Raw genomic sequence first — 288,358 nt, 5'->3', positions numbered from 1 at the left:
CTTTTTGACTGGATTGTAGATTTGAACTTGTTTGCCTTTTTCCATTTTTTTATTCTTCTTGTTTATTTGAATAACATATTAAAAATTCATTGTTTGCCTTGTCTCCTCAAGCCAGAGGCTTTAGGGTTTGTAGGTAGTGATGGGCAATTTTGCGAACAATTCATTCCTTTTGAATAACTCTTTTCAATGAAACATACAAATTGATTTATAGAAATCTTGTAAAGGGTATTCAGATAGCTTGAAATAAGTTTATCTTTTTAAAGATATCTTGAAATTAATTTGAGATTTCTTGAAACAAGTTGTAAGGTACGTGAAATGGAGCAGAAGCCCATTTAAAGATATCATGAAATGAATTTGAGATATCTAAAAATATGTAGTAGGAGGCACGAGTCAGTATGAAAACACATGCAATACATTTTAAGATCTCTCAAAAACATTTCCAGATATTTTCAAATAACTTCCTGCTCATTTTGAGACCTCTCAATTTTATTTCAAGATGTCTTTAAATAGTCAGGAAGTCCAAATATAAACTTCAGCCCGTTTTGCAAGAAGTTGTTTTCAGATATTTTAAATTGCATGTCAGCTTTCTCTTATTTTAAGACATCTTGAAATGTATTTGAAATATCCATTCCACCCATTTTTCTAACCTACTTAATCCAGGGAAGGCTCATGGGGAAGCTGCTGTCTATCCCAGCAATCTTTGGGCATGAAGCAGGAACAACACTTGGATAATACACCAAGTCCATTACAAAGTGAAAATACTCACAGCCACACACAGGTTAGCACCTTCAATTCACAAAACCTGTGTGTCTTTGGACTGTGTGAGGAAACCCAAACAGAGACAGGCAGAGCAAGTCACCAGCATTTGTGATATGTCAGACGTAACAGAGGATTATTTTAAGATATCCATCAATTATCCAATCTGCTATATCCTAACTACAGGGTCACGGGGGTCTGCTGGAGCCAATACCAGCCAACACAGGGCGAAAGGCAGGAAACAAACCCCAGACAGGGCGCCAGCCCACCGCAGGGATTTTAAGATATCTGTATTCGTCAAATCTGTTTTGAGATTTGTTATAATATATTTAAGAGATCTTGAAATTAACACATTTTTAGATATCTGTAATTCAATTAATGCATTTTTAGATATCCATCCATTTTCTAACCCGCTGAATCCGAATACAGGGTCACGGGGGTCTGCTGGAGCCAATCCCAGCCAACACAGGGCACAAGGCAGGAACCAATCCAGGGCAGGGTGCCAACCCACCGCAGGACACACACAAACACACCCACACACACCAATCACACACTAGGGCCAATTTAGAATCGCCAATCCACCTAACCTGCATGTCTTTGGACTGTGGGTGGAAACCCACGCAGACACGGGGAGAACATGCAAACTCCACGCAGGGAGGACCCGGGAAGCGAACCCGGGTCTCCTAACTGCGAGGCAGCAGCGTGCTGCCACCGTGCCGCCGTGCCGCTCATTTTTAGATATCCTAAAACGTATTTTGAGATTTCTCTAAATGTTAATTTGGATTGCAAGACACATCAGTAATACAATACTACAATGAATTTACAAAATATTGTTTAACCCTTAAAGTATTTTTCTTTAAGTAAATATCACATTACTTCATAAACATTTTTCATTTTATTATATTGCATTACATGTAGACTATGTAATGCATTTGTAAAGAAATGCATATTTTTACAGTCTGAACAGGTGTCTTTAAAGATGAAACGGTGGATTTTCAGCCCACTAATTTCCAGTCTATCTCATTAAGCAGTAGCCCATACTGTCTGCCACAACAGCATATTGTACATGGGCAGAAAGTATTTGTAAACACTTTGTTTTATTGTATTTTATGTTTTGAAAGACTAACCCTGACATCATTATGCTGTGCACTGAACAGCTGTACGGTGGTCTTGTTTGGAAAACAGTTTTTAAACCAAGTGAAACTAAGTTTCTTGAAACATTCAGCCAAGCAGGGTGGCCTATTGACTAAATCATTCAAACCATAAGGCTGACAGTTCAATTCTCACCACTGAATCAGGACGTGACGGTAATCTGTCAGTACTTTGATTACACAAACAACGACATGACAGTGATTGTAATTCAGCTACGTATAAAGTTGTCCGTCTCAGGTTAATATCCTGATTGATAATTTTATCTATGGATTTCAGGGGAGTTCTTTCAGGTATTTACAAGTGCTATCAGAGTATAATTATTTGCAAAAAGGAAAATCACTTTAAAGTCTCCAATGGTGGTTTTACACAGAAATGGCCGGGGACTGAGAGAGAGTGACAGAGTTCAGCTGGCACCACTAGGAAACACTACGTTTGCAGGGATCAGAAGCAGTCTCTGCTTTGCTGAGGTTACTATCTCATGCAATAAGAAGACCACTTCTGAGCCAGATATTGCAGGTTCGAAGCTGACCACCAGCAGTTCACCACAGTGCAAATCTGCAAACTGAGATGCTTTGTAGCAAGTCCTCTGCAATACAATTGGCGATGAGGATGGGATTTGCACTGTGGACGTATAGAATGTAATGTAGTTGCAACGCTGCTTACAAACGGTGGGGGGTTGACACATAGAGAGATCAGCTGACAATCACCAGGAAGTACTCTGCTCAGAGTGCTCAGTAATGTACGGCTGACTAAAGGAATTCTCATATCGGCTTATACTGTAAGTAGACCAAATATGAGCCAGACGACAACAAATCAAAGTCACAGTGCTGTACCCGAGTACATGTCCTGTGATACCATTAAGAAAATGTGACCTATTTTCATCTTTTTGTTCAGAACAGGATATGCAAAGAATGGCAGTGCTATTCTTCCTAAAGGCACTAAGCAAATTAAATACAAGAGGTTTAAAAAGAGAAGAAGTGTAAGAGCCATTTGCTAGTTATTTAAGTTATATAAATGTTTGCCTAAATATTGGTGCATTGTCTACGAGAGGCTCCTACAACCCCCATGAGTTGAATTGAATTGGTATATTCTAACTATTTCTAGCCTCTCTGACTAAACATTATACTCAGTTAGTGACCAGCCTTGCCAGGTGTAAGGCATTGAGGGCACACGGTTTTAAACCGTGCCAAGTAACATGAAAGACAACGTGCTTTATTGAATGTTCAGGGGTGGGGGTTGATTTGTTTCAAACCATTTTTTTCTTTTTGTAAAACTTGAGTTGTGTATGGAATGTTATTTGATTTTAATAAATTCAATAAAATTGAAAAAAAAAAATGAATGTACAGCGCCGTACGTTTAAAGCGTACAAAAGAAGAAGTAAAGCATCTTTAAGTTTAGAAACAACCAAAGTTTGACAAGAAAAGCTAAGTTTAGAGAAGATAAATTTTTGCTTTTTACTCTATGTGTGTAACAACCTTTTTTCTTTTTTCTTGTGTGGACTGTTTGCTTCGAATTTTCACTAAATATTTTAAAACAAACTTTTGGACTGAGAGATTTCGCATTTTACACGTGCTTGAACTCACCTTACACTCCTGCAACTACAAGAAGATAGTGATTTTATTTAGAAAACAAATCATTTCATCCATCCATCCAACCCACTATATCTTAACTACAGGGTCACGGGGGTCTGCTAGAGCCAATCCCAGCCAACACAGGGCGCAAGGCAGGAAGAAACCCCGGGCAGGGCACCAGCCCACCGCAGGGCACACACACACACCTGCACACTAAGGACAATTTCGGATTGCCAATGCACCTAACTTGCATGTCTTTGGACTGTGGGAGGAAACCAGAGCACCCGGAGGAAACCCACGCAGGGAGGACCCGGGAACCGAACCCAGGTCTCCTCACTGCGAGGCACCAGCGCTACCACTGCACCACCGTGCCACCCAAAGCATTTCAGCCAACCAATAAAATATCCTTGATGTTGCTTTCATTGAACATATGTGGAATAGTGTAGTGGCTAAAGAGCTGGAATCCAAAGCACAAGGTTGCCATTTCAATTCTGTTTCATTTTGTGACCCTGAGGAAGTTACTTAACCCACTTGTGCTCTGAATATAACAAGTGTTCTTATGACTTGTACTTGTAAAGTGCCTTAGTACGGTGTTTGCTATAGAAAGGCACTTTCACAATAAAGTTTGTTTGTTTGAATGTGTTTTGCATCTTATTATGCGATAATGGAGAGAGTTTTACCTGTGAAAGGAATGACAAAAGCTGTCCAGGTAATCTCACTTTGTTATTTATTCATCTTTGAGACGTAGCGTAGTTCTCACCTGCTTGGGCTGCCGTTATGAGGGCCGTGTTCCCCTCTTTGTCCTGCCAATTCACATCGATATGCGGACACTGAGCGAGAGTTATTACAATGTCGACATACCCCTGGTAACAGGCTACTAGCAGTCCAGTCTGAAAAAGAAACCAAAAAAAAAAAGAATTACAAGAATTATACAAAAAACACATCAACAAAAATAATCCCTCATTTTAATTCTTTATTAAATATATTGTACAGTATCAATATTTTCTTTTACTGCGGGCTGTTTTTCTTAATTAGCAATTGACAGTCCTGCTGCTGGTGTCATAAGGCCTTACAATCCTCACTCAAAAATGTCTATTATAAAAAAAACTTGAGAGACAGAGAGACACTTTCACGTCCCCCGAGATGGACAAGTCACGTCACACTTACAACCTTTGGAAGCAACTCCCGTGATACACACGTAGAGCAGGTTAGATATAATGGAAGTAGGACAATTCGAAAGTCTCAAAACAACAAGACAGTAAAGATCGCATTTGCGCAAACAAACTGAAAATATTACTCGGTGAAATAACGGAACAGTGAAAAGAGATTGAATAGTGTTTGAGGATATCTGGGGGAGAAGAGAGACAAGGCAGTGACTTTAAAATGTTCGAAGCGCCGCATGAGATGCAGATCACACGGCACGAGAGCAGCTGATCGAGCAAAGAGGAGGTAAAAAAAACCAACTGTTATTTGTTTCCCATTGTATCACCGTTTAAGAGGGGTTTCGGAGGAGCGAACGCGTCTCCTTGGGGTGCGTTCAGCCCCACTCTTCACAACAGCACGTAGCTGTAGAGTAAAGATCGCACTAGCGCAAACAGAAAATATTACTCGGTGAAATAACGGAACAGCAAAATATATCACTAAGAGACACAGTGGTTACCACTCGGGTCACATTTTTGGCTACAATAATCAGTCCAGTATAGTTGTCAGACACTTCCCTATTCCTCAGGAACACTTAAAAAACCACAGCACCATTATAATCCACTCAAAACTAGTTCCATGGCCGCTGCCCTCCACACAAATACAACGTAAAGCCGTGCACTCCAAAGATCCTTTCCGATTAACCCGCACTCCTTTTTGTTGCGTCCAACCGTAATTTCGAAGCCTTCCATGCTTTACGAGTCGCTTCTTTTACCATTTCCGTCCTCCTTCCCAGCTACTCTTTTAAACAAACTTTTTTCTTCCTCCGCCCTCCTCACTTCTTTCCTTTTTCTTCCTTTTTTAAACTACGCTTCTCTTTCATTTGAGTAAACCAGCACACCCCATTTCTCAGTGTGATCGCTGTCACTATGGCTAAAGGGGACAGAGTGGGTAAGAATGTCCCATTCACTAGACTATTATGAACAACAAATATCAACTTATAAAAAACACACATCAGCTAATTTTGTTTTTTCTACATTGTCACAAAATTTCAATCCATCAAGGCACTTTCGAGATTTTGGGATATTTATTTTCTCTGTTTTCATGGAGTTTACCTCTAAATATTGATAAATCAATATGTTCTTCCTTAGTGGATGCCTACTGCCTTAGATGTACTACCTTGCCAAATTTCAGGAAATAATGCTTTTGTTGATGAGTGAGCGAGTGAGTCAGGTTTGCAATATATGAGGTCTGTTTGGGGCAGCCACCCTTATATTATGCCCTGGCTGCAAATCGGTATTTTTGTTGAATTGTTCACAGGTTGCAGTCCAAAACAGAACTGATTTAAGATTGCAAATATGGCAGCATTAATGGCCAGGACAGGAAGTGACGTAATTGGGACCAGGACCGGAAGTGATGTCATCAAATGGGCCGGGACCTTGATGGTGTGCAGAGGATTGAGAGAGAAAGTCAGTGCAGCTCACCATCCCCTGGTCTGGTCTGGTGTGTGTGGTACTATTATTACTAGTCAGACCCTTTTGCTGCCTCCCAATCGTACATGTGTGACAATGTACATATGTTCAAACAGATAGATGGGTCTTCTCCAATTTTAATTCATTTTAGATAAAATAAGGGCAGAGTGCTGGCTCTGAGGCTAGGGATTTGCACTGGTAATAGGAAGGTTGCTGGTTTGAATCCCATAAATGCCAAAAGTGACTCTACTTCTTTGGGCCCTTGAGCAAGGCCCTTAACCTGAAATTGCTCCGTCCTGGGTATGACTTTAATCTGTATCCAGCCCTGCATGTAAGGCCCTCTAACCTGCATGGAAAAACCTGGGGGTCGGTGGCAGAACTGGCACTCCAGCCCCCATAAAAAACCTCACACTGGTTCCATTCCATCTGAACCAGTGTGATGCTGAGGTCTCACCCATTGCATGGCTGCACTCGGGTCCTAATCTGGGATCCTGAGTTGGTTTGTCATGTGGTGGGTGGGGAAATGCGCTAACACCGTGTGCTCCTAACCTCTGTCCTCCTTGATGAAATAGCTTTAGATAAGGAAGACAGAAAGTTCGAGATAAGGGAAGACAAAAGTTTATTTAATCACATATGTTCTTAACTTAGACTGCTAAAGAATACAAACCTTTGACATTAATACAAAAAACATGGCATGACTAAGCCACGAGGAAATGTGACATGGCATTAGAAAAGCTCACACAGAGCAGTCAGGTAAAAGTCCTGACATGACCAAGAATATCTCATTAACAATTTGTATGTGAGGAAACCGAGTTACTCAGTGACAAGACATCTTCCAAATGAAGTCACAGACACACTGACAGACACACAGAGTAGCATTTTCCCTGAAAATACTTTGCATAGTAGTACAGGAATTTAAAATGACTTAAACAGAGCACAGAGTGAACAAAAAGATTTCTGCAATTGCTCAAAATACTGACATATTAGAAAGCGATAAAGATGACTGTTTCTGTTTTGTGGTCAAAGAGAAAACAGCATAACTGCATTTATGCCCACTATCTTTATTAAACTGCTAAAGAAAACTTTACAAATGCATTGGTTGTGCTTACTGTTCATCTCTCACATTACCAAAACAAAGAAATACTTCTTGTCCAACTGCGACAAAAGTGACCGCTGATGGATGAGGGCAATAAAATATACATCTTACACACGGTCTTAAACAGAAAGTTGCTGGAATTGAAGCCGACTGACTTTGTAACTTTTATTTTTTAATACACGGGTTATTCAATAACTATCTGCTCTTTTGTAACTTTTATTTTTTAATACACGGGTTATTCGATAACTATCTGCTCTTTTGTGATAATTTTGTTTCAGCTGGCTGTACAGGTTTCCCCTCGCACATGTGCTAATATGGTAAAGTTTCAACACTGATCAGTAAATTTCTCTTGTTGTATTCTAGGAATAAACATGGCTACCCCACCCTCCATTTGCACCAAAGAAGAGCAGTGAGCAATGGTCCGATTTTTGTTGTTTTAAGGTGTACTGGGGCAGAAATCCTTGTCAGTTAATCAGAAGCATTGTACAGACTTGGACATGAACAGTCCCACGCTTTCTTTGTCCTTAACACTTTGATTAAATTCGATACTTTATTAGTCCCAAGGGGAAATTAAACGCATACAGCGTCAGAAACATAGAAAACAAAGATACAGACACACAGGATGGATGGATGGATGGATGGATAGATAGATAACCACAGAAATAGCAAATGAATACAAGTGAACTTAAGGAATATAAGTATGTAGTCGGGGATGTTGGGAGGAAGTACAGGTATTGAACTAACTGATAGCAACAGGCAGAACAGATACCCAGAGGCGCTTATTAGCACACCGTGCCTGGTAGAATGACCCTGAAAACCAATATCTGCCATCATTCTCTTTTCAACAACAACTCCTAGTGTTCCCTGGGTCAGTCCTGTGATGCAGCTGGCTTTCCTGATAAGTTTGTTCTGGTACTTTTCATCTTCTGAACTCAAGTTTCTTCTCCAGGAGACCACAGCATAGAACAATATGCTGTGGTGTGGCAGAAAAGTAACGAGACTAATTTTTTATTTACCAAAGTTTTTATTTTTTTCAAACATCAATGTTATCCCCTTCAAAGTAGTTCCCTTGGGCAGCTACACACCGATGGAGACGTTGTTCCCACTCTTGGTAGCAGCGCTGGAAGTCTTCAACCGGTATGGTCTTCAGCATGTCCGTTACACTCTTTTGGATGTTTTCTAAAGTCCCGAAATGACGTCCTTTAAGGACATTTTTCAGTTTAGGAAAAAGGAAAAAGTCACACGGACTGAGGTCAGGTGAATAAGGGGGCTGGGGAACCACAGGAATGCGTTTTTTCGATTGTCCTTCTGCTCAATTGTGAGGTTTTTCTGCACCATTTTGGCACAGACCTTTCGCATGTGCAAATGTTCAGTCAAAATTTGATGAACGATAAATCTGTTCAAATTTAATTGTTCACTCAACATTCTTAATGTTAAACAACGGTCTGATCTCACAAGAGTGTTCACACGTTCGATGTTTTCATTGGTTTTCGAAGTTGAAGGCCTCCCTGAAAAACTTGAGCTCGGGATAAAGAATGTTTTTCATAGGCCTGTTTTAACTTTTCAAACGTCACACTTGCCGATTCTCCAAGCTTAACACAAAATTTAATGGCACAACGTTTCTCCAAATTGCGCTGTTCCATTTTGCGTGACGCACAACCAAAACACAACTTCCTAATAGCAGTCACAAAAATCACGTAGTTAACGGAAGGAGTTGAAACTCGCACTGAGCTATGGGAGGGTACTGATACACGGGCTCTATCAAGGACAACAGCGCAGCGTTGCCAGATCACTTGCAGTGTTGCCAGTCTCATTACTTTTCTGCCACACCTCGTACATTGGCTGCTATGGACTGGTAAAATATCTCCAGCAGAGTGCTGCATACATCAGAAGACCTGAGTCTCCTCAGAAGTACAATCTATTCTGGCCCTTCTTGTACAGCACCAATGTCTTGTCAGACCAGTCCAGCTTGCTGTTTTCATGAACCCCCAAGTACTCTGCACCAATTCTGTGTCCCCCCCAAGAATGCTGAGTGGCTTCAGAGGCTCTTTGGCATACCAGAAGTCCACCACCAACTCCTTTGCCTTACTGATATTGAGCTGCAGGTGGTTCTTTCTGTAACACAAGACTCCTGTACTTTGACTCATCTCGATTATTAATGCAGCTGGTAATGGAGAAATCATCTGAGAATTTCTGTAGATGACAAGCGCTGGTATTGTGCTAGAAGTCTGTTTTGTGGAGAATAAACTTGAAGGGAGACGGGATAGTCTGACCATTTTTGATGTTCTCGATCATTTCGTAAATATTGCACCATGGCAAAATGCTGTTGGCATATTGTGCAGAAAGCCATCTGTGGATTTTGGCCCCTGGTACACCTTCAGCCCATGAAAAAGTGGACCACTATTTGCTTCTCTTCACTGATGCAACCAGACAGTCGGGACTCTCGAGAGCAGACTTTAAACAATGAGGATGCAGCTCCCCATCAGAATGCTTGTTAATTTTGTATTTGGTTATTGCTAAATATAACCTTTCAGTGTGATTTGTTAGATTAGCTCCCCTCACTCTTTACACAGCACTAAAATGAGGGTTAAATAGCTCACAGAGGTAGTCAGTCAATAGTTATGGCAAGATGAGCTGAAAGTTGTGTAGCTAGCAAGCGTGTGGGGAGCATCTGGATGGTTCTGTGACCCTCTACACCTGACCACTCAAATCTGTTCTTCCCAGGATTCCATAGTTCACTCCCACAGACCCTACAGCTTCTCACATATGTTTCATGAATTTGTTCCTCCAATGCCAAGAAGTCATGAAGGTCTTTCCTCCCCTAAATGACTCCATACTTTACTTCACAATTCCACCATCTTAGTGTGCATGCTCTTTATAGTCATCATAAATATAGCTGCTATGTATATTTGGCATAAAGCGGCATACAAATAATTCAAATGTATAAATCATATTTCAGGAAATGGGCAACCCATATCTCTTGAAGAGAAGACTGAGTTTAAACCAATATTCTATCCTTTGGCAGCCACAAAGCATTAAATGATTATACATTAAATTTTTCAGTAACTGTTCCTTTTTGGACCACCGACTTTAGTACACATTGTTTGCACAACAAGCATTTTTTTTTTAATTCCAGTTGTTTGCTATTGTCATCATCACATTTAAATATTAATTGTTTATAAAATCTGTGACAGGCAAAGCAGACAATACGCATGTAAATCTATTTGTTCAGTTTAAGTTCTTGATATACAGTTTTTCACTTTTTCAAAAGCAACTGAATAGGTATCTTAATCAGTAGGTTATCTCATATGGTAAGCACACATTAATAATTCATCAAAAACCCTGTGCAAAAGATTCTGTACAACAGACAAATGAGTTCATTCAGACCAGTTCTTCTGCTACAAAAATGCCTCTTTGTAATTGTTTCAGACATAGGGCCAAAGTGAAGTGAAAGAAAACCTTTACAACAAAGAACACTTCATAGGCAGCATTCAGTATAACTCTTCCAGTGCGATCCATTATGGCGAGACAAAGGCAGCCAGACAATCATCAGACCGTCTATACTGATTTGTCTGAGAACATGGGAACGGCCCAGAAATTATACTTAAGATGTGCATAGCCTTTTCAACTGGATATTGCTCAGCAGTCTGTCTCAACGGCACTAGAAATTGTGTCTCTTTCCAAAAAACTCCAGCTTTCCAGCAGTAGCTCACCTGCAGGCTCTGAAGTAAACTCTCTTTCATTTTGGATCAAATGCTTCAACTGTGCTGGATTTAAAAAAAAAAAAACATCTTACTAAGTTAGCCTGATCGCCTAATGAATGTGATTTATTTACAACTTAATCATTAGAGAAAATTCGTACAAATACCATATATACTCGCGCATAAGTATGCGCCCGTTCAAAAATACTACACTTACATATTTTTTAACATCTTCTTCCTTCCTCCAATCTCACACCAGTTTCTCAGACACATCGAATTTTGTTGCAGCAGTGCAGTTACCAATTTCTTTTGCTATTTCAACGACTTTTAATTTAAAACCAGCTTCATATTTTCTTTTGATCGAACGCTCCATCGTAGATAAGTGATGCTCTTACGATAAAGGTATATGAGGGTGTGAGATGCAAAAAACACAAAACAGTGCAAATGTCGCTTCGGAATAGTTTGGGTATTACCGTGTGGTATAACCATGTGCTCCATGGGTACTCTCTCAAGTGGGCGTTAACATATCATTATCCCTTGGACCAATAGCGTGAGTTATACGACCGACATTATAAAATACAATAAATTATACAGTAAAATCAAGCCCGACTTATCCACAGGCGAACTTATCCACAAGTAGATACGGTACTTTATAAAGCTGAGCTATGTTGATAATATAATTACTGCTCAATTTTGACAACCGCTGATAAGCAGATTACCTTCAGATTCACAAGGTGACAGTTAAAGGGTCATGTGTTGTTGGCAGTGGCATAAATATGTGGCAAAGAGTGAAAATGCCTATCATATTTAACTAGCATACATCCTGAAACATTATTTTATTTTAATTCACTTGTGAATAATAATGGTGGCAAATGACAAATGCATTTAGCAGACAATGTATCTGTTCTGTCTGAAGCAAAACTGTGGCTGTAACTTTTGTTTCAATGCCTAGTCACTAGCATGAATTTCACAACACCAGAAGAACTACCGTTGAACAGCTAAGTCTGTGTAAGTGGGCTACTTACTGTATCATTGGCCCTGTCCATTGCTATACTTCAGTGTACTAGTGAGGTTCTGGAACCCCATTATGTTTTGTTACTCAATTAACCTTTTTCACTGATTTGTCAGTTAAAATACTCCCACACAATGGAGAATGTTGGCTGATATTTACAGGAACCGTCTTCTGCTGAATTCGGTGCCGCTGCCGCCAAGATTGGCTTACAAAAAACAGCACAAAGAATCAGCGTATGCCAGCATACAATGTAGGGTATTGGCAGGGACAACTAATAGATTAAGAAAATATAATTTGATTGAAATTTTTAGTCAATTAGTTGCTTACATAGATTAGTCATGGCAGCCCTAGCAAATATACAATATTTTTTAAATTACATGTCCCTCAAAATAATATAATGGTGAAGGCCACAAAATATCCAAAATAGGAGCAGTACTCTCCTGATCCGGAACCCAAAAGCAAGCCTCACCCCCAGGCAGCCTTGCCCCCAAATCAAAAGGCCCACTTTGGCCTGCACAATGATTCCTTCCCAGGTCAAATTTGTTTGTAGTGTTTGTCATCTATGGTTAGATTTATTGAGCTTGAATACTTTCAAACACTATGTTATTGTTAGTTACGTCCCCATGTGTAAAACAAAAGGAGTGATAAATGGTGTACTTTTGCTTCCATCTCACTGTATAATGACACCTACTGCATAGGAGACGTAGAGAGAACACAGTACCCTATGTGCACACTGCCCACTTGTGCCAGTCACTTTCCTGACCATTCGTTACCTTAAGCCAGTTGACACAAGCCTTCTGACACCATTCTTCTTAATTCTTTATAAAAGGCTGCTCTACTGTTCTGACTCATTACTATATATCACTGTACATTTGAATCCTCTGTGTAATCCTCTCCAATACCACAGTATTCAGACTCCTTCACTTTTTAACAACTTTTTTTGCTATGCTGTAGGCTTATATTAAAATCATTTAAATTCACGTTTTTCTCACTAGGCAACACTCAGTACCCTGGAATGACAAAGTGAAAACAAATATTTATGAATTTTGCAAATTTACTAAATATAAAAGCTGAAATATCACATTGCCCAAGTATTCGAAACTCTTTACGTAGTACTTTGTTGAGACAGCTTTGGCAGTGATTACAGCCTAAATGCTTCACACACCTGGATTTGGATATTTTTTGCCAGTCTTCTCTGTAGATCCCCTCGGCATCAATCAGGCTGGATGGAGACCACCAGTGGACAGCTACTTTCAGGTCTCTCCAAAGATGTTCAATTGGGTTCAAGTCTGGGCACAGGCTTGGCCACTCAAGAGCATTCACGGAGTTAACCCTAAACCACTGCATTGTTGTCCTGGCTTTGTGCTAAGAGTCATTCTCATAAGGAAGGTGAACCTTTGACCCAGTCTGAGGTTCAGAGAACTCTGGAGCTGTTTTTCACTTAGAATATCGCTGTGCTTTGCTCCACTCAGCTGTCCCTCAACCCTGTCCAGTCTCCCTGTCTCTGCCTCTGACAAACAACCCCACAGCATGAGACTATCGCCACTATGCTTCAATTTTGAAATGTTACTGTAAAGGTGATAAGCAGTGCCAGTTTCATCCAGATGTAACACTTATAATTGAGGCCTGACAGTTTAGTCTTGGTTTCATCAGACCGGAGAATCTTATTGCTCATAGTCTGAGAGTCTTTTAGGTGCCATTTGCATACTCCACAAACTTTACTCTCCCATAAACCTAGATTAGGGGAATGTTGCAATGATAGTTGTCCTTCTAGAAGGTTCTCTCATCTCCACACAAGTTCTCTGTAGCTCAGCCAGAGTGACCATCAGGTTCTTGGTAACCTCTATTACCAAGGCCCTTCTCCTTCAATTGCTCAGACAACTCTCGGAAGAGTCGTAGTCGTTCCAAATGTATTCCATTTAAGAGGCCACTGTGCTCTTGGGAGCCTTCAATGATGCAGGGACTTTTTGCAGCTTTCCTGAGATCTGTTTCTCCACACAATCCTGTCTCTAATTTCTGCAGGTATTTCCTTCGACCTCATGACTTAGATTTTGCTATGATACACATGGTCAACAGTAACTTGTACAGACAGGTGTGTGCCTTTCCTGATCATGTCCAATCAATCGGGTTAACAACAGGTGGACTCCAAACAAGGTGTAAAAACATCTCAATGACGATCAATAGAACGGGATGCACCTGAGCCAAGTGTCATAGCAAAGGATCTGAATACTCGTGTCAGTGTGATATTTCAGTTTTTATTTTTAAATCTGGAATAACTCCTAAAATCCAGTTTTTGCTTTTTCACTTGTTGGATTAAGGAAAAATTAATTTAAATGATTTAATCACAAGCAAAGCAACACAAACTGTGTAAAAAGTGAAGGGGGTCTGAATACTTTCTGAAGGCACTATACATAGTATTTATTTTGCTTAATGACAATACTTATTCAGAGGAAGTACCAATCAATGCAACAAGTACAGAGATGGTACAACTGCAGCTCTCCACCCCAAGCTATCATTTCTTCTTCAGTCATATGTGAGGCACAAGAAACTGCCCAGTGTAGCCACAGAGATTCCCTCTTTGTGTATCAGAGGCTTTTTCAGCAAACACCTTCTTGGACCTCATTTAATTTTGGATATTTCCCCTGAATTTTGTTTATGTGTAGAAGGTATACCTGATATGACTGACACTTAAATCTCTCCCAGAAGGTATATATGCTGCTCCTTCTCTCTCCACTGACCGCCAATGACCAAACCACTCCCATATGATACTGGTTTCTTCTCATTCTTTCTTCCAGCTCCCCTTCATTCCATCCTGGTAAGTAATGCTATACTGCTCCTGCATTTGGACTGTCCCTCAGCCTGTTTGCTAAGAAGCTGGCACACTAGTGTGGCTCAGTTCCAACAGTTTCCCACAAGGCCATGCCTGTCCACTAGGGGGCAGGTGTGTATAGCAGAACTCATCCCAGCTTCCACTCTTTTTTCCACTCCTCAACAGAAGCACAGAGCTGACAGCAGTGTGATCAAAGAAACCAGAAGATTGTGCACGCCTGACCTGTGTAAGCCTAAATCTATGTGGAATACTCCACACACAGCCCTTACTATTTGTGATGTCATGATACTAGAATTTTTGTATTCAATATCAGTACTTGAAAAAGCTCATGATACTTGCCTATTTGATAGCACAGCAAAAACAGAAATCTTTTTTTATCTGATTTTTAATTAGAAGTAACTGCATTATTGAAGTGGACCATATTCTGCCTTTTTCTTTTAACATAACAGTATATATAATTATATACTGTGTATATATACAGTATATATATATATATATATATATATATATATATGTAATAGCAGAATACCACGCGCATGAGAAGTAGTGTGTAAAAGAAGTTATGAAAAAAAAAAGGAAAAATTTTAAAAATAACGTAACGTGATTGTTAATGTAACTGTTTTGTCATTGATATGAGTGTTGTTGTCATATCTATATATATCTATATCTACAGTCATGGCCGAAATTATCGGCACCCCTGTAATTTTCCCAGAAAATGCACCATTTCTCCCAGAAAATTGTTGCAATTACAAATGTTTTGGTATACACATGTTTATTTCCTTTATGTGCATTGGAACAACACAAAAAAACAGAGAAAAAAAGCCAAATCTGACATCATGTCACACGGAAGTGAAAAACCGGGCTGGACAAAATTATTGGCACCCTCAACTTAATATTTGGCTGCATGCCCTTTGGAAAAAATAACTGAAATCAAGCGCTTCCTATAACCATCAACAAGCTTGTTACACCTCTCAACTGGAATTTCTGACCACTCTTCTTTTGCAAACTGCTCAAGTTCTCTCAGATTTGAAGGGCGCCTTCTCCTAAAAGTCATTTTGAGATCTCTCCATAAGTGTTCAATTGGATTTAGATCTGGACTCATTGCTGGCCACTTCAGAACTCTCCAGCGCTTTGTCTTTAACCATTTCCGGGTGCTTATAGAGGTATGTTTGGGGTCATTGTCCTGCTGGAACACCCATGACCTTTGACGCAGACCCAGCTTTCTGACACTGGGCCCTACATTGCACCCTAATATCTTTTAGTAGTCTTCAGATTTCATGATGCCTTGCACACAGTGAAGGTATCAAGTGCCAGAGGCAGCAAAACATCCCCAAAACATCTTAGAACCTCCACCATGTTTGACTGTAGGTACTGTGTTCTTTTCTTCGTAGGCCTCATTCTGTTTTCTGTAAACAGTAGAATAATGAGCTTTACCAAAAAGCTCTACCTTGGTCTCATCTGTCCACAAGACGTTCGCCCAGAAGGATTTTGGCTTCCTCAAGTACATTTTGGCAAACTCCAGTCTGGCTTTTTTATGTTTCTGTGTCAGCAGTGGAGTCCTCCTGGCTCTTCTGCCATAGCGTTTCATTTTGTTCAGATGTCGACGGATAGTTCGAGCTGACACTGTTGCACCCTGAGTCTGCAGAACAGCTTGAATATGTTTTGAAGTTGATTGGGGCTGTTTATCCACCATTTGGACTATCCTTCATTGCAGTCTTTTATCAGTTTTTCTCTTCCGTCCACGTCCAGGAAGATTAGCTATAGTGCCATGTGTTGTGAACTTCCTGATGATGTTGAGCACAGTGGATAAAAGAACATGAAGATCTCTGGAGATTGACTTGAATGCTTTAGATTGTTGATATTTTTCCACAATTTTTGTTCTCAAGTCCTCAGAAAATTCTCTGTTCTTCTTTCTGTTCTCCATGCTTAGTGTGGCACTCAGACATACAACAGTAAGGCAGAGTCAACTTTTCTCCATTTTAACTGGCTTCAGGTGTGATTGCTATATTGCCAGCACCTGTTTCTTGCCACAGGTGAGTTCAAATGAGAATCATATGCTTGAAATAAAACGATTTACCCAAAATTTTGAAAAGGTGCCAATAATTTTGTTTTTTTGTGTTCCTCCAATGAACATAAAGGAAATAAACGTGTATACCAAAACATTTGCAATTGCAACAATTTTCTTTGAAAAATGGTGCATTTTCTGGGAAAATATTGCAAAAGTGCCGAGTAAAAAGAAAAGGAAACATTTTTAATAACATAACATGATTGACCATGACTGTATCTATATATATATACAGATATATTGCAAAATACACATATACTATGAGGTGCCAAACAGGCAAAGGAAACATTTTAATAATAACATAACATGATTGACAACGTAATTGTTTTGTCATTGTCATGAGTGTTGCTGGCATATATATATATATATATATACATATACACATATACTATGAGGTGCCAAACAGGCAAATACATTTATTTTCTGAATATATAAAGTCATTCCTGAATATATAAAGTCAAAACTTGAATATATAAAGTCAGCGTCGGTATATATAAAGTCAAACTTTTTTCTGAATATATAAAGTCAAACGTTGAATATTATAAAGTCATCGCTGGAATTTATAAAGTCATTCCTGATTATATAAAGTCAACATCGGAGTATATAAACTCATTCCTGAATATATAAAGTCAAACTTAAAATATATTGATTGAAACGACTCTGAACTGAACTAAGTTAACAAAAATGTATTCAGAAAAATAAATTAAAAAAACACTGTTCGGTTAATGTTTTGAAAATGATGCATGTGCCCTGCCCAGGATTGGTTCCTGCCTTGTGCCCAGTGTTGGCTGGGATTGGCTCCAGCAGACCCCCGTGACCCTGTGGTCAGATTCATCGGGTTGGGAAATGGATGGATATTCCAGCTCTGACTTTGTATATTCCGACGCTGAATTTATATATTTAAGTTTTGACTTTATATATTGTAGCGCTTACTTTACATATTCCGAAATATTCCAACGCCGTCTTTATATACTCAGGTATTGACTTTATATATTTGGGAATGACTTTATATATTCAAGTTTTCACTTTATATATTCCGACAGTGACTTTATATAATCAAGTTTTGACTTTATATTTTCGGGAATGACTTTATATATAATCAAGTTTTGACTTTATATAGTTAGATTTAGTCATCATTGCATAACTTTTTCTTTACCATAGAAATTTAAAGACTAAATTCAACTTCCATTCCTAACAAAGATATTTCTGGTGACTAAATAGAACCCACTTATATCCAAATTCGAGCTACTGAGCTGTCGCCTGACTGCTTGAATAAGTCACCCTCGCTTCGCTCTTACTTTTTTACCGTTCATTTAATTATGGCTGGTGGCAGAAAAATTTATAAAATAGAAGGAGGATTACACTGAGTATGGCTTTACCAAAACAATTATTGATGGCGAATCGATTATTCATAAAGATTCAATTGGTGATCTGTTTTTCTGTGTTAACCTCATATTTTTTCATACTTCTTCTCAAACCAAGGGTGTGTGAGGGTAAAATGAATCGTGAAACGCTGATCAAAGTAATCGGTGTACCAGGAAATCATGCATTGACAGAAGTTCCCCTTTGCTTGTAATGCAAAGTGTGATTAAATGCGTGATTTTTTAACGCGTTATGGAGCACATGCTTCGAAGCTTCTCAGCTGTGCTTGTGCTGAGAAAAGGAAACATTAGTTACAAAGTGATCAAAACTCTCGTTTATATCCTGCGTCCTCTCATTAAACTTGTATCCCGCATTACCCGTGGGCATGACAAACGCCAGCGGTAGCCTGTCTATGAACTTAATTTAAAGTTTAGGTTTACACCTTGCTTTCTTTCCGAGGTAGCAGCACTCATGAATATGGTTGTATATGTCACTCGCTCGCTTCTTATTGTTTCGCTGCCTTCTCAATTATATAATGCATGTTTTCTTCAGCGCTTTTTGGAGCTCTTCCTGGTTTTCTACGTACTGCGTTGACAGTCACTTCACGTGATTACGTGGGAGGCGTGATGATGTCACACGAAACTCCGCCCCCATGGCTTTCGAGCTCAACTCCATTACAGTAAATGGAGAAAAATACCTTCCAGTTATGACCATTACGCATAGAATTTCGAAATGAAACCTGCCCAACTTTTGTAAGGAAGCTGTAAGGAATGAAACTGCCAAATTTCAGCCTTCTACCTACACGGGAAGTTGGAGAATTAGTGATGAGTGAGTCAGTGAGTGAGTGAGTGAGTGAGTGAGTCAGTCAGTCAGTCAGTCAGTCAGTCAGTCAGTCAGTCAGTCAGTCAGTCAGCCAGTGAGGGCTTTGCCTTTTATTAGTGCAGTATAGATTAAGGCAAATAAAAAATGGTGTTACATCAATCAAGTAGTTGCCCAGCTCTCAGTTTATTAGACTATCCATCCATCCATTATCCAACCCGCTATATCCTAACTACAGGGTCACAGGGGGTCTGCTGGAACCAATCCCAGCCAACACAGGGCGCAAGGCAGGAAACAAACCCCGGGCAGGGTGCCAGCCCACCGCAGAGTTAAGTAAACTACATTCATAAATATCCAATTACAATGTAAGACATGAATTTAATATGTAATAGACATGGGAATTCTGCCAGCATAACAAGAGTAGAGAATGTTGTTAATTCAGCATAGGGTTTATAAAAGATGTATCATCAAGGACAACCTGATTTATCTCATGGCAGGCAGTGTGGCACTCTGGTTAAGGCTTTGGACTTCAGACCCTGACATTGTGGTTTCAAATCCCACTACTGACACTGTGTGACCATGGGCATGCTATGTCACCTGCTTGTGCTCCAACTGGAAAAACAAATTGTGTAAGTCACCTTGGATAAAGGCGTCAGTCAAATAAATAAATGTAAATCTTACCATGTGTACATTTTCTCACCTGTAACTGAAAAATCTCTTATTATATAAAAAAATCCTTCGACGCGACAAGACTTTTCGGAAGAGAGATTTTTTCAAGTCACTCCCTCCTCTCAAACATTTCCAAACAAGACCACGGCCCTCTATCACCGAGAAACAAGGAAGTCAAAATAATTAACGCCAAAAATGACGATCGGTTACACAGCAAATTGGTTAAACGCATCCAAAAATGTTGATTGGTTTCACGGCAAATTGTTTAAATGCGTATCAATAGACTATGCTGAAACATTTGGTGGTAAGATGAAAACATTGACTTACAATATCCCGGAGAATATCTACAACCGTTAACAACGTCTGGTCTTCCAACAAGCAAATTACTTGAGAAAGAAGGGTATATCCAAGAAAGGTAATGTAGTGCATCTTCCATGGAAGACATTTAGACAACAAAGGAGATCTTGATATGCCAGTTGTATTAAAACGTTAACAGTTTCCTGTTAGAATAGCTTTTGTAAAGTCAATTAACAAATCTCATAGCCAAACAGAAAAAGTAATTTTCTTAAATAAAGAGAAAAAAATTAAATTCAATCACAGGCAGTTATACGTTGTGTTGATGCATATGTAACAATTTTGTAACAGATTTGTTAAAATTGTACAACCGCATCCTCACACGCAAGCGGCAGAACCACAAAGAGGCTATCATGTAGCGCAAGCCAGGGAATTGGCAAGTGAAGCGAGCAGGGGGCAAAGCCCCTTTAACCAGTACTACTTAAAATCAATAATAAAAATACAAATTCAAACATTATTATCTGAATTTGTGAATTCCAAAATAATTCCGGATATCTTAATTTAAAGAAACTCTTTAAACCAGTTTGTATAATAAAATCCTTTTAAAATCTGGTTTATCAGGAAACCCTCAATTAGGTTTCTAATATTTGCTATTGTAATATTAACAATTGCATTACTATCTGGTAAAAAAAAACTCCTAAAACCTAATATTTAACTGATGAGCGAAATTAATTCATGTTTCAAATGCCACAAACCCCTGGGGCTTTAATTGCTCAAATCTGTCATTTGTTTGCATTTGTCCCAACCTAAGACTTCCTGTGTGAAATCATACTTGTCAGTTTTACGTTACTTCATTATTGAAGAACTCTTGTAAAAAATGTCTTTGTTGTGTTGTTTTCAAAACGACTGATATGAGATTTCAGACTTTGTTATGTCGAAGCGTGTGTACAAATCCAGAATTAGAAAATTTACCTGGACTGGTGTTACTTGTATTCAGTTAATTATAACTGTGAGACTGCATTTCATTTGCCAATCTACCATTCAAATATAATAATTAAGTCTATTCAAGAATTAAAAAAAATACATACGAGGTGTGGCAGAAAAGTAATGAGACTGATTTTTTATTTACCAAAGTTTTTATTTTTTTCAAACATCAGTGTTATCCCCTTCAAAGTAGTTCCCTTGGGCAGCTACACACCGATGGAGACGTTGTTCCCACTGTTGGTAGCAGCGCTGGAAGTCTTTAACCGGTATGGTCTACAGCATGTCCGTTACACTCTTTTGGATGTTTTCTAAAGTCCCGAAATGACGTCCGTTGAGGACATTTTTCAGTTTAGGTTACACGGACTGAGGTCAGGTGAATAAGGGGGCTGGGGAACCACAGGAATGCCTTTTGAGGTCAAAAATTCTGTTATGGAGAGGGCAGTGTGACATGGGGCGTTGTCATGATGGAGCATCCATTTGTCTGCAATGTCTGGTCTCACGCGAATGACCCTTTTCAAGGACGTCTTTATAAAAATTCTCCAAGCTTAACACAAAATTTAATGGCACAACGTTTCTCCAAATTCCGCTGTTCCATTTTGCGTGACGCACAACCAAAAACACAACTTTGCTAATAGCAGTCACAAAAATCACGTAGTTAACGGAAGGAGTTGAAACTCGCACTGAGCTATGGGAGGGTACTGATACACGTGCTCTATCAAGGACAACAGCACAGCGTTGCCAGATCGCTTGCAGTGTTGCCAGTCTCATTACTTTTCTGCCACACCTCGTACAAGGCAAATAAAGTAAGAGTCATTAAACAAAAGGAAAACCAAGTAACAAGTGACAAAAAATTCTAAACGGCAAAGAAATATATATGAAAAGGTCAAAGACTAACCAACTTATAAATTCCAAGAAAGGATATGAAAATGGGAGCTGAACAACAGCAGAAAGATAGCGAATGTCTCAGCACTAGCCTGAGGCATGTAAGGCCTTTATATAACCGGTTACTAAATAATAAAATGAGGCTTAATGAAAAGCAAAATATCAAATAAAAGGACTTAACAAAAACATTTACACTGGAAAAAAATCACCAAATATCACTGGACAACAACTTTCTGAAAAAGTTTTGTTGATTATTTGAAGAACCATGAAAAGAACTTTTATTGAATTTAGTGCGTTTGAATGATACTGGCACATTGCATTAGATCGACTGAACTGAAAATTTTAGCTGGCAATTTTCATTTTTACTTCTCTTCATTTTAGTGTCCAACAACAGTCAGCCCGTATTGATGGTTTCATGCCCCAATTCTGCTTTCCCATTGTTGCAATGTCACAGTAAAATCCTTCACCATGTTCGACACTGACCGCACCAAGATTAGTGGGGAAGAACTCCAAGTGTGAAAGCCGAAAAGTAATCTTTAGTGGCATGTTGTAGTTCATGGTGTTGTACAGTATGTTTGAAGCATGTCGTCAACCTGCTGGGCATAGGCTGGTGCTCTGTGGCTGCCAAGTACATTCTCGGCAACATCCATGAATTCCTTTCTATGTGATCTCCTCCAGCCCAACTAACAGATCTTCAAACTGCTTGTTATTGATGACGTGTCCTGATTTGTGAACCAACAAAAACCCCTTCCCTAATCTTAGCACCAGTTATTTGTGGAAACAAATATGTCAAATATCAAAATCTCTCATCCTCCTTGTTCACTGCTTTCACAAAGGTTTTCATCAGTCCAAGATTTATATGAAGATGGGCAAAAAAAATCTTTGACAAGTTGTATATGTTGCCACGCTTTTCTGCCCTTACAGAGTGTCCATTTCTGTTATGAGACGCTTTAGCACTGCCGGCCCATCCACAAATACAACAGCAGTACTTGGTGTATCCGAGCAGCACTCCTGGTAGCAGTGAACCACAGCTTTTAGATCACCACAGATGTTCATGTTGTAGTAAATACTGTATACTTACTATATGAGAGGAAATCACAAGGAGAGACGACTACAATAAAACTGTACATGACAGGAAAACTTACAGGTGATTATTCTTATCTGCAAATACATCCAAAAGTATTCGGGAAGTAAAATATTTATCATCCAGTGTAATTAACAAAAAAATAAATAAACAAGCTAAAATTAATAACATAGAGACAGCATGAAGGTTAAACTGAGCTGTCCACAAATGAACTTCATAAGCTGCTGAAAATCTGCAGCAGTTCAAGTATCACATGCCTTTACTCTACAATCACCGTTATTAAAAATTATGTCAAAAGTTCACCAGCGTTTTTAGTAACACAAATGTATTCTTCTTGAGAAAACAGTGGAGTAGACATTTCCCCGTGAGCCTAATGTGATGCAGCTGAAAGATAATCAATCACTTCATTATGTAAAAGACCAATTACCGGAACATCTAGATGGATGTCAGTTAATGACAGAAGAACATATGGGACTCCAGTGAGCATCAGAACAATAAAAAGGAAAGGAAATATGTATGAAATTGTCTTTTTGTTACTTTTAAGTGAAATATTTTAGGTACATATTATTGTTGGATACGCAAGGCTGTCGTGGTGCTTGGGGCTGAATGTGCAGTGGCCCTTTCTGAAGGACAACAGAAAGCTGACAGATAAAAGCTGGACTTTGATAGCCATTGTGGCCACTGTTTTTGTTTTACTAAAACTCATCCTGTAAAGAAAGCAGTGTACCCAAAACCGAATACAGACTAATCAGAAAGTAATTTTTTTTAAGTATAAATACACTAAGTAAGTGTGTGTGTTCTTCTTCTTCCACTTCATCTTTTCCCAGTTCTACAGTATGTGGGTCAATGTGGTTGATAAACCTCCATACAGCTTGGCTCTGCGCCTCCTCCCCAAGTCAGACCCTGTTCCTTTAGATATTCTTTTACTTTATTTATCCAACTCCGCTTTGGCCTCCCTAGCATTCTCCTCCTTTGTACTTCCATTCCCATCACTCTTTTCCCCACATATTCATTGTCTTTCCTCATCACATGTCCATACCACTTCTACCTACTTTCCTGTACTATCTCTTCCACTTTTGTTGTACCTCTAATTGTCTCATTTCTTATTCTGTCCTTTTAAGTAACTCCACACATCCATCTCAACTTTCTCATTTCTGCCACATCCAACTTCTTTATTGTCCATGTTTTAGCTCCATACATCATTGCTGCTTTTACCACTGTCTTAAAACATTGCCTTTAATGTTCTAATGAATTCTTTGATCACACAATACTCGTGATGCCCTGCGGTGGGCTGGCGCCTTGCCCAGGGTTTGTTTCTTGCCTTGTGCTCTGTGTTGGCTGGGATTGGCTCCAGCAGACCCCCGTGACCCTGTAGTTAGGATATAGCAGGTTGGATAATGGATGGATGAATACTCAAGATACTTTCTTCCAATTGTTCTATCCGCACTGTACTCTGTGCGTTATTTTTGCATCTAACTTTCCATCTTGGGCTTCCACTGATCCTAGATATTTAAATGTACTCACTCTGTTCAGTAGCTCTCCCTTCAGGCAAACATCTGAACCCTGATCATTGTTAAACCTCATATATTCTGTCTTCCTCCTATTTATCTTCAACCCTGTTTCTCTCCATTCTTTGAACTTCCTCTCAACTTCCTCCTTTCTATTGCTACACAACACAATATCATCACCAAAGAGTCTGACCCAGGAGGATTGGTCCCATGACTCCACACACCACACATAACCAGATCAAAGAGGTCAGGACCTTAAGAAGATCCCTGGTGCAGACCCATTCATACTGGGATCTTGTCTGTTACCCCAGCACTGCTTTTAGCCCGAGTCCTCACACCCTCATACATATTCTGGACAATCCTCACATGCTTCTCTGGTACTCACACCGAGTACAATCTCACTGTTACACCACTGCTCTGGCATTGTCTCGTGTTCATAGATCTTCTGCATTAGATCCCACAACACATCTACTGCCACTTCTCCTAAACTTTTCCACATCTGTTGGTGTAATTTCCCAAATTTAAGACATAGAAAGAAAGATAGAGCTGCACATTGTAGGTTGAGGGCATTAGTAGTAAATATAGTAATAATTTTACTAGTGCAGAAATAAAAATATAATAAAGTTTTGTTCATTATCAATAGTAACCTTTACCAGTAGCATTTGGCCACTTATTAAATACAAAGAAAAAAGCTGTATAACATGTGCTTATAATATCAATGTAGTAGTAATGGTGCTAAACTGAAGTAGTACGAACACAGAGGCCATCTTTATTTATCTACATTAACAAATAGTATTGGCCAGACTTTATCTTGAACAGTAAGGTTACATTTTACACTAATACATTATTTATTTAATAACAGAATTTTTAAACAAAAATGATCTCCGTCCAACACTAGCATTTTCAAATCATTTCCTAAAGTATCTCTGTCCATACTAAAACCTGAAAACATGTATGACTAGGCATGTGCCACTTGCCATGGGATTTACTGCAAAATTTTAGCAACCAGTAAATTACAGTATTTGGCTTTTGCACATGAATGCAACATTCAAACTGTTCAAAACACAATTTGGATGGATATAGGTAATAATAAAATATTACTACTACTACTACTATGCTGTTCAATGCTTGCGTGGACTGGGTGTTGTGCAAGGTCGTGGGGTCCAGCGGCTGTGGGGCATCAGTTGGCGAAGAAAGATTCACTGATCTTGAATTTGCTGACGATGCTGTGATCTTCACGGAGTCAATGGAGGCTCTGATTGGGGCTCTCGAGAGATTTAGCAAGACATCTAAGTGTCTGGGATTGTAAGTGTCCTGGATAAAAACTAAGATCCAGGCCTTTAATGACCTCCTTGGCACGGCCATCAGCAGTGAGTGTGTCTGTCCGTGGAGAGAATGTTGACCTTGTTGACAGGTTTACTTACCTTGACAGTGACATTCATGTCTCTGCTGACTCTTCCTATAAAGTCAGTAGATGGATCGAGAGAGCATGGGGGGGTCATGAGGTCACTGGAAAGGTTTGTTTGGCGCTCCCAATATCTATGCCAAAAGGACGACGGTCCAAGTCTTTAGAGTTCTGGTGCTTCCTGTCTTGCTATATGGCTACGAAACATGGAGGCTATCCAGTGACCTGAGATGAAGACTGGACACTTTCGGTACTGTGACTCTTCGAAGCATCCTTGGGTACCGCTGGTTGGACTTTGTGTCAAATGAGTGGTTGCTCATGGAATCCTGAATGAGGCACATTACCTGCATTGTGAGGGAGTATCAGTTACGGCACTACAGCCATGTGTTAAGATTCCCCGAGGGTGATCCAGCTCGTAAAATCCTCGTTGTTGAGGACCCGAGTGGCTGAACCAGGCCAAGGGGGTCGCCCACGTAACACCTAGCTTCAGCAGATTGGGTGTCATTTCCAGAGGGTAGGACGGCTGTGTGTCTGCCAGGGGGGTGCCAACCGGGATCCGGAGTTGTTTCATCGTGTGGTGGGTGCGGCAACATGCTGTACCAGTGCATGCTCCCCAACCTGACCTGACCTGACTGAGAGGTAATCAACATAACTAGCGCCATGGAAAGCAACTCTTCTGTGTTCACATTGTTGGAGTATATTTTTCTTCCATGAAGTGTGACCAGTCAGGGAATGAGAGGTTGGAATGAGCAGGATCCAGTCAGGGAAGGGCCATTAATAAACATAAACAAATCGACTCAAACAATGCTGAGTCTGCAATTTCACAACTATACGGCTCTGGAGAGGGTTTTCAAAAGCCTCCATTTTTGGGGGTTCGAAACGTCAGGATAATTTGGATAAAATGCAAAAATCAAGACTTATATCTGCGTTTTTAAAATGAACACGCAGTAGTGTGGCTGGAGCTTAAGATGCGGAACGTGAAACCAGAAGGTGTGCAAGTTGAAATCCCAAGCCTGCTGCTACAAATTAAGACCCTAAGTAGCTTACTGATCCTGCATGTTCTGTTCGTTTTTAGAAAGTATCCAGGGTTTATTTATATTTATATGTAGTGTTCAATGGTACAGAGACAATGATTCCCTGTTAAAAGATGCTGAAATTCAATGGACAGCTAATTTGAGACTGCTTTCAAGTTTCTTACTTATCCATTTCAGCCATAGCCATTAAAACGTGTCTTTTCTCTTTATAGTGTCTTATTTTAAAGAATTCAACATCCTCATGCAGTAATATCACCAGTTTGGTTTGGTTTCTCATTTGTTTGAATCTAAACAGACCTAAAAAACAGCCTAAATGTGACGACCGAAAAGTGTGGTGGACTGCCTTTTGGCACATCTCCGTAGTCCACGCTCAAATATAACAGCAGGATAAACCTAAAAACTCTTTTTCTTCCCTCTTCTTTTGCTTGTTTTACACCATTCAATATATAAATAACCCTTATAGCAACAGAACAATAAAAGAACAAACTCAATAACAATGAAAAAAAAAACCCAACCACAGCGCCAATCAGTAATTAACCCCGTCACACACCCCACAACTTCTCCAGCTCACTCTTCAGGGCGAGCTGACAAACCCTGTTGTTGCCACTTCACGTCATGCTCTCGTTTGTTTTTTCAAATATAAAACAATGCCATTTTCTAACTGAACCAACCACAACTATTGTGTCTGTAAGTTCGGCCACTGCATGGATCTTTTCAGTGCTTAAATAACACACTATACTATTGTCTCCACCTCTGTATACACCACTTTTCTACTCGGGACCTGAAGTCTTACATTGCCTATAAAAATATTTACCCGTTATACAACAATGAATCACAGTCAATTTAATTTGGTTACTTAACACTGAACAACAGAAAAAGTCTTTAATGCCTAAGTAGAAACAGATCTGCAAAGTGGCTTAATTAATTATTATATTATTAAATATTTGACCAGGCAAGTATTCACCCCTTATAGGTCAGTGTTTAGTAGACAGAGCTTGGGAAGCCATGGCAGCTTCGGGTCAGTGTTCACAGCTAGCTCTCCGTTAGCTTTGCACATCTGGACACTTCTGATTCTCCTCAATCGTCTGGTCAAATCTGCTCAAGTTCTGTCACGTTGCACGTTGATCATGAGTGAACAGCCTTTGTAAGCTTCAGTCACAAATTCTCAATTGGACTGAGATTAAAACTCTGACTCAGTCATTCCATTGTGTTGTTTTAAAGCCATTCCTGTATAGCTTTGGCTTGATGCTGGAGGTGGTTGTGTTGCTGGAAATCAAGTCTTCTTCAAGGTGCAGGTTTCACGCAGACTGCATCAGGTTTTTATCTCCAGGATTTTCCTGTATATTTTACTGCATTCATTTTACCCTTAAAGCCTTCCAGGTCCTGCTGCAGAGAAGCATCCCCATCACACACAGCTTCATGGTGGGGATGCTGTGGTTATGATGATGTGCAGATTCAAAAAGGGCATTTAGTCTGATGTCCAAAAAAAGCTCAATGCTAGTCTCATCAGACCACAGAACCTCCTTTCAACTGCTTTCAGTCTGCCATGTGCCTCCGTAAAACTGCAGCTCAGATGTCATGTACATTATCTTAACAGTGGCTTTCTCTTTGCCACCCTGCCATAACACTGCGACTGGTGAAGCGCCAGCAACAGTTGTTATCTGTCAGACCCATTTTTATCACAAAAAGATAGTGAGAAGTTGATACACGCTTTTATTACAAGTCCTCTTGATTATTGCAGTTCTTTTTTCTACTTGCCTACGAGTGAATAGAACCATTAACAAATTACAGATTGCCCAAAATGCAGCAGCTAAAACTCTTAAGGAAGCAAAAACAAAAAAATCAGACCATGTTACACCATGTTTGCACTGGCTACCTGTATGTTTTAGAATAGATTTTAAAATTCTTTCACTCAAAAGCACACAGCCTTTTTTTTCCATGTGGGTGCAGCAATGCGCTGTTATCAGCGTGTTCTCCTAACCTTTCCCTCTCTCTCCCTATTTTGCCTGCGTGACCGCACAGTAATACCTGAACTATTCTGCACTGATTTGTTTTTTTTGTATCTCACACCCTCATACACCTTTATTGTAAAAGTATCCCTCATCTACGACAGAGCATTCGATCAGAAGGAAATATGAAGCTGGTTTTAAATTAAATGTCGTTGAAGTAGCGAAAGAAATTGGTAACCGTGCTGCTGCAACAAAATTCGATGCGTCTGAACAACTGATGTGAGATTGGAGAAGGCAAGAACATGTTAAAAAAAAAAAAATCAAGTGTCATATTTTTGAACTGGCATATAAGTCGGGTCTGACTTTATGATCGATTTTTCAGGTTTCAAGACCCAACTTATACGTAAGTATATATGGTAATTACAAAAGCTGAATCACTTCCTTGTTTCAAACATGCTTTAAAGGCACATGTTTTTTCCCTGGCTTTTTAGTAAAATTTTTTATTTTTTTCAGGGGCCCCAATTACCTTAGTCTCTCTTAGTTTATTTTACATACATGTCTTTTAACTGTATCTCTGATTACTCGCAGTGTATGCTTTTCTTTTTCGGATTTATTCAATACTGCATATACAACACTTTGAGCTGCATTTCATGTATAAAAGGTGCTATATAAATAAAGTTTGATTTGATTTGACCTGCACAGTCCCTTCCAATCTCAGCCACTGTAGTTTGTAATTCTTTCAGAGTTGTCATAAATCACTTGGTGGTCTCCTTCACTAATCCTTCTCTTGCATGATCACTCGTTTTTATAGGCAGTCTGCTGTTGCAGAATTACGGCTGTGCAATGCTGTTTCCATTTCCCTGTGAGTGAGGTAACTGGGCTCATAGGGATATTCAGTAAATTGGACATTTCTTGTCTCCATCTCCTGACTTGTGCTTTTCAGTCCACTTTTCATGTAGCTGCTTGGAGTGTTCATTTACCTTCATGATATACAGTCATATGAAAAAGTTTGGGACCCCTCTCAGCCTGCATAATAATTTACTCTACTTCCAACAAAAAAGATAACAGTGGTGTGTCTTTCATTTCCTGAGCACTGCGGTATTTTCCAAGCAAAAAATTTTAGTGACGCAGTATTTAGTTGTATGACATTAAATCAAATGTGAAAAGCTGGCTGCGCCAAAATGTGGGCCCCCTTGTAATTTTTGCTGATTTGAATGCCTGTAACTGCTCAATGCTGATTACTTGCAACACCAAATTGGTTGGATTCACTCGTTGAGCCTTGAACTTCATAGACAGGTGTGTCCAATCATGAGAAAAGGTATTTAAGGTGGTCAATTGCAAGTTGTGTTTCCCTTTGACTCTCCTCTGAAGAGTGACAGACAGCATGGGATCCTCAAAGCAACTCTCAAAAGATCTGAAAACAAAGTCTGTTCAGTCTCATGGTTTAGGGGAAGGCTACAAAAAGCTATCTCGGAGGTTTAAACTGTCAGTTTCAACTGTAAGGAATGGAATCAGGAAATGGAAGGCCACAGGCACAGTTGCTGTTAAACATCAGGTCTGGCAGGCCACGAAAAATACAAAAGCGGCATATGACAGGATTGTGAGGATGGTTACAGACAACCCACAGATCACCTCCAAAGACCTGCAAGAACATCTCACTGCAGATGGTGTATCTGAACATCGTTCTACAATTCAGCGCAATTTACACAAAGAACATCAGTATGGCAGGGTGATGAGAAAGAAGCCCTTTCTGCACTCACACCACAAACAGGGTCGCTTCTTGTATGCCAATGCTCATTTAGAGATTCGTTTTAGAACAATGTGCTTTGGACTGATGAGACAAAATTGAGTTATTTGGTCATAACAAAAAGCTCTTTGCATTGCAGTAGATGAACACCGCATTCCCAGAAAAACACCTGCTAACTACTGTCAAATTTGGTGGAGGTTCCATCATGCTGTGGGGCTGTGTGGCTAGTTCAGAGACTGGGGCCCTTGTTAAAGTCAAGGGTCGGATGAATTCAACTCAATATCAACAAATTCTTCAGGATAATGTTCAAGCATCAGTCACAAAGTTGAAGTTACTCAGGGGTTGGATATTCCAACAAGACAATGACCCAAAACACAGTTCAAAATCTACAAAGGCATTCATGCAGAGGGAGAAGTACAATGTTCTGGAATGGCCGTCACAGTCCCCTGGCTTGAATATCATCGAAAATCTATGGGATGATTTGAAGCAGGCTGTCCATGCTCGGCAGCCATCACATTTAACTGAACTGGAGAGATTTTGTATGATGAATGGTCACAAATACCTCCATGCAGAATCCAGACACTCATCAAAGGCTATAGGAGGCGTCTAGAGGCTGTTATATTTGCAAAAGGTGGCTCAACTAAGTATTGATGTCATACCTCTGTTGGGGTCCCCAAATCTATGCACCTGTCTAATTTTGTTATGATGCATATTGCATATTTTCTGTTAATTCAATAAACTTATTGTCACTGCTGAAATACTACTGTTTCCATAAGGCATGTCGTATATTAAAAAGAAGTTGCTACTTTGAAAACTCAGCCAATGATAAACAAAAATCCAAAGAATTAAGAGGGGTTCCCAAACATTTTCATCTGACTGTACGTTAGGCCTCCATACTGAGTCACCACAAGATGCACCTTCCACATACAGACACATTTATATGACTCATTCATCGCTACTCCTCACAGTTTCACACTTCTTATTATGCTACAAAAGCTCACATTTTGGCAGTCACTCAATAAGGAGCGTTTTCTTTCTTTCTCTACTCCGTCATGGCATGATGAGACATGTGGTTCCAGCATGTTCAGTCAAATTGCATAATCTGGCAGCTGATTTCACATATGCAATGCATTTAAGAAGCTAACAGCATGATTTGCAAATAAAATGGGTTCTACAATTTATTTCTCATTGATCAATCCATTATCAAATCCTGTGTATCAGGTTCAGGGTTATGAAAGACACAGAGTCTATCCTGGCAGCATCAGGTAGGTGCAAGACAGGCACTAACAGTGGCACACACATTGACTCATTAACAGGCCCCCTTCATTAATGTAAAGACATGCCAATTACATTGATTGACGACTAAAAATTGGCCTGGTACGAGTGACTTTCTTTATAAACTGTTGCTTTGTAGCTCATGCTGCTGGGATACGCTCTACTCCCCTAACCATGTACTACAGTAAATTTAGATAATGAATCAATTCTGTGCATGCAGAGCTGTGCTTTCCATTTCTGTCCTATATATTACAGGTCTTGCAACAACAGAGTCCAGTTAATGTGCACCACTTATGAAAACACTCTTTTTCCTTAGCTTTTACAATGACAGAACGTTATGATTACGGTGAAGTAGTCTCTCTTAAGCCAGATGTATAATATAAATGGCTCACTGAGTGTCTCATTTATAAACTAATACAATGCCTCCACTCAACGTAGAGGCAGTGATTCTGAACTGCAGTGGCTCTGGAAGGCCTCTCTTAACCTGGTCTGACAGAGAACAAGCTTCCAATTGTGATGAACAGTCAAAAAATCTCCTAAACAAAACCTCTTACAGATATGAATGTATGTCACATGTGCAGAAAGCACACTGCATATGTTAAAAACAAACATAACTTGCTGCAAGTAAGAAACCTTTCTGTAACATCAGATTATACATTGGCATTCAATGAAATCAATGGTCGAGTGGTAAATGTGAACAATACATCGTCGCCAGTGCTGTGTGTGCTGTCTGTTCACTGTTATGAGGATAAGTGTAGGAGTCGATATCAGATTAAAGAACTGATAGCTTTGCTTGTGAAAATATGAACTGCAAAATATGCATTTGAAATAAATGGGCTGTCACACCCTGTGATAAGGACTGCCATTAAGAGAGCAGATAAGGAAGAGCCACAGGAGATGTAGATTTCAGTTCTCAATCACCCAAGTCAACAAATCTGCCTAACAGCACCAGTAACGCACAGACAAGCATGCAAAGCAACAACCTTCTGACTGCACATCAAAACGAGCAACTAAAGGAAGTTACCATTACGGTCTAACTGGAAATGCAAGCATGCCATGGCAAAATAGCCACATTATTTTAATGCATATTATATGCATAGACCGCAATGCTTATCTAAACTCTGTTTGCTGTTGTAATACCATATAGTGACACCATAGACAAAATAACAAAGATATCATAGTAAAGAGAAGTAATTCTCAAATGTGTGTAGCTACAGTGGTCCATGTATGTGTGTGTATGTTTGAGTCTGTCTCTCTCTCTCATTAAAATGTACAAACTAATTATTAATCGTCAGTTACCTTGTGCTACTGAGCTCCTGAATGGATAACTTTTTATTTCCTCTCAGCATTGAGCCTTTTGTTCAGTATCTGTTGCTCTCACCCTGAAACCCCAGCAGCAGTTTAAAAACACATGGACTGGAGAAACTGAGGGTGGGTGTTTTAGGAAGAGGCCCTGCAGCTATAGCTTTTGCAGTGTCAGATTGTCCTGCTGTTCACTACAAATTTTAAATGGGCTGTCCCCAGAGGTGTATTCTGGTATGAGAATCTCTTCTGGCCCCACGAGACTAACAAACAGAAAATACATCGCATCCTAGTTTAATAGAAGATCTTAAGTTCACTAAATTGCTTTACATAGATACCTCAAAAGTGCTGTTTGCCATACCTCAAAATTTCCATCTTCTTTATCTAGAATCTATACTAATAAAAGGCAAAGCCCTCACTCACTCACTCACTGACTCATCACTAATTCTCCAACTTGCCATGTAGGTAGAAGGCTGAAATTTGGCAGGTTCATTCCTTACAGCTTACTTACAAAAGTCAGGCAGGTTTCACTTCGAAATTCTACGCATAATGGTCATAACTAGAAGCTATTTTTCTCCATTTTCTGTAATGGAGTTGAGCTTGAAAGCCGTGGGGGGCGGAGTTTCGTGTGACATCATCACGCCTCCCACATAATCACGCAGTACGTAGAAAACCAGGAAGAGCTCCAAAAACCGCTGAAGAAAACATACATTATATAATTAAGAAGGCAGCGAAACAATTAGAAGCGAGCGAGTGACATATAAATCCATATTCAGCGGCTCACGTGAACTGACGCAGTGCGCAGACAAAAAGCAACAGTTCCAAAGAATGCTGAACAAAAACCGAATTACACTGCTACGCTCAAATAGACAAACCACACGCCGTGGCGCAATAGTAGAGGCTTCGCCTCTAACGCCGGCGTCCGAGGTTTGATTCCCGAGAGGGGATGCACTGAGTATGTACGCGCGCTTCCCGCACAACGATGTTCCCAATATTCAGATGGAGGTGATTGAGCTGCAGTGTAATGACACACTGAAGGCAAAGTACGATACTGCACGGCCCGCACAGTTTATTCACTCCATTCCCGCACAAATGCTCCAGCTCCGTCTACATGCGGCTCGAACCTTGTGCATGTTTGGTAGCACATATCTGTGTGAGAAACTCTTCTCAGTCATGAAGACTAACAAAACAGCACACTGGAGTCGCCTCACTGATGAGCACCTGCAGTCCATCCTGAGAATCTCCACAACACAGAACCTCACACCAAACAAACGAACTTGATGCCAAAAAAAGATGCCAGGTGCCAGCTCTGATAAAATGACATATGAGCAAAGACAACTGAATGATTTGATTTGTTATTGCTGAAAAGAACACATTTTATTTATATTTCCAGGTTTTGTTATGCACCATGTTCATATTTGAATTTGTATATATTGGACAGGATATATTTTTATGGAAAGCAAAATCTTTTGGGATATTTAATATTTAAGTTTATTTTTTATATAAAATTACATAAGAGTAAAGAAATTTGAATGTTTGTTCTTTTAACGTTTACTTTATTTCTAACTTTATTTCTAACTTGTATAATTTAGACAGGATATATTTTTATGGAGAGCAAAATATTATATCTGCGGTGGGTTGGCACCCTGCCCAGGATTGGTTCCTGCCTTGCCTTGTGCCCTGTGTTGGCTGGGATTGGCTCCAGCAGACCCCCGTGACCCTATTCGGATTCAGCGGGTTAGAAAATGGATGGATGGAAAATATTATATGTTATTTAAGGTTTGAGTTGATTTATTCCGGAATAATATTCTGTCGACTAAATAAAAATTCCTTCTATTTAAAATTTAAATAGAAACGATAGTTCATAATATCCACGAAGACTTGCACGTAAGAGCGGGAGTCATCCGTTTTAACAAGCAGCGTATTGCACTGATACAAAATGGCCTGCCCATTTAATTATTTAGGAATGGATAAATAAATTAAGATTTTGTACAAATAATGTTTTTCATTTTTCTTCCTTCATGGCTCCCTCAGCAACAGTTGCTCGCACCCCAAAGACTGTATATATATATATATATATATATATATATATATATATATATATATATGTGTGTGTGTGTGTGTATATGTAGATATGTATGTATATATATATGTTTATATATATGTGTGTGTATGTATATATATATATATGTATTTGTGTGTATATGTAGATATATATATATATATTGGCAGGGATGCCAGGGGCCATGACCCGGCCGGGACGCCAGGAGGGACCGGAAGAGGGTCAGAGCCCTGCCTGGATCACGTGGGGTTTGCCTTCCAGGTTGCTTTGGGGCCACGGGTCAAGGGCATGGAAGCCTTTCCCTGTATGGGCCCGTGGTCACCGCCAGGAGGCACCCCAGTGCCTTGGGGACCTGTTACCCCAGCACTTCCGCCACACCAGGAAGTGCTGGGGGGAAGATTTATGACGGCGCCCGGAGAGCAGCCGGGAGGACAGCCAGCACTTCCGCCACACTGGGGTGTGGCCAGAAGAAGATTGCCGGGAACACCTGGGGCTCATCCGGGTCCTCTATAAAAGGGGCCGTCTCCATTCATTCGAGGCTAGAGTCAGCTGGAAGAAGGACGAGGCAAGAGGAGTTGTGGAGGCGGCCCGAAGACAAGGCATTGTGGCCAGGACTGTGACTGTTTTGGGGTTTGTGCACGTGACTGAGGTCTGAGTGACCATTGGCTGGGGTCTTAGTGACCTATTATTGTAAATATTTTGTATAATAAACGTGTGGTGGTGTTTTAACAAGATGTCCGCCTGTCTGTGTCTGGGTCAAGTTCACAATATGTATATACACTGTATATGTGGATGTATGTGTATATATGTATGTATATATATATATATGTATGTATATATGTGTGTGTGTATATATATATGTATATGTATATATGTATGGATATGTATATATATATGTTTATGTGTGTGTGTATATATATATATATATATATATATATATATATATATATATATATATATATGACAGCAACACTCATCACTCACAACAGTGACAAAACAATTACATTGACAATCATGTTACGTTATTTTCAAAATGTTTCCTTTTCTTTTTCATTACTTCTTTAACACACTACTTCTCCGCTGCGAAGCGCGGGTATTTTGCTAGTAACTAATATAGTTTGCAGTAACCACGTCAAATGATCAAAACAAAAGGCCAACACAAACAGACACGAATAAACACCCAAGGGGTTCCCCTTAAAATCCCACAGGGGATTCTGTAAACTATGTTGACACTGAAAACCCTGTTGGAGTTTCCAAGATAGAAAAAGACATAAATCAGTTTTCTAACATCATGTATGTTATTTGTGTATTTGCTGGTTTGGAATTTCCAAATTCAAATAATATATTCATTAATTTTCTGAAGCCACGTATTTCAATAAATGGTCATTATGAGAACCACAGCTTATCTCAGTAGCCTGGGAGCAATGCTGGAATCAGCTTTAGACATGATGCCAGTCCATCACAGGATACACACATATTAGCCATATAATTCTAGTGGTCAATCACATGAATAAAGGTTGATTAATGCGAATACATTAACACTACTTATTTATTGTGAAACTCACTACTGCCGAACCCTGCTGCCTACCTCTGATTGCCAATTTAGCACTAAAGACAGCAATGCCCTCTTACTGTAGTTTTGGGCACATGTTGTGCAACAATGAAGCAAGTGGTAATCTACAAAGCAAATCACTTCCGGCCCTAACTGTCAGTGTTACTTCATTCACCACAAAGCATTTAGCTTATTGCTCACTGGAGAATAACCCACAAGGAAGTAATGAATGTCTGTTAAATTCAAATCAGATGTACACTCACTATTGTGAAGAAGAAAGCTAATAGTGTGGCTTGACAGCCATGGCACAGCTTCACAGTCAAAGCAGGTGCAGGTTAAAGATAATATATCATCTACCATTTGAGCACAAACACACAGATACAAGTAAGAGTAGGATGGGACAATTTAAAGTAGCTGTCACTACCCAATAATTTATTTAGATGCAATCAAAATAATGACTCCTCACCCTTTGTATAAGGTCAAGGTTGGAATATTTTAGCTGGCTGTAGCCTCGCTATTGTAAAATCCCAACTTCCAAGCAGCAAACATATGGACCTTAAAGACAACAAATAGCATACTTCTCATGGGCCCCCATAAAAAGAAAAATGCTGCCAGCCACATTTTTGTTGTAATTGGTTTATCAGGTTTGAGAAGAAATGTAACTGAAGTAAATCAAAGGCAAAACTGAGAAAGCAAACCACCGCCATGATCCTTCTAGCAGCCGCTACACCTCCGCTTGACACTTTTGTCACCCACAGCCAACCCGTCTGCTGACTGCAGTAAACCTCTAAACGTACAGCTCAGCACAAATCTGTCAGCTGTAATACTACACTCAGGAAATGTCTGCCAACCTTAAGCTTCAGAGTTACTAATCCAGCATATCCTACCAGACTCTTGAGTGTGGCTTCTGAAACTCCCTATAGATCTTTCCTTTATGGTCCCTCCAAACTGCACCTCATTAACACCTCAGTGGTTGTTTTCTTATTACTTTGTACACTTGCATTTTACAGATCACTTACAATAAAAATGTTTCCTAAATAAAAATAGAATTGAAAAAACATACTTTGTCAATGCCAATACGGGTTAATAAGTTTTTGTTTAGGAACTAGGCAGCCTGGGGGGTGAGGCCTTTCCAGTGTGCTCAGACCAGAATAGATAGATAGATAGATAGATAGATAGATAGATAGATAGATAGATAGATAGATAGATAGATAGATAGATAGATAGATAGATAGATAGATAGATAGATGGATGTTGAAGGACACCAGTCTTCTAAGGAAGTATAGTCGGCTCTGTCCTCTCTTGCACAGAGCATCAGTATTTGCAGTCCAGTCCAATTTTTCATCCAGCTGCACTCCCAGGTATTTATAGGTCTGCACCCTCTGCACAGTCACCTCTGATGATCACGGGGTCCGGGAGGGGCCTGAGTCTCCTAAAATCCACCACCAGCTCCTTGGTTTTGCTGGTGTTCATGTGTAGGTGGTTTGAGTCGCACCGTTTAACAAAGTCCTTGTTAAGGGCAGCCTTTTGCCTTTGCCTACTGTACCTTTTGTGTGTGTGTGTGTGTGTTTTTATGCCTGCTCTCCTTTTTATGTTTCATTATGGCTTCTTATCTTCCTTGACAGGAGGCAGCAGTAGCCATACAATAAAAATCTGGATAGGCTGACCCTGGTGTAATTTGCTAATATAAGATGGGTATCAGAAAAAAACCTACAGTGTTGCATATTAGTGCTTGCAATTTTGGGAAAGTTCATACTCACGTTACCTAATTTCTTATACAAAGGACTGTCAATTTCTGCCTTCAATATTTTTTTTTATCCATTTGATTTATATACGGCTAAAAACATTTATTCTGAAACCACAAACTTGGATAAAATGTGTGTACAGCTATTCCAAGTTTTGGGAAAGGCAAAATCTTTGTAATCAAACAATCTTTATCAGTGCTCCAAAACATTAACACCGGGCTATATCTTCTGACAGGATATATTTGTGTAGGCAGTGGAGGCAAGTGACTATGAATTTGTAGATTATACCTCAAGGTTGCTGAGTCACTTCATCCTACATTGTACAAAGTGTAGAAAAAACACCAGCGCCATACAAAATAAACATTGTTGGTGAAACCTTCTTCTCAGAGCCACAGAAAGAAAAGGTGAAATCCTTCTTGAGAGTAAGTTGAAAAAATGTCACATTTTCTGGTAAGTGATGTAAACCTGATAATTAGATTATAAATGAAAAGTGTAGCCCCCTGCAAGACGTCCACTCTAAGTCAGTAAAACAAAGCCTGACGGGTTTAGAAGCTTTCCTGCAAAGGGTACACCAAATTAAAACAGTGATTTCTTTCTCATTAGGTTAACTCTCCTGTCATGTGCAGGCGCACTGAGGACAGCTTAAGGTCTCTAGTGATTGTAATCCCCTGCTGCTCCAAGGGTTGGCGCTGTGTTTTCTCTTCGCCCCTCAGCAGACTGGAAGCCTGATGGCTGTAACACCACTGAGGTCATCTCTTTCTCCTGGAATGACTTAAAACCAGAAGATCTGCCATACAAGTGTCTGAGATGTTCTCACGATTATTTTGAATTTGTGTGCTTATTTATCAATGAGTATATGGTGTTTGCTATTTGGTGCTCCAGTTCCATGTTTTGTTTGTCTTTTGTTACAGTGAGAATAATAACACAATGAATTCAGACTTACCAGACAATAGCTAATATTGGTCAGAAATTAAGTCACTGAAAAAGTCTTCAGACAGTATAACTCAGGAGAACCTTTGTCCTCTGAGGCTATTTACTTTAGGTGGACTTCGCTGACATGCATTTACATGCAGATTATTTCAGTCAATTCTATTCACAACATGGACGTTTTCACATTTTATTGTTATACAACTTTGGATCATAGTGGATATAATTTGGTTTTTGACACTGGTCAACAGAAAAATAGTTTGTAATGTATAAGTGACAACAGATATCAACAAAGTGGTCTAAATTAATTACAAATATAAAACATAGTAATTGATTAGAAAGTAGCGAGGCTACATAGTAGTAATAGTGTTGTCAGTGTTCGTACCACGTGTGTCTTGTTTCCAACGTCCCGTTTGCTGTTTGTGTGTGTCAGTGGATGATGGAAGGAGACCGCAGCCCCAAACCTGGAAAACACCGGTTTACTATCAATCAATCCATTACATCCGTCACAGGACTATAAAAACAATCAAGAGGGAACAGGGAGAGAGAGGAGAGAGAAGGAGACTTTCATTTTCACGACCACAAACCAACTGCACCTGCTGTATTCCACATCACGCATTTCCATCCAGTTTGTTTTTCATTCCGCCGGACTTACTCCAATACCCTCATCACAAGAGACCTCGGGGTCGGATTTCATCATCCACCACGCACCGAGGATTCACGGTGAGGCTGTTCCATTTTGTTCCGGGAAATACAAACACTCCACATATCGGTTAACCAGTCATCTGCATTCTGGACAATTGTTACTCGGACTCAAGTTCACGACCGTTCATTTCTGTATCTCAGTCATTTTTGTTATTCGTGTTGTTTGTTATATGTTACAAGGGCAAGAGAGGGTTTGTTATATTCATATATGTTGTTGTCACGTTGTTGCTTTGGTGGAGGGATATATATTTATTTATTTTGCTATATTTTCTGTTTCATTTAAGTTTACATATCTGCTTTTCTTTTGTGCTTATATTTACACCGTCGATTGTGGGGAAAAGTTTAATTTGTTAGAGGTACGGCTTGATATTTAGGTTCAACCTCAGTAATTTATCCAGGCCACAGGTCTTGGAGGTGTAGCTGCCGGCCGGGTAAGGGGTCGGCCGTTACAAGATGACAATTCACTCCTATTAATATGGCACACCTAAATCATCACTGGTGTAGCCTATAGCCTTTAGTTAAATAGAGCTCATCTGTCTGTAGTCAAGGGATTTCAGTTGATAATCATATAAATGCATCTGTAAATGGAAGGGACAACTTGTGATGAGTTAGTATGGTTGCCTAACCTGCACAATGAAGACAAAAGAACATTCTAAGCAATTCTGTGAAAAGGTAATTGAAAAGTAAAAGTCGGAAGATGGAGACAGGAAAATATCCAAGTCACTGAATATCCAGTTAAATCAATCATTAAGAGTATCACACAGATGTAAATCTGCCTAGATGAGGCTGTGCACAAAAACTGAGTAAATGTTCAAGAAGATGACTACGGTAGTAAAAGGGAGTCACCAGGAGATCTAGGAGAACTCTTAAGGAGTTACATGTGACAGTGGCTCAGATAGCTGTTGCTGGGTGCATCACCAGTCTAAGCTTTATGGGAGAGCACCAAAGAGAAAAACAAAAAGCACAAACAACATTTTGGCTAGAATTTGCTAGAAGGCACATGGGAGACTCTGGAGTCAGCTGGAAGAAAGTTTGATGGTCTGATGCAACAAAATTGAGCTTTTTGGCTATCAGAGTAAACGCCATGCTTGGCACAAACCTATCATATCACTGCACACTATCAAAAACATACCACCCCCACCATGAAACATCCATCCATTATCCAATCTGCCATATCCTAACTAACAGGGTCATGGGGGTCTGCCAGAGACAATCCCGGCCAACACAGGGCGCAAGGCAGGAAACAAACCCCAGGCAGGACGCCAGCCCACCACAGCCATGAAACATGGAGATGGGAATATCTCTCTTGGGATGCTTCTCTGCAGTAGGCCCAGGAAGGCTTGTAAAAGTAAAATTAATACAGCAAACTAAAGAAAAAATCCTGGAGGAAAATGTAATGCAGTCTGCAAGAGACCAGCACCACGGTAGAAGATGTGTTTTCCAGCAAGACAACAACCCCAAGAATAAAGCTAAAACTACACAGGAATGGCTTAAAAACAGCAGTGTTAATGTCCTGGAGTGGCTGAGTCAGAGTACAGATCTCAGTCCAATTTAGAATTTGCGGCTGGACTTTAAAAAGGCTGTTTGCTCACAATCCCCACGCAACCTACAAATTATAATACATTTTATTTATTATATAGTACCTTTATCATGCTCAACCTGATAGAACTTGAACAATTTTGCAGAAATAAATGGGGAAGAACTGCAATGTTCAGGTATGCAAAGGCTGTCATGGTTGCCAAAGGTGCATTAACTTAAAAGAACTGAATACTTGTGCGATCAAATATTTTGTTTTATATTGGTAATTAATTTAGATCACTTTGCAGAGATGGGTTTTCACTTTGACTTAGAGTGTCTTTTTTTCAGTTGAAGTCAAAAAAGACAAATTAAGTCCACCGTGTTTCAAAAGTGTACAAGACCAAAATGTGAAAACTTTTTTAAAGGCACTGTACAATCTCTTGCATGTGCACATGTATCAAATAAAAACTCGTTAACAAAAGTTATTTTTCATTAAAGATTCCAGGCAAACTGGATATCATGGGAATTTTCTTTATTAAACAAAGTGTGCACATATATTTTTTTGTCAAACTCTTTAAAATGTCAGCACTGCATTGTGGAGGATGAACCTTTGTTTGCTATAATTTGTTATTTATGTAATCTCAAGCATATTTGTTATCAATAGAAAATAATGTGGGCTTTATTTGCATTTTAAGCATGCATTGGCCCCACATGAAAATCCAGTGCCCCCTTGCTAAACTTGTCCTAGCAAAAACCTTGCTTAGTCGTCAATGTAATTCCATTTTGCCTGAAGAAGGGACCTGAGTTGCCTCGAAAGTCTGCATATTGTAATCTTTCTAGTTGGCCAATAAAAGTCTCATTTTGCTTAACTTTTTACCTCATCGATGTATTGTAATTTTCACAGTCAGCAGAAACAGCACAGATGCCAAAACAGTACTGCTGGTAGCTTATTTTTAGTTTATTAATTAGCGTAATATGAATGTCATTCAAATTCTGATACTTTTATGTATGGTTTCAGTTAATACAGTTTTCAAATAACCATATTAAATGTGTGAGTGGGTGTCATTTTTAGGGATGAGGTAGGTAAGTGGCCCCTGATGTACTGTAGGTGTTTTATGTGTCTGTCAATTCTCTCTATTGTATGAAAAAAGATGAGACTTTTTATCCTGAGACAAGACGAGACTTTTTTAGAGAGATAATTTCAAGTCCTGCGAGACGAGACTTTGTGCCAAGAGATTTAACCACACCCGGGGCCAGAAATAAAAGACAAAGAGTAGAAGACAAAGTAGAATGTCGTAGAGAGGTTCAAAAACGTTGGCACCATACACATGCAGAGCAGGTTAGAGATTATGAAAGTACTAAAATTCGAAAGTCTCAAAAAACTGATAGTAAAGATCACATACAAACAGAAATTACTACTCGGTGAAATAACGGAACAGCGAAAAGATATCGAGTATATAGACATAGGTGATATGACAGAAGTATGTAGAAATTGTTCGTCTTTAAATAGTTTAAGTCGGAGAATTGTAGATCATCTAATTCTTGTTGCCATCAGGGGAAAGTAGTGTTTCTTCCCAAAGAAGAGGCGTATCCGCGAGAAATGAAAGATTTGTAATTTGGTGAAAGTGAATCCCACAAACACTACAGGCGAAATATCCGAATCTACAATAATCTGTTCGCATTTGCATCAATCAATGCTCAAAACGTAGATTTACACGACTCAGGACAATACGCTATGAGAATCTGTGGTCCCGCAACATTTAAAGTTACTAAATGTTTAATTTCAAAGAAACCACAATTCGGCCAGGTTTATATTTATGATCACTGAGAAGCGATGCAACATTGAATCGAAAGAGTTAAACGATCGGATGTATTAGAAATTCTACAGCCAATAATGGATATAAATCCATACGTCCAAAAGTATCGCACACACGGACAAAGACATTTTCTTGGATTTCTATATAAATCTGAAAGATCACGCTCGCATATATAATAAACTAACGTGACGATTGTCAGCGATAATAGTTTCGAAAGAGAGAGAAATCAAAGACAAAGTTGATATTCATGTTTATCCAAAAGTACAGCACGATTCGTCACAAGCAGCAGATCCGGGAAATGACTAGCGTGTAGGGCCCACATGGGGATTAGTGAGCGAAGCGAGCAGGGGACAGAGCCCTCTAGTAGAACTAAATAGCATCCAAAAAATCTTCAAGACTCACAAATGTAATTCCCTTTTGTTTTCCGTGTAGCTTCTGCAACATAACTTAATTTTGTTAGTATAAAAAAATATAGTAGTGCAGATTCAGAAAGGGATGTCCTACCATCAATATGAATATAATACAAATTCCAAATGATCTGTATGGTTTAGTCTTATTTTGCCTTTTTGCACTTATGTCACTAAACTAAGTGACATCCTCTCACGGTCTTCTTTCTGCTATACATTGACACCATATCTTTACAAATTCTGCACATGTCATCCACTACATACTGCAAACATATCCTTAGTTTATGTAGTCACAGGCTTGACTGGAAGGACCTACTGTGCAAATATAACTTAAATTTGCATGCATTTTACTAGTCCAACCATGCAGAATAACCAACATCAGCGATTCCAGCAGAGTTGACACCTTGGTGATTTTCTGTTTAATGTCAACTTGTCATTTTACCTTAAACAGTCAACAAAGCTGATTAATGTTATTTCAAAAACTAAAATAACTGGTTAAAGATGAGTTATAAACTTAAATTATGCATGTTTCAAAGCACTACTCTGCTCATTTTCAAAATGGGTTCATGTGACCGCTCCAAAAAAGCTTAACAACTACTGACTCAATAGATGCTTTTATTCAAAGCAACTTACAAATTACAAGTATAAAGAGTAATTTTTTCCATACTTATAAATAAGCAGTACTGTCAGGTTAAGCGAGCATAGTGGCAGTGCTGTGCAAGAGGTGGGAACTGACTGAGAGAGAAAGCTCAGTTGACGTCACCAGGAAGAGTTCCGCTTGTAGTACTGAGGCAGTCCCTGGATACATGAACACAGCATAACTCCAACTGCTCATGACATAAAAAAGGAACCTGCTTCTGAGGGTCTTCATAATTATGCATCACTGGTTCCCAGATGGTGACCAGCAGTTGCTATAATGTAAATGTCCGAAATCAGACAGATTATGGTGTGACACCATAATAAAGAACTTGGCGTAGTTGGCAGGATCTGCACAGTGGAAGGGTGGAGTGTAGTTGCAGTGCTGCGCAAAGAGATGGGGTCTGAGTGGGAGAGCTCAGATGATGTCACCAGGAAGCACACCGCTGGTACTGGAAATGTCCAAGCTGTGAAGGATGGTGGTGTGATTCTATGACAAAATACTTGGTGCAGTTGTTAGAATTTGAACTGTGGAAAGTGTAGTGTAGAAGTGGTGCTGTGCAAAAAGGTGGAGACTGATTAAGAGGAAGAGGGGGCTCAGCTGGACATTGTGAGGAAGGGTTCTGCATGCAGTGCAAATGGGGACAGACTGTGGTGTGATTCGACAACAAAACTGTAAGTTTCATAAAATGGTCTGAATTCCACCAGCAGCCTCGATGTGTACACTCCAATGCCTTAGTCACTGTGCCATACTTACTTTGACACTGTACAAATATACCTAAAAAATATTACTGCATAATTATTTACTGTATATTTATTTTCTTCCAAATTGTGTAAGCTGTATAATTTTTCTTATTTCTTTTGCAATTTACTTCCTGGGGATATTACATTTTATGAATATGGATGTTATATACTTTTTTAACATCCCACACAGAGCAAAACGAAAAGTAATCATTTGAAATTCACACCTGGAGCACATAACTCTAACCAATAATTTAAGGCTCAAAGGTTTAACCCTATCAAAAACACAAGTATTAAACCAGAAAAAAATGAAGTGTTCCCTTAGAGTAACAGACAGGAATAAAGTGGTACTTTTGCTTTATTTATGAGTTAAGATTACAAAATTTTCTGAACAATAAGAAAATATTTAACACTTGACTTTTTTTTCTTTTCTGCCTTCAGCTAAAACAGGATAATGAGAAGCCATAGTCAACTGAGGCAGTCAGGTAAGGCGGTTTCTGCAGATGGCTAACGAGGCTGTCAGGTTTCATAAAGGCCATCTACAGACAATAGAGAGGGAAAAATAACTACAACACCTAAATTAAGAGTAACAAGGAGGATTATTATCAGCCCTAATTCAGCAAATAAACCAAGCACTGGCAATCACACATTTTCAACGACTGACAACAATGAAAATGAAAACCTAAGGAGATGAACCGTTTGCTTCTCAATCCCTGATACTACATCACTATGTGATTAGTCGTATGCTCACAATGTCCCAAATAATAGTATTTTAATTAAAATATTGTTAAACAACCTCTGAAAAATGTCTTTTTGAACAAAAATTGAACATGCTCAGATGTGCCTGAGCCTTTGATTTCAAACTTGCCCTCCCAGTGTTACATTTCCGTTTACAGTAGTGGAGTACCTCAAGATTTTTTAGCAGCACTCTGTGAAGCTGCACATGTGAACTGACCTTCTTGTTGATATGCACAAGTGTGAGGCATATTCTCTTCCCAATAATGTTCACACTCGCTTTTCTTTAACTTTTAATCCTTAGTTGTACTCGTCTCTCAGTGAGCTTTACACTGTTGATACCACGTTAAGTACAATGTTAGCCAATGAATAAGCTGTTAATGGGCTGGACGGCTGACTAAGAAGGAGGGAGGCAGGTGTTCAGTTCAAATGCTTGGTTGTGTTTGAGTGATGCTCTGTTTTAGTTCATGAGAACATTTTCCATAATTGGCTTATTTAATAATAATTTAGTAACATTATTTCTGTTCAGAATGTAACAAGTGTATAACTGGGTGACTTTGCATGTGCAGTATGCGACACAATAAATGTGAATTTTCTCCATGGATGTCTTCAGATTGTTTGCTGCTGTCCAGCATTGGGCACCACAGACCCTTATTATTTCAGTAGTTTTGGTATCTCTGTTCTGCATAACAATATGAGATTAAATTTTTTTTTGGCCATCACTACAAACTACATGAGTTAAGTAACATATAAAAATTGTACTTTAAGGTGGAGCACTTCTAAAGATTAGTGCCCACTCACCACCCCCAGGAGAAGTAGACTTTCTACTCAAAAATCTCTAGATTTAATTCAGTACACATAAACCCCGTATAAGATGTTCAAAGTCCAAATGAGCAGTACAATATATGAATACACATAATGCTGAACTGACAGACACTAGGATGAACTTGGAGGTACACCAACGCAAAGTGAAGTGTGCAAACTTAAAAAACAAGCGCAAAAAACTACTTGAACCACATTATCAGCAGTCAAGGCAACAAATTTTAGCTTTTGACAATAATCCTACTTTTTATTTGTAAATTCAGATCTACCATGTAGCATCCATCCATTATATCCTAGCACAGGGTCACGGGGGTCTGCTGGAGCCAATCCCAGCCAACACAGAGCGCAAGGCAGGAAGCAAACCCTCCGCAGGGCACACACACATAGCAAGTACACACTAGGGACAATTTAGGATCGCCAATGCACCTAACCTGCACATCTTTGGACTGTGGGAGGAAACCCATGCAGATACAGGGAGAACATGCAAACTCCACGCAGGGAGGATCCAGGAAGCGAACCCGGGTCTCCTAACTGCGAGGCAGCAGCGCTACCCACTGCGCCACTGTGCCGCCTACCATGTAGCAATAAACTCAAAATCAGAATATAACAAATAAAACATGCCAATGGGCATCACCTAATCAAATATGTCAAAAAATGCTACAATTCTACAGTATGATCAGTGTAAAGTTTACATCATTTATAACTTCCTCTAGTGGCATAGTTCATCTTCTTAAACTTCAGAAATTTGAGGGCATAATTTAATTATAGCACTTCATTTTGTCAAGATTACTAACAGACACACCATGTGGGCTTTATTATATTCCTCTTTATTTTCTAAAAATACAAAGAAATGTACACAGAATGCCTCATTTTCCTCAAGACACATATTATTAATTTTGTATTTATTAATGAGAACACGTAATCACCCTCTGCCTCATTTCCTGCCTTTGAGCCACTAATCTGCAGATTGAGAAAATAAACTACAAATCACAATACCAACTCAAAATGTAGCTAAAAATATGCTTAGTCTCATAACAGAAAAAGTACTGATATGCAGCATTTGCTGGCAGGTGGTACAGCTAATAATAATAAGATAACCATACTTAGTCTATAAAATACTGTGATTACGAAATGTTCCATCCTCCCTTTTTATCACTCTATAATATTTAAAATATTTAAGATATTTAAGTCCTGGTCAGCACAAAACAACAAGGTGAAAGTAAAATACTAAATATCTTTCCACATTAATCAGGAGTAAAAATGTGAGCATTCATCCCTCCCTTTGATTTGACAAACTGTCATGCTATGTTATCTATCAGGGCTGCATTTTTCATTATGTTATTTATTTCGCTAATCTTTTTGAATATTTAATAGTGTTGTGTAATTTTGTTTTACCGGTAAAGCGCCCTATGAGAATAAACACCCTTAATGGCACTATATAAAATAAAGACTGGGTGATTGACATTTACAAAATGGCTTCAGTAATATATTTCATAATGTTATCGTTAAAACAGCTGAATGGAGACTACCTGTTGTTAGTGAAGATATCTACAATAGTTTCAAGATATTTATCCCTACAACAGTAGACTAACAATCCAACGTATGAGTGGTAGTAAGACAAAACGAAGCTCATCTCCTCTAAATACCAAGCAACTGCTCTCCTATTCTTCATTATCTCCTAAATTCTTTCAGATATCCTACATTCTAATACTTGTGGCAATGCTGCATATGGCACAGGGCATTTATTGTTTCCTAATAAAGTACAAGTATCATAACCAAACAGTATGTCTGCCTGGTATGGATAAGTAAGAGTGGAGGTGGATCTTGAAGAAGCTGATACAAGTCTTGACACAGGCCTAAATGAGATACCCATGAAACACACGACATCCATGGCTCCAGCCACGCTGAACAGCGAGGACTCATTGCATTTACCTCACTCTTCAAGAACACCAGTCCACCTTTTGCCTTCTTCCTCAATAACAACTCAGATGGCATCTGAGACACATGAGAGGGTCACTGCTTTGGAGCACACTAATAAAATAATGTGGGGTTGGGGAAAAATGAATAGATTCTAAGAATTAAGATGTCCTGTTTGATTTGGTCGGGATGAGTTGCAGACTGATTGGACTGAGTCACTGGGTATGATGGAGTACATGACAGCCTCAGAGTCGTTGCGTTATGTCACAGAGCCTTCAGGGTGGAATATGTTGGAGGGGATGAATGTGGGAGGACACCAGTGAGGTGGGACATTGACCAAATTTTGTGTTTGTTTTTATATATTTGAAATAATTTCTTCTTACACCCATTCTTGATGTACAGTATGCCTTCCTACCTGCATGTCTCTCATGCCCATGTCCATTACCTGCACTATAAAGTACAAGAGCGGGCTACGAATATTTTAAAGTTTATAAAAAAATGCATCATTTTAGAAAACACCTTCATGTGGCAAATTAATATATACTACGATTGTGAAAAAATAACTTTAAATTGAAAGATACCAAACCTATCTTTTAAGAATGATTGGTATCTAAGCATACTGTAAGTAACACCAGGCTGCGGCAGATAGATGGTCATTTCTGGAAGGTGGGATTGGACTGCATTTCTTCCTGGGGAGTTGTCAACGAGATCCTGACCTGTTTTATTGCATGGTGGGTGCAGCAATGTGCTGTACCAGTGTGTGGTTCCCAACCTGATCTGGTATCTAAATATTTGTTTAAATGAGCATGAATAATCTGTACACTGTATTTTTACTTATTTTAAAAACCCACACTCATGCACACATATTTATAGCCATGAATGTACATGAGCCAACATACATAATGTCAACCTGTAAGGTCAAATGCCAGTGAAAAGACACAAGCCTTTAATGATGATTTAAAAATGGCCAATGTTGAGCAGACCTAATATAATATGGCAAGCTATTCCAGAGAAGAAGAGCAGCTAGCACAAAAACCCGATCCTCCCTTTGCTTTCATGTAAAACATCGGGTTATGTTATTCCAAAAAAGTCTGTTATTACCACAAAGGATATAAAACAAACTGATTCAGAATAGATTAATGAAAATAATTGTTATTTCTATCTTCTTCTTCTTCTTCATCTTCTCCACTAGCTGACGACCAGGTAATCTTTTCTTGCCTCAAATTATTACGCTCTCACCACTTCTTAGTGCCATTTGCCTCTTTATTGTTTTCTGCCAAAAATAAACATACTGTAAAATAACTTGACTTGTTACATTCTTATGTTATTTCATGTCTTCTGATTTTTTAATCTGCTTAATGGTGAACAGACTGGTACCCTGGTAAAACAACATTTTTTTAGATATTTGTTAAGCTTGTAATTATTATTTATGGTAATTTAAGGGCAGAGTAACTTTTGAGTGAACTTGAAGAATAATCATTAATAAAGTACATTTGAAGGCTTTACGTGGGTCTGTGTTAATCATAAAAAAGTTAAGGTTAAGAAGGTAATAAGCGCCTTCTGGCAAAAAGAAAACACCAACAGTTAGCTCCCACTCTGAACAGAAATTTCAGTGCACAACTCCCTACTATAGCAAAGGTATGCCATAAAAATTCTTTATACAGGCTAAGAAGCAGCAATTGGCAAACACAATCCTCCCCAAAACTTAATAAACAATATTCTGAGAAGATGTTTTTGGTGTGAAGAAGTTCTGACTTACATAGCATTACTGCTCACCTCTATACTGTACAATATGCTGCAATCTCCATTTTCTGTAGATTTTATAAAGTTGTCTATTTATGTGTCTTTCCCTTTTCTTATTCACATGATACATTGAACAGCTGCAGGGGAAACAGTCACAAGGGAGGCACCTAGCCGAAGATGAACACTAGTTCATCACATGACACATGAAAAACAGTCACAAACTCTCAATCTGGTACAAGTCTCAACCACAGAATTCCACATCCTAGATCAGAAAGAACAAAACAAAAAACACTTCCTAAAACTTTAACTAAAAAGACAGCTAGAAAACACCTGCCCTTCAAATACAGTTTAAACGCAGACTCACGTTTTTGCACAAAGCTTGGAAAACAATTCAAAAGTGAGGCCTTTCTATGTACAGTATGTGCTCCATATTGGCAAAATGTTTAGATTTTGAGCTGTAGCAAGCCAACCCGGAAATTTCACAATAAGGCAAAATGGCATAGAAAATGTAAAATATAACTACAAAGACGCAAAATCTGAGGATCTTAAACTCTTAAAAGAAGGGTAATCTGAAATTCAATATAGTACTTTAACTGCCAGCACAGACTGGACCTGGGCAATATTTGTGTTACTTAAATTTTAAAGCAAGGTTGCCAAATCCAAAATAATAAGAGCAAAACAGAATTACCATATGGGACTATGATAGTATGTACAGTAGCTAAATTTTACTTAAATTAATGTCTGCAAGTTAATCTATGCCTCAAAACGATGGGCGGCACGGTGGCACAGTAGTATCGCTGCTGTCTTGCAGTTAGGAGACCCGGGTTCACTTCCTTGGTCCTCCCTATGTGGACCTTGCATGTTCTTCCTGTGTCTCTGTGGGTTTCCTCTGGGTACTCCGGTTTCCTCCCACAGTCCAAAAAATTTGCATTGGCGATTCTAAATTGTCCCTAGTGTGTGCTTGGTGTTGTGTGTGTGTCCTGCCCGGGGTTTGTTTCCTGCCTTGCACCCTCTGTTGGCTGGGACTGGCTCCAGCAGACCCCTGTGATATAGCAGGTTGGAAAATGGATGGATGGATGGAAGTTAATCTATATATACGAAATGCTAAGGTCTGTTTATCTGTCACACAAGAAGGAAGGCAAGGAACACCCTACCTGGGCCAGGAGATCGAAAGGAGGTGCCCTTGTGGAAGTGGCTATGATGGATTCCCAGCAGGGATGGACCAAAGATCCTTACCCAGCTGGAAAGCCAATGTAATGGAGGAACCAGAAGAGACAGCTTGGCAGGACTACATTCTTCTCTATGGGTTATGTGGATTGGGGTGCTGCAACGCCCCATACAGGTGACACAAGATTAAGTACACGGCACGTACAGGTTTATAATTCATATTTAATAATAATAACAATAATACATTTTATTTATTTCTAGGCACCTTGTCTAAAGGACACCGAACAATAGATAAAATAGACATTATAAACAAAAACTAAACAAAATTTTAAATCAGACACAGCAATTGTAGTGAAAGAGAAAAAGCAGTCTTAAACAAATGAGTTTTAAGTTTAGATTTGAAAAGTGAAAATGATTCAATATTTCTAAGCTCAGATGGCAGTGAGTTCCAGAGCTCTGCTCTCCATGGTGGTAAGACAGGAGAAGGGGACAGTCAAGAGGATGGAGGAAGAGGATCTAAGGGTACGGGAGGGAATGGCAACATGGAGGAAGTCAGACAGATATGGAGGAGCAAGGCTGTGGAGAGCCTTAAAAGTTAACAGAAGAATTTTGAATTGAATGCAGAACTTAACTGGAAGCCAATGAAGCTGCTGCAAGACGGGAATGATACGGTGAGTAGAGGGGGCTCTAGTAATGGTACAGGCAGCTGAATTCTGGACCAGTTGAAGCTTATAAAGAGATTTGCGAGAAAGGGAATTGCAATAATCCAGACGAGAAGTGACCAGGCTATGAACAAGGATAGCAGTGGTTTGGGGAGTGAGGGACAGGCAAATACGATTAATGTTACGCAGGTGGAAATATGCAGACCGCGAGATGTTATTGATGTGGGACTAAAAAGATAGAGTACTGTCAAGGATGACACCCAGACCTGTGGGGAAGGGGAGACAGGGGAATTATCAATAACAAAGGAAAAATGATCAGTTTTGGATAATGTTGATCTTGTACCAATGAGGAGAACCTCAGTTTTGTCACTATTTAATTTAAGAAAATTTGAAGAACACCAGGATTTGATTTCTGCTATGCAATCAATAAGTGAGGAGGGTGGGAAAGAAAAAGTAGATCTGCTAGTGAGATAGAGCTGGGTGTCATCAGCATAACAGTACATATCATAACATAACATATCTATGTGTAAGTATTGTGTTCACTGATCACCAAACATCATACTTTATTAAATGCAAATAAAGGATCAAAAAGTGACTTGTGCTTGTGTGTTTACAGGAAAGCTATCAGTGATGACAACCATAATGGCAGAAATAACAAGAACAGCAGCAACATCTGCTGAGAATCAGGCAAATCGAAAAGGTGATTATGTATCGAAGGATGAGAAAGAACAAGACCAAATGTTGAAGCACAACCAAGACAAAATGTTGACGCACATAAACAAGAAGTGATCCTGAACATATATTGCTCATGGGCATGCAAGGAAAAGTCCAGGATATAGAATGCAAGAACAACCCAGTGATAGAAATGCACTGCAACACTCGACAAGATTATCAAATAGTCAAAACTTCCTACCATATGAAAGCATTGATTTTACATCCTTACTTTGGTTTCTTAGAAGACCACTATTAAGGAAAGTTATATCAGCAATGTGATCAGTGTCAATCTGTATTTTTTATTGTTGAACACAAAAACCTGTGTGGCCATAACAGAATAGTTTTAGATGAGACACCAGAAGTAAAATTGATTATAACTTCTAGAAGAACTGAAAGAAGTAACTGTTTAAAAAAACATAACAAATATCAACAGCTCCTTATATTTCACTAGCCAAGATAAAAATTATATTATTACGAAGTGGGAAATTTTCAGCAGAGCTAGCCAGCTAAGGAGGCAGTTGCTAATAGGTTTTGATAAAAATAACAGACTGAGCCTCAAAGGTGAACAGTTCATGAAAATGCAACAGGTATTGGGCCTAAAAGTTAAAAAAACAGAACTTTGTTGCATTCAACAAAGAAATTCAAGTGAAATGTTAAAATGACCTAAAAAATGCAGCAGTTTGGCAGCAGGAAGCCTTACAGCATTATTAACACCCATAGAAGTGTTTTAAAACCTCTCTCTTAATATAATACACTAAATGTCTTGGTTTGCTATTAAATAGTTTGTATAAGACCTTACTGTATATCATCCAAATGAATGCAATCTGACCAATGTATTGCAAATGACTAATTCAACATAGGTGATCTTACATTAATGGTAAAGTTTTGCATGTTAATTTTACATTGTGCTAAAGGTTTATAATAAATTATTTCAGATTCATTATGCCTAACTTTCAATATTACTTCAGTACATCTTTTCAAGAAAATAAAAAGTGATCATAGCTTTCTTGGCATCTGCTATTAAAGTAATTTACAGGTCACAACAAGCACATTTCAAACCACGAGTGATCACATGTTGAATTTTGAGCTGCCATTGCCAATTCACTGAAGCCAGTGTTTGGCTCAGTTTTCTAAGGCCTACTCAGTATGCAAAACTGAAATTAACCATCTGGGAAATTCACAATGTAGTCCATCACCTGCATGTAACTGTCTCTGTCTCAAACCATATCTTAATTATATGCGCTAGCTAAGTCATAGAGATAGGACAGGAATTTGAACAAATTAGACAATATGTTATATCCATCCAGGCAAAAGTCATACTCTACACCAGGGCTCTCCAACCTTTTTTTCCCCTGAGAGCTACTTTTACAAAATGAAAATGTTTTCTAACGTTTATTCTCATAACTTATTTCAACCCAAACAAACTGAATAAGCTTGTTTTGCCTGAACACTTACAAAATGTTGGTGTCCACAACTCACATTTTGCATTAAAACATCACAAAAAACAAAAAAAAAGTGCATGTTGTATGTCTGTATGCATTTTCTAGTGTACTGTATCTCACACTACTGACTTAAAACATGAATGCTGTCAAGACAAAACAATGCAATTACAAACAGATATGACTTATTCATTTGTCATTTTGTTACATGTCACTGTTTCACTTCACAAGAGTATTCACATGTCCAGTTGCATGTTTACTAATATATAATATATAAAATCCAATGTCTCTCTGTCTGTATGTCTGTCCGCTTTTCACGAGAGAACTACTTAACGGATTTAGATCAGGTTTTTTTTCTATAATTTTATTGAACATTCCGGTTGATTGTGCGACTTCTCTCATTTTGCTAAGTATCACAGCTCGCATGGGTACTGACTTATTTGCGCAAATCCGAGATTCACGCAACAGGCCAGAGTAGGGGCCTTCATCACTCACTCACCAGCTTCCTTCCTTCCTTCCTTCCTTCCTCACTCGTTCCTTAACTCCACTTAGCTAGCGAACAAGTTTTTCTGGAGCAGGTTTTCATCCAGGATGTCTCTGTACATTGCTGCAGTCATCTTTCCCTTTATCCTGACTAGTCTCCCAGTTCCTGCCGCTGAAAAACATCCCCACAGCATGATGCTGCCACCACCATGCTTCACTGTAGGGACGGTATTGGCCTGGTGATGAGCAGTGCCTGGTTTCCTTCAAACGTGATGCCTGGCATTCACACCAAAGAGTTCAATCTTTGTCTCATCAGATCAGAGAATTTTGTTTTTCATGGTGTGAGAGTCCTTCAGGTGCATTTTGGCAAACTCCAGGCAGGCTGCCATGTGCCTTTTACTAAGGAGTGGCTTCTGTCTGGCCACTCTACCATACAGGCCTAATTGGTGGATTGCTGCAGAGATGGTTGTCCTTCTGGAAGGTTCTTCTCTCTCCACAGAGGACCTCTGGATCATCAGGTTCTTGGTCACCTCCCTGATTAAGGCCCTTCTCCCCCAATCGCTCAGTTTAGATGGCCGGCCAGCTCTAGGAAGAGTCCTGGTGGTTTCGAACTTCTTCCACTTACGGATGATGGAGGCCACTGTGCTCATTGGGACCTTCAAAGCAGCAGAAATTTTTCTGTAACCTTCCTCAGATTTGTGCCTTGAGACAATCCTGTCTCAGAGGTCTACAGACAATTCCTTTCACTTCAGGCTTGGTTTGTGCTCTGACATGAACTGTCAACTGTGGGACCTTCTATAGACAGGTGTGTGCCTTTCCAAGTCATGTCCAATCAACTGAATTTACCACAGGTGGACTCCAATTAAGCTGCAGAAACATCTCAAGGATGATCAGGGGAAACAGGATGCACCTGAGCTCAATTTGGAGCTTCATGGCAAAGGCTGTGAATACTTATGTACATGTGCTTTCTCAATTTTTTTTATTTTTAATAAATTTGCAAAAACCTCAAGTAAACTTTTTTCACGTTGTCATTGTGGGGTGTTGTGTGTAGAATTCTGAGGAAAAAAATTAATTTAATCCATTTTGGAATAAAGCTGTAACTTAACAAAATGTGGAAAAAGTGACGCGCTGTGAATACTTTCTGGATGCACTGAACATCCACACTTCAACTGTGCACATTTCTGAGTTATACCGTCAACAAAATAATAATAATATGGAAACTCTACACAAGCAGTATCTGTCCTGGGAGTCAAACCTGGGTCCCTGGAGATCTGAGGCAGCGGTACTATCATATACCCACAATCACTTAGTTTACCTGTCCTGAAAATGGTGAAGGCCAGTGAAACATTTTCTGCCCGACACTAAGTAGTAAGCCAACATGTTTCAAGGAACAAAATATGCAAGTGATATCTGATCAAATGAATCACTATGGGGTGGCACCTTTAAACATCATGCTCAAAAAGAGGTGAGGAAAGCTAAAAGTCGGCTTCTTTAAGAAAAAAACTAACAACCTGTCAGAAAGACAAGAGGAACGTTCAAAATATTCCAGCCACTTAATACAGGATCAATGAAGACTGTAGGTCAAAGCAGCTCACCTAAAAGAGCCTTTCAATCATCTAGGAAAGTAGCCTTCATCTTTTCAGCTTAATTAGGATTTCTGAAGCACCTGGACTAACAATGTCACACACTGTCACCTTCCTAACAATTTAGGCCCTCTGATGGATTTGTGTCCAAAGCTTTTACCTCACTGCCATTTCAATTAAATCTTTAAAAAAAACACAATCTAACTTCTACTGTCAAGAATACACAATGGTGACCTACTGCATCATAGACATGCAGCCATCTACATTTCACACATTTGATCTGTCTAGTGATGTAAAGTAACAAATTACTCTGACTTTCATTACCGTACTTGAGTACATTACGCAAGGGAATTGTGTTTTTAAAGTGCTTCAAATGCAAATACTTTTACTCTTTATATAGTAACAATACTACTGTTACTTTTTCAAAGAGGGCCATGACAAAATAATTGATTGCTTATGTTCAAAACGTTAAGGTTACAATGAATGGACAATTTAAAATAAGACAGCATACAAATCTTTTTGGGGTTGTAAGTGATGATACTGGAATGTGAAGTGTTTTAGTAAATTTAGTAAATGTCAGCAGGTTCATTCTCAGTATATCACGGTACAAAGGTACAGTTGCATTTTGGAAAGGACTCTGGCTTTGCCTGTTCCAGAAAGAAAGGAATGATGAAGTCCAGCTCTGGTATCTGGAGGCAACCAATGCCCTGAATCTAACTGGCAAAGAGAAAGTTTAACGTGAAAAAGATTAACGTTTTGAGGTTGCAATGATTCATGAACAGAGAATCTAATCATAGAACAAAATGTCAAAAGAGACTTCACAGAAATGCTGAATGCAGAATTACTGTTTAAGAACTAGAAAAAGCCGATGAGATGCTGAAAATGTCATGCCCCTTCCTGAACAATGAATCAACAGAGAAGCACAATTTCTTTACCAATACTGCCTAGAGAAAGGGAATTCAGACCCCAATCAGACAATCTGCCATGTCCAGAGAAGTGTCTGGATTAAAGTTATCATTTTACATCTTGGAACGTAAAACATGACATGTTCACAGTAGCATGTGGCTTTGTGCTGACATTGATATAAATGTACATTTCCCACCTTTCCATTTTTTTTGTTTTGCTAACAACAGCTTTCTCCAGAATATGAAGATGCCATGGTGGCCTAATTTTGAATCAGTGTCTAATCAGTGTGTAACTACCATCAAAAAGGAATTCCATGGAATTGCAGTCAGAGCACTGTAAATTAAATATCTTTGGCATTTCTGAACAATAATTAACTAATAATAGACTCGCTAGTAGAACAAGCTGCCTACCTTCATCCCTTCTGTGGAGTCCCTCACTTTTTAAAGAAACACCTCTCAAGCTTCCCCCTCTTCTGACAAAACCAATTATCTGTAATGGAATGAGGCAATGATATGACTGTCGTATTGTAATGTAGTTTACTTGGCTGATGACTTGTACTATTGTCTACGGCACTTCTGACTAGTAGTTTAGTTCCCATTCTAACTTTAGCTATTACTTATTTAAGGAGCAGGCTGCGTGACACTCGTAGCCATTCTCATCCCGACAGATTGTTACTCAACTATATTTCAACCCATTGTAAGCTGCTTTGGATAACTATGTCTGCTTAATGAATACAAGTATTACAGGATTTTCCAATGTAATTGGTGGTGCGGATGGAACACGTCTGTATGGAAGCATCAAGAGTGAATGAAGGAGACAAATGCTTTAGGATGAAACTGTCGACACACTATTTATTATGTGTTTCTTTTATTGCATTCACATTATCAAAATTTTTAATCTATAAGCTCTCTATAACAATCATTACTACAACATACACTGAACACACATTAACTAAATAACTTGGTAAATGTGTAGACTTACTCAATCACAGCAGTCGGTAAGCTGAATGCTCTGATATCATTTAAAAATTATGAACAGGAAATCTTTTCAGAGCATCAATATGCAGATAAAGAAAGAAGCCCATGTATGTATATTATCAAATACTCAGTATACACATCAATATATCCTCTTTTCCATTCTTTAGATAATATGTGATACCACACATTACATTACAAATGTTGAGGACAGATATTTTACAATTTCTAGTTTGAACAGTGCAGGTTACCATGCAAACAGTACTGCAGGTACTGTTCCAAATCTTCTACTGCAGACTTATATATGATAGTAATTAACCTTTGATCTCTTTCCACATGTAATTACAGGACATTACATGGCTCCATTCAGGCAGAATAATGTTCCATATGTCTCACAGTACTACTTTACTGATTAGAAAAACTCTTTATATGCCTGAAGAAGGGGCCTGAGTTGCCTTGAAAGATTGCACATTTTAATCTTTTTAGTTAGCCAATAAAAGTTGTCATTTTGCTTGACTTCTCACTACATACATTATGGCTAACACGGTACAACACCCTAGCATGCTGAATACATTAATCTTACACTCTTTTGATACCATTAATATTATAAAAATAAACTACAGTGCTTACTTCATGGCATATAAAATTTCAAGTAAGGTAACATCATTGGGGGTACATTTTGCACAAAGCAAAAATGTATTACTCAAACTGTGCACTGACTTCACTGATTAACTTTGCTATAGGCATAGAGTTATCAGTGGTATTCCTCCACATCATCTCCTTTACCATGGCAGTTGTTGCTGTTGTATTGCTCCTCTTTTAGAAGATATGCCTATAATCTTCATACAATGCCACCAGCACCTCTTGCTCTAAAAAAGTGACAGAAGGTTGTTGTCCTCTGTTTCAGAAACTCATAGCCCAAGTATAATCAGATGTTCAGTGCTCAACTCATAAGAGCATGTACATTTTGCTGTGAATGGGCATAATTCCGTATCGGTCTTTCCCACATTGTATGAGCCTGCCGCAATCCTCACATTTTGGTACCATCTAATCTGCTGGTGCGAAATCATGCTATAGCAAGCCAGAATTGGGTAAACTGCAGGTAAGTGACCTGATGCAGGATTGTAATGTAAAGTACATTTTATATAGTGTACAGTATGTGTAATCTTCATCTGATTATCCTGAAGCATTGCTATCTATAGATGCAGTAATGGCTTTCTGGAAGATCAACTTATTCATCACTTTACACATTTGGGTTTGGACTCAACATACAGTAGTCCTATGGATAAAGTTATTACACAGCAGCACTTATAGCTTTGGTTCCCACAGATAATACAAACTCACCATCATTTCTTTTCCCTCTTGTAACTGAGGCACTTGATGTATATACTCCTGGAATCAAAGAGAGATTCAGAGGATTTTAAAGTGTCCCTTAAAGCCAATAATACAGTGCTTCACACAATCCAGCTAATTCAGAATAATCACTTCCACACGTCTTAAACAGAAGAAAGGAATTCCACAAAATGTTGTGGGTTAAGATTAACTTGAGCAAAACTGCATTGTTTGCAATTAACACTTCATCATGTGTGTCTATCTTTGAGCATATCTCTGGCATCTGCTTATACATCTAGCCGTCGCAAATATACATCAGCTTAAAGATTAGTTGAAAATGAATTTTAATAATATTTCAGAATGTGTTAAGAAAAAATATTAGTGGCTGGTTTCATTATCACTTATCATTAGCAGAGAGAATCAACATTATTAGAATGTATATTTACCAAAATTAATATACAATTTCCTGTGCATTCCAGTTTATGAAACAAAGCCCTTCTTAAGAAAATGGACAATATCGTGTTACATATGCAATATAAAAGGTTCCAGCTAAAAATATTCTTACAGTGACCAAATGACCCAAACCTGCATGTCTCACTAGATAGATAGATAGATAGATAGATAGATAGATAGATAGATAGATAAGGCACTATATAATAGATAGATAGATAGATAGATAGATAGATAGATAGATAGATAGATAGATAGATAGACAGATAGATAGATAGATAGATAGATACTTTATTAATCCCAAGGGGAAATTCACAAAATTCTGACATTTTTCACCAGCACAGCCAGTTCGTCGATCTTATTTTGTAGTGAGTTTACATTTCCCAGGATCACAGAAGGCACCGACGGTTTATAACGCCATTTTCTCTCAAGTTGTCTCGATTTAATCTTATTTTTTATCTTTGCACCGGCTCGGCTGCCCCGATATCGTCTTCTTACCTCGTCAGGTAAATAAGGAACCACACCGGCATAAACATTTCTTCTCAGTGCTTTAAGCTGACTACTTGAATAGGCGATTCTCGGAGTGTAAAAATCCATGTCAAATAGTAAAATAGTAAAAATGTGTAAAAAGTGTCCAGGGAGCAATTCCACATAAAATAAAGTGGTAGAAGTGATCAGTGAAATAGAGAAAAATAGAGATAAAAAGGTAAAAAGATAAAGTCGTATATGGAGCTGCTGGAAAGGCTGCCACTCGGATGCGGCGCCGGAAATAGATATAGAAAGGTGATCCGGCATTACTACGAGTGTATTCTCACTGCTGCTTCTACCTCACAGTATGTGTTCTGCCTCCCCCTTCTATCCTCATTCACTGCTCCTGAGTTCGGTCTTCATTTCAAAAACTCATTCCCATTTGAATGCACTTCCTGTGGGTGCACTGCTCTGATTTTCTAAAAGTTTTTATTTAACAATATTTTACCAAAAACTACATGCACATGGCTCATTGTGAGCGTATAATTGAATGATTTGACAAGTGGATTATGTGACATGAGTAACGTCAGATTTTTTCATGGACTTTATATACTGTTTGCTGTGGTCCACCTTTGATCTCCATAGATGGTCATTCTAACAGCAACTTTGTCATCTCCATTTCCCATGAAAATATGAGATTAAAAATTGTTCTCATCATCACAAGTTATGGGGTTAATCAAATATAAAAAAAACCCTATCTTATTACATGATTTACCCAGTGATTTTCAGTTGTGGACTTTGTTTACAAAATCTTAATGAGTCAATTTCACGTCGTGTAGTTTGACACCCTCAGTGATTAAGTCTAACCAGTCTGTGACTCAACCTGACACAATCACAATCAAATCAAATCTGATTTTGTTTAAAGTCACGGGAGGCCTGTGTGTGTGCGTAAGTGCCGACGACCAATGACTACACACACAAAGAATCTAAGAAAACACACATTAAACTTTAATGTGAGCGCACTCTACAAATAGAAAGACTTCATGATGAACTATACACGCATTACTGCAGTGGTTTGAGATTTAACTAATGGAAGACCAGGTAGAAATAGCAGAGGCATGAACTGCTTTAAGATAAGAAATGTTCCTCAAATAAGAATCAAAATACTTCAATGTCTAATAGTTAAAGACTTGAGTAATTTCCAGTCCTGCTGTTCTTCCACTCCCACAATCAAGTAAAGGAAAAGGCCGTTTCAGAAAATGGACAGATGGATAAATGACAGTCAATATTTGCAATATGTATTTTAAGCTCTGAAATATGCTGTAAATCAATGTACTATTGTGCCATTAGTTTCCATCAGCTATTGTTTGTTTTCGGGCAGGAGTCTTCCGAAAACACATGCACATGAAAAAGAGTATATGATATGTATCAGAAAAAGAGGAATACACAACCAGAAATCAGTGAGGACACTGATGGCCAACTACTACAACAAAGGTAGGCAATGCTGATTCAATTGGGTTGTAAAGGTAACAACCATTTATTACCTATAAATCAGTTAATTTTTTCTTGTTTCTTCTTAGCTTCCCCTTCTGCTCTCCACTGCCTCTTTTCAAGAGAGTGGAGAAGAAGAAAAAAAGAAGAGGATACAGTCTGAAAAAGTGAATTGTATCTTAGTTTAACTCGGTGTAATGAGCCACTACCCAGTTTTGTTGTTTGTCTCTTTCTTCTTTTATGTTTTTTTCTATTAGTTGTTTCATTTTTATTCTTGTTTATTTCATTTTGTACTTTTATCCTCTTGACTGTTGTGCTCAGACTAGATGTGCTAATTGTAAGTATTTACTGTTATTTTCAGTAACTTATTAGTCAATGCTTTCAGGGGAAAACTGTGGTTTTGGGCATGTAATGCTTCATGGCATATCACAGGACAGAAACTCTGAAGTGCTTGACCTTAGGCATGGAGGGAAGTGGGAGACAGCGAGAGACAGCAAGCCTCTTATTCTGTCTCCACATAGTCATTGTGAAACTGATGGTAGAGCTCGACAGTGGGAAATATGCATTCTTGCAGGAAGTAAAAAAACAAAAAAAATGAAGACATTATTTTTCTTATTCTATCCCAAATGACTACTCTTAAGAACAAAAACTGTATAATGTTGATTTTTCAATAAAATTCATAAACTGGAATGTTAAAGGTCTCCGTCTCGGACTTAAGTGCGAAACAGGGTTTTCAACTTTTAGCTCCCTGGAGTCAAATTAAAATATTTTTACAGGAGACTCATACAAAGTGCCTTCACAAAGTTTTTAGTATTTAGACCCTTTCACTTACTTCAAATTTTGTTATTTTGCAGCCCTTATATTAAAACCATTTAAATTAATTGTTTTCATCCTGAAACAATACTCAATACCCCAGAATGACAAAGTGAAAATAGGATTTAAGGAATTTTTGCAAAAGTATTAAAACTTTCTGAAGGCGCTGTAAATAGTAAAGATCAATAATATTTGAAAAGGCATTAAGATGTTCACTCTAATTAAACGGGAGCAGGAATTCCGATTCTGAAAGCAATATCTATTGTAGCAGACCTGTGAAGGCTACTATGCTATATACTTTGGTGGTGGGAAAATTATACAAAGCTAACTCTGATTAAAATATATATAATATAAATCAAGATTAAATATATATCATATACAGTATATTGTGATGATAAATGGCTATTTAAAGTCAATTCCCAATAAGAACTCTTCTAACCACATAACAGAAGATTTTAAATTGTGCATTAAACCCTATCCTAAATAATTCATCATTAGCTCAATGGTGATATCTAAAACTGTAAAATCAACTGCATGGATGTTATAGCATCTCAGGGTTCAAAATCAACTTAAATTATAGCACACTTTTCCCAGTAACCTATTTTGCATGCATACTAAACTAGATCACTTTTTGTTGATTGTCTTAGAACAGTTTTAGGAGATACAGTCAAAATATAATTTAAAGAGCTACTTAAATTCAATTTCTGCAATACAATGAGAAGTGTAAAACTAGGCACTATTAGAGGCTTATCTCTTCACCTCTATTTAGCAGAGAGAATTTATCTTGTTCTTATCTTGTATCTTTCAGAGCATCCCTATGTACTGTATATTAAAACCTTTCTTGTAATTTCATGTGTCTGAAATGCAAAAAGACAATGTGTATTAAAAAGAGAATTCTGTAAAGGTTTAAAGCAAAAGGTGGTATAACGTTAGTCTACTTCAATGTTCACTACCGCGTCTCAAGTATTTGTACTTTGTTACTGCGGCAGGAATCAGAAGGTGACAGAACAGCATGGGTTTGATTAACCATGGAAATGAAATCTTGTTCAAACCCCTCTCTTTATGCTCTGATATGCACTCCAGTCATTAGCTAATGTCTCAAATTTACTATTAAGTGGTGTATTACGTCAATCAAATATGGAATCACTGTAGGAAAAACTCTGAAACAGGGATGGTATCTGCTGCTCTAGTGCATTATAATCACATATTCCTTAATGTAGACAGTATTTCATTCACTGAAGACGTTTACACGAGGATTTGTATCCTTTATCAACTACACCGCACTACTTCCTTATGTCCAAAGACACTTGTCCAACATATCTTATATTCCATCAATGTCTATGTTTGAATATATGCTACGTTGTAATGCTGAAGATGTCAGTGGTATTGCCAGACTCTTGTCAATTAATTTTAAGGTGTGCATCATGTATAAATAAAGGACAGAAATTAGCCATACACAATGTATATATATATATATATATATATATATATATATATATATATATATATATTGGTGTCTCAGACATTTTAAGACATCTTGGATAAAGGTGTCAGCCATTAATAATAATAACAATAATAATAACAATAATAATAATAATAATAATAATAATAATAATATACAGTGCCTATAAAAAGCATTCAACCTCTATGGATGTTTTCATTTTTTATTATTATGTAACAATTCACAGTGGATTTAATTTAGCCTTTTTTGACATTGTTCAGCAGAAAATGACTTTTTAATGTCAAACTGAACACAGATCTCTGATATGTGGTCTAAATGAATGACAAACATAAAATACAAAATAACTGATCACATGAACAGGGCTCAACAACAATGGATGCCAGGTGGCCACGGTCCACCATTTTAAGGGACTTGGCGATCACTTTTTGGCCTCTGGTTACCAAGAATGTTAACCACTTTTGTGATGCACCAGTTTTTCGGTATCGAATCGGAAACGGACAGTTTTTTCTCATTACACATAAACAGCAGATCAGCATGTAACTTGCCGATCACTAGTCAGTTTTATGGTTAAAATAAAATGTCAGCAGTGCTCATGCACACTGCACTTGCTGGCTTTCTTTACGTGACCAGATCAAGTTAAAAAACAGTGTAACAATCAGCCACTAAGCAAGCCTGTGCGTGTAAGCAAGCTAGTGAATGAATGCTAAGTCTACTTTAGCTTACAGAAATGAACGTGAAGGGGCTGAAAACTCAGGATCCATGGCCACCACAATATGTCTGCTGTGTGGAAGTCCAGTTCAATCATGTGAAGATGAAAATGATGCTAACTGCAACATGCGCCGGGAAAACGTCAGCCATGATAGACCTGAAGTGAAGATGTTTGGTGCCACAATTTTGATAAGACATTTAAGATTACGTCATATAGTAAATCCAGTGTTTCTCAAAAACTTTCACTGCATACAAGTAAAAACAGCTTTCTTTTAACACATTTGTTTACTTCTTTTTGGTTGTTTCTTCAAAGTATTGCAATGTCAATGAAATGCATCAAACACAAATGTATTTGACAAGAAATAGTTACTTCTTTTTATTTGCCATATAAGATATAAGGATCAATATTTTAGAAACCTAATAAAGGAAGATCAGATATGCTGCTGAATGTTTTAAAGAAAGATATAAAACAGAAGGTGTGCACACTGAAATGACATACACAGGTGGCTGCTGTTATTTTACACTAACATATGCGGAACATTATTATATATTTTCATTTATATATGACATTTGCTTTATAGAACATGTATATGTGTAAAGTAAAACTATTAAACCATGCAACATTTTACTAACATCTATCTATCCATAGCCAAACCCACTTATCCCAAGCAGGGTTGCAGTGAAGCTGGAGCAAATCCCAGGAAGCATTGGGCTCAAGGCACGAACAGTACCTGAACAGGGTGCCAGTCCATTGCAGCGTGAACACACACACACACACACACACACACACAGGCATAGTGGGCCAGTTTAGGTATGGCAATTTATCTAACCTGCAAGTTTCAAGACAGTAGAAGGAAACATATCCAGGAACAGAGAGAACATGTAAACTCCATGCAGGCAACACTTGGAACATGAATCCCAGTCTCGTTACTGCAAGGCAGCACCACTACCACTGTGACGCACATACATTGCACTTGGTTAAAAATATATCAATTACCAATAATATATTGCAACCTGTAAGGAATCCTTATGATGCTGCTCATATTGTTGTGATCTGGGGATTATGCTAAAATTAGAAAAACTTATTCATTTTTGTTGGGTTCAGCGATGGCTTACTGACTAACTCTGGTAGTTTAGGCTTGTATAAGTAGTAAATTTTCATTTGCTTGCGCACAATATTGCATGAAAGCAAGAATATAAAATGGATTGCAGAATGGAATCATAGTTAGTACAGTTTAAGTAAATGAAGGATGTACTTTGTAACTGTTTGGAAAATAACTGCCTTGCACTTTAAACTGCTAATTATGAAGCATTTAACCTGTGAAAGCATTTATGAACAACTGTCCATAAACTGAATTATACCAACAGAATCCTCATAAGATAGTTTTGAACAAAACACATAACACAAGGGATGGCTGCACACAGAGCCGGAATTCTGACATATTAAAGGTGAAATGCTGTAAAAAAAGTAGGTAAAGCAAGCTGATGTGTAATTGCATAGCATATTAACTACTCCAAATATACATTAGGCTATTAAAAATGCCAACCATATTTTCAGTTTTGGCAACCAAACATTGATGCCTGGTTGCTAAGCCTGGCAACCATTTTTAAAATTTTGTGTCAGACTAAACACCATGTTTGTTGTAAGGCGAGCACTGAACAGTATCAAAAACAAAAACATACCATTCCCACGGTGAAGCACAGTGATGGCAGTGGTGTTCGGCGGCTTCCCTGCGGCAAGCCCAGACAGGCTTATGAGGGGAGATGGTAAAATGAATTGAGCAAAACACAGGGAAAACTTGGAGGAATCTTCTGCAAGAAATATGTACCTATGAAGAAGATCTGTTTACCATTAAGCCAATGCTACACAGGAATGGCTTAAAAACAACAACAACATTAATGTTCTAGAGTCAGAATCCAGACCTCAATCCGAGTAAGAATTTGTGGCTGGACTTCAAAAAGGTTGTTCACTCACAATCTCCATGGGACCTGACAAAGCTTGAGCAGTTTTGCAGAGAAGAGTTTAGAAAAATGGCAGTGTTCAGAATTGAAAAGCTGATCGAGAGACCCGTGCATACAGACTCAAAGCTGTCAAGATGCATCTACTAAATACTGACTTGAACGGGGTGAATACTTAATGTGATCAATTATTTTGTGTTTTATATCTGGCTCCAGCAGACCCCCATGACCCTGTAGTTAGGATATAGCGGGCTGGATAATGGATGGATATTTGTACTCATTGTAGACCACTAGTCAGAGATTGTTTTCACTTTGACATTAAAGACTTTTTCTGTTGATCAGTGTCAAAAAGGCCAAAAATGTTCTATAACAATTCCAAGTGAGTGAATACATTTTATAAGCACTGTGTCTTCCATCAATTTGTGCAAAGTGTGAATCACTTTAAAATTTTACAGCACACATTCATCATGAATAATTTAGGTAATTTTAGGATTTTAGGATTATTACCTAATGACTGACTGACTGACTACCTAAAAGCCCTACTATGAAAGAACAAGCACAGGCCCTGTTAGGTCATACATTTTGGACTTGCCCCATACTCTGACCATTTTGGGGAAAAATATTCCTTTATTTTTCAGGCAGTGTTGGAATTACAACTGCTCCTAATCCTTTAATAGCATTATTTGAAGTAACACCATATGGTGTAAGATTATGCAACTAAAAATCCATTATGATCTCCGTCACCACACTGCTGGCATGTCAGCTTATTTCACTCAGATATAAAGTAATGGCTTATCTAAAACTAGATAAAAAAAATAATCAGAACTCCCTCATGAGGGACAGTGCAAAGTTTGTTCAGATAGATAGACAGATAGATAGAGTGGTGTGAAAAACTATTTGCCCCCTTCCTGATTTCTTATTCTTTTGCATGTTTGTCACACAAAATGTTTCTGATCATCAAACACATTTAACCATTAGTCAAATATAACACAAGTAAACACAAAATGCAGTTTTTAAATTATGGTTTTTATTATTTAGGGAGAAAAAAAAAATCCAAACCTACATGGCCCTGTGTGAAAAATTAGTTGCCCCCTGAACCTAATAACTGGTTGGGCCACCCTTAGCAGCAATAACTGCAATCAAGCGTTTGCGATAACTTGCAATGAGTCTTTTACAGCGCTCTGGAGGAATTTTGGCCCACTCATCTTTGCAGAATTGTTGTAATTCAGCTTTATTTGAGGGTTTTCTAGCATGAACCGCCTTTTTAAGGTCATGCCATAGCATCTCAATTGGATTCAGGTCAGGACTTTGACTAGGCCACTCCAAAGTCTTCATTTTGTTTTTCTTCAGCCATTCAGAGGTGGATTTGCTGGTGTGTTTTGGGTCATTGTCCTGTTGCAGCACCCAAGATCGCTTCAGCTTGAGTTGACGAACAGATGGCCAGACATTCTCCTTCAGGATTTTTGGTAGACAGTAGAATTCATGGTTCCATCTATCACAGCAAGCCTTCCAGGTCCTGAAGCAGCAAAACAACCCCAGACCATCACAGTACCACCACCATATTTTACTGTTGGTATGATGTTCTTTTCTGAAATGCTGTGTTCCTTTTACGCCAGATGTAACGGGACATTTGCCTTCCAAAAGTTCAACTTTTGTCTCATCAGTCCACAAGGTATTTCCCCAAAAGTCTTGGCAATCATTGAGATGTTTCTTAGCAAAATTGAGACGAGCCCTAATGTTCTTTTTGCTTAACAGTGGTTTGCGTCTTGGAAATCTGCCATGCAGACCGTTTTGCCCAGTCTCTTTCTTATGGTGGAGTCGTGAACACTGACCTTAATTGAGGCAAGTGAGGCCTGCAGTTCTTTAGACGCGTTGTCCTGGGGTCTTTGTGACCTCTCGGATGAGTCGTCTCTGCGCTCTTGGGGTAATTTTGGTTGGCCGGACACTCCTGGGAAGGTTCACCACTGTTCCATGTTTTTGCCATTTGTGGATAATGGCTCTCACTGTGGTTCACTGGAGTCCCAAAGCTTTAGAAATGGCTTTATAACCTTTACCAGACTGATAGATCTCAATTACTTCTGTTCTCATTTGTTCCTGAATTTCTTTGGATCTTGGCATGATGTCTAGCTTTTGAGGTGCTTTTGGTCTACTTCTCGGTGTCAGGCAGCTCCTATTGAAGTGATTTCTTGATTGAAACAGGTGTGGCAGTAATCAGGCCTGGGGGTGGCTACGGAAATTGAACTCAGGTGGGATACACCACAGTTAGGTGATTTTTTAACAAGGGGGCAATTACTTTTTCACACAGGGCCATGTAGGTTTGGATTTTGTTTTTCCCTAAATAATAAAAACCATCATTTAAAAACTGCATTTTGTGTTTACTTGTGTTATATTTGACTAATGGTTAAATGTGTTTGATGATCAGAAACATTTTGTGTGACAAACATGCAAAAGAATAAGAAATCAGGAAGGGGGCAAATAGTTTTTCACACCATTGTAGATAGATAGATAGATAGATAGATAGATAGATAGATCCATTGTAAATGTGTAAACAAATTTACCACCATCTACAAGGTGTTTGTTAACAGAGAAGCCAAGTTTACACAAGACAGATACTTCTTATAAACCACACCTTTGCCGCAGAGAATATGCCAAATTAAAAAAATAAAAAATAAAAAAAAGTTCAGTTACTGGCTAATATATTAGCTTTCACGCAAAGCTGAATTCCCCTTGGAAGCTAACTCAAAGAGCAATTTTGGACTTGTACCAGTTATGGGAGTAGGAGGATTCTGGAAATCTAAAATTGCAATACTGTAATACATTACAGTACACTGGTATACTTCTTATAATTGTTGATCAGTCTCTTGCATCATTCAGGAGGGTTTGTGGCATAATATGCCAGGGCAAATTGCTTTATTTCAGCAACATTTAAGTATATAACAAAAACACAGCAGTTCTATTTAGCTTAGGCTTGCACTTTATCTTGGTAATCCCAAAACACTTAATGTCTTCTTCAGCTCTTCAATTTGTAGGCTGCTTACCACATTTTGGAGTGTCTTGTCTTTGACCCAAAAGGACTTGGTCTTTTATTAAGGACTGACAACCTGGCATTGTCCTGAAACACTTTCTGGCACAAAGCAAACTTAATATTGCCTCAGCGTACCTCACAAAGCACCCCCCAAACTATGAATTTCAAGCAGGTACACAGGGCAGCTTGTGTAAGGATCTTATTCTTACTGTAGAATGCAGTGCTTAGAATCAACTAAAAATTAATGAGTTCCACTTTTGTCTCCTCTTCCACATAACAGAAATCCAAGGAGTCAACTAAACTGAAATGTCAGTTTTCTTCTTCATACTCTACTGGTAACCAAAACAGTTATTTTTCTTATAGTGAAGTTATGGACCTTAATTTAGTCAGAATCTTCTTTAGGAGTGTTCTGTGCCTTCCTGAACGGTCTGTTTTGTGATTTACTATTTTCACAGACACACAGACAGACATAGATAGATAGAATATGGTCTGAACACACACCAGAATGGCTAAAAAGGAATAAAATTAAAAATAAAACTTAACTTGGCAGTCACAGTAACTATCATCTTTTAAAAAAGATATTACAGTCCATAAGTGTGCTTAGTCTGGAACTGTGCATATTAAAAACGAAATATGTACAATACAGAAGTACCACCATAGATAGATAGATAGATAGATAGATAGATAGATAGATAGATAGATAGATAGATAGATAGATAGATAGAATATGGTCTGAACACATGACAGAATAGCTAAAAAGAAATAAAATTAAAAAGAAAGAAAACAGACTTGACAGTCACAGTCACAGTGAGACGTTATGCAGTTGTATTGCCGTTGTTATAAAGGAATTCCCGTAAGATTTTTAATGTGCAAATTCTCCACACATATTTATTTGGTTATGCAATCTCTTTTGTTAGTTACAATAATATTCAGAATTTCATAATTAGATACAATTAAACTGACACTGTCATTGGAAAACAGTAAGAGGAGGGAGAAAACATAGATCCCATTACTTGAAATTAATAACTTCATTATGATGAATTACAAATATCTGAGATTTTATGTGTTTATTATCTTCTAAACTATCCACATCACTGGCTCCTATTTGGAATGATTTTATCCTGGGAATAGTATGGGTGTTTGAGTTTCAGCATTAATTTGGATCGCTAGATATGAGAGGAGGCCCAAAAATTCTGGGAACTTTAAAAAAAAACAAACTTTGTTATAAAACTTACAGAAGTTCCTTTTTTAGCCACTTTTAAAATACTTTACTTGAGATGCAATACACTTGCTCCAGCGCTTCTCCTATTCCTGGAAATATTACTCCTCTTATTTTAACATGTCTATAGCTTCCTGTGTTTTTTTCCTATATTTCTTCCTCAGTAGCAAATCTTCTTCACTTCTGTCTCAAATTTTAATTATAGGAATAAAAAACCATACAAGGAGCAAGATCTGGTAAATATGAGAGGTGAGAAGTGACAACCACGTTGTTTTCGACTGAAAGTGTGTGGTGTGCAGGTGTGTTGCTTACACCACTTCTCTGGACACTTTATCCCTGATGCTTTCCTGTAAACAACTCAGCAATTCAAGGTAATGTTGGTGATTAACAGTCTGTTTTAAGAACAAACTCAGCATGAATGAGTAAAAAAAACGCTTTCATCATTGATTCTTGAAAATGCCATAGTGGCTTGGAGAGACAAAAAAACTGCCCAAATCACCTGCACGATTGTAGAATAAACATCAGAAATATGCACTTGATCAACTCAGGATGATGTGGACTGATTAGCGAGACTGTAGGCACACAATACCTAGTGCCATATTCAATAACTAAACCATACTCCTACGCTATTGACTGATTCCAGGAATGTTTGAGTTCCCCCTCGTTCTCATGAAAAAATACATTTGTTCACTATAATTCCTTTAATTTATCAGTTTAGCCCAATGAATTTCTAACCACATTTAATGTCACAGATCTGAAAAGATTCAGAAAATGTGACAAAAGGCAAATACTATTTTGTTAAATTGAAATGTATCCTTGAAGAACTGGAGAGTCTTTGGGAAGAGACTGAACACATTCTGAGAGAGAGGCAGAGAATGTAAGTGCAAAGGGAAAAAATGCATATCCCCAATGTAGTATATCAGTTTAAATGTGAATTTTGAAAGAACTCTAGATATAATGTATTACAATTAGTACTGCAGATTGGAACCGACAAAGCTGCACATCCATTCATATGCAACTGAAAAGATATCTGGCTGAAATAGCATCCCACAGTTGATGCTGCCTGTCAAGTCTTGGACAATCCTTACAGCAGAAATGAAAAGCAGTAAGCTTGATTACTTGTCTAAATGAATCCTGGAGAAGTTACACTTAAAACATGTCTCAAATCATTTCTAGATATTGAGAGAATATAGTTAGTGTTGTCTTCACTGAAACATATGCTGCTATTTACGCATATCTTGGACTGCATAAGCTATTGTATTTTACCCTTCTAGTATATAAAGTAACTATCATCCTACTAGATATAAAAAAGATATTACTGCCCAGAAGTGTGCTTAGTCTGGAACTGTAAATATTAAAAACAAAATATGTGCAATCCAGAAGTACCAACATAGATAGATAGATAGATAGATAGATAGATAGATAGATAGATAGATAGATAGATAGATAGATAGATAAGAAAGGCACTATATAACAGATAGATAGATAGATAGATAGATAGATAGATAGATAGATAGATAGATAGATAGATAGATAGATAGATAGATAGATAGATAGATAGATAGATAGATAGATAGATAGATAGATAGTGGGCGGCACAGTGGCGCAGTGGTAGCGCTGCTGCCTCGCAGTTAGGAGATCCAGGTTCGCTTCCCGGGTCCTCCCTGCGTGGAGTTTGCATGTTCTCCCCGTGTCTGCGTGGGTTTCCTCCGGGCGCTCCGGTTTCCTCCCACAATCCAAAGACATGCAGGTTAGGTGGAGTGGCGATTCTAAATTGGCCCTAGTGTGTGCTTGGTGTGTGGGTGTGTTTGTGTGTGTCCTGCGGTGGGTTGGCACCCTCCCCAGGATTGGTTCCTGCCTTGTGCCCTGTGTTGGCTGGATTGGCTCCGGCAGACCCCCGTGACCCTGTATTCGGATTCAGCAGGTTAGAAAATGGATGGATGGATAGATAGATAGATAGATATGAAAGGCACTATATAACAGATAGATAGATAGATAGATAGATAGATAGAACATACTGGTACTTTGTGGAATTTCATCAGCATTTTGTTGGTTTTGCATTACAAAGCGGGCAGCATTACTAGATATTCTCTTTACACTAGTTACTGGTCTATTTTCATATTCTGTAAAAGTCCCCAGAAAATCCTCACATTGAGAACTTTCCACACCAGATATTCCCAGTAAATTTGAAACTATGATTCATACTATTATATAACTAAATTCCACTTAATTTCAATGCATTGCTTGTTTGTGGTCTTGTCTTTGCTCCCCAGTGTATTTGTCACTCCTCTGACTCTTTCCTTATTCTGATTTTAGCAAAGATACATATATACATATACATGCCATTTGAACTTCCTAATGTGCCACACAGATCAGGACCTTAGACAAGCCAATTAAGTATCTGCACTGCCTGCTTATGCAGCCATGAACTTGTAATCTGGGCAGAATGTGGTCTGCCATTGTCCTGCTGTAAAATGCAAGGATGTTCCTGGAGAAGATGATGTGTGGAAGGCAACATATGTTGCTCCAAAATCGGTACATATTATACTGCATTAATGGTGCCCTCACAGATGTGCAAGTTATTGGGTTACTGACACACCCCATACCATGATAGTCGCTGATAAAAGCTTGGACAGTACTTTTCCACTTTGGCCCAGAGAACACAACAGCTGTGTTTTTCAAACACTATTTGAAATGTTGAATCGACTGCAAAATACAATTCCACTGTGCTGCTTTCCATTTCAGATGAGATCGAGTGCAGAAAATTAGGCAGCGCTTCTGGACAGTGTTCATATGTGGCTTTTGCTTTGAATAGTAAATAAAGCCTTAACTTGCAACAGTTGATGCAGCAGTGAATGGTGTTGAGTGACAAAAATTTACTGAAGTATTCCCAACCCCATGTCATAATATGCATTACAGATGCAAGACGCTTTTTTAAGATGGTGACGACTGAGGGATCAAAGGTCATAAATATTCAGAAGAGGTTTTCGGCCTTGCCCTATAGGCAACGAGATTTGACAGAATTCCTTGTTTCTTTTTAATTTTATTATGCACTGTAGAGGGTGAAATGGCCAAACTCCTACCGATTTGTCTTTAGGGAACGTTGTTCTTAAAGTGTTAGATTATCCGCTGATGCATCTGTTTGTAAATTGGTCAGAATCTACCCATTCTTGTTGTTGAAGGACTTGGCCTTTTGCGGATGTTCCACATTGACTAGAACACGATTGCCTCACCTGTTTAACATCACCTACTTATTTTAATTTGTCACATTGTCATTACCGTATATACTCGCGTTTAAGTTCTCAGGTTGATAAGTCGGGGTTTGATTTTAACGTATAATTTCTGGTATTTTATAATGTCGGTCATATAAGTCGAATACAGAAAAATCACGTTATTGGTCCAAGATATTATGATATTCTAACGCCCCCTTGAGAGAGTAACCACGGAGCACACAGCCTTTTTTTCTATGTATTGTACCTACGTGACCACACAGTGATACCCCAACTGATTTGTGTTTTTTTGTATCTCACACCTTCATACAACTTTATTGTAAGAGCATTCCTCATCTACGATGGAACGTTCGATCAGAAGAAAATATGAAGCTGGTTTTAAATTAAACGTCATTGAAGTGGCGAAAGAAATTGGTAACTGTGCTGCTGCAACAAAATTCAATGTGTCTGAGAAACTAGTGCGAGATCAGAGGAAGCAAGAAGATGTAAAAAAAAATGAAGTGTCATACTTTTGAACGGGCGTAAAAGTCGAGTCTGATTTTATGATCAATTTTTTGGGTTTCAAGACCCGACTTATATACGCGAGGTTATACAGCAATCCTACGGTATCATATTCAACTTTTTTGGAGTGTTTTGCAGGCATCAATTTCAGAATAAAGGAAGATCTTAAAAAAAAAAACACTGCAGTTGATTAATACACAAAATAAGTATCTTGTCTTTATACTTTTTTTGTTTGAATACCAGCCGAAGTAAATTTATAAATACTCCTTTTGTTTGTTATTACTTTCCATAATGTCCCCAACTTTTTTGGAATTGGTGTTGCAATTAGTGAATGCTTTCAGACAAAGCTTCATTGGAAATTGCAAGTGTGTGGTGAGTTTCTACAGTTTCAGCAACTATATATTTAGTGACCTTTGTAAGGGTTATATAATGAGTCAGTTGTTGGAACAGAATTGGTAAGAAATCGTTAAATCATTATGCCGCACTTTTTACCTATATACTTGGATTTGTTACATCTTTTATTTTCTGACCTTTTTTCTCAATCGTTGGCTTGAGGAGAAGCTGACTCTATCCAAGTAGAATCAGGTACTGGTTACAAAATATGAAATTGTACCATGACTAGGCACATTCATACACATTTTCACATCTGGCTAACTTAAATAACATTGAAATAAATATTTTGACAATGTAGGAGCAAAGAACATGAAAGCGAAAGTTCACATGAAAAAGAAAAATTTGCCAAACTCCATATAGTGGAGCCCAGAAATTTTTTTCCCAGGCTCCAGAAAAGACTCACTAATCTTAACATGCTGCCCAACTTTAAACTTGTATTCTAAAGTTCCTCTAACTCCACTCATTTTTCACATTCCATAGCGAATTCATTTCCACTTCTTTTTCTCATTTTGTAAATGTTTTATGCACAGCATCACAGAATTCTAGCCACTTTTCTCAATACACTCACAGTATGTTTAGATGTCACAGGGTTTTTTTTACTCTTTCATTCATGAGTATTCTTCTTGCTTTACTTGTTTTTTTTTTCCTCCATCACATCTGTTGTCTTCTCCTGAGGATTCACTCTCTTCTTTTTCTCTCTCCTGTTCTCATGACCTTGTTAAGAAAATGTTTGTGAAACTTTTAGAATTATGTGAATTCCTGCCCTAATTTGACTCCAAGAATAACATAACATTTTCAAACACAGTTAATCCGATTCAGGGCCAGGGTCGAGGATTAGCGGCAGTGAAAAATAAGAGCCTATCTCGGTATCTCTGGACCCAAAGCAGAAACCAGCCTGGATGGGATGGGGCACTATTCCATTGCAGGGCCTACTGATGCACACCCTCAAATAGGGTGAGTTAGGAATCACTAATAAACCTAATCAGCAAGGAGAAAACCACTCAGATAAAGAGAAACATGAAAAGTCCACACAATGACCAGACACAGGATATAACCCCAGGGCCTATGAGAGCAATGCTACTTAATCTAATTAATTTCCTATTCTTTTTTTCTTGTTTTAAATGCTTTAACCACAACATCACACAATTCAAGCTTTTTTCCTTGGCACACTAAGGCTTGCACAAGATTCTTTTTACCCTTTGATTCTTGACTATACTCCTTCTCCTATCAACAAAATGAGCATACAACTATCTGGTTTGTGGTGTTTTTGAATAAGTCTTATATGGCAATTCTTTATTAACTCTGACTTCCTTATCTCCACAAACTGATCTGCATTTTTTTTTCTCTTTTTTGTCATGTCTTGGCTTTTTGAACCTTCAGCTTGTGTGTCTGAACCCCACTTGAGCGTGTTCCCATAAAGCCTGCTTCTTTTACTCTGTCATTATTTTCAAAGCACCTTTGTCGCCTCCTCTCTGGTTTTATACTTCCCGTCCTTAAAGGCAACTCTCTCCGCATGCCTCTTACGCCTTTTCTTCTCCTCATGTTCTCACACTTGCACTTCATTTGATTGCATCACCAAAGCCAAACTGTTCGATCACACCAAAGCCAAATTGACCAATCAGATTTCTCTGAGGGAACTGGGCACACACTGAGACATTAGTGTTTTACATAGTAGATTCTTTCCTAGTGTTAGAACTTATTTAATGTGAACAAATTTGAGCTTTATTTGCCCCATGTACTTTCTGCTTAAACTTTTTGCTCTCCTCTCAGATTTTTTTACCTTTGCTCCTTTTTATTTTATATTATTTCATGGAATTATTCTCTTTTCTTGAACATCAAGCTTTTTATTAAAAATGGCAGGTCACTGCAAGGCCATTGTGTGCTCCTGTCAACATTCAGTGTGTAATATAACCACTTTTTTCATTAAGGATTAAGTAGACTTTGATGTCCGGTACCAGCAATAAGCAATGACAGTCACCAGTCAGTTTGAATTTGGATTTGTTTTTCCAAGCCAAAAAACAGGAAGACACAGGTGAATGGTCAAGTGAGTAGAAATAAGTTTATCAAAAGAATGTGAAAGAAACAAGAGTGCAGGTATGGATGTAGCTAGATGTGGAAAAAAGGTCAAAAACATAAAAAGGAACAATAATTTTAAATTTAAAAAAAATCACATTCGTAAGAAACCTGAAAAAAGGTGCAAACCTACAAAAAAGCAGAGATGAAAAAGAGACTAAATAGAGTAGCCGGGAATCTGCTTGCAAACATCAAAGCAACATCCAAGTACATGCCATTATGGGAAAAGATAGGTGTGGTATTACTGTATGTGTGAGAAACTCAAATTTACTTTACTGACATTTTGTTCCATTTTGGATTGTCAAACAAGAAAGAGTACAATACCCACAAATAAAGGTAAAAAACTAAATAATACAAGGCAAAAAGCTTCTCTGGCTTGTTGAGCTTCTTTACTTAATATGAGGTAGGAGAAGTCATCCTTGGCTGCTGATTCAGTAGTCTGGTTATTTTTGTCTGGCTTTACTTTCAGTTTCCGTCTTCTGTTTAAACAGACCTGGTACACTTGTAGATTACTAACTCCTGATATCTTGCTATTTAATGCAGATAAGGAGGAAGATGGTTTGGATGGTCAGGCTCTCAGAATAACTATATTTGAATAAGGGCTTGTATATTTAAGGGCTTCTCTATCACAGGAAAGTACGGTATATTTCATATATAGTTTTTATGATGCAACAACATTCTAATGTAATGTTCATTTTAAATATAAGGATACTTTATGTCTCTAACTGATTTCAGTGATTTTTGTGGACAATGAGAAGTTAAATATTTAAGACAAAAAAGTCAACAGTGCAACTCACAGCATTGTTCTAGAGGTTAGAAGTCCTGAAGGAACAGCAATCGACTGAGTTGTGCTTTGTAGTTCTGCATATCCGCAAAAAGATTTTGCAAAACCTGAAATAGAATTTTTCCATCCTCTATCTTTCACATGTTTAATTTATTTTTAGATTTAATAGGATTCTGTTTATTCTTTCCTTCATTTGTGGATTTGCTCTCTGCATTAGCTTTTATTTTTTTACCCAGAATAACTGATGTCTTCGCCTCAGGATTTTAGCTGTTATTTTACCTTCCTACTCTCATGAACTGATTTAATCTTTAGTTTTTAAAATATTTAATATGTTTCAAAAAATGTTTAAAAAAAAACAAAACACGATAAAAAATATATAGCAAGTACATTAACATATTCCAGTGAAAAATCCATCACAGCCAATAGGCCTACTTTTTCCCTATCTGACTCGTTAAGATAAACAATAAAACAGCAGTCATGAACTGATTTAATCTTTAGTTTTTAAAATATTTAATATGTTTCAAAAAATGTTTAAAAAAAAAAAACAAAACACGATAAAAAATATATAGCAAGTACATTAACATATTCCAGTGAAAAATCCATCACAGCCAATAGGCCTACTTTTTCCCTATCTGACTCGTTAAGATAAACAATAAAACAGCAGTATCTAAAGCAGTTCATATAAAACAAAAAAGCAAATACCGTATATACTCACATATAAGTCGGGTCTTGAAACCCAAAGAATCGATCATCAGACCCCAACTTATACGTCTGTTCAAAAATGTGACACTTTGATTTGGTTTTTTTTACATCTTCTTGCCTCCTCCAATCTTACATCAGTTTCTCAGACACATCGAATTTTGTTGCAGCAGTGCAGTTACTAATTTCCTTCGCTACTTTAATGACGTTAAATTTAAAATCAGCTTCATATTTTCTTCTGATCGAATGCTCCATCGTAGATAAGGGATGCTCTTACAATAAAGGTTGTATGAGGGTGTGAAATACAAAAAACACAAATCAGTGCAAATGTTGCTTCAGGATAGTTTGGGTATTACCGTGTGGTCACATAGGCACAATACATAGAAAAAAAAGGAAGTATGCTCCGTGGTTACTCTCTCAGGAGGGCATTGGCATATCGTAATCTCTTGGACCAATAGTGTGAGTTTTCCGCATTGGACTTAAAAGGCCGACATTATAAAGTACCAGAAATTATACTGTAAAATTAAAATGCCAGAAATTATACAGTAAGATGAAGTCCCGACTTATCTACGTAGGCACAAAAATAGACTCGAAAAACTTGATAGAGGAACGTGTGTAAATTTACAGCAACTCTGACCCACACGTATGCAACATTTCGGAGAAACTGGGAAATGATGACACCCTTGATCAAGTACGGAAATGCAGCCAAATCAGCTAAATGATGACTTGCATGCATAATAATTCATATCACTAAGCTGTTAGGCACAATATAATGTATGTTGACATGACGAACATATTTAAAGCTCAGAAGTGATAAATATGATGCACAGACTCTATCCCTTTTTAGAGGACCAATACTGCGTATTTGCACTTAGGAGTGTGCAATATGTGTTGTCTACGATAATATCTTAATTGTTGTTTTAACGATGTGTGAGCTGAAATTATCAAGTATGTCAATCACCTTGCAAAAAACAATCAAAAACACACCTTGAGAGTTCACGCATTCACTGTCTCATGTAACCTAACAGGAGAGACTACTGCGCATATGCAAAGCGAGCATATAGGCGTGCACAGTCACCGCATAGCTGCCTAAAATGAGTGAGCTAACAGCACCAGGGGATAAAAGAGAATAAAAATTTACATCATTAGATTTAAATGCAAGACGTGGATCTTCATCACTCATGTGGAGGTGGTTTGGTTTTGAAAAGACTACTGTGGCTTAAAAGACAGAAATCTGCAAACTACGTCAGAAATCATTTACCATTAAAGACAGCTCAACAACTAACTTGTTTCACCATCTGCAAAGCGAAATTGATATAGTACGGAGCTCTGTAGGTGTCAGGCAAAAAAAAAAGAAAAAAATCAAACAAATTATTAATCCGTTCGAACAAGTTACATAATTAGTTCAAACAGATTATTTTTTATTTCCATTAAGGAGCATATGCCTATCGGGTGTGGGGGGTTCTCAATCCAAAGCAGAATATTTTTCTTTCATTATTTACAACACTCGTATGGATCCCCACCTTCTCACCTCACTGTGATGACACAAGGGATGGAGCAAAAAGCAAAAAGAAAAAAAAAAGCCTTTCAGCAGCTATTTAAAAAAAAACAAAAAAAAGGAATACAGACAAGGCAAATCTCAGCATACTGTCATTAAAAAAGAGATCAACAGATACTTAATGATACCTGAGGTGGACAGTGATATAAACCCACTTGTGTGGTGGGAAACACAAGTACATTTGCCCAAATTGGGGAAACTTGCAAAAATGTACCTGTGCATCCCTGACTCAAGCAGCCCTTCACTGAGGACTTTCAGCACAGGAGCAAATGTTGTAACATGTAACTGTGCTGCTCTGAAGCCACATGCTGTGGACAGACTGGTGATTCTGTCATACAACTTGAAGCTTCCTCAGTAGAATTTTACAATTGTTTTATTTTTGTCTGATATCTTTGTGCAATATTGGACTGAAGTTGAAGTCAGCAATTTGTTTAAAAATGGTATAGGTTTGGGGTTTTGTATCTTTGTGTAATATATGACAGAACTTGTTTGCAAATACTATAGTTTTTTACACAAGAGTACAGTATGTTACATTTTTGTTCTTGCTTCTATGCTGCACCATTCACCTCACAACAGAGTTTATGTTTAATCAAAACTGTAATGTTCATGCCCTGTATTTCAATTATGATTAGTATTTTATTCAAAAATATCATCCCTGCCTAAAATTGGGCAGACTTAAAAATAAAGTGGTATTTTAAGTAATTTAAGTACATTTTCAGAATGGTATTGTCTTTAAATAATAACAAAAATTTCAACATAGAGTGCAGTTTTTCTTCTTAAAAAAATAAGGCAGAAACATAAAAGGTAATTTGACCAGCTTCACCTTTAAACTCTGAGTAACCTTAGCCAAAATTATTTTGTACATTAGGCTAAAACAGTGCGATCATTGAACATTTTGTAATTAGATGTAATCAGAATACATTTTGTAATTAGATGTAATCAGAATTACTAATGGTCACGGAAGTCCAATGATCCCCAGTAAGAGCCACAAAGTCCGCTTTCTGTAATGCATCTAATTTTGCTTGCTTTTCAGTGTGCACAAAACCATGCTTTTATCAAGGCTTCCGTCGGGTAGTCTTTTGAAATGAAATTTTCCTGCGATCAGTTGTAGGAACGCGCTTTATTCTGACTCTAACATTTTTGTAGCTCTGATGTGTGCATCAATGTAATCGATGTACCAGGAAATCATGCATTGACAAAAGTTCCCCTTTGCTTGGAACTGAAAGTGTGATTAAATGCGTTATTTTTTAACGCGTTATGGAGTACATGCATCGAAGCTTCTCAGCTGTGCTTGTGCTAAGAAAAGGAAACATTTTAAAAATAACGTAACATGATTGTGAATGTAATAGTTTTGTGACCGTTATGAGTGTTGCTGTCATCAAGGATTTGAGTATAATTTCTTTCAGTCAGGTTCGTATTTGGACAGTTTGCACAAAACCACACTTTTATCAAGGCTTCCGTCGGGTAGTCTTTTGAAATGAAATTTGCCTCCGATCAGTCTTAGGAACGCGCTTTGTATCCATTATTCATAAAGCTTCAATTGGTGATCTGTCTTTCTGCGTTAACCGCATATTTTTTCATATGTCTCAAACCAAGGGGATGCGAGGGTAAAATGAATCGGGAAGCGCGCGTACATACTCAGTGCACCCCCTGTCGGGAATCGAACCTGGGCGCTAGTGGCGAAGTCTCTACCATTGCGCCACGGCGTGTGGTTTGTCTATTTGAGAGTATGTAGATCGGGGTATATATATACATATATATATATACCGCGCCGCGAGAAGTAGTGTGTTAAAGAAGTTATGAAAAAGAAAAGGGAACATTTTAAAAATAACGTAACATGATTATCAATATACAGTAATTGTTTTGTGAGTGTTGCTGTCATCAAGGATTTGATCATCATTATTTCTTTCAATCAGGTTCGTATTTGTAGGATGTGTTGTGTTCAAGTTACATTCCGTGTTTGTCAATCGTTGTAAAGATAACAGGTTTCATTCATTGATTCGTTTCTTACTGCATCAATAAACAGCTCGTCTTCTTCTTTATCTGAGACGTGATACACTGCATGCACGGGCTTTTTTTTTTACACTGTCTTCCTTTAGCGGGACATTGACTTTTTCCACCATGTGCTTTGTTGCCGCAGTAGCTGCACCTATGAATATGCTTGTATGTGTCAGACGCTTCATATTTTTTTGCTGCCTTCTCAATTGTGTAATTCGGTTTTTGTTCAGCACTCTTTGGAACTGTTTTCCTGTTGTCTGTGCACTGCGTCATTTAATGTGAGCCGCCCGGTGTACATGCATCGAAGGTTCACAGCTGTACTGATGCCATCTCGTGCAATGTCCACGGCTGTATTTAATGTTATCTAAGACCCGGCACTTAAAAGTTTCTCTTGCAGTTTCGCTGAGTTTGTGCCAAACACCACCATGACCATCTCATCTTCCTCTGCATAAGCACAGTCCTTTACCCATGAATATTTAGCGGCAGTGTTTCTATTGGATTACCGCTGACGGACGGCCTTATATGGGCAGGCACTAAATTACGTGGGAGGCGTAACTCCGCCTCCCACGGCCTTATAGTATATGGATGAAAAAATAGGTTCCAGTTATGACCATTACGCGTAGAATTTCGAAATGAAACCTGTCCAACTTTTGTAAGTAAGCTGTAAGGAATGAGCCTGCCAAATTTCAGCCTTCCACCCACACGGGAAGTTGGAGAATTAGTGATGAGTCAGTGAGTGAGTGAGTGAGTCAGTGAGTGAGTCAGTCAGTCAGTCAGTCAGTCAGTCAGTCAGTCAGTCAGTGAGGGCTTTACCTTTTATTAGTATAGATAATACAGAACACCACTGTGGGCGGCACGGTGGTACGGTGGGTAGCGCTGCTGCCTCGCAGTTAGGAGATCCAGGTTCGCTTCCCAGGTCCTCTGCGTGGAGTTTGCATGTTCTCCCCGTGTTTGCATGGGTTTCCTCCCACAGTCCAAAGATATGCAGGTTGGGTGCATTGGCGATGCTAAATTGTGCTTGGTGTGTGTGTAGGTGCCCTGCTGTGGGCTGGCGCCCTGCCCGGGGTTTGTTTCCTGCCTTGTGCCCTGTGTTGGCTGGGATTGGCTCCAGCAGACCCCTGTGACCCTGTAGTTAGGATATAGCGGGTTGGATAATGGATGGATGGAATATAGATCCTGCACATACAGCATACCTTAAAAGAGGACAACAAATAATTATAATTATAATTTCAGGAATTCCAGAAAAAGAATGAAAACGGTTCAGGAAAACTGTAAATAACATGCTCTACTATATATAGTTACTCTTCTAACTATTCTTCTTTTATATAGTAAAAACACTTAAGAGGTTCAATTAAAACACTGAGTTATTCCTACTTTCACTCAATCATAGTTCAAGATACTATGTTATTTGAAAAACCTAATTAATAGAAGCATTACAGAAATGTATCAGAATGTGAACAATATTCATAATTTTAAGTTATATAATAAAATAAAAAAATGAACAGGGCCACTCTGACATCCATGCTTCCCCTGCAGTGGCCGTAGAAATGGCAAAAGGTAAATAACCATGGCAAAGAAGAAGGAGGAATTAGATCTTCATGCTTTGGCAGATGAGCGACTACAATACAAATAAAGCCCATATTATTTTTTTTCCCCATTATTGACAAATATGACTAGGAATACATAAGCAAACTGCGATGGGCTGGCACCCTGCCCGGGGTTTGTTTCCTGCCTTGCACCCAGTGTTGGCTGGGATTGGCTCCAGCAGACCCCCGTGACCCTGTGGTTGGGATATAGCAGATTGGATAATGGATGGATGGATGGATGGATGGATAGATACATAAGCAAAAGAACACAGCAGGCTGAACTTCACCCTGCTCAACAAAACGCCTCAGAATTACAGTGCAACAAGCAAAAAGCAGATAGTATCAATCTAACATGTGTAAGGTGGCACTGGTAGCTTTTTTTAAATGTACTTTAAAATTAATTTCATTTGATTTGATACTACAGAAGGTTATTCCCACCTCTCCACACAAAAAACTACTGCATTATTTTGCATAAGTATCACAAAGACACTGTCAGAGTTTCACACACTCTGGCCACCTAGTGACAGTTAATGAGGAAGTGGTTACGCATGTGTGCAGTCTATTTAAAAGACCTGAACAAAAGATGTATGGATACATTTAATCTGCATGTGCTGAAGGATATAATTAATTTAATACTTAATTTTAGGGTCACAGGGAGCCAGAGGTCATCACAGCAGCACTGGGTGTAAGGCAAGAAGCTGATGGGCCAGAAGTCACAATGAAATTGCTCTCTAAGTGCTGTGCCTGCACATCTCTCTTTACATAGCTGGTTCTCCAGGAATTCCCAGTCCCTCAGACAAGACTCGGCCACATGAGGAGCGTACTCCTCTCACATCCAGTACAGTTTAAAAAAACAAGCCAAATGACCAAACTTGACTTTGTTTGTTGTCAGTTTCACGAAGATTCATATATGTGCTCAGTATTCAATAATAAATGCTGGCCTGTGAATGAGCAGTTTTACAACAGAAGGAAATATTATGCAAAGGTAACATAATACATTTTACAATAAATAACCTTTTAACATATTAAGATGCTGTTTGGTATGTAATTATCAATTAGTATGTAAAGAGGGTGGAGTGGTGGCTCTGAGGCTAAGGATTTATGCTGGTGTCTGGAAGATTGCCAGTTCAAATCCCGTTACTAGTAGTTGGGATCCTACTCTGTTGGGCCATTGAGCCTTTAACCTAACAATTGCTCCAAGGGCACTGAACAATGGCTGACTCTACACTCTAACCTCCCCAAAGGTCAGGCGACAAGACAATGAAAATGAAATGTATCTCAAATGTTGTAAGTCGCTTTGGATAAAAGAATCAGCAAAATAAACACATGCAATAAAACGTACCAAATCTAAGTCAACATAAGTTGACTTTCCTCAACACTGTCTAGGACACCGTAGGCTCATCCACCGGCATATGTCTGATAAGTTGAGGAATTTTTTGAATAAGTAACAGAGCATAATCTGCTTTTATGAAAATGCAATAAAGTGAATAAAACCAAATGAAACTTTGTAAATTGATATACAAGTATAAACGTTTAAACAGATGAAGATCTAACTGAAACTAAATTGTTGTTAAAGCAGAATTCGGCTGGCATGAAAATCTACAACCACTACAACCGTTACAGAGCAAGACGGAGTGCCCCTTGCACGGTAAAAACCGAAATTACTGCGAATTCTGAACACAGTATTTATATCCAGGAAACTGTTACTGCTCTTAGAGTTATCTACAAATAACACTTAGTTATCATAACACTATCATATGCCAATTCGGGGAAAACAATAGGTCCTGCCCTTGAAATACTGCCAGCCGCTTCAGGGCTCACTGTGGCGTCCGGGATGTGGGGAACTTTAATAAGGCAGGTTACCCATAAAGCTGTGCGCTGGAGGTCGTTCTCGTCACACATTTGACGGTGCGCGCGTTCTGAAATACACCGCCGGGCGTTCACTCAGCGGGCACGTGCACATTGACTTACCCGGCCGTTTTTGTCCGTTTCCCGCACCTCTTCTTCTGTTAGCCCCTGTCGTATCATAACCTTGACCATCAAGCAGTTGTTGCCGCAGCACGCCTGGAAAAATGAGAGTGTTTCGGGGCTTTCCAGGCTGCTCGCCCTGTCTTCATCTGACAGGGAGAAGGTATCAGGGGGGTAGAACGAGTCATCCGATGCGATGCTGCGGGTGTCTGGCAGTTCGGAAAAGTCGTCGTATTCCTCGTACTCTTCGTCTTCCTCTCCATCGTCCTGGTCAGAACTCGTAGGTTCACTTAACTCGTTCGCTTGGCTTTCTACCAAGAGGGGCGCCTCACCTATAGTGGGGATCGCTTTCCCGTCCCCTCCGCCTTTATTCGGCTGAAGTTGCCGAGAGAGTTTGACAGGAGCGGCGACCCCTGCCTCCCTGTCGTCCGTTATAAGCACCATCTAAAACCCTCTGGCAGGTACAGTGCCGAATTTCCCCGTTCGGGGGCATTAAAAAATCACGTAAAAAATATCAAGAAGAAAAAAGGCAAGTCAAAAGAAAACCTTAAAGTCCTAGGTAGAGGTGGCAGTATTGGACGCCGCTTTAGGGTGCTCGAAATCTGGCGACAGCACGCGTGTCCCAAACGGTCCGAGGAGGATGGGCGTCCGGCTCTTCTCCAGCTTCTATTTGTAGTAACAAAAACAAACTCCCAAAGAGTGAGCTTTTTAAATTTACGGAAACCGTCCCGCTACTCGAGTTCGACGGAGGCGGGACACAAAGAGAATTTGACAGCACTAGCAGGCGGCGGCCGCCTTCTGCTTCGGGGGATCAAAACAGGACTGCACGTGCGAGGGCAGATCCCGCCAGCGAGCGATTTCTCGTGTTGAAGGTGAATCCGAAACTGTCAGTGGAAACCACCGATTCCGAGAAATGCAACTTTTTTACTTTGAAGATCTCTCTGAAACGAACGCGTTTAGAACCGCATTTTCAGAAGAACGGACATAAAACAGCTTCGTTCGTACTAGTCTCAGATCAACACGTGGCCCCGCCCAAACTGTGAATGCGTAATCCGATTAAGGCTCCTATCTGGGATGATTGAATCTGCGGCTTAGAATGTTTATATCGGGACTCGTTTTCAAATACACAGTGCTCACCAGGACATCGCGGTCGCATCACATCCTCGCTGGTGATAAAATAAGATAAAATCATGTGTGCCCTGGGTTGGACTGAGGCCCCATCCGGGATCCGAGCCCGGAAACTCCGAATTAGGAATTCGGATTTGATAAAAAAAAAATGGAAGGGTGTGATTATCGGGTGTACAGGGTGTGTATGGATAGATAGATAGATAGATAGATAGATAGATAGATAGATATAGGTGTATATACAGGTGCCGGTAATACAATTAGAATATCATGACAAAGTTGATTTATTTCAATAATTCCATTCAAAAAGTGAAACTTGTATATTAGATTCATTCATTACACACAGACTGATGTATTTCAGATGTTAATTTCTTTTAATTTTGATGATTATAACTAACAACTAATGAAAGTCCCAAATTCAGTATCTCGGAAAATTAGAATATTGTAAAAAGGTTCAATATTGAAGACATCTGGTGCCACACTCTAATCAGCTAATTAACTCAAAACACCTGCAAAAGCCTTTAAATGGTCTCTCAGTCGAGTTCTGTAGGCTACACAATTATGGGGAAGACTGCTGACTTGACAGTTGTCCAAAAGTCGACCTAAGTAGACACCTTGCACAAGGAGGGCAAGACACAAAAGGTCATTGCTAAAGAAGCTGGCTGTTCACAGAGCTCTGTGTCCAAGCACATTAATAGAGAGGTGAAGGGAAGGACAAGATGTGGTAGAAAAAAAAGTGAAACTTGTATATTAGATTCATTCATTACACACAGACTGATGTATTTCAAATGTTTATTTCTTTTAATTTTGATGATTATAACTGACAACTAATGAAAGTCCCAAATTCAGTATCTCAGAAAATTAGAATATCAATTAAGACTAATGCAAAAAAATGATTTTTAGAAATGTTGGCCAACTGAAAGGTATGAACATGAAAAGTCTGAGCATGTATAGCACTCAATATTTAGTTGGGGCTCCTTTGGCCTGGATTACTGCAGCAATGCGGCGTGGCACTGCTCAGGTGTTATGAGAGCCCATGTTGCTCTGATAGTGGCCTTCAGCTCTTCTGAATTGTTGGGTCTGGCGTATTGCATCTTCCTCTTCACAATACCCCATAGATTTTCTATGGGGTTAAGGTCAGGCGAGTTTGCTGGCCAATCAAGAACAGGGATACCATGGTCCTTAAACCAGGTACTGGTAGCTTTGGCACTGTGTGCAGGTGCCAGGTCCTGTTGGAAAATGAAATCTGCATCTCCATAAAGTTTGTCAGCAGCAGGAAGCATGAAGAGCTCTAAAACTTTCTGGTAGACGGCTGCGTTGACCCTGGACATCAGAAAACACAATGGACCAACACCAGCAGATGACATGGCACCCCAAACCACCACTGACTGTGGAAACTTTACACTGGACCTCAAGCAACATGGATTCTGTGCCTTTCCTCTCTTCCTCCAAACTCTGGGACCTTGATTTACAAAGGAAATGCAAAATTTACTTTCATCAGAGAACATAACTTTGGACCACTCAGCAGCAGTCCAGTCGAGACGCTTCTGACGCTGTCTCATGTTCAAGAGTGGCTTGACACAAGGAATGCGACAGCTGAAGCCCATGTCTTGCATACGTCTGTGCGTGGTGGTTCTTGAAGCACTGACTCCAGCTGCAGTCCACTCTTTGTGAATCTCCCCTACAGTTTTGAATGGGTTTTGTTTCACAATCCTCTCCAGGATGTGGTTATCCCTATTGCTTGTACACTTTTTTCTACCACATCTTGTCCTTCCCTTCGCCTCTCTATTAATGTGCTTGGACACAGAGCTCTGTGAACAGCCAGCCTCTTTAGCAATGACCTTTTGTGTCTTGCCCTCCTTGTGCAAGGTGTCAATGGTCGTCTTTTGGACAACTGTCAAGTCAGCAGTCTCCCCCATGATTGTGTAGCCTACAGAACTAGACTGAGAGACCATTGCAGGTGTTTTGAGTTAATTAGCTGATTAGAGTGTGGCACCAAATGTCTTCAATATTGAACCTTTTCACAATATTCTAATTTTCCGAGATACTGAATTTGGGACTTTCATTAGTTGTCAGTTATAATCATCAAAATTAAAAGAAATAAACATTTGAAATACATCAGTCTGTGTGTAATGAATGAATCTAATATACAAGTTTCACTTTTTGAATAGAGAGAGAGATTGATATACACTATATATATATATATATATATATATATATATATATATATATATATATATACTTGTATTTAAACTACAAAGCGAAACCATTGGTCTTTCGTCTTTCCATACATTTTTAGAACACGCATTTTTGTAGCGCTGTAAAATGCAATATCGTGTATCCACATTTGTGGGCACACATTAAGAACCACCCCTAGATGAAATGCCAGCTTCTGATTTTCGTTATGTTTTATGTCTGGGTGCTCTCATAATTTTAGGTTTAGTTTATTTTTTAACTTTTGTGTATCTCAAATTAAATCAGTTTTACGGACAGACCACAGTAGGACGTCCTGTTACACATCCACCCTTCTGATGAACTAAAATGGATGCATGCATGTGTATCCTTGGCTGAACAGACACCCCCTCTACACTCCAAACCCTGCAATCCTGAACTAGGGAAATTGGGTTTGATAAAGGATTGATGGGTGTGATTATCAGGTGTACAGTATAATTATATAATACATTTTATATGTACTGCAAAGCCAAGCCATTGGTCATGTGTCTTTCCATACATTTTCCAAACCTGCATATTTAGTAGCACTGTAAGGTACTATAGTCTGCACCAGCACTAGTGTGCACATCAGGAACCAATCCTGGACGAAATGACAGCTTTTAATTTACATTGCTTTTTATTGCTTTATAGCCGTGCTCTTGGATCACCTTACATTTAGTTTATTTTCCAGTTTTAAATATCTCAAATAAAAAATATTTCTCACATAAAATTATACACACAGTACAATATTTAGGGAAATGGTTAAATGCTACACTCTGAGTCTCTGGACTAAGTAAAATATAAAAGGGCAATAAAAAATGATGCACAGCTTTATAAATATGAATAAGAATATGGAAATGACAGCAATGGCATGTATTCAATGAAAATAATAAAATGATGTAATAAATAAGTAAATAATTAACAATACAAGAAAAAATACTGTAATTGCAACGGACAAAAGGCAAGAATGCCAGACTATCACTGGGCACAACAGGTAATTTTAAAAGAATTTCACTTTTACATGTTCAAATCAAAACATGTGTTATGCACTCAGTTTTAAGAGTTCCATGTAAAATAAAAACAAAAATGAAAGCAATCTTGTAAATGAGTAGTGACCAAGTAGGCGTAAAAGTGGAACTTCCCAATTTGTAGACATCTTCAGTAAATTTCGCTCCTTTTGTTAGGTTGTTTTTGGTACTTTTCCTTATGTCATCAATGCTAAATACAAATAAAATCTGGCTTTGTTCTGATTATCATTTTGATTACTGCATAACCTGTGTGTGTGGATAAATGACAGCAAAATTAATTGCCACTTGGTGTTTTTTTGGTCTTAGAAATTTTATAATCTATCTATCTATCTGTTGTCACACACATGCGAGTAGGGGGGCATTGTATGGACCAAGCAAAGGTAATTCCGCGCCAGGCCAGGGGGTGGCGGGGTGCACTAAACCTTCTGTTATCTCTGCAGACCAGCCGCGGGAAAACCGATGTGATTCAGTGCTGACGATGCCTGTTCCGGCACCCAGATCAAGGTCACTTCTGGTTCCACCGCCCAGAAGAACATCACTTCTGGCGCACAGGCTGACGTCAGAAGGACATCTCTTCCAGTTCTCCTACATCACTTCTGGTCTGATCCCTTTAAGCCTCCAACTTTTCCAACCTTCCTCAGTTCTTTCGTGGACTCAGTATTGTCAACAGCTGTCTGCTATTTCATAAAACCATTTGCAGTCTGAAATATTATACGAGTGGATACCCCAAACCTTTTTAAATGTATCGAGTCTGTTCATTTTCACACTATCTATCTATCTATCTATCTATCTATCTATCTATCTATCTATCTATCTATCTATCTATCTATCTATTATATAGTGCCTTTCAAATCTATCTATCTATCTATCTATCTATCTATCTATCTATCTATCTATCTATCTATCTATCTATCTATTATATAGTGCCTTTCAAATCTATCTATCTATCTATTATATAGTGCCTTTCAAATCTATCTATCTATCTATCTATCTATCTATCTATCTATCTATCTATTATATAGTGCCTTTCAAATCTATCTATCTATCTATTATATAGTGACTATCTATCTATCTATCTATCTATCTATTATATAGTGCCTTTCAAATCTATCTATCTATCTATCTATCTATCTATCTATCTTTCTATCTATCTATCTATCTATCTATCTATCTATCTATCTATCTATCTATCTATCTATCTATCTATCTATCTATTATATAGTGACTTTCAAATCTATCTATCTATCTATTTATCTATCTATCTATCTATCTATCTATCTATTATATAGTGCCTTTCAAATCTATCTATCTATCTATCTATCTATCTATCTATTATATAGTGTTTTTCATATCTATCTGTCTATTATATAGTGTATTTCATATCTATCTATCTATCTATCTATCTATCTATCTATCTATCTATCTATCTATCTATCTATCTATTATATAGTGTCTTTCATATCTATCTATCTATCTATCTATCTATCTATCTGTGCCTAAACTTAAACTTAATTTAAAGTGTCAGTATAGTCCGACATCATACTGTAGAGGTGTCTCCAGGATGTTAACAAAATGGTCAATGCCCAAAAGATGTACAGTCTTGTACATGTACGTCTTTTCTGCAAAGTAAAATGGGAAAAAGCAACACTGTGCTGGTAGGGAACTGAGTAGATTCTGTCTAACCAGATCTTCCTGGAAAGCATCAGCATAGTTGTAGTTTATATTGGAATTTACCTCGGAGATGAGCTGCTTGTTAAAAAGAACAGAGGAAATATTTTAGAGAAAGTCCAAAATGACTACAGAGATAAAGGTGGAATGTCTCTCATTTTGTTTTACACAAGCAGGATACTGGTTGTAAATAACATTATCATTTCTGTCTTGTGGAGCCAGTGTATTTGTTTAGAGCCCTCTAAAACTACTTGGTTCATTGGGTACACGGGGTCTTAATGGGCCTTTGTGCAGTGGCAGCAGGAAACACTGATTACAAAGGAGAATTCTTTTTCTTCCTCTCACTAACAGGAGATCTTATTGACGTGGTTAGCAGGGTTGCTGCCTTTGTCATCTAGCATTTTTAGAAAGATTGTTTCCTTCAGAGTGATATCCATTTTTGGAGTTTACATGTTTTTTTTCAGAGCAGTAAAATAAGACTAGAAAACAGTTTGCTGGATTGCCAAGTAGAAAAACCGTGTTGGATTTATACATCTTTTGTAAACCTGTACATTATGTCTGTGATATAGTTTTGGAAATGCTAACCTTGTTCAAAAGCATTGGCTCTTCAAATACATACTACAGTATAATGGTTACATAAAAGCAGGGCATATTTGTGCGGAAAACATTTATGAGACAAGAAACACTAAAGTGATATGATTTACCAATAACTTTTACACATGGAAATGTACAGACATGGAGGTTAGGATAGCGCTCATTAGGACTGATGCACAACTTTATTACAAAGGTACAAATGACGATAACTACAGAGAGTCTTCAGTTGGTTAACAACTTTCTGATGAGAAGGACACTTCCCAGCTCTCCTTTCAGTGGCAGACTGGTCTGTAGTGGGCACAATCTCTACTGCACACTATATCGCTCAGTCAGTTTCTGTTTGCCCACAGTAAAAGGAAAACCATTGTATGCAGTGTGTAACAAACTGTCATGTCAGCATAGCTGCAGACTCCCCTCCAAACCCCAGATGACAAAATCTGAAGCTAATGGGAGATGTTGTGCCAGCCAGGGGCTTCTTAAGCAGGATACGATTTTATAGATGAGCATGAGATTTGCAGCGGTAATCATTGGGTTTCATCTTAACTGTGAATATCTTAGCATTAGTAATTTATTTTAGGGTTTGTGATGCCTGGCCATACTGTTAAGCCAAGGAATAGGTGGCTGTGTCCACACTACTACAGTTTCATTTAAAACTAGCATCTTCTTTGCCCCTCTGTTACAGATTGAAATTCAATGTACAGTATGCCGTAATGACAAACATGATTGCTCACGGTGACTGACTTGCATTTAGCGTACAATACTGCCACAGCCATATACTGTATATTTCCACCCAATTCACTCAATCATCTGAAAATAATATTCTTGTCCGACTGCTAATATGTTAAATTCAGCATTTCAAAGTAGTGTTGCAGTGTCTTAACCTCACAAGCTTGTCTCCTTTCTGCCTCACTCCCGCTTTCTTTGCCGTTGTTCTTTGTTTAATAAGCTGTGAGATGGAAATTGGGGAGTACTTCATATATTTTTTGTGCAACAGAAACTAACGCTTGATGTGTCAATGTTATTGTTTCACATTCTGCTGCAATAAAAAGTATGCTAAGTAGCAGGCAGTGTAATACTCGGCCTAGAATTTTCACATGGACAATCTCAGCTAAGTTTACGAGACAATCATGTAGTGTGTGGAAGAAATTAAATTTAGATATATTAATAAAATCTTATCTTAAATTTAAAACCAGACAGGAGAAGAACTGTGCTATGCGTCTTTAATGTCACTTCATGAGGAAGCATTCTCCACAAGCAGTCTATTACAGAGCAGTGAAAATATTCTGGGTAGAGGCCTGTGTTATAAGCAAATTAATTTATAATAACAGTGTCACATTTACTCTGGTTAGTTCATCAGCTTATACCCAAATGATATATAAAATAAAAGTCAATCTTATTATTTTTCTGATTCTTCATATACCTTTGAATTGGCCTACCTCCCTTGAAATTTCAGTGCGTATAACGACTGTCCGTTCTGGTTGTGTAGGACATCTGCTGACTTCTTAGTCATCTCTTAGTCATCCTTCTGTACATTTTGTATATTGCATCAACCTTTCTTCTGGTACATTCTTTATTTACTGGTACTTTCTTTATTTACTTGACCATCTCAGTATTTTCCTAAACCATTTCTTATATTTCAATGTACACAGTGCAAACCAAAATACATACTGTTACATCTAAATTATATTATGTTACACCTACTGTAAATTATTCTCTCACAGGTGACCTATCACAGACACGTCCATGGCCCACAGTGGGGTACAAACCATACTTTAAGATACATTGCCTTAGAGGATGCAATAAAGCTGAGGCATGCCTTTGTCTTTAGCTGTTTATCCATCCATCCATCCATTTTCTAACCCGCTGAATCCGAATACAGGGTCACGGGGGTCTGCTGGATTTAAATTACTGTAAAGCACTTCTAATGGGTCTGCTTAAAAAAAGGATTCTGAACCAACTAGAATTGATTTAAATCAAACTACAAAGAAGAAATCTGAGCACATTGCACCAGTACTAGCATCTTTACGCTGACTGCCTGTATCTTTTAGAATCAATTTAAAAATACGGCTAATTGTTTATAATAATTGATTGAATAATCCTGCACCTTTTTATATCTTGGAATGTTTGACCCCTTACATTTCTAATCATAACCTTAGATCCTCCAATCCTAGTTTGTTTGTTGTTTCCAAAAGTAAAACATGAAGTGGTCAGACTGCTTTTAGTTTCTGTGCTCTAAAGAGATGGAATAGTCAGCCTATACAGAAACGTTAGGCAGACGTGGTACATTTATTTAAATCTTAAAATGTACTTTTTTAATCTGGCTTTTTGTTAAATTTATGACTAATTATGTTGTTTGTCTTTTGTTTTCTCTTTTTGGTATCCAGTGGTAGCCGTGTTTCCACCACCTTCTGGATGAAATCCCTTGAGGCTAGTAGAAGGAAGAACAGTTCTGAGGTGCTGTCTCTGATGACGCCTGCACTTTTTATTTTTATATTTTTATATTTTAGATCAACTTGTGTGGCCTTTTGGTCGTAGAATGGAGTTTTTTTCCTCTCTCCCCCCTTAGTATAATTATTTGATTACTGTATTTCTTTATTTCTGCTTATTACCATTTGTAAAGCTTCTTCAATTATACTTTGTGTTAAGGTGCTATATAAAAAAATGTTCTTGTTTTTGTTGTTATCAGCATAATCATATAAAAGTTGAAGATGTGGTCAGCCAAGGTTGTGGATTCACAAAAAGTATTTTGCAATGTTAGCTGTTGGTTTAGTGTTTCAAGGAAAAAACAACTAGGCACTTCATATTGACTTGAATTGATGAACGCTCTTAGATACTCCTGGTAATAAATTGGTTAGTTTCCTGACTACAATTCTGTCTCTTCATCTCCTGATCTTTATACGTTAAATCACTCTGTTTTGTCATTTTTCTGCTTTGATGTAACCACTAAGATTTTGTCATGATATTAAAGTAGTTTTGATATTTCTCTGATAATCGTTTCACATTATAAAGGTTCTTTGCTTATTGTTCATGGACATGGCCATCTTGATTACTGTTGTGGAATTTGTGCCTGTGATGTGATTGCAGTGCGTTACTTTTGATGTGATTATTTTCACAGTATTTAAGGTGGTATCCTGCAACTTTCAGCACTCATGTCAGTCAGTCATTATCCAAACCACTATATCCTAATTACAGGGTCACAGGGGTCCCCCCTATACAGGAATGGAGGTTATGCATCAGTTCTCAGATTGTTCGTCTACAGGTATCAGTCTGAGTATCCATTCATTTTCTAAGTGGCATCAGGGTCAAGGTGGAAAATCATCTGTGCATCCAGAATCACACATAAGGACTTTGTGAAGTGAAAGGAAACTGCACAGTGGAAGTGCTAACGACAGTTGTAACAAGTAAAAATCGAGTTTGAAATGAAGCAACAATATGGCTTATCTAAACCGGCAATGAAATGAGCTGCTCCATTTGTTAATACCAAAATTAAATGTATTTAGTGTTTCAATGCTTCAAAACACAAAACTCATCTCTCTAGTAATATGCCATGTACTGTGTTAACAGAAACGCATCACAGGGAGAACCAGCTATAGCAGTACGGACTGAACAGCACACTAAATCTAAATCTAAAAATGGTAAATTTGTATTCTTCATTTGGTTTTGGATAGCATGTTCATAAGTATATCCCCCAACGTGATAAGCGTAGTGAAAATTCATACAGTGCATCATACAGTTAAATGGTACTTAAATAAATCAAATGTAGTTTGTTACAGTTAAATGAATGCAGATAAAGCCAAAGCAATTAATTTTCTAATTCTGGATTTGTACGCAGGCTAAACAATCTGATCAGTCATGTAAGATACTTTGCAGACAGCACAACAGCACTGTAATCTGATATTTATGAATGCCAATACTAGTTTACTTAAACGATAGCTGCTCAACTACTGCACTTGATTGATATACTATTTTAAATTTGCTGTTACTGTTAATATTTATATATTTTATATTCTGTTACAGAAAAAGACACAATATTGTCCACTTGAATAATGGAGTTACATTTAATTAAGAAGCTTATAAAAGGGACTTCTGTTTTTACCATAGTACAACAACAACAACAACATTTATTTATATAGCACATTTTCATACAAACAGTAGCTCAAAGTGCTTTACATATTAAAGAATAGAAAAATGAAAGACATAATTATAAAAAATAAATCAACATTAACATCGAATAAGAGTAAGGTTCAATGGCCAGGGGACAGAAAAACAAAAACTCCAGATGGCTGGAGAAAAAATAAAATCTGTAGGGATTCCAGACCATGATACCGCCCAGTCCCCTCTGGGCATTCTACCTAACATAAATGAAACAGTCCTCTTTGGATTTAGGGTTCTCACGGAAGGGCTTGATGATGATGATGGTCACGTAGACTTCTTCCTTTTAATCCGTCCATCATTGTTGGAGCATCATGAAGCTTTGAGTAGGTGGAGGTGGCGCAGGCCACCACCACAAAGAAACCGGAAAAAGAAACAGAAAAGAGAGTAGGGGTCAGTACGGATTTTAGAGCCACCATGAATAGTTGTTATGATGAATTGAACATACAGAGTATCAGGATTAAGTTAAATTACGATTAAAATGAAGTTATAAAGTATATAGTATCAAATAAGTATCATTAAATTTCACTCGTATTTGGTATCAGAACATTCTGGTATTATGACACCCCTACTTATGTGCTTTACATACATTATATTAAATCTAGAGGGTCACAGCTCCCAGCCTTATTTAAGGAACTAACAAACCGTAAGCTGGTAACTGCAGCATTACATTCTCCTATTGTTTGTCTGTTTCTTGAATTTTGGAATTTCAGGGTCATAACTGCTTTTTTTTCTCTTTGACCTTTGGTTTAACAATCTTGATTAGGAATTCTGGATTATGGACGGGATTTGTTTGTTTAAGATTTGTCTTATAGGCACTCCGATTTGATTTATTTTTGCAATTATTTTTGCTCTTGTGTATGGATATTTTTCTTAAATATACCGTATCTTCAATTTTAAAGAAACGTTATTTTTGTTATTGTCGACCAGGGATTTTTACAGTCCCTCCACCAATTTTGAGTTTTTGAAGTTTATAAGCTTTGACTCCTTTTCTTTTGCAAGCCTGTTTCTTGAGTTTAGGGTAAGGCTAACTGTTCTGCTACTGCAATTGATGTCGTATCCTAGTTTAGGAGGACAAAAGTTTAATTTAGAGCTTTGTGGAGTCCAGCGGGTCATAACACACTTGTTGTTAATATCCATTCTACAGAGTGTTCTTTATTTTGGCCTGATCTTGGTTTTTGAAGATAAGATTTCTTAAGATAAACTTAAACTACACCTCGGGATTAAAGTAGTGAGAGGAGTCATTGGGTTGATCAGACAATTAGAATTAGAATTAGAACAATCTAGACGAGAACAGGCCATTCAGCCCAACAAAGCTCGCCAGTCCTATCCACTTGCTTCCTCCAAGAAAACATCAAGTCGAGTTTTGAAAGTCCCTAACGTCTTACTGTCTACCACACTACTTGGTACCTTATTCCAAGTGTCTATCGTTCTTTGTGTAAAGAAAAACTTCCTAATGTTTGTGCGAAATTTACCCTTAACAAGTTTCCAACTGTGTCCCCGTGTTCTTGATAAGCTCATTTTAAAATACAAGTCTCGATCCACTGAACTAATTCCCTTCATAATTTTAAACACTTCAATCAATTATCGAGAAGCTACATTGAAAGGTTAGTAAAGTCTTTAGTATCTATGCTTATCCTCAGCATTATTATCTTTTAAAACTGTAACAAGCTATAGTGTCCTGCAACACAGAATAAAACATTTTCATACAAGAGATCATTTGTACCTTCAGTTTCCTGTTTAATAGCAAAGGGAAGTGCAACATCAAATTTAAAGCATATTGTAGTTAAGTTAAAATTTATCTTTTATTTTACCAAATATTTTTCTGATATGTTTTCTTATTCATTTATAAGACACTTAAGGAATTTCATTTTCCTTTCATGTATAATAATGTTTACCCTGACCTTGATCATTTTAATGCCACCATCTTTAAACATTCCTGTATTTTTAAGGTGTTTTTTTCATTATAATTGATTTTTGTGGCTGTTTGGCAAATGATAGAATGCTGGATCATTGCCCTCGTAAAAAGGAAGGAGCATGTTTGTTAGTTACTGAGTAAAGTGAAAGTGATTGTTGCATTGATACTGCAGCAGCTTGTCCCAAGCAAAACAATCCATGGAAATGAGCTAATGAATCAAAGTGGACTTTCATGAAAAGAGCAAATTCAGCTCTTCATGTCGCCTCACTTTTCGATCTCTTAATGACTTTAAGACCAAGTTTAGCCATGATGTTAATTCCCCTAGAGTGCTGCTTTGAGAATCGTTGCTAGGTAATTTGTTCCAAGTCTTAACAATTCTTTGGATAAACAGCTGTTTTCTGTGTATCTTGTACGTAAGAAAGCGGATAGCAAGAATTGAGGATAGGAGTGGCCAGCATCTGGCTTCATGTTTAAGATCTGGGCGCTGATTCCTTAATGTCATGACTTCCAATTATACGTTTGATAGGCTGTGTGACCTTGAGCCAGTCTCAAGCGTGTCTTTAAGACCTATTTATATTCTGAGGTTAAAAAAAATACATATTGTTGTTTGCACAGTTTGCACTGATTTAGTTTATTGTTTCTGAGCTTGCAAAGATGGGTATGTGATTCGTTTTCATTTTTTCTTGTATACTCTACTAGCATATCAGCATCACCCCTTGCCCCCTTATCTGTAAACAGACATGAGTCTCCAGGTCCCTTATGGCCTTCCTTTATTGTGTTTGGAGGTATAGCAGCACCTTTAATACCCTTTTGGGAGTCTTCACTTATAACACGGAAAGCACCTCCAGCAATACAGTACAATACAACACAATACAATTTATTTTTGTATAGCCCAAAATCACACAAGAAGTGCCGCAATGGGCTTTAACAGGCCCTGCCTCTTGACAGCCCCCCAGTCTTGACTCTCTAAGAAGACAAAGAAAAACTCCCAAAAAACCCTTATAGGAAAAAATGGAAGAAACCTCTGGAAAGGCAGTTCAAAAAGAGACCCCTTTCCAGGTAGGTTGGGCGTGCAGTGGGTGTCAAAAAGAAGGGGGTCAATACAATACAATACAATACAACACACAGAATAGAACATATCCACAATAAAGTATAAAAAATAAAAAAATGACAAGTATGGAGCATAACAGTAGATGATATCCCATAATATGATTTGGATTTGTTTAGAGTCCTGAAGACCTCAGCCATCAAGCTGCCTCCCCTGATTGGCCATTCCACAGCTGAGTCAGCACTGGGCCAGCCAATCCGATGAAAGGACCCCTCTACCCCATGATTCCTGTGATCCTCCATCAGAGATGACTTTTCCTTAGGCAGTCAAAACAACTTGGCAAGTGGACAGTGACAACAAGTGCCACATTTGAGTACCGAGAATAGAAACAGAATAGGTGAGGGTTAGTATTCAATTCTAATTATCATGTTACTTATGTTTTAGTGCTAATGACTAACAACAGAGATGCAGTCTGTACAGTAAATCAGCAGCTCTAGTCAGGGTATGCTAAACTGAAGTAGTGAGTCTTCAGCCGGGATTTAAAAGCTGAGACCGAAGGGGCATCTCTTATAGTAGCAGGCAGACCACCCCACAGTTTAGGGGCCCTGTAACTAAAAGCTCGACCTCCCACTGTTATTTTATTAATCCTTGGAATCATAAGTAGACCGGCATCTTGAGATCTTAATGTGCGCTCAGGTTTGTAAGTCATGATAAGTTCAGACAAGCAAGCTGGGCCTTGGCCATTTAATACTTTATATGTTAAAAGTAGGATTTTGAAATCTGCCCTAAACTTAACTGGGAGCCAGTGTAATGATTTAAGAACTGGAGTTATGTGTTCGTATTTTCTTGTTCTTGTAATAATTCTTGCAGCAGCATTTTGGATTAACTGGAGGCTGTATAAAGAACAATTTGAACATCCAGTGAACACCGCATTGCAGTAGTCTATCCTACTAGACATGTCTGTCTGTACTGAAACAACTCGAGTGCCAGTAGATTAATTTTGCTGAAATTTGGCACACTTTTTCTTCAAGAAAATTTATCAGGACAGTTCATTTTTTGTTGAGATACTTTGAATGCAGTGCGTTTTACATATTTTTGAAATTTCAAAATCTCCTGTTGAAAAGGACTGCTAAATGCAAACTCATCTATCTTAAAACAATGAAACCTTCTACGCAACTGCAACTACACATTAGTTTGCTGTTCTAATTTCACCTTGAGAGCGGTTACTTCGGCTTAAAATTTTTTTTTTACTTCTGACAGCAAAATAGTGAAACATCTGCAGCTGAGGGTGCTGAAGAAAGTACAACTCTCAGCAGGAAATAAGATGGGATGGGATCAGAGTTAGGTGTTTTTGTATGAGCAAATAGTGCCATATAAGATAAGTACGATATTAGATGTGCTTTTTTCATTCACCTCACTAATAATAATATTCTTTATTTATTTAATACAGTAGTAATGAAATTGTTCATTTATTGATCACCTCAAAGTAAATACCATCTCTCTCTCTGTACCAGAATGCAGACGTAAGTCTTATATGCTAACAGTCTGGCTACTGCCTCTGCTCTATCTTGCACTCATCTCTGCAGCTGCACAGCATCTTGCAAGAACCTCAGTCACAGCAACTCACTTCTCCTGCTCCTTGAAATGGAGGGGGATAACAATATTCATGTTCATAAAAGTAAAGAATAAAAGCAACTTAACTTATGTAGAAATGTATGAAAGACAACACAGTGACACTTTGTTGATATGGCTAAATGTGTACCTAGTACAGTAAAACCTCTGGTCACAAACGTTTCTGAATACGTACAAATCGGGTTAAGACCAAAAAAATTGCCAAAATTTTGCATCTCTTCACGACCACACTCTGTGGTGGGGAACAAAAACACTGGCAGCCAGTTTCCCTACTCGCGTTCGTAAACACCAATGATTTCCCATTCTCTGTTTTCCATTTTCTTTTGTTTGCGTATACAGGGCCTAACAGCTGATGTTGCAAAAGGAGTTACAATGTTAACCAAGCAGGGGCCTCAAGTGCTGGAAGAGGTGGAAAAACTGTTACTAGTGTGGTTGAACGAAGCACCTTGCAGGGGATAGCGTTAAAGAGGCGATCATATGTGAGAAAGCCAGGAAGATTCATGGCGATTTACTAAAAAAATATCCTTCTTCAAGTGGCAAAGGTGAGGAATTTAAAGCCAGTAGAGGATGGTTTGAAAAGTTTCGCAAGAGAAGTGCCATTTAATTTTTTTTCCCTGTGCTTAAAACTCATAAAAAAAGTGTTTACAGCGAGCGGTTCATAAGGGTCTAGCTCAAACTCTTACAATGTTAGTTTACTCTGTTGTTCAAGGTTTTCGCAGTGTTATTCAGTGTTTTTACATTTAATTTACTATTGCACTGTGCATTCTATGGTATAATTAACTGTTTTGTACTTAAAAAATTTATATTTACAGTACATACAGTTCGTACAGTCTGGAACAGATTAATCATACATACAATCTTATCGAGAAATTACATTCGGGTCGCATCCAGAATTTTGGAACGAATTACGGTCGTGACCAGAGGTACCACTGTATTTGTGTTACATTAAGAATAACCTCATGGCTGCATTATATAAATATTATAATTAGTAGTAATTTTCTGACATTTTAATTTATCTGCAGAATTCTACAATTATATGCTATCTGTTGTAACAAAGGTGCTATATAGGCGCCTGACCCGACACAGAAACACACCGAGGCACGTATAAAAAGTACAGATACTTTTATTTTCTTCAGCTGTGGGACACGTCTTCCCCGTGCCACACAGCCCAAACACAGTCCCAAGCACCAACACTAAATCACCACACCACAATTCTCCACTTCGCTTCACCACTCCTCCCAGACAAGCTTCGTCTCCTTCCTCCCAACTCTGGCTCGTCGAGTGGTGGTGGCTGGGCCCTTTTATAGCCCACCCGGAAGCGTTCCAGGTGATTAACCACCTGGTCCTGATTGCACTTCCGGGTGGGGCTGAAGACTCGTCCAGCTGGGCTGTGGGAAGCAGACAGCCCCCCACTAGCGGCCACCCCGGGCTCCAACCAAGCTGTGGAGGACTCCATCTCCCATGGAGCCCTGCGGGCAGTTGGGGAATCACCGTCGGCCAGGGAGGCTGCCACCAAGCGTCCCGGGGAAGGTATTGGACTGCCCATGGCAGCTCCCCTGGAACATAAGTAGCAGGGGCGTCCCTGCCGGGCATGGGACCCGGCTGTCCTTCACACTGTCTGTCGTCAACCTGGATTCAGGCAAGAAATAAGGATAAGCACTGAAATTTTAGAAAATTAAAAGGTTTATGTCACAAAAATCACATGAAGCGTCATAGAGCACACTATGAACAAAATGGAGTTGCCAGCAAGGGCAGTCTAAGGAAAAGAAGCCCCAAAATAGAAATTCAAGGCAAGCTCAAAAACAGAGCAAACAGGTCCAAAATCCCAAAATTCACAAAAGGCACAGAAGGGGGTACAAGAACTCACCAACACCAAAACACATTCACAGTGAAGTGTCAGGAACTGTAGGAGACCCTCCAGATTAACAGGATGGAGGGCAGTTCCTGTTGTGATTGATTCTCTTGATATTACACATTTACTATAAAACTTGTGAATCCTTAATTTTATCGTCATGCCGATATGCCACACTGCACAGATTTGTACTGATTTTATTAGTGTTATAAAGACGAACCCTTTGTTAAAATCTTTTTACGTAAGAGTAAATAAGTAATAGATGCACTTTTTCAGTACCTAAAGTAAAGTGTCACCAAAGTATGAAAAGGTAAATTTGAGATAGGCCTATAACTATTAAACACATTTGTGTCTTCATCGGACTTTTTCAGTATCGGTCTGATTTTAGTGCCTTTCGGTAATGAACTGATGATAGTGTTAAGAACGTGCGCTGCCAGAACAGCCATTGAGCTCTTCACTAGCGTTGTGTGGACTACGTCTGAAGAACACATAGCAGGTTTCACTTCAGATACTAAAGTGATGACTTCCTGTTCTCTTATCTAATTAAAATGACCAAAGTGGCAGCACGTGCAAGGCAAGACAGGGTTAGTTTATGAGGTGACGCTGAAATGGGGTATCTTTTTTGTCAGTTTTATCATTAATGAAGTCTACACTGCTAAATGTCTGTAGATATTTTGCACTGCAGTTCAGAATTCCCATTTATTAGATTAGATTAGTGATTCCCAACATTTTTTCTTGGGTGGCACACTTTTTGTAACCAAAAACATTTCAAGGCACACCACTTTTCTATTAACCATAAACACTTTAAATCTCATACACGCGCTCAACTGTCTGAAGGGGTGGCACTACCAGAGAAGCTGGTAAAAAAGCGGCTCCGAGATCAGCGTTCACATACACAGCACTTAGTGAGAGCTTTGGTGGCATCTCCCAGCTGCTTCATCCCTTTGCCCACACTCTCTGCCTCAGAGGAAACTCGTATCCCCAGTATCCACTGGCCCTGTGGGACTCACTGGCAAACACACACCCAGTTAGGTGAACTCTAGCAGCCAGGGGACGCGTCTGAAGTGCTCCAAGTGCTGTTTCTGCAATACAGAAATCGCCAAGCTGCTTTTATGCCAGCTTTTCCACATAGTTCTGTTCTCCTCTGACAGGTCTCAACCCTCTGATGAGCTTGCCCCTCTCATGTTTAGACCCAGGTGTGCTAAGCCATTATTTCCATGGCACACCACTGTGCATTGGCACACTGGTTGAAAAACACTGGATTAGCCACTTTTCTAAATTACTCCGACACTGTTCTTTACGCCACATTGTTACAAAAGTATACAAACAACAAGTGTGTGATAACAAACTCCGATTAAGTGACTTTCATACCAGCAAGGCTATGAATGCCCCTGATTGTAATGCCATGCAGACATTTCGTCACCCTGACCCCTCTCTTACACTTACAGAGGTACACAAGCACCCTCTTAATGGAAATACCTCTTTTGACATCTGTAAGATACCATAGTATCCTCTTTCAACATATGTGTTAGATATGGATTCATCCTCGACATCCCTTTTCCTTTCTGTACCTTTAGACCTTATGAAGTTTATGGCAGAATCATTTGCACACATTTTGCTGCCTATGAGAGAACGTTTGCACCCTGAACACTCTTTTCGACGTCTATGGAATACTCTAGCATCCCTCCTGACAATGCTTTGGAGGTATGGATGCATTCTTAAATTCCAGTTTGCCTCCTATAGGGGAAAGGCAGCATCCACGGCACCACTTTTGCAGAGATGCACCATCCTCTCTGCACATACATGCACCTGCAGTTGCGAACATCCCGTGTGGATTGACCTCCTCATTCAGCAATGATGCTTATTCGTTCTTACTTCTATTACTTTTCTACAGAATGACCACGATCAGGATCAGGTTTGAAAAATACAGCAGGGTGGATATAGCCTGATATTTGGAATTATGTAATGGTTTTCTGTCGCCACAGTCAATTTGATCCCTTCGCTAAAGCGTTATGTAAAACATATGGTCAGAGGCAGATGTAGATTGCACTCCAGTTCATGTCTCTGCCAGATTGCTTATTGATGTATGACAGTGTAATGTTTCAATCTGTCATAACCTTTGGCACTACGCTTCTCCCCTGCGGCACACATGCTCTTCATCGACTGCCACTGCCAATGATCTCAGTAGATTAGCATCTGGGTGCAGCTAGCACAGACGCCTTCTTGTTATGTGCTGCTTATGTGCCTTGCCCAGCTGCTAGGGTTGCCATATAACTTTTTAGTCGGCTTCACCGTTTCCATATTCACAGCTGCACAACAGAAATCACCAAGCAGTTTCTGTTTTCACAATCTGAATACGCCACACAGCAGCAGCCCTGCTTTTGAATCTCTCTGCCCTACAGAACCAGTCATTGGGCAGACGGGCTGTCATTCAGATGTTTTCTTTTAGTGTGATGGCGGTCATTAGGGTTTTATTACTAGATGACGTTTCTATACGTGTAACACCCACAAAATTGTCTTATATGCAGCTTAGTTAACATCAAACTGGGTATTTAACATTAACTGACAGATTGCTACTGGTTGAGATGAAATAAGATTTTATGTTCTGGGTTTGCAGAGCTGCCACACTGATAAAAATAAAGACATGAGGAGAATTATTGACAGATTGGGACAAGTCCTAACTCATCAAAACGTTGCATAAGCTGAGTGTAAACAAACCAGTCAGCCAGTTTATTTTCCATACCTGTGCTCCAAAGAATTCTTTCTTCACCTGATATGTAACACGGGAGGCACACGGTTAGATAGTGTAGTGCGTTTTGTTACTTACATGCTTAGCAATGAGGTGATTTCTGTAAAGAGTTTGCAGGATCTCACTGTATTCCTCTAGGTCAGGGGTCTCCAACACATCACTCGCGAGCTCACAACCCCTTTCCAAGTAGCTCACCAAAGGGTTAATGAATCCTACATGAATTTGAAAACTTGATTAGTCAAATTAGGGGTGTTTCCAAAAAATCATATCATGATCCTTTTAACACAAAATCAATTGTTCTTTCGTTCGCTCACTAAACGGAGTTAAGGGACACTCCCCGGAGCTGGCGAATGTTTCTCGGGTTCGCGCAAATAAATCCGTATCGCAAGTGAACTATGATACATAGCGCAATGAGAGAAGTCGCAAAATCAACCGGAATGTTCAAGCAAATTATAGAAAAAAAAAACCGATCGAAATCGATTAAGTAGTTCTCTCATGAAAAGCGGACAGACTGACAGACAGAGAGACACTGGATTTTGTATATATACTCAGCAAAAAAAGAAACGTCCTCTAACTTTCAACTGTTTTTACTTTCAGTAAACTTAATGTGTAAATATTTGTATGAACACTAAAAGAGTCAACACCATAAGACATAAACTAAAAATGTTTCACAATGTGTCCCTGAATGAAGGGAGGCTCAAAATCAAAAGTACCAGTCAGTATGTGGTGTGGCCACCAGCTGCTTGAAGTACTGCAGTGCATCTCCTCCTCATGGACTGGACCAGATTTGTCAGTTCTTGCTGTGAGATGTTACCCCACTCTTCCACCAAGGCACCTGCAAGTTCCTGGACATTTCTGGGGGAAATGGCCCTAGCCCTCACAATGCGATCCAACAGGTCCCAGACGTGCTCAATTCCTTCGACGATAAACACGAATCCGTCCATCACCCCTGGTGAGACAAAACCGTGACTCATCAGTGAAGAGCACTTTTTGCCACTCCTGTCTGGTCCAGTGAAGGTGGGTTTGTGCCCATAGGCGGCGTTGTTGCTGGTGATGTCTGGTAAGGACCTGCCTTACAACAGGCCTACAAGCCCTCAGTCCAGCCTCTCTCAGTCTATTGCGGACAGTCTGAGCACTGATGGAGGGATTGTGTGTTCCTGGTGTGACTCGGGCAGTTGTTGTGGCCATCCTGTACCTGTCACGCAGGTGTGATATTCGGATGTACCGATCCTGTGCAGGTGTTGTTACACGTGGTCTTCCACTGCGAGGATGATCAGCTGTCCTTCCTGTCTCCCTGTAGCGCTGTCTTAGGCGTCTCACAGTGCGGACATGGCAATTTATTGCCCCAGCCACATCAGCAGTCCTCATGCCTCCCTGCAGCATGCCTAATGCACGTTCACGCAGATGAGCAGGGACCCTGGGCATCTTTCTTTGGGTGTTTTTCACAGTCGGTAGACAAGTCTCTTTAATGTCCTGCGTTTTTAGAACTGTGACCTTAAATGCCTACTTTCTGTAAGCTGTTAAGGTCTTAACGACCATTCCACAGGTGCATGTTAATTAATTGATTATGGTTAATTGAACATGCATGGAAAACATTGTTTAAACCCTTTACAATGAAGATCTGTAAAGTTATTTGGATTTTTAAAACATTATTGTTGAAATACACAGTCCTGAAAAAGGAACGTTTCTTTTTTTGCTGAGTATATATACCATTAATGGCGTACTGCACGATAACGCACAGCGAATACACTTGACTTAAGCATTCCTAGTTTTCCTCCTCTTTCTCTGTACGTTTAGCATTCGTTTGCTCAGAGGTTGATGTGCTTGCTGTTTCCTGAGCTGCTCTTCTTTTCTCCACCCTAGCGGCCCGCGTCTTCTCTTCTTTCGTCAACATGTTTTCGCATTAAAAGTCATTAAGTCAGGGTTTGTGTTGCAATTGCCTAGTACGTTTTCTTCAATTTTTCACTTAAACTGGCACTTAAGACTTCAATCTGCCTCAAGAATGATTTAAGATATGAAGAAGTAAGGGAAGTGACGGCGAAGGTGGTAGAGATGAGAACGGCGCCCATATGCATGTGCCACACGGCTGCCCTGCTGGCCACTTCCAAGAGTTGATTCTACAATAAAATCAAAAAAATAAAAAGGAATAATCTTGGAGGTCAATCATCACCTCGAAAGCGGATAGTAGACGTCACATAGTATACGTGTACCAAATTTCAGGTCAATAGTTCAAATGGTTTGCGAGCTACAGGTGATTTAAAAGCCTGGACAGACAAACAAACAGCCATGATAGCATATTATATTAAAGATATATTAGTAAACCTTCAAAATAATTTGCAGTTAAAGTTTCAACAGCATTCTCAGCATTTCTGGAGTTTAGTAGAGCCACATAACTATAAGAATCTTCACCAAGCAGCTCTGAAAATGTCTGCCTTGTTTGGGTCTCCATTCCTCAGTGAGTCTGACATGAATGTCAAGAAATCAAAGTTCAGAACAAGACTGACAGACGAACATTGAAATGACTCCATAAGAGTGAACCTGAAGTGTCTCCACTCCACCATACATCTGCCTCTCTTGTTGACTCCATGCAGTGCCAGTCATCTGACTAACTGAAAGACCTATGAATAAAGTGAAAAAGTGACATGTGACAAAATGACAAATGAATAAGTAAGGAATATCTGTGTATTTGTAATTGCATTGTTCTGTTTTGACAGCATTCAATAGTGTGAGATGCACTAGAAAATGCATACAGACGTACAAAATGCACTTGCAGGTGAACTGAATATTTGTTGTGATGTTTTAATGCAAAATGTGAGTTGTGGACACCGAAATTTTGTGAATGTTCAGGTAAAACAAGCTTATTCAGTTTGTCTGGGTTGAAATAAGCTATAAGAGTAAACGTTAGAAAACATGAGTAGCTCTCGGCCATTTTCATTTTGTAAAAGTAGCTCTCAGGGGATAAAAGGTTGGAGACCCCTGGTCTAGGTCCTGTCCCCCAAGTCATGCTGGAATGTGTGTGTCTTCCAGAAGGCTCGCTCCTGCTTGCACAAATTAGCTCTGTAACCAGGACAAATCAAGTTTAGACAATGAGCGGTTGAATGGTTTAATCTAAATTGCTTCTCTATTTAGTGTCTTTAATCTTATAACCTCAAGGTACTCTGCTATACATGGCTCTAAATTGCTGAGTTTAAGTGTTTCGTTGTTAAAAAGGATATCAGATTAAGCACATAGCTATATAATCTCCATTGACATGCAAAAGGTTGTACTGAAGAGCTCATAGATTTTAAACATGACACTGTCATAGGATGCCACCTTTCTCACAAGTCAGTATATAAAAGTTCTGCTCAGCTAGATGTGCCCCGGACAACTGCAAGTGCTATTATTGTGAAGTGGAAGCATCTGGGAGGAACAACAGCTCAGCCACGTAGTGATCGACCACAGAAACTGCAAAGTACTAAAGTGCATAGTGCTCTGAAAATCACCTTTCCTCTGGGGATTCACTCACAACAGAGTGCCAAACAGCAAGAACTGCTCAAGAACTGTTCGTTGGGAGCTTCACGATATGGGTTTCCATTGGCTGAGCAGCTGCACACTTCACTATCTGACAGACTGATGGATGAATATGGGTTTGCCAGGAGAATACTACATTCCTGACTGCATGGTGCGTATTGCAAAGGTGTTTCACAGGCCTCACGGGGACTGTATTTAGACAAGTTATGGACAATCTCACTTCATAATTCATAAGTAACAGTCGGAAAGAGACACTGAATTACGCTTACCATTTAAAAATTATATATACTTGCACCAAAATCAAGCAGATACAAGCAATAGAAAGAACCATACAACCTAGGTGGGTTCTTCAGTCTTCATTCAGACCCAGGTGACAATTCCCAGATGGCTTCTTTTCTTTAGTTGCAAATTATTTATCCTTAATTGCAAAATGAAAACAAAAACATGAAAATGTCCATAGCAGGGAGAGCTCCTGTGAAAGAAAATAAAGATGATCAAGGGATAATGTTGTTATTTAGGGGTAATACAGTTATTGAGCGTGAAGTACTTTGGTTTACACTTCACATTAAAATAAAGAATTTATCATAGAAGTAGCATGAAGAGACTGTTGCAATGGGTGGTTGTTTAAACAACCACATTAGGAAACCAGATCAAAGTTGTGTGAGTGACAAAGAGGTAGAATGTTGTAGGCGGTGATGAAAGAAAGGGGCAACTGCAAGACTTGACAGTTGTCATGTAATCAGAAATTACATGAAAGGATAAGAGCCGAACTTAAGAAATGTTGAGAAGGACGCGAGTGTAGCAGAATGAGAATTTTATTTAGGCGTATATGCTAATGAACCTGCGGTGGGTTGGCACCCTGCCCTGGATTGGTTCCTGCCTTGTGCCCTGTGTTGGCTGGGATTGGCCCCAGCAGACCCCCGTGACCCTGTATTCGGATTCAGCGGGTTAGACAATGGATGGATGGATGGGTGCTAATGAACCAATCAGAGTAAATGTCAGGTGTTAGGTAAACTCAATTGTCTAAATATATGGGACCCTAACTTTGCTCTAGAACCATTACCTTAACAGACTGCTGTGTCCCTCTTCATGAAGAGAAATTAAAGATGCATGAGCGAGGACCCTCCTGTCTGATTTTTGATTCAAAGGTGTCTTAGGGCAACAGTTTCTTCCACACTCCATGGAAGTGTCCTTGCGAGTGTTTGTTACCAAGCAGCAACTAAAGAGTCAGAAGAGCAACAAATCAACTAAAAGCTCCATGAAAGTGTTTGTGTCAGAAAAAGCAGCGACTGTTCTGAGAGAACTCATCCATCCATCATCCACCCAACTACAGGGTCTGCTGGAGCCAATCCCAGCCAACAAAGGGCGCAAGACAGGAAACAAACCCTGGGCAGGGTGCCAGCCCACACACTAGGGACAGTTTAGAATAGTCAATGCACCTAACTTGCATGTGTTTGGACTGTGGGAGGAAACCCACACAGACACGGGGAGAACATGCAAACTCCATGCAGGGAGGATCCGGGAAGTGAACCCAGGTCTCCTAACTGCGAGGCGGCAACGCTACCCACTGCTCCACCTCTGAGAGAACTCATTCTGAAAAAAGTCTAATAAAACGTACCCACTCTATCCCTCTTCTCACAATCACCAAACATCTGGCTTTCTTCTTTCTTGTTACAGTTTCTTCAAAATAAACAGAAAATGTTATTGCATCATAATCACAAAGCTATGGTTATTTTCCCATGGGAATGAAAAGCTGCACTTTCTCGCTGATCAAAATATTCTGAATCCTCCTTTCCCTCTCCACTTTCCCAAAATACACTGCACTCCTGTTCAGCTTGAGAAGACTTTCAGGTTTCAGGCCTCTCACTTGAAATCTGTCAGCTGAACGGGTTAAAGCATCTCCCATACATTTGCTCTGTTCCACACTGTGACTCTGTGTTTCTTTAGAACAGAGGGCATCATGCCCAAGGCACTTCTCCAGGTTAAGGGTTGCCATCTGTCGACGTGTTTTTGGTGGGAGCACATGTACTGTTTATTAAATTTAGCACCTTTACACAGATCCTTGTCATTAGTAGCCATGGGTGAAGATTAATGATAATAATGAATAATTCCTTGCATTTATATAGTGCTTTTCTCACTGCGCGCAGCAATTCCAGGTTAAGGGCCTTGTTCAAGGGCCCAACAGAGCGGAGTCCCTTTTGGCATTTTACAGGATTCGAACCGGCAACCTTCCGATTGCCAGTGCAGATCCCTAAGCCTCAGAGCCAGGGATGTTAGAAGATGTCCCCCAGTCATATTTTGATCAGAGTAATGTATTGTGCTCAAAGCACTCCTGGTAAAAGACCTGCTTTTTTTCTCAAATTATTATGGCAACCTTTAACGGTTCTGATCGTTTTTTTTATGGTTTAAATGTGCGCGTATTACAAACGCATGGTGACCCTCACAAAGGAATCTAATTTAAAGATGACAAGGAGCAAAGGTCAAAAGGCTGACTTGGAGTGTGCCGTTCACAGTCTCATTTTTAGGTAGTCTTTTGCATTTCGTTTTTTGCCTTTTTATTTAATTTTCCAATTTTTTTATTGCAATTGTATATTTTTCTTTCCGGCTTTTTCCTTGCTGTGCTTATTTAGAATGGATTTTTTTTCTGTTGCCGTCTGATCTTAACCTAATAGTTAATAACTTAAACTGAACCATTTTATTTGTCGGAACTGCTGCACCCTTTATGTACCGTCTGTCTCGCTCTCTCCGGTCAGCAGATCCAATGCTTTTACGTCCCCCTAAGACACGATGCAAACTCCGAGGTGATCGGGCTTTTCTCAGTTGCAGCTCCAAAACTCTGAAACGGTTTGCCGTTGCACGTTAGGCAGGTTCCTTCACACTTTTACTCCCTGGCCTTTAACCCAGTGTGAGATGTTGGCTCTCTGTGTGCTTTGTATTATGAATCTCTTCAGCTCTTGTGTGTTTATGTGTTTCTGTTTCTTTTACCCTTTGGTTATGATGTGTCTGATATGTTGGGGTTTTATTGTACAGCACTTTCGATGTTGTTTTCAAAGTGCTAAATAAATAATTGTTAGATCTATTCTTCATGATTGTATTTTCTAATATGTTGACATCTAAGACATCAGTTAAGCAGCTCCTCTTAACGTTACAGTAATGTACATATTGTCAACGGCACCCGGGCACAGACAGGCAGACATCTTGTTTTGCACAAACCACCACACGTTTATTTACAATATTTACAAATTATGGTCACAAAGACCCCAGTCTATTTGGTCACTCAGACCCAGTTTAGTGCACAATACCCCAATAAACACTCAAAGTCCTGGCCACAATGCCTTTCTTCGGGCCGCCTCCACTCTCCACTGCTTCGTCCTCCTTCCACCCGACTCCAGCCTCGAATGAATGGAGACGGCCCCTTTTATTCAGGACCCGGATGAGCCCCAGGTGTTCCCGGCAATCCTCTTCTGGCCACGCCCCAGCGTGGCAGAAGTGCCGGCTGTCCTCCTGGCTGCTCTCCGGGCGCCGTCACAAATCTTCCCCCCAGCACTTCCTGGTGTGGCGGAAGTGCTGGGGTAACAGGTCCCCAAGGCATTGGGGTGCCTCCTGGTGGTGACCACGGGCCCCTACAGGGAAAGGCTTCCATGCCCATGACCCGTGGCCCCCAAAGCAACCCGGAAGGCAAACCCCACGTGATCCAGGCAGGGCTCTGACCCTCTTCCGGTCCCTCCTGGCATCCCGGCCGGGTCATGGCCCCTGGCATCCCTGACAATATTTACCCAAGTATTAATTTGATGAAATCACAATTTTTGGATTGTAGGGGCTACTGCAGTCCTGAATACATGCATGTGAGGGTCATTGGAAACGTTAAGCTGACCTCATGTTATTTGTACATGCGTATTCGGCTATCAGTCCATCCGGGTTTGTTTCTAACTTGCTGCCACCTTCCCCCCTATGACCCTGAATTGGATAAGAGATTAAAAAATGTAGAGTCTTGCCGGGTCTGACGTGATTTTCAAATAATAACACATATGTGGGGACAACTCATTGTAAAGTCTGTCATAAATAGCAGTGAAATCCACTGTTGAGAGGGCTACGTCCACAGGGGCTTCTACCTAAAACATCCACCCTCCATTTCTCCAGTTCGTGTGTTTTAAACCGCCAGGGTTTCAGGGGGAGTGCAAATGAAACCGAACAGAAGACTTGATGCTTAAAGAGAATACAGTAAGTCTGAAAATTGATGTTCATCGCTTTAGCAGCTCAGTAGCACGGTAACGGAAGCTTAATGATTAATTCTTATATACACACACATGAAGGTGGCACAGTGGGTAGCGCTGCTGCCTCACAGGTAGGAGACTCGGGTTTGCTTCCTGGGTCCTCCATGTGTGGAGTTTGCATGTTCTCCCCGTGTCTGCGTGGGTTTCCTCCTACAGTCCAAGTCAAGACATGCAGGTTAGGTGCATCGGCGATCCTAAATTGTCCTTGGTGTGTGCGTGCCCAGCGGTGGGCTGGCGTCCTGCCCAGGGTTTGTTTCCTGCCTTGCGCCCTGTGTTGGCTGGGATTGACTCCAGCAGACCCCCGTGACCCTGTGTTAGGATATAGCAGGTTGGAGGATGGATGGATGGATACACACATGGATCACTGCAGCTACTTGGCTCCACACTTTTAAGAACTGCTGCTGTCTGCTCTGACATCTTTGTGTCATTGTGACTATTACATCAACAACATTTATTTCTATAGCACATTTTCATACAAATGATGGAGGTCAAAGTGCTTTGCATGATGAAGAAAGAGAAAAAAGACAAAATAAATAAGAAAATAGAATTAGGGAACACTAATTAACATAGTAAGGTCCGATGGCCAGGGAGGACAGAAAAAAGACAAAAAAAAACTCCAAACAGCTGGAGAAAAAAAAAATAAAATCTGCAGGGGTTCTGAGGCCACGAGACCACCCAGCCCCCTCTAGACATTCTACCTGACATAAATGACTTCAATCAGTCCTTGTTGTATTCAGGGTTCTCATGGAAGAACTTGATGATGACGGTCATGTGGACTTCTGACCTCCAATCCATTAATGTAAGGACATCACGGTGCTTTGATCAGGTGGTGGTGGCGCAGATCACAACACCACAGAAAACCAGGAAAAGAACAGAAGAGGAAGTAGGGGTTGGTATGGATTACGGAGCCACCAGGAATGATAATGAATTGAATTTACAAAGCATCAGGATTTAACTAAGATGAAGTTATGAGAACGTCATGTTAAAGTAATGTGTTTTTAGCAGTTTTTTAAAGTGCTCCACCGTATCAGCCTGGTGAATTCCTATTGGCAGATTTTAGGTGCACAACAGCAGAAGGCCGCCCGCCTCACCACTTCTTTTAAGTTTTGCTCTTAGAATTCTAAGGAGACACTCATTTGAGGATCTAAGGTTACGATTTGGAATATAAGGTGTCAGACACTTCGATATATAAGATGGAGCAGATTATTTAAGGCTTTGTAAACCATAAGCAGGATTTTAAAGTCAATTCTAAATGACTCAGGCAACCAGTGTAGTGACATCAAAACTGGAGAAATGTGCTCGGATTTTCTTTTCCTAATTATAGTTTTTTCTGTTCCTGTATGACATAACATTAGCAAATGTAGTCTGTGTTTTAAAACACTGCAGCTATATTCTGGCGTGGCACGTTTGCATTGCCAGTTAGACATTGATGTTAACTTCCTTTAGTTATCTGCTTAGACGTGCAGTCAGAAGGTGGATGGTGTGCAGCCTTGTCTGTACTTCCACTGGTGCCGTTAATTCGGGTGTTTCGAGTACTGAAATCGGTATCCCCTGTAGCTCTTCATTATCAATTCTCTTAATGGCAGGCCTTTCCTACCCCCTTTCGACTGGGTGTGACACACCACTTACCTGAAATGTCAGTCAGTCAGTCATTGTCCAACCCGCTATATCCTAACTACAGGGTCACGGGGGTCTGCTGGAGCCAATCCCAGCCAACACAGGGTGCAAGGCAGGAAACAAATCCCAGGCAGGGCACACACACACACTAAGGACAATTTAGAATCACCAATGCACCTAACCTGCATGTCTTTGGACTATGGGAGGAAACCCACCCAGACACGGGGAGAACATGCAAACTCCACACAGGAAGGACCCGGGAAGCAAAAATGGGTCTCCTAACTGCGAGGCAGCAGCACTACCCACTGCGCCATCGTGCCGCCCTTACCTGGAATGTATATTTTTCAATTCATATTTTCATGAATACACCTGCCAGTTCTATCGTCCTTCAATGATCCCTACACTATCCTCGTAACTGAACACCAGAGAGCACATACGGCACCGGTGACAACGCATCGTTCACTTTTTACCACTCGTCGATTGATGTCAGGGGGCCAATGTATCATCTGATGCTCTAGAAAGGATTTTCACTTGTAACCGGTTATGTTTATTTTTACTACATGCAGTGTGCTCTCCGCACACGTGACACCCTTTAATATGTTTTATCAACCACTGCTACAGTAATAGCTATGCTTTCTCATTCCTCCTTCTTTGCATTTCCAGTTTTTATCTTTATTTGCATGATCTTTATTCATATGTTTATTTCCTAACCTGATGCCATTTACTTATAGTAAGAGTCATGGGGTTTTCACGTTAATTTAGTACATATGGCTCAACATGATACCAAACATTACACCTATGGGTGAAGCCAGAGGTGAAAGCATGCTGATTTTAAAAAGTAAAGATGCCCAGACGTTCATTTTCTCCACCACTTCCTAGGACTCCTCCAGGTGGATACCAAGACATTCCTTGGTAGCCTGGGGATGGATGGATGGATGGATGGATGGATGGATGGATGGATAGATAGATAGATAGATAGATAGATAGATAGATAGATAGATAGATAGATATTTTTTTATTTTTAAAATGACCTTTATTATGAACATTAACAATATACACAGTCATAAGACAAACAGTCCCAATCTTCAAGATAAAACAAAAAGTTATATATCAACCACCACTACTCCCCCTTTACACTCCTCCTACTCCGCACATTAATTAGAGCATATTGTTGAAGCCCACCAATACTTTTCATTCCCAGTTGATCACCAGTTCGCCCCCCTCCACAGCACACAGTACCTGTCGTGTCCCCCACATGTCGCTGAACATTTCTAAATTGTTTGTTAGTTTATGGTACATGAATTCGAGTTTCAGTCGACTTTTAATTAAAACTTTGAACAGCAGCAGAGCGTCGGTCCCCATTAAGTTTCTCTCTTTATTTCTCCTTGTTTTTAGGATTGCCAACTTGGCCTGTCCTAAGAGGAAATTCCCAAGAACAGACTTATTCCTATTTTTTTGATTATAGTTAAAACCAAAGATAAAGTTAATTTTTGAGAGACCAAAACCAAAACCACTAAGAATAAAATCCAAGAACATGAATAAAGGCCTCAGCCGTTCACAGTGTATGAACAGATGAAAGATGGCCTCCCTCGTGTCACAGAACGGGCACTGGTCAGTCTCTGAAGCGTTAATTATATTCAGAAATGTGATAGATAGATAGATAGATAGATAGATAGATAGATAGATAGATAGATAGATAGATAGATAGATAGATAGATAGATAGATAGATATGAAAGGCACTATATTAGATAGATAGATAGATAGATAGATAGATAGATAGATAGATAGATAGATAGATAGATAGATAGATGTGAAAGGCACTATATTAGATAGATATCTATCTATCTATCTATCTATCTATCTATCTATCTATCTATCTATCTAGTGCCTTTCATATCTCTCTCTCTATCTATCAATTATATAGTGCCTTTCATATCTATCTATCTATCTATCTATCTAATAAATTCACACACTCCAGCAGCAGCATATTAATAAAAAACAATATTAAATTAAAGAGTGATAACAATGAAGGTATAACAGACAATAACTTTGTATAATGTTAACGTTTACCCCCCGGGTGGAATTGAAGAGTCGCATAGCGTGGCGGAGGAACGATCTCCTCAGTCTGTCTGTCGCTGAAGCTGCTCCTCTGTCTGGAGATGATCCTGTTCAGTGGATGCAGTGGATTCTCCATGATTGACTGGAGTCTGCTCAGTGCCCGTCACTCTGCCACGGATGTCAAACTGTCCAGATAAATCTCTCCAGCGAGTCCTAGGTCTGCCTTGACCTTTCCTCCTGGTTGGATGTGCCCAAACCTCCTCAACTGTCTCCTTTCGATGTGAAGAAGCAACAGGTCTACTTTGGGTTCCTTCTGAATGTCTGCGCTCCTCAACCTAACTCTAAAGCTGAGCCCAGACACCCTGTGAAGGAGACTCATTCCCACTGCTTGCATTCACAATTTAGTTTTTTCTGTTACTACCCAAAGCGTGTAGCCATAGGTAAGGGAAGAACGCAGATCAACCGATAAATCAAGAGCTTCTCCTTTCTGCTCAGGTTTCTTTTCACCACGGCTGACTAGTACTATGTCTGCATAACTTGCTGGCTCCACTCCAATTGTCAATGTTAGTCTCTCACCACCTCCTTCCCTCACACGTGAATAAGACCCTGAGATACATAAACTCCTCCACTTGAGGTAGAACCTCCTCGACCAACATGGAGAGGACACTCCAACCGTTTCCAGCTAAGAACTGTGGACTTGGAGACTTGGTGTGGTTGAAATTTAACATCTTATTAAAGAAGGAAACATCCTCTAACAGGACATTTAGTTATCAGGCTGGAGAAAAGCTGTTCATTGTATCTTTTAATTATTCCTCGCCAAAATGCCTTGCGGGGAGCATTCATCAAAAACAGTTTGTTACAGTAGCCTGGTCAGAACGATCAGAGAAACAAAGAATGGAGGTTCATTGTATAAACTGTTGAATTCACGTGCACTGTCAATCATTGCATATTTATCTTACTCTGGTTGGTTCATTGGTTTACATCCAAATGATTTATATTAAAGTCTGTTATATTATATTCTGATTCTTCTTATACCTTTGAGATGAGACACCACCCTTGAAATTTCTGTGCATATAATGACTGTCCGTTGTTGTTTACAGGACATCTGCTGATTTCTTAGTCATCTCTTAGTCATCCTTCAGGACATTTGGTACATCACATCAACGTTTCTTCTGGTACTTTCTTTATTTACTTGACCATCTCAGTATTTTTCCTAAACCAAATCTTATATTTCAGTACATTTTGTTGTTCACTTCACCATTATCTGATTTCTGACATTTATTAACCCTTTATGCTATTTCTTTCAGATGAATGCTATGTCACTCTAAAATTATTTGTCCACGTTGGAGGTGTGCTGATCCTCATACTGACCACTTCACACTCGGCTGCACTGGAGTTGCAATATTCTGAGAAAAATGTTCTTAAGTGCTCTCTTGTGTGTTTGACCTTAATATGTCATCCATCAGTACAGCCTGCTGCCTGCCTGCCTGCACAGTATTAGCAGACACGTAATCGGATGTAACAGAAATTACTTGCACTCTTAACCTACTCTTAAGTAGGTTATTTTCTCATTTTCTTGCTGCAGTTTCCTTAAATAACTCAAAAGCAATTTGCACATCTTCTTTATGTGTACTGACTGGGCATTTCTAAACGCTAACACATTTCATCCAGAGACAAGAAGACAATCAGCTTTCGGAAAAGAAAATATCAAATTGTTCAAGATAAATATATCATGCAAAATATGTAACGGGCTCCCCATAGCAGTTGTTCTAGTAATAGAAAAATAAACAAACTGCTTCAAGTGTAAGAAGAAAGTTAGTGTTTGAGTGTGCTACGGTACAGAAAGAGTTTACTAGAAGTTTACTCATTTTTTAATTTATTAATATTCCTACATTCTAATTAGAGGACAGAGCCGACTATACTTCCTTAGAAGGCTGGCATCCTTCAACATCTGCAATAAGATGCTGCAGATTTTCTATCAGACGGTTGTGGTGAGTGCCCTCTTCTACGTGGTGGTGTTCTGAGGAGGCGCCATAAAGAAAAAAGACACCTCACGCCTGGACAAACTGGTGAGGAAGGCAGGCCCTATTGTAGGCACGGAGCTGGACAGTTTGATATCTGTGGCAGGGCGATGGGCGCTGAGCAGACTCCTGTCAGTCATGGAGAATCCACTGCATCCACTGAACAGGATCATCTCCAGACAGAGGAGCAGCTTCAGCGACAGACTGCCGTCACCGTCCTGCTCCACTGACAGACTGAGGAGATCGTTCCTCCGCCACACTATGCGACTCTTCAGTTCCACCTGGGGGGTAAACATTAACATTATACAAAGTTATTGTCTGTTATACCTGCATTGTTATCACTCTTTAATTTTATATTGTTCTTTATCAGTATGCTGCTGGAGTATGTGAATTTCCACTTGAGGATTAATAAAATATCTATCTATCTATCTATCTATCTATCTATCTATCTATCTATCTATCTATCTATCTATCTATCTATCATATAGTGCCTTTCTATCTATCTATTATATAGTGCCTTTCTGTCTATCTATCTATCTATCTATCTATCTATCTATCTATCATATAGTGCCTTTCTATCTATCTATCTATCATATAGTGCCTTTCTGTCTATCTATCTATCTATCTATCTATCTATCTATCTATCTATCTATCTATCTATCTATCTATTATATAGCGCCTTTCACTCTATCTATCTATCTGTCATATAGTGCCTTTCTATCTATCTATCTATCTATCTATCTATCTATCTATCATATAGTGCCTTTCTATCTATCTATCTATCTATCTATCTATCTATCTATCTATCTATCTATCTATCTATATCATATAGTGCCTTTCTATCTATCTATCTATCTATCTATCTATCTTCATATAGTGCCTTTCTATCTATCTATCTATCTATCTATCTATCTATCTATCTATCTATCTATCATATAGTACCTTTCTATCTATCTATCTATCTATCTATCTATCTATCTATCTATCTATCTATCATATAGTGCATTTCTATCTATCTATCTATCTATCTATCTATCTATCTATCTATCTATCATATAGTGCCTTTCTATCTATCTATCTATCTATCTATCTATCTATCATATAGTGCCTTTCATATCTATCTAGTCTGGCAGTATATAAAGGTCATCTTGTGCAGCCCGAATTCACCCAAACCTGGATAACCCTAGTGATTCTTGTGACACTCTTTTTGTGGTTTCATTTCATTCAGCATTTGAAATTCAGCTCTGAACTTTTCACTTTGATTTTTGCTCAGCATTCTGGTAAAACAAGTTAATCAGCAGCAAAAACAGCTCACTAATTAAGAAGTTGGTTAGAATGAAAACCTGCAGCCACTGCGGCCCACCAGGACTGGAGCTGGTCACCCCGATATAGATAGTGACGAGTGCACTATGACCTCCGGGTCCTTTCAGGTTTCAGACCTCTAATACGAGCGCACATGTTCAGATCATTTTTGGGGACTGTCATGGAGATCGATTCCAGCAGGAGTGCACTTGTTAATGGTTTGTGGTTATTGTAAAGAAACGATTTTGAGGGCTTTTCTCACTTCTCCTTAGCTACATTTGCATTTACTTATTGAATTGAACTTTATTGGACAAATACACTTACAATGTGGAAGAATAATCTTTGCATCCTATGAACAATTACACTCCAAATGTAACATTCCAGCTACACATTTCTTTCACTATCTTCAAATCAGGAACTTTGTTAAACAGAACCTGCCCGATTTTCCTCACCTATCACCTTCTTCTATGCTGGAAAAAATATTGCTCAGTTTCAAGGACTTAGACAGCATCTCTACAATACATAAAACCATTTTACAATCCCTTCCTTTCAAAGATCCAAGAGGACAAACAGAAAAAGGATCTCTCACTTAACATCTCAGAAAGGGAGTGGAAGGTAGCAATGCAGAGAATCCACTCCATATGCGCAAAGCATACAATTATTCAACTCAAAATTATATATCGAGCACATCTGTCTCGCCTAAAACTCTCCAAAATGTTTCCAGGGCAAAATCCAACCTGCGAACGCTGCAATCAAGTCCCAGCCTCACTGGGTCACATGTTCTGGGCCTTCACTAAATTAACATCATTCTGGAGCAAATTCTTTAAACGCCTCTCGGACAGCCTTGGTGTCACAATCCCTCCTAACCACTAACAGTTGTGTTTGGTGGGCTCACCGATGGGCTTTAAGTGGAGAAGGACAAACAAACTGTGATTGCCTTCACTACACTATTGGCACGCAGACTGATTCTCCTAAACTGGAAGAATCCTAACTCTCCTCTTTTAAGTCAGTGGGTAACCGATGTTTTATATTATTTGAAAAATCAAATTCTCATTTTGAGGATCTGTGCAGAACTTTTTCAAAACCTGGCAGGATCTGATCAGTAACATTTTAGATTACGTTCTTAAAGCACCGAGGAAGCAGATTCTCTCCCATTTCTCTTTCTTCTCCATTTATCTTTATCCGCCTATTAAACTCATCAATTTATTTATTTTCACTAGCTTTAAGTTTTACTTCGATGGCCGTGCTCTCTTTCTCAGTGGTGGGAGTTGATTTGTTTTCAATCCTATTTTATGTAAAAATTGATCTGTTTGTATGGAACGATTACAATAAAATCAATAAAATAAAAAAAAAAAGAATTTTAGGGTAACATAGCATTCATCTTAAAGAAATAGCATAAAGGGTTAATAAATGTGGGAAACCAAATAAAGGTCAAGTGGACAACAAAATGTGCTGAAATATAAGATTTGGTTTAGGAAAAATACTGAGATGGTCAAGTAAATAAAGAAAGTACCAGAAGAAACGTTGATGTGATGTACCAAATGTCCTGAAGGATGACTAAGAAATCAGCAGATGGCCTGTAAACGAGAACGGACAGTCGTCATATGCACAGAAATTTCAAGGGTGCTGTCTCATCTCAAAGGTATAAGAAGAACCAGAATATAATATAACAGACTTTTATTTTATATAAATCATGTGGGTGTAAACCAATGAACCAGCCGGAGTAAATGTATGCATTGATTGGCACGGCATGTAAATTCAGTAGTTTATAAAGTGAACCTCCATTCTGGGTTTCTCTGACCGGGCTGCTGTAACGGACTGAAGGCTTTTGGCTGAGGAGCCATTAAAAGATACCATGAACTGCTCTTCTCCTGAATTGTCCTGTTAGGGGACGTCTCTTTATTTAATAAGATGTTAAATTTCGACCTTAACATGTACTAGAAATTTAACTTCATGCAACTGACGCCACACACACACACACCCGTATAAATAATAATGGTAACACTTTAGTTTGTCTGCTGCACAATGTATCTGGTACTCATTTAGGGTTATGTAACAAGACTTTAGCAAAGGCTTCTTTATGGTCTTTGTGACGATGCGGGTTTGCTCCACGCTCCCAACGTCCTTATGGGAGCCCTTGTACCCGACACCGTCGGTAATGTCACCGAGATGAGCTGACAAGTGAGGACAATTCTCAAATGAAGCCAGGGGATATATCCAAAAAGTGCTAAGTGCTTTTATTACAAACAAACATCAGTGTCCAAACAGTGCAGTGCATCAGTTTCAATGAATCTTCATAAAACAAGTCCAGTGGGCATAAAAACCATCAATAAATAAATCCTTTAAAGTCCGAGGTTGAAATAAAATGCAGAAGTTAATGTAGTCTCTCTCATTACTCTCCGGCGGAGACCCCACAGCCACGAGCTCCTCAAGCCGACCTCCGTCTTGGCCCCCTTACGGTCGGCTCTCCTCCCTTCATCCTTCACGCACCCGTAGTCGCTCCTTGGGTCCCTCGGGAGGACACCTGCCCTGCTCACCCCACTCACTCGAACTTTCAGTGGGGTGAACTTGCACCCCAGAGCGCATCAGCCTGACGCTCCTTCGCCGGACCGCAGCTCGTGGTGTCTCCACTTTCCCGGTGGCCAGATCGTAACTTCATGATTGCTGTTTTCCGTCATTTAACCTCATGCTTCCCCTTTTCTCTGGTGTCGACCCTTATACAGGGTGGTCCAGATCAAATTCTGCAGATCCAGATTGTCTCGGTGGCTTTGATTTATGCGGGGACGATTCCAGTTTGGTGCGAAGACGATTCTTCATGTCCTCAGTTCACACACTTCTTGATGGTCCGGGATTTCTTTTCGGCCGATTTTCTATGTAATAAACGTAATAAGTTATACCGTAATGAAATGTGTATAATTAGATCTGGACCACCCTCTATATACATACCCCCCATGCGTCTTCGTGGGCTCAGTGCCTTAATTTAAGAGCATCTGGCTGCAGCCACTATAAGCTGTTGAGCTCCACAGCAAGCGGAAACACGTGACCGCCACAGTAGACGGAAAAACGCCCCTCCTCTACTATCTTAAGCTTGGGCGTTGCTGCCTTCCCCAGTGTTTTCAAGGTTAGGATTGTTGATTGGGTAGGTCAGATATTAGTTAGTCCCGTTTAGTCTTTTGAAATTTATCCTGCCTTGTACGTCCGGTTGTTTGGGTTGGCTTTGTTTAGTTAAAAGAAACCGTTTTCATCGTACTCTTTTCTGGAAAGGTGTTCATCCATGTGTGTTTTAAGAAGGATTTTTTAGGTTGTGGAAGAAATTGCTTTTTAAGTTGGATCCTGTCCTGCCTCGTGTTACTTGTTGTCTGGGATGGACATTTCCGCGAACGGTTATTTTATATGCTAAAGAAGGAATGTGCCCCTCCCCCACTATCTTAAGCTTAGGCGTGCTGTTTCCCTGTTGCTGCCTTCCCCAGTGTTGTTAAGGTTAGGGCTGGTGATAGGGTAGGTCCTAATTATATTCATTCGCCTACTGTGGAGCTCAACAGCTTACAGTGGCTGCAGCCAGACCCTTCTCCCTTAATTACACGCCGCAGGAAGCCAACGAGGTAATCGAGAACGACCGCTCCAGCCACCTCATTAACTCCCCGCAATCGTGCAATCGCGCCTACGGAGAACGACACAGCTATATGGATTTAAAACCTGGCCCTTCTTTTTAAAGCCGCCGACCCGCTACACCAGTCTTCATAACATTTATAAATTGTTTCTTCATGTCTGTGAGGTATGGACAATCGACACGATGGCAAAATTCTGTGGTAATATGAAGGCTTCACAGATTTTGAACTAAATATTCAATACTAACAAAATACCAGCGCTTTGCAGCGGAGAAGAAGTGTGTTAAAGAAGTTATGAAAAAGAAAAGGAAACATTTTAAAAATAACGTAACATTTGCTTTCTATTCATTTGCATAAGCACAGTCCTTCACCAGCAATTATTTAATGTTAGCTCAGACCAGGCACTTAAAAGTTCCTCTCGCACTTTTGCTGAGTTTGTGCCAAACACTATTCTATCCCTGACCATCTCATTTTCGTTTGCATGAGCACAGTCCTTCACCAGCAAGTTTAACTCCATTACAAAGTGATCAAAAGTCTCATTTATACCTCGTGTCTTCTCATTAAACTTGTATCTTGTGAATATCGTATTTGTCGTAGGCATTACAAATGCCAGTGGCAGCGTGTCTATGAACTCAATTTATGCTTAAGGTTTACACCGTGTGCTTTGTTTCCGCAGTAGCTGCACTTATGAATATGCTTGTATGCGTCACTCGCTTCATATTCTTTTGCTGCCTTCTCAATTGTGTAATGCGTTTTTGTTCAGCGCTCTTTGGAGCTCTTGCTTCTTCTCTGCGTACTGCGTTCACAGTCAGTTCATGTGAGCCGCTCGGAGTACATACATCGAAGGTTCTCAGCTGTGCTTGTGCTATCTCATGCGATCCTGCGATGTCCACGGCTTTATGTAATGTTAGCTCAGACCCGGCACCTAAAAGTTCCTCTCGCACTTTCGCTGAGTTTGTGCCAAACACCACCCTGACCATCTCATCTTCGTTTGCATAAGCACAGTCCTTCACCAGCAATTTTAACTCCGCTTCAAAGTGATTAAAAGTCTCGTTTATACCCTGTGTCTTCTCATTAAACTTATATCTCGCGAATATCGTATTCGTCTTAGGCATGACAAACACCAGCGGCAGCGTGTCTATGAACTTAATTTAAAGTTAAGCTTTACACCTTGCTTTCCTATTCATTTGCATAAGCACAGTCCTTCACCAGCAATTATTAATGTTAGCTCAGACCAGGCACTTAAAAGTTCCTCTCGCACTTTCGCTGAGTTTGTGCCAAACACCACCCTGACCATCTCATCTTCGTCTGCATAAGCACAGTCCTTCACCCGCGAATATTTAGCAGCAGCGTGTCTATTGGATTGCTGCTGACGGACGGCCTTATATGGCCAGGCACTCAATTACGTGGGAGGCATGACGATGAGGGACGCAACTCCGCCTCACATGGCGACCGAGCTGCAGGCTATGGCCATATATATGTATGAAAGAAGGTTCCAGTTATGACTGTTATGCGTAGAATTTCGAAACGAAACCTGCCTAACTTTTAAAGTAAGCTGTAAGGAATAAGCCTGCCAAATTTCAGCCTTCTACCTACACGGGAAGTTGGAGAATTAGTGATGAGTGAGTGAGTCAGTCAGTCAGTCAGTCAGTGAGTGAGTGAGTGAGTGAGGGCTTTGCCTTTTATTAGTATAGATAAAGGGAAATGTGTTTCAGTTACGCCACCTCGGACTGCTCCAAAGTGAAACTTTCTTAGCAGGTCACATTGCAGAGATGATAAACACTTTACTTTTGCTTTGTACGTGTTATGAAAGCCCAAAGAAGCCTTTGTTAAAGTTTTGTTCCATAATAGCGAATGAGTAATAGACACATTTTTGCTAATTTTTAAGCTAAAGTGTTACCATATTAACAGAAAAACAAATATGTCTAACAACTCTGTGACTAGATAGCCACTCAGTAGGACCCAGACCTGTTCACGTGGGGTACTGCAGTGGGAAAACACGCAGCTCTAATGGCATGTTGGGTTTGGTCATAATGAACCTCATCTTTCTTGCCAGAAGGAAATGTCCTGAAGTTTTATTTGGTTGACATCTTCAATCCAAGGTGACATTTGAGATTCATGGTCCTATTTCTTTTGACTTTCACAAAGTGTCAGTAGCAGAATTTGTGAGTTTGAAGTCCAAGGCCTTGACCACTGGGCCACACCACCTGCCCAGATTTCTTCTGAGAGAAGAGCTCAGTATGCCGTGCAGAAGTTCACCAGATCTCCTTCAAACAAGACATAAAATACACAGCCGACCAGAAAAATGCTGCACAAAGAAGCATCAGGCCTTTCAAATGTTTCCCTTGCTCAAAATATGAAAATGACGAGACATGGCAGTCAAAGACCTTGAGGGTGTGGAAAGTACGATTGCCAAAAGCTGAAAAATCAACGCGGTCAAATTGAGAGGCACGTCAATAACTGCTGCTGTTGTTCTTTATTTAGATCTTTGGACTGCAGCCGCTCACAGTTCTGCCTATCAGAGGATTTATACAACACATTCGGACAATACTCTCCATGAAAGTCACCACATGAAATAGCTCTTCACGGATTGTTTGATTAATTGTCAAATGAAAACGTCATGCCGTTTATTTATGAATATTCCTTATTGATTGTGGGATTTGAAGGAAACTGGTCCTGGCACACATTAACTGTCTCTCTGTTAGTAACGGCACAAAGCCTGATTTTGTGGTTTTCTGCAATCATGTAGTGGTGGTAAGTACTACTGGGTCTGTTTGTAAATGGCGGCACTCATGAAGGCGGTGCTCAAAATAGGGCCGGTGATTTCGAACTGCAAAGAGCAGCGGCGCTCGTGTTAATCTAGTCCGACAAACAGCGAGCTTCTGATTACGATGAACAGTCAAAAAGTCTCCTAAAAAACCCACATAAAGCCACAAAGAGTTGCAACATGTAATTCTTACATCCCCGGGTTATAACTGTTGTGTTTGTATGAGTGATATAATGTTCTCTTATGTCTCTTTTATTTTTGTGGGTGGGGCCCAAGGGGGTGGGGCCACATAGACATTACCACGCCCCTGAGCCCTCCCTCAGGCAATTTTGGTCAGAGCAGAGGAAGCTGAAGAGCAGTGGGATGTGGACCACCATAAGCAGAAAGAAGAAGAAGAAGCTGAAGCCTTAGGAGTGGTACGTTGATGAACGGTAATTATCTGTAAGCACAGTTATATCCCTGGCAATTCACTCATTGAAAATCTGTGAATATGTTTTGGGCCCTGCACCTCACCTCATAATTCTGTACTGCTGACTACAAGCCTTACTAAACCAGTCAATTATTGAAGAGATTCTAGACATTACGGTACAGTTATACTGTATACCACCAAAAGAAAGTAAAACAATATGTAATTACTGCACCAAATACTGTACTGTTATGGTGGAGTGATATTTTGTATTCATACTCTACTAGGGGGTTTTGCCCCCTGCTCACTTCACTCATCCACCCCTCCAGGGGGCGCGCTAAGCTCCAGCAACTTCGCGTCTCTGCCGCTCGCATTGTGAAGGGGGGGAAGTTGAACGCACGCTAAGGAGATGTGGTTGGATCAGCTGCTGGCTTACTGCTGCTACTGACGAGCTGCGTGTTCTGCTTGTCGCGCTGTGTGTTGATCATTTTTTGATTTTTTTTTTATAATAGAGAGATATGTCTTTATTTGTAAGCCAGACATACCAATTGTAATATTAGTGTTTCATTAGGCTTGTTGTACTTTCATGTCTGACTTACCAACTCCTGAGTGTTTAGGACTGACTCAGGATGTGAATTTCATTGCATGGGAGTTAGCGCAATATAAACCGTCCCCAGAAGGAAGGCCATAAAATTACCTAGCTGGCAAGCTTCGGCTAAACAAATGTTATCCACTACTTGAGGGCAGCTCTGAAAAGGTGGCGCATGTACCCACTGGTCTGAAGTCTAGCTGTTTGGGATTGGTTTAGAATCAGAGGCCATTCTGTATCACGACTCCCTATTGGTCTAAGGAATGTATAAAGTAGGTCTCCCTTACCCCCCCCTCTCTCTCGCTCTCTCACACCATGGCCATGAAGAGAACACAATGAGGAGCACAACTCGGCAGCCATATTGAGACAGGCATGCGGCCTGTCCTGAAGAAAGCTAACTAGAAGTAATGACTTGACAAGAGACATTTGAGCAAGTCTGTGTGCCACCTGAAACTATACATCTAGCATTTATCAGGTTGTATGGTTGCCAATATTCAAATGTACTCTGCTTCATTATTATTGTATGAATATTCTCAATAATACATTATTAGAATGTGTAAGTTAACTCCTGCTTGTCCTTTTACTTAGTCTAATTGCCTGAGGTTATAGATGTAGAAGGGAAGGTGGGGAGAAGTAAAGTACTGTATAATACCTTTATAAACAGTGGAATGTCTATGGGATTTCAGCGACAATAACGAACAGAGCCTTCACACACGCTGACGTAGCAGCAGCAATGGCTTCATGGATTTTCTGCTAATTTTTTCTTGATATAACTTACTGTTGACTCATTAAAACAATACTCCACCCAGTAATCATATATTACCTACCTCATGTAATTTGTAGCGATGACTGAAAAAAATACATTTCAAATTCAATGGCACAAGGTGGAAACTACCATATATACTCACATTTAAGTTCTCCTGCGGATAAATCGGGACTTGATTTTTCTGTATAATTTCCAATATTTTATAATGTTGGTCATATAAGTCGAATGTGGAAAACTCACACTATTGGTCCAAGAGATTATGATATGCTAAGGCCCACCTGAGAGAGTAACCACAAAGCACACGGCCTTTTTTTCGGTAATACCTGAACTATTCCGAAGCACCGTTGTGTGTTTTTCATATCTCACACTCTCATACACCTTTATCGTAAGAGCATCCCTTATCAACGATAAGAAGAAAATATGAAGCTGGTTTTAAATTAAAAGCTGTTGAAGTGGCGAAAGAAATTGGTAACTGCGCTGCTGCAACAAAATTCAATGTGTCTGAGAAACTGGTGTGAGATTGGAGGAGGCAAGAAGATGTAAAAAAAAAAATAAAAAATTAAGTGTCGTATTATTGAAAAGGGGTCTGATTTTATGATTGATTTTTCGGTTTCAAGACCCATCTTATACTCGATTAATTCTGGACAAAACCGCAAGCGATGTGACAAATGTCCATTGATAAAAGAAAATAATCTCACATAACTCATGCTGCATAATCCAAGTTTGATTATCAATTCAAATGGTCATAAAGTGCCAAATGTGTGCGTTATTTTTACAATAATATTGTTAACAGTTACTTCCTGCAAAGGTGACATTCAGAGTAAACAGAAAAGATGTCATACCCACAATGCTGTGCATTTGACTTGAAGATCTGCCTCTCCCATTCATTCACTGCTTGAGAGTCCTCTTCATTGTGGGAATGGCCTGTTTACTACTCACAAGACTTGTAAAATAACTTCCATTTAACTATTGATGATAAATCTGTGAATCGCAAGGGTCGACTGTACATTTTTTTAAACCCAGTAATAAGACAACAAATTTCGAAAATGAAGACACCTGCTGGAAAACAAAATGGTGTTGCGGGAGACAATAAGTAAAGCAAAAATCAAGATTGTTCCAGAGAGAACATACTGTACACACCAAACAGCATTACGTCCTGGAGAGCTTCTGTCATACACGCACACCAGAGGGTTACCATCTGGTCTCATCCAAGGTAAGCAGTACCACCCCATGAAACGAGGGGGCATGGTCATTAACGATGTCATCTCTTTTTCTGCCCCCAGCTCCGAGAAGAACACCAGTAAAGGCAGCTTATTCTGCCACTTCTGTTCGGAAGACTAGAAGTTTGAGGCGCTCCCAGAAGGGCTCATCTCATTTGGTGGTAGAACTACTGTAGGGCAGAACTCTACTCCAGACTGACCACTCAGACCCACCTTTGTTTTGTTATTTCTTTGGTTTCGAAATCATTATTAAAGGGGTGACTCAGTTGGAACTCCAACATTTATTCTTTGCCCAACAAGCCAAGTCAAGTCGAGTTGGGGAGCATGCACTGGTACAGGGCGTTGCCACACCCACTACACGACGAAACAACTTGGGATCCCGGTTGGCAACCCCCCAGGCAGACACGCAGTCCAGTCCCACCCTCCGGAAATGACCCTCTATCTGCCACAGCCAGGTGTTACGTGGGCGACCCCTTGGCCTGGTCCAGCCACTCTAGTCCCCAACAATGAGGATCTTACGAGCTGGATCATCCTCGGGGAAATGCGCCACATGGCCGTAGTGCCGTAACTGACGCTCCCTCACAATGCAGGTAATGTGCCACATTTGGGATTCCGTGAGCAACCACTCATTCAACACAAAGTCAAACCAACGGCACCCAAGGATTTTCCAGAGAGACACAGTAACAAAGGGGACAAGTCTTCGTCTCAGGTCACTGGATAGCGTCCATGTCTCCCAGCCATATAGCAAGACAGGAAGCACTAGGACTCTAAAGACTTGGACCTTCGTCCAAGAGGTTTACTTACCTTGGCAGTGACATTCGTGTCTCTGGTGACTCTTCCTGTGAAGTCAGTAGATGGATTGGGAGAGCACGAGGGGCCATGAGGACGCTGGAAAGGGGTGTGTGGTGCTCCCGATATCTATGCAAAAGGAAGGTTTGCTCAACCTCACTTTATTATCATATTTTCAGCAACTCCCCTTTACTCACCGTCTCTGTGCTGCTCCCATTCCTGTACTCATCTCTGGTTACCATGTCAAAAGCCTCCTGTGTTTTTGGATGGATTTCTTCTTTCCTTGCAAATCTTCTTCTCTTCTGTCTCAATTTTAATTTCAGGAACAAACAGAAGTCACAGGGAGGTAGTCTCGCTGAAGCCAGATGTGTTAGTTATATGTCTGGAGAAAACCGCAAGTGAATTTTGCTTAGAAGTGGGTGGGAACAATTAGACGGCTTGCCGAGTGTCTCGTTTATAAACCAATTCAATGCCTTATGAAAGCAGCGCTCAAAGTAGGGCCGGTAATTTTAAACAGCAGATCAGTGGTGCTCTCGTTTCCCTGGTCTGACAGAGAACAAGCTACTGATTAGGATGAACAGTCACAGACTCTATTAGACATATCAGTCTGTGTCACGTGTGCTGAGAACTATTGCAAGTTCTAGAAATAAACATAACCTGTTGAAAGCAAAAAATCTTATATATTGGCATTCGACGGCATGAACCATACATTGTCGCAGGTGCTGTGTGTGCTCTCTGTTGTTCACCGTTACGACGATAGTGTAGGAGTCAATGTGAAAGAACTGGCAGCTCTGCTTGTGAAAATACAAACTGCAAAATATTAATTTGAAGTAAACAGTGTGACACACTCCGTCAATAGGACTGCCATTAAGAGAGATGATAACGAAGAGCCACGGGACATATCGATTTCAGCACTCAAAACACCCGAATCAGCAAATCTGCCTAACAATACCAGTAACGCACAGACAAGACTGCAACGCATCAACCTTCTGACAGCTCGCCTATATGAATAACTAAAACAAGTTAGCATTATTGTCTTATTGGAAATGCAAATATGCCATCCCTGAATAGTCACAGCCTTTTAAGATACAGTACAAACACGGACCACAATGCACATCTAAACTCTGTTTGCTGTTGATATGTCATTTAGTGATGCAACAGTCAGCGTGACAGAAAGATATCATAGCAGACAGAGGCCCGTCTCTAACGTGTGGAGCCCAGTGGCTGCAGTGGTCTACGTGTCTGTCTGTCTCATTATAACGTGCAAATTAATCATTAAGCTTCAGTTACCTTGTGCTACTGAGCACCTGAATAGATAACATCAGCTTTAGCTTTTTATTTCTTCTTATTTATGTCGTCTTTTATTCAGTCTCTTTTCTTCTTTCCCTGAACCCCAACAGTTTAGTTTAGTGCACAGACTGGAGGTATCAGGGACAGCTATTTTAGGACGAATCCCTGTAGCTGTGGACTTTGCAGTTCGTCAGGTATTTTTTTAAGGGGTGACCCCATATGTGGGGTTCTCTTGTTTGAGAATCACGTCTGGCCCCGTGAGACAACGGGGAGTGACATCTGGCGAGGTGCTCCTAGGATTAGTTAGAGACTTGTTATTTGCAGATGTACTGTCATGGTGCAAAGTGCGCCACTGCCCCAGACATTTTTTTTCCCTGATGTTTCTTTTAGACGCCTCTGCAGTTTAGTGTAAGGGTGATGATTAACAATCCATCCATGGGGAACAAACTTTTTAAGAACATGTCCGTCAAAAAAAAATGTAATCATCATTGTCTCTTGAAAATCTGACATTGGTAGCTTGGATGAGAAAAAATCTTCAACTGTGCGAGTGGAGAATAAAAACCTGACATGCACACTCGATCAAGTTTAATGAACTAGAATGAAGGCCTACCACACTAGCAGCTTATTCAATAACTACACAATATTTTGCTCGTCCATTATGTATATCTAAGTTTTTTTATGCACGGTTTAGTTAGTATTGTACGAGGGGCGTTCAGATATAAACAGGAATTTATAAGCTATGCTTTATTTGTTGAATACAATTAAACGACTTGCTCACTATATCTTTATGTTGTCTCCTGCCACTGCAATACACTTGCTCGAGTGCTCAGGCAGCTCCTAAATCCCCAAACAGTAGAAGTCTCTTGACTGCATGTTGACCCATTCTCACAAAACGTCAGCAACCTCCTCATCTGACTTGAACTTCTTCCCTCCTACAAATTCCTTCACTGGACTGAAGAGATGATAGCCCAACTGCACTCTAGACTGAGGGAGACATTCATCCCCAAACTGATTCGAATAAATCGGAGATGGAATGACTCCTTCATTTGTCAAAATGTTAACAGTATTAACACTGGTCTACAAAAAAATATTTTTTGTTTGCTAATGGGAACTTCAGAGCATCTCTTTATTAAGTTATTTACACTGATTTTATATATGAAATCGGAATTAAGCCAGCCTGTCAGGTTTTTGAAATACACATCATTGATGCTTTGACACTTTTGAATATCAATATATCAACACAATATCTGGAGATTGGACTGTGTCCCACCAAAATTGTTTTGATGTGTTTATAATGAAAACAAATCAGAAGACAATTCCAGAGACACGTTAAAGTATATTTATGTCAATTTACCTCAATATAAAAGTGAGGTCATTGTGCCCAAAAATGTTGGAGGCACTCGCTTTTGGGCTTGTACTGCACATCCGTCTCTCTTTGCAAGAACCAACAGTAGTCACCCAGCATACTCAGAGTGAATTTTCCCCGATATCGGTTTTCCATTCCCTTTATATCTTGATGAACTCTTCCCCTATACTCATTGCTGACATCACCCAGATTTGGTGGAAAAAAGTCGAGATGAGAATGTAAAAAATGCGTCTTCAGTGACATTCGGGCTCCCATAAGCTGATACGCTTTCAGCAGGTTCTCCACAAGTTCAGCATTACGGTACTCTCTGCTCTGTGACTGCCAAGAAAATTCTGGACAACCTGCACGAATGAGGGGGCTGATTCAGTGGGCTTCAGTTTCCTTTTGAACTCATCGTCAAGCATCAGTTCACGGATTTCAGGAAAAACAAAACCACCTTCCTTAATTTTGGCTTCACTTTTCTCGAGACCAAACTTATTTCTTAAATGCTGAAAAGCATCGCCATTTCTGTCCATCACCTTGACATTTTCAAAGTAATGGCGAATCTAACCAACGAAATGTCCTGAAATTCAATGTTATGTTTAACAGTAAAACCGACTACCTGCTGCACCGTCATGTCTGAGTTGTGCCATTATGCTTTAGAGTTATATAAGACCTGGTAATCAGTAAAAAATATTTTTCTGCTAATTAAAAATTAAGAATTTTTAAATAAAATAATAATGACAAGGTAAACAACTAGTAATGTGTGGCAAAATCATTCATCTCAATGGCATCCCTAGTGGAATTACTGGTATTTATCAAAATGGTTATCCGCCAGTCACCCTAGTTGTTCAAGACCTGGAACGTCATGACTAAAAAACAGGATGTGCTGGATGAAAACGGATTTCAGACTTGGAGCCAGCAAGTGAAACCTGTTAAAGTAAAGGTGAAAGACTACCAGTAGCAAAACGCTTGTTGACCAGTGTAACGCGCTGCACAACACTACTGTGTACCTCCTGCTCCGACATATTGATTACAGCTAGCAGTACTAACGACAAGTTCACATATGTGTGTGTTTGTCCAATGAGTCAGGTCTGCCTTGCACTATTTATAAGAACAGAGCCTGAAAATTCCTGTCTATAATTGAACGCCCCTCGTATTACTGTCGCAATTCTGAGCAAATATGAAAGTAAGAAAACCACTACATGAACCTGAAATGGGATCACACAAGATGACAGTGACTCCCAGCATGAGCCATGGCTGGCTGGGGTACAAACCAATGTAAGGAGGAGAATTATCTGAAATTCTGATGGGCCCTGTGAGCGAGGACAAGGGAACAACCAGTCAGGAGAAAGACGGAGCGAGCTGTAATGTGTTGTGTTTGTGGTAGAGTTTTGACACTTCTTGAATAAATCCATACTTAAATCAAAATTAAGCAAATAAGGAAGACACCTTTGATTTCCACACACTCTGAAGTAAAGCAGGATGCGCTGGCAGTCAATGTCTATATGGCTCTTACTTTCCAACCGCATGCAATCCCCCGTCCACCCCCCAAGCCAGCCATAAATCTGTCATCTGTCATCTAAGCAGCTCTGCTCTGAAGTGCTTGGTGGCAAATGGGGTCAAAAGTACTTAAGGCTGACTTTGAAAAGACTTACGCTGCAGAGTGACAGGGACGGCCTCAGCTGAAGAGCTTTGGCACCAAGCGCTCTGGCCCTTGTGTTCCCGTTTGTGTTTCCTAATCTCAGAAGATTTGCCTCTCCCATTAGACATCAGGTCAACGTGTCTGAGAGTACATGTGGATGACACCTCTTCAGGCTAAGCGCTTTAGATTTTGGGTGCTCATCTGTCGTCCATACTCATTTCAGTTTGACTTTATTACACGCTGCTGCAGTAACACAGAACACTTTAGAGTTTCATTTTGACTCGCATGGTTCTTGATGTCCATCCGAGGGTCATTTAAATGTGTCATTTTGGGACTACTTTAGAGAGTCCCGATTCTGAATGAGTACAAATGGAAAGCATTGCTATATAATGTGGGCCGTCTACTGTCATGTGTAGCATTGTGGGGAGGCCAAGGCCAGTTGGACCACTGAGTGTGTGATACACTTCATGGTCATCTGAGATTAGATCAACCTGGAGAGTGAAGGCCATTATCTCTTTATGACTTTTCTGCAACTTTCAGTTGTAAACTTCATTTACATAATCCTAGTGAGTTGGAGTCAGTCAGCGTCACATTCCCATAAATCCCACTCCTGTAGTGTGACATACCCACAGATACCCAGCAACTCAAGGACCAACGACAAGGCACATGCAAAATGTCGTGAAAATCAGTACAGCCATTTTCACGCGACTAGTGAACAAAAAGACAGAAAGACAAACAAACATCCAAATGGCTTATGATTTCATTTATCTATTATAAAAAAAAAAAACCTTGGAAAGCTTTTCTGCCCACCCTGGCATTGGACCTTACTCTTATTCTATGTTAATTAATGTTGACTTATTTTATTTTCTTACTGTGTCTTTTATTTTTCTATTCTTCATTATGTAAAGCACTTTGAGCTACTTTTTGTATGAAAATGTGCTTTATAAATAAATGTTGTTGTTGTTGGAAGGGGACAATATGTGATTTTCTCAGAGAAACTTTAACATCCTGCGAGACAAGGCAGTGAGATAAAAGGCCAGCTGCTGTACAGGCTTTTAAATGATCAACATGCAGCACAACAAGCAGAAGCAGCAAGACAGCAGTTGATCCGACCACATCTCCTTAGTGTGCCTTCAGCATCCCACCCTCACAATGCAAGCGGCAGATGGGGGGCTGGGCAAGCAAAGTGAGCAGGGGGCAAAGCCCCCTAATATAGATAAAAAAGTGAAAGCTAGGACTGACATTTACAATCGTGAATTGGCCATCCTATCTGACAACAGTCAGAATCAAACTCTGCAGAGCGTAAATGTAGGACCGGTGGACAGAGAGTGCCATGATCCGCATCGATGACCTCGGACCTCTTATTCCACCTAAAAAACAACGGCTGTACCTATGCACTTAAAATTTGGAATACTTACCAGTAGAAGTTCACTGGGCTAATACTGTAAAACTATTTTAAAAACTGCTAAAAAAAAACATTATTTTAAAATGGCTTTTTCGTAGCTACTTTTTAGTTGTATCCTTATTAGTCTACATGGGCACAGAATTATCACGTTCCTGTGGGTTCTGCAATTCCCTACTGATCTCTACTATTCTCTGCTCTCTTTTCTGATTTTCTTTGGTGGTGATCTGCGCCGCCACCACCTGATTAAGGTACCATGCTGCCCCCTGTGTTTATAGATTGAATGGCAGGGGTCCCAGATGTCCAGGTGGCTGTCATCATCAAATTCTTCCATGTGAAGCCTGTAAACTATAAGGACTGATTTAGAACATCTACGTTAGGTAGAATGCCCAGCTGGCTGGACTTTTGGCCTTGGAACCCCAGCAGATTTTTTTTCTGTCCTCTTGGCCATCCCACCTTATCTTTTTCTTTGTCACATGCTGAATAATATTATTCTCTAATCTTGTTTATTTTTTACATTAAATTCCTTTTTAGTTCATCTTGTAAAGCATTTTGAGCTGCATTGTTTGTTGTACTAGTGACCAAACAGCATTATGGGTCACAAATCTGGGAGTGATGAGCAGTATCTACAGACCTGGACCTGCCAGGTGTAAATTGGTCTCAGCCCCCCTCGTACCTGTAGGTCATTATCTAACCTGGTAGATGGGGTGTATGGACAATGGGGTAAGATTGTATTCATAAAAATATTAAAACATGCTAAGCAAGTGTCTTTTACTAAGCCTACAACTAACTTCAAAATTAAACAAAGAAGAAACACTGTCCCATTCCCCAGGGAGTTATAGAAAAAGTTTATTGTGTAACATAATTATGGAAGCTAGAAAACACTGAAAGGTCATTAATAAGTTATTTTAAAGTCCGCATATGCAATGTGCATAAAGCAAAATTATAAGCAAGTAATTCACTTTTACTGCAAGCCCGCCATACCACTGAGAATTTAAGCTGCTGAGCAACTTTATGTAAACTCAGAGGCACTCCAGCGACTAACCGTTAGGCACATTATTCACAATTTAATATTCCCTATACACACTCATTAATATATACACATGGCTTTTAAATTTTATATTATCACAAGTGATGATGACATTATCTTCAAATTTATGCCAATAGGTGCACATGTAAATTCTCCATTTTTTTTTTGTAAAGTTTCTTTATCTTTATTTTTATTTTCAACCAAAGCACTGCCCCGCTAGGTTTATTATGTTAAATATTTACAGAGCTGATAAGAATCCCACACAGAGGTATTAAAAATAAATAAACTTCATTATTGCTAATTATCTCTCCTGGGGGTGATTACAAAGCCTTTTCTCATTCTGACACCAAATTCATATATATATTTATACTAATGACTCTTCCTAACAAAGAAACTTACTGTGCCTGGGAAAAGTAAACCAAAACCAATTAAGAGCAGACATTTGATCAAATTAATACACGAGAGCCGACATTCTTCAGGCTGAACTTGAACGTCACCTTAATTAAACACGACATAATATGTAAGACACGGCAAGATTGTCACAGACCCGTATGTAAGAAGCCTTAGGATACTGCGTGGGCACATGTGCCATTTTGATAATACACATACAGAAGAGACTACAGCAACACCGCCTAATAACACAAACTGTTAAAAGAAGAGAATGTATAAGTGTTATGACTGAACACAATTGTCACAAGTTCTTGTGCACCGACAAATGAGCACAGTGACAAATGAGCACGGCTAATGGCTGACTCTCTCCATCTCGAGCAGATGCTGTGGAGAAAAAGGCAGAAATTCAATTTAGTACAAAAATGACAAATCCCTTGCATGTTAAAATATTAGCTTGAACTTTTCTGCCATGTAATGACATTCTCACTGCTTCTGAAGAGCTTGTGGATCTTTTTAATCATAAAGCATATTACAAAAGAAGACAGGAAATGTGATTTTTATACCAGTGCATTAATGTCTTCAAGGTAACGTTTTTGCTTACTGCCTTATACAAGATCAGCATGGAACAAGTGAGCCTAATCCCGGACGTGCAAAACGAAATGGAATCAAGTGTTTTCTGCGAGTATACGAACCTCTTAATGGTACTGCCTTGTTTGTGATCTGTATGAGTGAGCCTACACCTTTAACAATGTTGCACATGCAAATGAAAACAGGAAACGCTTTTTAGGTCATCTTAGAGGTGATGTCTTTGTGCACAGACTTGTACATGAACAGTGTGTAATAAATGAGATGACCCCATTCTAAGATATTGCCAGGAGTATGGTGCATTTTGAAGCAGGAAGACAGACTGAGAAAATGAGAATGGTCCAGCTGCACACTTCTGGAGCTCTGCAATTCAGGAATTCCGCCGATCAGCCAATCACACTGCATGTTTAAATCACATGATTTATACAGCAGAAACTCCAAGAGGGGCCTGTCTGTGGTCCACAGCACTTTGCGACAGTCACTCTATCTGAGAGAAAGTTCTCCTCCGCAACATACCTACTACACAACACGCCTACAATAGCTTTCATTACTCACAAGTCAGATTAGCCTTCCCTAACCCTAATCTTAACCACAGTATGCAGATGTTTTAATAAAAACTAAGTGCGATATTCACCTTGAAATTAGCATGGTGAAAAAGACGCAAATGACTGGGTGTATCGTGCTACTTCATCGACATATAATACAAAGGCCACTAAACGTCATTAGATGTATGCAATTTGATTGGCTCTTCAATAGAGGTCTACAGACAGACTCTATAGCAGCATTTCTTAAACTATGAATCACGTTGAGCCATGAATTACAGTTGAACTAAACGAGAAAGGGTGGTGAATGGCTTACAGAAAGTCTTGTGATGGATTGTGTTTTGAACAACTGAAACAAACCCCCTAGATGTCTGTTCTTTAAGATACTCCCCAAACGATGTTCGGCAGCGATTCTCCAAGGGGAACTTTCCCCTCCTTTGGAGACTGTTGGACGGAAAATTTTCTGATGGAGAAGACAAAGATTGGCAGAGATTCTCCTATGGTGTAAACCCAGTCCCGGCAACATTTGACAGCAGTTCTACCAAGGAACCTGGGACAACGATAAATAGCAATTCTCCAAGGGGAATGGGACGATGATTGGTCACTGTTTACAGAACAGTACTTTTAAGACGTTATTATACTGACAGACAACACCGATTCCACTTCCTTTTGTGTGTCAAGGGCTGAGCTCACTTGCCTGACATAAGGCACACATATTACCTTGAAGACATTTGCAACAGGCAAAACTGGGTCGCAAGAACAAACAGTTTAAGAACCACTGCTTTATATGAAAACATACCACCTGGTATCAAATCCATTTGTATAGCAAAATGTTATCAAGTGTTTAGAGAGGTGCATCTATGAGCACAACTGATTATTAATGCATGTGTTATTTGTTAAGAAAACACGTTTCAAAGTGTATACAAATTCATTTTGAGGATATCTACCAAAACCTGCCCATTGTTTTATCATAACCTGACATGGATTTTTGGCCACATCACCCACTCCAAATCAAGACGTATCTACTGTAGCTTATTCGCTGCCTCCAACAGTTAATACCAACATACTGTATGGATGGGTGCCGCTTTTAGACTTGTTGTGAAAGACTGCACAGCACAAGTATCCTTTAAAATGGATTTGGGGGTCATTTGTGTTGTGTACTGTTTCTCCTCACGTTACATGTTTTGTCATTCTACGAGGGTCGTTCAAAAAGTTTCCGCACTTTTATATTTTTGTTGGAAATGGCGAAGGCAGGAGGATTAGTAAGTGGGCATTAAAAAGTGGATACGACGCTGGGAAAATTGCATCGCAAACGAAGGGGACCATGTAGAAAAGTGATGTCATTTGTTTTTGAAATTCTTAATAAACAGAGTTTAAAAAGTGCAGAAACTTTTTGACTGTCCCTAGTACATATACATTACATTTATATTATTTATAAAATAAGAAAAAAAGAGCCCCAAGGGAGTTACTAGTCTGTGTACTTTTGTCACTGCATGTTTGTTTTTTGCATGCATTTTTCACCTTATGCTTTTGCCGGTTCTCTTTTGTTGTGCCACTTTGAAATCCGTAATCAGATGCTGTCTTGTTACACTTCAATAAAATGTGAAATGTTTCATCTCAGTATGTTAAAGTTATTTGAGAGGACATCAGCAGACACTGAAAAATTGGGTACGTTATTATTAGCACAAATAAACCAAGATCTGGGATTATCTATAAATTTCAGACATACTGTTAATATAACATTTATTTTAAAATTAAATACAATCTTAAAATTTATTACAATTTAATTTTTTTGTGTTTTTACATGTAACAATTCAAAGCTTTTTACATTGTGTGCTTATCATAGAGGTAGCTGTTCAAGTTCTCTACTTGGCTGGGGGTCAGAGTAGCAAGATCAACAGCATCGCAGTCTAATTTTGTTTTTTGTTACAGAAAGTTTGTAGGATAAGAAAAACGGCCCCTGTAGACCATCAATACACAGGGGTATGAAATTGAGCCTTTTGAATAAAGCAGAGGCTGCTGGTTTTGTTGCAGTTGTGCTCATTTTTTGACATTAATTCTTGTCTTAAACTGAAACCTTTTCTTAATTAATCACCCTGCTTCTCCATCTCATGTGCTCAGTATGTTGGATTAAAAGAGGTTTGTCTCTCTGGTGTCTCTGCTTTCCCTTTTTCTACAAGTTTGAAATATTCAGATACTCTTAACATTTTCAAAAATGCTTATTCTAGTTCAGGGCCAATGGAGGACAAAGCCAATCCCAGAAGCATCGAAGCACAAGGAAGGTGTAAAGCCTGGATAGGGCACCATTTTAAAGTACGGGTCCGATAGCAGAAACGTGTGGACATGTGAAGACATTGCAAGAGCCGTGACTAAAGATGACATCCTTAATGACGCAGAAGTATCCCCTCAAATTCAACAAGCTCACTAGACATAAAGGCAACGTGGCGTTACGTGCACCAGTGTGAGCTTATCAACTACTGGCTGGTCATTTGAAATAATTATTTCCTGAACATTTGAAAAAACATAATAGAAAACTGGTGCCTGTGATTAGTTGATGCCCAGTCCAGGGCTGTTTCCTGCTTTGCCCCAGCAACCCTGAAATTGGCTCCAACCTCCTGTAATGCCAAACTGAATTAAGCTGGTTTGACGAGGAGATCTGACATTACAAGGCCTTTCATGGACTGGCACTCTGTCCAGGTTTGTTTCTTACCTTCTGGCCCTCCACAACCCTGAACTGGATTAAGCACATTTGAGAATGTTACCTTATGATGGAAAACATCTTTAGCAATAGCACCAATGAAACGTTACACAAATCGGCGTGCTAAACATGTAAAGACATTTTGAGAACCACAGAATCAAAACATCCCATACAAAAAGTAACTGGTGCAGCACAAGAATGTGGCAATCACTGGGCTGTTTTGGGAGATATACAAGGTGCCGGGACAGTGCGGTACACTAAATGTACTTTTAGTGGGCATGGACAACTGGTCGATGCCTTATCGTGTGTTTGCCATTAGGACATACACTGAATCCAAGTCAGTAACGGCGGTGTAAAGAAGATTTTGTTTTAAATTAAATGCACCTTGGCCAGTACAGTGAGAATTTCTTCTATTAGTAGTGTTATTTTAAAGTGGTTTACTTTAGCTTTCAGTCTACTGGCAGAGTGAAGGACTTGTTTGATGGGTGATCAAGTACAGTAAGAATTCCTTCTATATCAAAAGGGTGAGACAGGCTGTAGAGCAGAGCCCTCGGTGTTCAGCATGACATCAGTCGGTAGCATTTGAACATTTCGGACTCCTAGATACACTACATTGATTCATATTTTGACTACTTCATTTCTTCTCTAATTCAATCTACCCATTCATTCTATCCTGCCATAAATCATCACATCCCCTTGCTGCACCCGTTATTTTAACCACAAAATAACATATTCAAAAGCCTGTTTGAAAGGAAAAACCAGCACCTCAGTGGCCAAGCAGTGGAGTTTGACAACCATGATCAACAGTAATATTTGCATATGTACAAAATAAAGTCATTCGGTCTCCTTTATTTCTGCAGGTTTCGTTCCCATGAAGTTTCTGGGTTGAACCATTCCATGTTGTCGATCCCTGTGGAAGAAAAAAGAAAAATGAGTTTATGTTTAGCAGGCCTTTGTCTTGACTCGTACCCAAGCCTGCCATGAGAGGTGAATGTTGGTTTTGATGGTTGGGACATATTCTGAAAGTGCACGAGCATTTGGTAAAGCTATAGTCATCTTTACAGAAACATCCTTTGTGAATTCCTGCACAAGAGCTACTCAGGTAGTGGTGTGCGTTAGATGCAAGCCCACAAATTGTTTATTTCAACATTTAAAGGTTGCAGTTCACTACTGTTGGTCCCGGTCACTAACCTTACATACTGTACATGTTTCAGGGCCGGGATGAACCTGACGCTCAGAATGCTTACTTGCACGCATCATGGCTGCCAGCACTCTTTTGGTGGGTCTTCTGACCATGTCTTCAGAAATTAACGCGACACGTGCGATAGTTGCAGTACCAGCAAGAATTTAAGAGGTGTGTGTGTGTTCAAGTTTTGGAACGTGACGCCAGCATCATTGCCTACTGTCAACAACATGCATGTCACAACAGCTGGCATCATATCGCCAGGTCTTTGAAAATGAATGCCAAAACGTGCAAGAGGAAATTGGGGAAAGCAAATTCGAGACAGATACGTCTGTGCAAAGTGGAAAATGTCAGAGAAAAGGAGTGGTGATTCGGCCATTACAAGATAACACAGTGTGACGGCAAGCTGCATTGCAGCTCCAAAAGGATCAATGTGTGTGCTTCGATGTATGATGCGGTGAAGCAAATCATCAGACTTAAATGCTGACATACAAAAGTATTGATGGTGCTTTCATCATCCATTTCTCGCATGGGCAACATAAGTGTCGCATATTCCCCATCGTAATGACGAGATACATTTAAAGGTCTCACATACCATCTTCTGTGTTTCTGTTATCTTTTTTTGATCCTTTGTAACAGCATCTTGCAATGCCCCCTGGTGGAATCCTCCAGATTTACATAAAGTACGCACACAAGTATAGTCAGTACCCTGCTTGTATAGCACCTTGTCTGCAAGCAATATGAGCAAGTATATCCTGGCCCTTAGAGATGTAGTAGATAAAGCAGAATACTCAAAAGAAAAGTCCACAGTCCGACAAGGAGAAAGTGCAGACACCAAATACAGAGCTATCTGGGCTATAGTTTGGTTTTTGGAAGCGTATTGTTATGAAGAGCTATGGCTTTATGGGGGTCAATGCTACACCTGTAATGAGAGGTCTGCTCAGACTTTAAACGTTTTTACTGAATTTCTGTAGATATCTTCAGCCAGGACTAAAACATAATTTCTGTATTGTATGTTTATATGAAGATCTACTGTTTGTCCATTCAAATATGTCGAAAAAGTCAAACATTTGTGTGGCAGCTTGGAATTCAGGCTAACCATTGTGTCACCATGTGGCCATTAATTAAAAAAAAAAAAAAAAAACTGACAAGAACAGGCATTGCTTTTTAGTTTCTTTGGACTCTTGCCTAATTAAAAAACAAAAATTCAGAAACAATTATGAAGCGCATACTTTGAAAATGAGTATGCTGCACATTGCTCATGTTATCATGCAATATACAAGATATAGTCATTTTTTGTCATGCCTGAAATATGACAGAAAGTTAAATTATTCTGGGGTCTCTATGGTTAGCACTGCTGCCTCGCCGAGTCCTCTAATCCATATGACTGTCTGTGATAAGCCTGCCTGCCTGCCTGCCATCCAAGTGTTTTCAGACACACATACTGTATGGATGGGCCCAATTCCAGCTTCCTGCAATGCTGTTTTACCCCAGACAGTTTCAGAATGATTTTCTTTTGTTTCAATGTTTTTGCCACATCTCGTATTAAACCAACATATAAACAAAATCAAAATTATGGAGATGTTGTTACCTACAAGTACACAAATTTACAATGTAATGTTAAGACTAGTCTTAGAAAAGACAAAAATCATGCTTGGGCACACAGGGCCAAATGTGAGAGGAGACCATTCAGTCCATCAAGCCCGTTTGTTTAGCTAATAGCTAAGCTGTCCCAAGTGGGTCAATCGAATGTTAAGTAACTGGTGAGAGAAGGCCGCAGAGAGGGCAGCAATGCTATCTCACAGCTCTAGAGTCCTGCATTCAGGTCTCTGGTTGGCTCCATCTTTGTGGAATTTGCACATTCTCCTCATGCCTGTCTGGGTTTTCCTCATGTTCACCAGTTTTCCTTCTATATCCCAAGTTCAATTCTATATCTTCTGAGGTACTTCGACACATCATCCGTGGCGTAACCTGGGGTCAAGAGGCGTCTTGGGTCTTTCAACCACGGCTCATCAGACACTAGCCTGTATCCGAGTATCACTAGCATTCACACTCCACAGCTCACTCCTCGTGATCTATAGCTATCAGTTGTTCTTAAACCTTTTTTCTCAAGACCCACATTTGCTATTTCTGAATCTTTTACGGCAAAATCGTTGTCAAATCGACAGCAAAAGTTACCCCCAGGATCCCCCTCGAAAAATCACAGCTGATTATCAATCCCAAATGGGTCCCCCTTGGAAAATCGCCAATGCAAGTCAAAGAGGAGAAATGGTATTTGCGTAAACTGCCCACAACAACCCATCACAAGACACTCCACAAACCACAAGTGACCCTGCACTAACCCAACGTCAGACAACACGAAATCCAAAACTGGTCGTAACCCATAGTTTAAGAACCAATGATCTAGAGGAACGTGCAAGTTAGATTAAATGGCACAATACCCAGTGTGAGTGTGTGCATGTGTGGACCAGGTAGTGGCACAGTATCCCATCCAAGGCTGATTCCTACCTTGAACCTGATACTGTCACAGCCAGGTCCAAGTCATCACAAACCAGAATTTGAAAAAGTGTGTTTGAAAATTGAAAGATTAATTAACTAAAGGATGTTAAGTGCTAAAATCAAGCTCAACAAAGAAGGCTGGCCACTCAATACATAATAATTTTAGTAAAAAAAAAAAATAGCTATGTTACCTGACAGGTAACAGAATAAATGTTAAAATGTTTGATATCTCTTGTCTTGCGTGTACCCTCACTATTCATCCATATCCTTTCTTCAGTATTCTTGTGTGCCTAAGCGCTTCCTTAGTCAATCGCATGCCTGTAAAGCCCGCTTCTCAGACTGCCATTTCGAAGTACCTTGCTCACCTCCTGTCCTCTTTTTGACTACCACCCATACTCACTGTGAAAACATCATTCATATTCTTGTAAATACTTTCCGTCTTTGAAGGCGACTCTCACCATTCATATTATGCCTGTCCTTGGTATTCTTGTATGTGTCAGCCTCTCTTGTTCAGTGTTTCCTGTCTCAATCACATTTGTGTGAGCAACCAAAGTGACACTGACCACTTAGACCAAACTGTCCAATCAGATTCCAAGGATGGACCACACACACGAACACACTCAGACAGTGTATATATATATATATATATATATATATATATATATATATATATATATATATATATATAGTAGATTGTTGGACACTTAGTATGAAGTGCACACAGTTCAAGTGTTACTGAATGCCCCTTTGGGGTTACCCTTACTACCTGTGAGAATAAGAAAACTAGGTATTGTGGAGTTAACTGGATAGCCACAGAATGAAAGAAAGGGTTCAACTATAATTGAACATATTTTCTGCAAAGCTGTTCCCACAGCTTGTCAATCAATCAATCAATCAACATTTATTTATATAGCACATATTCATACAAAAAAATGTAGCTCAAAGTGCTTTACAAAATGAATAGAAAAATAGAAGACACAATAAAAAATAAACATAAGTCAACATTAATTAACATAGAATAAGAGTAAGGTCCGATGGCCAGGGTGGACAGAAAAACAAAAAAAACTCCAAAAGCTGGAGAAAAAAATAAAATCTGTAGGGGTTCCAGACCAAGAGACCGCCCAGTCCCCTCTGGGCAATAACACATGAGCACCATTACAAGGGCAAGGAAAACCCACTCCATTTTGACCCTTACTGATTACCTGTGACATTCATTTTTTTTAAATCAAACAATTGGCAAAGGCATCAGTTAAAGACAAACAGGAAAACATTTTTCAGCATCCCTATGCAAAACAAATAAATATCACACTCACACATCTTCCTTAATGCTGCTGAGGAAACTTGCAATCTCAGCCTCCGAGATCTCCCCGTCCAGATGAGCCAGGTATGTGTAGATACTCCGGAAGGTTTCATAGGGAATGCGAGCAGCTCCTCCCTCAGGATCAGAAGTAAGGATTTCACAAGCATGCTTCAGCGCGCTGGTGATAGTCTGCAAGGGAAAAAAAGTCAGATTTGAACATTTAAGATTTGGAGGAGAAAAGGAGGTAAATGGGAATGGGCTCATCTGTCCCGTCCTTAAAAGATAAATGACAATGGAACAGGTTTAGCCGACCTGAATGTGTTTAGGAACAAAAGAAAGACAATCTGGTGAAGTGGTTAAAGGAATACTCCACCCAAAAACATTATTACATGTTACTTACACCATGCACTGTGGTTTGTAGCGATGGCCAAGAAAAATTATAATCTTATGTTTCTGTGGAGAACAGACATAAAAAGTTTTTTGATAGAACAAGACCCAATGGTTGCCAGTTCAACAACAAATGTCATCAAAGTCATTTCGCATAATTCACATGTCAAGTCATTCAGTCATACGCTCACAATGTGCGAAACACATGTTATTTTTTGCTAAAATACTGCCAAATAAACAATTCCAAAAAAAGAAAGTAGTCGACAGACAGGAAGCCTCTGCACTTGGAATTGTGCTTTCAAACTGACGGCAGAATTCAAGAGAAGTCAATGCCTAACTAAACATTGGGGTTTTTCCTTCTTTTTCGTTGCTTTTGGTCTAGTTTTCCTGATTTTACTGATGGTCTAAATTTCAGACCTGTAACAACATACAAAGCCCTCTTTAATAGTGGCAGTGCAGCGACAGCACATGTCACATTACCGTCAGCTCGCAGACAGGCACTAATACCGGCAACAACAAGGCGGCACCCAAGCATGTGATACACAAAACAGTGATACAGAATTGCAAGAATGAAACAAAAAAAACTGAAAATATGCTAAATGTGCTGAAATATTCTAAAATATGTTGCAATATTCTAAATCAGGTCCATAACTAGTAGTATATGTTATGTGAAAAACAACAATAACTACAATAACATCAATGCTGGAAAAAGTTAATACCACAAATCAGAATATATATGTTGGAATGTAATACTCATTTTTGATGATTTATTCGTCCAAAATACTTCAATTCTTATCATATAATAATTATTGAATACTAAGAACTAAATAGCACCTACATTCTAAATATTCTTTTATAGAATATGACCTGCAGACAAGCTTGCTTTATTGCTGGTAGTCTGGCATACAGTGAAAACAAAGAGCAATTATTTCAATGAACTTCTATTTAGGCGTTTCACTATTAATATTAAATTTACCTTTACTGAAGTAGTTAATGGCTATTTATGTCATAAATACAAAAATGTCAATTCAGTTAACCAGGAAGTCTCATGACCATACAGGCAAGTCTCATCTGTAACCTGATTTTGTATGGAAGTCAGAACTTGCAATGAAAATGTTTGTTGTGAGGAAATCAGCAAAATTATTACTTACTAGCCGTGCTATCCGCCTAAGACAGGCTGAAACCTAAATCATCAATCCAGATCTTAGCGTTAACATTTGCATTGGGATTTATAAAAGCAGTGTTAATGTTTGTGATGTGGCATCTGTGGGAATGAAAAATGTAATGTATTTTAATAATGTGATGGTCCAGTTCAGCTCCATGCTCACAGACATTCACGTTCAGGGGCCTCTTAAATATGAACTTTCAAAAGTCACGTACCGACATGAGCTGGGTAAATGCAGCAAGGGGTAGGTTCAAAGGTGTCAGAGCTTTTATTTTTAAACAGTTTGAAAAGTGCCAGGCATATAATCATCAAATAAATAGTCAATAAATACATAATCCAATAAAACTGGTGAAAATGTGGAGGTTAAAATATCCAAATAAATAGTCCATAAAATGAGACCGTTCTTTCTTCCTTAAAATAAAATGAGTCCCAATGCTGCCTTCAAACACCGACATCTTCACTGCTTACCCTACACGAGATTTTGCAGGAGAGGAGACTCTGGTCTACCTTGCCAGGCCTTTGGCATCCCTGGGTTGTTGAGCCGAGCTGCACTCGCGTCTCCCATCCCCATTCCTTGGGTATCTGCAGGAGACACCACACTTCCCTGTACCCCTCTTTAGAAGCACTCCTTCTTCAGCCCCAGGATTCCCCTCCCCGAGGCTCACTCCCAATCACCTGCCTTTCTTCTACCTTCACATGGCCTCTCCTGATCCTGCTCTTATCTCCGTTCTTTTCTTTATTTCCCGTTCTGCTTTTCTTTAACCTCCATACCTCTTTTCTTGTTTCTTTCCTTCATATTTCATTCCACCTCTCAGCCATGCAGGCTTTTCTTTATATTAGCTTGATGGGGAGCAGATGTGACCCTCAGTCCACTCTGAGGTGTGAATGAGGCACCTGACTGATCAGCTCGCTTTTGCATGTGAGTGTGCGATCAGTCAAGCACCACAATCAGCCTCGGAGTAGAATGACACTGCAGCAATATTACTGTACTTTATGTAGCAAAACACAAATAATTTAAACCGATTTTTGAACCACGGGTAATTACAGTAAGTTGACCTTACGCTTAAACATCCCACTGTTTTTTATAATGATACATCACCTCATGGAGTTATTTAAGACAATGATGGCACAAAAATCCACCACTAACTGAGGATTGTAAGAAAAATGCTCTCACAAGTGAGGAATCGCTCAGGCTGTCGATTCCCCCTCCCAGTAGCTATACTTTGTAACACAGCACAGATGGGATGCGTATAAAGAATGCTGAGATTTACAAGCAGCAGAATCCACTGCTCAACTAAAAAGCCGCCTGCTGATCAAGTGAGTTACTTACCCGAATGTAGCTGGTTACATTTGGTGACAAATGCTGACAAAGTGCATGTTATATTGTGTGATGCCTCAGCATTCGTGACAGCTGCTCTGTATTCAGCCAAAACAAAACTAGTTTGCTTGCTTGTTTGTAGGTAAAAAAAGGGAAAGTCCCTTAGATAAAACTGAATTGAAAAACTTGGGGTTTTATGTGCTTGATGGCATCTGCAGAATTGCTGAAAGCCAAAACTGCTGTAACCTTAGGGTGTCTCATGCCACATTTGTTCAATACTCTGCCTGAGCGCGATTGTCTGCACTTTAACATTTTGGACCCGGTCACGCTTTCTTTATGACCACTCAACTTTGTGTTTCAGCCAAAACATAATCCGAACATGCAGTAATAGCTTCAATGTCAAAGTGATTTTCTTTATTTTGTGTTTTTTTTTTGGAGTTGTGTAGGGAAGGATAACACTCTACCTCTTACAGATTTATTGAGTGTGCTCATGTTTTACTGTTAATTGTGCTGCACATACAAGAAGACTTTTTACGGAGACAAACTATGTTAAGGGAAGAATTTGCAGTTTTTTTGCCAACTACAATTCACGTTGATGTGTAAGGTGAAAATAAAAACCTGTTTTTAACTCTAAAGGTCAGTCAGTCAGTCATTTCCCAACCCACTTTATCCTAACAAAGGGTCACAGGGGTCTGCTGGAGCCAATCCCAGCCAGCACAGGGTGCACGGCAGAAACAAACCCCGGGCAGGGTGCCAGCCCACCGCAGGGCACACACACCAAGCACACACTAGGGACAATTTAGGATCGCCAATGCACCTAACCTGCATGCCTTTGGACTGTGGGAGGAAACTGGAGCACCCGGAGGAAACCCAGCCAGACGCGGGGAGAATATGCAGCGCTACCACTGCGCCACCTTGCTGCCCAACTCTAAAGGTATCGAATGAAATTAGAAATGTTTGTTAGCTGACATGTTGCATCACTCGCATCATGTCAATATTCCATGCTAAGGCATGTTTAGCGATTCCTGAATCCTACTGAAACATATCTGGGCCCACATCTTCCAAGTGGGCCAGGGCACAGTATGGTTGGCCCAGCACGGAGCGATCACATTAGTCAAACGAACAAGGCTTTAGGGGGTTACATGTGGACAAACGTGCTCAGAACACATTGCTAGTGTGAGTATACTTAGAGCCACCTGTATTACTTGTAGTATTGTAGTGGAGTGCACCTGGAAATAAAAGAGCCAAAAAAATAGCATACATCTATTAAAAATTATGAATTTAACAAAAGAACAAGTTCCTCGGTGGAGACATGCAGTGTGTCAAATTGAGTTGTATTATCGTGAAATCTGTGAGTCTTACAGGAACATTTATTGGGTTCATCTACTCACGCCCACGCACACATACACATAGTGATCCTAACCAGACAAAGTCTTAAGTGTGGCCAATTGTCAGCCATTCTGCAGTATTCTACGTAGGACTGGGCTACACACACATACATATAAAGATCATAGCCAGACAAAGTCTCGAGTGCAATATTCAGCATTTGATTCTCTATATAAGGATTCACTATCACCAGTTCAAACATGGAGGTGTCATCACCACAACAAAATGTAACTCTTTTGGTTATATGCTACTTAATAACAAAACCATCTCTTACTTTTACCGCAGTTGTTCTGATTATTGAGGAGTAACCTCAGTAGCCTTGATAAACCCTGTTAATAAGACAGTAGCTTGCTATCCATTTATTATTTCAATCACTCTAGATAAAAGACAAAGTATAGAGAAAATAAATAGCAATGTGGTATTACTGTATATCAACACCAAATAGAAGAAAGTCTGGATATAAACAATCTTAGAAAAGTTTACTGAAAATCATAAGTGTCAAAGGGTTAATGTCATGGGCAGCTTTGGTGTAGCAATCAGCGCTGTTCATAGCTGTGTTTTTTGAGATCCAAATCAGATGATCCTATGTCTCTCGATCTTGGACGTCACCCTTCTTTTTGTTGTTTTGTCTCCTCCTGCTTGGTGCATCAGATGAGTCATATTTATATTAAAATGCACACGTGAGGTTTCGTGACATGTGACGTTACACACTCTTAATATGCTATCTCGTCCTGATGTCAAATGACTCTGATCAAAGTGTTTGATCTTTTCAGTACCTCTGCACTCCTTCATTTTCTAGGATGTAAACTAATTGGCAATTCCTAGTCCTACAGCATCCATCCATTCACAGGTTATAAATTAATAAAACAGGTTCTGTGCTTCTTAGTAATTGAAAAAGAATGTGACGGGAACAAATTCATAAATTACTGGTACAATACAAAAACATGCTTGCAATGCCTGTAATTAAAGTCCTGCAACTTTGGTTCATCCTGTTTTGTTTGAACAGAATAATTAAAATGTAATATAAACAGTTTGCAGCTGAAAAAAATGAAGAATTTCCACACTAGGACAACAGTATATTAGGCAGACCAGCGTTTGAGTGTTGGAATGAGCAAAACGAGTGACCTTAGTGACTTTGAAAGTGGGAGGATAGCTGACACTAGGCTTGTCCCTAACAGTGGTTGTCTTGAGCTTTTCACGCACAGCCGTTTTGACGGTTGACCAAGAATGGTGTGAAATGCAAAGAAAGTACTGCAGTAGGCAAATTTGTGAATGAAAACAGATTGTGGGTCAGAGGAATCAAATGACAATGGCGAGAACCACACACAAATCTTGGAAAATTACATCTTAATTTAACATCATCGGACTTTATCTTGAATGGACTACAACACAGAAGACTGCATCATGTGCCAATGATGGCAGCAAAAAAAGAAAGACTGCAAAAGGTTGCTTTGTTAGGTGAATCCAGGTTCCTTTCGCATCAACGTGATCAAAGGATCAGAATTTGGTGCAACAACAGGAGTCTATAGAGCCATCCTGCTGGGCGTCAACAGTAGAAGACCAGTGTTGGCAATGCGATGGAGTGGGGGAATGTTTTCCAGGCACACACTCGGATACCCACTGAAAAATGTCTGGACAGCAAGATAGATCTGAACATCATTGCTGACCAAGTTCATGCTTACATGGCTTTCATGTTTATTCAGACAAGAAAGGATAGACTGGCATGATAATGCAGCAGGTCATAAGGCATGGCTCATCACTAACTGACTCAAGGCACATGACAGCAATGTTTCATTGCTTCAGTGACCTGTACAGCCTCTGGATCCCCATGCTATGAAGCAATTTTAGGGTGAGGTGATCCTGTTCATACTTTTTATAGACAGAATTTCTAGGCGCAACCAATGGGTAGAAGGGATCTAGGCTGGTGACCTGAGGATCGGGTTTCTGCTTTTGGCAAATGATGGGGACCTCAGGTGCACACTGGGGTGGTTTGTGGCCAATTGTGAAGTGGTCAGGATGAGAATCAGCACCTCCAACTCTAAGGCTGTGGTTCACAGCTGGAAAAGGGTGGAGTGTCCCCTCCACTTTGGACAGGAGGTGCTATCTCAGGTGGAGAAATTTAAGTTATCTTGAAAGCGTGTTCAAAAGTGAGGGAAGAAGTGACCGAGAGATCGACAAATGGATTGGATCAGCATCAGAAATCATGCAGACTTTGTACTGGTCACTTGTGGTGAAGGGAGAGCTGAGCCAAAAGGCAGAGTTGTCAATTTACTGGTGGATCTATGTTCCTACCCTCACCTATGACCATGAGCCTTGGGTAGTGACTAAAAGAACTAGATTGCAGATACAAGCTGTGGAAATGAGTTCTCAGGGTATCTAGGCTCAGCCACAGACTTAGGGTGATGAGATCTGGCATTCAGGAACAGCTCAAGGTAGACCCTCTGTGTTCCTCTGCATCAAAAATAGGCAGTAGAGCAGCAGGTGTTTGTGCATCTGATTAGGATATCTCCTGGAGTTTGTATCATGTCCTACCAGGAAGAGACCTTGGGGTACACCTAGAATATCCCGGAAAGCTTTCATCTCCCAGCAGGCCTGGGAACAACTTGGTATCCCCAGGAAACAGCGGGAAGAATTTAAGGGGAAAGAGGAGATGTGGGCATCTTTGCTTAGACTGCTGCCCCTGTGTCCTAGACTGGATAAGCAGTAGAAGATGGACGGATGGACAGCATTCCTGAGCAACACATACAGCTTCTTGTTGTATCTATACCCAATGAACTGACGCTGCTCTAAAGACCAAAGGAGGCCTACCTAATAACGTGGCAATGCAGTGTATATAAAATTACTGAAGGAGCTATATTTTAAGCTATAAAATCCTGAATAAATGTTCTGCTGCTGGCAGTTCCCCGCATGCAAGATCAATTCTTTAGCTTTATTACCTGGCAGCGCTGTCTGAAAGACAAGGAAACACAAACAGTGTCAAGAATGAAAAGATATCCAAATCCTTTTATTAAAACCCAATGAGTCATAATCATTTTCAGCAAGTTAATCCTTGCTAATTGACCATGGATTAGAACTGAAGACAAAATCAAAAGCTAAATTGCTGTTCTAATTAGAATGATTTCACACTACCAACAAATGCACCAACATAAGTGCTAATTATTTTGTACTGAAGCAACTTTTGGCTCTCTTTTAGATGACAGCAGGTTCATAAATGAAAAGCAACCAAACTTTTTCAAACAAAATGAACGCTGATAAGTACAGAGGATGCATTAAGTTAAGCGTGTCACATTAATAACAAGGTTCTCTCTTGACAACTGAATTGTTTGGCTTTTATTAAGGAATAAATGAGAAGGATCAATTTAATTATTTCAGTTTACTTTCAAAATGGAAAAATCATTATCTTCAGTTTTGCTTGGAACACATTAAATCATATTTCATTTTTTTTTTTTTTTTGCAGTCTGTTATCACCAAATTAAAAAAAGTCTTCTAACTACAAATGGGCAGAACAGGAGGCGCACTGTAAAGGCAGAGCAGATTTACACGCTGGCTTGTATATAGCAAGGGCTCCAGTCGCCATCTAGTGGTTAATTATAATAATAATTCTGCTTCTAGTGAACATACTGTATACAATTCATTAAACAACAATCATGAGTGGTCTCTCCTGGACTTTCTCGTATACTCAGATATGTGGATTGATATTTGAAGCGTAAACTGCAAGTCAATGATTATATCTTTATATTATGTACATTAAAGAACAATCTACAACAAATCAAATCAATAATATATTGAATAATTATTATGAAAGTAAAGTTGAATAAATCCGACTCTGCAGCTGCATGAATAAAACATTTGCCAGGATAATTTTATTTTGGCAAACAATTCAGATAAATTACCACTTTCAGTAAGCAGGAGTGGGTCAAAAGCTGCAAGAGACCTTAGCAATGTGGGTAATGTGATACTTGTACACAAAATTTTGTATGCGTAAAGCAAAAACGTTCTGAAATGTGTATGTATTACCATTTGAATGTCAAACAGAACATTGTGATTATCTCGAAAACTGGTCGTTCTTCGAAAAAATGCAAAGCGACAAAAAATGCTTAGAATGTGGTGCTTTATCATAATATGATGTGAAATGATCATATTTTTAATATTTTTTGGGGGAAACATTTCAGGTAAAGTACCACTTTCAGTTAGCGGAAATAGCTCAAACGTTGATACAAATCTAGATTTTGTACCTAATACTTGTATACAAAATTTGGTTGACCTAAGTGAAAGCGTATTCAAGTTATCGTGCTTACACACACACACACAAAGACAAACAGACGTAATTTCAAAAATGGTATTTTCGGACTCAGAGAGATCTAAAACATCGAGATTCATCAAAATCTCAAAATCAAATGTTTTGACGATTCCAATACTTTCCTTATACTTCGAATACGAGAAAAGTAAAAACAGTTTGATCCAAAAATAATTGTGAATCTAGAAACTGCAATAAAACAACAATAGGAACAAGAATTGACAATTCATTTTGTTTTTTAAGGATTAGCCTTCAACTGCATTCTGAACAACATGTGACACACCTCAGCTACTTCCTTACTTAATTACACTTTTTCCAGCATTGTCAAATATTCGCTCTAATTATTCAGAAATGCTTCTACAAGAATTGTCTCACAGCTCCAGCGTACTGCAGTTCATATCATGGCCAAGTCACTATTTTTGAGGTCTTTGCACGTTTCCTCTTATCTACATGGATTTTTCCTCCAACTTTCTTCCCTCATCCTCAAGACACAAAGGTTAAGGTAAGTTGGCATTTGAGTGTGTGTGAGCCTGTTATGAGTGTGCACTGAAGTAGATGGATAACTCATCTAGTGTTTGTTCCTGCCAAACAACCACAGGTACATGGAATAAACTATCAAGAAGTGTGGAGGAGATTTTGAAATCTTGACTTCATTATTTTGGACAATCGAGGTAAACAGGATGGATGAGCTTGTTGGGCTGAATAACCTGTGCTCGTCACAAATGTTATGATGTGCTGAAGCCTTTCCTGGCAGCACCAGTAGTGAGGTGCCTGATGCCAGAGAACAATGCCTGTGAGCATGCAGAGATGTGTGTCAATGCAGGTCAGATTTCTGTGTATTTTTTGTGCACTGACAAGCATTTTTAACGTACTTCCAACATATACAAAAGACTAAGATAATCCCACATGTGTTTGCCTGTTGTTTTTTGTTTAAATAAAGGCCTTGTGGTGGACGGCTAGAAGCCCTTACCCAGCCAGGAAGCCTCTATAGTGAAAGGACTGGGGGAGAGATCATATTCAGGGCATTACCTCCCCTGGAGCACTAAATGGCAGCCTCACTGGGTGGCTCCGACTCCCACAGGGCTCCATGGGTTTTGTAGCTTGGCACAAGCCTGTTGGGCTCCATTGGTGCTGTCAAGCTAATGTACTCCCGGAAAATGATCATGGGACACCTGGAGCACTTCCAAGTGCCATATAAAAGGAGCCACCTCACTTCATTCGGGAAGCCAGAGTCAGGAGGAAGGGATACAAAGTTTGCTGGTAGGAGTGGAGACAGACAGAGATAGAGGGAGACAAAGCAAAAGACTAGAAGAGTGAAGGAAAGAAAGTGCTGTGTTAAGGTGCTGTTTATTGTACTTGTGAACTGTGCTTTTCCCATGGAAAAATAAAAAAGGGTGTGCTGAACTTTTGTCCTGTGTCTGTCTGTGTCAGGTTTGGGGAGTTGTGCTCCCCCTGCAGGCCACAGTCTCTAGCTGAAAAAGAAAAGAGTCATTTCTTGAAACATGCAGACATATCATTTAGATGTGTGATGTGTATTGTTGTTCCGGTACTGCAATTCCTGCTTTGGCAATTATTATGGCAATTGTCTCACTTGGGCGGAGTGGTGGCTCCGAGATAAGAGATTTGCACTGATAATCGGAAGGTTGCCAGTTCAAATCCTGTAAACGCCTAAAATGACTACTTCGTTGGGCCCTTGAGCAAGGCCCTTAACCTGCAATTGCTCCATCCGGAGTATGACGTTAATCTGCATCCAGCCCCGCACGTAGGCCCTCCAATCTGCAAGGAAAAACCTGGGGGTTGATGGCAGAACTGGCACTTCAGCCACCATTCCATCTGAACTAGTGTGGTGCTGAGGTGTCACCCGTTGCATGGCTACACTGGGGTCCTAATCTGGGATCCAGAGTTGGTTCGTCATGTGGTGGGTGCAGCAATGCGCTGTATCAGTGCAGGCTCCTAACCTATCTCAGTTGAAATCCTAAAGACATGTCGGAGACCAACAAGATACATCTCAGTTACAAGAAACAGGATACAGGGAAGGGCAGGAAAGTTGGTAGGAAATGGAAAAAAATGCACAAATGCTCACAATACTCCATCTTCCTGCAGAATATATGCTGCAGATTATATGTTTTTTAAAAAACACATTACACCGCTCCACAATGACACAAATGGGAGTCATGGTCATAGAATATAATTGATTTTTACTGGCATGTTGCAGATTACCTAAATTAAGCAGATGCAGAAAGAATGCCAGTCAATGCATAAGTGTGAACAACTGAGAGCAGCTGGAAGCCGGACTGAATAAAATGAGGGTTCAATTGGTTCACTGTTATCAATGTTATCGATATAAAGGAGGCCAATTGGAGGAATAAAGACTGTGAGAGAACCGTGAAGACTCTGGGCCCAAATCTTGATTAGGGATTATCAGTTCTATGTTTCCTCTGCCCATAACCAACTGCTCTTCTGCCTTTAAAGAGGTGCACAAGTGACCTACTGTAGCAGCTAAATACATGATGTACGTGAAACACTCTCAACAGTCCAGTTCTGAAAGAGGAGAGTGTAGCACAATGCTTCCAGCAGTTCGGCGTTAAAGGATAATGCTGTTATGTTGGATATTTCCATGTCATATAATAAATATCATCAAGACTCCTTACTGTATACCTAAATGTAACAAGTTGGAGAAATAACACAAAGGACAAAGAACACTGGTATAGGCACAATTTGAAGTGTGTTTTATGTGTTTGTTATATAGTAAATGCTTTACTTTTGGGAGCTGCCTTTCGAAGGAAGCAATGTAATTGATTAAAATATGTTCAATGAGCGTTTGACTTAACTTTGTCAGGATGGATTATGCTTGTACTGGAGGAGGTGGTGGTCTCACTTAAAGAAATGGCTATTAAGTTCTGCCGCGTTTGCATGGACCTTGACTGTTACATGGTGCAAAACAGGATTCAGCCATGGACATGAAACAACTCCACCACAGGGCACACTCTGACACACTCACTTATAATAGTTTAGACATTCTAAATGAACATAACACACATTTAAAAAAAAAATGATCAAGGGCACCAGAGTACCAAGAGGATGATCAGGCTGACAAAGATGGATGTCCAAATTATCTGCAAACACTGGCTAGGATGACAATCACATTATTTCCTTCAGGAAATGTCACCAGCAGCTGGCTTAGTATGTGCCAAAGAGTGATTATCCATCCACGTAGTTTCAAAATCTGCTACTTCCCTTACTGTATTGTAAAAGATTGTAGAAGGAAACAGGAAAAGAAAAGCTAAATTTACACACATACCACCCTCGCTCAGCTACAACTGATTTGTCGGACTAACTAGATACTGAAATGAGACAGGAAAGAAAAAAGTATTAAAGTAGGCTGGCTAAAAAGCAAACTCTAGCATGTGTTAAATATAGTTTGATCAAGGCTCTCATTTACTATTGTGGTATTATTTATTCAGTTTTCTCTCAAAGATTCCATTTTGCTTTTTCTTATTTGATATTAGTAGTTCGATATACATACCCCACCAAGTGCACTACATCCAAGAGCAAAAAACTTTCTCCATTCCACGCTTTCCTGAAAACCTCCAAGCATCAGCAAATGTCTGAGTTGCTCTCTTGGCAGACAAAGATCTGTCCATTTCTGTTCCAGCTCTGTGCGTGTTACTGTCCCTTTGTACCCAAGCTAGAATAAACACAGAATGGATTAGCAATGCTGAAATATTATTTTGAAAAGAAAACAAAAAAGAAGAACAAACAACAGGCAGAAGAAAATAATGGACAATGATTTCATCCATCCATTTTCCAACCCGCTGAATCCGCAGGGTCACGGGGGTCTGCCGGAGCCAATCCCAGCCAACACAGGGCACAAGGCAGGAACCAATCCTGGGCAGGGTGCCAACCCACCACAGGACACACACAAACACACCAAGCACGCACTAGGGCCAATTTAGAATCACCAATACACCTAACCGGCATGTCTTTGGACTGTGGGAGGAAACCCACGCAAACACGGGGAGAACATGCAAACTCCACGCAGGGAGGACCCGGGAAGCAAACCCGGGTCTCCTAACTGCGAGGCAGCAGCGCTACCACTGCGCCACCGTGCCACCCCTGGACAATGATTTCTACATCTTAATTATCTCCCACAAGATCTCAAAGAGGAGATGTCTTATATAGTGTTTATACGCACTCGGGAGGAGGAGGAGGAGGAGGAGGAGGAGGTTGGGAGCATGTGCTGAGAGCACATTGCTGCACCCACTACACGCTGTCCTGGATTGAGACCCGGGTACAGTGGGTGACACCTTACCACACTGGACCAGTATGAGGTTTTTACAGTGGCTGGAGTACCAATCCTGCCACACAACCCCCAAGTCTTCCCTGCAAGTTGGAGGACCTGCTTGCAGGGCTGGATGCAGATTAACTTCATACCCAGGACGGAGCAATTGCAGGTTAAGGGCCTTGCACAAGGGCCCAAGAGAGTAGCATCTCTTCTGGCGTTCATACCCACTCAGTGGCCACTTTATTTGTTACACCTGTTCAAAAATGTTAATAGTCTGCTTCTCCATTCAGTCATTCATGTGGCTGCATCTTAGTATATACAGCATGCAGACATGGTCAAGAGGTATAGCTGGTGTTCAACCAAACATTAAAATTGGTAAGATGTGTGACCTAAGTGATGTGGACCACGGTATGATTGCTGGTGCCACATCATATACTCTAGAGTTTACCCTTCATGGAGAAGTAAACAAAATTCCACTGAGTGACACTTCTGTGGTCAAAAACACCTTGTAAATGAGAGAGGTCAGAGGAGAACAGCCAGATTAGTTCAAGTGAAACAAAAAGGCCATCAATCCTCAAACAGTGGCTCTTTACAGCTGCAGTGTGCTGAAGAGCAATCCTGAATTGACGGCCAACACATTAAACCTTGAAGAGGATGGGCTACAGCAGCAGAACACCAAGTCAGGTCAAGGACAGGAAAATGAGAATGCAGTGGGTACATGATCACAAATACTGCACGACTGTGTTTGGGAGGTGAGTGAGAATTCAGTGTGCAGCTCTTTTTTCTTCTGTTTTACTACATTTCATTGTACTCTTCTAGGTTTTTACCATTCATTTCTAGTAGTTATTAAATTCCCATTTATTATGAGTGACGAGAGAACTCCATGGTATTCGCTTCACCTTGAGTTCAGAGAAGTCATGCAGGTGTTAGCAAATATTGCCAAACTCTGCAAAATGCATTGACGTCAACGGGGAAGGACTCACTGAACTAGATATGACTGGATTATAATGGTGCAATCATCTTTAAAGTGTCCCTGAGGGCTAGGGAAAACGTCTGTCAACCATACTGGACCAATTATTATGGCCAAAAAGGTGACCCGAGCTGCACGGCAGCTGTGCCAACTACCGTGCCTCAGTGAAATCAAAGAAGAAAGAATGTAGTCGAAGATGCGCAATCATATAATCCGTCAAACCAAAGCAGAAATGCTGAAATCATAGTCAAAAGTCAGAAAACATATGTAGGTCTTTTAAGGTCAGAAAATTCAAAGTGGTGTGTCATGACTGAAGCTGCTGACTCATTCTATTTTTTGAAGTCGTGCTGAAGGCTCTCCAAACTGTCTGTGTTGATGCTTTGCACTTTTTCTTCTATCAAAAAGATAGAAACGTTTTGTAGATAGTAATAAATATTTTGTTATTTTTATTTTACAGTCTCCTGTGTTGAGGAGGGGGGGTGTCAGGCTCCTTCAAGGTTTGTTTTATATCTCCAAGTGGCTAATTAAGCATGCACAGGGAACGTGTCTCCTTCTCTTATATTGACATGGAACTCGAAGATCGACCTGCACATTTGGCAACAAGCAGCGATCACACATTATTTATGTTAGATATGTTTCATGAAAATAACATTTTGAGAACCTGCATTACTTACTTATCTGTTCTACCACTAACTAAATTCCACACAGTCTGAAATGAAAATGATCAGCATTATACAGTATATACCAGGGGGGTGGTTTCATCCAATGTTGGCTGTTACAGCTCCAGGGGATGTCACACTGGCCTTACAAACCATTATGGGGCACTGGGAAAAAAAGCTGTCCTAAACTGACCAAATTGTCAATAATTAATTCAATGAACAAGGGTGAACACAAAAGCAGCAAATTTGCCGCAAATAACACTTTACCGAAATTCGCTGATTAACACTGTTCATCATTAAGAAATTAGAAACTGCTATTTTGAGGTTTTAATGACTTTCTCCTTATATATACTCATGTGAAATAGTACGTACACCCAATGGAAATTATTGATTTTTTCAACATATCTGAACAGGCAAACAAATGACACATAAAACTAACATGGTGTATTCATTCTCATAATCTAAACCAGGGGTCCTCAGTCACAGTCCTGGAGGGCTGCAGATTTTTGTTCTAACCCGGTTGCTTAATTAGAAAGCAATTCTTGCCAATAATTTAATTCCACAGCTTGTTAGTGCTTTAACTCTGCTATGTCACGTAATTCTCATATCCTAGATTTTCTTCCCCTTTCTAAGGATATCATCCAAATGATTTGAAGGCTGAAATGGATGAGTAATTCTCAGTCCTTCACTTTTTTCTCTTAACTTTCCTTCCAAGTATTTAAATATAACCCAATAGTGCATGATAAATACACACACAGGTGTAAATGGTAACAAGCTAAAAGGAGAAATGCTGGTGTCTTTTGTCATTTGCGTGTTATTGCTAATTAGGAGCAATTAAAAACTGACAATACAGCTGTTTAAAACTAAAAATAAGCAAAAAGGGTTGAAAATCTTAACAAGTGAGACAACGAATATGAAGCAGAAGTCTTACTTGAGCAATAAGTACTTCTGATTAAGCAACTGGGTTGGAGCAAAAACCTGCAGCCACTGTGGCCCTCCAGGAACGTGATTGAGGACCCCTGATCTGAACTAATAAAAATGCAGATTTGTCACTGTTCACCATTACATGTATTACCACTTCAAATCCATAAAATTAGAATTAGGTTAGAACCTCCTTACTGAGTATGCAGATGGATCCTAACTTATTTCATTTGTAAATATTGCAGGTCTGATGTTGATGTGTGTGGTGTCATCATGCCAATATCAAAAGAACTCTCTAAGGTGCTCAGAAAGATGGCTGCGGATGCCTACAAGTCTGGCAAAGGATTTAAAAAGATCTTTCTACTGTAATAAAAGTCATCTACAAGTGGTACAGATTTCAAACAACTGCTAATTTGTCCAAGACTGGCCGACCTAGCAAATTCAGCCCAAGAGCTGACCATTTAATACTAAAGGAAGTCACCAAGAACCCCAAAGTTCCATTGTGGGATCTGCAGGTAACTCTTACAAATGATGGTGGCAAAGTGCATGCATCTCCAATCAAAGAAGAGATTGCACAAATTTGACCTGCACACAACGTGTACCAGGAAAAAGCCTTTGCTGTCCACGAAAACATTACAGCAAGACTACAATTTGCCACTGAACATCTAGGCAAAAATCTGGCTTTCAGAAACAAAGTGCCCTGGACAGATGAATCGAAGAGTTGTTTGGTCACAGTACACAGTAGACCTGATTGACACAAACTGAAGACAGCATTTCAGGAGAAGAACCTCATACCATCTGTGAAGTAGGGAGGTGATAATACGATGGAATGGGGTTGCTTTGCTGCCTGTCATGGTTGGGCAGCTTGCCGTCATTGAGTCAACTGTGAATTCTGCATCATAGCAAAGTGTGCTTGAGGAGAATGTGAGGCCATCTGTCTGAAAGTTCTACATTATAGTGATCCAAACCACACTAGCCAATCCACAACAAACGGCTCAAAAATGAGAAATTGAGGGTTATGGAGTCAAAGTCCTAATTTGAATCCCATTTAAGTATTGTGGGGGATTTGAAATGAGTAGTACAAGAAAACCCACATACATCTTCCAACTGAAGAAATTTTGCAAGGGGTGGTTAAATATTTCACCTGATCACTGTCAGAGATTGGTGAGAAGTTATGCAACTTTGAAGCCATATGTATTATATGTACTGATATTTTTGTTGAATAAATGACTGAAAAGGCTAATTTTCCTGTTGTTTTTACTCAGGTATATCACATTTATCTGTAGGCATGCTTTGCATTAAGACCACCTACTGTTTGCCTGTTCAAACATGTTGAAAAAGTCAATAATTGCCATGGGGTGTGCTTACTATTTCACACAACCTTACCTATCAGCACACAATTTTTAATTTATTACTAATGTTTATAATGTCTGCCTCAACTTAAAAATCAAAGATTTTATTCCAGATCAAACAGCCAAGTGTCCTTGTAATGATGTACTTAAGAATGTAGTAAACAACACTAATCATCAGCTAATAAAATCAACACAGTTGGACATATGAGTGTTACTACGGCCTATCATAAGGCCTAGGGGTATATAAATAGGCTGCACACAAGGTAGAGAGAGAGAGAGAGAAGGAGACAAAACACAGAAAAAAACTAAACCAGCTAAATAAAAACAGACTCCGTTTATTGTCAAAAAGAAAAAAAAACTCACAAAATATGGAGAAAGTTACACAAAACAGGAACACTTAACTATCTAGCTACACATAGTTTACACAGCTAGATACATACTATCCACATTTATCACATAGATGGCTAGCTTACATTTCTTTAATAAGCAACTACGGGGCTTTGCCTCCTGCTCACTTTGCTTGCCAACCCCTTTCCCCCCCTGCCAGCGGCCGCCTCTCTGAAACCTCTCTTAAACAGTGATACAACAAGAAACAAATAAATTTTTTTAACTACTCTTTGCTTGAGCATCTGCTGGGGTGCTGCTGCTGCCCTCACGCGTGATCTGCATTTCGCTTGCCTAACCCCACCCCTCCAGCGGTAGGCGCTGTTGTGAAGAGGGTGGCTGAGCGCACCCCAAGGAGACGTGGCCTCTCCTCCGAAATCCCTCTTAATTGGTCATACATTGGGAAACAAGTAACAGGTGTCTTTTTCACCTCCTCTTTGCTCAAGAAGCTGCTGGCTTGCTGCTGCTGCATGATCTGCATTTCGTGCGGAGCTTCGAACGTTTAAAAGCCTGTACAGCACCTGAATATTCGATCTCTTTTCACTGTTTTCGTTATTTCCCCGAGTAAAATTTTCAGATTGTTTGCGCTAATGTGATCTTGATTCTCTTTGGAGACTTTCGAATTTTCCTACTTCCATTATCTCTAACCTGCTCTGTATGTGTATCACAAGGTTGTAAGTATGACGTGACTTGTCCGTCTCGAGGGAAGTGAAAGTGTCTCGGCCTCTCTTCAAAAGATCACGTCTCGTCCCCGGGAAAAAGTCTCATCTTGTCACAGTTATTTTTTTTTATAATAGAGAGATAAGAAACAAAAACCCAAACCCAGGCCTTCCAACCCTAACTCTCCGTCCCTTGCTCTGTCCTTCTCCTCTCACGCTCTCTCTAACCTAAAACCCAAAGAAGCTTTTTTTATAATCTACACCCCACCCACAACCCAGGTGGTTTATTAAGAATGGGCAACTCAATAGATGGGTGATTAGAGCAGGACTCAATGAAGTCATCAGCACCAAATTAAAGTAGAGTTTAACAAAAAGATCTAGAGTAGGTCGTAACAGTGTATAATACCTGCTTAAACAAAATCTTCAGAAGGCCGGGTGTCAGCCCTGTGTCATTTTTCTGAGTTGCTACTGGCAATTCAAGTCTTTCCTTGACTGGAAGCGTCTCCCCTGCACAAAGGGCGGAAAAGTACCTGTAAAGAACAAGTTCACATTCCTTATTCCTTTAAACACAAATATGATTAATAACATTCTTCTGAAATGACCCCTGAATTGCTCCTTGAAGTTTCTGCTTTTTTGTTAAACACAGTCTTAATATTTTTTAACTAATTCTGATTAATTCCATACTAAGACTATTTTGGTTCAAATGACTCAGACCAACCAGGAAAAGCGGTTTTAATAACACAAATTCATCTGTGTGCTGAGTTAATTGAAGCCACTATACACTCAAATAGCCTCAGGCTTGCATACTTTCATATAATTAAGTAACCACGTTAAAAAACTGGAGAGCGTCTTTAATGCCATGATGTACTACTGGATTCATTATAATTCATTCAAACAATCTGTATAAATTGATGTGCTTACAGGAATGAATAGAATTATGGGCTGCTGAGCCTGCAGGGCTTGACAACATGTACAATAATGACTGCAGGCAGTTTAAAACTATACAGCACACTTTTGTGTTTTACATACTCCAGTTTGCCACCCACATTCTAAAGAGATGGAGTTCCTCATAGACACTGGAAGCAGGTGTAAACTCCACACAAACAATGACTGTGGTGTTTCAGTCTGCCAAACTGCACTGTTATGTATTGTGACAGTGGGCCAAACCAAAGGAAGGTTTGTGGGAGACTGCCTTCTGGGGCGATCCCTCTAATTGAGCTCCCCATGTGAACACCTTCAGGGCTGCCTGGGAGCTGTAGCCCTCTTAGGGCCCTTAGAGCTCCTGGAGAGATGCTGCCCTGTTTTACCTGACAAAGATGTGCTTATTAGGGGGCTGAAAAGGATCCCTTCAGCACCACCTTGGCAAGTTAGACTCAAGAGTGGAGGAGGACAAACCTGACCTGGAAAAGAGTGAAGGAAAAGAAAATAAAGGAAGAGGAAAGAAAAGAATGGTGCTGCATTAAACTGTGGTGAATTGTGGAGCAGACATCTGTTTGAAGTTAGAAGAAAAATAAAGAGAGTGTTTTGAACCCAGGACTTGGGTAGGTTAGCTGGCTTTAGTGTGTGTATGTGTGGATGTTTGTGTGTGTGTGTTCACCCTGTGATAGACTGGCATCCTGTTCAGGTGTTGTTCCTGCCATGTTCCAAATGATTTCTGGGATTGGCTCCAGCTGCCTTGTGAGCCTGCCCTGGGTAAACAGGTTAAGAAAATCGACAGATGGATGGACTTGTGTCCAGTGCAGCTGTATGTGGGATTTGCAGGTATGAGGTACAGTAAGTGGTCACAATATGTATGTATGTATGTACAGTGCAGTCCATAATGTTTGGAACAAAGATACATTTTTCCTCAATTTATCCCTGTGCTCCACAGTTAAAAATTACAAATCAAACAATTCAGACATCATTAATGTGCACATTGCAGACTTTCATTTCATGTATTTGCTTACATTTGTCATACCACGTAGAAATGGCAACGCTTTTTCTAAATGGTGTCCCCATTTCAGGGCACCATAATGTTTGGGACATAGCAATGGCAGGCATATTAAAGCTGTCATATTCCTTGCATACAACTTGCATGAAGTCTGCAATTCACAGATATCACCAGGTGCTGAGGTTTGCCATCCATCTCCAGCAGATTGCCAGGCCCTCCATGAAGGCATTTACAACAGACAGGATCTTCTTGTAAAACGATCAACCTCCCTCTACAAGTGATGTGTCCTTTGCTCTACCTTTTACGGTCTTCTCAGCATGAGGAGACGTCAACTGACAGGCACAATCATTCCTATCTTCAGCTTGGGCCGCACCAACCTCAAGCAGCATCTCATATCCTTGTCACTTTCTTTTGGCACTTGCAGGGACCTTGCAAGCCCTACTCCTTTCTCCCACCGCCATCCCTCTGTATCTGCGTAAGCCCATTTAGAGTGATCGGTCACTCCTGCTCTGAGAGTGCTTTGCAGGAGTGACCGTGCCCCTCAAGCGCTATATGCTCACTCACCTTGGGGTCACTTCCCAATGGCCTGCCTTCTCCCTGTAGCAGCATCAAATCCAAACAGCACCCTGACTCTCATATGGCTTTCTTTCTCACTCTTTAAACCTCTGCATTTTGTCTTTTGTTGCTCTATCTCCACGGTTTCCTGTTCAGGATCCTATTTATACTTCTAGGGATGCGGGTGCGATGGTGCTTATTACAGACTGCAGAACACTAATGAGGGAATCATCTGAACCACACGCGTCTGCACAAAAATGCATGATCAATCCCATCAACACCTTAGAGCTGCTCTGCCACACTACCGAGTACATCTACACTCCTCTGTAGCTTGATCGCTCCATTTTTATTTACTTATTTAAAAACTGCAGATTGCCACAGACCTCTGTCTCATAACAAATATCTTCCATAGACAGGTGTGTATCTTTACTAATCATATCAAATCACTTAAAATGACCACAGGTGACCTCCAAACAATGTGTAGAAACATCTACACGAGATGCACGTGAGCCAAATTTCAAGTGTCATAGCAAAGGGTCCGAATACTTGTGTCAATGTAATATTCTAGGTTTTATTTTTAATAAATTTGCAAAAATTTCTAAAATCCTGTTATCGCTTTGTCATTCAGGGATACGGAGTGTTGTTTCACGAGGGAAAGAATGAATATAAATGAAATGATTTTAGCACAAGGCTGCAACATAATAAAATGTGAAGGGGTCTGAATACTTTCTGAAAGCGCTGTAAATGACTTGGAACTCCTTCCTTTGTTTTCCTGTCCTGTTTGTGACCTTTTTATATCTATTGATGCTATGTAATAAAATAATGTTTAGCAAATTATATTGCTTCTAAATGCTTACATGCAGTGCCTCATAGAAAGGTGGTTCCTGCCTTGCGCCTGGTACTGATACAGGCCACCCCCGTGACCATGGGTTGGATTAAGTCTAATATGACCAAGTGTGGATGTGTGCAGTACTGTGCCATGTGACAGACAAACTTTCTACCCACAATAGGCTGCTACCTTGCATCAGTGCTGTTGGAATTGGCACCAGTTCGTTACCATCTTGACCTGGACCACCAAGTAAGAAAACAGATGAATGGATGGATAGACAAATACCTCAAAATGTGTCTATTTTCATCACCTTTATGAAAATACTACGGGCACAAAGCTAACAAAGCATGACTACAACACATTATCAAAATGATGAAAAACCGTATGATGTAACAAAACACCACAAAACTGCATTGTCTGATATTTGTGGACCAGACACCTTATCAAATAAAAAACAAAAACAAACAACAGAGTATTCTTACGCTGCAGACCACTGAATGATGTCGTGAGGCTGTGTCCGTATAGCAGCTTTGGTATACTGCTTTAGAATATCTGGCAGTTCCGGGGGGATGTGAATCTGCTCGGCACAGAACATAGTATCAGGAAGAGGCATGACTGCTGCAAAAAGAAACAAACTGAATTAATTCAGAATTGACTCAGAAAAATGACAAACGTCAGACCTTTCTGTATCATGTTAAACATTATTAAAAAACAAATGTTTTAAACTTTCCGCAACAGTCTGCATTTGTACTAATGAATGGATACACTATGTACTAGTCGTTATAAGTAAAACTACAATGCAAATCATATACTGTTCTTTCACATATGTGGAACAGTTTTACAATGATAACCCACCCCAAATTTTGTGTTTATATATTGCTTTCATGTTTTAATCTCATATCGGAGATAACGAAGTTTCTCACAGAATTGAAATATATGGCAACCAATGCTGGACAATAACAAATAATTAAAAAATTCCCATGAAAAAATTGTCATGTTACTGGCGTCGAAATAATCCACGTCAAGTCATCCAGTCGTAGTGTCACAATGGGCAAACCACATGCCTACTTTAACTAAAATATTGTTAAATAAATACTTCAGGAAAAATCAGAGTACTGCATTAACAAGAAGCATGTTTAAGAGGGTTTGAGCTTCTGAACTGAAGGCAGACTTCTTGACACTAAAGTAGGGGGAGAGATGGGAGTTTAGTTCAAAATATTTCTGGAACAAATGTAAGGTTTCTGTCGATTTTGGGTCTCCAAAAAAGCAATTAAAGATAAACTGTTCATGAAAATAAAGAGCAAATGGAACATTAAAGGTGTACTTCATTACTCAAAATACAAATTAGTCTGGTCGGCTCGGTGGCACGGTGGATAGCACTGCTGCCTTGCAGTTAGGAGACTCGGGTTGGCTTGTCGGGTCCTCCCTGCATGGAGTTTGCATGTTCTCCCCGTGTCTGTGTGGGTTTCCTCCCACAGTCCAAACACATGCAGATTAGATGCACTGGCGATCCTAATTTGTCCTTGGTGTGTGTGTGTGTGCCCTGCGGTGGGCTGGCGCCCTGCCCGGGGTTTGTTCCTGCCTTGCACCCTGTGTTGGCTGGGATTGGCCCCAGCAGACCCCCCATGACCCTGTAGTTAGGATATAGCGGGTTAGAAGATGACTGACTGACTGACAATTTAGTCCAGGTTCTAGTTTTTATTTCATACTGTACAACTGACTGTAGTGAAAGGTCAGTGTTATGTCACAACTTGGTAGGTTCAGGTAGCTTTGTTTCCTCCAAATTGTCAAACTCAGACCTCCAAAATCTTTGGGCATTCACATGAAATTTCCAATTTAAGAGACGTGAATTTCCTGCCTGTCCTACAGGATGTGAATGCAGCATATAATGGATTCTTGATGCAGTGTATGGTGGGAAATCAAGTCCTGTCTTCTAAACAGTTCACACACATATATATATATATATATATATATATATATATATTGTGGTGCAACAGAGGATGCCATTTTTTTAATTAAACTTCTTCATAAGAACACACTGTCACAGATAAAAGGGTTTTATTGAGTACTCGAGTAAGTGCTGGAATAGCTGACTTTTTTTATGTAAATTTTGTTCTCTGAGAGTTAACACATAATTTTGATCTTCTGTATTACTTGCTGTCACATTAACTACTCATTCATAACCACTGTGGTGCCCTCAAAGAAGAGCTTTAGGTGCAAATCAGACTGCATATTAGAGGAGCGACAAGTTAACCACTGTCATGCTGGATCAGTGCAGCTGTAGCTCTAACCTCAGAGTTACTGGGCTACCCATTTGTCCAAATCACAGAGGTGTCAAAAAGTATTCACATCCCTTCACTTTTTCACATTCATAATTTAAAGTCATTTTGCCTTCATCAAACAACACTCATTATCCCAGAATGATGACACAAAAAATGAGATTTTTGGAATTTTGCAAATTTGTTTAAAATTATAAACTAAAATATCACATTGACAAGTTTTCAGACCCTATGCCTTGACATATGGTGCAGATGAATCCCATTTTATTAATCATTGTGGAGACAGATGTTTCTACACCTGTTTGGAGTCCATCTGTGGTCAAATCAGTTGGTGGGACAGGATTAGGACAGGGACACACCTGTCTTTAGAAGGTCCCACCGTTGAACAACAACCAAGCCATGAGATTGAAGGAATTACCTACAGGGCTTAGGGAGAGGATTGTGTTGAGGCACAGATCTGGGGAAGGCAATAAAAAAAATTCTGGAGCACTGAAGATTCCCAAGAGCACTGTGACCTTCACAATTCTTAAATGGAATAAGTTTGAAACAACCACAAAATCTTCCGAGAACTGGATGCTCAGCCAAGCTAATAATCAGGACAGAATTTCCTTGGCAAGGGAGTTAACCAAGAACCCCAAAGGTCACACTGGCTGAGCTCCAGATAATCTATATGGAGATGGGAGAAACTTCCATTAGGACAACAACCACTGTAACACTCCACTAATCTGGGCTTTACAGCAGGGTGGCCAGTTGACACATGAAAGTTTGCCTGTATTTTGCGAAAAGATGCCTAAAGGATTCTCAGACTATGAGAAACAAGATTATCTGGCCTGATGAGTGCAACATTGACCCATTTGGCCTCAATTCTAAGTATCACATCTGGAGGAAACCAAGCACTGCTCATCACTTGCACAACAGCATTCCAAAGGTGAAGTGGGGTAGTGGCAGCAGAAGGGGATATTTATTTAGCAGCAGGGACTGGGAGGCTAGACAGGGTTATTGGAAAGATGAACAGAACCAAGTACAGAAATATCCTTAATGAAAACCTGTTCCAGAGCACTCTGGGGCTCAGACCGGGCCAAAAGTTCATCTTCTAGCAGCACTATGACCCTAAGCACAAAGTAAAGACAATATAGGAGTGCCTTGGGGACAACACAGGGAATGTTCTTAAGTGCCCCAGCCAAAGCTCAAACATCTCAGGAGAGACCTGAAAATTGCTGCCCACTGATTGTCTCAAGGGCACAGAGACCTGGGTTTGCATGTTCTCCCTGTGTCTGCATGGGTTTCATCCGGGTGCTCTGGTTTCCTCCCATAGTCCAAAGACATGCAGGTTAGGTGCACTGGCAATCCTAAATTGTCCCTAGTGGTGCGTGTGTGTGTGTGTGTGTCCTGCAGTGGGCTGGCACACTGTCCGGGGTTTGTTCCTGCCTTGCACTCTGTGTTGGCTGGGATTAACTCCAGCAGATCCCCGTGACCCTGTGTTAGGATATGGCGGGTTGGAAAATGACTGACTGACTGATTGTCTCCATCCAAACAGACAGAGAAGGATGGCAGAATGTCTCCAAATCCAGGTGTGTGATGCTTGTCACACTATACCCAAGACAACTCCAGGTTGGAATCATTGCCAAAGGGGCTTCAGCTAAGTATCGAATAAAGGCTCTGAATACTTGTGGAAATTTGATAATTCCATTTTTTTATTTTTAATACATTAAACAAACTTTCTAAAATTATGTCACTACTTTGTAATTCTTGGGTACTGAGTGTTTCTTGATGAGGGAAACAATGACTTTAAACAATTTTAGCACAAGGCTGCAACATAACAAAATATGGGGTCTAAATGCTCTTCTCCCAAATACTTAATCTTAGCACCTATTTTCTTTAAGATACTCTATTTCAAACACTTCTGCAGTAATGGAGAGAATACAAATAAAAAACAAAATTAAATATTTAAAAGAAGGAAAAAGTACCAGATAAATAAATGGAACCAAGGAAGAAGTGTCAAAAGAGCTGGGAAGATCTGGAATTAAAAACAAATAAAAAACATTAATACAAATACAGTAGAATCTTCCATTTAAAAAATTCCACACATTAAGAAAAGAATATAAATATAAAATTCAATGTTTAATTTTAGCTGACAAAATAAAACAAGTAATGAAAATGTATGCATAGCATAATATTCAGGTACTTTCAGGAACTTAGTTAACAGTTTTAAACGTATTTGTTTATTCGTCAGTTAGCCATATGTAACTTTTTACCTTAACTAAATATGAGGGCTGATTGAAACGTAATGAGACTGTCCTGCGTTTCTCTTACAAGGAGGTAGACATGGGAATGCTGTGCTGGTGTGTGTGAACCTGCAGTTGGAGCACCATATTCTTCAGCGTTCTGTCACAGCAAGTGGAAGCACCTTGAATGTGTCGTAATGTGTGTACGGGAGACGTCTGTGATTGAATTTTGTGTTACGCTTGAGTAGAGTGGTAATGAAACTCTTGAAATGTTACAGCAAGCATACAGTGTTTGAACAGTTAGCCGTCCTGCTGTATTTCAGTGGTGGAAGCACCGAAGGGTCAGCGACACACGAGTGAGTGACGAAATGCATTCTGGGATGGCCATCAACATTGTCAGCATTGCCAAGGCTAATAAACTGTTGCAAAAGACAGAAGGCTCACAAATCACAATCGTGACAGAGAAACTGAAAATCCGTTGTGTGTGTGCGCCAGGTGGGTGCCCAGAAACCTCACAGACAAGCAGATGCTATGACGAGTTAGGCTGTGCAAGAACACTGTTCAATATGTGCCAGAGAGGATTCTCGATTTCTTACCCACGATTGTGATTTGTCAGCCTTCTGTCTGTTGCAACAGTTTATTAGCCTTGGCAATGCTGACAACGTTGATGGCCATCCCAGAATGCATTTCGTCATTCACTCGTGTGTCGCTGACCCTTCGGTGCTTCCACCACTGAAATACAGCAGGACGGCTAACTGTTCAAACACTGTATGCTTGCTGTAACATTTCAAGAGTTTCATTACCACTCTTCTCAAGCTTAACACAAAATTCAATCACAGACCTCTGCTGTACGTCTTCTTCAACCACCATGAGGACACGTATGGGGTGCTGTGACAGAATGCTGGAGAATATGGTGGTCCCACTGCAGGGTCACACACATCGATGCATGCTGTTCACAAACACCAGCACAGCATTCCCATGTCTACATGCTTGACAGAGAAACAGGGACAGTCTCATTACTTTTTAATCAGTCCTCGTATTTTTGCAACAATAAGTGATATGGAGGAATGACAACAGTAACTGAACGCAATCACGTGTAGTAGTGTAGTAAACAAAACACAAGTTTCTTAACGTCATTTTACTATATAAACCACTTAAATATCGACCCCAGACAGGCTTTTGATGGCTGAAATAGCTTTCCTAGACAGTAGATTCCAACTCAAGAGAAATATAAATTGTAATTTTTGTACTTTTGTTAGTTATTGGATGAGTAGGAAGAAATGGGCTGCCATTTTGGCCCAAATAGATGGTGTACCATTCCCTACAATAGAGATGAACATAATGGGTGGATAAGGGGCATGGCTGGATTAGCATCCCAACATGGATGGGCCATGAAGCCAAAATAAGGCTAGTATAATGGAAGACTGCCTCCTGGATCCTTGTTTCCCAGGATTGCTGGGTGGCAACATGCCTTCTGTGGAGCACATCTGGAAACAAGCAGGGCTACATGGAAGCTGTAGTTCAAATAGGTAGATCCATTAAGGTTGAGTGCCATTAGGAGGAGCAGCCGAGAGGACCCACAGACCCAGAAGTGCTTCCACAATGCAACTCCTGTGTTGTAGTCGGGGACAAGAGCAGGTCAAAACTTGTGAAGCAGGAAGGATGATTAATATTCGGGTTTATTCTGCTGATATTATGTGTTTGAGAAGGTAATGTTACAAACAGATGTGCTTTTGGACCTGAAACTCAAGTCTCTAGGCATCTCATTTATAAAAGTTTTGTGTGGATTTGAGTGTGAAAATATTCCTACACAGAAAACAGGAAAATGTGCATGGCAAAAAACTGACTAATAAAACCTGGTATTAGCACTGCTGCCTCGCAGTAAGGAGACCTGGGTTCGTTTCCCGGGTCCTCCCTGCATGGAGTTTGCATGTTCTCCCCGTGTCTGCGTGGCTTTCCTCCTGCAGTCCAAAGACATGCAGGTTAGGTGCATTGGCGGTCCTAAATTGTCCCTGTGTGTGTGTGTGTGAGCGTGTGTTTATGTGTGTGTCCTGAGGTAGGCTGGCACCCTGCCGGGGACTTGTTCCTGCCTTGCACCCTGTGTTGGCTGGATTTGGCTCCAGCAGACCCCTGCAACCCTGTGTTAGGATATAGCAGGTTGAATAATGGATGGATGGATGGATGGACTGCCTGGGGTTTGTTTCCTGCCTTGCGCCCTGTGTTGGCTGGGACTGGCTCCAACAGACCCCCATGACCCTTTAGTTAGGATATAGCGGGCTGGATGATGGATGGATGGATGGATGGAAAACCTGGCATACGCACATTATTACACAATTTTCCTTTATAAGTCACAATCATTTTGTAAATGCGTGTGCATGAACGTGTCTCGAAACCTGCCCAGTTGTCACCCTAAAACAACAGTGTATGAATTATGCTAATGAATTTCACAAATATATAATCACAATGCTTCATTGGCTAGTAGAGCAGCTGCAAGCTTGCATTTAAGGATTGTGACGGTCCACACTGGCAATGAAGCGAGTCATGATGCTCCAACAATGATGGACTAAAAGCCAGAAGTCCACGTGACCATCATCATCAAGTCCTTCTGTGAGAACCCTAAATCCAAAGAGGACTGTTTCATTTATGTGAGGTAGAATACCCAGAGGGGACTGGGCAGTCTAATGGTCTGGAACCCCTACAGATTTTATTTTTTTCTCCAGCCGTCTGGAGTTTTTTTTTTGTTTTTTTCTGTCCACCCTGGCCATCGGACCTTACTCTTATTCTATGTTAATTAATGTTGACTTTTATTTTCTTACTGTGTCTTTTATTCTATTCTTTATTACGTACAGCACTTTGAGCTACATTTTTGTTGTATGAAAATGTGCTATATAAATAAATGTTGTTGTTTTAAGGTTCTTGAAACGTGCCTCTCAAAATACGCTGGGTTTATTGAATAATAAGAAACTGAAAAGGCAGCAAGATCCCTTCCCCGGCCTGCCGTTTGGCTCGCTATGCACACGTCTACAACAACAAATGTCACTAAGCTGTCTGCACCCCCTTTTTAACACGGCACATTTAGTTACTTTCCCTGTCAATTCTCCAGGCTTCTTCCGCTATCCTCCTCCACACGTACCCACCTCCCTCCTTCCATCTTCCTTCCTGTCTCAACCCCTCCTATCTCCCTATACAGCAATGTCTGCCCTGGAGGGCTCAAGTGGCTGCAGGTTTTCGTTCCAACCCAAGTGCTTAATTAGAAACTGATCTCAGACCGTATTGAATTTTACGGCTTGTTAGCCTGCAATATAATGTTCTTATTTTCTGGATTTTTTATTTCCTTTCATAGGAAATTGTCCAATAGATTTGAAGCTTAAAGGGGATCATTTTCAGTCTGTCACGTTCTTCTCTTAAGAGTTTTATTAGACCAAATAGTGCATGAAGAATCCACACAGTGGAAACGAGTTAGATGCAGAACGGCTGGCTCCTTTGTCATTTGCAAATTATTGCTAATAGGGAGCCATTAAAAACACTGAATGCAGCTGTTTAAGACTGAAATAAGCAATTAAGGGAGGGGATCTTTAACACGCGAGACCACTAAAATGAAGCGATAAGTGCTTCACTAGCAGTAACTGACTTCTCATTAAGAAACAGGGTTGGAACAAAAGCCTGCAATCACTGCGGCCCTCCAGGACCGACATTGCCCACCCCTGCTATACAGTCATAAGCAACCCTGAGCCTCCCCTAAGAGGTGTTTGCTCCCCTAAACACATTAAATAGTAAACATCCTAAACATTAATTATAAGACCTCATAATCCGTGGTGGGCTGGCACCCTGCCTAGGGTTTGTTTCCTGCCTTGCACCCTGTGTTGGCTGGGATTGGCTCCAGCAGACCCCCGTGACCCTGTAGTTAGGATATAGTGGGTTGGATAATGGATGGATGGACCTCATAATACTGTTAATTATTTACTGAATCAACAAACACGTCTATCTCTTATATTGTATGTTGTCATTTCAATTATTCTTGCCAATGTCCCATACAAATACAAACAGTACCCACTCCCAGAAACACTAGCTGTGCTACCTGTCTAACACAGGTTGAAATCTACGTCATTAACGTAAAACGTGGTGTAAATGTTTGGAGTGCACCATGCAATGCATATGTCTCTGCTATATGCCATTTGGTATGGGATTTGTTAGAGCAGTGTTAATGTTTGTGATGCGCCATCTTTGGGAATGTCAGAGACACAGCAGCCGGACAGACACCTGTACTTTTATTAAGGTGGACAACAACACACCTACCAATATCATTTGACATTGTTAACACTTCTTAGTGTAGTCTGTTCAGGATATTACAGGAGAACTCTTCACTTACCTGTTACAACTTTTAGCGAGTGTTCACACCTGCGCACACAACTCTGCTGCCCTCTCCGCAACTTACACTGGGGTGCTGGTCTTCTGTGAGGAGCAGCTATCCAACATGGAAAAGAGGAACATACACAAGTTGAAACAACCTTTCTCGATGGACATTTTAAACAGTTACTTAATCAGTAATGGAGGAGTTTTTTAGATGTCAAAAATGTCCACACTGCTCTCTATTCCGAGACATTTCAATAAACGTTGAAAGTCCTAAAGAGAATTCAATGTAATCAGTTTGCTGGGAGCCAAGTTGTTTGATTCGGACAGACAGGCGTAAAGGCGGCTGTCGTTTTCCGTTTTTTATTTGAACGCCTCTATAAAACAGTAGCATAGAGAAATACATCCATCCATCCATCCATTTTCCAACCCGTTGAATCCGAACACAGGGTCACGGGGGTTTGCTGGAGCCAATCCCAGCCAACACAGGGCGCAAGGCAGGAAACAATCCCGGGCAGGGCGCCAACCCACCGCAGGACACACACACAAACACAGCCACACACACACTAGGGTCAATTTTAGAATCGCCGATCCACCTAACCTGCATGTCTTTGGACTGTGGGAGGAAACCCACACAGACACGGGGAGATAGAGAAATACATTTACATTAATATTACATGTACAATACGTTTATTTGCATATCTGATGCTTTTATCAAAAAGCTGCAAAAGAGGTCAACATAATCTGAGGGAATGTCTGAGAAAATGAGCTACAGAAAAAAAGGTTACAAAAACTCATCAATACACGTGAAGAGCTCAGAACAAAATACCAGCCCGTTAAATTCCTGCATTACAAAACCTAACAGCTAAAATCTTTGTTAAATTGTGAAACTAGTGGATTACATGCAGATTTTCAAGAAGACATTTTAAAAACAGACTACAGACCGACCACGACAACCCGTCAATTCTAAAAAACTTTTTAACACCAACGCTTAAATGCAAATGATAAATATCTGGAACTTTTGCACTTAGGTTAAGTAATTATTTAGAAATACGATATAAAGGGTGTTGATTTTCTTATTCCATTTGTCTACGTGAAGACACTATCCGTTCATTTATTATACCCCTAACACTTCTAAGACAGATCCAGAAATGCGCTTTTTGCCTTAAATCCCCAGGCACGTTTTTTGTTGGCCAACAAATGCTTACCGTAGAGTTAGCGTGTAATCGCCTACGATGGCCGATAAGAATTCTAAAAAGAGTGATTTACAGTTTCTGAATAGCAGTCTAAATTAATCACTGATACTCCGCCTAAAAATCACCTAAAGCAAAGCTCCAAACATTGAATTATAATTCTGTTGATCTGATTTGACAAGTCATTTTACTCAAGTTGTATTTTCCCATTGTCCTTTAATAAAAAAAACAGTGGTATAAGTAAAATCAGTCAAATCAAAATAAATAAATTTAACGAAACACACGCGGCAATTCCGGAGACATTAAAATAACCATAACCGCTAAATGCACGCACACTTTCTTTACATCATTTCTGTATACGAAGTGTATTTTGTAAAATGCATTGCCTCTTGAAATTACCGACCTACCGCTGAGTCTTGACTTCTGTTGCCTCGGCAACGCCACTGTAATACAGCACGTGTCTTAGCAACAGCCAAAGCACAGAGCGGCCGGAAAAGGCCAACCACGCATGCGTAAATCGAGGCGGAACAACCGCTTGTACGTCCTATCGTAACTTCCTGTATTGTCACTATCGGGGTCTGTTCCAGGAAAAAAAAAAAAGAGAGGATTATTCCTGGATCTCAGAAAAAGAATCCTGGTTTCAAGCCAGCGCAGGAACATAAGATTTCGATCGGCTCACGCAATCTTAGATAGGTTGATCCTGATTAACTCGCGTTCACGGCAAAATTTACGAGTCGAGCACCGAACAACCGATCTACAAGTCTGAAAAACAGAGGGATAAACCATCTTGCCAGCAGAGCAATAGGTACCGGTTACAGTACATAAGGATTATCGACATGTCCGGGGAGAATGGAGTGTCAATCGGTGCGTTTACATAAACCTTACTAACCAGGTTTCTATAATGCCTTGTGATCCTTTAAACCGCTTGAGAAACTGGGATAACACCGTCAAATTTCTCAGGTTATGTGGCCTGGTCAGAGTTACGGATTTTGCAGTTTGCGCATGAACTCTGCACAGTGTTCGCGTCCGTAGCTTCGCACACGCTTTTAGCAGCTGTGTTAGGAGCGTCCACATGATGAAATTCCAGAGGAAAATGCTTAATATATTTGAATGAAGTGAACGTTCATTGCCCACTCCAGCAGCACAATGATCGAGTGACATAGCGTGTTGGAGAAACTTGAAAGCTCACATTCACAAATCGCACAGTGCCGGAAATAAAAAAGAAGTCACATATCAAAGTCGCCGTAAAAAGCCGAGTTGTAAGCCCACTGTCTGAGTGTCATATGAAAGCTTATTAGGGTACAGAGAAAAAAGGCACACGGTGGGAAAAAGCACAAAATGTCAACTTCAATCTCGACATTTCCACTTTAATCACGTAGTTTATTTTGTCATTAAAGTAGAACATCATAAACTTCATCTTAAAATCGTTTAATTAACCAGTTTCTCAAATCACATCGTAATTAAAGTAGCACGTTAAATGCTTTGTTTTGTATGTGATCTTCTATGTGCTCTATGTGTGTGAATCACTACTTGCTTCTTAAACCGGCTCTCTTCCTCCAACTGTACACATAATCCATTACATTCGTGATATTACAGCTCTCTGAATAACTAAAATACTGAGATGTATACGTGATGTCATTTTCATGATGATAGGAGTTAAAGCACGTTATTAAACATGGGTTTCACTTCGATTAAATAATTTATTGCAGCAGTACAATCAGGGGCGGCTCTAGGCTTGTGGTGGCACTGGGCAGAGGAAGAATCGGTGGCTCCTTCGCCCGCCCGTCAGTAAGGTAGCTTATGCACAGTGGATGGCTGCATAGCCACCTCGTGCTCATGACACAAGCATTTAACTTTTGCCGAAATTTGTCGCTGTGTTTTTAGCTGTGTTGTTATTTTCTCTTTCTGTTTTATATTCAATATATATTGGCGTAGCCGTCACTGCAGTCAGTGCTTTTCTTTCCCCAAGTAACCGATCGCCATACAATCAGCTCTGTAATAGATGTTAAGCCATCTGTAAGCTTAGCGCCGATTCTTCAAAACGTTTAAAGAACATTGAAATGTCTTCGTAGTACATGTTTAATTATTCTATCCTTAACGACACTCCCAGTGAAGAATATAGATTATTTAAATGAAGTTAAAGTTTTATCTGTATAATTTAATAAACATATTTTGCTGAATTTCACCTTATAAATGATATCGTTTCTGTTTCTGAACCGCGAGGTCCGTACAGGAAAGGCTTTAAAACATTTTGCAGTGGCTGAGACAGCGTGTCCTTGAAGCTGTATACCAATAATTCTCTTTCCGATCAGCTGCTGCTGTGATTCACACTCAGATACAGTGATATAAATACTCTGAGTGGTGCAGTGAGAGAAATATGGAAAAAGATGATCCGCTGTGGCAACTCCTAACAAGAGGAGCTGAAAGAAAAAGAAGAAGAAGAAGAAGAAGTGAGAGTAACAACGCTAAAGCAGTTCTGGTATTTGGAATACTATGGCTGTTCCCTCTACCATTATATTGTTAAGAGTTGATTACAATCAGATGCATTACACTAATAAACAATATGCGGTTAGTTTCGTTGTATTTATAAAGCCGCGTCCGGAAAATAAGGTGTAACCACACAGGAACAGTAGCACTGCTTTGACGCTGGGTGCCGCCAGTCTGCAAAACCGAGCGGAGAACTTGCAAGGTATGAGGTACCGTGGAAAAGTGCGTGGATTTACGCCAAGTGTAGGTTTTATACATCGCGATTTGAACGTGGAAAAGTTCTTACGCAACATTTCTGTGCGTACGCACCGTTTATACATGAGGCCCCAGGCTGTTAGGTAAAAAGCACACGTGGCGCGTGACTCTCAAAGCTCAGTCGCACAGCCAATCAGAAAAGAGTGTGCTGCTTGCAATCTGGCAAGAGATCAATATTAATAAACTAGCCAACCCGCGGCGTACCATACGCCGCATAATCAGGCCGTTTTTTAAATAATTTTTAAGCACAAGGAGAAAATTTAACATTTGCAAAATCGGTAATGTAATAAATCAGCAAGAAAAGCAACATTGTAGCAATGCACGGAACGAACCAACACACAATCGTCCGTGCGCGTAGCGAGTGGGAGGGGTGTGTACAAAGTGCAGGAGCAGCTAAGAAGGCGCATGTTTGTCGCGGATGCGGATTGCTGTATGTAGCGTGTACAACACTTTGCTATGCTGCACGCGTCGCGTCGTCGAAACCAAAAGCGTTTTTAAAGACTGCTCACTTCATTGTGTTTTAACCTCAGTTGTAAAGGAATGTTTTAATGATCCCATGGGATACCCTCGCAAACAGTTTTACACGCTGCATATGGCGATTCACCTCCGTGAGAAACATGCCTCTATGAACAGTCAACGTGTGGGAGGGGGGTGTGTACAAAGGGTAGGGACGAAAACAGTGGGAGCGTATGAGTCGCACTTAGTGGCAATTCCACGGTTTGCAGCCTGAATGGGGTTCAACGGCTTACCCACGCCTAGACACACGCTCAATCTCATGCATAATTATTTATTGAATGGTAAACACTTCTGGAAAGACACGGTTGTCTAAAACAGGTTAGTGTGAGAATACAACAGTAAGTGAATGAAAAGATGGAACTCTGGAGAGAGCAAAATACAACACAATAGTAAACCCGTGGCATAACAAACGCCGCATAATTATTTATTGATGGTTGAATACTTCTGGAAAGACACAGGGACACCCCTCGCAAACTGTTCTACACGCCGCATACAGCGATTCACATCTGCGACAAACAAACTGTTTTACACACTGCATACAGCGAATCACATCCGCAACATTAGATGGTTTTCCACCCTAGATGGTCCTGTCGCGTCCAGCCTCGTTCTCGAAGCATACACACCGCCTGGTCATGTGTCCGCTCGCAAGAAAAACTCACAGAGAGCCGCCCACCAGCTGCCTGTGTGTGTGCCTCTGTCTGTCTCTGACGCGGCTTTCTCTTGCGCTGCCTCTGAATGAACCGGTCAGGCACAGAGAAGGTCAGCTGCTGACAGAGCGTCTCGACTGTTGCAGGGCCTTCATTGGTGAAGCAGGTGAGACGGTAATGAAACAGAGGCACAGGGCTTATTGGTTTTTAAAGACTGATTCCTTCATTGTGCTTTAACCTCAGTTTTAAAGGATTGTTTTAAGGATGCCATGGGATACCCCTCGCAAACCGTTTCACACGCTGCATATGGCGATTCACCTCCGCGAGAAACACGCCTCTATGAACAGTCAACGTAGCTCGGAGGTACATGACATTAACCTGACCTGCACTGCATGTGGCCTCTGCGACAGACGAACATAAATGACGCCATTTTTTCTGTGTCGTCGTGTCCGAGTTGGTGGGTGTGGCTCTGCGAGTTGTTATTGTATCCAATGGTCTTGGAGTTGGTGGGCGTGGCTCCTTCCTGTGTGCGCCATAAGTGTCTCACTTGGCGGCTTAGTGAATCCACGCCCCTTCCGGCGTGCTTTTCATGGTTGTCTTGCCTTAGTGAATTATATATATAGATGGTCAGTTTAGTTTTCATCCAGTTGTCTGCTGTAGTTAAATGTTGAAATAGTGCGTTTGGGGTACTCGCCTTATTGGGGTTATGTGTGCTCATTTAAATGCACTGACTGAAAGTACGAATGCGAAAGCCATTAAATCAGTGAATAAACTTTGTGCAGTAAATTATTCAATTGTGCAACTGACGCTGTTACCGTATATGAAAATGTTTATGCCCCATGTAAGCATTGTAGTCCATATTTGAAATAATATCCGAGTTAGTTAATGTGTACAGTATGTTGCAGAAACGATTATTTTAGAGAGCTCGTAGATTAAAAAGGACAACGTGAACACGATCAAAGAGACGCACAATAAAGACCACATCGACAGTTTCCTCCTGATTTCTGTTACTTGTTCTCAATAAAACGGAACAGCGCGCAGTTCTCTCCTTCGGTCAGGCTCGGTGGTTTTATACAGATGTGTGTTCCATCATCGCAGCCAATTAATCGCATTGAGAATATCCTGGCTGTAAGTCATGTATTCATTTAGCAAAGGCTTCTACCCAAAGCAACTGGGCAAACAGACAGGGTTCCCAAGTTTGGTCAGGAACATGAAAAAGTCCATCTTATTGGTCTAGAACGGTGATTCCCAACGTGGGGGGCAATTCGACAATTTAGGTACGTTAAACAATTTATAAAATGAAAAAACAGAAATTCACTGTTAAAAATGATAGAACAAAATAAACAAATAATTTTTATTTTTTACAGAGACATTTATATATTTATATAAACATAGAAGGGATGGTGAAGAACCCTTTAATTTATGAGTTTACAAACGGCTTGGGTTTTTCTACTTAGGAATCGTTTTTACCATTAAAATAATATGAATTGTAACAATGATTATAAAATTTTGCAATATAACAAAAATATAAAATGATCAAAATATTACAGAAAAATGTGTCATTAAAGTTATTTTATATTTATGAATAGCACGTCTCTTATATGTTTTCAAAACTGTATTTGCTGTATTTTCTTATTACTTCAAATTATATACATTTTTTTAAGAATTTCTTAGTGATTTCTTTGTCAGTACTTCAACTGTCCTTTCCCTCTTTTGTTTCCATGTTCTTTGGAAGTTTGTTTAGTCCAAATTAATGACATTATGGGCTTCCTCCACGTGAGTAGGAGTTCACTTTTTGAATGGGTAATAATAAGAATAAGGTATATGTTACAGTGGGGGACATCATGATTTTAGAGGGGCCTAGGTGGGGCATGGCCAAAAAAAAAGGTTGGGAACCACTGATCTAGAAACACTATGGGGGCTTCATTATACCGACTGAAATACACCAGCATAATGCCTCACTGGGAATGTGACAGACAAATCTTTCTTTTTAGTCATTCTGGTGTGTGTTTAGACCATTGTCTGTCTATCATAGTTATCTTCATAAGTGCCTATCTAATTAAAGAGCCTTTCATATCTATGTGTTATATAGTGTCTATCTATCTATCTATCTATCTATCTATCTATCTATCTATCTATCTATCTATCTATCTATCTATTATATAGTGCCTTTCTCATCTATCTATCTATCTATTATAGTGTCTTTCTCATCTATCTATCTATCTATCTATCTGCCTTCTATCTATCTATCTATCTATCTATCTATCTATCTATCTATATATCTATCTATCTATCTATCTATCATATAGTGTCTTTCTCATCTATCTATCTATCTATCATATCTAGTATCTATCTATCTATCTATCTATCTTATCTCATCTATCTATCTATCTATCTATCTATCTATCTATCTATCTATCTATCTATCTATCTATCTATCTATCTATCTATCTATCTATCTATCTATCTATCTATCTATCTATTATATAGTGCCTTTTAAATCTATCTATCTATCTATCTATCTATCTTTCTATCTATTATATAGTGCCTTTCTCATCTATCTATCTATCTATCTATCTATCTATCTATCTATCTATCTATCTATCTTATATAGTGCCTTTTATATCTATCTATCTATCTATCTATCTATCTATCTATCTATCTATCTATCTATCTATCTATCTATCTAGCTATCTTATATAGTGCCTTTCATATCTATCTATCTATCTATCTATCTATTATATGGAGCCTTTCTATCTATCTGTCTATTGGAAGACCTTCTGTAAGAAGACAGTTTTATCTGTCTAACTATCTGTCTTACTAGTCCACCTACTGTATCTATTTCCATACCCACTTATCCAGGGTAGGGTGGCTGGGCACCTGGAGCCTGTCCCAGCAAGCAATGGGCACAGACAGGAAGAAGCCCTGAACGTGGCAGCAGCCCATCACGTGGTGAACACACTTTCACACAACACAGGACCAGTTTAGCACCACCAGTCCAGCTAAACTGCAGGATTTTGGGCTGTGGGAGGACCTGGCATGTGAACCCTGGTCTCCTTATTTTGAGCCCGCTGTGCCCTCACTGCACCACCCCTTATGTTTTTTTTCATTGAAACATTTTGTTAGTGTTTAGTTTTTATTTTAAATCAATTATGTGTAATTATGAAGATTTACAATTGATGAATTAATAGGAAAATGAATAAAAAAGTACTGATATGCTTAAATCAATTTATTCTTACAAAGCACAAAATGCCTTTGCATTTATTAATACTAGTCCAGCTGTTTGTTTATTGTTTTTAGGTGTTAAAACCCTAAATATGAAAACATTACCAATAATATTTTAAAAATTATGCAATTCTTGCCCATATAAAAGTATAGTTTCTGAAGTCATTCAAATTGTTATTTATACTTTTACAACAAAAATCTGAACCCCACTTTAAATAGTAATTCACTGTGTTACTTACTGTGTGACAACATTAAAAAGCGGGATACTATGGTGTAGTGATGACACTGGCCAGTCCCTGAAGGGCTTACTGAACTTGTACGGCCACGTTTAGAATTTATTATTCATTTCTGTATCTTTTAGATACTTAAAGTCTTTAAATTCTTGATTGTATTATTAGCTCTTTCTGTTCAATTACTAAAGAGACGTCCTTGAGGTTTAATTTTCCAGTCAGCTTCTGCCTTAACCTGCTATATTTGTAACAAACAGCAGACCCTGTAGTGTTCCACTGTGTCTTTAATACCCCATTGCTCACATTGTCCTGTTTTATGTTTCCCCATATAATAATTGTATTGATTCAGAACATGCCTGAGCTTTCATCTATTAAGAGATATCTCCTCCTCTCTAACATGTGGACACCATTCATTTTTACCCCTTCCTGGAAGTTTTAACTGAAACAAATGCCTTCTTTCATCACTCCTCTCCCAGATGTTTTGCCATTTCCCAAAAAGTGCCTTTTAAAATATACATTTAAATTCTCATTTGCCTAAAGGCCCCTTAAAGTCTTGAAGTTTCTGTTCTATGCAAAGTTTGTCTAGCAAACTCCTCGGCTCTTTAATTTCCATACACTCCTTTATGAGCTGGAATCTCATGTTGTATAGATAAGAAGAGAATGGGGGCGTCATGGAGCCCCTCAGGGGTCTGTCCCCAAACTCGTTACTTTTTCTGATTTACATTAATGACATATAGTTAGCAAAGTTGTGAAACGTGCAGATGACACTACAGATTGACTAACGGCAGACACAGAGGAGGCAGCAAAAACAATTCAGACAGGCTTGGACGAGCTTCAGAACTGTAACGTACAAGAGTGGCACACATCGGCCAAAGAAACACCGGTTATAAATACAAGATGGGAGACACTGAGCTGCAGGAAGAAACTCCTGAAAAGGATCTGGGGGTTTATCTTGTCACAATGTATTCATTGTCTAAGAGCCGTGCAGAAGCAATTAAAAACGTAAATAAAATATTAGGTTATGTTGGAAAATCCTGTTACATATAAATCAGGGGATGTTATGCCCAGACCATATGGTGCGGTTTTAAGATTGCATCTGGAGTGTGGTGTGGATTTCTGGTCACCACGATACATGAAAGACATAGCAGCACTTGAAGCTGTGCAGAGGGGAGCAGCCAAGTGCATCCTGGGACTTAAGGACACGTCCTACTGTGACAGACTGCGAGAGTGAAACCTGTTTAGTGACACGCAGAGCAGATTGTGAGGGAGCCTCAACCAGGTTTTTAAAATTCTCAAAGGTATTGATAAAGTCAATCAAGCAGAATTCTTTCAACTTCACAGTGAATCATGTACCAGAGGACATCCGTGGAAATTCAGGGGTCGTGCATTTCAAGGGGTCAAGAAGTTCTTTATGCCAAGAGCTGTGGGAATCTGAAACAAACTACCAAGTCATGGAGTCCAAGCACAAACCTTGACAACCTTTAAGAATTAGTGTCTGGATGAGATATTGCTACAGCTTAGCCATTATTAGATAAACACACATTTCTGGATGGTCTCCTCTCATTTGCCAAATTTCTTGTACTCGAAGTTAATCCACAAAAAAAAAAAACAAACCAAAATGACAATTGTGTCATTCATTGTATCGATAACAGAGGGAGGTCGAGCTTTTAGTTACAGGGCCCCTAAACTGTGGGGTGGTCTGCCTGCTACTATAAGAGGTGCCCCTTCGGTCTCAGCTTTTAAATCCTCATGACTTCAGTTTAGCACACCCTGACTAGAGCTGCTGATTAACTGTGCAGACTGCATCTCTGTTGTTAGTCATTAGCACTAAAACACAAGTAACATGATAGTTATAATTTGTTACTAACCCTCACCTATTCTGTTTCTCTTCTCAGTACTCAGATGTGACACTTGGTGCCTCGGCCCACCTGCCAAGTTGTTTTAACTGACTGAGGTAAAGTCATCCCTGATGGAGGATCACAGGAATCATGGGGTAGAGGGGTCCTTTCATCGGATTGGCTGGCCCAGCACTGACTCAGCTGTGGAATGGCCAAATGGGGGAGGCAGCTTGATGGATGAGGTCTCCAGGACTCTAAACGTATCCAAGTCATATTATGGGATATCATCTACTGTTAAATTCTACTACGTACTTCTTAATATTTTTTATTTTTATGCTGTATTGAGTATTTGTTCTGTTCTGTGTATTGTATTGTATTGACCCCCTTCTTTTGACACCCACTGCACGCCCAGCCTACCTGGAAAAGGGGTCTCTCTTTGAACTGCCTTTCCGGAGGTTTCTTCCATTTTTCCCTACAAGGTTTTTTTTTTGGGAGTTTTTCCTCGTCTTCTTTGAGTGTCGTGGCTGGGGGGCTGTCAAGAGGAGGGCTGTTAAAGCCCATTGCGGCACTTCCTGTGTGATTTTGGGCTACACAAAAATAAACTGTACTGTATTGTACTGTATTGTATTGTATTGGCATGTTTTACTTCAATAAAAGATCATTTCTATTTGATGTATTTTCCAAGTCTATGGCCTTCAGAGATGATAATGTGTCTGCTAACTGCCAATTTAACCTCATTTATCATTTCCAAAGCAAGAATAATAGCCGTCATTCCTGCTGAAATGATTCATCTGCTGGCCTTTTCTCTATTCATATTTGTAACATAGTAGTTGTACCGTGTTAGCCATTACGGATACAATGAGAAGTCAAGCAAAATGACACCTTTTATTGGATAACAAAAAGCGATTGCAATATGCTTTTTAGTCAGCCAACAAAAGGTGTCATTGCTTGACTTCCCTTATCTATAAGGGAAGTTGTAACAACTAAGGGGTCTTTTGATCAGTATAAATGTGTATAAAATCTGCATACTTATCTTCTGAGTTATTAGTTAATAATTAACTTTGCCAAATACTCATCACTACCGCTCAGCCCTTCCTTTTTACTTCACATGTTCAAGGTGCCCCTCAATCAGTGTCAGTCTCGTTGACGTGACAGGCAGGTCTCCTTCTCTCTCTCCGTCCCGCTGGTCCAAGTGTTTTACATCAGTCACACCGAAGCAATAAACTAATGTGCATTAACTGAGACTGTTTGCTAATGTACAATGTACGTAATTTAAATAGTTATTTGGAAAAAAAAGATGTCTGTCAATGCTTACGTCGCGCGAAGATGGAATCTGTCAAGTAGATATATCCATAGACATTGAATTACTAGACGCCGCCTGACCAGCAGCATCGTACATCAACGTCGCCACCATATTACGAGTGGCACTGCTGTGGAGTGAAGTAATGGATAAAGATACCTCACGCATGTGCTGCTTGGGATTGTACAAACCGCTGTACGCTCCAAACCAGATCCCGGGGGATTACATTTCAAAGGTAAGGCTGAACAATTGTTTTGGTTGTATTTGGCCATTAGAAAATCCTGTTTTATAATCTTAACTTTAGCTACGCCAGGCTAAGCTAGCAAAGTTGTGCATTTATGTGCTCAAGTGATCCTCCAAACAACGTTTTGGCTAAACGTATTTAGTCACTAACTATGTAGAATGTTGTTAGCTGTTAACATTTCTCAAACTTTGAAGGTTTTCCAAAGAAACCCACTTCAGGAAGTAGTGGGAGGTCAGGTAGCCCTTAGACGGGATTTTGAGAAAGCTGTCCTGTGATGTGTGCCGTGCTAGTTTGGTAACAGATGCTGTACCGGCGTCATATGATCAAAGCTACCACTTTCTCACATTAAAAAGCAAAGGAGGTTTGATGATTCCTTCTGAGGGTCCAGTCAAGGTGGTCAAAGTAGCTGATTGTGTTATCCGACAGTCGACATTAGGGCAAGCTGTCAGTGTATGTTTGATCAATCAGTTTATCCGGGCTGAGATTGGTTCAGATGATGAGTTCATTGTCAAGGAGGAAACACAGTTTGAAATTGACAACCATCATTTCATGCTCATGTCTTTAGTTGTGTCTGCCTTCCGCAAACTAAGGCTGCACCACATTACCAGACTGAATACACTCAAATTACAGAGTGGCAACACACGGAAAAAGCTATGTAAGACAGTTCTGTTTGAAGGATTTTAGATCCTCTCCTGCCTATAAGTAACCTGCCTTAAGTAACCACATTGTGTGTGTGAGAGAAAGAGAGAGAGATTGAGAGAGGAATGAGTGAAATGTTTTCAGAAATTATTAAGCCAATTTGTATAAAATAAAATTGTTTATTTTTTTATTGAGTGCATCATTTCAATGTTAAAAGAAAGACCAGACTGCCAGTTGTAGTCTTACTTTTGACTTTCAGACTTTGGTCAAGTTTGCGTCACAGTAGTAATAATAATAATAATACATGTTATTTAATAGGTGCCTTTCTTACCAACATTAGTAAAATTAAAACAAGAGAATGATAAATCAAAATAAATAATTAGCAAACAAACAAAGATAACTGGCAGTAACAGTGCAAAATTCACAATTGGTATGCCAGTTTGAAAAGAGGTAGTTTTAAAATGTGTTATTGAATCGAGCTGACGGATATGAGGGGGTCGGTGGAGAATTCCCGAGTTGAGGAGCACCAGGAGAGACGCTCGAGCTCCCATAGCACAGAGTTTGACGTGTGGTACAGAAAGTACAGCAGCAGATGAGAATCAGAGTGAACGAGACGAGTGCAAGTCTGGAGGAGATCAGTGAGGTAGGGAGGAGCGAGGCGGTGGAAAGCTTTAAATGTTCAGAGCGGTATTTAGTATTGTATTCTGTAGTTAACAGGGAGCCAGTGAAGTTGAGGGAGAATCGGTGTGATGTGTTCAGTGGATTTACAACAGCAGGTTATTATCCTGGCAGCAGAATTTTGAAGAAGTTGTAAGCGATGGATACGTTTTTGTGGGATGCCAGATAGAATAGCATTACAGTAATCTATACGTGAGGTGACTCGGGCATTAACCGATACTTCAGTACTGTGTTGCGTAAGAACAGGACGAAGTCTAGAAATGTTTCGGAGATGGAAGAAGGAAGTCCAAGAAATGTATTTATACCTTATATGGGAGGAATTATTAATTATTATTATTAATAAAATAATAATTATTATTATTTAACAAATGCTATGTATAAATGGATATAAATGCATTTAAACGATTCGCCAAAATCTGTTGTATGTAAACGATATTGTTTTAAACGTTATTATTTTTTCATCAGAAAACCCGGTTACCGCGTCTACCTGTATTAGTTTAAATGGCACTTTTGCCAATCGCAAGATGGCTGATGTGCCGACTGGGCAACACAGTGAATGCGGCGTCTACTTATATATGTCTATGGATACATCTGCTTTCGTTCTAATCGAACTGAGCGCAGCCTTAAAAAGTAAGATAATGCTGCAGACCGGAGAAAAGTGGGCGGGCGTGACATATAGTATTTCCGACCTTAGCCAATCATATATTAAATTTGTGTACGTCAGACACCTAGCAGCCAATCATAAATTAAAAAATCGCAGTCAATCACTTTTGTTATTCAGCAGCAATACCCTTCTCCCTTTTTTGACGTGTTTCGCGGCGAAAGCCGCCGTAGTTTAATCTCCATAACCACACCCCTCAATTTGCGTTCGCATAGAGTGGAATGTTTATGGACACGCCCTAATTTTGTCGGGCCCGCCCACGCCTTCTGAAGCTAAAGTATCAGACGGAGCGAGGTAGGTGGTAGTGATGGGAACTCCGGCTCTTTTCAAAGCTTCGGCTGTTTTGGATCGGCTCCCTTTAAAGAGCCGGCTCTTACGGCTCTTCGTTTAGTATCACTTGGATGCTTATATTTTAGCCTAATTAAGCAATTATGAATGGTTTGTGTATAAGCAATTTCTTATTCATTGTTTTCAGACATTACCTATTTTTATGCATTTTTTCCATTACAGAAATACACCGTTACTATTTAACATTTTAATAAAAGCTTTAAATGAACAACTTAACACAAAACCTCAGCAAACAAAGGCCAGTCTCAACAACAACATGACTCTTTGAATAAAAGTTTTTAGGCCAGGAACATACATGGGGTTTAAGGCCTGTACAAAAGTTGTAAATCCAATGTCCTCCACAATGGAAAATGGTTGAAAGTCGCTAGCTATCATTTTAGCCAGCTCCTCATCGGCACTTCTTTGTTTGTCTGGCGTCATTTGTTTTTAAATAAATGTGCTTATTTTGGTTTGAACTGAAGACCGTGTTATACCTGCAGTTTTCGGTAAGACACTGGAGGCTGCAGCAGAAGTACTTGTCTCTTTTCCAGGGTCAGTGGATGGCAGGAGAGAAGGCACGCTCTCCTCCAGTTGCACGGATGGGTGGGTGGATCTTATAGCCTATGTCTGTGCAGGTTTGTTGTTGACCCTGCTCTAACGGATATTTTCATATTACAAATTCTGCACTTAGCTTTGCAGCCAGATGCTGCTGCTTTTTCGGCTTTCACTCCTTTCTTTACTCTTTTTTTTCTTCACGAGGCGCTTGCATTTAAATCTGGCTCCTCGTCTGTCGCATTGACAGGTACAGTGTACCTGGCCTGTACCAACACTCGCTGTCTTCGGAGCATCTGCCCCCCTTCCTTCTTTCACATAGTGGTACGATCCTAGTCCGATGTGTCGTTTGTGAACGAGCCGGCATTATGAGCAAATGTTCTGTGCGCCCATATAAATAAAGTCCCGTCCCAGCCGAATGGATTTTCAGCAGAGCTGAGCAGGAGCGGCTGAAGCATCGGCTCCTCTCGTTCGCTTCAAAGCATCGGTTCTTAGAGCCGGCTCGTTCGCGAACGACACATCACTAGTAGGTGGTGGGGCAAAACAATTAAAGCAAAACTTTTACAGAGTACAAGGAAACTGACGGCTTTACTCAAAGCGTTCCAAGTAAGTTGTTCATTTTAACATTCGTCCTGTTTATATTGCCAGCGTAACATCCCTGACTTTAAAACCAAAAACCGTTGTTCTTTCAAATGTTTGGACTCCAGGAAGGGGCCGCAATAATACAGCAGAATGAATCAACCTTGACTGTTGGTTTCGAGTTCACGAGTTAGTTAAAGCGATCCAACCCATTACTAACTCGTTACTTTATAAATGTTAATAATTAAGCAGAACGAGTTAACATTCGGTAGGATAAAAAGTATATACTGTACTTAGTATTTGTTTAGTGGGATCATTTTATAGGTGAACAAGTAAGTCTTGGGGTGCATCTGATATGGTCGGGTTTCAGTGATTTCTGGAACAAGAGACTTCCAGGACTGTCATTACCCTCAAAATGTAAAAAAGAGGACAAAAAAAAAAGTTAGCCGATAAGTTGGTAGGGTTAGAGAGGAACACAAAGTGTCACAGACACAGAAACAAGCTGACTGAGCCAAGTTCACAGTCAGGATATAGAAGTAACCAGAAAGAGCGGAACAGAAACGAGAACCTGACCAGAGACTTTGTGTAACTACTAGGATTATGAGCCACCTGCAATTGACATACATATATTGAATGTGTTTTGCTGATTCTCATCAGCTTTCACAGCTACAGGATGATCCAGGCTGAAATGGTGTGAAGCCACATTCAATTAGACATGTTGTCTAAGGCACTAATCGTAATAAATAAAGCACATTTTTGTTTAAACCTTCTTCCTACTTGTACACTTCCTCTACAGTATGCTATCGCCGAGAGGCTAAGAGACTAAAGTTCATTTCTTAACTAAGTCAATCAAGGGTGTAAGAAATGAACTTTAGTCTCTTAGCCTCTCTGCAATAATACGGTGGAAACGTACAAGCAGGTTTAAACAAAAATGTAACCTTTAATTAATATGATATTGCGTTATACCTGGGTGAAATCTTAAGGTAGCAGACTATAGTCTTGTGTGTAAGAGAATGGTGACTGTGAACTGAATAGTCCCAAAAGGCTGGTGAGTGGATGAACGGGAGTAGTGACACAAGTGCAGACTGTAAGTGAAGTCTACTCTTGCGTCTGATAAAAGGGGCCACCACGCGGCCCGTAACCTTCACCTGTCAGAATGAGGCTCAGGATTTCTTGTTTATGTTCTGCTTTGGTAATAAATTTGAAAGCAGTCTTAGTTAGTTTTGCTCCACATATAGTATATACGTTGTAAAGCGGCAGGTAGATTGTCTACAAAGTCCTTTGCTTCTTCTCATTTTTTTTATACACACATTGTTCAGAGCCACATACGTGTCCACTTTGTGGAGTCACAAAGACGATTGATCTGACACAATGTAGGAGGAGACACATGTCCGCACCCACCACATGAAGAACCACCTCAGGATCCCCCAATTTAGGACCCGAGTGCAGTCGTGCAACGGGTGACACCTCAGCACCACACTAGTTTTAATGTGAGGTTTTCTAGGAGGTTTGTAAAACTGAACGCTTGTGATTTCCTGTTCCAGGGTGATGGATGTCGAAAAGTACCTGCGTCGGATTCAGTTCCCTGGTTATCCGGAGGGCACGCTTGAAGACTTACAAAAACTCAGTCGCCAGCATCTCTTTACTGTTCCCTTTGAGGATCTGACAATCCATTCAGGGGGAAGAATTCACTTGGATTTGGGTTGGGTTTATGATAAGATTGTCGTTCAGCACAGGGGAGGGTTCTGCTATGAGAACAATAGCCTTTTTGGATGGCTGTTGTCCCAGCTTGGATTTAACGTCACCCACCTGGCTGCCCAGGTAAAGAACAGCATCACTAAACGCTTTGGACCTCCTTTTGACCACCTCGTTACGATGGTCAACCTTGGGGGACACCGGTGGCTGTGTGATGTGGGCTTTGGGGCATGCTTCCAGTCTCCACTCTCCTTAGAGACCGAATCTAACCAGACTCAGCCCAATGGAGTTTACAGGGTTAAACAAGAAGGAGAGGTCTTGATCGTCGAAAGAATGCAGGATGAAGAGTGCAAAGACGCTGGTGGCCACAGCACTGCAGCCAATAAGGAGGCCATCACTACAGTCCACAGCCGGAGTGAATGGGAGCAGCTCTACAAGTTCACACTGACGCCACGATCCGTAGAGGAATTTTCTGAGATGTGTGTCTATCACCAGACCTCCCCCAGCTCACTCTTCTACTGCAAGTCCCTTTGTTGCCTTCACCTTCCCAATGGAGTCCTTTCTTACGTGGGCCGCAGGTTCAAACATGTGGTTTATCCAAGTCCAGGGTGCTGGGTAGAGAAGGAGAAGCTTAATGGCCTGTCAGACGAAGAGATTCGGAAACTGTTAGAGGAGCGATTTAATATAGTGCTACACTGTCCTCTCATTCCAAAAGATGAGCAAATTACTCCACCACCTCTAATTTATTGAGCCTGTCTGTTCATACAGATTTGACACAGCTAAAGAGTTGATCTTTAAAACATATACGTATTTTTTTAGTTCACATTGGACAAGTGCATCTGGTAAAGAAAGCTGGGCATTGCACAATTTAATAAAATAGATTGATTTGTAACATGATTCCTAATCATGGTGACTATAAAGGCACTATACTATATAAATAGTTCGCTTTATGCTAAAGAATGTATAAAATGGGTAAGAAACTGTGGGTTGTGTTGCCACCTGACAGGTCCAGGAAAACGGCTTTCGAGTCTCGACACACGAAATACAATCTGTAACACGTAAGGCCCTTAGTCTGTCACTAGTCAGTCACTAGAATTCTGTGACCTTTCGCACTAACATCCCCATTAAAAAAGAAGAAACCTTTCGTCACGGCCGTCAAAAGACGCAGAGACTGGCAAGGTCTCAATGTCGCCTCCAACACTCTGTCCTTCACGGGTGGCATTGGAGATTGTGAAGGGCACTCCGGCTCGACGTAACCGGTCAGCGACATCTGCTTCGTGCGCCACTTGAGACCTCGGTGTACGCAAGCATAGCAGAGGTGAGTTGACGTTTAACCTTGAGGATGCGATCGATGGTGAGACTGGCAGCCTCGAGGTCTCTGGACAGCTGGTTGATTCATTAACGTCAAACTCGCAGCTGACTTTCTGGCATGAAGTTTATCGAACACCTTTATTTTTTTCCACTGATTTTGCACTGTGAGATATCCCGGCCAATACCCCCACGCTGCTAGATGGAGCCCTTCCGGCAGCATGGAGGTGCCCCGAGTTCCAGCAGGGCATCATGGATATTGGAGTTTTCCTTCACAGGCCTGCTGGATACCATGGGGGCCGCAAGGGAACGCTGCAGGGAGGCTCAGAGACTTATATCGTCCATATAGCCCGGAAGTAATTCCCAGTCACGGGGACAGAAGAGATGACATACTTCCGGGCTGAAGAAAAGAAGAGTTTTAATCTGATCCGGAAGTGATAAGAGTCACACGGACTGGGGGGATCAGAAGCACTTCCGGGTCAGGGAATATAAAAGGACTGTGGGAAATCCCAGCAGTTGACCTGAGTCGGGAGGAAGGGTGGCAACGCGTCTGGGAGTGGAGGATTGATCATCGTGATTTGTGTATTGATTTATGAGTATTGTGGAGTGGAGGGTGCTTTGTGCACATTATTATGGTCCGAATAAAAAATTATTGGACTTTTATCTGGTGCTTGGCGTCTGATCTGAGGGTTCAAGGGGACGACAGCGCCACCTATCTGTCACAGCACGTTTGGGCTTAGCTCCCGCAGGACTGGCACTACGTTTTGGGGGCATAATTGAAACACAAGACTTGATATTTTAAGCAAAAAATTGAAAATATGCAACAAATGCATGTGGCACTTTTTACTGTATAATGGTACGGCAGACAAGACTGGTGAAGCATCAGTTGGGATACAAGCTGCACCAGAAACTTGCGTGCATCGCACTTCTCATTTCTTTTTCTCTACTGTGCGTAGCCACGAACCCGGCGAACATGTGGAAGTTGTTAGGGTTCGGGAAAGTAAAAAAGAAGTTATAAAAACAATTGCATGAATGCTTACAGTCGTGAAAAGTTAAAACGCACGAGTGTTGAGGATTCACTGTACTTGATTTTGGGTCCTGTCCATCCATCCATCCATCCATTTTCTAACCCGCTGAATCTGAATACAGGGTCCCGGGGTCTGCTGGAGCCAATGCCAGCCAACACAGGGCACAAGGCAGAAACCAATCCTGGGCAGGGTGCCAACCCACCACAGGACACAAACAAACGGGCCAATTTAGAATCGCCAATCCACCTAACATGCATGTCTTTGGATTGTGGGAGACACGGGGAGAACATGCAAACTCCACGCAAAGCGAACCCGGGTCTCCTAACTGCGAGGCAGCAGCGCTACCACTGCGCCACCGTGCCGCCCCTGGGTCCTGCCCATCTCAACTAATGTTAAAGGACCAGTTTGGTGCTTTTTAAAGTCAAAGCTAGTTCTTCACAATCACGCTACAAATTCATTTCCTACATAAAGTTGTGTTCCAAAGTAAAGCATTTTTTTGTAAATGTTCAAGTGAGCTCGTCTGTAGGTGCAGCTTACAACAAGACTAATGGATTCACGAGTCCGTAGCTGAATGAAAAAGCCTTAAAACGTATCGAATATGTCTGCTTTGAAGCAGCAAAGGTTTTGATTCAAGAAAACAAGCCTTCTGTGTTTATGAGGCATCCTTGTGATAATGAAATGAAATTAGAAATTGTCATTTTATTTTTCTTGAGGTAAGAAGACATGCCCGTGTAAACACAGCTCTTTATCTGGTGTTGCCTCTTTTGGGAAAAAAAGTACGTCTTGCAGGCGCTCTTAGTAATGGCCGACTAATCGACAGAACTCCTTCAACTGTATGTTGTTTGGGGGCTTCCTTGCATGTTCTGTCCACTTCAGGTTCACCCACCCACAGCATTTCAATAGTGTTAAGATCTGGGCTTTGACTGCCATTTTGCCAACCTTGTGGCATGGGGCAGGAACGACAAGTAGCCGGATCAAAATCTGGGGTGCCAACCAAGTTGTACCATTTAATACAAATGAGAAATCATCACGCCCAGAGTTTCGGGCCAACTTGAGTCACTTTTAATGGGACTAATGTAACTTAATCTAGTAGTTTATCCGCCTAGCAAATGAATCTGACACTTTTATGGATGGGGGATCAAAAGGGGTGGAGCCAAGTGCCCTCACTGGGCGGTTACTCAGGGAGAGAAGGAGACGACACTGTTAGTGGTAGCGCCCCCTAGGGCTGGGCGATGTGACCCCAAATCAGTATCGGTATTAATTGAGCATTTTACCTCGATTATGATTAATGAACAATTATTTTGTTGTTTTTGTTTGTTTATTTGTTTGTTTGTTTGTTTTGTGCCCGCGTAGCTCACTGACACGATTTACACTGTAAATAATAACTATTAAATCTGAGATTTTTTTTTTCTTTAATGAAAGAGTGCATATTTTATCATTGTGATTTTACAATCGGGTGGCGCAGTGGGTAGCGCTGCTGCTTCACAGTTAGGAGACGTGTGGGTTCGCTTCGCGTGGAGTTTGCATGTTCTCCCCGTGTCTGCGTGGGTTTCCTCCCACAGTCCAAAGACCTGCAGGTTAGGTGAACTGGCGGTCCTAAATTGTCCCTAGTGGTGTGTGTGTGTGCCCTGCGGTGTGCTGGCGCCCTGCCCAAGGTTTGTTTCCTGCCTTGCGCCCTGTACTGGCTGGTATTGGCTCCAGCAGACCTCCGTGATCCTGTAGTTGGGATATAGCAGGTTGGATAGTGGATGGATTTTACAATAATTGAAGGAATCACACAGAGATGAAGTATTTATAATTATTTACTGAATATTTTTCAACCAAAATCAAAGCACACATTGCTTGAAACGAAATGTCTTATGAAAAAGGTCCCATTGTATTTATAATGTAAAAAGTGAATTCCTTAAAAAAAGTAGAAAAAAAATAGCTTGTATTTCTTGCAAAGAAAATTAAAATTAGTATAAAATAACTTTGAATCTCTTGTAAGCAATCACTGTCTTAAATAAAAGTACAGAATAACTCGCCTCTTTTGTCAACAGATATTTTAAATATGGCCATGTGCAAAGTACAAAATATCTTGTAAGCAAACATTATTTTAAATTATATCAAGATTTGTGCTGACGCGTGACAACCTCCATTATGTCTTTTTCAGCCATTCTTGTCTTGGGTCACTGTCTTGTCAAAGTGTCCACTTACAGGTCAGCTTTTTTTTTTCCAACCGATGACCTGAAATTCTCCTCAAGTACCCTTTTTAAAGAATGTGGAGTTCATTGGTGACTCTGTGTGGATTTACTGTCCCGGTTCTGAGGCAAACAAGTGGATTCAAACCGTGATGCTTCTGCCACCATGTTTGACAGTTGGTGTGAGGCTCTTTTGGCCAAAGGCGTTTTTTGTTTTTAGTTTTCACCAAACCTGAATATCTGACATTATGGTGAAACAGCTGTACCATATCATTATCTCATCTCCTCAGCACATTGTTTCAACAGTCCTGTTCTTCACGTAGGTGTTGCATCAGTGAAACGTCAGTCATCAATCTGGATTGTCTTTTTGAGAGCTGAGACGTCTTTCTTCCATTGTGACCTCTCATGTTGTTCAGAGTTGTGCTGTCCATTTCAGATGGTTGACTCGTACACTTTGAAATTGACTCAGGTAAGCCTTGCCAGTAAATCCCTTGCTTTAATCTTGGGATTCTTGGACTCTCCTTTCAGTTAGCTCTTGGGCTGAACTTAGTGGTATGACCTGACCTGGATGGCTAGATTGCCAGTGGAGACATTACAACGATTTGACAACAAACTGGTTCTTCTCGGGGCCTCCGAGAACTCTCCTGATCTTGGCAAGATGTGTGAGGTTTGTGAGACTACTGTAAGACAAGGTTCTTCTAAATTACTCTCTGATGATGTCCTCATTATTTGTAGCTGTTTAGGTGCACCAGAGTTTTCATTTTCATCATTTAATGCAATGATAAAGGTAGACGTGTATTTAACTTATTACCACATAAGGAGATTGTTTCTGTTGATTTAAAGAATAACTGAAAATATGATTTTCCAATATTAGTTTTAATCCATGTGTGGTGATCAGGATTATGAGACTCATTTTTAAATGTTTACTAAAAAAGAAACTTCCTGAAGAAACAGCTGGGTGGTCGTTGATTTAAGACAGAAAGCGGCGCACGAGTGCTGGAGAGGACAAGGCAAAACCTTTTATTCTGCTGGAGTTCTGGCAGGTGGTGCAAGTGCATTGAGAAGGGTGGAGACGACATCATGACAGTTTTGTTAAGGTTCATTCCATTTTCTAACTTTTGACTCCCCTTCGTGCGTGTATGTGTATACCGTATATATATATATATATATATATATATATATATATATATATTTAAATACAGTAGAGTCTCGCTTATCCAACCTTCGCTTATCCAACATTCTGTATTATCTGACTTCCCACCACAAAAAAAAAACCAAAAAATAAAAATGCATCAATCGGCAACAAGAACTGCAAGTTGTGAGCGTAGTCTATTTTTTGTTGCTAAGTTCATTTTTTCAGTTAAATTTTTCTGTTTTGTTGTAAAACATGATTACAGTGGAGTATGTGGCCTGTCCTCTCTGGTGTGCGTGTGTGCGCCTGCCTGTGTCTCTCTCTCGTGCACATGTGGCTGTCTGTCTGTCTGTCTGTCTGTGTCTGTGTCTGTCTCGCTGCTGTCTGTCTGTCTGTCTGTGTGTGTCTGTGTCTGTGTCTGTCTCGCGCGTGTCTGTCTGTCTGTCTGTCTCTCTCTCTCTCTCGCACATGTGTCTGTCTGTGTGTGTGTGTGTCTGTCATTCTGTCTGTGTCTCTGTCGCGCGCGCGTCTGTCTCTCTCTCTCTCTCTCTCTCTCGTGCATGTATGTATGTGTCTGTCTGTCTGTCTGTCTGTGTGTCTGTCTGTGTGTGTGTGTGTGTGTGTGTGTGTGTGTGTGTGTGTGTCTCTGTCTGTCTGTCTGTCTGTCTGTGTGTGTGTGTCTGCATTCTGTCTGTCTCTCTCTCTGTGTGTGTCTGTCTGTCTGGTGTGTGTGTGTGCGCGCGCGCGCCTGTGTCTCTCTCTCGCGTGCATGCGTGTGTGTGTGTGTGTCTGTCTGTCTGTCTGTGTGTGTGCGTGCGCCTGTGTCTCTCTCGTGCGTGCGTGTCTGTCTGTCTGTCTGTGCGTCTCTCTATCTCGTGCACATGTGTCTGTCTGTCTGTTCTGTCATTCTGTCTGTGTCTCTCTGCGCCTCTCTCTCTCTCTCTCGGGCGTGTCTGTGTGTGTGTGTGTGTCTCTCTCTCACGCTCTTTCTCTTTTGCTGCACAGGGAATGCACAGATGGAGACTGAACACGTGTGGAAATCATCGGCGCGCACAAACCGAAAGGGAAACTGCCTCGTTCGTATACCTAGTGTGTGGTCGTGAACAGATGCAAAAGTTTTGCGAACTTTTTGGTCATAACCCGATTTGTACGTGTTCAGAGACATTCATGAACTGAGGTTCCACTGTATTAGGTTCGTAATGTGTAAAATTATAACATAGTTTGACGTTTAATAGGCTTTTTCTTAACACCTCCCATTATCCGACGTTCTGCCGGCCTGTCTATGTCGGATAAGCGAGACTCTACTGTATATAAATAAACCAAGAGGCCTGGTTGAGATCATTTAGGTTAAGCAGAATGCCCAGTCCAGTGCAGGCTGGGTGGTCTCGCGGCCTCGGAACCCCTGCAGATTTGTTTTTTCCTCCAGCCCTTTGGAGTTTTTTGCTTTTTTCTGTCCTCCCTGGCCATCAGACCTTACTTTATTCTTCGTTAATTAGCATTACCTAATTTTCATAATTTTTTCTTTCTTCATCTTATGTAAAGCACTCACATCATTTGTATGAAAACGTGTTATACAAATAACCTATTTATCATTTAGGAGCTTGTTGCTGTCAATCCTCCCCGTTCTTTAATTCCGTTGCCTCATACTGCTCTTGTGCTGCTCCACTGTGCATTTCCAGTATTGCTGATTTCAGTTTTTCTGAGATCACAGTCCAAATGTTTTGTGGAGCAGAGCAGATGAGTATTTCTTAGACCTTCACTTTTGTTTTTCAGAGATTTTATTGAAACGTATTGCACAATGGACACCTAGATGCAAATGTGATCAAGATGTCCCGTCATCTGTTGGTTCACTTTTTATCCTTTAAATGTGTGGCCACTAGTTAGTTAGAGGAAAAAAAAGACACAATTAAGGGCTTTAAATTTTTAAACGACAATCAATTAGACAGCAAGAAATGGTCATCCGTTAAAAATGTGGCTGGAACAAAACCCTTCAGCCTCTCCCGGGTCCGAGTCTGATACACCGATATGCAGTACTTCCCAAGATGACAACATATTATTCATGGCTTTGGACTGGGTAATCATTTTTACGCAGGTGATACGCAGATCTATTTCAGTGTTCAGAGTCTTACCTCAGTGAAATTAAAACGTGGATAGAACACAACTCCTTAAAATTAGTGCAACAAAATTGGAGTCCTTTGAATTGGCACTAAAGCTCAGCTTAAGAAAATGAGGCTCCCTTTCAATCAATCTTGATGACGAGGGTCATGAGACCTTTTTTTCTGCTAGGAGTCTTGGTGTCATTTTTGATTCCGCACTTTCTTATTCTACCCACATAAATCACACTACGAAACTTTCTTACTTCCACCTCAATAACGTACACTGATCAGCCACAGCTTTAAAACCACGATGGGTGAATGTGAATAATATTATTTCATTACAAATGGTTGGATATATTAGATAGTAAGTGAACAGTCAGTTCTTGTAGGTGATATGTTGACATCGCAAGTGCCAACTTATAATGGCTACAAGAGTGTGTCAGAGCATCTCCAAAACAGCAGGTCTTGTGGGGTTTTTCCTGGTATGCAGTGCTTATTACCTACCAAAGATAACCCAAGATAGGACAGATGGTGAACTGGTGAGCGGGTCATGGGGGCCCAAAACACAGGGACTGAAGGCTATCCCATATGGTCTGATCTCACATAAGAGCTACTGTAGCACAAATTGATGACAAAATTGATGCTGGCCACGTGAGAAAGGTGTCCGAACGCACAATGCACGGCTGCTTGCTATGTTTGGAAGTGTGCAGCTACAGACCAGTCAGAGTACTTATGGTGACCACTGTCCACTGCTGAAAACCCCTACTCTACTGTTCTCGTCTGTGGTGTTTGAACCAGAAACTAAACAGCAGCCAAACTCTACTTCACAAATGATTCATAGTCAGAAGATAGAGTCTGGCTCCAATTTTATGAAGTTAGACTGAAACTAAAACGAAACCATTACAAATAATTACCGATTTGCAATAAACAATACACAATACAAACTTTGCTATATATACTTATCCAATTAACTTAAAATAATACAGGCTTTGCTTCAATGGGATTAACAAATACCGACTATTCGTGAAGCTTGTTGTCTAACCACAGACTTCCTGTAACTCTATTTCTGCGTCCTTACAACTATTTACATGAATATTCATAAAGGTAATAATTCCTTCTGAGGCAGAACACCTACAATGTGTATACCAGCATCTGAACTTGACCACACAGCAATGGAAGAAGATAGTCTGGTCCGATGAATCACATTTTCTTTTAGATCACATGGGCAGCCAGGTGCGTGTGAACAATTTACCTGAGGCAGACGTGGCAGCACTGTGGGAAGAAGGCAAGCAGGCAGACACAATGTGATGCTCTGGGCAATGTCCAAGTGGGAAAAACATTTGGTTCTGGCATTCATGTGGATGTTATTATGACACCTACCTAAAGATTGCCGCAGACCACATACACCCCTTCATGGTAACCATATTCCCTGCCAGTGGCCTCTTCCAGAAGGATAATGCATCCTACCACAGTGCAAAAATTGTTCAGGAATGGTTTGAGAAACAAGACACAAAATGTTCCAAGGTGTTGACTTGGCCTGCAAATTCTCCAGATCTCAATCCAAACATCTGTGGGATGTGCTGAAAAAAAATGTGTCAGACCCATGCAGGCCCCACCTTGCAACATAGAGGACTTAGAGATGCTGCCAATATCTTGGTGCCAGATAGCACAGGACACCTTCACAGCTCTTGTGGAGTTCTTCCTCGATGTGTAAGAGCTGTTCTGGCTGCACAAGGAGGACCTACACAACATGGGGCAGGTGGTTTTAATGTTGTCACTGATTGGTGTATGTTTGCTCTTCCTCTCCTTTTCTGATGCCAAGAAATATGTCCATGCTTTTATGACATCCCACATCGACTACTGTAACTCCCTATAGAGATCAAAACTCTGTTGTAACCAGTGAGCTCATAACACCCATCCTGCTCCACCTTCACCGACTCTGTGTAATATGGGGTTGAGTAAAAAATTCTATTACAAACTTACAAAGTTTTAAGTGGTCTTGCACCACACTACATCAGTAACCTTCTCCATCACTAAGCGTCTGTCCTCCCACTACAGCCCGTTGATTCTGGGAATCTCATTGTGGCCCAAACTTACCTGTGCTCTATGGGTAACAGGGCACCCACACTTTGGAACAACCTCTCTACATTAATGAGATCAACCAACTCAATTCAACATTTTAAATAACTACTAAACATTCATTTATTCTGGAAGGCATTTAATTTACCCTGACATTCTGAAACTTCATTCAGTTTACACTCCATGACCAGGTGCTCAGGATGATTTGTGTTTGTATCAATATTATTTGTTCAGGGTTTTCGTGAGCATTTATGTTTTTATCCTGGTTTATTTTCTCTTATTCCAATTCAACACTTTATATATCTTGTATGGGGCGGCACGGTGGCGCAGTGGTAGCGCTGCTGCCTCGCAGTTAGGAGACCCGGGTTCACTTCCCGGGTCCTCCCTGCGTGGAGTTTGCATGTTCTCCCCATGTCTGCGTGGGTTTCCTCCCACAATCCAAAGACATGCAGGTTAGGTGGATTGGCGATTCTAAATTGGCCCTAGTGTGTGTTTGTGTGTGTCCTGCGGTGGGTTGGCACCCTGCCCGGGATTGGTTCCTGCCTTGTGCCCTGTGTTGGCTGGGATTGGCTCCAGCAGACCCCCGTGACCCTATTCGGATTCAGCGGGTTTGGAAATGGATGGATGGATGGATATATCTTGTATAGATCTTTAGTGTTTTATGCGATATTATTTGTATACACTGCTGTTCACCATGAAGTGCTTTGAGCATGGAAAAGGCACAAAATAAATAAAATGTATTACTGTATCATTATTGTTATTATTAACTCCATGGAAGAATGACGAAGAACCACTTCATCATTATAAACTATCTAAATAAAATAAAATAAACTATCTAATAAATAACAATCGCATGGAAGAGGGGTGCTTCAGGCTGTGCAATAAGTCTGGAAGGGCAGAGCACTCCAAACAAGGCTGTAAATCAGTGTTTCTCAACCACTAGGCCATAACCCATTTTTAAGGTTGTGGGTTTGCGAGTTGCTATTGCTTATAAAGGTTGTGGGTTGCAAGTGGGCTGCCACTATGAAGGTCACACTCGATTCACCAAGAGGAAATTCTCCCGACAATCGCACTTGATTAACTAAGAGTGAAGCTCTGTGACAAACTCACCAAGGGGAGATCCCCCATCCCTAATTCCAACACACTTGCATGGGAAAAACTGGGTCACGACTCCAAAAATGGTGAGAAACACTGCTGTAAATCATATCTTTAGGAAGTAATATATCCTTTACATTTAGGTTGAATTAGTTTGTGTTAAACTGAGCTTGTTGTTGAATTGGCTCACTGCACTTATTGTAAAAGAGACTGTTGTGCATAAATAAACTGTTGCCCAAACTGGATTGTTCTCACCTCAGTTAAAATTACGTGGCAGTAATGGAGTTACTCCTCCAGCTGTTAGGCTTAAATCTTGGATGTGTATATCTGCTATCACAGAGCTATTAAATCAGAAAACACAATAATAAAGTTAAAACTCAGATGGATGCTATTTCAGTAAATAAAGTTAGTCAGTCTCGTGTTGCTTTTACAGACCTTAAAGTATATTAAAGCATATAATCCTGATTTAGACAAGAAAAAAACCAAAAAAAAAAAACAATAATAACAAAGTAATTATAGAAAACATGCAGGAATAACAAAAAGCAGCCCTATGGTTAGAGCTGGAACTTGCCAGAAAGTAAGAACATTGGTTATTTCATATATTTACTGAACAACATGTTTAAAAGAATAAAAACATGATATTACTGCCGGAAAGAAAAAAAAAAACAAAAAACCAAAACATTATTCTTTCCAGTACCACAATTCGTCATGCACATCTACAATGCTTTTCCTAACTCTTTGGTGTCCGCCAGGCACTAATTCCTGCCAAAGTATCATTGACAGACCAAATAAAAGTTAAGAAAACATTAACAAAGTGTTTCTTATAATTCTTTTACCTCCTTTCCTATGTATAGTAAACATGCTCAACACAACTCCTTTCCTTAAGAATTTATGTTTATTTATTTTTTTTTTTATAAAACTGATTAAAAGTTAAATAATGAAGAAGTTGTATCATTACATACATACATGAACACCTGATGTCATGACACAACATTGTTGATTACTTTTAATGGGTATTAATACATTTTAGTTGCAGACCAATTTGAACAATTCCACCCCATTTATTGCCTGTTAGGTGCACTAAGAGTGTTATACGAATCTATTTAAAGAGAACAACGTGTGGCCCTTTAAATGAGATGTTTCAGTCAGGACTGCGTTTGAGTCATGATATTTTGGCAATCCAATTCTCTAGACATACTTTTCAAACTGAATAACAAGAGTCCAAAATAAAGTGACAACTAAATTTAATAAATTAATATACATATTCTTTAAGATGTACAATGCAAATTCTATTTCTTTTTTCATCCAGGATCGAATTTAAGGTGAACATTTTTTTTCTATTTACACATGTACAGATTTCAGGCAGTTTTGACAAGCAGGGTAATACGTGGGAAAAGAAAATGAATAATGCCTGAAAACTAAAATGTGAAGGAATAAAAAAGAAACAAGATGCAAGAGAAAGTTATTTTATCCTCCCCACTATAGCAAGCATAGTGGGAAGGAGAGAGTTATTCTTGAGGAGAGCTACTTGGTGGCGCAGAACTAACTTTGCCCGCCTTCCTCTCATAGTTCACAAGTCTCTGGCCAACAAGATACCTGCAATGAAAGAAAATAATCTCAGTTTATAAATGACAAAGCAAACATATATCTTACAAAGCTAATCTTCATGAAATGACAGTGTTCAGAAGCTGTTAAGAAGGATAACAGGATGTCAGGTTATGTTATTTTAAATTGAGTTCATCAAGAACACAGGGACACAGTTGCAAACTTGTTAAAGGTAAACTTTGCATTAAACATTAGGAGGATTTTCTTCACACAGAAAACCACAGACACATTAATTTTAAACTACTGTTAGTGTAAAATTGAATTATGTACAGTTTTGATCACCACACTAAATGAAAGCTGTGCAGGTACACAGGTGCATCCCAGGACTTAAGGACATCTTGTAATCTGACAGACTTGCAGAATTAAACCTGTTTAGTCTTAAGCAGAGGAAACTGCATGGGAGCCTAATCCAGGTCTTCAAAAACCCCAAAGGCATTTATAAAGTATATCCAGCAGAATTCTTCTAAGTGAATGGTGAATCACGGACTCAAGGACCTTAGTGGAAATTAAGGGGAAAAGCACTTAGGACTGAAGCTAGGAAGTACTTCTTTATGCAAAGAGTTGCTAGAGTCTGGAACAAGCTACCGCACAAGGTTGGTCTCTTCCTCCTAATACCATTGTGTTAAACTTAATTAGAACACTCTAGACGAGAACAGGCCATTCAGGCCAGCAAAGCTTACCGGTCACATCCACCTAATTCTTCCAAAACAACATCAAGATGCGTTCTAAAAGTACCATGAGTTCTACCGTCTACCACACTACTTGGTAGCTTATTCCTTGTGTCTATGGTTCTCTGTGTAAAGAAAAACGTCCTAATGTTTGTGCAAAATTTACCCTTAACGAGTTTCCAACTGTCTCTCTGTGTTCTTAAAAAGACTCATTTTAAAATAAGTCTTGATAATGTGCCCATGTTATCACTGTATAAATATAAATGCAAATAACTACTCTAAAATTGAGTATTTATAAAGCATCTTGGGATGATGATACCTAGATGTCCCTATATGTCCTCCAAAATCTGCTTTTGCTTTTCTCCGATCCATCTACCAAGAATAGAATACCGGTGTTCTGAAAATGTATTTTAGCTGTATAGTTTTAATGTTCCATCTCCATAGTGTTACATGTGCAGCAAAACATAACTTGCTACAATCCAGCAAAAGTGTTTCACGGGTATGAAGCAGGATAAAGGTTTTCACTACAAAATCCTAAATACAAGTATTTTTTCCATTAACAACTTGTTTCTTACAACTGATTACTCAATTCTGTAGTAAAACTTCACACAATGATTCTTTGTATACCTTTGCTCATTTGCACTTTGCTTTTGTAAATTATAAATAAGTAGTTTTCAGCCTCAAGTCAGTTGTTTGAAACAAGACTGATGTTACTTCCCAACAAACATGCCTCTCTGTTGCAATACTCAGGTATCGAGATGCTGGTTTCTGTACATTTACAAAAATATAGACAAATATTGTGAGGTCACTGACAACACCTATAACACAAACCCATTTATCAGCCACTATCTAAACTAAGAAATTGTTTTCAAGTATTAAAATGCAGTTTGCTAACCTCTGTGCTGAAGTCCAGGGGCCTCATGTATAAAAGGTGCGTACACACAGAAATGTTGTGTAAGAACGTTTCCACGTTCAAATCGCGATGTAAAAAACCTAAACTTGGTGTAAAACAACGCACTTTTCCACGGTACCTCATACCTTGTCGTATTCAAGTTCTCCGCTCAGTTTTGCAGACTGGCGGCACCCAGCGTCAAAGCAGTGCTACTGTTCCTGTGTGGTTACTCATTTTCCTGACGCGGCTTTATAAATACACCGAAACTAACTGCATATTGTTTATTAGTGTAATGCATCTGATTGTAATTAACCTGTAACAATAAAATGGTCCAGGGAATAGCCATAGTATTCCAAATACCATAACTGCTTTAGCATTGTTACTTTCACTGCACCTTCTTTTTCTGCTTTCAGCTGCTCCCGTTAGGGGTTGCCACAGCGGATCATCTTTTTCCATATTACTCGTAACAGCACAACTCGGAGTATTTATATCACTGTATCTGAGTGATGAATCAAAGTAGCAGCTGATCGGAAAGGGAATTATCGGGATACAGCATCAAGCACACGCTGCCTCAGCCACAGCAAAATGCTTCAGAGACTTTCCCATATGGACCTCGCGGTTCAGAAACAGTTTCATCCCAAGAACTTTAAACACAGTCAATCAGTCCATCAAGTGCTTCTTGTAGAACTGTTTGTACTTATAAGTACAATCACATCACTGTAAACTTGCACTTCAGTTATAATATTGCACAACCTGTGCTACTTTATAAAGCGCGTATTTACATATGATGACAATATCATTTTTAAGATGAAATGCAGCAAAATATGTTGATTATATTATACAGATAAAACTAACTTCATTTAAATAATCTGTATTGTTAATAATTAAACATGTGAGGACACGGTGCCACAGCGCTAGCTACTTCACACATTGATCCTGATTGATTGCTGTATGCTGGAAGGACAGATGGATAGAGTAATTAAACACGTACTACGAAGATATTTCAATGTTCCTTAAAAGTTTTAAAGAATCATCGTTGTAAGCTTACAGATGGCTTAACGTCTATTACAGACCTGATTGTGTGGCGATTGGGTATTTGGAGAAAGAAAAGTAAGGACAGGAATTGGGGGTTAGTATGTTTGAAAGAGACAGTACCGTCACCGTGTTCCCATGTTTAATAACATGCTTTCATTCCTATCATCATGAAAAAGATATCACGTATACATCTCAGTATTTTAATTATTCAGACAGCTGTAATATCACAAATGTAATGGATTCTGTGTCCTGTCGGAGGAAGAGAAAGCCAGTTTAAGAACCACATAGTGATTCACACACAGAGCACAAAGGAGATCAAATACAAAACAAAGCATTTAACGTGTTACGATGGGATTTGAGAAACTAGTAAATTAATCGATTTTAAGATGAAGTTTATGATATTCTACTTTAATGACAAAATAAACTACATGATTAAAGTGGAAATTTCGAGATTAATGTTGACATTTCCTGTTTTTTTCCCCACTGTGTGCCTATTTTTTTTTTTTTCTCAGTACCCTAATAAGCTTTCATACGAAACTCAGATGTTGGGCTACGACTCGCCTTTTCATGGTGACTTGGATATATGACAACTTCTTTTTTATTTCGGGTACTGTACAACTTTGTGGACTCGAGCTTTCGAGTTTCTCTGACACTCTGTCACTCGATCAGCTTCCTTTTGTTGATTATACCACTGTTTAAACCAATAAATAGTAAGTTTTTCCTTGCCTCCACTTGGTGTTCGCTGAAATTCTTATATTTTCCCCCGTGCTTTTCCCATTGTCTTTTCACAGAAGGCTGAGCTTAAGGGCTATTTATACTGATTTGCATATTCATGGAGGTGTAATTCTGGGAGGAGTTGGGGCGGGACAGAAGGCGCGTGCACGAGCGTTACTTTTCATGCTGACTGGGATTTATGTAGTGGAAGAACGTGGAAGTTGGGAGTACGCACAGATTCCTGCATCTAGATTTTTCTGTGCATAAAACACATTTTGGCTTTTGTGCTTATGCCATGTTATAGTGTGAATTCTATGCACAGCGCTATGCATGAGGTCCCAGGTCTCTTCATCGCATTTACACGTAAGGAACATAACCATAAATAATGTATGTGTTCAAAATAAGCAGGACTACCTCTTGTTTTATTGAAGATGTAGCAATAAACAAAGGTGAGAGCGGTACATTGACTTGGCAATAGAAAAAAAGTCCTTACTGTCTGCTTGTCCTCAAATTTTAACAATAGAAATCTAATTTGGGTCTTCACAGAACTTAGTGTATTTCTACAAAATATTTCACTATAGTGCCTTTAAGCACTAATTGGAGCAGTAGCAGTTTAACCGACTCTCTCCAGGTCACACTAAGAGTCAGCCATAGAGACCAGAACAGCAGTTAATATTTTAGACTAGAGTGTCTGCTAGAGAAAGTGGAGTTAAGTGGTTTCAAAAATTATATAGGAGAAAACCACCAGCTACTATAAAACTTAAGGTTTAGTGTTCTATAAGAAATAAAAAGAAATGTCTTTTTCTTGTTTGGCAGTGTTCATGCACAAAAATAGAACAAAATACAAAAATAAATCTAATCTAATCTAGGGTGTATTTAATGTCCGATAACACCGTGACAAAGTGTATGAGGGAAAAATGAATTGTTACTTAGAATTATATACGAGTTTCTGTGTAAATGTTGTCTAAATATGATTTGGCCCTTCACCTAAGATCTAACATTAATATACAGAGAATCTGATTAAACAAACCATGAAAATCTATTTTTTCATGTTTTCATTGAACACATTAATGTCCTGTGTTTGCTGAAAAAGTAACTGCACCTTTTGATTTAATACTTTTAGAACTTCCTTCTGCAGGAGCGGATTCACCTAAACCTTCCCTGTGCTTGTTGATTGTTCCAGTACACTGATTTGGACATATTTTTAGCCAGGCTTCATTAAAAAAACTGTTAAGCTTCTTGGTAGTTTGTGCTCTTTTACAAGAGCTCCCCGTTTCCGGTTACACCACGTCATTTTGAATGCAGCCAGAATTTTCATATGGTCAATCAAATAACAGTAACAAAAAGGTTCTTATGGTTTTGCTTCTCTTTGGAAGAAAGCATTGCTGTAGTTAAGATCATTATGCTGCATAATGTAAATATCATCCATCAGAAAATACAACAGAATTTAGTGTGGAATAGAAATTCTGAATTAATTGTCTCAACATGAGCCACTGATGATCCATATTATGAGCACTGGCCACTGTGTCACCATACCACACTGTTTCGACATATGTATATAGTTGGATTAAAACTAAACTGACACTATAGGCATCTGTTACTGAATTGCATGCGGCACACTCTTTTGTGCTTGGCTATGCGATTAACTCCTGCAAAGGAACAGCATGCTGGTATATGTGCTTCTTGCCTTACACCCAAGTGCTTCTAAGATAATAATAACGCAAATATTTTTACTTCAATAAAATATGTATTGTATTACTTGTTACTTTAAAGTAATTAGGCTTAGTAAGACACTGCTGCTAAATCTAACACTGCCCATTGAGCTCAACAACATAAAATTACTGATTTCTGAAATACTGAGCCAAATTATTTCAACCTTGAAAACAAATAATGCGATCATCTGAGCATTTGCCTCAAGAAATTTATCTCGTGGATGCTTATATCTGTGGCTGCTGAAATTGTGTGCAAAGCAAATATATGCACAGGCTAACAGAGTGCAACTGACATGTGCAGAATACAAAATCCTTAACTGTAAAATAGTTAAGGGTTAACCTGGCCAAATAACCCGATTACCTGTACATATGTTAATCTAGTTCTGCAGAAAACAATAACCTGGTTTCTTTATCTGGAATAATGGCTTAAACTGTGTTTAAGAACACAGCTCTTTTGAGAATAAACAGGTTATTAAAATGTGTGTGTAAATGCATTGATTGACTTCTGCACTCTGCCATTTACTGTCAAACCCATTTATCCAGTGCAGGGCAGAAGCCTGTCCTCCAGTGTTGAATGTAAAGTGGGAACCTCATTAGATGGGGTGCAAGCCACAATGAACCATGAATTAATACAACATCTGCAATTTTGGGAGTATAGAAGAAAACTACAGTACCGGAGAAAACCCATGCAGATGTAATGGGGCAATATGCACATTCTACATAGGTGGTCATTGTGCCAGGAATCTAATCTATGACCATGTGTTGCACAAGTGTGTTCAATAAAACAAGAAAAAATTCAATTCATTATTTTTTTCAGTATAATTTCAGTTACGTTATCGTAAATAAAAATCAGGTCACATTTTTAGGCAGCAATTGGTGAATGCAGCAATTAAAACAACTCTAAAAACTTCACCACCCCACTCCCCTTTGTTACTTTCACCATACAAATGTATAGTATGAGTATGGCACACAGCACAGCTATTTTCAAAAAAACAAGACTGAATTTAATATTTTATCTGTGATATATGCATTCAAAAGTTTGGAATCACTCAGAAATGTTCATGTTTTGGACAGAAATCTATGCCTTTTTATTAAGATACCAATAATCAGATTTAAAGATATAGCCAATATAGCCAAGAATGCTACACTCTGAAAGTCTGCCACTAAGGCCAGTATTCTGGAATCATCTTTTCTCTGCTACAGATGACACTAGTATTTGGCTTGTATTTAAGAAAGAAGCCAACTGAGGACCTAGAAGTTTTTTTTTTCTCAAATTATACACTCCAATGTTCTTATCCTCTTATGCAGTAGTGCATCTGGGCCTTCCCATTCTTTTTCTATCCTGATTAAATAAAGTTTGCCCCCTTCTCTCAAGACAGTAGTAACCATGTTTGTAGGAAACTTTCAGTTTCTCAGCAATGTGTTACATGGAAGAATTTTTATTTGGCAAAACAACAACAGCCTGACATGTTTCGTTTTAGCCATTTTTGAACCCAGGGTTTAACTTTAGAAATGTCAGCATCGTGCAACCCAGGGAAAGACAATATACTTACAATTTACTGAACAGAGTAAAACTTTTCAGATGTGCAAATGCAATTACAAAGGATTCTCCAATAACCAATCAACATTTACACCAGACAAATTAATGATGCGCTAAGGGTGTTGACCTTCAGGACACTGGAACAATGGCTGCTGAAAATGGAATGTTGCACTCATATGAATAAAACATTATAAGCCCAGTTATTTCAAGTAGTAATAGCCATTTGCAACAAGGTTATCAATTGTTATCTAAATCATGAGCATTTCTGGGTGATTTCAAACTTTTGAAAGCTAGAGTAGAAGAAAAAAGTATTTTAAATCTTGCAATGCACAATACAAAAACACACAGTATGGAGAATATTACTTCAAAAAGTTATTTAGCACCAATTTATTAATATGTTCATTAAAATCAATTTACTTATTTATCATCCAGTATATTTAATGCATCAGAAAGGTGCTGTATAAATAAAATTTATTATTTTTATTAACATCACTCATGTTTCCTTTTGGTGTTTAATTTTTAAAACCTAAAAAGTAGAATATTGTACTGAACTACTAATGCCAATTAAATCTGCAAAAAGAAATTTAAGGGCTAATGGTAAACTACAGTATTATTTCTGATATATATTATACTGACATAATAATTCCTTTACTAATATCAGAGTGACAACAATTTTCCATGGCTTCTTTTCAATAATGAATTTAGTTATAGTGGCAGATTAGTTAAACTGAAAATAAAAGGAAATGCTACAAACACACTGTGAAAAAATGTGGCCCATAAAATATGAAAAGTTGCAAAAAAATACATAGTGTATACTATGTGAACCATAAAAATGTCATAAAAAGGAAAATTAAATGGATAAATAAATTTGCACTGATTCAGATGAGCATTATGAAATTCAAAACAAACTGAATGCTTTGTCAATTATTAAACATTTAATAAGTAATTTCTAAGGACAATTTCAACTACTATTCCTTTACTGGGTAGAATAATAGTTATGTAACTCTTCAAGAACTTACTTATCATTTTTAATATGTTCATAAAGGCGCTTGAACTGGCGGATCTGAAAGGACAGTATTCCCATCAGCATCACCACCATTAGAAGAAAAGGATAAATGCGTCGCTGTACTAGGTTTTGCATCTCAACAGTAACTCCTAGAAAAACACAACAGAAAGACATCAATGCTACTAATAAGGATCATAAACCGATTACAAAAACACTTATAATGTTATCTGTATAACTGTATTGCACTGTACAGTTTGTTTTGTTACATAGAATACATCTAACTTACACCAACCACAAACAGTTTACAGTCTTGTTAATGATTAGCCTCTTACTATGTAGTCAGTGGTTCAAGAGCAGAATAAATTAAAAACTTCGAAGTGAACATGATTTTAGGATGTCCCCAGTAAGTGTTACACTTATTGAACAATATCATGTAAATTTAATTTTATTAAGTATTGTTGAAACTGAAATTAAAGTAATAGTCTACCCAAAATTGTTTTTTTAATTTATAATTTACCCATTGTGCTTTGTAGTAATGTTCTGAGAAAAATAGTGATCAGCGTTCTCAAATGGCAAATTATATAAAAAATATCAATGAGGGTGGGGAAAAAAAATCTCATGTTACTCACATAATCCACATGTGAATTATCTAGCTATTTGCTCACAACATGCAAAACACATGCATTTAACAATATTTTAGCAAACAATGCACATTTCCAGAATAATCATCAAACATCATAAACACAAAACACATTCACAACATACTGTGCTCTTGAAATGAAGATCTTTCTGCCTCTCTCCCATATTCACTGGGCAAGAGTCCTGCCTTCAGTTCAAAAGCAGAGTCTTATGTAAATGTGTTTCCTAATTATTATTAGATTTTTCTGGAAGTATCTATTTAACAATATTTTAGAAGAAAATGCATGTGTTTTGAATATCGACTGGAAAAGCAATGTGGATTATGCAACATGAGTAATGTGAAATTTTCATTGGACTTTTTCTTTTATTATTGCTTGCTGTGGTATTGATCACCATTTTCTTGTATTATAGCAACCTTTTCTTATCTTCTTAAAATTTTGTGTTGGTCATCACTACAAAACACATGGGGTAAAATCATTTTAGGTGGAGTATTCTTTTAATCCTTCTAAAACACTTTCATACATAACCCTTCATTAAGAAACCAGAAGAAAGGTGAATTTCATTTAAGGTGACTGCAATGCTGATCAAAAAATAAAAATGTAAAACCTATCAATGAATCCATTAATTAAATAATCGTTTTGGATCCAAGTTCTTAAATGTTTTATATACCAACATTCTACAGATCTCAATAATATGCATGATACATTTTTAGTAAGTACACACAAAGAAACATATGAAAAAATGTCAGAAATTAAGTATGCATTATTTACATACCCATTAATGGCACAATGCCAGCTGCTATAACATAGGGTACACAAAGTGACAAAAGTAAGACTGAAATGACGGGAGCAGCCAGTTTCTGGATTATAAAATGCAGGTCAATATTCCTGATACCATTTGCATAAACCTAAAAGACAGAAAACTAATATTATTTTCATATTATTTTATATCAACTAATTTTAAATACATATTATTAATATATAAATGATTTGGGCATGTACACTGTAAAGCAACGTATGAAACTAGCAACAGTACAGCTCTGTCGACGATCCACATCTTACAAGGTCTGAGCAAGCAATAAATTAGTTTAGGAAACTGGCCACAAAAGGCAGAGGCTGCATTGTTCATTACACCACTCTGACTGGCAATGCACAAGACTACATTATAAAGTATCAACAGAAAAGTATAAAATAACTCGGTGTGGAGAAAATGCAATGGCTGATACAAAAGTGACCTGAACTCTTGATCCCAAGCTGATGATATCAGAATTGTCAAAAAGATACAACTTCATTAAGATATTAAAAGCTAAATAAGCTAAATAAGAGGCTAGGTCCAAATCAAGCTGAATTATTACAACAAATTCTTCTGTCACCTGTGCAAAGAAGTGACATCAATTTTCTTCCTTTTATTTTATTTGCATAAAATGCAGAAATAATGTAATCATTAATCAACATGATTAACAAAGTATTATAAAATACTTTGCAAAGCCCACAAGAGTAAGAATTTCAGTTTGGATTGTGAGCAGTAAGATATCTTAAAACATTTCAATGAGATCAAAAAACAGGAGCATATAATTCAGCTTTGTCAAAAATTAGTTTTCTGACCTAATGCACCATTGTGTAAAACAACAACTACTTCCAATATGGTCATTACCACAATGTAGTACAAACGTTTTAGACAGAAGCTGACAAAGTATAGTAAATGCACCTATGGTTGGAACAATGGTTTACTTTAAACTGTCTTTCAAGAATTGTTCTCATTTTTAAAGAGCTGAAAAGCAATCATAATGCAGCATTAAAACAGAAAAAATGTAATATCCATAAGATGTTTTGCAGCAAAGTTCAACTGAATAAAAAATGTGTTGTTCTACAAGAGTCAAACAAGTAAAATTCTGAGAAACATAATAACATATGTGGGCCAAGAGTAATAAAAAGTTTGGTTTCTGATTGATTGAATGATTGGTTCATAAGTCTCTTACAAGCTAATTACCTTGCCTATTTTTTGCTGTAAAATGTGAAATCTAAGAAGAAATTTCATATTGCTGTGCTAACTAAAAAGACAGACACCAAAAACATTGTACACTAACCTGCTCAATGACTGTCTTCAGCCACCACTGTGGTCCCATCAATGTTATGGCAGCAATTATTTTAGCATGAAGTACTCCAAGAGCCCAGTCCTACAAAGTAAAACGTAAAGAAAATATACTGTACCTCTCTACATAGATGTGAATATGTATACAAGGCAACTTTATAAGGTGGAATAGCTTGCTAAACTAAACGGATTGCTCTTCCAGACATCTTAAATCAATATAATGTAGAGAGCAAACAGATACAGGTCAAGAGTTTCAAACTGTTGTTCGAACACACACTGCAGTAATCCATATATTAGGCTACTGGGACAGTCAATTAGCTCCATTAAAAAAAAACAGGAGAAGGCTAATTATTATTATTTTTTTTTAACTATAAAATATGCTTCACTAAAGAACATAATTTCATGTGGTAAATTAGTATGCAGCCGAATTGTGATGAAATAACTTGAAAAATAGCAAACTTAATCTTTAAGCTTTTAAAAATGAAATGTATTTTTTTTTTAATAAAATACACACCTGCCAAGGGTAAAAAAGTGGAGTCTGATCAAGTGGAACCCGTAAAGGAGCAACAATAACAAGTTCAAACAACAGGCCCAGTAACAATGGGACTAAACCAGCCAAAAGCACAGCCACAATCAAGGTCTTCATAATCTGAAAAATCAATTACAATTGATTAGTTGGTAAAATACAAGTAAAATGATAGAATTACAACACTGTTTTTGATATAAACAATTAAGATCATTCTTTAACATAAAATTTGCTTAACAAGTCTTGCATTCCAAAGACATCCATGTTAGACTGTTTTTAAAGTTTTATTTGGCTCTGTATTAATGAGTGTGGGCATATTCAAGTGTTAGATGAACTGTAGCTCCACTCATGGTTTGGTTCCTGTCTGATACCTCCAAGATAGGCTCTGTTTCCCTAAAAACATGTATTTGTTTAAAACATACAGGATCTTTCAGATTTGTTCACCCTGAATCTATAAAACTAGCTGAAAAAAACAGTTCAAATGTACTCTAAGGGTCAGACCTTTGCATAAGAAATATTATATACATCAAAAGAGCAAATAGTCAAGAATGAATCTTCCCCATTCTTTTTGGCAGAATTTCTAGAGATCCCCTAGGTTGGTGGGATGATGCCTCTGGCCAGCAGCTTTCAAATACTGTCACAGATTCTCAATAGGTATAAGATCTGGGCTTTGACTTTGCCATTCTAAAACATTTCTGTTTTTGATCCAATTCAGTGTTGCTTTGGCCTTATGTTTAGGGTCATTGTCATGTTGAAAGATGAATCTTCTCTCGAGCCATAGGTTCATAGCAAACTGGAACAAGTTCTCCTGCAATGTTGTGTGGTATATGTGTCCATCCATTGTCCCTTTAATTCTGACAAGATCCCCAATCCGAGCACATGAAAAGCATCCCCACCATATTTCACTGTAGGTATGGTGTTTCTTGAGGTATGGGCATTGTTAGTTTTACACCACACATACCTCTTTGAAGTCTGGCCAGAAAGTTCTATTTTGGTCTCATCTGACCATAAAACCATCTCCCACATCTTTAATTGTTGATCAAAATATTGATTATCCAATAAAGACTGTGGCCCTTATAAAGGAGTCTTTTTATATCCAGAGAGATATAAAGGACGCACAAGCAGTACCTAATTATGTTGAATAATGATCGTCACCTTTGTGATTAATTTGTCATTTTTATAATCCTCTGAAGCACAGAGTTTAAATATTTAGGCAAACACTAACTTTTGAGTTTCCTTCTTCAGTTAATTATATCTAAAAAAAAATAGTTTATTTAGACAATGGAAATGTATTGTTACAGTATAAGAGTTACATTAAAATACTTAATTGATAAATATGTATACAACTCTTTTGTGATGCAGAAAATTATGATGACTTTTAAGGGGACTGGCCACTTTTGCACACCACTGTAAGTTAGTACTTTAAAAAACAACTACTTGGAGAGAAAGCAGTGAGGATATAGATACTGTAATTTACAGTCTTCTCAGGTCGGTACAGTGCCACATTATTTTTTTTTTAAATAACTACTATATATAGTATTTTGCAAAAGAGTATTCAAAGTATTGTCTAATTTTATCAAATAACAAATCCTACGCTGAATTTTATTCCTTGGTCATTTTTTGTTTCAAAGCACTGAAAGTCAAATTTTTTTGTTTTTTAATTGTTTTATGGTAGAAAAAAAATCTTAAGAAGAAAACAAGGAAACATGCTGTTTGCATAAGTGCATAAGTATTTGATCCCTACAATTTAATATTTTGTAGAGCCACCATCTGCAACAATAAAAGTTTCAAGTCTTTGGAGGGTAAGTATTTTATCATTTTTTCCACAATGTTTTTGTCTATACTTCCAAGCAAGTTAGCCAGAGGTTATTAACTGTATATAAAATATTAATTTGTCATATAATGCATTCAGTATATAATTTTATTAGCTAAAGATGCTATCATACTATGGTCATGGTTATTTTTTTTTGCCACATTCACACAGTTATTGGACTGATTTAGGCTTTTCTTTTATATTTCTGTATACATTTATATGTAAGACAACAATTTGTTAAAGTATATTTTATTTAAAAGAATAACACAGTATATGTTGAATAACATAGAATATCATGTACGTGGAAAGTTATGTTACAAGTAAATTTAATAATACTTTGAAAATTCCATAAAAATAGACAAGATACTTGCCATGAGTGACCATTCCTGGACTTTTAATAAAATAACCTGCCGTCCTTGAGGCATCCAGGCAAGTAGGACTGTAATGGCTCGGATTGAGAGCCAGCACACGTATAGTCCACAAGCAGCAGTATACAGCTCATGAATTTTGGCAATTCCTGTCCAAAATGACATCAACCAACGTCCAGTAAAAACTAAAAAAAAAAAAAAAAGGTAATCTAAGGTTACAGTGTGCTAGTTTTATAAAAAATAGTATACATCGACACATCAGAGCTTCATGTATAAAAGGTGTTTACATACAAAAATGTTGCATACACACAAAAACACACACCCATTTCCACACTCACGTAGAGATGTATAAAAACTAAACTTGTCATAATGCCACACACATTTTCATTGCAGCCTCAGACCACGTGTATGCACATTTCTGCTCAGTTTTGTAATCAATGTGGACTTTATCAAATACACCGAAATTAACTGCATATAGTTTACAAATTTAAAGCACTTGATTGTAATCAATCTATAACAATATAATGGTGCATGGAATGGACAAACTATTCCAACTACAATGGCTGCTTTAGTGTTGTTAGAATATATTGTAAATGTAAAAATTAGAAGACTATATTTAGAGATCATACTTATTTTCTTTCCCCATGATGATGACTGGTTTCTAAGTTGATTTAGATTTTCAACAGCTATCCTCTTGGAGCTGTGGGCTAAAATGGGGCTTTAAACATTGAACTAGCTTTACAAAGTCAGACTATTAGGAACTGTGCTAAACCTGCTGCTTTGCAAGTTCTGTCCATCCTTGGGATTTTAGCCACAGGAGCTTTTCAAAGTGAACTGGCTGACCAATCAGATATTTCTGAGTCATCACTGAGTCACGCCATGCCAGCTATATGGGATGGTATTATCCTTTTGTCTTCCAGATATATAAGATTTCCATACACTGGTGTGTCAAACATTAATGTGCAATTCGTAGCAAAACCTGTTTTTTCAAATGTAACTGGAGCAATCAACTGCACATTGCTATAAAGGTGCCTTCAGAGAAGGAATTTGCTTATGTTAATTGAACGTATTTCCACTCTAACAATGTGCAAATTATCTGTGATTTGATAGTCCGTCTCATTAAAGTTGTGGCAAAATATATAAAAGTCTCACAAATAATTTCAGAAGCTTGCTGCACAAACGGTGTGAGCCCCAGAATTCTACTACCTCCTCCAGTGCTGTTGACATTCAGGTGGTGGGCCGTGACTCATCGTTTCATGTTAACTTTGATATCTGACCACTTCTTTTTTATTTCAGGCACTTTGCGACTTTCTGAACTTGAACTTTTAAGTGCCTCTCCATCAATTTCTTTTTGCTGCTGATACCACTGCTTAATAAACCAAATAGTATATTTTTCCTTGACTCCATTTCACTGAGCAGGACCTCCATTTTACATTTGCTGAAATTCTTCTTTTATTATACATGCTTTTGCCATTGCCTATTAACAACACACTGAACAGAAGGGACTATTTATATTGATTTTCATGTTCTAAAAGGTTACATTCTGGGAGTAGACGGGGTGGAGCTGTATGCTCAAGCATGTGCATTAAAATTCACGATGACTGGGATTTATTAAGAAAAAGTGCTTATGCACAGCTTTATGCATCTTAATTATTTTGTTCAAATGAACATTTCTAGCTTTTTCTGTATACCATAAGCCATGTTTTACTATGCATTCTATAGAAAGGGTTATACATGAGGCTCCAGAAGTATACAAAATTCCATTTCTTTTTTGGTTTTATTCTATATGTGAGAATCTGTAAATTAATTTACTCAAACGACAAAGAAAGAACTACAAAACACAAGTCATTGATTATTGTAACCAACCAGCACAAATTTGAAAATCGTATATTTAAAAAACACTAAGATGCAAAATAACTAATACTGACAAAATAAAACACACAAGTTAATTAAATCAAATAAAATATGAAACCTTATATATATATATAATGAAACCTTATATATATATATATATATATATATATATATATATATATATATATATATATATATATATATATATATATATACACACACACAGCGTGGACAAAATTGTTGGTACCCTTCAGTCAATGAAAGAAAAACTCAAAATGGTCACAGAAATAACTTTAATCTGACAAAAGTAATAATAAATAAAAATTCTATGAAATTTAACCAATGAAAGTCAGACATTGATTTTCAACCATGCTTCAACAGAATTATTTAAAAAAATAAACTCATGAAACAGGCCTGGACAAAATGATGGTACCCCTAACTTAATATTTTGTTGCACAACCTTTTGAGGCAATCACTGCAATCAAACGATTCCTGTAACTGTCAATGAGACTTCTGCACTTCTCAGCAGGTATTTTGGCCCACTCCTCATGAGCAAACTGCTCCAGTTGTCTCAGGTTTGAAGGGTGCCTTTTCCAGACGGCATGTTTCAGCTCTTTCCAAAGATGCTCAATAGGATTGAGGTCAGGGCTCATAGAAGGCCACTTTAGAATAGTCCAATGTTTTCCTCTTAGCCATTCTTGGGTGTTTTAGCTGTGTGTTTTGGGTCATTGTCCTGTTGCAAGACCCATGACCTGCGACTGAGACCAAGCTTTCTGACACTGGCCAGCACATTTCTCTCTAGAATCCCTTGATAGTCTTGAGATTTCATTGTACCCTGCACAGATTCAAGACACCCTGTGCCAGATGCAGCAAAGCAGCCCCAGAACATAACAGAGCCTCCTCCATGTTTCACAGAAGGGACAGTGTTCTTTTCTTGATATGCTTCATTTTTCCGTCTGTGAACATAGAGCCTTGGCAAAAAGTTCAATTTTTGTCTCATCTGTCCATAGGACATTCTCCCAGAATGTTTGTGGCTTGTCCACATGTAGTTTGGCAAATTCCAGTCTGGCTTTTTTATGATTTGTTTTCAACAATGGTGTCCTCCTTGGTCGTCTCCCATGAAGTCCACTTTGGCTCAAACAACGACAGATGGTGCGATCTGACACTGATGTTCCTTGAGCTTGAAGTTCACCTTGGATCTCTTTAGAAGTTTTTCTGGGCTCTTTTGTTACCATTCGTATTATCCGTCTCTTTGATTTGTCATCAATTTTCCTCCTGCCACGTCCAGGAGGTTGGCTACAGTCCCATGGATCTTAAATTTCTGAATAATATGTGCAACTGTAGTCACAGGAACATCAAGCTGCTTCGAGATGGTCTTATAGCCTTTACCTTTGACATGCTTGTCTATAATTTTCTTTCTAATCTCCTGAGACAACTCTTTCCTTCGCTTCCTCTGGTCCATGTTGAGTGTGGTACACACCATGTCACCAAACAAAACAGTGACTACCTGGAGCCCTATGTATAGGTCCACTGACTGATTACAAGATTGTAGACACCTGTGATGCTAATTAGTGGACACACCTTGGATTAACATGTCCCTTTGGTCACATTATTTTCAGTCTTTTCTAGGGGTACCATCATTTTTGTCCAGGCCTGTTTCATGAGTTTTTTTTTTATTAATTCTGTTGAAGCATGGTTGAAAATCAATGTCTGACTTTTATTAGTTAAATTTCATAGAATTTTTATTTATTATTACTTTTGTCAGATTAAAGTTATTTCTGTGACCATTTTGAGTTTTTCTTTCATTGACTGAAGGGTATCAACAATTTTGTCCACATGTGTATATATATGTTTATTTTGCTCTTTACTTTTTGCATATGTACCATGCTCAATCATCAAATTAATTAGGTGGTTGAAAAAAGAAAAAAAAAGGGTAAGAGTTGTAGATGCCTCCCAAAAGCAAAAAGTACTGATATAGGGGTTTCTCTTTCTCATTCTTTTTTAATGTATAACTTCTGCAAGCATGATTTTTGCCTTCTTCAAACAGAAATACTCAGTTTTGGTTACCAAAATTTAGAATATGTTTTAGCTGCCAGATTGGTAAATTATGTTGTGAATTTGTTGAATGAAAAAATAAAGCATTTAATAAACCCCTGTAATTTTCAGGATGTTCCAAATTAATTCAATTTAAAAGATCCAATACCTCTTATTTTGTATATTGCAATTTTTTTTTTCTCTCTTGAAAGAAATAATTGACTGTTCTGAACACTTTTTTTATACTTGTGTATAAAGGTAAATTTGTTGTGCAGTTTTGGATTTCAAAATCTGAGTTAACGGCAAATGAGGCTATAAAATAATTATTCATAGGGTGTGTTAGTTCAAAATGAAATACCACTATTCAATTTATAGTTACATTAAAGTCATTTTACATGCTTCACTGCCAAGTTAAATGGTGCTAATAGTTTATATATGTACTATTTCACATTTTTGAAAAATGAGTTAATGAAAACAAACCTGGCAATGTAAGGCAGACGAGACTGGCAACAAGCAAAGTTATACACATAAATAGTATTAGCAGCACAATCTGAAAAGAAAAAAAAATATATAAAATTTAATTAAGAATCTATTTACTCATAACAATTCTAAAAAAAATGCCTTTCTGATATAGTCATAGATAAATTGAATAATAAATGGTAAACACATGTTGTTTATTTACCCTGCAAAAATGTAAATATATACCATACTTACATTTCTGTACAAGTGCTTTTATTTTATTAATTACTAAAAACTACACATTAAAGTATTTACAACTAAACTAATGAAGCCCTCTGTCTGTTTTTGACTTGGATAAACAATAACTGGTTTTGGTAGTCACCAAAATTACAAATATCCCTTGAGAAAATATTAATAAAAATCATGAAGAAATCATAAAGAGGAAAGACACCTAGGAAGATAAGTACTGACAAAAAAGAAGTAAAAGTTATTGTGACCTAATTAAGAACATTTACTTTTAATATACAGTTTTGCCTCAAAACAAGGAAAAAAAAAAACAAGTGTTTGTTTAAAATGAACAGGATAGTAATATAAAATGATGTTTTAATAGTTTCCACTTTTTACAAGGAGTCTAACTGAAATTTCAACTATATATTTGCTAAGGTGTTCATGTCAGATTTCGCAAATCTTTGTATAACTACTTACCCTGAATGGGAATCGCACTGGCCTGCGATATGGCTGAAAGCCCACTGGTCCTCCTTGTTGCAGGATAGCCTGATGAGCTGCATGGAGACCTTCCCCCACAACAGGAATGGCATTGTTGTTACGTGCCTGCTGATTGTTGTTGGCAGCTTGCTGATTAGCATTATTTTCATTTTCTTCCTGATCTCCTAACAAATAGGAGTGAAGATCTCTGTAAAACAGAATGTTTTGTCTTTGGAATTATTTAAAACATTTTTCAATACTTTGAGTCTTCTAGTGTAATTGAAGAGGGATTAATAAACATCTGAAACGCATCAACTTACAGTAAGTACCCAGCACTGACAGTCCATGCTCGAACCAGGCCTTTTAGCCACTGTCTGGTGTGCCCCTGCTCCAGAAGAGCTGGAAGAACTACCTGAAGCAGCAGCAGCTCCAAGGAAAGCTCACTGACAGGAGCATCACTATTGAGGAAAAATATATCAATTATTTAATCTTATAAACATAATCTGGTAAAGTGTTTTGGATAGGCAATTTCTTAATATGATTCATATTGTGAAACTGACCCAGTTAGTGCCACCTCCAGCTGGCAGCAAGAAGCACTAGTCCATTTTCATAATGAATATAATTTTTTTCACCCCAACATAAAGCTGAAGCTGAATTACTCAAAAACAAAAGTCAGCTTCCTTGACACCACCGTTCAACTGAAAGACAACACCCTTGTAACTTCTGTTTTTCACAAACCAACAAACAGACAGACCCACCTAAGAAGTGACAGCTTCCACCCCAAGCATATAAGCATATATTATTTTCAGCCAAGCAATACGGTACAATCGTATTTGCTCAGACCCGACAGACCGGGAACAACAACTGCAGGAGCTCAGACAAGATTTAATCAGACAAGGTTATACCCCCAAAACGACAGACACTCAAATAAGAGGAGCTACTGCCATACCCAGAGACAACCTTCTGGAATATAAAAACAAAGACAACAAGAACCGCATCCCCCTTGTTGTCACCTACAACCCACATCTTGAAACACTTCGACAAATTATAAAAGAACTTCAGCCAATGCTAAACGACGACCAAACACTGAAAAATGTATTTCTTGAACCTCCCCTCCTGGCATACTGACAACCACCAAACCTTCAGCAACTAATTGTCCGAAGCTCCCTAAATGAACCAACAGAAAATGGCACATCTCCCTGCCTACAGAAAAGATGTAAAACGTGTGCCCACACAGACCGTATAGTTATACCACACTGCCGAACACAAACTTCAAAGGACTTTGTTGGACAGTTATCTTATCTAAAGATCTTGACCATACATTGTTGTTCTCTCTCTTGTTAAATTAATCTTAGACTGAACAAATCTATTAATTTTTTACATTTAAGATTTTTCATTTAAAGATTTACCAATGTTGTTTCTTGTCCTAGTATGTATATATAAACATAGGGTACTCCAGTTTCTGTATTACATCTTGCCTGAAGAAGGGGCTTGAGTTGCCTCGAAAGCTTACATATTGTAATCTTTTTAGTTAGCCAATAAAAGGTGTCATTTTGCTTGGCTTTTCTCTACTACCAAGACTTCAAAGATACAGTAAATTGTCAGTTACTGGGAATTCCTTGAGTTTTAGAGAGGGCAGTGAAGCAGGTATGGAGTGTTTTTTGGCTCCTAAACCAGTCTATGAAGCATACAAGCATATTTTTATGATCCAGGAGAACAGAAGCAACCTGTGCTGCTACAGGACACTCCTCAGACTGGCATCAGAGCTTTTACATGTTCTACTTGATACAAGATGTGCATAAGCATACCCAGAGTATCTGACAAGAGCTAGGAAGAATCTGATGTTGGGATGGTGTCTTGGACAATGGCTTTCTAGAGTAACAGATTAGGAGAGGAAAAGTTATGTTTGTTAAGGTAATCGAGCTGTCACATAAGATCTCGGGCACAAAAGCTCTTTTTGGTATGAGGGACATTACTGGCTTATCTTTTTTGCTTCCTTTTCTGTTAATCCCCCTATTTATTAATATATTACTTGAACAATAAAACCTTCTGTTTTGTTAATACTGACTTTCCACAGTGCATTTTGGACCTCTCAGGAGCATCTTAGAATGTTCCAATATACATGCACCTAAACTGACAACTACAACACCCAGACTGAAGGATGCTTTTTAAATCAGTAGGAGTTACTGACTCCATTTTAAATTTCATAATCTTCTGAATAGCAATTACTTTATGAGTCATTTCTATAATTCTGAACAATTATCTAGTCTCAATTTCATAATTTTGAATAGCAATTACCAAGTCTCATTTTTATGTTTACTTAGGTTTAAATAATTCAACTCCTACTTTTTTCCAAATACTTTAAGTCCATCAACCATGGAGAACATGACATAAAATTAATTCTAATTTAACTGAAATTTTCTGGGCACTTGTATCAACGCCAAAGACGTAAACTAAACTGCCTTTGTGCTGCATCCTCTTTTAATATATATTAAAGTCTAATGAACTTGTACAGAAGTAAATGTTAGTGCGAATGCTTCTACTTTCCAACGAAACTTAAACTGTGAGTACTGCTGAGAATTTCAGAATGTTTAAACAGATCAGTTCCATTGATTTTTCTATTAAAATTCTGCCATTTTGAACACATTTCTTCAAATTCCTACTGTTTTTTTAAATTGTGCAAAATGTTACTGTTTGCTTAAAGATTCAATTTAATTTCTCATTTAACTAAAAATAAACCAACTACATTACATAATATATACTGTAAATAAACTAAACCCAAATCACTGTAACATCATATAAACTGTGTTTCATCAATCAGAACAGATAAACAATTTAAAAATGAAGTTAATACTAGGGCTGCACTAGCTCCTAGTTGCAGCTATATTATGATTTACTAAAAGAAAGAAACTCAAGCAATATTTTGAATATGTTTTCTTTAGATGTAAATGTGCATTTGTATTATTCTTTATATATATATATATATATATATATATATATATATATATATATATATATATATATATATTCCTTACATTTTATTAACAACATACAGATAGCATACAGTTAGAATTACCTGTAAAGCATCACATTGTAAGGTAAAAAATCTGGTAATATTTGCTTTATTATGCGAATTGGAAGCCAAAGCATTAAAAGCACAATAGACCCGAAAACCACCTGTGAAAACAAAACCAAAAATGGTAAGTGTTATAATTTAAAAAATCAAAGCACTAATTAAAATTTATCAACATAAACACTTACCACTGATAAAATAAATCTTCTAAGATGCCTATATATAGGAAGATGAATCATTTCTTGGACAGGATTAAAATCAGGATCATTTAAGTTTCGTAGAAACCACAGCACTCCTGGTCTCAGGACCTGAAACACAACATGTAATTTCACTTAAGTACTAAGAAAAAAATATTTTACCTACCTGCAATATGTTCTATTTCTTTACTTACACTTATAAAATATAAGAAACCTAACAAACAAAAGTAGACCATTCACTTCATCAGGCTCATTTGTTTAGCTAATAGCTAAGCTGTCCCAAAATCTCATCCAGATTGTCCTGAAAGGTTGTCAAGATCGCTGCTTCAACTGTATGTCTTGGTAGTTTGTTCCACATTCCCACAACTCTTCACATAAAATAGTGCTTCCTGCCTTTATTCTCTAATACACACCCCCCCCTTAATTGTCACTGATGTCCTCAAGTACATGATTGAGCCTTAAGCTGAAAAGAATTCTCCTACATCTACTTTATCAATGTCCCTGATGATTTTGTTGTCCTGGATTAGGTCCCCCAAACAGTCTTCCCTGCACTAAACAACAGGTTTAATTGTCTATCAGAGTACAACATGTCCTTAAGTCCTAGGATGCACCTAGTTGCTCTCCTCTGCACAGCTTTAAGTGCTGCTATATCAAAGGCAAACTAAAAGGTACTTACTTCTCTTAGTAAAAGAATGAAAGAAGCAAAGTAGAACACATAGACCATCCCAACTAGCCAGTGCAAAAACATTGTTGTTCCTGGTGCAGACTGAAAGCTCAGCTCTCTGTCTTTTAATGAAGCATCAAACATTTCCTGGTGATACAGTGACAAAATAACAATTAATCATATCAATTATAATTATTTGTACCCAAGATATGGAATTGCATATTTACATCTTATGTATATGCATCTGCATAGCAAATAGATTCTGTTAGACAGAGAGTTGACATTTTTTTTAGTGAACCTTTATTTGACAGATCAATATAGTATAGTTGCGGGTGCCCAATTTACAGCAAAGGTGTGACAACAAGCAAAAGTTTTGTTATAAAAAGACAAATATTTCACAAACATTTTATAACACTCACATTCTCATAATTAATAATAACTATTAAAAAAATCACTTTTCTTAATATTTGCCATACTATAATTTGACAGTATAACATATTGCGAGATGTTCAATTGTTTTTTTATTGATTAAAGTCATTTTCTTAATTTTTGATTAAAGCTGAGAGAAATCACAGTCCTAGTATTAAAATGTGCTTACTAATTACAGTTTTATTTTACAATACTGTTTTATACTGCCATCAATAAATACCATGCATGAGGACACTCACACCTATCTATCTATTTATCCATCCATCTTCCTAAAATGCTTATCCAGGGTAGGGTCACGGAGTTGATAAAGCTTATCCCAGTAAGCATTGGGCGCAAGGCAGGAACAATCCATGGGCAGGGTGCCAGGCCATCTCCGAGAGATGTTTTAGTACTGGCAGAGTGGTAGTGTAGAGCTGTCGATTCTGCCTCACAGCACCATGGTCTTTGCACATTCTCCCAGTATATTAATGGACTGATTGGTATCAGTAAGTTTACTCATTCAAAAGCATTGGCCTCAGTTCTTTTGGTACTGTTTCTTAAGAAAGAGTGGCTCGCCATGACTGGGTTGTTGGAATGTAATCTTCTCTTTGCACCCTGTGCCATTCTCCGAGTATTTTTCTTTCTTATGCATGCACATAACACACCATGGAAATGTGATGTAAAGGTGGCTTGGTCTTTCAAAAATATAAGGCTATCTAAGAATATAATGCACTATAATCAATTTGGCTCAGAATTATTTTTAAATGTACAAAGTACAATGAAACTCATATGTGCTATTTTTTACTAGGCTGTTTCTCTGTGTATATCTTACTCTGTACACTATGTAAAATAACAACACAGAATGAAAAGCAGGCGACATTTAGGAAGAAATAATCATAATTTGAGAACACATCTGTCTGTAGTTACAAGCCATGGCAGAATATAACTGCTGAAAAACCAGAATTGCACAAGGAAGCAGAGAAGTGAGTGAGAAATGTATCCTTACATCAGGAAAACAGTATTTAGAATCTGAAATAAAATGCATTATTTCCAATTTACTTTTGTTGCCACAAGCATGCCTCACAAACACAGAATGCACTTCTTAAATTGAAACCTTTTCTATATACAACTGCACATAGTACATTAAGTTTTACAGCTTTTTTTTCCCCCACAATTGGACCCCAGTACCAATAAGTTTCATAACAAAATGCAAGAGCAGCCTAGTAATTTTTTTTTAAATGTATAAAATACACTTCAATTTAGAATGCACTTTTATGTGACAGATTAATATAAACCATTATTGTGAAGACAAAACTTAAACTTGAAAAATACTGAACTTATCGAAAGACAAAAAGGTTATATATAAAAAAAAAAATCCTAAAACCTATTTCACTAATAAACTATTGTTCTGCAAATGCTAAGGGAGACAAGAAATATTACATTTACTTATTTGGCCGACACCTGACATTTATGATACAATTGGCAACATTTCTTTGAAGCACAGGCAGGTCAAGTGACTTGCTCATGGTTGCACAGCGGTGTCAGTAGTGGGATTTGAACCCACAACCACAGGGTTTGAAGTCCAAACCCTTACACACTACACCACACTGCCTGAGGCAGAAGACTTTTAGCAATCATGTTTTCTTTAGCTGCTTTAAACGTATAGACACAAAGGAAATACTTTTTAAAAAAGATTTACTTTTATCTATTTCAAAATGACTCACCAAGGAGCAAATATCAAGCCACCAACCACAAATGAGAGGGAATACACCTATTTCTACCACCACCAGCAATGAAACCTACAAGAAAGGCAAAATATTGATTGTAATATAACCACACTGTTTCTTGTTCAATACTATAGCTGTTGTCTGTACATGTAAGTAAATCTTACTCTTGAATAAAGAAGGGCAATCAATTTCATAGGCTTAAAATTAATTTATAAAATGTCAATAAATATTATGAAGGCAGACTCATGCCCTGCTGGCCAGAAATAGAGAAGTTCTTATCTACCAGCAGAATGTGCGATTCTCTTCACTGATGATTAACAGTATCAGCTTTGCATAATGAAAATGTAAAGTGAAAACATGGAATATGTAGAATTTGGACTGGACTATAATCAAAATGTAAACACTTAAGTTTAGAAACAAAATGTAGAACTAGAAAAAGGTTTACAGTAAAACTGTAAACAAATAAGTCAAAATAATCAAATGCAGATATAGACAATATATAGTTAAGATAGATTTATAGCTGGAAATCCATAAAGGGAGAAAATGAATAACGTATCTTAAAACAGTTTTTAATTCCTAAGCTTTTAATTCTTATCAGGAATCATCATCAGAGGAAAATGATTAGACTGAAAGGAATCCAAGGTAATATATAGCAAATAAGGAAAAAAGTAAAGCAAGTAAAATTCAAGGCTAATACTAAAAGTGCTAGAAAACTGGCTGAAATGTGGTCATACAATGGCAAACACCATTAACAGACATCTGGACATAAAGGACATAAAGCCAGGATATGCAGGTTTGAAAAGAAGAACATGCACATAATAAATAAGACTTTATTTCCAACATCCTCTGAACTCTTCCTCATCAATTCAATCTAAAACAATCCAACCTCCTACTCCACCTACCTTCCCCTCCTAATTTGCTATTTATTGCTTTGGAATCCTTAAGTCTAATTATTTTCCTCTGATGATTCCTGATAGAAGTCGAAAGCTTAGGAAAAAACTATTTTAAGATACGCAATTTATTTTCTCCTTTTGTGGATTTCCAGCTACAAATATGCAAAACATATCACAGACCTTCACTTCCATATAGATATTGATATATATAGACATAGATATATATGCACATTTAATTTATTCATTGTAGCTTATTATATTTATGAGAAAGATAATGCAAAAGCAACTTTTTATAGCTTTACATAAACAGAAAGAGAATTAGGTCTTCTAAATGTCACAAAGACTTTCTATACAAATTTTGGTGAAGATGTAAGAAGCAGAAAATTCAGCATTTTGTCACAAAGAAAATTCAAGACAGTTTAAAAGTGAAATAAGTTACTGAATGAAAAAGAAAAGAAATTACCTTGACAACAATGTAGCACACTCCTAATAATCGTCGGGATCTCTGAAATTTAACAAGTGCAGCTAGACCCTGTTAGCACTGATTAAGGAATAAACGTTTGAAGAAAGAAATGAAAATATAAAGTTGCAGATCAGCCAACAAGACAGTTATGCTATAATTGTGTTTATTTATTTATCATAAATTATCTGAAGCTTCATTATAATGATTTTATTTTTTTTGTTAAAATATTTAAAAGGAAAGCCCTCTCACCAATTTCTGATACTGTGCATTTCCCCCAAGTGTTCACTAACTTTTTATGATGTAAACAAATTAACAATTATGTTCAAACAACAGGAAATTTACTAAGTGTAAGGGGAAAAATGTGAATACTTGTCTGTACAGTTACATACTCATTTGATTGAAAAAAGTACAACAAACGATTAATGGAAGAATAAAAAACAACTCTTTAACATTTACATCACGCTTCAATTATTAAAATACTGTGGTTTTGGACAAGGCTATAATGAAGTCCAAATATTTAAACTCTGTGTGTCTTCTGACATTAATTATAAGATATATACAGTATGAAAGGAAATTCTAAATTTTCAAACAAAAACAAATAATGTGAGTCTGTTCAGAGAAAAGGGTATTATGTAAAATTAGAGTAAAATGTGTACAAGAGGCAGAAAATATGAAGGAAACCAAGGTGATGTTTAGCCTAATATTTTCATAGGAAAACATTTATTAAAGAGTAAATGTTTAAAAATTAAAAAGCAAACCAAAAGACATGTAACCTCTGTTCTGTTAACCTCAATTACAATGGATTATGCAGATTTTTTTGGTCCGGTTATAGTTTTATCTCAGAGGTTTTCTTAATTAGTTGCCCAATATAGTAATCTGTCGGGAATTTCACAGAGCAGCAAAAAAAAAAAAAAAGGTTATAATGTCCTGAAACTGGTTTGAAAATTAGGGACAAAGATCTTTGATAATTTGCTTTTACATCTTTATTTCATACAATGGTTTTTAAATACTTGTTAAAATAAAAAATAGATTTCATAAAGGTGTAAACCATGCAATATTGAAATATGAGTTGTATCATCAATAAAATAAAAGTGAACAAAGGTTAAAGCACCGGAAGTGGGATTCAACATGGGAGATGGAACAACAGGCACATTTTAGAAAGAAGACTGACACTTTAAATTGTTCAGGCTTGAGCGCTTTCAAGTTTACCGTCAGTCTTGGGCAGTTATTAAACTGATACACTCCCAGCACTAACAAATCAGTAGGGCAGACTTTGTGAATAACAGGATAACTTGGTACACATATGTGTGAAGGTGAAAAAACAGCACATTAAAGGAACTTAAAGTCTACCACAGAAAGAATAAATGACATTTGCTAACAAATCAGGGAGAGAGCGAGCAAAGCATAAAAAACAACTAGCTTATCTGTTATCAAAGAAAAGAAGCCAATGAGGTCAAGCCAAATCAAATACATTATTTTTGTAAGGCATATGTATAAATCCTAAAAAAATCCTACAATCTCTCAAGGTTGAATAAACATCACTGAGAATAGATGTGGTATTAAACTCTGCAGGGGTAAAGAAAAATCATCCTCATTGAGCTGCCAATGTCACTGAGTAAATGATAATACAAGGTCTTAAAAAGAGGGAAGTGCCAGATTTGAGAATGTAATAAGAGACCGCATAAAGAATTAAGTAGCTGGTTGGCGGAAGTGATACCCTGCTCAATGTGGAAGATGTTGACAGCTGTGAGACTGCAAAGGGGAGAAAGACAGCAGTTGAAATATTAGGACCAGTAGCTAAATGGGCCTCTTGGTACATCTCAAATATCATAAGTAAAAACAAAAACATCAACATAAGAACTTAAATAAAACAGTGCATAGTTGTAATTGAGCTTTATATACAGTGTATATGTTGTTTTTACATAAAACTGTCAATCACATTAATGATTATGCTTATTTTCTTGTTTTTCCATTAACATGCAAATGTAGTAAATTATATTTTCCCCCTAAATTATTACAGGGCATGTCAAGTAAAGAATTAGGACTGGTACATTGACTATAAAATTATGCAACTGCCATGTAACACAATATACAATCATGGTCAAAATTATCGGCACCCCTGGAATTTTCCCAGAAAATGCACCATTTCCCTCAGAAAATTGTTGCAATTATAAATGTTTTGGTATAAACGTTTATTTCCTTTATATGCATAGGAACAACACGAAAAAATAAGAGAAAAAAAAGCCAAATCTGATATCATGTCACACAGAACTCCAAAAATGGGCCGGACAAAATTATTGGCACCTTATCAAAACTGTGGGTAAATTGTTTTATTTCAAGCATATGACGCTCGTTTGAACTCACCTGTGGCAAGAAACAGGTGCTGGCAATATAGCAATCACACCTGAAGCCAGTTAAAATGGAGAAAAGTTGACTCAACCTTTCTGTTGTGTGTCCGAGTGTGCCACACTAAGCATAAAGAACAGAAAGAAGAGCAGAGAATGGTCTAAGGACTTGAGAACAAAAATTGTGGAAAAATATCAACAATCTCAAGGCTACAAGTCCATCTTCAGAGATCTTCGTGTTCCTTTGTCCACTGTGCGCAACATAATCAAGAAGATCACAACACATGGATGGCACTGTAGCTAATCTCTCTGGACGTGGACGGAAGAGAAAAATTGATAGAAGACTGCAACAAAAAAGATAGACCAAATGGTGGATAAACAGCCCCAATCAACTTCAAAACATATCCAAGCTGTTCTGCAGACTCAGGGTGTAACAGTGTCAGCTCGAACTATCCATCGACATCTGAACGAAATGAAACGCTATGGCAGGAGAGTCAGGAGGACCCCACTGCTGACACAGAAACATAAAAAAAACAGACTGGAGTTTGCCAAAATGTACTTGAAGAAGCCAAAATCCTTCTGGGTGAATGTCTTGTGGACAGATGAGACCAAGGTAGAGCTTTTTGGTAAAGCTCATCATTCTACTGTTTACAGAAAACAGAATGAGGCCTACGAAGAAAAGAACACAGTACCTACAGTCAAACATCGTGGAGGTTCTAAGATGTTTTGGGGATGTTTCGCTGCCTCTGGCACTGGATGTCTTGACTGTGTGCAAGGCATCATGAAATCTGAAGACTACCAAAAGATATTGGGGCGCAATGTAGGGCCCAGTGTCAGAAAGCTGTGTCTGCGTCAGAGGTCATGGATGTTCCAGCAGGACAATGACCCCAAACATACCTCTAAAAGCATCCAGAAATGGTTGAAGACAAAGCGCTGGAGAGTTCTGAAGTGGCCAGCAATGAGTCTGGATCTAAACACTTATGGAGAGATCTCAAAATTGCTGTTGGGAGAAGGCGCCCTTCAAATCTAAGAGACCTTGAGCAGTTTGCAAAAGAAGAGTGGTCGGAAATTCCAGTTGAGAGGTGTAACAAGCTTGTTGATGGTTAAAGAAAGCACTTGATTTCAGTTATTTTTTCCAAAGGGCGTGCAACCAAATATTAAGTTGAGGATGCCAATAATTTTGTCCAGCCCAGTTTTTGAGTTTTGTGTGAAATGATGTCAGATTTTGCTTTTTTTCCTCTGTTTTTTTTGTGTTGTTCCAATGCACATAAAGGAAATAAACATGTATATACCAAAACATTTGTAATTGCAACAATTTTCTGGGAGAAATGGTCCATTTTCTGGGAAAATTCCAGGAGTGCCGATAATTTCGGCCATGACTGTATTTATGAAAAAAAAAAACCTTGTGCATTTGTAAATATACACTTTATATGATTTTTCTATTGTAAGTAGCTATGCTTACCTGCAGAAGACAAAGTAGTAGTTTTAAAGGATGTTTCAGAATGTCTACAAAGAAAACCCTTCGTATATTTTGTGTATTTATATATTTTGTGATATTGCAATGAAAAAGTCAGCATCATAAGCCTAAAGTCACGTTCGTTCAAGTTGAAAAAATAAGTTGTTAAAAAGAACCTAGAAAGTAAGTAACATAAATAGAAAAAGGATACATGACACACAATTAATGTTACAGCCAAGAGGACATAGCCCACAATTGTTGTTATGAGGCCTTCAAAGTGAGATGCTTGAACCTGAGGGAAAGAAAGTAAAACCATGAATTTTTTTTCCATAGTGAGGTGAGGGATGGGAGTGTATGACTGACAAGTGGAAAGAAGATGCATCATCAATTTCACAAGTGGTTTATCAATTTGCAAAGTGTAAGTGAAAATGTCATAAAAGGCTCAAAACAATTACATCTAAAAGAAAAGAAAATGTTTTTGTTGGACTGCTGGGCATACTTCATGATATGGTAAGGAACTCAGCAAATCAGGGAACGAGACTTGACATATAGTTGCCGTGCCTCAGAATGCCAGTTATCAATGTAGATACACTAAGCATAGCTTAGCATAAAGCAACAATGTGGTAGATAAACAACACAAGGAAGGAATTATAATTCTTAGCAGATCTGAATCACAAAGGATATTTAATGAAAAGTTGACAAAAGAAACAGAAAATGTCAGCTGTTTTGGAGCAACTACTTACATACTCCTCAAAGCCGAGTCCAACCACAGAAAAATGTCCAATATGATAAGGACAAAATGCTGCAAAAACAAAAAAAAAAAAAAAAATTATAAACAGTAGTAATTAAGACATTCCACAACTGATTTCATTGTGCATATACCGTACCATAATTCAAACTTCCATGTTCGGGTTTAAGTAAGTGGCAACTGTAAATCGGCTACAGAATATGCGTGGGTTTGTGAGTGTGTCTACCTAGTGATGTGCTAATCCACTCAGACCATGAAATGGATTACTTTGGTTTCAGCAGGAACAGTACATCTATATTGTACATTTGCAATGTGGTATAGAAAATTTTAAATATATTAATATAGGAAAAAAATAGTTTAATATCTGACAATTAAATACCACACACTCATTTACACTTCACAGACCATACTTTTGAAATAAATTGCAAGATGTTTTTTTTGTTCTTCATTTCACCTTATACAATTTCTTGTATTAGGAATTTGTTAGTTTTCACATACCCCTTGGAGTCTGAGCACAGGGTCGGCCATTGTACAGCGCCCCTGGAGCAATTACAGGTTAAGGGTCTTGCTCAAGGCCCCAGCAGAGTAGGATCTCTTTTGGCAGTGACGGGGATTCGAACCGGCAACCTTCTGGATACCAGCACAGATCCTTGGCCTCAGAGCCACCACTCCGCCTGGAGCCCCGATCTCTAATAAATATGAAGGTTGAGGGGTAATCCTAATCTTAACAGACCTGATTTCATAATTGCACTTGAGATGAGTGAACTTGAAATCTTGACCTCATTTCAGTAAATGTGACAGAACCAATACTCAAACTGAAGATAATAATCTATTTATCCCTGTCTCAGAGAAACGAAATGGACATTAAAATTACTTTTAAAAAATAAACATTTTTACAAATATTAACACTAGCACTATAAATAACTATCGTCGACAACAATGTTAACATTTTGCATGTCAAAGACATGGTCAAAGATTATTCCTATAGAAAAAAATCTTGTAGTTTTGGCTTGGCAATTATTTTTCACTTGGATTTTTAGATTATGCAACAACACTAAATTGTGTATTAGTCTATCAATCTTGTTAGTGCTGGCCTTTGTTTTGCTCTGAATTACCTGGGTCACTAAAATCACTGGGATTAATGTTATTCCTTGTGCATGGGAAAGGTGCTATATAAATAAAATGTATTATTATTCCTAAAGCTGATTTCCAGTCATTGTAAGAGTGTTTTGTCTTTTTGCAGTTGGTTAGCTGCTCCACATATATAAAAAGACATATTGTATATTTAGTAAGTACTATTAATACAGTAAGTCCACTAAAAAATATTCAACCCTAACCCTAATTTGAAATTTGCCTTCCCAGCATTTGGTTAAATATGAACTTCACATGTACATTCAGTGCATACGTATTTGCCTGTGTCTGAATCTCTCTACATTGGCATACCCTTAATGGCAGTGTCTGAGAAGCAGGCTTTATTTTTCAGGTGCTTTTCTCATCTCCTGTCTGGTTTTATACTTTCTGTTTTTTAACGTGACTCTCGCAGGATGCCCCTTCACTCCTTCTTTTGTGTCTCACACTCACACTCTCTCTTTCATCTCACCACCAAAGCCAAACTGACCAATCTGACTGCTCTGGCGGAATGGACAAACAGACATTAGTGTTTTATTATGTTCTAGATATCAAATCAGTTAATTTCAGGGATTTAATGAAAGTTATCTCTAATGACACTATTGCACTGTTACTCTATTACTCTCTTCTGAGCAGTTTATAAATTACAATCACATATTATCATTTACCTTGAACACTTTAGTTCCCATTAGATTATAAATGGTTGTTTTTGCTTTTGTCCCTCAAAAATGCAGCAGTCCAGGAACTAGTCAATTTATTTTTCTATATTTCCTTTGTTAAGAATGCTCTTACTTGTTTTTCAAACTTTCCCCTTGTTATTATACATACAATGACAAAAATGATTAAAATCAGTTAGAAAAATTACATTTTTTCCATGAAAGGTATTCTTACTAAACATTTATTTATTTCTTTCTCTTGTCATTATTATTGTAGCAGCTTATTTTCTTCTAAATCACTTGAATTAGACATAAAAATACACATTTGTACATGGTTCCCCTTACAGATTACATGCCCATTACTTAGCTCACATTTATTTATAAAATTTTTGAATGTGTAGTCACTAAACAAATGTAAGCACACACACATGCAAGTAATGTGTTTGAACTACTTAAGTCCTGTTTTCACTCCAGGTATACTATACCACTAAAAGGGTTTGCCTACAGCAGCCAATTCAGGGGATGTTTCCTTCATGTCTCAGTGCTGCCAGAGTTTGTCAGTCTGCACTGCTGAAATGCCTTTGGTCATCATTGGCCCTGTATTGACCAGATTTTAATCTTCTGCTTTCTAACGGCCACAAGATGGAAGCTGCAAACAGCCAAAAATTTCCTTTGATCCCTATTAGTAATGGTGTACCATAGGGCTCAACTCTGGGACCTTTACGTTTCATGTATGTTTACCTCATACTGATTTATTTATATACATGAGTCAGACCTATTACTGCTGTTATGTACATGATGCTATGACCTATGAAATAACAGGGTTTTGTTTGAATATGGGGTGTTGCACTCCTTTCCAGGATGCATCTCATGATTTCCATTTGGAGAGATTTTAAATACATTTGGTACACTGGAATGTAATGTTTTTAGGAACCCACAATAGCCGGTAAAGCTATTAACCCCATTAATGTAGAATAAAGATCATACTCTGTACACTCCCAGAAGATCAATACATGACTCCTTCTGAAAAACAGAGATTACTTTTATATGTACTGGCAAAGAGTAGCACAATTTTAGTCTCTGCTTTAAAAAAAGCTGTGTGATGTCCATGCCAAATATAATCTATAAGCATTGACAAGGTACAAGGAGGATAGCATATCTCCCTCAAGTAGGGATTTCTGCATGGGCATCTGCTATATTAAGTGTCTGGCTTCTGAAATTGTTCCAAACTTTCCTTGCCTTCTGGCATAGGAAAATTGCTACCAGAGATGGATTCAATTTATTGGAAATGATATATACATGTATACATATACTTGTGCTGAATAAAACTGATGAATTAGGCATATTGTCTTTTATTGAAATGGTGTGTTGGGCTTAAGCCTTTTTTAATTAAAAGGGTTTGGAACGAGGACAGAGTTAAGTTCAATAAGCCCAATATCTATCTCAAGGTTTTAATGTACAGTTGGATCTTTGCTACTCCATTTCTATATAAAAGCCTGCTATGGTGCAAAACCTTCAGTAGATGTAGATGTACATACATTAAGAAATTGTCCTACCGCACACAGAACAAATTTTAGCATTCCTTTTACAGCAGTGAAAAAGGAAAAAAATGTCTATTTACATCTGTTTTTAATGTTATCAAAACAATCTAAAGCAAATAGTAAATCTGGGTTACGATCTTCTGTTATTATATTTAAACAATGTTAATGGGGCAAACACTTAGTAATGATTAACTGGACAGACAAAATGAATGATTTAGATGTATTTTTTATATTTTCCTTTCAGGGGATTTATATTTTCGTTGAAAACCATTCTTTTAAACTTTAACAGTAAAATAAATACAAACATACCAAACACAAGAATGAAGAGAGTATTTAGTGACACCACCCAGAAAACATGCTCCTAAAAAAGAAATAAAAGGTTAATTAAAATTAAACACAGCACAAGAAAAACACAAAAAAACATCAGCACATACTCAACCATTAAGAAAAAGCACTTCTTATAGTGCTCTTAACAAACACATTTAAATACTTCTAACTAAATTTTTTTTAATTTAATAAACATATTAGAAAGTGTAGTAAAAATTATAAATAGATGTGTCTCTACTTCCCATATAATAACTACAAAATGGAACATTTCAAAAGAAGAATGAAGAGATTACCAGAAAAACTAAGGAACCATCCAGTCCAAGCATCTGAAAAAGAAAAACACGGAAAAAAATTATTCGAAAAACAAGCTCATGTCTTTTAAATTCATGTTTACAATTTCCTTTCCTGAAACATCCAGAAAAACAAAACTCGAGAAATATGCACAGACTAGTGGATAAAGGTTCTCACATTTATTATTAATGAAATTCAGTCTAAATACTCATTTAAATAAATAAATAAATTCTTCGCATTTATATATTTACACTTAAGAATTTAATCACTTCAGTCTAACACGTATTGCAGACTAAAAACAGAAGCCAGGACAGGGAGCTGTTACAACTGCACTAGAACAGTTCTGAAGTTGTTACTGTCCTTGAAGTAAACTAGAAAAATTCTCCAAAATGTTTAATATTCTATTTTAAACCATCTATAAATCAATACGTAAGGACAGTTTTCTCTTTTCATTTTTTTTTCCCCACATGGTACACAGACAAAGACCTGAGAAAGAAACATACCTCAGTTTTAAACAAATATGATTAGGGCTGACAAAATGTGCAAGTAACAATATGCAATCTGCAAAAAACATAATCTGGTAACATTTAAAAATTTTTAAAATATCGCATGAAAGAGAGGGATACTATTAATAATTAATGTCAAAACACTTGCACAACTTAATATAAGACAGACATGAATTTAAAAACAGGATCCAGATACTGAGGAGCCTAATTTTCTGTGACAATACATGCCAGCTGTAAGCCAAATACAAATTTGGATAACTCAATCAAGAAATATAAAATTTTGCTTAATATCACAGAACAACTGTCCTTTTTGCTCAACTTTCAAATATTATGTAACTAGCTGTGCTACACATCTAAGATGGGTTAAATTCTAAGTAATCAACATAGCCCTCGTGTTTTTTTATTTGATACACTGGCTGTCCTTTGATTAAGATAGTATGAACTGATCCCTCTCCCTTGTGGACACCTTTTCTTGTTCAGATAGAGCCTCATATTTTTACCACTTTGTTCAGTGTAACTTTTTAAACTGATCGCTTTTATAGTCAAAATGTTTTGCTGGAAAAATTCAGTGGTTGTCACTACCACATTGGCTTTGTTTATTAACTCTAGCTTAATCATGCCAGGGCTTTGGTTTCCTGAGGTGCGCATTGATTTACCTTCATTTTCACCAATCCATTTCCCAACACACAAAGTTATCAGTCATTGACATTACAGCTATACAGTAAGCCACGGTCATGTAGTTGCTACTATGCTTTTCTTGCCAGTGTATAATGATGTACAGCAAAAAAAAAAAGGACTAATTTTCTTATTTTTAGACCCATGGTCTTTTTATTGTCATTTATGGAATTTGCCTATTTTTAAAATTTTCTTCCTAACCTAGAAACTGGACAGACACACTGTTACACAAACACTTGTTCTTTTAGTAAGGTATATAAGCTGATTTCTGTTTGTCTGGTAGCTACTCTTTGTTGGACATATTCAGCATTAATATTTACAGGACACCATCTATTGGAATGTACAGTATTTTATAATGCATGTAATAATAAATTCACTGAACTTTTCATTCCAACAGATGCAACTATTAGCACTGTTTTAACAAATCCCATACCAGATGGCATATAACAGAGACATAGCAACCACACAAACACACAGATACACAGACATTTTTTCTTTTATTAAGATGAATAAGGCACTCTTTTGATATTTTAAAGTGTTAAAAAAAATAAAATCAAGACAAAAAGGTCCTCCACATTTTAAAATAATTATGCATTCAGTTATCCTAATTTTCTTTCAATTATTATTCAACACTTGGGGGACTGCAAATGTTAAAACTCTTATGAAGAGTGATGGGGGTATGGTATTTGGCTTTCCAGAGGCAGAGAACAGGCATGGTGATTTTGAAAGAAATGCTCTCCAGAGAAGTCTGTGCAGGACTGGTTTAATCTCATACCTGCCTTCAAAAGGATTTTTTCCATCAGCTACAGCACAATATTCACTGTGAATTTTGCTTATGCTTTCCACTCAATTCCAATGTTATCAAAAGAAATCTAACTGCAGACATTCTAGAACTGGATGAATGCTTCTCATCTGCTTAAAAGATCAACAGGATAAAAACTTTTTTTTTTTTTTTTAACAGTGCTATATAGATTTCTCATGCATGAAGTAAAAGCACCAATTACTTACACGTTCCCAGGTAAGCTCTTCTGCAGCCCGATCCCATTCTAGTGCATTCCAGTTCATGTCATCTAGAAAAAGGCAATAAAAAAACAATTCCACTGAAAAAGGCACAGTCAAAGTTCTAAATCAGGCCATTCTGTAGCACTCCTATATCTGCAACCCATAGTGCATATACTTTAGATGCTAAATGGTAACAGCTTTGTCTGCAGTGCCTACCATTTGGATGATCACAGTTATTTAGAAAATTTTTAATAACGTTGAAAGAACATTTTGTGCAGCACATCACTTAAGCAAACAATGTCCAATTTTAAGCAACAAACCAACATCCAGTTTTGCCGCCTTATTGGTAAATTCTCAACTAAACTAAAAAGGATGTTACAGAAGGCAAACTCAGTATTGTACCTGCTTGAGTGCAGATTAGCTAAGTCCTGTTAACCAAAGCAGGTGAGGGTGTAAACTATTTATACAGTCGGTCTTTTGTAACTGTAGGCTTTGCATCCACGGATTCAAACAAACATAAAATTGGATATATTAAAAAAAATAAATAAATAATTCCAAAATGCTCCAAAAAGAAAAACTTGAGCACTGCATTGTAACAACATACAAATATTCCTTAAAAACAAAGTTTTAACTCATGGCTTACCCTGAGCACCATTATTTGCGTCCACAGCATCTTCAGCAGCCGCATCATCATCATCATCATTTTCATCACCAATGTCATCAGCTGGATCTACCTGGATGTCTGGGATCTCTGCCACCACAGCATTGTCTACAGGAGGATTGGCAGCAAGTGGTACTGCAATGTTTTCAGCAGCTCCATTCCCAGCACCTGGGGCCTTCATGAGAGATAGAGTGGAGGGGGAAAATTTCAGATGTTTCAGACTTTTAGTAACTAAATTGTACAGTGTTAAAGTATAGTGTGTGCGTGTGTGTATATAAAGTCATATATATTTATTTTTTTCTGTATCCCTAGAGTCAGTTTCAGTAGCTGGAGATCGGTCCACCAGGGCACCTGCCTTCAGACAGCACCCAAGCCATGATGCATCACACCCTTATGGCTCCTCCTAGAGGTTGTGGGTCCAATAGAGGACGGACCCATATTGCTCCTTTGGACTATGCCCAGCCAGGTCCCATGGGTAAAAGCCCAAGCACCAGGCATTCAATGACAAGCCCTCTGAGCCTGGCTGTAGGGCAGGGCCCCACTTTCCTTTTTCTGGGAGAGTTCATGACTTGAATTTCCATAAAAGTCAATATGAAGGCTCAGGCTTGGAGGATGTGTGACAAGCACAGACATTCGAGATGAGCTCGAAGTAGAGCTGCTGCTGCTGCTCTACATTGAAAGGAGTCAGTTAAGGTGGGTTCGGGCACTTGATTAGGATGCCTCTTAGACGTATCCCTGGGGAGGCATTTCAGGAATGTCCAACTGGGAGGTGACATCAGGGCAGACCCAGGGAACAGTGAAGAGAATACATCTCTCACCTAGCCTGGGAACACCTCCCCTGTGACCAGAGGATGTATAGATGGATGGATGTATGAATGGATGTGTGTGTGGTTAAATATATATACAGTATATGGTTTTTGAAATCACACAGTATCAGACAGACTGTAATGGTCAATGAAGACGAGTGCCCCTTAATAGTTTCAGATAACAGGCAGACCACAGCTTGTGAGCCTAATAATTTATGCGACAAAACACGTGTTCAGCAAGACATCAGGCTTCAGTATATTTTTAAGACAGGCCTCCTGTACAAGTTTTCAAATGATTTTGCAATCATTGATTGCATAAGTGATGGACAGAATGGAGGAAAAGAAAGGCCTGATTAACAACTTTTTGACTGGTTCACGGTGCAGCATAACAGTAGCAAACTAAAAAGAATTAGTGGTAGATTTCTGGACAAGCAATGCTGCTATAACTTCAGGTGTCACCCATGGATGCAAATATATATCTGGGGATACATCTGGACAGAAAGTGAAACTGGATTACAAATAAAGAAGCCATATACAAAAAACATGCCAGAGCCTTTAAGTTTTATGCAGTGATAAGCTGGGGCTGTAGCAATAAATATCTTGCCATTTCCTTTACTCCTAAAATAAAATAATCAAACTCTGCTCTGAGGATTAACCTGGACCATCCGAGTACAGTGGCAGAGAGAATGACTTTGGTTAAGCTATAAAAAATGTGTAATTTCCTCTGAAGACAACCTGACAAGCACCGTCAGCACAAGAATAAATGTACCACGATCTTCCATCCAAAAGTCTTTCTTACCAGCTACCATTAGATTCTATAACATAACACATATGACAACACAATGTTCTTTCTCCCATTGTATTGTGTCTAAATTATAATTAGAACAGGAAGATGTTTATTTATTTGTGTCTCTTTATTTATGTTACTGCTATATCTTTAGAGTATGATATGCAGTTCTTGTGTTTCGGCTGCTACACTGCAGCTTCTCCTTACAAATTTAACTATGTAAACAAATCTGAGTAGTCAGAAATGTGATATGTAAATTAAATCATTATTACTGTCTTTAGTGAGAAGTCAGGCAAAATGACACCTTTTACTGGCTAACTAAAAAGATTATAATATGCAAGCTTTCGAGGCAACTCAGGCCCCTTCTTTAGGCAATCTGTCATTTTGCTTGACTTCTCACTACATTCATAATGGCTAACATGGTATAACACCCTAGTATTACTGTCTCTAAAAGAGATGGCTCTACTTTATACATTCAGTACCTATGGAAACTATTTAATATGATTAATAATCCATCCATTATCCAACCTGCTATATCCTAACTACAGGATCACGGGGGTCCGCTGGAGCCATGATTAATAATGCTAATGCAAAATATTTAATTAGCCTAGTTTAAATAATTACAATAAATGAATAAAAGTTGATAACAAAATGTAATACCTCATTGGCCTGTCCTGCACCATTAGGAGGCTGCTGCTGCTGCTGTTGTTGTTGTTGTTGTTGTTGTTGTTGATTCTGCTCCAACCACTGGGGGGCACCTCCATGAACTATTTGCTCACGTAACCAAACTAGACTTATAAATGCACAAAGGGTACAGGTCACCACGAAACAGCCTTGTAAGCAGTCAGCCAACAAATTCTCCCTGAAATACAGAAACAATAAAATAAACAAAAATAGAAATAAATCAACAACAAACTGGGGAAGAAAACAGAAGAATAAAAACATTTAAAACTGTTTGCATGCAACACTTCCTACTTAACTTTTGTATTCTGTACTTAAGATTTTTGTGCTTTATTACATATAAATTTCAAAAATAAAAAATAAGAGAATGACTTAACCTCTGAAAATGAAACAAAAAAAGGTTTCAATGATAATGTCGGTCTCTCTACAACCACTTCACATAGTTAAGAATGGGATAATTTCACACTATAGCACTGAGATCAAAATATACTTCTTTACAACAGATGTGCTATTAATGTGCTTGCAGTACCTATAGATAACAACCTTCTGTCACAATTGATCCTAAACAAGCAATATGCTTTCTAACATTTCCCTCAAGTCAGTTCTTATTTTTGGAGTTATTTCATTAACTGGACTGTGAATTTTTGTGTCAATTTTGAAACTGATTTCAAATATTTTTTCCATGAATTATGTCTTAGGTGTGATCAGGTTGTGTGGGGAGAAGAATGGAACGCTTGTTTAATATGCATACTGCATGGTATCCATTTTAAGCCATCGTCCTCTTCCCTCCCACAAAATGCCATCATTCCTGTCACCTCCAGCAAAGCACCTTCCATCTTCTGACAAAACTCAATTCTCTTTCCATTAATATACATCCTTCCTGCTGTCTATGGCAAAACATCTCTACTTCCTGCAACCTAATAATTTTACCCTTCAAAATCTCCTTTCTCTCTCAAACAAAAAAAAAAAAAACAAAACACGGAAATACAAGCTAGAGGCAATCATTTTAATGGCCCAGGCAATTAAAGTGTCAACATTTTTAGTACTAGCCAATGACTGGAATAGGGAAATACAGTAATAAATCTTTCTTTCAAAGAGAATTAAGTTTCTGGCAGTCAATCACCCTCATTCCTTGGTAAGATATGTTTGTAAAAAGACCCACAAGCCAGTATCCCTTTGTACTAAGCCCTTTTGTCCAAGTATCACTTTTACATAACTTATGTTTTATAACCTTTTATTTGGGAATTTAATTTTTTTCTTAAATATAGCCATTTACTTTCTAGTTGTTTATTATTAATTTTCTACTAAATACAAAATGGAAGAGCATTTTAACTGTAAACAGTTCATTTGATGATTATGTTCATTACAATCTATTTTAAACATACTGTAATGTTTACTGCACACATTTGCTTAGCTATGTTAAATGCTATCCAGAAAATATATATTTTTACAGGATTACAATAGGTGAAAAATGTGCTGTAATCTTGTAAAAGTAACTATAACAATACAGTATTTAAATGTATACTGTATAGCACACTAAATAACTCAAAAACAGAAAAAAATCAATGAGTGTGTATATAGCATACACAAAACTGGGATGAGTAACCCGTTTAAGGCAGCAACCCTGTTTCTTAATTAAACAAAAAACTACATTTACATAAATGAGTCCACTTATGTAGTTCTTTTTAAAAAAAAAAAAAACCAAAAACAAAACAAAACTCCAATATCAAAAAATTTGCTAAAGAAAGATTAAACATCAACACCCGCCTTAAATCCAAAAAGAAGCATGGTGCCTGCGTCTCCCAAGCAGTGTGGAAAACGCTCATTTTAAAAGTAACTTAGTTACACATATTCATTACTTACAAAAAAGGTAACTAAATGTTTTATTGTTGTTTATTATAAAATGTATTACTTACAAAAAAAGTAGCTAAATATGTTTTATTGTTGTTTATTATAAAATGTAATGCGTTACAAAGAGTGTGTTGTTTTTGCGTTACTTTTTCTTCTTTTGTATGAAAAACTGCACAATTCACAGGACAGCACTTGTTATTAAAACCTAAGCCCAAATATGAAACTGACCAGAAAAACAGACAAATGTGATCATTTTCATGTTTTATAAATATATTCAGTCCTTAATTTGTGGTTATGTAATTAACAGCCATCCCCTTTTAACATCCCCGAAGATTTGTGGTGTGAAGACTGGCCACTGTTTCAACATATCCTTAGCAAATAGCTGGATTAAAGCTAAACGGACATTTTATTAATTGTATGCAGCCCATTCTTTTCTGTTTGGGTGTGCGATTGAGCACTGCAAAGGAACAGCATCCCAATATGTTTGCTTCTTGTCTTACATCCAGTGCAGCTGGAATAATAACAATGCAGGTATTTTTATTTCAATGAAATAACTATTGTGTCAGGTTGCTTGTTACTTTAAATTGGACTATGTAACGCACGATACATTTAACACATTACCACCGACATTGACAGATGTACTGCTTAAAATAGCATTGTACATTGAGCTAATCAATATAAATTTAGTGATTTCTGAAATGTTACGATGGATTACTTCAACATGGAGAACGAATAATGCAAGCAACCTTTTCATGAAAATAACCTTTGTGGACGTTTCCGCCATTTTCTACCAGTGGCTGTTAGATTCATATTCAAAGCTAAGACATGCAAAGGCTAATAGAGTCCAACAGACTTGTGCAGACTAAAACATCTTTTACGTGTAACCTGGTTAAGGGTTTATATGACCAAATAACTGCGTTACTCATAGAGAAAATCACATGCATTACCCCAGTTTCTCTAACTGGAATGAATGCATACATAGCAGAAAACTGGATTTCTGAGAAAGAACAGGTCATTAGAATGTATGTAAACATACTCAGTGTTATATTAAACAATTTGCAAAAGTATAAAATATTAATTTATATTTTTAAAACAAGAGATTACACAAAATGTTTATTAATGTTGATTGGGGATATAAAAAAGTTATTTAAGCAAAGCACCTTAGTGTGTAAGGATACTGGAGAATGGCTTTTTTTAAAAAAAGAACATACAAAATGAAGTGGAATGAAGATGTCTGGATCTCAAAAACATATCCCTGCCAATACAAATGCAAACAGGGAACAAACCACAACAAAAATGTAAAAAGATTAATGGCTCTTGTTCCAATGCTTCTAGCATTCATATTTTATTGTTTTCTGGGGAACACATTGGGAAATAAAAATGACACTGATTTCAATGTAAAATGTCAAGAGGATGAACTTTTGTCATAGACAGCAAGAAGAGTGGAGTTTTGTCAGGGGAAGGAAATGTCCTAAGCTGGACATCAGACAAATAATTGATGGTCTGTTTAGTCACAAGGCTTCCCCATTCCTGTCCCTACCTGTTAATTATCAGCACATATAGTATTTCAGGAATACATGCCTGGTCTCCCAGAGCAGACACCTGTTCATGTCAGGCAGAACAGAAGATATTTAATATTCCTTAATCCTATATGTAGTCAACTTTAAAATATTTCAGAACAATTAGATGCATTTGAACCAAGAGTAACTTACAATATCATTTACTTTTAGAACTGAAGGTGACATAGCTGCATTTTGGTTAATGTTGTTGCCTACAGTCCTGATATACTAGGCCACTGTGTAATACTGTGTAAGGGGAGTTTTCAAATTCAACAAAAAACTGCCTGCCGATCAATCGATAGATCGATCGATCGATCGATACTTTATTAATCCCAAGGGGAAATTCACATACTCCAGCAGCAGCATACTGATAAAGAACAATATTAAATTAAAGAGTGATAACAATGCAGGTATAACAGACAATAACTTTGTATAATGTTAACGTTTACCCCCCTCGGATGGAATAGAAGAGTCGCATAGTGTGGGGGAGGAACGATCTCCTCAGTCTGTCAGTGGAGCAGGACAGTGACGGCAGTCTGTCACTGAAGCTGCTCCTCTGTCTGGAGATGATCTTGTTAAGTGGATGCAGTGGATTCTCCATCACTGACAGGAGCATGGTCAGCGCACGTCGCTCTGCCACGGATGTCAAACTGTCCAGCTCTGTGCCTACAATAGAGCCTGCCTTCCTCACCAGTTTGTCCAGGTGTGAAGCGTCCTTCTTCGTTATGCTGCCTCCCCAGCACACCACCGCTAGAAGAGGGCGCTCGCCACAACTGTCTGATCTTATTGCAGATGTTGAAGGACGCCAGCCTTCTAAGGAAGTATAGTCGGCTCTGTCCTTTCTTACAAAGAGCATCAGTATTTGCAGTCCAGTCCAATTTATCATCCAGCTGCACTCTGTACCCTCTGCAACAGTCACCTCTGATGATCACAGGGTCCATGAGGGACCTGGTCCTCCTAAAATCCACCACCAGCTCCTTGGTTTTGCTTTTGTTCAGTTGTAGGTGGTTTAAGTCGCACCATTTAACAAAGTCCCTGATGAGGTTTCTATACTCCTCCTCCTGCCCACTCCTGATGCAGCCCACGATAGCAGTGTCATCAGCGAACGTTTGCACGTGGCAGGACTCCGAGTTGTATTGGAAGCCCGATGTATATAGCCAGAACAGGACCGGAGAAAGTACAGTCCCCTGCGGCACCCCTGTGTTGCTGACCAGAATGTCTGACCTGCAGTTCCTGAGACGTACATACTGAGGTCTGTCTTTAAGAACTTAAACTAGCCCACTATGTCCTCATGCTATGCCAATTGTTGCTTTCTGCATTTTCTCTACTACTGCTGGCACTGAGTATAAACATAAATCTACATAATACATTAAATGATCTCAAGCAATAGAAGATAAGAAAAACTTCTTAGTACTTTTACCAACTGAAAACAAATGTAAACAATAATGCCTATAATGATTTCTTATTAATAAAGCTGTGAAAACTTACGTTGACAACATATCTAATGGCAGCGTCAGTAATGAGCTCACAGAGCCAGTAAAAAGACACTTGTAGATTCGACCTAAAAAAAACAAAAAACACAAGTGATGAGTAGAAAAAAAACTGAGTTCAATCATTTATCTGAGCTTACAGGCTTATGGTTACTTTAGATAATCATAGACATTATTTTGAAATAACAACACAGTAATGCCTCAAGGTTTCTGTACTTTAATATTTGAAAGTGAAAGAAACATCATGGGTCAGGTAGCAGTGGCTATGAGTTGGGAATGATCCCGTGCTGATCTGGTCTTAGTACGCATCTACCATGACAAGACTAAGCAGGTTTAACAGACTTAGTACAGTGGTTAATGTTGTAAAATGAATTCCATATGCATCAGACAGACTGTCATGGACAAGAAAAGGCATGAATATGCCATTAACAAAATACGGAAACCATATTTTACATTTATATTTGGACTTGAGTGTAGTGTAACACTAAATCAAATATATTTAACTTGATGCCACAGAAAAAAAATGAGTGATGCATGGAAATATACTGTATATAGTGTTCAATATAAGAAATCTGAAAATATGGATCACCATACATTTAACTATTCATTTTCAGTAAAAAACACAGTGTCAGTGTCCCTAACTCATAAATCACTTGGCCACCAGTTCAGAAAGTGCGCATTGAAAGATGCTTTCAGTTTCTTTTAAAGCTGTATTTTTTTCGGAGTGCTATGGAGATATCTTTGCGGGTGTCCTCTAGATCTCATATGAGATCTCTCACAAAGTTTATTATATTAGACCTTGGGATCTACTGTGAAGTTTGAGCTGCAAGGAGACAAACATTGTCCTGTCTCTGACTGGGTATTTTATACCCTGTGGTGACTGCTGGATCAACTTAGTTATATGGAAAAACTGGGTGCATAATGAATGACACATCTCTGCTCCTCTGTATCTATGTAACTGGGAAATGAGTTACAGCAGGACCAGAATAAGACACATAAGTATTCACAGCCTTTGCCATGAAGGTCAAAATTGAGCTCCGGTGCATCCTGTTTCCCCGATCATCCTTGAGATGTTTCTGCAGCTTAATTGGAATCCACCTGTGGTAAATTAAGTTGATTGGACATGATTTGGAAAGGCACACACCTGTCTATATAAGGTCCCAACTCTTTGGTGTGAATGCCAGGCGTCACGTTTGGAGGAAACCAGGCACCGCTCATCACCAGGCCAATACCATCCCTACAGTGAAGCATGGTGGTGGCAGCATCATGCTGTGGGGATGTTTTCCAGCGGCAGGAACTGGGAGACTAGTCAAGATAAAGGGAAAGATGACTGCAGCAATGTACAGAGACATCCTGGATGAAAATCTGCTCCAGAGCGCTCTCGACCTCAGACTGGGGCAACGGTTCATCTTTCGGCAGGGCAACGACCCTTAGCACACAGCCAAGATATCAAAGGAGTGGGTTCAGGACAACTCTTTGAATGTCCTTGAGTGGCCCAGCCAGAGCCCAGACTTGAAACATCTCTGGAGAGATCATAAAATGGCTGTGCACCGACACTTCCCATCCAACCTGATGGAGCTTGAGAGGTGCTGCAAAGAGGAATGGGCGAAACTGGCCAAGGATAAGTGTGCCAAGCTTGTGGCATCATATTCAAAAAGACTAGAGACTGTAATTGCTGCCAAAGGTGCATCTACAAAGTATTGAGCAAAGTCTGTGAATACTTATGTACATGTGATTTCTCAGTTTATTTTTAATATATTTGCAAAAACCTCAAGTAAACTTTTTTCACGTTGTCATTATGGGGTGTTGTGTGTAGAATTCTGAGGAAAAAAATTAATTTAATCCATTTTGGAATAAGGCTGTGACATAACAAAATGTGGAAAAAGTGATGCACTGTGAATACTTTCCCGATGCACTGTATATGTAGTGTGCTAGAAACCAGGGTACTGCTAAAATATAAAAATAATGGCATTAATTTTACCTTGTATATGCCAAGACCCCAGGATGTGGCACCAGGGCATGTACCCAGCACATCCTGATTGTAAATCTACCCAGGAGTAACAGAGACAATTATATTTCAGATATAGTTTTACTAATGCTTACCTCTCGTCATTACTTTCCACATAGAGACCGAATTCAGGGTCTTTTCATTCACTCAAAGCAAATAACATTTACAATAACTAGGACACTCCTTTCGATCTAATGTAGCTTAACAATTACCTTTTTACTATTTTTTAATACGTTTACATTAGGATATACTTTTTTTCTGTGCTCAATCCCTGAATGCTGTTAACTGAGAGTGCATAAGATGTTAAATTACTGGCACACTGTTCTTAAAGGGCAACCAGACAGCCACCTGGACAAACTAAGGAGAAACACGCAACAAAAACAAGATAAGCTGTGGATCAGTTAAACTTGATATTGGTCTTGTTCTGTTGATGACTGCAACAGCAATTGGACCAGAAGATCATCTCCTATTAGTACCATCCTGTGTAGTCTGGTCTTGATCCACAGCTAATATGGTGATATCTCAGCTACACTACAACTGATCCTATATGTACAATAAGATACAACTAACTAGAAGAAGAAAAGTGAAGGCACTGCAAGCTACCTGCCAAACCTCTGCACACTTAAAAGTTATTTATTTATTTTACGTAGGACACAGATCATCACAACAGGTAAAGTCTGGTAGGTGATCTTTGGTAAGGGTGATAAAACAGCTAACACTGAAGACTTTGAATTAAACAAAAATGACAACAGCATAAAAAGGACTTGGACTGCACTGCCATTAAGTGTATATATGGACAACAAATTTGTGAAGTATTCATAAATGGAGGTGCTTTGGCAACAAACTTGTGAAGTATTTAGAAATGGTGGTACTTGGTACAACAGAGAATGCCCTTCATTGGTGGATGGCAAGCAAAAATAAACTTTCCAAGCTCAAAACTAGTAAAACATTTGTATCTCTGCCCCACCACCACTATATTTTTAAGGCTTGTTCAATTGCAAAGGGGAACATGGCCACTAAAGAGACATCTGAATTAAGGCTTGATAAAGTAAATATGCTGGATGTCCTAGAATGGAACCTACATCATATGCCTTAAAAAATATTTTTTTTATATATATGTATATCTTGGCATTTTCATTATGATTATTTTTAAAGGCAATTTCAACCTTTAGACATGTATTCATTTGTGTTTGTTTAATTACAGATTTCCGCTGTTCAAATAAAAAAAAACAAAACTTTAGTTTAAATGGAAAAGTATGCTTTATTTCTACATGTGTTACAATCTACTGTTTGTTATTTGAACCAAAATTTACACAAGCTGTGTAAATAAAAAAAAATTAGAATGCATTTAAAAAAATGAATTTAAACCATTTGCTTAAATTAAATAAGCACCTTACACACCCCAAGCACCTAGACAACACTGCACTAATACTGTCAGTTTTTTTGATGTTAAGCTATTAAATACCCTAGTCTTAGACCCAACTCATTAGGATTGCATACTGCACAAGATGACTATAATGTCGGGTAGTCAGTCATTATTCACCCCGCTATATCCTAACACTGGGACATGGAGGTCTGCTGTAGCCAATCCCAGTCAACAAAGGGCACAAGGCAGGAACAAACCCTGGGCACAGGGTACACACACACACACTAGGGACAATTTAGGATCACCAGTGCCCCTAACTTGCATGTCTTTGGACTGTGGGAGGAAACCCACGCAGACATGGGAAGAACATGCAAACTCCACACCGGAAGACCCAGGAAGCGAACCTGAGTCTCCCACCTGCAAGGCAGTAGGGTTACCACTGCGCCACCGTGCCGCCCTCACTATAATATAACCTTCCCAAATCAAATTAATCCATTTCTGGGTCACATGGGGAATAGACCCTGTTTTGGCAGCATTGAGATAAAAGCCTGGATTTAACAGGAATGACAGATATTGCTGGAATTCATGCTCTGTGAGAGGCAAATACTATAAATAAGGAAACTGTACTATTTCTCTATACATGATTAAACAGCAAATCAAACCAGCATAATATTCTACAGATTATTATATTAACATACTATTGAGACTGCACATTTTTGGGGCTTTTATGTGTGAATTTCTGTTTACGGATATCCAAAAAAAGAATTAAATATACTTAAAGCAGTGTGGATACTAGCATGTTTGACTTTACTGTTCCAATGCAGCAGCCGATAAATGTAGTCAGCAAATTTTTAGAAGCAAATCAGAAATTAAACTTTGAGCATTTATTGCAAAAATAAGATAAAAATCTGGCATTGCCTAAGCAATACAACCAGCAAAATACATAAAATACACTATTTCTTTTCAACAATCATTCTATAGATTACTCAATAAACATACCTACATGCATCTAGGAACAGACAGTACAAAAATCAGTTTCAGTTTTCTGTTACTTACATGCTGTGAGTGGTACAACACCCAACCAAGCAAAGGCCACAAGTGTATAATGAAACCAGTATCGTATTGCTGTTCCAATACTTGTTACCAGTCCAGCAAAAATGTCCTGGATAGGCAGCCGTGAAGGCATATCTGGAGAGTAAACTAGCACAAAAAAGGAAAAAAATTAATTAGAAGCCATCATACAATAATCAGAAATTAGAATACTGCACAACAAACTGAGCCAGGATACTAAATGAAATGTACTATGGTAATTGCACATTCATTTATTTCTAGAGTTACAAAAATGATCATGTTTTCAAAATGAAAAGAATTTTTCTTTTAATTTACTTAGATGTTTTTAATATGTAAATAAAACATTATAGTCATGACATACTGAATAAATATATATACATTCTCAAACCTGCACAATTTAAATCAGGGACATGGAAGGTTGAAAGCCTATCCTGGCAACACTTGGTGGAGGACAAATCCATTAATAGACCTGCAAACTTAGACCAATACCAAAATATACTCACCTATTAAGGTAACTTGATGTTTGGTTTATATTAATGTTTTTATACGCGTGTTTTTGGGTATTCTGACTTTTTAAATTCAGATACCATACCATTTTAAAGTTTGAGTTTTTCTGTCCTTTTCACCTAGTGCATGACACAAGTGACATTGAAGACACACCAGTTACATTTCTGGGAAATGTCACACATTTTGACTTCTAAAGGAGTTTCTCTGGCACTGATGGGAGAAGTTTATCAAAGTTGCGTGGGCAGCAGTTTGACTTATGGGAGAGAGATATCTCCACTGAAGAAAGAACATGAAGCAAAGCAAAAAAAAAAAAAAAGACAAAAATGTGTAGAGGTAACAGGTATTGTGCTAAAGTGTGACAGACTGATAGTTTGGCCATGTAGACAGGAAGGCAAAAGATAGCTGGGTGAATTGGTGCCCCAAAATTGGGGTGGACAGGATGAGGCCTAGAGGGATGACGAAAATGACATGATTGGAGGTGGTGTTGTATGAAAAGGAATGGGTCTTGCCCAAAAGGGTGTCGAAGACTGCAACAAATGGAGGAAACCAATTTGGGCTGCAAACATCAATAAAGTATCTATCTATATAAAATATAGAATAAAATATACTCATAAAAGAAAGTTTCACAAATATGTTTAAAACTAATAGAATAAATATGCAGAGGACTGTGGAAATCATCTAACAACCGTGGCCACACTGACCAATGAACATATTAATCTTGTTGGATGAATTCATGGGTGTGTCGTAAACTTAGGAAAAAATACAAAGAATAATGAAATGTTTTTTAAACTAATACTGTGTATCCAGCTACATTTTTAAATTATAGTCATGAAGCAGAATCACTGAGGATGTGGCCCATTCTGAGCATATTGGTTACATTTTTAGACGTTAATGCCATTCTTAAGAGAATTGCAAAACAAAAAAAAAAATCTCTATGAATGAAACAACTATGAGGAAAAAATGTAACCAACCTACAATAAAAATTGTTAATGGAAATAATATTAAGGCAATACCAAACTAGAACATATTCGGTTTTCAGCAGAATCTTGAACAAAAAAAGAGATAAATGACTAAAGTGGAGAAATCCCAAGGATACAGCTGTAATTTACCATGTGATACAATAGTGTGGGCAGTGAAAAGTTCTTTTATAGCAAGTCAGTCTTTCATTTTGTAGAACACTTGATGAATTATTAAATTCAAACTTAACAACATGCAAGATCGGCAAATTTGGAAGTTAACATTTTATTTCTATGACTCCAAGCTGTAGTAATTATGAAATAAAAATAATAAATTTTACCATATAACTAAACTAACAGCTGGAAATAAACCAGTTCTTAAAATAAAAATAAAAAAGCAAAAACAAAAGTGGAACAAACTAATCTGTATTTCACATGTTCAGCATGCTAAAGAAGGTCAGTCATTTGTGTTTTACTGCCTCAAACTATAAAAAGATAAAAGCATATTTATATTTACTTAAATTACTCTTTATCTGTATTGACTAGTGCAGATTTTATATTTCCATTTTCTGTGTTTTAAAAGCATATTATTGTTCCAGCAGGCTGAAAATATCATATAGGTAAACTTGCGATAAGCATAAACTAACCAAAAACAATGAATTTTTCAAGTAGGCGAATAAAGTAAAGCATGCATTTTATCCAATCTGACCTTTCTATCATCACTGGAAAAAAAGAAAAATTAAAGGAACTAAAGAGTAGAAGTTTATCTTAATAGAAACAAGCCTTAAGCTAGAAATACCCTCGATGAAACACAAATCCATGGGAGGGAACATTAGCACATACTTAATAACAGAAAAATGTATATAAACCTATTAGCATAAAACACATTGTTGGAACTTCGGAGGAAGCCCACAAGGACAAACGAAAAATGTGCAAACTCCATGATTGAGGTACTGACTAAACACATGTCTTATGAAACAGCAGTGTTAATCACTGCCAAACCATACTGGCTTTCAACTCTACTTAAAACTTCAGATAACATGAAAAAATATAGCCAAGAAGCTTCACTAGCCACTGGCTGAAGGAAAAAGAAAGAAAAAAAACAGACAATTTCTGCCCGTTGACCCACTTTGCTAATTGGAATATTGTTCTATACCCAGTTTCTCAAGTATGTACAGTAAAATGTAAAATTAATGTAAGCACAGTCATATGTACACGTACTGTTGAACATGTGTCCAGATATTGTATGTCAAATGGTGATCTATTTATTTTGGAACTAAGTGCTTTTGGCTCTTCTAAATTTTAACAGGTTAAATCAGCACCTACTTCAGGTCAAATGCTTGTGCTGTACCCCAAAAAACAAAATACAGAAAAACCTGGATTATCTGTCACTCAATTAACCGTCTGTCTCCATTAGCCATCAGGGGAGGAAAAACATTGTGTACTCCAGCATCTACCTATTATTACTTCTGCATGATACGCTGCAAGCTGTGCACATTGGAACAACTCTCCCTTTTGCTAGCACAGAGTGTTCCTCCCCATCACCACGTGTCATGCCACATTTCGAAATCACAGTGTCAGTTACATACCTTCAGCTTTAATAGCTTTTCGTAGCTTTTCTCTTTTGTTATAGTTAAACTACTATAGTACTTTGTTATGGCTGATAAACATTTGTGTGTGGTGTTGGAATTGTCACAAAAAGTTGAAATTAAATGTTTATGAAACGGCAAAAACGCTTCAAATATTTACAGAATAGGAAGAACAGAAAACGATATAATGCATGATGCCGACAAAATTGAAAAACTTGTCGAAAATGGAAACCACTGACAGTAATGTTATTCTGTATTAATGTTTTTCTGCATTTCAGTTTTCCTTTTAAATACTGTTATGTTTTGTTAATATATTGTGACGTGCAGACAGCTTGTGATGCGCTGTGAAGGAGCAGTAAGAGTGGAATGAATGGTTTAAGTGATGACTGGATGAAAGGCTTCTGTTCTGTGAGGGGCAGGCACACCTCTTAGGAGATGAGTGACAGGAGAAGTTAGGAGATAAAGGAAGGTGAGGCAGAAGGAAGTTTTTAGTAAGGAGTCAGGAGACAATAAGCAGGAGTCTTTGCAGTATAGAAAAAGACAAAATGCGAGTGGCAGGAGATAATTATTGGTAGGGAAAGCTTTTTTTATTGTGCTCTGTAACCCAGATAACAGTATATAAGATAGGGCACCATTTGTTACGGAAAGAAGACTCCCAAATAAAACATGGAAAACTCCAGTAGCTCTGAGTTATATTTGCTTATTATGCTGGTCATTACCATATTATACAAATTAATTTTCTTAATATTATTTTGTTAATACTGTGTTTTATTAACTTTTTTTGTAAATAAATACGAATATTTGTTAAACTAATCTACTTTTAAAGTAGCTGTTCTGTTATCCATCACAAGATCAAGGTTTTACTATACTGATAATTAAATAGAAATGAAAAGTATTAAGAAAGAAGAAAAAAATAATGGCAACATTAAACTTTACAGCTTCTAGTAAGGAAAATGCTTACACGGTAACTAAGTCAATATTGTTAACTAGTCAGTAACTGTCATGGAAAATATGCTGCCCAAAAGAAACCGGAGATTTGTATGAAAAGATTTTGTAATCATATCAGATGGCTTAGCACAGACTTATACAGTAGAATGCCCCAAAGATAAGGTGGTGGGCGCGGTGGCCTAGATCTCCAGGACTGTGACTGTAAACCGACTTTGACTTCTATATTATAACTGACTTAACCAGAGGTTTGTTTTCTCCAAGGATGCTGCTGACTGGAACTTTTTTTTACTCTCTCTCTCATTGTCAATTGAACAATAACATTAATGGACATATATTGTTAAGTTCCATTTATGACAATATGTTTGGAAGTGCTTTGTTTTACTGAATGTTTAAATACATCTGCATTTTTTTGTGCATGCATCATGTAATTAATAATCTATCAAGCTGTAACTGCATTTTCCTGTGAATTTGTTACAATGCTTTGATTTGAGACTATACAAAAGTAAACTGAACTGAATTATGTCTAGAAATACACCACCTATATTAAGATAAATATTAAGAAAAAAAACATGAAAATGTAACCTTTTTACTTACTTGGTGTGAAAGCAAATCTGTGCTTGCATAATTCACAATATTCCTTCCGGCTATGTTTCAGCCATTGAACCAAACTGAAAAAGAAAAAAAGTATTTTCCAAGTCACTTTTTAGGAACATTATTTGCTGACTGAATGATTGGTTGATTGCAATGACTACAACTTGGAAAAATAAATTGTGCTTTTAATCACACACATGCAAGAATGGTTTGTGAAACTGACAATTTCTATTAATAAAAGCTACAAAATAAATGCTTTTAAATTTGCCAAATAGGAATTTTAAGGATACTGTTCTGGACATATAAAAATCAAACAAAAAGATACTCTGAACAAGTTCCAGTTTGTAAATGTTTAAATATAAAGTTCAATGACAACAACTTGAAACTTTATCTAGAAAAAAGTAATGCAATAAACATAGTAAATTACACAAAACTTTTTGGCAGCTTTTTTTCTGTAGTTCCATCATACCAAGTGGCCCAAAATGCCTCCCATTTCTGCATCCAAAATTATAGGTTAGCAGATATCTTTATGTTATGTTAAATGCTTGTAGTGTCATTGAATTTCAGTCCTTTAAAAGTGCATGTTATTTCAGAATAATAACACAAAAAAAAGAATTTAGAGGAGGGGCACTACAGGACTCTTTCTAGCCACCTCAGATTTGATTTGCTGATTAGCTATCAAATATTTTGCTGTAACAAACATCTCCATATGGCAAGGACTATTAATTTTTATTTCAGAGTTGCTCAAAATGATATATTTAATGAATACATGGTTATTTTCCTCCCTGAATATGCCCGGATATTCCTCAAGAATTGTCACTTCTCCTTTTTTAAACTATCTCCTGGAACCCTTGACGAACAAAAGAAAAAAAAAATCACAATCATATCATGTACATATCTATTTCTTATATTATTCATACCCAGTAATCACTAATAATGAGAGTTCTGGTTCAATTATATTTAGGTGTCAGGATTAAAGAGAACCTCTACTTTAACATGTGCCTTAGTTGTAAAACTGCATAATTAAGCAGGCTTCTGTAACAACCTCTATAAATTACAGATGAGGGTAGAAGGTGAACATGTTAGCAGCAACTGTGCTTTAAGTATTTAAAGGCAGTAACAATAGCATTAATTGAATATAAACAGTGCATCTTTTTCCTATTCTTGTTTCATTTTGACTACTGAAATCAAGGTTCTTTCAAATATATATGCAAGTCAGACGCAGAGCAAACCTAGATGATGCAGAAAATCCATTGCATTTCAGCAATTATAAAACAACTAGACATTAAGCCTGTTACAATAACGGGCGCTAGAACAGTAGTGCATAAACATTAGTAGGAACAGTCTATATTAAATGGCAAGGACCTTGACCTCATTCTGTTTCTTGTCTTAATTTTTTTTTTGTCAAAAATATTTTTTCAAGAAGCCTAAAGTAAAATAATAATAATAAAAATAAAATAGAAACGTACATGACAATAAAGTAAGTATAATTAATATTGCCTTAGTGTAAAACTTTGTAACAATCTGTAAGACACAATATCTGAAGATATTTAGGTAAAATTTTCAATTTTTTTACCTCATGAAATTTTTCTGTACAATTTCATTATAGACAACATTTCTTGTAAATATTCTGTCCGAGTTTGGCAACAGTTTGCCTTGTTCAGGAATCTCTACAACCTTGACAACAACATCTGGAAAACTTCTAACTCTTGATAATGCAACATATAACTGACAGTGGCTAAATACTGGTTCTGGCAAGTAAATGGCAACCTTTTCTAAGGTTTGCTCTTCTGAGTCTTTCTCTTTTAGCGTTTTTCTGACAGTCATTTTCTTTTTCTTCAATCGATCTATTTGCTCGTATTTTTCTTTGTCTTTCAGCCTTTCTTTTGTCGATGTTTACTTGTTGAGCTGACCGTTCTTCCAGGAGATGTTGCTTATATAGGATTTGAATTTCTGTGTCTTTTGTCCAACTTGACGTGGCCTTTTTTTGGGTGGCATGTTGTTAGTAGATACGTCCGTAATATTTTCTCCTACAGTAATACTGGCTTGTATGTGGCTGTAATATGCATCCTTTAATATGTCTTTAATTTTCTCTCGCAATAATACTGGTTTGTATTTCCATAAAATGCCTGTAATTTTCTCTGACAGTAATACTGGCTTTGATGTCCGTAATATGACTTTAATTTTCTGTCACAACAGTGGGTAATCAGTAGAGTGTCCCCAGCAACTGATGTAATGTGTGGCGTGCTGCTTATAATCGTGCCTGTGGCGTCTCCCCAGCAAGTACTGTGCAGTTTCCCAGCAATTATTTTAATCTGTGGGGCGTGCAACTGATTATTTTGTGTGGTGTCTCCCCAACAACGGATTTTATGTGCGCTGCCGCGACTACCCAATCAGCACTCTCCCCAGCAATGGTGTCCTTTATATCTTATCATGCGCGGCTGTTCACTGTGTGCCCAGCTTCCAGTGTGTGTGCTTTATTTGCTCATCGTGCGCGGCGGCTAGGCCATTCACTGCGCGCCCAGCTTCCAGTGTGTGTGCGTCCACGTGCCGAGTGCATGGGCGGGGCACGGTACAATTTGAGGCGCGGCCCACGCATGCGCACTTCACCAGAAGACACACACACGGACACTGGACGCACACAAGGGTTTTATTAAAGAGGATGCATATTTTACCTTTCACGTAATGATTATAAAACACGCACACACATCTGGGTCACTTTCATTTTATTATAACATTAGCAAATAAGGCAGTTGAAAGCACAATGCCAATAATATATCACAAATGAAGACTGACCCATTAATCAGTACACTAAAAGTGTCTAACGTTTATGTTTAACTGCTGAAAACCGACTACTGTTCTGCCATCAAAGAATTGTACAATAAGATAAAGAAGCAAATAGACAATAAAGATAAAGAAGTGAATACCTCCGATACATAACAAAACATTTGAAAAGATAATTGAGTTCTCAAAACAAAAAAAACAAAAATGCAAATATTAAGCTGAGCATACTGTACAAGAAACATGCAGGTACCAGTTCTTGCAGGAAAGATTTTTAAAAGTTTTATTTACTGCACTTGCCAACTTCTGCTTGAAAAATATTTTCCATTCTAGATAAAAAACATGTAGAATACCTAAGGATTTAGTGAGTAACTCTTCGTCTTAAAGAATTTTAAGTTCTTTTTATAATATATTTAACTGAATTGTTCAGCCAGGAAAAATGTTCTCAGCATGGTGGAAAATAAAACATTTCAATAATTTAACATAATAAAATTTAAGCACAAAGTATATGTTACTTATCAGCTTGAAAGTATGTATTTTGTTAACTTCAGTTATTATTTTTCATTACTTTTTTATTTTTATTGGCTTATCTTGAAATTATATAATTATGCACTTTTTCTTTAAACGTTCTTCTGTTCCTTGTTCTTTGTGGGTGAGGCCCAAGGAGGCAAAGCCACCTTAACATCACTGTTCCTGAGCCCTAATTCTGATAAAATGATCAAGTTTTGAAGACCCAGGAGCCGATCATTCGTTTGCTATGGAGTTTGTTTTTTTTTTAATAATTTTGATTTATACATATCCCTGCTTGCCCTTTTGTTGCACAATTTGGAGGTTATGTTTATCCTCCCTTTTGTGGGGCTGCTGACATATTTTGACACATTTTTTGTTAATTTACTAGTTCCCCATTTGTGAGCTTGCTGCGGCTGAACTCAGTAGATAATATTTGGAGTCTGGTTGGTTAAGGTGAGGCTTTTCGGGGCAAAATAGTGAAGATCTTTCCCTGCTTAAACAGCTTCTTTTGAGGACCTCACACTATTTTGCCACTGTGGAAGACTCAACATCACAACAATACTGCAGGATTGATGACACTAATGTGCTTCTTCTATCTGCTTAAACCAATCTACAGAAGTGAAAGATCTTGTAAAGTCAGAGTTAGAAGATGTTAAGGTGGTAGACAACTTTTCCTCCAAATCTCTCTTTACTGCTATTAAATATTGCATAATCTTTCAGCTCACCACTGTATATTTGCACATCACTTCCAGAAATGGAATATTCATGGTTTTCACTCAATAGATTTTATTTGGGCTGAAATAATAAGTTACACAAACCGAGGGTGAATACTAACATTAAAAACAGATATATATTTGAACTAGCCGTCCTCTGTGGCTCCGCCCACATAGTAGGGAAACAAAACAGTGAGGAGGGCCCCACCCAGCTCCCTACTCCTGATGCCTCTGCCTCGGATTAGCACGAATATATCGCTCCAGCAAGTGAACTATGGTTCTTAGCACGATGACAGAAGTCGCAAAATCAACTGGAATGTTCAAGCAAATTATAGAAAAAAACCCGATCTAAATCAGTTAAGTAGTTCTGTCGTGAAAAGCATATTTTTATATATATATATATATATATATATAAATATATATATATATATATATATATATATATATATATATATATAAATATAAAAATAAGAGAGAGAGAGAGATGTAGATTAAAGTTTTAAGTGCCACTATATGTATGTTTGTACTTCACAATTTAGCATACAAGAGAGATGCCCCTTCGGTCTCAGCCTTTAAATACCGGCTGAAGACTCGCTACTTCAGTTTAGCATATTCTGACTAGAGCTGCTGATTAGCTGTACAGACTGCATTTCTGTTGTTAGTCATTAGCACTAAAACATAAGTAACATGATAGCTATAATTGAATACTAACCCTCACCTATTCTGTTTCTGTTCTCGGTACTCAAATGTGGCACTTGGTGCAATGGCCCACCTGCCAAGTTGTTTTGCCAACCTATGGTGAAGTCATCCCTGATGGAGGATCACAGGAATCATGGGAAAGAGGGGTCTTTTCATCGGATTGGCTGGCCCAACACTGTTTCAGCCGTGGAATGGCCAAATGGGGGAGGCAGCTTGATGGATGAGGTCTCCAGGACTCTAAAAATATCCAAATCTTATTATGTAATATCCTCTACTGTTAAATTCTTCTCTGTACTTCTAAAATGTTTATTTTAATGCTGTATTGAGGATTTGTTCTGTTCTGTGTATCGTATTGTATTAACCCCCTTCTTTTGACACCCACTGCACACCCAACCTACCTGGAAAAGGGGTCTCTCTTTGAACTTCCATTCCCAAGGTTTCTTCCATTTTTCCCTACAAGGTTTTTTTGGGAGTTTTGCTTTGTCTTCTTAGAAAGTCAAGGCTGGGGGGCTGTCAAGAGGCAGGGTCTGTTAAAGCCCATTGCGGCACTTCCTGTGTGATTTTGGGCTATACAAAAATAAACTGTATTGTATTGTATACAAAAGCACGTTATTAACATTTATGTTTGTTGCTCACAGTGAATCTGCAAAGCATGCAGTGCTTATGACTAGTGCCATAGCCACTGTAATAGGGATATGTTTGTCATCCGTAGCATTTATCAGAGATGGGAAAAAAGAGAAGATATATAAAATATAAAACCTGGTGTATCCCCTAGTAAGGAAAAACTGAAATAGTAAGCAAATTCTTAGAGAACGTTGCAAATTCACCAATTGTTTCCAATGAGAGATTTTTAAAATTTGTATAGTGTGATCCATTCAAGATATATCAACAAAAATTAAACTGCCTCGACAAACTTTGAAGAATAAACATGCCACATTTCAACAAAATTGATCCATTGGGGAACCAAGTTGTTTTTATGCGGAAAGGCAAACATAGCTATTGCAATAAATGCTTTGTGAATTACATTCGAACGCACCTAACAATGATAAAATTGCATGGGACTGGTTATTTATGCTATACAGCTATGTCTTGGGCTAGCAGGTGTAATATTTATGCCATTCGTTCTTTTATATATACTGAGGCACTATAAGTCTTTTCACGGTTCACAAATGTATTAAATGTATTGTAATGATGTAATGATTACATGATTTACTGATGAATTAAAAAAAACTTAATATGCATTAAACACATTAGAGTGATAAGCAGTAAAGACTACAAAGCAGGACAAAAAAAAAATATTAAACCACAAGATGCTTTAGATCAACAAAGGCAGAGCTGACTGACACTTTATAGTGTTAATACAGCAGTAGATTGACCAGCGCAGTGGAGTGGTAGAAAGCCTGAACAGTTTTAAGATTCTCAGTAAAAACATATATTCTTAAGTAACTAACATCTAGTTAGTTAGAGATCTACAAACCTTCAAGCAACAGCATGCAAAGCACTTCACATAATTTTTTTTGCACTTTGTTAGCCTCTATCCTTAACATTCAAGGTTATTCACTTTGATAACATGGAAATCTGGCCCAAAGAGCAATGAAACTCTAGGAGGAATAATACTTATTAATAAAAAAAAAGGTTATCAATAAATAATTTGGTCACAAAAACATAAAAGGTTAATTTAAAAAAAAAAATAAACAAAACCCAAAACAGAAGTGATAGAGTACAATTCTTACCCAATGGTCAATTACCATGAATCTGTTTTGGATTTGTGTGACAAAATGTGCTGAACACCTTCTGTTTAAAATGAGTGCCAAAGACTGGAAAAATGCTAAAACTGTATTGTAAAAATAAACTGTTTCCTTTCCACTCATGGAGCTGCATTTGTTTCTGTAGAATTTTCTGTCTACAGCATATTTGAAAATATCTGAAAAAATACATATTTTAATATGAAACATTTGAATCTCAACTATGTAGTGGGTGCAGCAATGCACTGTATCAGTGCATGCTCCTAACCTCCTCTATTACCTTATGGATATTCCCAAATCATGCCTTTGGAATGTGAGAAGAAACTGATAGTCTTAGTGGTAATCTACAAAAATGTGTGATATACATACAGATGCCACACAGACATTGACTGGACTGAGACTGTAGAACTGTAAAACAGCTACATTATACACTACACCAAAAAAAAAGGTTAAAGTAACAGTGACAAATAATTATTACTGTAATTTTCATTTTACTGTATCCTGCCTACGGTTACATAAATTACAAAAGTGATGGAATATATTTCTTCAACAATCAGAAAATTAATCTGAAACAGAGTAACTGTATTTCATTAATACAAGGAGAATGAAGTTTCAGTTCACCTGTATAGGACTTCTGTATCAATCAGCAGGGTAATAATTCACAAAACACCCATATCATGTTAACTAATATAATTAATAACCTATTTATTGTTTCCTTTCACAGTGTCAAATTTCTACAGAATGTCAATGATGAAATAATAAAGCTTCTACTTCAATTTTATATCTATGGTACCCCAGCGAATAAAAGGTTGTGAGCTGTTGACAAATAGTGAGATATTTAAGGGCCAAGCACCTATTTCAAGAAATGGCACTGGTCATTTCCTATCATGTCTAGGGCAGATCGTTATGTTGTTTACAGAATCTTTTCTCTTAAATAATAAGCATTAGGTGAACTTACATCCTTGACTGGAGAATAATCAATCAATACACACAACATACATTCTAAATCACATCTGAGATATGACAAAATCAATCAGAATACATTTAAGTCAATATGATTAGCTTAAAGAATGAAAATTTAATAAAACAATAATAACACAGTGATAAAAATTTATTTTACAAGTAACAACAAATTAAAATAGCATGCAGAAAACAACACCCTGGAATCTTAAGAATATTGTTATGAAGCATATTGGGAGTAAATAGCCAAATATTTTTTTCTGCTGAAGTTCTCTACTTTCAAGATCTCGATTTATAGAAATTGGATTCTTCCCAGAAATCTCAATCTGCTGATTGCATTCACTACAGTTTAATTTTTTTTTTCAAAGAACAGAAAGAAAATCTCCAAAGACATAATGAAATTATTCAAAAGTTGGAACTAAATAAAAAATTGCAGTCATGCAGGAAGATTTTCAATGTGAAAAACACTTTTTGTTTTGAAATGTTTATATTATTCTTACATTTAACTGAATTATATTTTAGAGATGAGTGACACAGTCAACATAAACACCCAAGTTTAAACCTGTTAGTATTTCATTGGTGAGTAAAATGATTTCAACACACCCATGTGAAAAATCTGGCATCTACAAATCAAGGATTTTACTACAGTTTCCGCTGACATTATGACCTTAATCAAACACAGTGCTGAGGAACTCTACAAAACTTAACTTTATAAATGATGCCCATAATACCTGGTAAGGATCACAAATCCAGTCCCCACATGGACATAGTACTGTCTGACCATGGAGACAAAGGTCTCTAATAACTTCTTTCATACATGCCAAGTTTGGAAAAAAAAAAAAATTAAAAATAATATATATAAAAAAATATATATATATATATATATATATATATATATATATATATATATATATATATATATATATATATATATATTATATATATATATATATATATATATATATATATATATATATATATATATATATATATATATAGAGATGATCTTATAACAGCAATAGTACAATGACAGATACATCTAAAGGACTTTTGTCTGGTAAAACTCAAACTCTACACTCCAAAAAAAAAAAAAAAAAAATCAACCATCAAGCACAACAGTAGCAGTGTCAAAGTTTGGAGACTACCTTAGAACCCAGACAACTTTCAATGTTTGATAAAAACACAAAAACTATTTGATTACAGGGTAATAATTAATATATCCATTACTGCAGCTATTAATAATTTGCACATAATATAGTATAATCTTATAAAAAAAAAAGTAAAATATGCAAGACTTATCTTCTTATATAATATGCTATCGTGGCTGTGTGTTTGTTTGTCCAGGATTTGAAATCACCTGTAGCTTGCAAATCGTCTGACCTATTGATCTGAAATTTGGTACACTTTCGGGGTGATGATTGACCTCCAAGGTTATTCCTCTTTTTATTTTTATTTTATTCTATTGTAGAATCAACTCTAGGCAATAGGGCGGCTGTGTGGCGCTTGCATATAGGTGCCATTCTCATCCCTATCACCTTCGCCGTTACTTCCCCTACCTCTTCATATCTTAAGTCTTCAATCTGCCTCAAAGATGATTTAAGTGCCAGCTTATGTAAAAAAATTAAGGAAAATGTACAAAGTAACTGCAACACAAAAACTGACTTAATCAGTTTTAATTAACGCGAAAAGATGCAGACGAAAGAAACAAAGAAGCGGGCCACTAGGGTGGAGTAAAGAAGAGTTGCTCAGGAAGCAGTAAGCGCATCAACCTCTGAGCAAACAAATGCTAAACGTACAGAGAAAGAGGATGAAAACTAAGAATGCTCAAGTCCAGTGTATTCACTGCAAGCTATCGTGCAGTGTGCCGTTACTGTTCTTCTTATATAATACGCTATCGTGGCTGTGTGTTTGTCTGTCCAGGACTTTAAATCATCTGTAGCTCGCAAACCATTTGAACTATTGACTTGAAACTTGGTACACATATACTATGTGACGCCTACTATCCGTACAGAGAAAGAGTATGAAAACTATAACTCAAGTGTATTCACTGCATGTTATTGTGCAGTATGCCGTTACTGGTAATTTATAATTATAATTTAAAATTGTTAATATCATAGTCAAAAAATGTTTAAAATCTTTTAAAAGTTTCTTTACAACAGATATCTAAACTAAAACAGCTAAAGGTGGTGCAAAATAATGCATTACTAAATATTACAAGGGTTACTTTTTTCTCAAGATATTCCTCCTGTTTTCTCAAGGTTTGCTCCCAGAACCAAAATACATGTGTGGAAAGTCAACTTACAATTCCAAAATGGGTCAGAAATAGAGCCTATAAATGGGAGTAATTACGCTCTGTAATGGACTGCTAAACTGCCCATGGATGGTTCTTCCTTGTGGGTGATGCATACATGAGTGTTCAGCTAGAGTGTTATCTGTTCTCAAATTACTTTGATTAACTATGTTATTTTGGTTAAATAGTAAGTAATAAAATAATTGGTTCTAATGCAGAAAAACCGAAAGGAAATTTATGGAAAAAAATGAATTTTCCTTTAAACTACGAGTGCCAAAAGTGCAAACACACTCAAGTGGATCTAAATATTCCCAAAAAACAATTCTAATATTCTCAAAACCCATTTCACTATGACGCTGTCAGTTTCAGTAATTTACATATGCTGAGGAAACCCCTAATATTGTGAGGAAAACTTTGGTTTAAAATCTAAATAACAGCCAAACAGTCGCACAAGTTGCACATGAAGACACAAAGAAAGCAAGGGGTGTAAGTAAGACACTGTTCAAGGAAGCAAAAAAATGGATCAACGTACCATTCCTGATGAATAAATTTAATACTGCCAGTACACACACAAGGATGATAGAGAGGCTTGTCAGGCGTGCCTTCAGAGCGGCAGACTCTGCATATATCAGCTGCAAGAAAGCAAAAGTGAAGAAAATTTACGTGACTCAACTAAAACTGCAGTATAAACATTATATGACACATATAAATATCAGATGTATTACATATAAGGGATGCAAGCAACACATTTTCACTACAACTATTCACTAATAAGTGAAATGACCACAGTTAACTGTAAGAAGAATATTAACAGACTATGCACGCCTGATGATTATACTTTTTAATTTTGTTAACAGAGTTTACAGTTTACTAAATACCACAAAAATGCCACAAATACAGGCTATATGTACAAGACAATTTTGCTTATTATTCACAAAATGCATTACTGCAAATACTGGTTGAATTTACCTCATGTAAGTCAGTACTTTTAGGCTTACCAGCTGAAAAGTCCTAGTTTCAAGTAGTAGTATCATATACGCAAATAACAACCATATACCGTAGCTCAGCAAAAATGGCTGTTAGCTTTGCCACAGATCCAAATTTCATTAACAGTACGAAATAACTGAGTCACACTTTGATATATTATGGCAACAGGACAACACTACATTTCTAAACAACATTATACTGTTAATGAAGTGAATTTGTACTTTATGAGACACAAATTAAAACAAAATCTAAAACAGAGTGAAAGCTATTGTTCTGGATTAAAAGCTTCAAAATTATCTAACCAATATGAACTTAATGCAAATAATCATATCACATCAACTGGCCTGACTACACTACATTTGTCACTCATCATCCTGAAAACTCTGCTGCACGCAGACAACATACATTTCTACCTGGCATCACTGCCTATCCTAAATCAACCTACCAGACAAATGTATTGTTTAACACAAGCTTTTTAATTTTTACAAAGTCTCATTGTGCAATTTTCAATTGACTCTCTAGAAGCACTGTGGTTCACAACAACTGGAACTCTATCCTTGGGGTTATAACTGAGGCCCTTCCAGCGTTAATGGTAAAGTGTAATTGAAAGGCCATCTTTATATCCCCTTGCAGCTTAAATCTGCTATGCCTGTATTTACTTTAGTTTCTAAATAGGGTATACAGTATTGATGGAAACTGTACTGTGCAATTTTACACTCATTTCCAAAAATAATGCAAAATAAAAATAGTTAATTTACATTTTATCTGTAGTATGTAGCATAGAACGAAGTAATGCAGTTAAAAAATTTGTTTTCGGTTAAGCACAGGTTTTTCACACCTAACAAGATATTTATACCATTTTACTTCCTTCAAATGACTACTGATGTTTCGTTTTTTGTAAAGGGGATCATACGCACAGATGTGCTGCACTGACAGAGATCAAAGAAGAGTACAAACTTGTTGCCTCTGCTTTTCTTATGGGCTACATCTATATGTATTTGAACGATTATGGATTGCAGCCATACAACTATCTGTAATGCTGTGCTCTATGAAATGCAATACTGTATTTAAAATAAGGTGAATCAGCTGGATACAATATAGGCAACTTATGTAGCTTAATAATGGTCATGGGAAGAGAAACAAATCACCCTAATTACTCTGTAGCCCGAACATTATTATATACTGATTTAGATGTTGCCACCTAGTATCTTTCAGTTAATAAAAGTGATATTTTCCAGTAGTGAGTCAATTCCCCCAAGAAAAAGTAGTATCAAGGGGACTGTGATGAAATTGCTTTGCAACATTCTTTTTTTAGGCCTAAAACAATTCCTGTATTTTGTCTACAAATATTTGCTGAGGGTGCAAGATTGTTAAACAGTATGCAGTAAGCATTTTCACAAAGAAATCATAAACCTAACTGTCTGCACCAGATACTATCATAGTTTGTAGTCCAAGAACCCTCATTAAGCAACCTGCTTTAGATATTACAGTAGCTTTTCCTACACTCCCAAGCTGCAGCTTTGGCAAGTTTCAAACAAAGTGGCTAGTTTACATCATGCACTTGTGGATAGTTAACAACAGTGCCAAAATGAGCTGTTCTGTATGGTCACTCCAAAATAAAATGCTCTGTATGTAGCATCATCTACATTGTCCACACATTCACATGGCTGTCTTTATAACACCGCTTTGAAGTACAAGGCCGACTATTCCAGTTATACAATATCTATAAATTTTAAGACAGTACAGAACTGGAGAAAGTGGGGCAGCTAAACAAGACACTTCACGCCTAAAAACTCTTGCAGGGTTTTCAGAAGCCAAAATGTCCATTAGTATGAAAACTGAAGTGTAACAAATGACACACATTTGAAAAGTACACAAGTGACTGGGATGCACCAATTACAAGCAAAATACCACAGTTAAGTCCTGAGCTGTTATGCAACTAATCCTTATTCGGCCCACAGGCAAAAACCTTAAAAGACTGATCACTTAAGTGAGGAACCCTGACTGACTTTAATTCAATTATAACATAACTGACAGAGCTTTAAGTGAGAAATTTGATTGCACAAAGATAGGCAGGTAAGAAGGTAGGTATTTAAAAAAATAAAATAAAATAAATTGATATGCAATGGTCCATACATTACTTCAGTCTAAATCTCACTTTAGTGATACTGCAAAAAATCACTCAATGGAAAATAATAACATTTATTGTACTGTATAATAATACAGAATGAAGTGATTTAACTTGTATAATATTTATCATGTTCACAAAGAAATGTAGAGTAAAGTGAACAGTAACTGAATCAAGTGAACAACTTAAATAATATTTCATTTTAAGCTATACACACTGGATCAAATGCTGTATACAAGCTGCTTATATAGATTGTTACTGGGATGGTTTAATGTTTCTGTACACGTCGATCTTTACAGATCTAGGTATCTCTGTGTTTGTTTGCTCATTTCATTTACTTCATCTTGCATTTGCTCTAATAGGGAAAAAAGCTGTCAGCTATCTTCATTTAAAAATGTCTGAGTGTAGAGTGCATGCATCTGTGTACATGTGACTCTGTGAATGTACATGTAAATAAATGATGCATCTCAAAAACTACTCTTGCAGAAAATCGATAGCCCTGGTCTAATGACTAAATGGAGCACACTGAAAAACTCATGGTTAAATTAAAAAAAAATTCTACAGCAGTAGAATAAGGCAAACTCTTTTTGAAGGATATGGAGATAAGTACTGGACTAAACAGGATCAAAATCAATAGGCCTGGAGCTGTAATAAGGCAAACACGATGCAACTTCGATGAAATGGATAGGCTACCACAAACAAGATGACCTATGTACAACGACAACTTCCAGACACATAAACATGCACATGCAGACACCATGCTAAAATCAACTTTACTTGACCTTTTAAACATCACAAAATTAGTATCTGAACTTAACTTGATTGTAAATTTTTGACCCCATAACCAAACTTCTATTTACATGGAAGTAAAAAGGTGCGAGAGTTCTGGAAAACTAAAACATCAAAAGAAAGTTATATTTGAAATTTTCCATCCATCCTTTATCCAACCCACTATATCCTAACACAGGGTAACAGGGGTCTGCTGGAGCCAAACCCTGCCAACACAGGGCACAAGACAGGAACAAATCCTGGGCAGGGCGCCAGCCCACTGCAGGGCACACACACCTACACACACACACCAAGCACACACTGAGACAATTTAGTTTAGCTAATGTTTCCTGCAGATAAAGATACAAACATCTCTTAATAGCAAGTATCCCATCCTGTTTTATTTGTTGACAAATCCAATTTGAAAAGTAGGTTATTATGAAAGCATCTCAAGGGTGTTTGTAAATGAAATGATCCTGAATAACGCTGCTCTTTATTCATTCATGTGACACTGATAAAATCATGTTTGGATTCTGATTCTCTTACTAATTATTTAAGTAGCATTTCATTTTTCAATTAGCAAACAGAAATTGTTTGGTATCTACATACAGTAGAATAAATCAGGAAGTCCCTCATATTATGCTTTATAATTGTTTTGCAAGCTATACATACATAGAAGAAAAATTATCTACATGTCAAAAAAAAAAAAAAGAAGTTCAGGTCCTGTTAATAATTTCTCAAAGCAAATGAGAGAGACCGATTAGTAACTATGGGAAAAGCCTGTCTGGCTGCTGCCATACCCATTAAAGGATGTTCAACCTATTATTGGATTATAGACAGTCTCTATCCACAGATCATGAGGTTACTAAATAGGCCAGTTATAATAACCAGTAAGTGTACGTGTTCTTTTAGATCGCTTCTACAATATACAAAGCTGAATAGGTTTGCTTGTCCCTTATGCAAATGCACAATGTTGAAGCCATCTCAAAAGGTTTAGCACAGATTCTTCGTTCGTACACGGAAAGACAACATGTATTGTTTCATTTCAAAATCTGCCTGCACCTGTGCTTTATTAAGTAAGTGTCCCAGGGAGGCATTTTTGGACTTTGCCAAGGTAGGCAAAGTTGTTCCCCACAGTAAGTTCAGCTAATGAAACTCTGGGGCCAACATTTTTCTTCCTTGAGAATTTATTTAGTGGGTGCACCTGCACTTCATTTCATTCAGCAACACACCAGGTACCCATTCTACTACTGTATATACACACTGCATTCTATGTATGCTATTTGGTTTATTTTTGTGTGTGGGTGTTTAGTTGGTATTAAAATCACTATCCCTATCATAAGACATGCAAGGAAGAATTTCACTGTACTATGTACATATGAAATACACTTGAACTTAAAAGGTTCACTTGCCCTTGCATGAGCAATAAACCTATTTTTAATATTTGAATATATTTAATCAATTCACAGAATCTGTGAAAATTAACACTTACCTTCAGACAAACGGTAATTAAACAAGGATTTAACCTTACAAACCTGCTACATAAAGGTTCAGATACCCTGAAACACACTGTTTCTTTTCGCAGAAATGGTAACACCTAAGTTACACAGACATATTTTTTTTTTATATACCATTAAACATACTATTAACGTATTATGATGATTCAAAGTTGATATATTTCCAATTGTGACCACAACCGCATACACAATGTGCACACACATTTACAGTGGAGGAAATAATTATTTGACCCCTCACTGATTTTGTAAGTTTGTCCAATGACAAAGAAATGAAAAAAGTCTCAGAACAGTATCATTTCAATGGTAGGTTTATTTCAACAGTGGCAGATTGCACATCAAAAGGAAAATCGAAAAAATAACTTTAAATAAAAGATAGAAATTGATTTGCATTTCATTGAGGGAAATAAGTTTTTGAACCCCTACCAACCATTAAGAGTTCTGGCTCCCACAGAGTGGTTAGACACTTCTACTCAATTAGTCACCCTCATTAAGGACACCTGTCTTAACTAGTCACCTGTATAAAAGACACCTGTCCACAGAATCAATCAATCAAGCAGACTCCACACTCTACAACATGGGAAAGACCAAAGAGCTGTCCAAGGATGTCAGAGACAAAATTGTAGACCTGCACAAGGCTGGAATGGGCTACAAAACCATTAGCAAGAAGCTGGGAGAGAAGGTGACAACTGTTGGTGCGATTGTTCGAAAATGGAAGGAGCACAAAATGACCATCAATCGACCTCGCTCTGGGGCTCCACGCAAGATCTCACCTCGTGGGGTGTCAATGGTTCCTTTTTTTTTTTTTTTTTTTTTATTTATTTATTAATTTTATTACAATCAATACATAGCAATCAAGTTTTACAAAAAAAAAAAAAAAGAATTATGCTAAGAACAGATCGATCCCCACCCTTGAGAGAGAGCAAGCCAAACGGTGTAAAATTTAAGGCTTTTAAAAATACCTAAATCAACAAATTCTCTGTGCTTTATAAAATCATTTCAAAATATTACTGATTAGATCCTGCCATGTTTTGAAAAAGTCTGCACAGATCCTCTAACTGAGTATTTGATTTTTCCAATTTTAAATAATATAACACATCAGTTTCCCACTGACTTAAAGAGGAGAGTTTGGGTTCTTCCAGTTTATCAGAATAAGTCTGCGTGCCAACAGTGTAGTGAATGCAATCACAGTTTGTTTGTCTTTCTCCACTTTAAGACCCTCTGGAAGAACCCCAAACACAGCTGTTAATGGGTTAGGAGGGATTGTGAGTCCAAGACTGTCTGAGAGGTAATTAAAAATTTTTGTCCAGAATAATGTTAATTTGGAGCAGGCCCAGAACATGTGACCTAGTGAGGCTGGGGCTTGGTTGCAACGCTCGCAGGCCGGATCACGCCCCGGAAACATTTTGAGAGTTTTAGTCGAGACAGATGTGCTCGATATATAATTTTGAGTTGTATAATTGTATGCTTTGCATATGGAGCTTGAGTGAATTCTCTGCATTGCTACTTTCCACTCCTTTTCTGATATATTAATTGAGAGGTCATTTTCCCAGTGTCCTCTTGGATCTTTGAAAGGAAGGGATTGTAAAAGGATTTTATATATTGTAGAGATGGAGTCTAACTCCTTGAAATTGAGCAATAATTTTTCCAGCGTGGATGAGGGTGCAAGATGAGGAAAATCTGGAAGGTTCTGTTTAACAAAGTTCCTGATTTGAAGATAGTGAAAGAAATTTGTAGCTGGAATGTTAAATTTGGAACGTAATTGTTCATAGGATGCAAAGACGTTGTCTATATAAAGGTCTCTAAGCAAGTTAATTCCAAATTTTTCCAGATATTAAAAACTGCATATGTTTGTGAGGGTTGAAAGAGGTGGTTCTTTTGCAGGGTGCCACAGAAAGAAGCTTCTCCGTCTTAAAATGCTTTCTACATTGGTTCCAGATTCTAAGTGAGTGGAGCACAATTGGGTTATTAGTGTATTGCCGATAGCGTGTGTTTATTGGAGCACAAAGCAAGGAATACAAAGAAGTACTGCAGGATTTTACTTCTATTGCGGTCCATGCCTGTGTATGTTCTTCTATTTGTGTCCAGGTTCTTATCGACTGTATATTTGCCGCCCAGTAATAAAACTGGAAGTTAGGTAGAGCCATGCCGCCTTCTGCCTTTTGTCTTTGTAGGGTCGCTCTTTTGATGCGTGGATGTTTAGAATTCCAAATAAATGAGGTTATTGTTGAATCTAATTGCTTAAAGAACGATTTATTAATGTATATTGGTATGTTTTGAAATAAAAAGGAGCTTAGGAAGAATATTCATCTTAACAGTGTTAATTCTTCCAGCTAGTGTGAGATGAAGGGTTGACCATCTATGCAAGTCTTGTTTAATTTTTTCCATACAGACGAAATTTTGTTGATAAAGAGCTTTATGTTTACTTGTGATGTTTACCCGAGGTATTTAAACTGTTCTGCAATGATAAAAGGAAGGGTGTCTAATCTAATATTATATGCTTGAATTCACCGGAAAGAGTACACTTTTATTCAGATTAATTCTGAGACCAGAGAGCTTTTGAAATTCTGTGAGTGCTGCTAAGACTGCAGGCACAGAATTTTCTGGGTCCGATATATACAGTACCATGTCATCTGCATATAATGAGATTTTCTGTTCCAGTCCTTCTCTGCTAATCCCCTTTATCTGATCAGTATTTCGACAATGTATTGCCAGTGGTTCAATGGCAATTGCAAACAGCAGTGGTGACAAAGGGCATCCTTGTCTTGTGCCACGCTCTAGTTTAAAGTAGTCTGAGCAAATGTTATTGATGCAAACTGAAGCTTCTGGGTTAGTATACAGTAATTTAATCCATGCACAAATGTTGGGCCAAACCCAAACTTCTCCAAAATAGTAAAAGGTATTTCCATTCAATCATGTCGAATGCTTTTTCTGCATCCAATGATAATAATATTTCTGGGGTGTTTGATTTAGTTGGTGAGTATATTACATTAAACAGGCGTCGAAGATTTGAAGATAAGTGTCGGCCCCTAATAAATCCAGTTTGGTCTTGTGATATTATTGAGGGGAGCACTTTCTCCATCCTTCTAGCTATGATTTTAGAGAGTATTTTAACGTCGTTATTCAGAAGTGAAATTGGTCTGTATGATGCACATTGTAATAAGTCCTTATTTTGTTTTGGAAAGACAGTGATTAGTGCTTGGCGAAAGGTTTGTGGAAGAGATTGGTTATCTCTGGCTTCTGTAAATGTTGCTAATAGGAGGGAGCTAGCTGAGCGGAGAATTTCTTGTAAAACTCTGCAGGGTAGCCATCAGGGCCTGCTGCTTTTCCACCTTGGAGTGACTTTATAGCATCCAGTAATTCTGATAATGACAGAGGTTTATCGAGCTCCTCCACACTAATAGCGTCAATTTGTGGTATCTGTAATTTATCCAGAAATGCATTAGATTGTATATTGTCTTCTTTAAACTCAGTAGTATATAGGGATTTATAGTAGTCTCTAAAAGTGTACATTATATTTTTGTGTTCGATGATTTTATCTCCATTCGTGTTAGTAATTACGAGATTGCGCTATGCATTCTTGCTTGTGAATTTGTTGCTAAAAGCTTATTAGCTTTCTCTCCATGTTCATAATAATGATGTCTGGATTTGTAAATTAGTTGTTCGGTTTCTTTAGTTGTCAAGAGGTTTAATTCTGAATGTAGAGCCTGCCTCCTCTTATGTAGAGTCTCGCTTGGTAGTCTGGCATGTTCTTCATCTATTTTAGTAATTTCGCTTTTTATCTCTGCTACTTTCTTCGGATTTATTTCTGTGGGAAAGATATGAGATAATCTGTCCTCTTAAGAAGGCCTTAAGAGTTTCCCAGAGTGTTCCTGCAGAGATCTCAGGGGATGTATTTGTCTCTAGAAAGAATTCAATTTGTTTGGATATAAATTCAGTACAATTCTCGTCAGCTAATAGAAGCGGATTGAGACGCCATCTCGGGGTGAGTGTATGGGGCTTAGTAATTTCAGCTCCAAGATCATCGGAGCATGGTCTGAAATAACAATAGCATCGTATTTACAAGATTTAATCTTAGGCAAGAAGTTATTATCTATAAAGAAGTAATCAATCCTTGAGTAGCAATGATGTACTGGTGAGTAGAAAGAATATGTTCTTGAATTTGGGTTTAAAAACCTCCAGGGATCTGATAAGTTGTGATCAGTTATAAACTTTGTAATTATCTTTGCGGTGTTAGTTTGCGTCCCCCCTGTGGAGGAAGTCTTATCTAAAAGTGGATTTAGAACACAATTAAAGTCCCCAGCCATTATAAGTTTATGAGTGTTCAGATTGGGAATGGATGCAAATAAATTTTGTATAAATTCCTTATCATCAACATTAGGTGCATAAACATTTATCAAAATCATTTTACAGTTAGATAAGTCTCCCATGACCATCACATATCTCCCTTCAGGATCCAATACTACATCTGATGCTACAAATGGTACTGTTCTATGTATGAGAATTCCCACCCCTCTAGTTTTCTTTGTAAAACTAGAATGGAACATTTGGCCAGACCAGTCTTTTTGCAGCCGGAACTGATCCTTACTTAGTAAGTGGGTTTCCTGTAAAAATACTATTTTAGCATTTAGACCTGTTAGGTGAGAAAGTACTTTCTTTCTCTTTAATTCGTGATTCAGGCCTTTAACATTCCAGCTTACGAAGTTAACTGTCCCATCATGGAGACACTGATTCTGAGTTTTTGGTGTCATATTATAGTCTTAACTGGAAGTGAAATAGTTTAGGTCTTAATTTCCTATTCCCCCAAGAGTTGTTGCCATGCAGCTTATTATTACGTTGATAGTTATAATTATAAAGATTGAGATGATAGATTAGATATAGATCAAGCCTGCTCTCTTTCTCTTCCCCTTAACCCCCACCCTCCCTTTTTGCCTCCCCAGGTGAGGCTAAAACCCACTTCATGCAGTCCCAGTCCTCTGACATACCCAGAGACAGAGCACGTCCAAAGCACATCAAGCCCCCATGCAGTGGCGCTTTAAGGTTAAAAGATAGAGATATCTGTTACCAATATAGTCTTTAAAAGAGGAAAAAGAAAGAAAAGAATTTTGCACTTAATATATATATATATATATATATATATATATATATATATACACATATACATATATATATATATATACATACATACATACATATAATCTTCATCAATTTTAGTGCATTAAGATGATATCCCCAGATAATAAACCCAGGTGATGGTGTTAAAGATGTGTCCAAAACAAGCATAACAAGTCTTAATGCAGTAATAGCAATAACAGCAAACCAAGGGTATGATATTGAACAGTCTCATTTAGGGTACACATGAAATAACTAGAAAAAAAAAAAAAGAGGAGGAAAACGTAATTAAGCACAATAAAACACAAACATTTAGCGTAATACTAAGTAATGATAAGTAATAAGTAAGTAATAATAATATAAGAATATGAGAATATATGCTGATAAAAACCCGTATTTTAAAACAAATAGATCAGACAGTAGATTATTAATCCTAGCTTTATCATTTACCGCCATGACTCACAATTATGTATTAGAATAGTCCCGGGATCAGCTTTCTTAACTCATTTTCTGCCTCCTCGGAAACAAAAGCCCCTTTTCCCCTTATTTTTTAACGGAAGGGGAAAGGTTTTAGAAGGAAAAAAGCCCGCAGGGAGGGTTTTCTTCCTTGAGAATTTATTTAGTGGGTGCACCTGCACTTCATTTCATTCAGCAACACACCAGGTACCCATTCTACTACTGTATATACACACTGCATTCTATGTATGCTATTTGGTTTATTTTTGTGTGTGGGTGTTTAGTTGGTATTAAAATCACTATCCCTATCATAAGACATGCAAGGAAGAATTTCACTGTACTATGTACATATGAAATACACTTGAACTTAAAAGGTTCACTTGCCCTTGCATGAGCAATAAACCTATTTTTAATATTTGAATATATTTAATCAATTCACAGAATCTGTGAAAATTAACACTTACCTTCAGACAAACGGTAATTAAACAAGGATTTAACCTTACAAACCTGCTACATAAAGGTTCAGATACCCTGAAACACACTTTGTTTCTTTTCGCAGAAATGGTAACACCTAAGTTACACAGACATATTTTTTTATATACCATTAAACATACTATTAACGATTATGATGATTCAAAGTTGATATATTTCCAATTGTGACCACAACCGCATACACAATGTGCACACACATTTACAGTGGAGGAAATAATTATTTGACCCCTCACTGATTTTGTAAGTTTGTCCAATGACAAAGAAATGAAAAGTCTCAGAACAGTATCATTTCAATGGTAGGTTTATTTCAACAGTGGCAGATTGCACATCAAAAGGAAAATCGAAAAAATAACTTTAAATAAAAGATAGAAATTGATTTGCATTTCATTGAGGGAAATAAGTTTTTGAACCCCTACCAACCATTAAGAGTTCTGGCTCCCACAGAGTGGTTAGACACTTCTACTCAATTAGTCACCCTCATTAAGGACACCTGTCTTAACTAGTCACCTGTATAAAAGACACCTGTCCACAGAATCAATCAATCAAGCAGACTCCACACTCTACAACATGGGAAAGACCAAAGAGCTGTCCAAGGATGTCAGAGACAAAATTGTAGACCTGCACAAGGCTGGAATGGGCTACAAAACCATTAGCAAGAAGCTGGGAGAGAAGGTGACAACTGTTGGTGCGATTGTTCAAAATGGAAGGAGCACAAAATGACCATCAATCGACCTCAGCTCTGGGGCTCCACGCAAGATCTCACCTCGTGGGGTGTCAATGGTTCTGAGAAAGGTGAAAAAGAATCCTAGAACTACACGGGAGGAGTTAGTTAATGACCTCAAATTAGCAGGGACCACAGTCACCAAGAAAACCATTGGAAACACATTACACGCAATGGATTAAAATCCTGCAGGGCTCGCAAGGTCCCCTGCTCAAGAAGGCACATGTGCAGGCCCGTCTGAAGTTTGCCAATGAACACCTGAATGATTCAGAGAGTGACTGGGAGAAGGTGCTGTGGTCTGATGAGACCAAAATAGAGCTCTTTGGCATTAACTCAACTTGCTGTGTTTGGAGGAAGAAAAATGCTGCCTATGACCACCAAAACACCGTCCCCACCGTCAAGCATGGGGGTGGAAACATTTTGCTTTGGGGGTGTTTTTCTGCTAAGGGCACAGGACAACTTAATCGCATTAACGGGAAAATGGACGGAGCCATGTATCGTGAAATCCTGAGCGACAATCTCCTTCCCTCTGCCAGGAAACTGAAAATGGGTCGTGGATGGGTGTTCCAGCACGACAATGACCCAAAACATACAGCAAAGGCAACAAAGGAGTGGCTCAAGAAGAAGCACATTAAGGTCATGGAGTGGCCTAGTCAGTCTCCGGACCTTAATCCAATAGAAAACCTATGGAGGGAGCTCAAGCTCAGAGTAACACAGAGACAGCCTCGAAACCTTAGGGATTTAGAGATAATCTGCAAAGAGGAGTGGACCAACATTCCTCCTAAAATGTGCGCAAACTTGGTCATCAATTACAAGAAACGTTTGACCTCTGGTTTTTCCACTAAATATTAAGTCTTTTTTGTTAGAGGGTTCAAAAACTTATTTCCCTCAATGAAATGCAAATCAATTTCTATCTTTTATTTAAAGTTATTTTTCGATTTTCCTTTTGATGTGCAATCTGCCACTGTTGAAATAAACCTACCATTGAAATGATACTGTTCTGAGACTTTTCATTTCTTTGTCATTGGACAAACTTACAAAATCAGTGAGGGGTCAAATAATTATTTCCTCCACTGTATACAGTACACAAACGCACATTGCAGTAGAAGGCCCATGATGCATTCATTAAAGTTAACACACACAAATGACTGGCTTATTATTCATATATATATATAATTCCTCTTGATCTTATAACAAACTTAACCCATAGTAAAAGCAGCATACAATATTTTTAAGCATCACTATGAAGTGAAACAAAGCAATATGTGGTTCTACTTAGGGGATACGAACATCTTAAAAAGGAACTGCTGTAAAATATCTAGAGAGCAGAGAACAGAATGGTAACTGACACTGTTATGCACCAACAGGATAGTTGTGGTCATTGTTCTATTTGATTATTATTTCTTTAGATGGCATGAAGATGCCTTAAAAGGACATCATTTGGCCAGTGTACACAAATTGGAGGAATCTAGTGCATCAGTGATGGTCTATGAAATAGAAATTACTTGGGAAGGTACACAAAAATGTGTCCAATGCAAGACTACACGTTTCCAAGAACTAGATCACTAAATTGAAAATTAGTTTTCTTGCGAGTTCTTCTATGGTCTGTGTTAAGGCCAATAATAGACTTCAAAAGCACTGTGCCCTAAATGGGATCCTCTGTGAATATATAAAACAGCACGTGTATACCTGCAACATTTGATTTTAACTTTAAACTTAAGGTGTAGACAGATGACTAGCTGTCCTTCACTGACCATGTTGCAACGGTCTCTCAGCCTTGCTGATTCACTTTATACAACATCTGCAATATCAGACTGTAACTGATGGCTTGCGCGGCACAAGTCCTGGTCCAGTCTTTGCCTTGTCACATTTGGACTACTGCAACCCTGTGTGTGTGTGTGTGTGTGTGAGTATATATATATATATATATATATATATATATATTGTGGTCCCCGGCCGGAGGGCTTGTGCCTCCTCCAGACCGTGAGGGGGCGTCCGTCCTGGTTATGTTGGGGGCCTCAGGTAAAGGGCTTGGAAGCCCAGCGCTAGGGACCCGTGGCCACCGCCAGGCGGCGCCCCAGTGCCTGAATGTCCGGGAGCCCAGCACTTCCGCCACACCAGGAAGTGCTGGGGGGAAGACAACGGGGGACACTCGGACGGCTTCCGGGTGCGCAGCCGGCACTTCCGCCACACTGGGGCTAGGCTTCGGAGGAATGCCGGGAAGCAGCTGGAGCCCATCCGGGTTCCCATTTAAGGGCGCCCACATATATATATATATATATATATATATATATATATATATATATATACTCCTTTTTGCCTACTTGGATCTCCTGATGAACAGCATTTGGGGATGCCACCTCTGCATGGCATTAAACCTCAATCCATACTCTTTCATGTGTAGCTCCTGGCTGGTGGAACAAGCTGCTCACCTTCATTTGAAATTTTGATTACCTCAATATGTCTAAGATGTATCTGAAGACACTCTTTTGGTGAATGTCTAACCAACTTTAGGCTTTTGTAAGCAATGAAATGTTGTGTAACTAGCCTTATTTTGTTTGGAGCTCTACACGTGTAAAATTCACCCCAAATGACTTGATCAATGATCAGTAAATAAGTTGATCTCAAAACAATTTCTTCAGAATCTGCTTTTGTAAGCTTTAAAAATAATTTAGTTGCAGTGCTCCTTTGTGCAAAGTATTGCAGTACTTGAGGAATCACACAAGTCATTCTGCAGCAGAACTTCCTGTAAACAGACAAAGGACAGTCAAACTTTAGAAGAGAGTGAAGGCAGGAGTATTGGCTTTTACATTAAAAAGGGGAATAATAAACAGAGAAAGGGAAATCTGAGTAGTCAATGTATGCATTAGGGGAGAAACAACAGCGCATAAGAAAACAGTGGTGGTCTTTGACAGAAATTAAAAGAGAATGCGTTCAGACATTTTCATTTTGTCCTGTAATTAAAACAAACACTTTTTGTGCAAAGTGTAAATGGTGAGTGAGCTAGTATTTAGTATAGTAGCTCACATTTTTACTTTGAAAAAGAAAGGATATAAGAGTCTGTCCTTACTACACAGTAAACAATAAGCTTGAGATTTATATTTCGATTTTACCTATAAACTTGATAAGCTTGTTATCCTTAAAAAGCAAAAACATTAGAACTGTGGCTTGTAGATTTAACAATAATTTTTATTTTCTTTTAATGGCATTTTAGTTTATGTTTTATTATTATGGCTTAATAAAAGTCTATTTTAAGAGGATTTTATCTATTTTAGCATGTTTTGCAGTCACTGAAATATAAGCTTACAGAATTTCATTTTGTGAATAAAAATGAACAGGTAACAACTATGGGCTGCAGGTTAATTCTAAATACACCACTTTAATATAGAACATAAGAATTCCATATGGCTGGTTTTGCAGAAGGTGGGTTTAAAAAAAATAATTTTGAATTGTCCAGTTCTAGTAACAAGAAATTGGTGATCGTTATCAACCCTATTCAAAGAAAACTGCTTAGTGTGTGGGTGTGCGCGTCCTGCCCTGGGTTTGTTTCCTGCCTCGCGCCCTGTATTGGCTGGGATTGGCTCCAGCAGACCCCTGTAAACCTGTAGTTAGGATATAGTGGACTGGATAATGGATGGGTGATCAGAGAATCCTGACTTGTAACCTTGTCATATAACACTTGTTTCTAAAAAGTGCCCTAGACTGAGTTTAACTCAATTATGTTGAGCTCTTTTGTAGTGCTAGCAAAAGTCAACAAAACATTCCTTGGTTTTGCAGATTTTAAGTTGCAGACAATTCTATCTGCTCCTAAAAAAATAATGTTCTACACCTAATCCCTAAACTCTGTCTCATTCTCCTTATCAATACACCTTATAAGTGAAGAATCATCCAAGACTTCTCCATATGACATGACCTGGTGTTATACTTGCAGTCTGAGGCGTACAGAGTGAAGAGAAAAAGAGGACTGTCCTCGAGGTGCTCCAGCATACCTCACACAGTCCTTGGGACACACAAACTGTGGTCTGCCTTACAGATAGTCCATTAACCAGGACACCACAGGATCATCCACCTGCATAGCCCCGAGTTTACCCCATCACATGGATGGGTGGATGGTACTAAAGGCACTGGAGAAATCAAAAACATTATCCTCACAGTGTTGCCACATTTGACCAGGTATGACTAAGCCAGGGAAAAATTAAGTTCTATCTATTTATAAAAGCATCTGCTAAGCAAAAAAACGTAGATGTGAATACTATCCAGGCAATATGGACTGTCTGGTCTCCATCCAAATGGTCTCCACTATATTGAAACCGGAGAAATGCAACATTTGTGTATATCTGTCCCTTTCAACAGGCATCTAAATCTAACAATAATTGTAAAAAAAAAATGCACAAGCGCGACAAGGTGTAACATTTGCTTTAGCAGCCCATTTCATATACTGATAGCACGACATGCTACTAGAAGTGTCCCTATTTGCTACTTAAAATTGCCGTTCGGGTAACATCATGCCAGATATCTCAAGCCCTTACAGGTCACCCTGTAAATATTAACAGCACATGGGCGAACCAGAAAAGGGAAAGTTGGCCGATTGTTACATAATCACAGATGATATGTGGCAAACAGCAGTAATGAGCTCTCCTTCATTTCAGAAGGTGAAAGCCGGACAGCAGGTCAATAAGACGACACCTCAATCTGAACAGAAACGAGCCGAGACGGACTGCGGAGCGGCACGGGTGTGACTGACCGACCGACCGACCGTCTGATTGACCAGCACCAACACCTGCTCTCGCTATTTTCGGCCCAACGGCCGGTAATTTCAGGTGATTGGCAGCCTCCCTGGAGATCAGCCAAGTTAAGCTGCCCACATTCTAGTATCGTGTTACGCTACCTTCCTCGGCGGTGTCCATCTTGACGGGTGACGCACAGCCGCGGCTCCCACTTTACTGTAAATACATCAACGCGCAGTTGGCCAAAAAAATCCCAGCGAGGGTATACATCGAGTCGCTGGGCGTTCAAACAATGAAAAAGATATTCCAAAATCTGTAATTTCCTGCAGGCATGGACTTCAGTTTGTTCGACTGCCCACTCTTCTGATTTCCACCATCCTCGCAGACTCCTTAGGACAGGATCAGCCGCAACGCGACCGCAGAGCGACGTACTGCTGTTTGCGACAGCCGTCGCGAGACGCCCAAAGCAGTATACCAGTCCTTCTTTACTTTCCGGCAGGAGATGGTTCCCTTAGTAACATAGGATGGGCGGGCCTCAGTGATTCGATGTCAGCGGCAAGCAAACTGTAATAGTAGCTTTAGTTCGTCTAAACAAAAAAATAATAATACACGCACAACCTTTGATGTAAGTATATACAGAATTAAATGGATTGAACTTATTTCAGTATGCATATTTTTTTTGTTTGAATTTTATTGAGATTTAGCCTCTACTTCGATTATTGGTGGAAGAGGAAAAATAATAAAAGGAATAAAGTTAGAGGATGTGAATAACAACGGTCACCGAAATTAAACTCATAAAAAAACGTTTTAATTATAGTTATTTTTAATTTGCAATGGTGAATACAATAAAAATGCTGCCACCATATCGCATTTAAATACAACATTGAAAAGAAACTTCATTCAAATTGAACAGACTATAGATAGATACTTTATAAATCCCAAGGGGAAATGTATAATATATAATTTATTTATGTATACAAGATTGCTCAAATTTAATTTAGCATGAAAATATTTATTTATAAACATTTGTAAAGGAAACAACTGCACATATTAATTGACTTACATAGAACTTATCTAGTTTTTTTCATTACTTGTTTTTTTTTTTTGTGGTGTGTCCCTATAAATCATTCAGTACTGGTCTGCCATCATTCTCATCCCAGCATCCCTGGTACAGTACATTCTTTCAATGTTCTTGTTATCCTGATGGAATCCTTCATCCTGCTCGTCGCTCATCACTCCTAAGACATTCAGGGAAAGTTTCAGATACCTTGGTCTGCACATGACAGAGTTCCTGACTTGGTCCAAGCATATTGACACTTTGGCAAAGAAGACATAACAACCTCTTTACTACTTCAGATGCCACAGTGATTTTAGGCTGCCCAGAAAAGGAATACTACAGAACCACTACATATCCACCATTAAAAGTATCCTACTCCTCCAGGAGTATTACTGCCTGGTTTAGAAATAGCACACAGCAGGACTGCAAGACTCCATAGAGTATGGTGTGGTCACACGGAATGTATCAATGGGTGTGCATTCTTTAACTTCCAGGAGGTCTGTATTAAGCACTGTCAGGCCAGGGCAAAATTATTAGTTATGCCAGCCATTCCAACAATGGCCTGTTCTTTGTGCTGTGGTCAGGGAAATGGTACTGTTGCTTTAAGACCAGTTCAGAAATGCTGAGGAGAAGCTTCTGTCCACAATGCATCCACATCCTAAATATTAAGTTATGTTTTATTTATGCTGTCATTTTACATACTGATTTTTTGGTTATTGTCTTTTATATTCTTCTAATGCATAGTATTGGAGCTCAGCAAATTAGCATTTATCTAAATATTGTACTGTCTGTATAATTGTATGTGACAAAAACAATTGTATTTGATTTGGTTTATTAACAATTTATTTGACAGATATGTTGGTATCAGAACTTAGCCTGTCCCTGACTACTCTTTTTGATTTACCAAGTGGAGATGCTAATTTACTGGTCGATTAACTACTCTATCTGTCTCTTCAAATATCCTATTCCAATTCTGTGGAAATTCAAAACTGGCCAGCCGCCATATATTGATGAGGTGCAGTGGTCTCTTTTATCAAGGACAGGCACACTTTTTGTATTGTTCACCTCCTTTAGCTTGCAATCAGGCCTGACAGCAAGATGTAGTGTGTCACAATGAACAATAAAAAATGGCCTGTTACATCTGACATCATTATCGAAATAGAAGAAACCTTCAGAACTGAATGTGGCTTGTACAGAGCATATCCCTTTTATGCACTGCAAGGTATATCATTGATT

At 38.6% G+C, this 288,358-nt stretch overlaps 4 protein-coding genes across 12 annotated transcripts in view; 1 reads left to right on the top strand and 3 right to left on the bottom strand.

Moving 5' to 3' along the window:
• ankrd33ba (ankyrin repeat domain 33ba) overlaps positions 1-87,108 on the bottom strand; it is a 117,976-nt gene extending 30,868 nt beyond the window's left edge. Inside the window, exons 1-2 of the mRNA XM_039754390.1 lie at positions 86,085-87,108; positions 4,240-4,369 (exon numbers count right to left, since the gene is read on the bottom strand). Of these exons, the coding sequence (XP_039610324.1) occupies positions 4,240-4,369; positions 86,085-86,525 (571 nt within the window). The 5' untranslated portion in view covers positions 86,526-87,108. The remainder of the gene's footprint in view (positions 1-4,239; positions 4,370-86,084) is intronic.
• Positions 87,109-137,504: 50,396 nt separating this feature from the next.
• On the bottom strand, positions 137,505-181,972 carry ropn1l (rhophilin associated tail protein 1-like). Of its 7 annotated transcripts, XR_005633911.1 has the most exons (9): positions 178,447-178,529; positions 176,866-176,961; positions 172,239-172,288; positions 168,475-168,610; positions 165,085-165,208; positions 158,975-159,136; positions 146,909-147,084; positions 142,679-142,823; positions 137,505-138,472 (listed from the first exon to the last, which is right to left on the bottom strand). XR_005633911.1 is itself a non-coding variant. In XM_039754387.1 (8 exons), the coding sequence occupies exons 4-8, from the start codon at positions 168,603-168,605 to the stop codon at positions 142,748-142,750; spliced, it is 669 nt and encodes a 222-aa protein (XP_039610321.1). In that variant the 5' UTR covers positions 168,606-168,610; positions 172,239-172,288; positions 176,866-176,961; positions 181,957-181,972; the 3' UTR covers positions 140,598-142,747. The 7 variants fall into 7 exon arrangements, 6 of the variants coding, with proteins under 6 accessions (XP_039610321.1, XP_039610317.1, XP_039610323.1 ...); XM_039754387.1 differs by lacking the exons at positions 137,505-138,472; positions 178,447-178,529 and adding an exon at positions 181,957-181,972 and having other exon boundaries at positions 140,598-142,823; XM_039754383.1 differs by lacking the exon at positions 137,505-138,472 and having other exon boundaries at positions 140,598-142,823.
• Positions 181,973-190,048: 8,076 nt separating this feature from the next.
• On the top strand, positions 190,049-195,425 carry LOC120530163 (arylamine N-acetyltransferase, pineal gland isozyme NAT-3-like). 3 transcript variants are annotated; one of them, XM_039754382.1, is made up of 2 exons: positions 190,049-190,063; positions 193,762-195,425. In XM_039754382.1, exon 2 carries the CDS (start codon positions 193,766-193,768, stop codon positions 194,660-194,662), a length of 897 nt encoding a protein of 298 aa, XP_039610316.1. In that variant the 5' UTR covers positions 190,049-190,063; positions 193,762-193,765; the 3' UTR covers positions 194,663-195,425. The 3 variants fall into 3 exon arrangements, with proteins under 3 accessions (XP_039610316.1, XP_039610315.1, XP_039610314.1); XM_039754381.1 differs by lacking the exon at positions 190,049-190,063 and adding an exon at positions 191,034-191,053; XM_039754380.1 differs by lacking the exon at positions 190,049-190,063 and adding an exon at positions 191,906-192,244.
• Positions 195,426-206,057: 10,632 nt separating this feature from the next.
• Positions 206,058-286,506, bottom strand: march6 (membrane-associated ring finger (C3HC4) 6). The gene is made up of 26 exons (XM_039754379.1): positions 286,227-286,506; positions 269,693-269,792; positions 259,466-259,539; positions 254,857-255,000; positions 250,425-250,497; positions 245,506-245,707; positions 243,235-243,427; positions 242,598-242,659; positions 240,411-240,443; positions 240,100-240,151; positions 236,461-236,519; positions 235,929-236,009; positions 231,917-231,985; positions 230,558-230,632; positions 228,438-228,572; positions 227,753-227,872; positions 227,568-227,668; positions 224,812-224,949; positions 224,492-224,699; positions 223,808-223,877; positions 219,443-219,624; positions 217,247-217,381; positions 216,728-216,817; positions 215,416-215,548; positions 214,016-214,151; positions 206,058-206,426 (listed from the first exon to the last, which is right to left on the bottom strand). The coding sequence occupies exons 1-26, from the start codon at positions 286,243-286,245 to the stop codon at positions 206,339-206,341; spliced, it is 2,772 nt and encodes a 923-aa protein (XP_039610313.1). The 5' UTR covers positions 286,246-286,506; the 3' UTR covers positions 206,058-206,338.
• Positions 286,507-288,358: the final 1,852 nt, after the last annotated feature.

The sequence above is a fragment of the Polypterus senegalus genome, chromosome 5, assembly GCF_016835505.1.
Source record: "Polypterus senegalus isolate Bchr_013 chromosome 5, ASM1683550v1, whole genome shotgun sequence".
Lineage (NCBI taxonomy): Eukaryota > Metazoa > Chordata > Cladistia > Polypteriformes > Polypteridae > Polypterus > Polypterus senegalus.
This window is presented reverse-complemented; position numbering and strand designations above follow the sequence as displayed.

What these genes read in the sequence shown, in the direction of transcription:
- ropn1l (XM_039754387.1), bottom strand. Translation starts at nt 168,605, where the DNA reads ATGCCTCTTCCTGATACTATGTTCTGTGCCGAGCAGATTCACATCCCC. An exon ending in ATCATTCAGTGGTCTGCAGC is followed by an intron (nt 165,209 to 168,474) that starts GTAAGAATACTC and finishes TGTTCTTTACAG; the next exon opens with GTACTTTTCCGCCCTTTGTG. An exon ending in GATGTAGTGCACTTGGTGGG is followed by an intron (nt 147,085 to 158,974) that starts GTATGTATATCG and finishes TTTCCCTTGCAG; the next exon opens with ACTATCACCAGCGCGCTGAA.
- LOC120530163 (XM_039754382.1), top strand. Translation starts at nt 193,766, where the DNA reads ATGGATGTCGAAAAGTACCTGCGTCGGATTCAGTTCCCTGGTTATCCG.
- march6 (XM_039754379.1), bottom strand. An exon ending in GGCTTGATATTTGCTCCTTG is followed by an intron (nt 228,573 to 230,557) that starts GTGAGTCATTTT and finishes CTGTATCACCAG; the next exon opens with GAAATGTTTGATGCTTCATT. An exon ending in GAACATATTAAAAATGATAA is followed by an intron (nt 206,427 to 214,015) that starts GTAAGTTCTTGA and finishes CTTTCATTGCAG; the next exon opens with GTATCTTGTTGGCCAGAGAC.